Raw genomic sequence first — 288358 nt, forward strand, 5'->3', positions numbered from 1 at the left:
GCACAACTCTTCTTTATCACAAGGAACAACAAACAAATCAACTTGCGACAAAGGAATCTCAGCAGTTGGTTCCACTAATGGTTGCTCTACTATAGCATGAAAGGTGGACATATGTAGCTCAGCTTGAGAATACTCACATTCATTTACCTCAGCACCATTTAATTTACCTTGCAAACTTTCTTCAGACATCGCAGGTGCTTCATCCTCCTTCTCAAGTACACCATTCTCCTCCTTTCGTTGAATGAACTGAACTCCCTGCAAAACGTTAGTAACAGGAGAGACAAAAGATTGCTCCTCCAATGTTTGCACATTATCATTGCATAAGGATATAGGAGATTCAGAAATAGGAGATAAATCACATTGTTCATGCTTCCTCGCATTTGATATGATCTGAGTCTCAATGCTACGAGCATGCATGAATAGGTGCCCAATATGATTATATGTCACATTATCAAGCAAAACCTGAATTTCAGAATTAAGCCCATCGAAAAATCTACGCATTGTATTTTCATTGCACTCTTTGAGACCACTATAGATGATACAGACCTTAAATAAATGAATGTACTCTCTAACAGTTCTATCACCTTGTTTCAGATGTTCTAATTTCTCCCGAAGAGTACATTTGTAATAAGATGTGACAAAGCGTTTTCTCATCATGGTTTTGAATTCATCCCAAGTTTCAGGTTTATTACTAACATAACTCCACCAAAATAATGTAGAAGAGGTAAACTTATTACTAGCAGCTTTAATCATTTGAGCATCAGAAAAATCATATTTGTCAAATTCATTGTCTACTGCTAGTTCCCAATCAATTTATGCAACAGAATCATATTTACCATCATAGAATGGTAACTTAGATTCAACTCGCGCAAAATTATAGTCATGTACCTCGTATGCATCACGTGGAGAAGTTGTCATATCTTGTAGACAGTGAAGAAGCCGATGTTCTCGTATTCCCTTGCACGATCCTGCCATGGTTAGTAGCAAACAAGAAACACACACAATAATATGCACGCTCCTATCAACTACTAGGTAGTGGCAGCTCAAATATCACACACACTCTAGCTTTTAACCAAGCTCTTACAAGTTCTTACCAAAGCAAGCGGAATGGTGACATACACCGACTCAACCAAGCACCTCAATGGAGGTTGGATGTATCGATGCCTCGGCAAACACTTGCTGTACGGCTGCAATCAAGTCTGTGGAGCTCTGGGTAGGCTTAAATATGTAGCAAAGGAAAGCAATGGTTCAAATCAGAGAATGCAAAGTTGAATAATGGTTCAAAGTCAAGTACCGTGCTAGTCCTAGGCTAGAACGTACTAGAGACGCGAGCCTAGACACAAACGATACCACAAGATAGCTCCAGAAACAACTCAAGCACACTCTGATATGTGAAAGCAAACTGATAGATACAGTTGATTTTCTCTTTTCTTTCTTTTTCTTTTCTCTTTCCTTTTCTTTCGTTCTTTTTTTTCTCTTTTTATGTGCGGCTTTTCTTTTCTTTTTTTATGCACCTTTCTACCTTTTTTCTTTTTTTTGATTTTTTTCAACAAAAACAACCTCAAGTACCTTAATGTAAGATTACAGGGACTCGAATGTAAATATAAAAATTACAAGGACTCAACTGCAAAAGTGCAAACCCTGAATTAAAATTATACAAAAACGGAATAATGAGTTTATACCGGTTCCGTTTTTCCAAACGGATCTCGAAACTGGCACCAAACGAAAATTCACCAAGGTGTTTGACACGACTCACACTTTGTGATGTACCTGATTTGGAGGAGGGAGTCGGACTCGAGGAAGGAATGCCGCATGGGGGTGGGACTCGGTGAAAATTCTGAAAGAAGGAAACCGATTCCTTTTTACCTTTTCTGCGTGGCCCCAAATAGAAACCAAACCAATCTACTATTTCTTTCCAGATCTAACTTGCATACTTCCAAAAAATGATTTGGTAACTTTTCTTCCTCCTCTCGTGCACGAACACAAGCACGGCCGAACAGAAACACAACCAACTCAGCAACCTTATATGCAACTCAACAACTCCAAAACCGACCGACAAAAACTTCTAGAAACTAGAAAAACGAAACCCCGACAACAAGACGATTCCATTTTCCTAGGTCCCGATGACAACAAAGACACGGCGGGGGCGACGACTGTGGTACAAAACGTGACCAGAACTTGAAACTCTAAACGGACTAAACTCTATGACCAGTAACATGACTAGACGATGCAACGCAAACTCAACAAAGCAAAAACTGAAATGAACAATGCAATGGCACAATATGGCTAGGTAAATGATACATTTTTTTTGTGGTTATTTTCTGGTTATGGGTAGATAAAACTCACCGAGCAACGAAAGCTCTGATACCACCTAATGAACCCTGAGCTCCACTCGGCACTCAAGGCTGTTGTTGGCCCGATCTTTCGGTGAGTTGTAGATAGTTACGATTTGGGAGAAACGTTGACGACCCGACTACAACCGTACGAGACGTTGTTGTGTTGCGCCTTAGCGATCGATACACCTCTCCGTGGGTTGTTGATCTTGCCGGTGCAGATCAACCTTATTCCTACAAGCAAATCAAAGAAACAAGCAAGAACAAGAGAAAAGCAATCTGGATTGCAGATAGGAATTGAATACAAATGATAGGTTGGTGTTCCATAACGAGTAAACCGGCGATCTAACTGATCACGGGATTACACGGCAAAGTAGCAAAGCTAAACTTTAATCTAAACAAAACCCAAACAACCCTGAAGGGGTATCTAGCTACTTATAGGGGTGGGAGGATGACCAAGAGGATCCTAGGGTCGTGCTCCACCAGATTGGGGTGCACCCCACATGGGCCCCACTTGGGCCGGGGTCCCAAAAGAAGTTACAAGCCCAAAGGCCCATGATAGGTGATGGAACACCTTGTTTCTTCATCTGTGGATGACTTGGATGGAATTTGGTGATGAGGTCGGATCCAGTGGAAAGAGGACTCCGAGAGTTTTCCATCAAGTACTCATGGGCCGAAAACGGAGGTTGTATGCAGATTCGGCAGCCATTTGAAGTCAGCAGTGTAGCAGGTGGCCGAATCTGATTCCAGCACATGGAGGACTTGATCTTGATATCATCTTGTTCTTCTATGATGTGAGCAATGGTTGTATCTGTAGTGGCCATGGTCACATCACTTACCCTTACCCCTGATTCCCACGAGACACTGCTTCTCCTTGTCTTGGGTGGTTCAAAGATAGAACAGCAATTTAGAGTACCAATAACCCAATCTTTATTTAACTCTCAATCCGGAAGTTTTCAAATGATTTTGAAAAAGAAAACCAAGTTCCTCAATTGATTCACTCAGTCTCTCCAAGTGTATCAATATGAATTCCTCACCAAATGTTGCCTTTTTGATACCTACTCTAAAGTTTGATATGTGGAGCTCGGCAGGGATCAAACGTGGCATACTTGCATTCACATTTATTACTGAGTCAAAAACTTAGACTAGAGCAGATAACTAAACATACTCAAGATCAAGATCGTGCAAAATATGTGTGTGGTATATGATGGAAATAGTATATGAAGAAAAATAAAGAAAATGCTTCTCCTTTGTGCTTACTTTCTTCTCCCAAAAACCCTTCTTTTATTGCTTAGGAGAGGGCATGGCTACATTATTTTTTTTATATCATGTTCATGCTTGATAGAGCATAACTTTATTTCTCATAACCATGCTTTTCCCTCCCTTCTTTTTTTTCTTTTTTTCTTTAGGAGAAGAAAGCACATGAAAGCATGGAGAACTTATTCTGGTGGTAATATGGAAATGGAATGGAATTTTGCTTAGCTCCTAGTGTAGGAGTTTAGCATGTGCATAAATGTGGGTGTATGATCTTGATCATAGAGCATGAGAAGTATCTACACAAGTCACAAGAGTTTGACAAAGTTCAATGGAATGACAAGTAACCAAAATGTATATGGTTTAACCATGATAGCATATTTTTGGCTCCGGTAGGAATTTCGTATCAAATGAGGAACTTTCAATTTATCAGTTTGAAAAACAAAACATCCGGAATTCAAATCAAACTAGTATCAGGATCATAGCAACTCATATTACTATCTCGTATCTCGCAACAACTTAGACTTAGATCAGCAGGTGCAGCCCATTTACCTCAGATTCCCGGATAATTGTTGGCTACTTATATTTAACCTTTGAAAGAGCACTTACCAAGAACCCATATATCAGAGATATAAAACAGAGCAACTATTCATCATTTCAACAAAGAGAACTAGCATCTTACTTAGCATGACTTAAACCTATCCTATCTTTTTGGTATTTTTTCTATTTTGCAAACTTTTATGTTGTTTTCAAGTTTTGTAAGATGCAGTTAGAAAGAAAATATGCAATTGGAAAAGGGAAATATGCAATGTGATACAAGTTACCTCAGTGGGGGGAGTATCTCTCCCCCCAAGCTTGGCTTTCGCTTAAGGTCCTTGATGCGGATTGAACCCTTGAAAACGAAAGTACGCTTGAAGGTCATCATGCTATTGCTGCATCATGTTGTTGATGTTGGCGAATTGAGCATCAGTAGATTGTTGCCATTCTTGCGTTTGAGCCATGTGTTCTGTGAGGTTGTACTGGATCTCCCCTGTCTACATATCAAGGGTGTCCATTCTCCTAGTGATTTCACCCAAGTCCCAACGAGAGGAACTCGAGCACCATTCACTTGGAGATGGAGTCACACCACTTGACTTGGGAGGTTGGTTGTCCCCTCAATGGATATCATGAGGCGCATGCCACCGGTCCTTACTGGCGCTTGCCCAGGTTGAGACTCTGATGCTATGGCATGGAGCTTGGATCCATCCGGGTGTATCCCCAGTTGATGCCCAACCTGCCTCATATATCTGCTTGGGTGTCGAGGATGATGAACTTTCTTGTTCGTTCCTTGTCATATTGTGCGTCTCCCTGTATGTTCCACCTGCACGAGATTCCTCTATAGTCTGTAGGGGAATGGTTAGTTCATGGCAGTTGTACAAATGATACCTCGCTTGATGGTGTGCATGCCTCGTTGACGGGTCTGGAGTCGTTCCTCGCTCCAACCCATGTTGGAGACCATCTTCTCTATTAGTTCAACGGCTCCTTGGACCGTTTTAGAGAAGAAGGCTCCTTCAGCTGCCGCGTCCAGGTGATCGCGGGACATCGGGGTGAGTCCGTTGTAAAAATTCTGCAGGATTAGCTAGTCGTCCATCCCATGATGAGGATAGGCGGCCACATACTCTTGCAGACGTTCCCACGCTTCAGGAATAGACTCGTCCCTTGTCTGCTGGAAACTAGAAATTCATTCTCAAAGGGCATTGGTTGTTCCCATCGGGAAGAACTTCGAGAGGAATGCCGTGGAGCACTTGTCCTAGGTGTTGACAGCAGCATGGTTGGCATAAAACCACTGCTTCGCGCTACCAAGAAGGGAGAACGGAAACAGTCTTAGCCTGACGACATCTGAACTGATGCCCTCGATGGTGTACGTGCTACAGATCTCCATGAACTGTTGCAGATGAGCATTGGCATCCTCATTAGGCTTGCCACAGAATGGGCTAGCCTGTGCCATCGTGAAGAGGATGGACTTCAAATCGAAATCTAGTAAATGATACCCCAAATAATGATATCCCGTAATCTAGACACCACATCTAAACTACCAGATACTACTCTAATATCATTCTCACTCGTCGCGAGATTGCGGCAGCCGGCCCCGACGACACAACCCTACGCTGCCTCCCCTCCCTCCTCGCCATCCACAGCCTTGAGTAGGGGCGCGACCACTGTGCCCAAACCGGAAGATGGCGGATGGAGAGAGCATGTGGTGGTCGGATTCGATGGTACCTGCCGTTGCTTGCCTTTCTTTCTTCGTCCTATTCAATTTTCTTCCTCTTCGATTTGGATTTTCTTGCTCTTCTTTCTTCCTTCCCGATCTGGATTTGGATGTGAGTCTGCAGTGCGGCGGTCAACGTGGGCTTGTAGTGTGGCTGCCTCAGCATCGGCGAGGTGTACGTGGAGGAAGGACTCCTCGTCGGCATCCGAGGCGAGATAGGGGCGAGAAGGGAAAATATGAGGAGGGGAACGGGACCACAACGCCGGGTTGGGGCACTTGGGTCACACAACGCATAGCCACAAGCTGTGGCTCAGCGAAGAGGAATTGAGGAACCCAGAGGCGCGTGTTCCTCTCCTTGGGGTCACGCCTCCCTCTATGGACGTGGCTCAGGGACGGGAGACCGACAGCGTGAGCAAAGGCACGAGCCATGGCTACCCATTGTACATGGCTGTCGAGGAGTGATCCTCTCTAGCGGGAGATCGTGAGATCCCCCTTTTGTGAGTTCGGCCGGGGGAAAGGGCTCGCCTCTAGGGATCGCGTGTCCGCCCTGAGTGTTGCTAATCGCGTGTGGGCGAGAAGATTATATAGGTTCGGGCCGCTACGGAGCATAATACCCTACTCCTGTGTGTGGGATTAAGGTTGAGAGTTACATGGGTTCCTAAACTCCGGAGAGCATTCCCGCTTCTCTTCTCCTACAGCTTAGGTCTGCTGAGAGTCGTCCCCTTTCTCGGTTGGCAAGGTCCTCCTTTTATAGCTCAAGGGGATACCACATGCACCGCCTCTATCTACTCTTCTACAGGGTGGGGACCCACCCTACCTTGACCGGATCACGATCCGTGCCTTCGCCCGGAAGCTAAGCCGCAGCTCGTCCTTGAGCGGGACCTAGCGCCGCCCCCCGCCTGACACGGGGGACAGCCCTGTCATTCCCTCATAAATGGGTGGAGACTTGTGGAGGTCGTCCTCTCATGGAGGGAGATCCGAATGACACTCCGATGGGATGGGTCATACCTACCTCCACTCCGCCGGATACAGAGACGACGTGGGGGCACGACCGCCCGTCCAATCGGTGGTGACCGGCAACAGGCCGGTCACAGACCGGTCATCCCTGACTGATGTGCGTCAGTCGGGCGGCACCGCACGTCTGCCCCTACCGCATTAAATGCGGCAAGGGGCAGTTGGGGCGCCGCACGCATTGATAGCAGTTCAGCCTGGGTTCCCTCCCAGCTCGCTCCCCCGCCACGTGGCAGCTGGGTGAGGGCCTCGGGGCAAGGCGGCACGAGGGCCCGAGGGGCATGACGTGGCACCCCGAGGCCCCCCAGCCGCTTCCGCGATTCGTGAGGTGCGGGGGTAGGGCCAGGCTGTAGGGCCATACGGCTGGATGGGAAGGTAAATTCCCCTCACTTCGCATACCCCGTGCCCATATCTCCGACAATGGCCTAATAGTTCCCCCTGTCCCATGCAAGCTAATAAACAGCATTTGTAGCGGGTGCTATAGCAGTAGCGGTCCCCTACAATTACCGCTACAACATAGAAAATGTTGACGGTCGTTAAGTACTAATTTTAACCGCAAACTAGCAAAATGAATAAAGGGGAAATTAGCATTTCTTACACGTATATGAATAATAAATAATGCAGTTGTATTAGGATTGGAGAACTAATGTGGATGCAGAGAATATACATCAAAGTGAAAGAGAAACGAAGCCGGCATTCAAGGAAACACACTTCCGGCGAACCATGTGTGAGCACATGGATTGAGGTGCCCACAAGTCAACTTAAACCGAATCAAAGTGGGTCCAAACACCTGGGAACATTCATAGGGGCCCACATGGCAGTCCCCCAAGAAAGTCGGTGGGCAAAGGCGGTGGCATGGGTTCGGCCAAACAATGCCTGGCACGCCCCCCTTCCACGTAGCGCCATCTCCTGCACTCTGGATGGCGGTTTTGCGAGGATAACGGCCTGCAACCGCCATACAACCCCCATTGAGCCTATTAAAGGAGCAGACTCTCTTCACTTAGAACACACACCTCAAGGAGGAATTCTCTCTTCCACTAACTTTTTGAACTTGTGGGTGCGATGTTTTTCACCGTAATAAAATAGTTCAAAAAGCACGAAAACATGAATTTTGGACATATTGGACTGTATTGGGTGCGTTCGTGGCAAAAAATCACTTCGTGATTCGCGCGATGAACTTTTTTCAATTAATGCCAATATTGGCACACGTGGGTGCGATGTTTTCCACGGGAATGAAAAAGTTCAAAAAGCACTAAAACATGATTTTTGGACATATTGGAGTGCATTGGGTGCGTTCATGGCAAAAAATCACACTGTGATTCGCGCGGCGATCTTCTGTCAATTAATGCCAATATTGGAATATATTGGCACACGTGGGTGCGATGTTTTCCATCAGAATGAAACTGTTCAAAAAGCACCAAAACATCATTTTTGGAAATATTGTAGTGTATTAGGTGCGTTCATGGCAAAAACTCACTCTGTGATTTGCGCAGGGAACTTTCGTCAATTAATGCCAATATTGGCACACGTGGGTGCGATGTTTTTCACCGTAATGAAAAAGTTCAAAAAGCACCAAAATATGATTTTTGGATATATTGGAGTGTATTGGGTGCATTCGTGGCAAAAACTCACTACGTGATTCGCGTGGCAAACTTTTGTCAATTAATGCCAATATTGGCATATATTGGCACACGTGGGTGATATGTTTTTCACCGGAATGAAAAAGTTCAAAATAACTCCATGATTCGCGCCGTGAACTTTTGTCAATTAATGCCAATGTTGGCTCACGTGGTTGTGATGTTTTTGACTGGAATGAAAAAGATCAAAATGCACCATAAACATCATTATTGGATATATTGGAGTGTATTGGGTGCGTTCGTGGCGAAAAATCACTCCGTGATTCGAGCAGCGATCTTTTTTCAATTAATGCCAATATTGGCACACGGGGGCGCAATGTTTTTCACGGGAATGAGAAAGTTTAAAAAGCACCAAAACATGATATTTGGACATATTGGTGTGTATTGCGTGCGTTCGTGGCAAAAAGTTACTTCGTTATTCGCGCGGCGAACAATTGTCAATTAATGCCAGTATTGGCAAATATTGGCTCACGTGGGTGCGATGTTTTTGACCGGAAAGAAAAAGTTGAAAAAGCATCAAAACATGATTTTTGAACATATTGGAGTGCATTGCGTGCGTTCGTGGCAAAAAATCACTTCGTGATTTGCGCGGCGAAATTTTGTCAATTAATGCCAATATTGACATATATTGGCACATGTGGGTGATATGTTTTTCACCGGAATGAAAAAGTTCAAAAACTACCAAAACATGATTTTTGGACATATTGGAGTGTATTGGGTGCGTTGGTGGCAAAAAATCACTTACTGATTTGCGCTGTGATCTTTTGTCAATTAATGCCAATATTGGTATATATTGGCCTAGGTGGTTGCGATGCTTTTGACCGGAATGAAAAAGTTCAAAAACCACCAAAATATGATTTTTGGACATATTGGAGTGCATTGGGTGCGTTCGTGGCAAAAAATCAGTTCGTGATTCGCGCGGTGAACTTTTGTCAAGTGATGCCAATATTGGTACACGTGGATGTGATGTTTTCGACCGGAATGAAATAGTTTAAATGGCACCCAAGCATGATTTTTGGACAGATTGGAGTGTATCGGGTGCGTTCGTGGCAAAAAATCACTACGTGATTCGCGTGACGAATTTTTGTCAATTAATGCCAATACTGGCAAATATTGGCACACTTGGGTTCGATGTTTTTGACCGGATTGAAAAAGTTCAAAAAGCATAAAAATATGATTTTTGGACATATCGGAGTGTAATGGGTGCATTCGTGTCAAACAATCACTTCGTGATTCGCGCGGCGAACTTTTGTCAATTAATGCCAATATTGGCATATATTGGCACACGTCGGTGCGATGTTTTTTATCGGAATGAAAATGTTCAAAAAGCACCAAAACATGATTTTTGGACATATTGGAGTGTACTGGGTGCGTTCGTGGTGAAAAATCACTCTGTGATTCGCGCAGTGAACTCTTGTCAATTAATGCCAATGTTGGCTCACGTGGGTGCAATATTTTTGACCGGAATGAAAAAGATTAAAAAGCACCAAAAACATGATTATGGGATAGATTGGAGTGTATTGGGTGCGTTCGTGGCGAAAAATAACTTTTTTCAATTAATGCCAATATTGGCACATGTGGGTGCAATGTTTTTCACTTGAATGAAAAAGTTGAAAAAACATCAAAACATGATTTTGGACATATTCGAGTGTATTGGGTGCGTTCGTGACAAGAAAATCACTTAGTGATTCGCGCTGCGATCTTTTGTCAATTAATGCCACTAATGGCAAATATTGGCCCACGTGGTTGCGATGCTTTTATCCGGAATGAAAAAGTTCAAAAAGCACCAAAACAAGATTTTGGACATATTGGAGTGTATTGGGTGCGTTCGTGGCAAAAACTCACTTTGTGATTCGCGCGGCGAACTTTTGTCAATTAATGCCAATATTGCCATATATTGCCGCACGTGGGTGCGAAGTTTTTGACCAGAATGCAAAAGTTCAAAAAAAACCAAAACATGATTTCTGGACATATTGGAGTTTATTGGGTGCACTGGTGGCAAAAAATCACTACGTGATTCGCGCAGCGAACTTTTGTCAATTAATGCCTGTAATGGCATATATTGGCACACGTGGGTGCGATGTATTTGACCGGAATGAAAAAGTTCAAAAAGAAGCAAAACATGATTTTTGGAAATATTGGTGTGTATTGCGTGCGTTCGTGGCAAAAAGTGACTTCGTGATTCGCGCAGTGAACTATTGTCAATTAATGCCAATATTGGCATATATTGTCACACGTGGGCGCGATGTTTTTGACCAGAAAGAAAAAGTTCAAAAAGCACCAAAACATGATTTTTGAACATGTTGGAGTGCATTGGGTCCGTTCGTGGCCAAAAAAACACTTGGTGATTCGCGCTGCGATCTTTTGTCAATTAATGCCAATATTGACATATATTGGCCCACGTAGTTGCGATGCTTTTGACCGGAATTAAAATGTTGAAAAAGCACCAAAACAAGATTTTTGGACATATTGGAGTGTATTGGGTGCGTCCGTGGCAAGAAAAACACTTCGTGATTCGCGCGGCGAACTGTTGTTAATTAATGCCAATATTGGCATATATTGGCACACGTGGGTGATATGTTTTTCACGGGAATGAAAAGGTTCAAAAAGCACCAAAACATAATTTTTGGACATATTGGAGTGTATTGGGTGCGTTCGTGGCAAAAAAAATCACTTAGTGATTCGCGCTGCGATCTTTTGTCAATTAATGCAATATTGGCAAAAAAAACATGATTTTTGAACATATTCGAGTGCGTTGGGTGCGTTCATTGCAAAAAATCACTGCGTGATCCGTGTGGCGAACTTTTGTCAATCAATGCCAATATTGGTGTATATTGGCACACAAGGGTGCGATGTTTTTGACTAGAATGAAAAAGTTCAAAAAGCACCAAAACATGATGTTTGGACATATTGGAGTGTATTGGGTGCGTTCGGTGGCAAAAAATCACTTCTTGATTCGCGCGGCGAACTTTTGTCAATTAATGCGTGGGTGCGAAGTTTTTCCCCGGAATGCAAAAGTGCAAAAACAACCAAAACATGATTTTTGGACATATTAGAGTGTATTGGGTGTGTTCGTGGCAAAAAATCACTTCATGATTCGCGCGGCGAACTTTTGTCAACTAATGCCAATATTGGCACACGTGGGTGCGAAGTTTTTCACCGGAATGCAAAAGTTCAAAAACCACCAAAACTTGATTTTTGGACATATTGGAGTGTATTGGGTGCGTTCGTGGCAAAACCTAACTTCGTGATTCGCGCGGCGAACTTTTGTCAACTAATGCCAATATTGGCACACGTGGGTGCGAAGTTTTTCACCGGAATGCAAAAGTTCAAAAACCACAAAAACATGATTTTGAGACATATTGGAGTGTATTGGGTGCGTTCGTGGCAAAAAATCACTTCGTGATTCGCGCGGCGAACTTTTGTCAATTAATGCCAATATTAGGACACGTGGGAGCGAAGTTTTTCACCGGAATGCAAAAGTTCAAAAACCACTAAAACATGATTTTAAGACATATTGGAGTGTATTGGGTGCGTTCGTGGCAAAAACTCACTTCGTGAATCGTGCGGCGAACTTTTTTCAATTAGTGCCAATATTGGCAGACGTGGGTGTGAAGTTTTTCACCGGAATGCAAAAGTTCAAAAATCACAAAAACATGATTTTCAAACATATTGGAGTGTATTGAGTGCATTGGTGGCAAAAACTCACTTCGTGATTCGCGCGGCGATCTTTTGTCAATTAATGCCAATATTGGCATATATTGGCACACGTGGGTGCGAAGTTTTTCACCGGAATGCAAAAGTTCAAAAACCACAAAAACATGATTTTTGGACATATTGGAGTGTATATGGTCCGTTCGTGACAAAAAATCACTTCGTGATTCGTGCAGCGAAATTTTGTCAATTTATGCCAATATTGGCATATATTGGCACACGTGGGTGTGAAGTTTTTCACCGGAATGCAAAAGTTCAAAAACCACCAAAACATGATTTTTGGACATATTGGAGTGAATTGGGTGCGTTCGTGGCAAAAAATCACTTCGTTATTCACGCGGCGAACTTTTGTCAATTAATGCCAATATTGCAACACGTGGGTGCGAAGTTTTTCACCGTAATGCAAAAGTTCAAAAACCACCAAAACATGATTTTTGGACGTATTGGAGTGTATTGGGTGCGTTCGTGGCAAAAAATCACTTCGTGATTCGCGCGGCGAACTTTTGTCAGTTAATGCCAATATTGGCATATATTGGCACACGTTGGTGCGAAGTTTTTCACCGGAATGCAAAAGTTCAAAAACCACCAAAACATGATTTTTGGACATATTGGAGTGTGTTGGGTGCGTTCGTGGCAAAAAATCACTTCGTGATTCGCGCGGCGAACTTTTGTCAATTAATGCCAATGTTGGCATATATTGGCACACGTTGGTGCGAAGTTTTTCACCGGAATGCAAATGTTCAAAAACCACCAAAACATGATTTTTGGACGTATTGGAGTGTATTGGGTGCGTTCGTGGCAAAAAATCACTTCGTGATTCGCGCGGCGAACTTTTTTCAGTTAATGCCAATATTGGCATATATTGGCACACGTTGGTGCGAAGTTTTTCACCGGAATGCAAAAGTTCAAAAACCACCAAAACATGATTTTTGGACATATTGGAGTGTGTTGGGTGCGTTCATGGCAAAAAATCACTTCGTGATTCGCGCGGCGAACTTTTGTCAATTAATGCCAATATTGGTATATATTGGCCTACGTGGTTGCGATGCTTTTGACCGGAATGAAAAAGTTCAAAAAGCACCAAAACAAGAATTTTTGGATATATTGGAGGGTATTGGGTGCGTCCGTGGCAAAAAATCACTCCGTGTTTCGTGCAGCGAACTTTTGTTAATTAATGCCAATATTGGTGTATATTGGCACATGTGGGTGCGATGTTTTTCACCGAAAAGAAAAAGTTCAAAAACCACCAAAATATGATTTTTGGACATATTGGAGTGCATTGGGTGCGTTCGTGGCAAAAAATCAGTTCGTGATTCGCGCGGTGAACTTTTGTCAAGTGATGCCAATATTGGTACACGTGGATGTGATGTTTTCGACCGGAATGAAATAGTTTAATTGGCACCCAAGCATGATTTTTGGACAGATTGGAGTGTATCGGGTGCGTTCGTGGCAAAAAATCACTACGTGATTCGCGTGACGAATTTTTGTCAATTAATGCCAATACTGGCAAATATTGGCACACTTGGGTTCGATGTTTTTGACTGGATTGAAAAAGTTCAAAAAGCATAAAAATATGATTTTTGGACATATCGGAGTGTAATGGGTGCATTCGTGTCAAACAATCACTTCGTGATTCGCGCGGCGAACTTTTGTCAATTAATGCCAATATTGGCATATATTGGCACACGTCGGTGCGATGTTTTTTATCGGAATGAAAATGTTCAAAAAGCACCAAAACATGATTTTTGGACATATTGGAGTGTATTGGGTGCGTTCGTGGTGAAAAATCACTCTGTGATTCGCGCAGTGAACTCTTGTCAATTAATGCCAATGTTGGCTCACGTGGGTGCAATATTTTTGACCGGAATGAAAAAGATTAAAAAGCACCAAAAACATGATTATGGGATAGATTGGAGTGTATTGGGTGCGTTCGTGGCGAAAAATAACTTTTTTCAATTAATGCCAATATTGGCACATGTGGGTGCAATGTTTTTCACTTGAATGAAAAAGTTGAAAAAACATCAAAACATGATTTTGGACATATTCGAGTGTATTGGGTGCGTTCGTGACAAGAAAATCACTTAGTGATTCGCGCTGCGATCTTTTGTCAATTAATGCCACTAATGGCAAATATTGGCCCACGTGGTTGCGATGCTTTTATCCGGAATGAAAAAGTTCAAAAAGCACCAAAACAAGATTTTGGACATATTGGAGTGTATTGGGTGCGTTCGTGGCAAAAACTCACTTTGTGATTCGCGCGGCGAACTTTCGTCAATTAATGCCAATATTGCCATATATTGCCGCACGTGGGTGCGAAGTTTTTGACCAGAATGCAAAAGTTCAAAAACCACCAAAACATGATTTCTGGACATATTGGAGTTTATTGGGTGCACTGGTGGCAAAAAATCACTACGTGATTCGCGCAGCGAACTTTTGTCAATTAATGCCTGTAATGGCATATATTGGCACACGTGGGTGCGATGTATTTGACCGGAATGAAAAAGTTCAAAAAGAAGCAAAACATGATTTTTGGAAATATTGGTGTGTATTGCGTGCGTTCGTGGCAAAAAGTGACTTCGTGATTCGCGCAGTGAACTATTGTCAATTAATGCCAATATTGGCATATATTGTCACACGTGGGCGCGATGTTTTTGACCAGAAAGAAAAAGTTCAAAAAGCACCAAAACATGATTTTTGAACATGTTGGAGTGCATTGGGTCCGTTCGTGGCCAAAAAAACACTTGGTGATTCGCGCTGCGATCTTTTGTCAATTAATGCCAATATTGACATATATTGGCCCACGTAGTTGCGATGCTTTTGACCAGAATTAAAATGTTGAAAAAGCACCAAAACAAGATTTTTGGACATATTGGAGTGTATTGGGTGCGTCCGTGGCAAGAAAAACACTTCGTGATTCGCGCGGCGAACTGTTGTTAATTAATGCCAATATTGGCATATATTGGCACACGTGGGTGATATGTTTTTCACGGGAATGAAAAGGTTCAAAAAGCACCAAAACATAATTTTTGGACATATTGGAGTGTATTGGGTGCGTTCGTGGCAAAAAAAATCACTTAGTGATTCGCGCTGCGATCTTTTGTCAATTAATGCAATATTGGCAAAAAAAACATGATTTTTGAACATATTCGAGTGCATTGGGTGCGTTCATTGCAAAAAATCACTGCGTGATCCGTGTGGCGAACTTTTGTCAATCAATGCCAATATTGGTGTATATTGGCACACAAGGGTGCGATGTTTTTGACTAGAATGAAAAAGTTCAAAAAGCACCAAAACATGATGTTTGGACATATTGGAGTGTATTGGGTGCGTTCGGTGGCAAAAAATCACTTCTTGATTCGCGCGGCGAACTTTTGTCAATTAATGCGTGGGTGCGAAGTTTTTCCCCAGAATGCAAAAGTGCAAAAACAACCAAAACATGATTTTTGGACATATTAGAGTGTATTGGGTGTGTTCGTGGCAAAAAATCACTTCATGATTCGCGCGGCGAACTTTTGTCAACTAATGCCAATATTGGCACACGTGGGTGCGAAGTTTTTCACCGGAATGCAAAAGTTCAAAAACCACCAAAACTTGATTTTTGGACATATTGGAGTGTATTGGGTGCGTTCGTGGCAAAACCTAACTTCGTGATTCGCGCGGCGAACTTTTGTCAACTAATGCCAATATTGGCACACGTGGGTGCGAAGTTTTTCACCGGAATGCAAAAGTTCAAAAACCACAAAAACATGATTTTGAGACATATTGGAGTGTATTGGGTGCGTTCGTGGCAAAAAATCACTTCGTGATTCGCGCGGCGAACTTTTGTCAATTAATGCCAATATTGGCAAAAAAACATGATTTTTGAACATATTCGAGTGCATTGGGTGCGTTCATTGCAAAAAATCACTACGTGATCCGTGTGGCGAACTTTTGTCAATCAATGCCAATATTGGTGTATATTGGCACACGTTGGTGCGAAGTTTTTCACCGGAATGCAAATGTTCAAAAACCACCAAAACATGATTTTTTGACATGTTGGAGTGTATTGGGTGCGTTCGTGGCAAAAACTCAACTCGTGATTTGCGCGGCGACTTTTGTCAATTAATGCCAATATTGGGACACGTGGGTGCGAAGTTTTTCACCGGAATGCAAAAGTTCAAAAACCAGAAAAACATGATTTTTTGATATATTGGCGTGTATTGGGTGCGTTCGTGGTAAGAACACACTTCGTGATTCGCGCGGCGACTTTTGTCAATTAATGCCAATATTGGCATATATTGGCACACGTGGGTGTGAAGTTTTTCACCGGAATGCAAAAGTTGAAAAACCACAAAAACATGATTTTTTGATATATTGGAGTGTATTGGGTGCGTTCGTGGCAAGAACACACTTCGTGATTCGCGCGGCGACTTTTGTCAATTAATGCCAATATTGGGACACGTGGGTGCGAAGTTTTTCACCGGAATGCAAAAGTTCAAAAACCACAAAAACATGATTTTTGGACATATTGGAGTGTATTGGGTGCGTTCGTGGCAACAACTCACTTCGTGATTCGTGCGGCGAACTTTTGTTAATTAATGCCAATATTGGCATATATTGGCACACGTGGGTGTGAAGTTTTTCACCGGAATGCAAAAGTTCAAAAACCACAAAAACATGATTTTTGGACATATTGGAGTGTATTGGGTGCGTTCGTGGCAAAAACTCACTTCGTGATTCGCGGGGCGACTTTTGTCAATTAATGCCAATATTGGGACACGTGGGTACGAAGTTTTTGAACGGAATGCAAAAGTTCAAAAACCACAAAAACAAGATTTTTTGATATATTGGCGTGTATTGGGTGCGTTCGTGGCAAGAACTCACTTCGTGATTCGCGCGGCGACTTTTGTCAATTAATGCCAATATTGGGACACGTGGGTGCGAAGTTTTTCACCGGAATGCAAAAGTTCAAAAACCAGAAAAACATGATTTTTTGATATATTGGAGTGTATTGGGTGCGTTCGTGGCAAAAACTCAACTCGTGATTTGCGCGGCGACTTTTGTCAATTAATGCCAATATTGGGACACGTCGGTGCGAAGTTTTTCACCGGAATGCAAAAGTTCAAAAACCACAAAAACATGATTTTTTGATATATTGGCGTGTATTGGGTGCGTTCGTGGCAAGAACTCACTTCGTGATTCGCGCGGCGACTTTTGTCAATTAATGCCAATATTGGGACACGTGGGTGCGAAGTTTTTCACCGGAATGCAAAAGTTCAAAAACCACAAAAACATGATTTTTGGACATATTGGAGTGTATTGGGTGCGTTCGTGGCAACAACTCACTTCGTGATTCGCGCGGCGACTTTTGTCAATTAATGCCAATATTGGGACACGTGGGTGCGAAGTTTTTCACCGGAATGCAAAAGTTCAAAAACCACAAAAACATGATTTTTGGACATATTGGAGTGTATTGGGTGCGTTCGTGGCAAAAACTAACTTCGTGATTCGCGCGGCGACTTTTTTCAATTAATGCCAATATTGGGACACGTGGGTACGAAGTTTTTGAACGGAATGCAAAAGTTCAAAAACCACAAAAACATGATTTTTGGATATATTGGAGTGTATTGGGTGCGTTCGTGGCAAAAACTTACTTCGTGATTCGCGCGGCGAACTTTTGTCAAACGTTGGCATATATTGGCACACGTGGGTGAGAAGTTTTCACCGGAATACAAAAGTTCAAAAACCACCAAAACATGATTTTTGGACATATTGGAGTGTATTGGGTGCGTTCATGGCAAGAACTCACTTCGTGATTCGCGCGGCAACTTTTGTCAATTAATGCCAATATTGGCATATATTGGCACACGTCGGTGTGAAGTTTTTCACCGGAATGCAAAAGTTCAGAAACCACAAAAACATGATTTTTTGACATATTGGAGTGTATCGGGTGCGTTCGTGGCAAAAACTCAACTCGTGATTTGCGCGGCGACTTTTGTCAATTTATGACAATATTGGGACACGTGGGTGCGAAGTTTTTCACCGGAATGCAAAAGTTCAAAAACCAGAAAAACATGATTTTTTGATATATTGGAGTGTGTTGGGTGCGTTCGTGGCAAGAACTCACTTCGTGATTCGCGCGGCGACTTTTGTCAATTAATGCCAATATTGGGACACGTGGGTGCGAAGTTTTTCACCGGAATGCAAAAGTTCAAAAACCACAAAAACATGATTTTTTGACATATTGGAGTGTATTGGGTGCGTTCGTGGCAAAAACTAAACTCGTGATTTGCGCGGCGACTTTTGTCAATTAATGCCAATATTGGGACACGTGGGTGAGATGTTTTTCACCGGAATGCATAAGTTCAAAAACCACAAAAACATGATTTTTGGACATATTGGAGTGTATTGGGTGCGTTCGTGGCAAAAACTCACTTCGTGATTCGCGCGGCGACTTTTGTCAATTAATGCCAATATTGGGACACGTGGGTACGAAGTTTTTGAACGGAATGCAAAAGTTCAAAAACCACAAAAACATGATTTTTGGATATATTGGAGTGTATTGGGTGCGTTCGTGGCAAAAACTTACTTCGTGATTCGCGCGGCGACTTTTGTCAATTAATGCCTATATTGGCATATATTGGCACATGTGGGTGTGAAATTTTTCACCGGAATGCAAAAGATCAAAAACCACAAAAACATGATTTTTTGACATATTGGAGTGTATTGGGTGCGTTCGTGGCAAAAACTCAACTCCTGATTTGCGCGCGACTTTTGTCAATTAATGCCAATATTGGGACACGTGGGTGCGAAGTTTTTCACCGGAATGCAAAAGTTCAAAAACCAGAAAAACATGATTTTTTGATATATTGGCGTGTATTGGGTGCGTTCGTGGCAAAAAATCACATCGTGATTTGTGTGGCGAACTTTTGTCAATTAATGCCAATATTGGGACACGTGGGTGCGAAGTTTTTCACCGGAATGCAAAAGTTCAAAAACCACAAAAACATGATTTTTTGACATATTGGAGTGTATTGGGTGCGTTCGTGGCAAAAACTAAACTCGTGATTTGCGCGGCGACTTTTGTCAATTAATGCCAATATTGGGACACGTGGGTGAGAAGTTTTTCACCGGAATGCATAAGTTCAAAAACCACAAAAACATGATTTTTGGACATATTGGAGTGTATTGGGTGCGTTCGTGGCAAAAACTCACTTCATGATTCGCGCGGCGACTTTTGTCAATTAATGCCAATATTGGGACACGTGGGTACGAAGTTTTTGAACGGAATGCAAAAGTTCAAAAACCACAAAAACATGATTTTTGGATATATTGGAGTGTATTGGCTGCGTTCGTGGCAAAAACTTACTTCGTGATTCGCGCGGCGAACTTTTGTCAAATGTTGGCATATATTGGCACACGTGGGTGAGAAGTTTTCACCGGAATGCAATAGTTCAAAAACCACCAAAACATGATTTTTGGACATATTGGAGTGTATTGGGTGCGTTCGTGGCAAGAACTCACTTCGTGATTCGCGCGGCAACTTTTCTCAATTAATGCCAATATTGGCATATATTGGCACACGTCGGTGTGAAGTTTTTCACCGGAATGCAAAAGTTCAGAAACCACAAAAACATGATTTTTTGACATATTGGAGTGTATCGGGTGCGTTCGTGGCAAAAACTCAACTCGTGATTTGCGCGGCAACTTTTGTCAATTAATGACAATATTGGGACACGTGGGTGCGAAGTTTTTCACCGGAATGCAAATGTTCAAAAACCAGAAAAACATGATTTTTTGATATATTGGAGTGTATTGGGTGCGTTCGTGGCAAGAACTCACTTCGTGATTCGCGCGGCGACTTTTGTCAATGAATGCCAATGTTGGCATATACTGGCACACGTGGGTGAGAAGTTTTTCACCGGAATGCAAATGTTCAAAAACCACCAAAACATGATTTTTGGACATATTGGAGTGTATTGGGTGCGTTCGTGGCAAAAACTCACTTCGTGACTCGCGTGGCGACTTTTGTCAATTAATGCCAATATTGGCATATATTGGCACACGTGGGTGTGAAGTTTTTCACCGGAATGCAAAAGTTCAAAAACCACAAAAACATGATTTTTTGACATATTGGAGTGTATTGGGTGCGTTCGTGGCAAAAACTAAACTCGTGATTTGCGCGGCGACTTTTGTCAATTAATGCCAATTTTGGGACACGTGGGTGAGAAGTTTTTCACCGGAATGCATAAGTTCAAAAACCACAAAAACATGATTTTTGGACATATTGGAGTGTATTGGGTGCGTTCGTGGCAAAAACTCACTTCGTGATTCGCGCGGCGACTTTTGTCAATTAATGCCAATATTGGGACACGTGGGTGCGAAGTTTTTTACCGGAATGCAAAAGTTCAAAAACCACAAAAACATGATTTTTTGACATATTGGAGTGTATTGGGTGCGTTCGTGGCAAAAACTAAACTCGTGATTTGCGCGGCGACTTTTGTCAATTAATGCCAATTTTGGGACACGTGGGTGAGAAGTTTTTCACCGGAATGCATAAGTTCAAAAACCACAAAAACATGATTTTTGGACATATTGGAGTGTATTGGGTGCGTTCGTGGCAAAAACTCACTTCGTGATTCGCGCGGCGACTTTTGTCAATTAATGCCAATATTGGGACACGTGGGTGAGAAGTTTTCACCGGAATGCAAAAGTTCAAAAACTACCAAAACATGATTTTTGGACATATAGGAGTGTATTGGGTGCGTTCGTGGCAAAAACTCACTTCGTGATTCGCGCGGCGACTTTTGTCAATTAATGCCAATATTGGCATATATTGGCACACGTCGGTGTGAAGTTTTTCACCGGAATGCAAAAGTTCAGAAACCACAAAAACATGATTTTTTGACATATTGGAGTGTATCGGGTGCGTTCGTGGCAAAAACTAAACTGGTGATTTGCGCGGCGACTTTTGTCAATTAATGCCTATATTGGGACACGTGGGGGCGAAGTTTTTCACCGGAATGCAAAGGTTCACAAACCACAAAAACATGATTTTTGGATATATTGGAGTGTATTGGGTGCGTTCGTGGCAAAAACTCACTTCGTGATTCACGCGGCGAACTTTTGTCAAATGTTGGCATATATTGGCACACGTGGGTGAGAAGTTTTCACCGGAATGCAAAAGTTCAAAAACCACCAAAACATGATTTTTGGACATATTGGAGTGTATTGGGTGCGTTCGTGGCAAGAACTCACTTTGTGATTCGCGCGGCGACTTTTGTCAATGAATGCCAATATTGGCATATACTGGCACTCGTGGGTGAGAAGTTTTTCACCGGAATGCAAAAGTTCAAAAACCACCAAAACATGACTATTGGACATATTGGAGTGTATTGGGTGCGTTCGTGGCAAAAACTCACTTCGTGATTCGCGCGGCGACTTTTGTCAATTAATGCCAATATTGGCATATATTGGCACACGTGGGTGTGAAGTTTTTCACCGGAATGCAAAAGTTCAAAAACCACAAAAACATGATTTTTTGACATATTGGAGTGTATTGGGTGCGTTCGTGGCAAAAACTCAACTCGTGATTGGCGCGGCAACTTTTGTCAATTAGTTCCAATATTGGGACACGTGGGTGCGAAGTTTTTCACCGGAATGCAAAAGTTCAAAAACCACAAAAACATGATTTTTGGACATATTGGAAAGTATTGGGTGCGTTCGTGGCAAGAACTCAGTTCATGATTCGCGCGCGAACTTTTGTCAATTAATGCCAATATTGGCACAAGTGGGTGTGAAGTTTTTCAACGGAATACAAAAGTTCAGAAACCACCAAAATATGATTTTTGAACATATTAGAGTGTATTGGGTGCGTTCGTGGCACAAAATCACATCGTGATTCGTGTGGCGAACTTTTGTCAATTAATGCCAATATTGGGACACGTGGGTGCGAAGTTTTTCACCGGAATGCAAAAGTTCACAAACCACAAAAACATGAGTTTTGGATATATTGGAGTGTATTGGGTGCGTTCGTGGCAAAAACTCACTTCGTGATTCACGCGGCGAACTTTTGTCAAATGTTGGCATATATTGGCACACATGGGTGAGAAGTTTTCACCGGAATGCAAAAGTTCAAAAACCACCAAAACATGACTTTTGGACATATTGGAGTGTATTGGGTGCGTTCGTGGCAAGAACTCACTTCGTGATTCGCGCGGCGACTTTTGTCAATTAATGCCAATATTGGCATATATTGGCACACGTCGGTGTGTAGTTTTTCACCGGAATGCAAAAGTTCAGAAACCACAAAAACATGATTTTTTGACATATTGGAGTGTATCGGGTGCGTTCGTGGCAAAAACTCAACTCGTGATTTGCGCGGCGACTTTTGTCAATTAATGCCAATATTGGGACACGTGGGTGCGAAGTTTTTCACCGGAATGCAAAAGTTCAAAAACCAGAAAAACATGATTTTTTGATATATTGGAGTGTATTGGGTGCGTTCGTGGCAAGAACTCACTTCGTGATTCGCGCGGCGACTTTTGTCAATTAATGCCAATATTGGGACACGTGGGTGCGAAGTTTTTCACCGGAATGCAAAAGTTCAAAAACCACCAAAACATGATTTTTGGACATATTGGAGTGTATTGGGTGCGTTCGTGGCAAAAACTCACTTCGTGATTCGCGCGGCGACTTTTGTCAATTAATGCCAATATTGGCATATATTGGCACACTTGGCTGTGAAGTTTTTCACCGGAATGCAAAAGTTCAAAAACCACAAAAACATGATTTTTTGACATATTGGAGTGTATTGGGTGCGTTCGTGGCAAAAACTCAACTCGTGATTTGCGCGGCGACTTTTGTCAATTAGTTCCAATATTGGGACACGTGGGTGCGAAGTTTTTCACCGGAATGCAAAAGTTCAAAAACCACAAAAACATGATTTCTGGACATATTGGAAAGTATTGGGTGCGTTCGTGGCAAGAACTCAGTTCATGATTCGCGCGGCGAACTTTTGTCAATTAATGCCAATATTGGCATATATTGGCACACGTGGGTGTGAAGATTTTCACCGGAATGCAAAAGTTCAAAAACCACAAAAACATGACTTTTTGGCATATTGGAGTGTATTGGGTGCGTTCGTGGCAAAAACTCAACTCGTGATTTGCGCGGCGACTTTTGTCAATTAGTTCCAATATTGGGACACGTGGGTGCGAAGTTTTTCACCGGAATGCAAAAGTTCAAAAACCAGAAAAACATGATTTTTTGATATATTGGAGAGTATTGGGTGCGTTCGTGGCAAGAACTCACTTCGTGATTCGCGCGGCGAACTTTTGTCAATTAATGCCAATATTGGCATATATTGGCACACGTGGGTGTGAAGTTTTTCACCGGAATGCAAAAGTTCAAAAACCACAAAAACATGATTTTTTGACATATTGGAGTGTATTGGGTGCGTTCGTGGCAAAAACTCAACTCGTGATTTGCGCGGCAACTTTTGTCAATTAGTTCCAATATTGGGACACGTGGGTGCGAAGTTTTTCACCGGAATGCAAAAGTTCAAAAACCAGCAAAACATGATTTTTGGACATATTGGAGTGTATTGGGTGCGTTCGTGGCAAAAACTCACTTCGTGATTCGCGCGGCGACTTTTGTCAATTAATACCAATATTGGCATATATTGGCACACTTGGGTGTGAAGTTTTTCACCGGAATGCAAAAGTTCAAAAACCACAAAAACATGATTTTTTGACATATTGGAGTGTATTGGGTGCGTTCGTGGCAAAAACTCAACTCGTGATTTGCGCGGCGACTTTTGTCAATTAGTTCCAATATTGGGACACGTGGGTGCGAAGTTTTTCACCGGAATGCAAAAGTTCAAAAACCACAAAAACATGATTTTTGGACATATTGGAAAGTTTTGGGTGCGTTCGTGGCAAGAAGTCAGTTCATGATTCGCGCGGCGAACTTTTGTCAATTAATGCCAATATTGGCATATATTGGCACACGTGGGTGTGAAGTTTTTCACCGGAATGCAAAAGTTCAAAAACCACAAAAACATGATTTTTTGACATATTGGAGTGTATTGGGTGCGTTCGTGGCAAAAACTCAACTCGTGATTTGCGCGGCAACTTTTGTCAATTAGTTCCAATATTGGGACACGTGGGTGCGAAGTTTTTCACCGGAATGCAAAAGTTCAAAAACCAGAAAAACATGATTTTTTGATATATTGGAGTGTATTGGGTGCGTTCGTGGCAAGAACTCACTTCGTGATTCGCGCGGCGAACTTTTGTCAATTAATGCCAATATTGGCATATATTGGCACACGTGGGTGTGAAGTTTTTCACCGGAATGCAAAAGTTCAAAAACCACAAAAACATGATTTTTTGACATATTGGAGTGTATTGGGTGCGTTCGTGGCAAAAACTCAACTCGTGATTTGCGCGGCAACTTTTGTCAATTAGTTCCAATATTGGGACACGTGGGTGCGAAGTTTTTCACCGGAATGCAAAAGTTCAAAAACCAGCAAAACATGATTTTTGGACATATTGGAGTGTATTGGGTGCGTTCGTGGCAAAAACTCACTTCGTGATTCGCGCGGCGACTTTTGTCAATTAATGCCAATATTGGCATATATTGGCACACTTGGCTGTGAAGTTTTTCACCGGAATGCAAAAGTTCAAAAACCACAAAAACATGATTTTTTGACATATTGGAGTGTATTGGATGCGTTCGTGGCAAAAACTCAACTCGTGATTTGCGCGGCGACTTTTGTCAATTAGTTCCAATATTGGGACACGTGGGTGCGAAGTTTTTCACCGGAATGCAAAAGTTCAAAAACCACAAAAACATGATTTTTGGACATATTGGAATGTTTTGGGTGCGTTCGTGGCAAGAAGTCAGTTCATGATTCGCGCGGCGAACTTTTGTCAATTAATGCCAATATTGGCATATATTGGCACACGTGGGTGTGAAGTTTTTCACCGGAATGCAAAAGTTCAAAAACCACAAAAACATGATTTTTTGACATATTGGAGTGTATTGGGTGCGTTCGTGGCAAAAACTCAACTCGTGATTTGCGCGGCAACTTTTGTCAATTAGTTGCAATATTGGGACACGTGGGTGCGAAGTTTTTCACCGGAATGCAAAAGTTCAAAAACCAGAAAAACATGATTTTTTGATATATTGGAGTGTATTGGGTGCGTTCGTGGCAAGAACTCACTTCGTGATTCGCGCGGCGAACTTTTGTCAATTAATGCCAATATTGGCATATATTGGCACACGTGGGTGTGAAGTTTTTCACCGGAATGCAAAAGTTCAAAAACCACAAAAACATGATTTTTTGACATATTGGAGTGTATTGGGTGCGTTCGTGGCAAAAACTCAACTCGTGATTTGCGCGGCAACTTTTGTCAATTAGTTCCAATATTGGGACACGTGGGTGCGAAGTTTTTCACCGGAATGCAAAAGTTCAAAAACCAGCAAAACATGATTTTTGGACATATTGGAGTGTATTGGGTGCGTTCGTGGCAAAAACTCACTTCGTGATTCGCGCGGCGACTTTTGTCAATTAATGCCAATATTGGCATATATTGGCACACTTGGGTGTGAAGTTTTTCACCGGAATGCAAAAGTTCAAAAACCACAAAAACATGATTTTTTGACATATTGGAGTGTATTGGGTGCGTTCGTGGCAAAAACTCAACTCGTGATTTGCGCGGCGACTTTTGTCAATTAGTTCCAATATTGGGACACGTGGGTGCGAAGTTTTTCACCGGAATGCAAAAGTTCAAAAACCACAAAAACATGATTTTTGGACATATTGGAAAGTTTTGGGTGCGTTCGTGGCAAGAAGTCAGTTCATGATTCGCGCGGCGAACTTTTGTCAATTAATGCCAATATTGGCATATATTGGCACACGTGGGTGTGAAGTTTTTCACCGGAATGCAAAAGTTCAAAAACCACAAAAACATGATTTTTTGACATATTGGAGTGTATTGGGTGCGTTCGTGGCAAAAACTCAACTCGTGATTTGCGCGGCAACTTTTGTCAATTAGTTGCAATATTGGGACACGTGGGTGCGAAGTTTTTCACCGGAATGCAAAAGTTCAAAAACCAGAAAAACATGATTTTTTGATATATTGGAGTGTATTGGGTGCGTTCGTGGCAAGAACTCACTTCGTGATTCGCGCGGCGAACTTTTGTCAATTAATGCCAATATTGGCATATATTGGCACACGTGGGTGTGAAGTTTTTCACCGGAATGCAAAAGTTCAAAAACCACAAAAACATGATTTTTTGACATATTGGAGTGTATTGGGTGCGTTCGTGGCAAAAACTCAACTCGTGATTTGCGCGGCAACTTTTGTCAATTAGTTCCAATATTGGGACACGTGGGTGCGAAGTTTTTCACCGGAATGCAAAAGTTCAAAAACCAGCAAAACATGATTTTTGGACATATTGGAGTGTATTGGGTGCGTTCGTGGCAAAAACTCACTTCGTGATTCGCGCGGCGACTTTTGTCAATTAATGCCAATATTGGCATATATTGGCACACTTGGGTGTGAAGTTTTTCACCGGAATGCAAAAGTTCAAAAACCACAAAAACATGATTTTTTGACATATTGGAGTGTATTGGGTGCGTTCGTGGCAAAAACTCAACTCGTGATTTGCGCGGCGACTTTTGTCAATTAGTTCCAATATTGGGACACGTGGGTGCGAAGTTTTTCACCGGAATGCAAAAGTTCAAAAACCACAAAAACATGATTTTTGGACATATTGGAAAGTTTTGGGTGCGTTCGTGGCAAGAAGTCAGTTCATGATTCGCGCGGCGAACTTTTGTCAATTAATGCCAATATTGGCATATATTGGCACACGTGGGTGTGAAGTTTTTCACCGGAATGCAAAAGTTCAAAAACCACAAAAACATGATTTTTTGACATATTGGAGTGTATTGGGTGCGTTCGTGGCAAAAACTCAACTCGTGATTTGCGCGGCAACTTTTGTCAATTAGTTCCAATATTGGGACACGTGGGTGCGAAGTTTTTCACCGGAATGCAAAAGTTCAAAAACCAGAAAAACATGATTTTTTGATATATTGGAGTGTATTGGGTGCGTTCGTGGCAAGAACTCACTTCGTGATTCGCGCGGCGAACTTTTGTCAATTAATGCCAATATTGGCATATATTGGCACACGTGGGTGTGAAGTTTTTCACCGGAATGCAAAAGTTCAAAAACCACAAAAACATGATTTTTTGACATATTGGAGTGTATTGGGTGCGTTCGTGGCAAAAACTCAACTCGTGATTTGCGCGGCAACTTTTGTCAATTAGTTCCAATATTGGGACACGTGGGTGCGAAGTTTTTCACCGGAATGCAAAAGTTCAAAAACCAGCAAAACATGATTTTTGGACATATTGGAGTGTATTGGGTGCGTTCGTGGCAAAAACTCACTTCGTGATTCGCGCGGCGACTTTTGTCAATTAATGCCAATATTGGCATATATTGGCACACTTGGGTGTGAAGTTTTTCACCGGAATGCAAAAGTTCAAAAACCACAAAAACATGATTTTTTGACATATTGGAGTGTATTGGGTGCGTTCGTGGCAAAAACTCAACTCGTGATTTGCGCGGCGACTTTTGTCAATTAGTTCCAATATTGGGACACGTGGGTGCGAAGTTTTTCACCGGAATGCAAAAGTTCAAAAACCACAAAAACATGATTTTTGGACATATTGGAAAGTTTTGGGTGCGTTCGTGGCAAGAAGTCAGTTCATGATTCGCGCGGCGAACTTTTGTCAATTAATGCCAATATTGGCATATATTGGCACACGTGGGTGTGAAGTTTTTCACCGGAATGCAAAAGTTCAAAAACCACAAAAACATGATTTTTTGACATATTGGAGTGTATTGGGTGCGTTCGTGGCAAAAACTCAACTCGTGATTTGCGCGGCAACTTTTGTCAATTAGTTCCAATATTGGGACACGTGGGTGCGAAGTTTTTCACCGGAATGCAAAAGTTCAAAAACCAGAAAAACATGATTTTTTGATATATTGGAGTGTATTGGGTGCGTTCGTGGCAAGAACTCACTTCGTGATTCGCGCGGCGAACTTTTGTCAATTAATGCCAATATTGGCATATATTGGCACACGTGGGTGTGAAGTTTTTCACCGGAATGCAAAAGTTCAAAAACCACAAAAACATGATTTTTTGACATATTGGAGTGTATTGGGTGCGTTCGTGGCAAAAACTCAACTCGTGATTTGCGCGGCAACTTTTGTCAATTAGTTCCAATATTGGGACACGTGGGTGCGAAGTTTTTCACCGGAATGCAAAAGTTCAAAAACCAGCAAAACATGATTTTTGGACATATTGGAGTGTATTGGGTGCGTTCGTGGCAAAAACTCACTTCGTGATTCGCGCGGCGACTTTTGTCAATTAATGCCAATATTGGCATATATTGGCACACTTGGGTGTGAAGTTTTTCACCGGAATGCAAAAGTTCAAAAACCACAAAAACATGATTTTTTGACATATTGGAGTGTATTGGGTGCGTTCGTGGCAAAAACTCAACTCGTGATTTGCGCGGCGACTTTTGTCAATTAGTTCCAATATTGGGACACGTGGGTGCGAAGTTTTTCACCGGAATGCAAAAGTTCAAAAACCACAAAAACATGATTTTTGGACATATTGGAAAGTTTTGGGTGCGTTCGTGGCAAGAAGTCAGTTCATGATTCGCGCGGCAAACTTTTGTCAATTAATGCCAATATTGGCATATATTGGCACACGTGGGTGTGAAGTTTTTCACCGGAATGCAAAAGTTCAAAAACCACAAAAACATGATTTTTTGACATATTGGAGTGTATTGGGTGCGTTCGTGGCAAAAACTCAACTCGTGATTTGGCGCGGCAACTTTTGTCAATTAGTTGCAATATTGGGACACGTGGGTGCGAAGTTTTTCACCGGAATGCAAAAGTTCAAAAACCAGAAAAACATGATTTTTTGATATATTGGAGTGTATTGGGTGCGTTCGTGGCAAGAACTCACTTCGTGATTCGCGCGGCGAACTTTTGTCAATTAATGCCAATATTGGCATATATTGGCACACGTGGGTGTGAAGTTTTTCACCGGAATGCAAAAGTTCAAAAACCACAAAAACATGATTTTTTGACATATTGGAGTGTATTGGGTGCGTTCGTGGCAAAAACTCAACTCGTGATTTGCGCGGCAACTTTTGTCAATTAGTTCCAATATTGGGACACGTGGGTGCGAAGTTTTTCACCGGAATGCAAAAGTTCAAAAACCAGCAAAACATGATTTTTGGACATATTGGAGTGTATTGGGTGCGTTCGTGGCAAAAACTCACTTCGTGATTCGCGCGGCGACTTTTGTCAATTAATGCCAATATTGGCATATATTGGCACACTTGGGTGTGAAGTTTTTCACCGGAATGCAAAAGTTCAAAAACCACAAAAACATGATTTTTGGACATATTGGAGTGTATTGGGTGCGTTCGTGGCAAAAACTCAACTCGTGATTTGCGCGGCGACTTTTGTCAATTAGTTCCAATATTGGGACACGTGGGTGCGAAGTTTTTCACCGGAATGCAAAAGTTCAAAAACCACAAAAACATGATTTCTGGACATATTGGAAAGTATTGGGTGCGTTCGTGGCAAGAACTCAGTTCATGATTCGCGCGGCGAACTTTTGTCAATTAATGCCAATATTGGCATATATTGGCACACGTGGGTGTGAAGTTTTTCACCGGAATGCAAAAGTTCAAAAACCACAAAAACATGACTTTTTGGCATATTGGAGTGTATTGGGTGCGTTCGTGGCAAAAACTCAACTCGTGATTTGCGCGGCGACTTTTGTCAATTAGTTCCAATATTGGGACACGTGGGTGCGAAGTTTTTCACCGGAATGCAAAAGTTCAAAAACCAGAAAAACATGATTTTTTGATATATTGGAGTGTATTGGGTGCGTTCGTGGCAAGAACTCACTTCGTGATTCGCGCGGCGACTTTTGTCAATGAATGCCAATATTGGCATATACTGGCACTCGTGGGTGAGAAGTTTTTCACCGGAATGCAAAAGTTCAAAAACCACCAAAACATGACTATTGGACATATTGGAGTGTATTGGGTGCGTTCGTGGCAAAAACTCACTTCGTGATTCGCGCGGCGACTTTTGTCAATTAATGCCAATATTGGCATATATTGGCACACGTGGGTGTGAAGTTTTTCACCGGAATGCAAAAGTTCAAAAACCACAAAAACATGATTTTTTGACATATTGGAGTGTATTGGGTGCGTTCGTGGCAAAAACTCAACTCGTGATTGGCGCGGCAACTTTTGTCAATTAGTTCCAATATTGGGACACGTGGGTGCGAAGTTTTTCACCGGAATGCAAAAGTTAAAAAACCACAAAAACATGATTTTTGGACATATTGGAAAGTATTGGGTGCGTTCGTGGCAAGAACTCAGTTCATGATTCGCGCGCGAACTTTTGTCAATTAATGCCAATATTGGCACAAGTGGGTGTGAAGTTTTTCAACGGAATACAAAAGTTCAGAAACCACCAAAATATGATTTTTGGACATATTAGAGTGTATTGGGTGCGTTCGTGGCACAAAATCACATCGTGATTCGTGTGGCGAACTTTTGTCAATTAATGCCAATATTGGGACACGTGGGTGCGAAGTTTTTCACCGGAATGCAAAAGTTCACAAACCACAAAAACATGAGTTTTGGATATATTGGAGTGTATTGGGTGCGTTCGTGGCAAAAACTCACTTCGTGATTCACGCGGCGAACTTTTGTCAAATGTTGGCATATATTGGCACACATGGGTGAGAAGTTTTCACCGGAATGCAAAAGTTCAAAAACCACCAAAACATGACTTTTGGACATATTGGAGTGTATTGGGTGCGTTCGTGGCAAGAACTCACTTCGTGATTCGCGCGGCGACTTTTGTCAATTAATGCCAATATTGGCATATATTGGCACACGTCGGTGTGTAGTTTTTCACCGGAATGCAAAAGTTCAGAAACCACAAAAACATGATTTTTTGACATATTGGAGTGTATCGGGTGCGTTCGTGGCAAAAACTCAACTCGTGATTTGCGCGGCGACTTTTGTCAATTAATGCCAATATTGGGACACGTGGGTGCGAAGTTTTTCACCGGAATGCAAAAGTTCAAAAACCAGAAAAACATGATTTTTTGATATATTGGAGTGTATTGGGTGAGTTCGTGGCAAGAACTCACTTCGTGATTCGCGCGGCGACTTTTGTCAATTAATGCCAATATTGGGACACGTGGGTGCGAAGTTTTTCACCGGAATGCAAAAGTTCAAAAACCACCAAAACATGATTTTTGGACATATTGGAGTGTATTGGGTGCGTTCGTGGCAAAAACTCACTTCGTGATTCGCGCGGCGACTTTTGTCAATTAATGCCAATATTGGCATATATTGGCACACTTGGCTGTGAAGTTTTTCACCGGAATGCAAAAGTTCAAAAACCACAAAAACATGATTTTTTGACATATTGGAGTGTATTGGGTGCGTTCGTGGCAAAAACTCAACTCGTGATTTGCGCGGCGACTTTTGTCAATTAGTTCCAATATTGGGACACGTGGGTGCGAAGTTTTTCACCGGAATGCAAAAGTTCAAAAACCACAAAAACATGATTTCTGGACATATTGGAAAGTATTGGGTGCGTTCGTGGCAAGAACTCAGTTCATGATTCGCGCGGCGAACTTTTGTCAATTAATGCCAATATTGGCATATATTGGCACACGTGGGTGTGAAGTTTTTCACCGGAATGCAAAAGTTCAAAAACCACAAAAACATGACTTTTTGGCATATTGGAGTGTATTGGGTGCGTTCGTGGCAAAAACTCAACTCGTGATTTGCGCGGCGACTTTTGTCAATTAGTTCCAATATTGGGACACGTGGGTGCGAAGTTTTTCACCGGAATGCAAAAGTTCAAAAACCAGAAAAACATGATTTTTTGATATATTGGAGTGTATTGGGTGCGTTCGTGGCAAGAACTCACTTCGTGATTCGCGCGGCGACTTTTGTCAATGAATGCCAATATTGGCATATACTGGCACTCGTGGGTGAGAAGTTTTTCACCGGAATGCAAAAGTTCAAAAACCACCAAAACATGACTATTGGACATATTGGAGTGTATTGGGTGCGTTCGTGGCAAAAACTCACTTCGTGATTCGCGCGGCGACTTTTGTCAATTAATGCCAATATTGGCATATATTGGCACACGTGGGTGTGAAGTTTTTCACCGGAATGCAAAAGTTCAAAAACCACAAAAACATGATTTTTTGACATATTGGAGTGTATTGGGTGCGTTCGTGGCAAAAACTCAACTCGTGATTGGCGCGGCAACTTTTGTCAATTAGTTCCAATATTGGGACACGTGGGTGCGAAGTTTTTCACCGGAATGCAAAAGTTAAAAAACCACAAAAACATGATTTTTGGACATATTGGAAAGTATTGGGTGCGTTCGTGGCAAGAACTCAGTTCATGATTCGCGCGCGAACTTTTGTCAATTAATGCCAATATTGGCACAAGTGGGTGTGAAGTTTTTCAACGGAATACAAAAGTTCAGAAACCACCAAAATATGATTTTTGGACATATTAGAGTGTATTGGGTGCGTTCGTGGCACAAAATCACATCGTGATTCGTGTGGCGAACTTTTGTCAATTAATGCCAATATTGGGACACGTGGGTGCGAAGTTTTTCACCGGAATGCAAAAGTTCACAAACCACAAAAACATGAGTTTTGGATATATTGGAGTGTATTGGGTGCGTTCGTGGCAAAAACTCACTTCGTGATTCACGCGGCGAACTTTTGTCAAATGTTGGCATATATTGGCACACATGGGTGAGAAGTTTTCACCGGAATGCAAAAGTTCAAAAACCACCAAAACATGACTTTTGGACATATTGGAGTGTATTGGGTGCGTTCGTGGCAAGAACTCACTTCGTGATTCGCGCGGCGACTTTTGTCAATTAATGCCAATATTGGCATATATTGGCACACGTCGGTGTGTAGTTTTTCACCGGAATGCAAAAGTTCAGAAACCACAAAAACATGATTTTTTGACATATTGGAGTGTATCGGGTGCGTTCGTGGCAAAAACTCAACTCGTGATTTGCGCGGCGACTTTTGTCAATTAATGCCAATATTGGGACACGTGGGTGCGAAGTTTTTCACCGGAATGCAAAAGTTCAAAAACCAGAAAAACATGATTTTTTGATATATTGGAGTGTATTGGGTGAGTTCGTGGCAAGAACTCACTTCGTGATTCGCGCGGCGACTTTTGTCAATTAATGCCAATATTGGGACACGTGGGTGCGAAGTTTTTCACCGGAATGCAAAAGTTCAAAAACCACCAAAACATGATTTTTGGACATATTGGAGTGTATTGGGTGCGTTCGTGGCAAAAACTCACTTCGTGATTCGCGCGGCGACTTTTGTCAATTAATGCCAATATTGGCATATATTGGCACACTTGGCTGTGAAGTTTTTCACCGGAATGCAAAAGTTCAAAAACCACAAAAACATGATTTTTTGACATATTGGAGTGTATTGGGTGCGTTCGTGGCAAAAACTCAACTCGTGATTTGCGCGGCGACTTTTGTCAATTAGTTCCAATATTGGGACACGTGGGTGCGAAGTTTTTCACCGGAATGCAAAAGTTCAAAAACCACAAAAACATGATTTCTGGACATATTGGAAAGTATTGGGTGCGTTCGTGGCAAGAACTCAGTTCATGATTCGCGCGGCGAACTTTTGTCAATTAATGCCAATATTGGCATATATTGGCACACGTGGGTGTGAAGTTTTTCACCGGAATGCAAAAGTTCAAAAACCACAAAAACATGACTTTTTGGCATATTGGAGTGTATTGGGTGCGTTCGTGGCAAAAACTCAACTCGTGATTTGCGCGGCGACTTTTGTCAATTAGTTCCAATATTGGGACACGTGGGTGCGAAGTTTTTCACCGGAATGCAAAAGTTCAAAAACCAGAAAAACATGATTTTTTGATATATTGGAGTGTATTGGGTGCGTTCGTGGCAAGAACTCACTTCGTGATTCGCGCGGCGACTTTTGTCAATGAATGCCAATATTGGCATATACTGGCACTCGTGGGTGAGAAGTTTTTCACCGGAATGCAAAAGTTCAAAAACCACCAAAACATGACTATTGGACATATTGGAGTGTATTGGGTGCGTTCGTGGCAAAAACTCACTTCGTGATTCGCGCGGCGACTTTTGTCAATTAATGCCAATATTGGCATATATTGGCACACGTGGGTGTGAAGTTTTTCACCGGAATGCAAAAGTTCAAAAACCACAAAAACATGATTTTTTGACATATTGGAGTGTATTGGGTGCGTTCGTGGCAAAAACTCAACTCGTGATTGGCGCGGCAACTTTTGTCAATTAGTTCCAATATTGGGACACGTGGGTGCGAAGTTTTTCACCGGAATGCAAAAGTTAAAAAACCACAAAAACATGATTTTTGGACATATTGGAAAGTATTGGGTGCGTTCGTGGCAAGAACTCAGTTCATGATTCGCGCGCGAACTTTTGTCAATTAATGCCAATATTGGCACAAGTGGGTGTGAAGTTTTTCAACGGAATACAAAAGTTCAGAAACCACCAAAATATGATTTTTGGACATATTAGAGTGTATTGGGTGCGTTCGTGGCACAAAATCACATCGTGATTCGTGTGGCGAACTTTTGTCAATTAATGCCAATATTGGGACACGTGGGTGCGAAGTTTTTCACCGGAATGCAAAAGTTCACAAACCACAAAAACATGAGTTTTGGATATATTGGAGTGTATTGGGTGCGTTCGTGGCAAAAACTCACTTCGTGATTCACGCGGCGAACTTTTGTCAAATGTTGGCATATATTGGCACACATGGGTGAGAAGTTTTCACCGGAATGCAAAAGTTCAAAAACCACCAAAACATGACTTTTGGACATATTGGAGTGTATTGGGTGCGTTCGTGGCAAGAACTCACTTCGTGATTCGCGCGGCGACTTTTGTCAATTAATGCCAATATTGGCATATATTGGCACACGTCGGTGTGTAGTTTTTCACCGGAATGCAAAAGTTCAGAAACCACAAAAACATGATTTTTTGACATATTGGAGTGTATCGGGTGCGTTCGTGGCAAAAACTCAACTCGTGATATGCGCGGCGACTTTTGTCAATTAATGCCAATATTGGGACACGTGGGTGCGAAGTTTTTCACCGGAATGCAAAAGTTCAAAAACCAGAAAAACATGATTTTTTGATATATTGGAGTGTATTGGGTGCGTTCGTGGCAAGAACTCACTTCGTGATTCGCGCGGCGACTTTTGTCAATTAATGCCAATATTGGGACACGTGGGTGCGAAGTTTTTCACTGGAATGCAAAAGTTAAAAAACCACAAAACCATGATTTTTGGACATATTGGAGTGTATTGGGTGCGTTCGTGGCAAGAACTCACTTCGTGATTCGCGCGGCGACTTTTGTCAATTAGTTCCAATATTGGGACACGTGGGTGCGAAGTTTTTCACCGGAATGCAAAAGTTAAAAAACCACAAAACCATGATTTTTGGACATATTGGAGTGTATTGGGTGCGTTCGTGGCAAGAACTCACTTCGTGATTCGCGCGGCGACTTTTGTCAATTAGTTCCAATATTGGGACACGTGGGTGCGAAGTTTTTCACCGGAATGCAAAAGTTAAAAAACCACAAAACCATGATTTTTGGACATATTGGAGTGTATTGGGTGCGTTCGTGGCAAGAACTCACTTCATGATTCGCGCGGCGACTTTTGTCAATTAGTTCCAATATTGGGACACGTGGGTGCGAAGTTTTTCACCGGAATGCAAAAGTTCAAAAACCAGAAAAACATGATTTTTTGATATATTGGAGTGTATTGGGTGCGTTCGTGGCAAGAACTCACTTCGTGATTCGCGCGGCGACTTTTGTCAATTAATGCCAATATTGGGACACGTGGGTGCGAAGTTTTTCACCGGAATGCAAAAGTTCAAAAACCACCAAAACATGATTTTTGGACATATTGGAGTGTATGGGTGCGTTCGTGGCAAAAACTCACTTCGTGATTCGCGCGGCGACTTTTGTCAATTAATGCCAATATTGGGACACGTGGGTGCGAAGTTTTTTACCGGAATGCAAAAGTTCAAAAACCACAAAAACATGATTTTTGGACATATTGGACTGTATTGGGTGCGTTCGTGGCAACAACTCACTTCGCGATTCGCGCGGCGACTTTTGTCAATTAATGCCAATATTGGGACACGTGGGTGCGAAGTTTTTGAACGGAATGAAAAGTTCAAAAACCACAAAAATATGATTTTTGGATATATTAGAGTGTATTGGGTGCGTTCGTGGCAAAAACTCACTTCGTGATTCGCGCGGCGAACTTTTGTCAAATGTTGGCATATATTGGCACACGTGGGTGAGAAGTTTTCACCGGAATGCAAAAGTTCAAAGACCACCAAAACATGTTTTTTGGACATATTGGAGTGTATTGGGTGCGTTCGTGGCAAAAACTCACTTCGTGTTTCGCGCGGCGACTTTTGTCAATTAATGCCAATATTGGCATATATTGGCACAGGTGGGTGTGAAGTTTTTCACCGGAATGCAAAAGTTCAAAACCACAAAAACATGATTTTTGGACATATTGGAGTGTATTGGGTGCGTTCGTGGGAAGAACACACTTCATCATTCGCGCGGCGAACTTTTGTCGATTAATGCCAAAATTGGGACACGTGGGTGTGAAGTTTTTCAACGGAAAACAAAAGTTCAAAAACCACCAAAATATGATTTTTGGACATATTGGAGTGTCTTGGGTGCGTTCGTGGCAAAAACTCACTTCGTAATTCGCGCGGCGACTTTTGTCAATTAATGCCAATATTGGAATATATTGGCATACGTGGGTGTGAAGTTTTTCAGCAGAATGCAAAAGTTCAAAAACCACAAAACCATGATTTTTGGATATATTGGAGTGTATTTGGTGCGTTCGTGGCAAAAACTCACTTCGTGATTCGCGCGGCGACTTTTGTGAATTAATGCCAATATTGGCATATATTGGCACACATGGGTGTGAAGTTTTTCACCGCAATGCAAATGTTCAAAAACCAGGAAAACATGATTTTTTGATATATTGGAGTGTATTGGGTGCGTTCGTGGCAAGAACTCACTTCGTGATTCGCGCGGCGACTTTTGGCAATTAATGCCAATATTGGCATATGTTGGCACACGTGGGTGTGAAGTTTTTCACCGGAATGCAAAAGTTCAAAAACCACGAAAACATGATTTTTGGACATATTGGAGTGTATTGGGTGCGTTCGTGGCAAGAACTTACTTCGTGATTCGCGCGGCGACTTTTGTCAGTTAATGCCAATATTGGGACACGTGGGTGCGAAGTTTTTGAACGGAATGCAAAAGTTCAAAAACCACAAAAACATGATTTTTGGAAATATTGGTGTGTATTGGGTGCGTTCGTGGCAAGAACTCAGTTCGTGATTCGCGCGGCGAACTTTTGTCAATTAACACCAATATTGGCACACGTGGGTATGAAGTTTTTCAACGGAATACAAAAGTTCAAAAACCAGAAAAACATTATTTTTTGATATATTGGAGTGTATTGGGTGCGTTCTTGGCAAGAACTCACTTCGTGATTCGCGCGGCGAACTTTTGTCAAATAATGCCAATATTGGCACACGTGGGTATGAAGTTTTTCAACGGAATACAAAAGTTCAAAAACCACCAAAATATGATTTTTGGACCTATTGGAGTGTATTGGGTGCGTTCGTGGCAAAAACTCAGTTCGTGATTCGCGCGGCGAACTTTTGTCAATTAATGCCAATATTGGCATATATTGGCACACGTGGGTGTGAAGTTTTTCAACGGAATGCAAAAGTTCAAAAACCACAAAAACATGATTTTTGGACATATTGGTGTGTATTGGGTTCGTTCGTGGCAAAAACTCACTTCGAGATTCGTGCGGCGAACTTTTGTCAATTAATGCCAATATTGGCATATATTGGCACACGTGGGTGTGAAGTTTTTCACCGGAATGCAAAAGTTCAAAAACCACAAAAACTTGATTTTTGGACATATTGGTGTGTATTGGTTGCGTTCGTGGCAAAAACTCACTTCGTGATTCGCGTGGCGACTTTTGTCAATTAATGCCAATATTGGGACACGTGGGTGCGAAGTTTTTGAACGGAATGCAAAAGTTCAAAAACCACAAAAACATGATTTTTGGAAATATTGGTGTGTATTGGGTGCGTTCGTGGCAAAAACTCACTTCGAGATTCGTGCGGCGAACTTTTGTCAATTAATGCCAATATTGGCATATATTGGCACACGTGGGTGTGAAGTTTTTCACCGGAATGCAAAAGTTCAAAAACCACAAAAACTTGATTTTTGGACATATTGGTGTGTATTGGGTGCGTTCGTGGCAAAAACTCACTTCGAGATTCGTGCGGCGAACTTTTGTCAATTAATGCCAATATTGGCATATATTGGCACACGTGGGTGCGAAGTTTTTGAACGGAATGCAAAAGTTCAAAAACCACAAAAACATGATTTTTGGAAATATTGGTGTGTATTGGGTGCGTTCGTGGCAAAAACTCATTTCGAGATTCGTGCGGCGAACTTTTGTCAATTAATGCCAATATTGGCATATATTGGCACACGTGGGTGTGAAGTTTATCACCGGAATGCAAAAGTTCAAAAACCACAAAAACTTGATTTTTGGACATATTGGTGTGTATTGGTTGCGTTCGTGGCAAAAACTCACTTCGTGATTCGCACGGCGACTTTTGTCAATTAATGCCAATATTGGGACACGTGGGTGCGAAGTTTTTGAACGGAATGCAAAAGTTCAAAAACCACAAAAACATGATTTTTGGACATATTGGTGTGTATTGGGTGCGTTCGTGGCAAAAACTCACTTCGTGATTCGCGCGGCGACTTTTGTCAATTAATGCCAATATTGGGATACGTGGGTGCGAAGTTTTTGAACGGAATGCAAAAGTTCAAAAACCACAAAAACATTATTTTTGGACATATTGGAGTGTGTTGAGTGCGTTCGTGGCAAGAACTCACTTCGTGATTCGCGCGGCGAACTTTTGTCAATTAATGCCAACATTGGCACATATGGGTGCGAAGTTTTTCACCGGAATGCAAAAGTTCAAAAACCACAATAATATGATTTTTGGACATATTGGAGTGTATTGGGTGCGTTCGTGGCAAAAACTCACTTCGACATTCGTGCGGCGAACTTTTGTCAATTAATGCCAATATTGGCATATATTGGCACACGTGGGTGTGAAGTTTTTCACCGGAATGCAAAAGTTCAAAAACCACAAAAACATGATTCTTGGACATATTGGAGTGTATTGGGTGCGTTCGTGGCAAGAAATCACTTCGTGATTCGTGCGGCGAACTTTTGTCAATTAATGCCAATAAAGGCACAAGTGGGTGCAAAGTTTTTCACCGGAATGCAAAAGTTCAAAAACCACAAAAACTTGATTTTCGGACATATTGGAGTGTATTGGGTGCGTTCGCAGCAAGAACTCACTTCGTGATTCGCGCGGCGACTTTTGTCAATTAATGCCAATATTGGGACACGTGGGTGCGAAGTTTTTGAACGGAATGCAAAAGTCAAAACCACAAAAACATGATTTTTGGACATATTGGCGTGTATTGGGTTCGTTCGTGGCAAAAATTCACTTCGTGATTCGCGCGGCGAACTTTTGTCAATTAATGCCATTATTGGCATATATTGGCACACGTGGGTGCGAAGATTTTCACCGGAATGCACAAGTTCAAAAACCACAAAAACATTATTTTTGGACATATTGGAGTGTATTGAGTGCGTTCGTGGCAAGAACTCAGTTCGTGATTCGCGCGGCGAAGTTTTGTCAATTAATGCCAATATTGGCATATATTGGCACACGTGGGTGTGAAGTTTTTCAACGGAATGCAAAAGTTCAAAAACCACAAAAACATGATTTTTGGACATATTGGTGTGTATTGGGTGCGTTCGTGGCAAAAACTCACTTCGAGATTCGTGCGGCGAACTTTTGTCAATTAATGCCAATATTGGCATATATTGGCACACGTGGGTGTGAAGTTTTTCACCGGAATGCAAAAGTTCAAAAACCACAAAAACTTGATTTTTGGACATATTGGTGTGTATTGGTTGCGTTCGTGGCAAAAACTCACTTCGTGATTCGCGCGGCGACTTTTGTCAATTAATGCCAATATTGGGACACGTGGGTGCGAAGTTTTTGAACGGAATGCAAAAGTTCAAAAACCACAAAAACATGATTTTTGGACATATTGGTGTGTATTGGGTGCGTTCGTGGCAAAAACTCACTTCGTGATTCGCGCGGCGACTTTTGTCAATTAATGCCAATATTGGGACACGTGGGTGCGAAGTTTTTGAACGGAATGCAAAAGTTCAAAAACCACAAAAACATTATTTTTGGACATATTGGAGTGTGTTGAGTGCGTTCGTCGCAAGAACTCACTTCGTGATTCGCGCGGCGAACTTTTGTCAATTAATGCCAACATTGGCACATATGGGTGCGAAGTTTTTCACCGGAATGCAAAAGTTCAAAAACCACATTAATATGATTTTTGGACATATTGGAGTGTATTGGGTGCGTTCGTGGCAAAAACTCACTTCGACATTCGTGCGGCGAACTTTTGTCAATTAATGCCAATATTGGCATATATTGGCACACGTGGGTGTGAAGTTTTTCACCGGAATGCAAAAGTTCAAAAACCACAAAAACATGATTTTTGGACATATTGGTGTGTATTGGGTGCGTTCGTGGCAAAAACTAACTTCGTGATTCGCACGGCGACTTTTGTCAATTAATGCCAATATTGGGACACGTGGGTGCGAAGTTTTTGAACGGAATGCAAAAGTCAAAACCACAAAAACATGATTTTCGGACATATTGGAGTGTATTGGGTGCGTTCGTGGCAAAAATTCACTTCGTGATTCGTGCGGCGAACTTTTGTCAACTAATGCCAATATTGGCATATATTGGCACACGTGGGTGTGAAGTGTTTCACCGGAATGCTAAAGTTCAAAAACCACCAAAAACTTGATTTTCGGATATATTGGAGTGTATTGGGTACGTTCGTGGCAAGAACTCACTTCGTGATATGCGAGGCGAACTTTTGTCAATTAATGCCTATATTGGGACACGTGGTTGCGAAGTTTTTCACCGGAATGCAAAAGTTCAAAAACCACAAAAACATGATTTTTGGACATATTGGAGTGTATTGGGTGCGTTCGTGCCAAGAACTCACTTCGTTATTCGCGCGGCGACTTTTGTCAATTAATGCCAATATTGGGACACGTGGGTGCGAAGTTTTTGAATGGGATGCAAAAGTTCAAAAACCACAAAAACATTATTTTTGGACATATTGGAGTGTGTTGAGTGCGTTCGTGGCAAGAACTCACTTCGTGATTCACGCGGCGAACTTTTGTCAATTAGTGCCAATAATGGCATATGTTGGCACACGTGGGTGTGAAGTTTTTCACCGGAATGCAAAAGATCAAAAACCACAAAAACATGATTTTTGGACATATTGGAGAGTATTGGGTGCGTTCGTGGCAAGAACTCAGTTCGTGATTCGCGCGGCGAACTTTTGTCAATTAATGCCAATATTGGCACACGTGGGTATGAAGTTTTTCAACGGAATACAAAAGTTCAAAAACCAGAAAAACATTATTTTTTGATATATTGGAGTGTATTGGGTGCGTTCTTGGCAAGAACTCACTTCGTGATTCGCGCGGCGAACTTTTGTCAATTAATGCCAATATTGGCACATGTGGGTATGAAGTTTTTCAACGGAATACAAAAGTTCAAAAACCACCAAAATATGATTTTTGGACATATTGGAGTGTATTGGGTGCGTTCGTGGCAAAAACTCACTGCGTGATTCGCGCGGCGACTTTTGTCAATTAATGCCAATATTGGCATATATTGGCACACGTGGGTGTGAAGTTTTTCACCGGAATACAAAAGTTCAAAAACCACAAAAACATGATTTTTGGATATATTGGAGTGTATTGGGTGCGTTCGTGGCAAGAACTCACTTCGTGATTCGTGCGGCGAACTTTTGTCAATTAATGCCAATATAGGCACATGTGGGCGCAATGTTTTTCACCGGAATGCAAAAGTTCAAAAACCACAAAAACTTGATTTTCGGATATATTGGAGTGTATTGGGTGCGTTCGTGGCAAGAACTCACTTCGTGATATGCGAGGCGATCTTTTGTCAATTAATGCCTATATTGGGACACGTGGTTGCGAAGTTTTTCACCGGAATGCAAAAGTTCAAAAACCACAAAAACATGACTTTTTGGCATATTGGAGTGTATTGGGTGCGTTCGTGGCAAAAACTCAACTCGTGATTTGCGCGGCGACTTTTGTCAATTAGTTCCAATATTGGGACACGTGGGTGCGAAGTTTTTCACCGGAATGCAAAAGTTCAAAAACCAGAAAAACATGATTTTTTGATATATTGGAGTGTATTGGGTGCGTTCGTGGCAAGAACTCACTTCGTGATTCGCGCGGCGACTTTTGTCAATGAATGCCAATATTGGCATATACTGGCACTCGTGGGTGAGAAGTTTTTCACCGGAATGCAAAAGTTCAAAAACCACCAAAACATGACTATTGGACATATTGGAGTGTATTGGGTGCGTTCGTGGCAAAAACTCACTTCGTGATTCGCGCGGCGACTTTTGTCAATTAATGCCAATATTGGCATATATTGGCACACGTGGGTGTGAAGTTTTTCACCGGAATGCAAAAGTTCAAAAACCACAAAAACATGATTTTTTGACATATTGGAGTGTATTGGGTGCGTTCGTGGCAAAAACTCAACTCGTGATTGGCGCGGCAACTTTTGTCAATTAGTTCCAATATTGGGACACGTGGGTGCGAAGTTTTTCACCGGAATGCAAAAGTTAAAAAACCACAAAAACATGATTTTTGGACATATTGGAAAGTATTGGGTGCGTTCGTGGCAAGAACTCAGTTCATGATTCGCGCGCGAACTTTTGTCAATTAATGCCAATATTGGCACAAGTGGGTGTGAAGTTTTTCAACGGAATACAAAAGTTCAGAAACCACCAAAATATGATTTTTGGACATATTAGAGTGTATTGGGTGCGTTCGTGGCACAAAATCACATCGTGATTCGTGTGGCGAACTTTTGTCAATTAATGCCAATATTGGGACACGTGGGTGCGAAGTTTTTCACCGGAATGCAAAAGTTCACAAACCACAAAAACATGAGTTTTGGATATATTGGAGTGTATTGGGTGCGTTCGTGGCAAAAACTCACTTCGTGATTCACGCGGCGAACTTTTGTCAAATGTTGGCATATATTGGCACACATGGGTGAGAAGTTTTCACCGGAATGCAAAAGTTCAAAAACCACCAAAACATGACTTTTGGACATATTGGAGTGTATTGGGTGCGTTCGTGGCAAGAACTCACTTCGTGATTCGCGCGGCGACTTTTGTCAATTAATGCCAATATTGGCATATATTGGCACACGTCGGTGTGTAGTTTTTCACCGGAATGCAAAAGTTCAGAAACCACAAAAACATGATTTTTTGACATATTGGAGTGTATCGGGTGCGTTCGTGGCAAAAACTCAACTCGTGATATGCGCGGCGACTTTTGTCAATTAATGCCAATATTGGGACACGTGGGTGCGAAGTTTTTCACCGGAATGCAAAAGTTCAAAAACCAGAAAAACATGATTTTTTGATATATTGGAGTGTATTGGGTGCGTTCGTGGCAAGAACTCACTTCGTGATTCGCGCGGCGACTTTTGTCAATTAATGCCAATATTGGGACACGTGGGTGCGAAGTTTTTCACTGGAATGCAAAAGTTAAAAAACCACAAAACCATGATTTTTGGACATATTGGAGTGTATTGGGTGCGTTCGTGGCAAGAACTCACTTCGTGATTCGCGCGGCGACTTTTGTCAATTAGTTCCAATATTGGGACACGTGGGTGCGAAGTTTTTCACCGGAATGCAAAAGTTAAAAAACCACAAAACCATGATTTTTGGACATATTGGAGTGTATTGGGTGCGTTCGTGGCAAGAACTCACTTCGTGATTCGCGCGGCGACTTTTGTCAATTAGTTCCAATATTGGGACACGTGGGTGCGAAGTTTTTCACCGGAATGCAAAAGTTAAAAAACCACAAAACCATGATTTTTGGACATATTGGAGTGTATTGGGTGCGTTCGTGGCAAGAACTCACTTCATGATTCGCGCGGCGACTTTTGTCAATTAGTTCCAATATTGGGACACGTGGGTGCGAAGTTTTTCACCGGAATGCAAAAGTTCAAAAACCAGAAAAACATGATTTTTTGATATATTGGAGTGTATTGGGTGCGTTCGTGGCAAGAACTCACTTCGTGATTCGCGCGGCGACTTTTGTCAATTAATGCCAATATTGGGACACGTGGGTGCGAAGTTTTTCACCGGAATGCAAAAGTTCAAAAACCACCAAAACATGATTTTTGGACATATTGGAGTGTATGGGTGCGTTCGTGGCAAAAACTCACTTCGTGATTCGCGCGGCGACTTTTGTCAATTAATGCCAATATTGGGACACGTGGGTGCGAAGTTTTTTACCGGAATGCAAAAGTTCAAAAACCACAAAAACATGATTTTTGGACATATTGGACTGTATTGGGTGCGTTCGTGGCAACAACTCACTTCGCGATTCGCGCGGCGACTTTTGTCAATTAATGCCAATATTGGGACACGTGGGTGCGAAGTTTTTGAACGGAATGAAAAGTTCAAAAACCACAAAAATATGATTTTTGGATATATTAGAGTGTATTGGGTGCGTTCGTGGCAAAAACTCACTTCGTGATTCGCGCGGCGAACTTTTGTCAAATGTTGGCATATATTGGCACACGTGGGTGAGAAGTTTTCACCGGAATGCAAAAGTTCAAAGACCACCAAAACATGTTTTTTGGACATATTGGAGTGTATTGGGTGCGTTCGTGGCAAAAACTCACTTCGTGTTTCGCGCGGCGACTTTTGTCAATTAATGCCAATATTGGCATATATTGGCACAGGTGGGTGTGAAGTTTTTCACCGGAATGCAAAAGTTCAAAACCACAAAAACATGATTTTTGGACATATTGGAGTGTATTGGGTGCGTTCGTGGGAAGAACACACTTCATCATTCGCGCGGCGAACTTTTGTCGATTAATGCCAAAATTGGGACACGTGGGTGTGAAGTTTTTCAACGGAAAACAAAAGTTCAAAAACCACCAAAATATGATTTTTGGACATATTGGAGTGTCTTGGGTGCGTTCGTGGCAAAAACTCACTTCGTAATTCGCGCGGCGACTTTTGTCAATTAATGCCAATATTGGAATATATTGGCATACGTGGGTGTGAAGTTTTTCAGCAGAATGCAAAAGTTCAAAAACCACAAAACCATGATTTTTGGATATATTGGAGTGTATTTGGTGCGTTCGTGGCAAAAACTCACTTCGTGATTCGCGCGGCGACTTTTGTGAATTAATGCCAATATTGGCATATATTGGCACACATGGGTGTGAAGTTTTTCACCGCAATGCAAATGTTCAAAAACCAGGAAAACATGATTTTTTGATATATTGGAGTGTATTGGGTGCGTTCGTGGCAAGAACTCACTTCGTGATTCGCGCGGCGACTTTTGGCAATTAATGCCAATATTGGCATATGTTGGCACACGTGGGTGTGAAGTTTTTCACCGGAATGCAAAAGTTCAAAAACCACGAAAACATGATTTTTGGACATATTGGAGTGTATTGGGTGCGTTCGTGGCAAGAACTTACTTCGTGATTCGCGCGGCGACTTTTGTCAGTTAATGCCAATATTGGGACACGTGGGTGCGAAGTTTTTGAACGGAATGCAAAAGTTCAAAAACCACAAAAACATGATTTTTGGAAATATTGGTGTGTATTGGGTGCGTTCGTGGCAAGAACTCAGTTCGTGATTCGCGCGGCGAACTTTTGTCAATTAACACCAATATTGGCACACGTGGGTATGAAGTTTTTCAACGGAATACAAAAGTTCAAAAACCAGAAAAACATTATTTTTTGATATATTGGAGTGTATTGGGTGCGTTCTTGGCAAGAACTCACTTCGTGATTCGCGCGGCGAACTTTTGTCAAATAATGCCAATATTGGCACACGTGGGTATGAAGTTTTTCAACGGAATACAAAAGTTCAAAAACCACCAAAATATGATTTTTGGACCTATTGGAGTGTATTGGGTGCGTTCGTGGCAAAAACTCAGTTCGTGATTCGCGCGGCGAACTTTTGTCAATTAATGCCAATATTGGCATATATTGGCACACGTGGGTGTGAAGTTTTTCAACGGAATGCAAAAGTTCAAAAACCACAAAAACATGATTTTTGGACATATTGGTGTGTATTGGGTTCGTTCGTGGCAAAAACTCACTTCGAGATTCGTGCGGCGAACTTTTGTCAATTAATGCCAATATTGGCATATATTGGCACACGTGGGTGTGAAGTTTTTCACCGGAATGCAAAAGTTCAAAAACCACAAAAACTTGATTTTTGGACATATTGGTGTGTATTGGTTGCGTTCGTGGCAAAAACTCACTTCGTGATTCGCGTGGCGACTTTTGTCAATTAATGCCAATATTGGGACACGTGGGTGCGAAGTTTTTGAACGGAATGCAAAAGTTCAAAAACCACAAAAACATGATTTTTGGAAATATTGGTGTGTATTGGGTGCGTTCGTGGCAAAAACTCACTTCGAGATTCGTGCGGCGAACTTTTGTCAATTAATGCCAATATTGGCATATATTGGCACACGTGGGTGTGAAGTTTTTCACCGGAATGCAAAAGTTCAAAAACCACAAAAACTTGATTTTTGGACATATTGGTGTGTATTGGGTGCGTTCGTGGCAAAAACTCACTTCGAGATTCGTGCGGCGAACTTTTGTCAATTAATGCCAATATTGGCATATATTGGCACACGTGGGTGCGAAGTTTTTGAACGGAATGCAAAAGTTCAAAAACCACAAAAACATGATTTTTGGAAATATTGGTGTGTATTGGGTGCGTTCGTGGCAAAAACTCATTTCGAGATTCGTGCGGCGAACTTTTGTCAATTAATGCCAATATTGGCATATATTGGCACACGTGGGTGTGAAGTTTATCACCGGAATGCAAAAGTTCAAAAACCACAAAAACTTGATTTTTGGACATATTGGTGTGTATTGGTTGCGTTCGTGGCAAAAACTCACTTCGTGATTCGCACGGCGACTTTTGTCAATTAATGCCAATATTGGGACACGTGGGTGCGAAGTTTTTGAACGGAATGCAAAAGTTCAAAAACCACAAAAACATGATTTTTGGACATATTGGTGTGTATTGGGTGCGTTCGTGGCAAAAACTCACTTCGTGATTCGCGCGGCGACTTTTGTCAATTAATGCCAATATTGGGATACGTGGGTGCGAAGTTTTTGAACGGAATGCAAAAGTTCAAAAACCACAAAAACATTATTTTTGGACATATTGGAGTGTGTTGAGTGCGTTCGTGGCAAGAACTCACTTCGTGATTCGCGCGGCGAACTTTTGTCAATTAATGCCAACATTGGCACATATGGGTGCGAAGTTTTTCACCGGAATGCAAAAGTTCAAAAACCACAATAATATGATTTTTGGACATATTGGAGTGTATTGGGTGCGTTCGTGGCAAAAACTCACTTCGACATTCGTGCGGCGAACTTTTGTCAATTAATGCCAATATTGGCATATATTGGCACACGTGGGTGTGAAGTTTTTCACCGGAATGCAAAAGTTCAAAAACCACAAAAACATGATTCTTGGACATATTGGAGTGTATTGGGTGCGTTCGTGGCAAGAAATCACTTCGTGATTCGTGCGGCGAACTTTTGTCAATTAATGCCAATAAAGGCACAAGTGGGTGCAAAGTTTTTCACCGGAATGCAAAAGTTCAAAAACCACAAAAACTTGATTTTCGGACATATTGGAGTGTATTGGGTGCGTTCGCAGCAAGAACTCACTTCGTGATTCGCGCGGCGACTTTTGTCAATTAATGCCAATATTGGGACACGTGGGTGCGAAGTTTTTGAACGGAATGCAAAAGTCAAAACCACAAAAACATGATTTTTGGACATATTGGCGTGTATTGGGTTCGTTCGTGGCAAAAATTCACTTCGTGATTCGCGCGGCGAACTTTTGTCAATTAATGCCATTATTGGCATATATTGGCACACGTGGGTGCGAAGATTTTCACCGGAATGCACAAGTTCAAAAACCACAAAAACATTATTTTTGGACATATTGGAGTGTATTGAGTGCGTTCGTGGCAAGAACTCAGTTCGTGATTCGCGCGGCGAAGTTTTGTCAATTAATGCCAATATTGGCATATATTGGCACACGTGGGTGTGAAGTTTTTCAACGGAATGCAAAAGTTCAAAAACCACAAAAACATGATTTTTGGACATATTGGTGTGTATTGGGTGCGTTCGTGGCAAAAACTCACTTCGAGATTCGTGCGGCGAACTTTTGTCAATTAATGCCAATATTGGCATATATTGGCACACGTGGGTGTGAAGTTTTTCACCGGAATGCAAAAGTTCAAAAACCACAAAAACTTGATTTTTGGACATATTGGTGTGTATTGGTTGCGTTCGTGGCAAAAACTCACTTCGTGATTCGCGCGGCGACTTTTGTCAATTAATGCCAATATTGGGACACGTGGGTGCGAAGTTTTTGAACGGAATGCAAAAGTTCAAAAACCACAAAAACATGATTTTTGGACATATTGGTGTGTATTGGGTGCGTTCGTGGCAAAAACTCACTTCGTGATTCGCGCGGCGACTTTTGTCAATTAATGCCAATATTGGGACACGTGGGTGCGAAGTTTTTGAACGGAATGCAAAAGTTCAAAAACCACAAAAACATTATTTTTGGACATATTGGAGTGTGTTGAGTGCGTTCGTCGCAAGAACTCACTTCGTGATTCGCGCGGCGAACTTTTGTCAATTAATGCCAACATTGGCACATATGGGTGCGAAGTTTTTCACCGGAATGCAAAAGTTCAAAAACCACATTAATATGATTTTTGGACATATTGGAGTGTATTGGGTGCGTTCGTGGCAAAAACTCACTTCGACATTCGTGCGGCGAACTTTTGTCAATTAATGCCAATATTGGCATATATTGGCACACGTGGGTGTGAAGTTTTTCACCGGAATGCAAAAGTTCAAAAACCACAAAAACATGATTTTTGGACATATTGGTGTGTATTGGGTGCGTTCGTGGCAAAAACTAACTTCGTGATTCGCACGGCGACTTTTGTCAATTAATGCCAATATTGGGACACGTGGGTGCGAAGTTTTTGAACGGAATGCAAAAGTCAAAACCACAAAAACATGATTTTCGGACATATTGGAGTGTATTGGGTGCGTTCGTGGCAAAAATTCACTTCGTGATTCGTGCGGCGAACTTTTGTCAACTAATGCCAATATTGGCATATATTGGCACACGTGGGTGTGAAGTGTTTCACCGGAATGCTAAAGTTCAAAAACCACCAAAAACTTGATTTTCGGATATATTGGAGTGTATTGGGTACGTTCGTGGCAAGAACTCACTTCGTGATATGCGAGGCGAACTTTTGTCAATTAATGCCTATATTGGGACACGTGGTTGCGAAGTTTTTCACCGGAATGCAAAAGTTCAAAAACCACAAAAACATGATTTTTGGACATATTGGAGTGTATTGGGTGCGTTCGTGCCAAGAACTCACTTCGTTATTCGCGCGGCGACTTTTGTCAATTAATGCCAATATTGGGACACGTGGGTGCGAAGTTTTTGAATGGGATGCAAAAGTTCAAAAACCACAAAAACATTATTTTTGGACATATTGGAGTGTGTTGAGTGCGTTCGTGGCAAGAACTCACTTCGTGATTCACGCGGCGAACTTTTGTCAATTAGTGCCAATAATGGCATATGTTGGCACACGTGGGTGTGAAGTTTTTCACCGGAATGCAAAAGATCAAAAACCACAAAAACATGATTTTTGGACATATTGGAGAGTATTGGGTGCGTTCGTGGCAAGAACTCAGTTCGTGATTCGCGCGGCGAACTTTTGTCAATTAATGCCAATATTGGCACACGTGGGTATGAAGTTTTTCAACGGAATACAAAAGTTCAAAAACCAGAAAAACATTATTTTTTGATATATTGGAGTGTATTGGGTGCGTTCTTGGCAAGAACTCACTTCGTGATTCGCGCGGCGAACTTTTGTCAATTAATGCCAATATTGGCACATGTGGGTATGAAGTTTTTCAACGGAATACAAAAGTTCAAAAACCACCAAAATATGATTTTTGGACATATTGGAGTGTATTGGGTGCGTTCGTGGCAAAAACTCACTGCGTGATTCGCGCGGCGACTTTTGTCAATTAATGCCAATATTGGCATATATTGGCACACGTGGGTGTGAAGTTTTTCACCGGAATACAAAAGTTCAAAAACCACAAAAACATGATTTTTGGATATATTGGAGTGTATTGGGTGCGTTCGTGGCAAGAACTCACTTCGTGATTCGTGCGGCGAACTTTTGTCAATTAATGCCAATATAGGCACATGTGGGCGCAATGTTTTTCACCGGAATGCAAAAGTTCAAAAACCACAAAAACTTGATTTTCGGATATATTGGAGTGTATTGGGTGCGTTCGTGGCAAGAACTCACTTCGTGATATGCGAGGCGATCTTTTGTCAATTAATGCCTATATTGGGACACGTGGTTGCGAAGTTTTTCACCGGAATGCAAAAGTTCAAAAACAACAAAAACATGATTTTTGGACATATTAGAGTGTATTGGTTGCGTTCGTGGCAAGAACTCACTTCTTAATTCGCTCTGCGAACTTTTGTCAATTAATGCCAATATTTGGACACGTCGGTGCGAAGTTTTTCAGCGAAATGCAAAAGTTCAAAAACCACAAAAACATGATTTTCGGACATATTGGTGTGTATTGGGTGCGTTCGTGGCAAAAACTCACTTCGTGATTCGCGCGGCGACTTTTGTCAATTAATGCCAATATTGGGACACGTGGGTGCGAAGTTTTTGAACGGAATGCAAAAGTTCACAAACCAGAAAAACATGATTTTTGGACATATTGGCGTGTATTGGGTTCGTTCGTGGCAAAAATTCACTTCGTGATTCGCGCGGCGAACTTTTGTCAATTAATGCCATTATTGGTATATATTGGCACACGTGGGTGCGAAGATTTTCACCGGAATGCACAAGTTCAAAAACCACAAAAACATTATTTTTGGACATATTGGAGTGTATTGAGTGCGTTCGTGGCAAGAACTCACTTCGTGATTCGCGCGGCGAACTTTTGTCAATTAATGCCAATATTGGCATATATTGGCACATGTGGGTGTGAAGTTTTTCACCGGAATGCAAAACTTCAAAAACGACAAAAACATGATTTTCGGACGTATTGGAGTGTATTGGGTGCGTTCGTGGCAAGAACTCACTTCGTGATTCGTGCGGCGAACTTTTGTCAATTAATGCCAATATAGGCACTTGTGGGTACAAAGTTTTTCACCGGAATGCAAAAGTTCAAAAACCACAAAAACTTGATTTTCGGATATATTGGACTGTATTGGGTGCGTTCGTGGCAAGAACTCACTTCGTGATATGCGTGGCGTACTTTTGTCAATTACTGCCTATATTGGGACACGTGGTTGAGAAGTTTTTCACCGGAATGCAAAAGTTCAAAAACAACAAAAACTTGATTTTTGGACATATTGGAGTGTATTGATTGCGTTCGTGGCAAGAACTCACTTCTTAATTCGCGCGGCGAACTTTTGTCAATTAATGCCAATATTTGGACACGTCGGTGTGAAGTTTTTCAGCGAAATGCAAAAGTTCAAAAACCACAAAAACATGATTGTCGGACGTATTGGAGTGTATTGGGTGCGTTCGTGGCAAGAACTCACTTCGTAATTCGTGCGGCGAACTTTTGTCAATTAATGCCAATATAGGCACTTGTGGGTGCAAAGTTTTTCACCGGAATGCAAAAGTTCAAAAACCACAAAAACTTGATTGTCGGATATATTGGACTGTATTGGGTGCGTTCGCGGCAAGAACTCACTTCGTGATATGCGTGGCGTACTTTTGTCAATTAATGCCTATATTGGGACACGTGGTTGCGAAGTTTTTCACCGGAATGCAAAAGTTCAAAAACAACAAAAACATGATTTTTGGACATATTGGAGTGTATTGATTGCGTTCGTGGCAAGAACTCACTTCTTAATTCGAGCGGCGAACTTTTGTCAATTAATGCCAATATTTGGACACGTCGGTGCGAAGTTTTTCAGCGAAATGCAAAAGTTCAAAAACCACAAAAACATGATTGTCGGACATATTGGAGTGTATTGGGTGCGTTCGTGGCAAAAAATCACTTCGTGATTCGTGCGGCGAACTTTTGTCGATTAATGCCTATATAGGCACATGTGGGTGCAAAGTTTTTCACCGGAATGCAAAAGTTCAAAAACCACAAAAACTTGATTTTCGGACATATTGGAGTGTATTGGGTGCGTTCAATGCAAGAATTCACTTCGTGATTCGCGCGGCGACTTTTGTCAATTAATGCCTATATTGGGACACGTGGGTGCGAAGTTTTTCACCGGAATGCAAAAGTTCAAAAACCAGAAAAACATGATTTTTGGACATATTGGAGTGTATTGGGTGCGTTCGTGCCAAGAACTCACTTCGTGATATGCGAGGCGAACTTTTGTCAATTAATGCCTATATTGGGACACGTGGTTGCGAAGTTTTTCACCGGAATGCAAAAGTTCAAAAACAACAAAAACATGATTTTTGGACATAATGGAGTGTATTGATTGCGTTCGTGGCAAGAACTCACTTCTTAATTCGCGCGGCGAACTTTTGTCAATTAATGCCAATATTTGGACACGTCGGTGCGAAGTTTTTCAGCGAAATGCAAAAGTTCAAAAACCACAAAAACATGATTTTCGGACATATTGGAGTGTATTGGGTGCGTTCGTGGCAAAAAATCACTTCGTGATTCGTGCGGCGAACTTTTGTCAATTAATGCCTATATAGGCACATGTGGGTGCCAAGTTTTTCACCGGAATGCAAAAGTTCAAAACCACAAAAACTTGATTTTCGGACATATTGGAGTGTATTGGGTGCGTTCAAGGCAAGAACTCACTTCGTGATTCGCGCGGCGACTTTTGTCAATTAATGCCAATATTGGGACACGTGGGTGCGAAGTTTTTCACCGGAATGCAAAAGTTCAAAAACCACCAAAACATGATTTTTGGACATATTGGAGTGTATTGGGTGCGTTCGTGCCAAGAACTCACTTCGTTATTCGCGCGGCGACTTTTCTCAATTAATGCCAATATTGGGACACGTGGGTGCGAAGTTTTTCACCGGAATGCAAAAGTTCAAAAACCACAAAAACATGATTTTTGGACATATTGGTGTGTATTGGGTGCGTTCGTGGCAAAAACTCACTTCGTGATTCGCGCGGCGACTTTTGTCAATTAATGCCAATATTGGGACACGTGGGTGCGAAGTTTTTGAACGGAATGCAAAAGTTCAAAAACCACAAAAACATGATTTTTGGACATATTGGCGTGTATTGGGTTCGTTCGTGGCAAAAATTCACTTCGTGATTCGCGCGGCGAACTTTTGTCAATTAATGCCATTGTTGGCATATATTGGCACACGTGGGTGCGAAGATTTTCACCGGAATGCACAAGTTCAAAAACCAGAAAAACATTATTTTTGGACATATTGGAGTGTATTGAGTGCGTTCGTGGCAAGAACTCACTTCGTGATTCGCGCGACGAACTTTTGTCAATCAATGCCAATATTGGCATATATTGGCACACGTGGGTGTGAAGTTTTTCACCGGAATGCAAAAGTTCAAAAACCACAAAAACATGATTTTCGGACGTATTGGAGTGTATTGGGTGCGTGCGTGGCAAGAACTCACTTCGTGATATGCGAGGCGTACTTTTGTCAATTAATGCCTATATTGGGACACGTGGGTGAGAAGTTTTCACCGGAATGCAAAAGTTCAAAAACCACCAAAACATGACTTTTGGACATATTGGAGTGTATTGGGTGCGTTCGTGGCAAGAACTCACTTCGTGATTCGCGCGGCGACTTTTGTCAATTAATGCCAATATTGGCATATATTGGCACACGTGGGTGTGAAGTTTTTCACCGGAATGCAAAAGTTCAAAAACAACAAAAACATGATTTTTGGACATTATGGAGTGTATTGATTGCGTTCGTGGCAAGAACTCACTTCTTAATTCGCGCGGCGAACTTTTGTCAATTAATGCCAATATTTGGACACGTCGGTGCGAAGTTTTTCAGCGAAATGCAAAAGTTCAAAAACCACAAAAACATGATTTTCGGACATATTGGAGTGTATTGGGTGCGTTCGTGGCAAAAAATCACTTCGTGATTCGTGCGGCGAACTTTGGTCAATTAATGCCAATATACGCACATGTGGGTGCAAAGTTTTTCACCGCAATGCAAAAGTTCAAAAACCACAAAAACTTGATTTTCGGACATATTGGAGTGTATTGGGTGCGTTCAAGGCAAGAACTTACTTTGTGATTCGCGCGGCGACTTTTGTCAATTAATGCCAATATTGGGACACGTGGGTGCGAAGTTTTTCACCGGAATGCAAAAGTTCAAAAACCACAAAAACATGAGATTTGGACATATTGGAGTGTATTGGGTGCGTTCGTGCCAAGAACTCACTTCGTTATTCGCGCGGCGACTTTTCTCAATTAATGCCAATATTGGGACACGTGGGTGCGAAGTTTTTCACCGGAATGCAAAAGTTCAAAAACCACAAAAACATGATTTTTGGACATATTGGCGTGTATTGGGTTCGTTCGTGGCAAAAATTCACTTCGTGATTCGCGCGGCGAACTTTTGTCAATTAATGCCATTATTGGCATATATTGGCACACGTGGGTGCGAAGATTTTCACCGGAATGCACAAGATCAAAAACCACAAAAACATTATTTTTGGACATATTGGAGTGTATTGAGTGCGTTCGTGGCAAGAACTCACTTCGTGATTCGCGCGACGAACTTTTGTCAATCAATGCCAATATTGGCATATATTGGCACACGTGGGTGTGAAGTTTTTCACCGGAATGCAAAAGTTCAAAAACCACAAAAACATGATTTTCGGACGTATTGGAGTGTATTGGGTGCGTGCGTGGCAAGAACTCACTTCGTGATATGCGAGGCGTACTTTTGTCAATTAATGCCTATATTGGGACACGTGGTTGCGAAGTTTTTCACCGGAATGCAAAAGTTCAAAAACCACAAAAACATGATTTTTGGACATATTGGAGTGTATTGGGTGCGTTCGTGCCAAGAACTCACTTCGTTATTCGCGCGGCGACTTTTGTCAATTAATGCCAATATTGGGACACGTGGGTGCGAAGTTTTTGAATGGGATGCAAAAGTTCAAAAACCACAAAAACATTATTTTTGGACATATTGGAGTGTGTTGAGTGCGTTCGTGGCAAGAACTCACTTCGTGATTCACGCGGCGAACTTTTGTCAATTAGTGCCAATAATGGCATATGTTGGCACACGTGGGTGTGAAGTTTTTCACCGGAATGCAAAAGATCAAAAACCACAAAAACATGATTTTTGGACATATTGGAGAGTATTGGGTGCGTTCGTGGCAAGAACTCAGTTCGTGATTCGCGCGGCGAACTTTTGTCAATTAATGCCAATATTGGCACACGTGGGTATGAAGTTTTTCAACGGAATACAAAAGTTCAAAAACCAGAAAAACATTATTTTTTGATATATTGGAGTGTATTGGGTGCGTTCTTGGCAAGAACTCACTTCGTGATTCGCGCGGCGAACTTTTGTCAATTAATGCCAATATTGGCACATGTGGGTATGAAGTTTTTCAACGGAATACAAAAGTTCAAAAACCACCAAAATATGATTTTTGGACATATTGGAGTGTATTGGGTGCGTTCGTGGCAAAAACTCACTGCGTGATTCGCGCGGCGACTTTTGTCAATTAATGCCAATATTGGCATATATTGGCACACGTGGGTGTGAAGTTTTTCACCGGAATACAAAAGTTCAAAAACCACAAAAACATGATTTTTGGATATATTGGAGTGTATTGGGTGCGTTCGTGGCAAGAACTCACTTCGTGATTCGTGCGGCGAACTTTTGTCAATTAATGCCAATATAGGCACATGTGGGCGCAATGTTTTTCACCGGAATGCAAAAGTTCAAAAACCACAAAAACTTGATTTTCGGATATATTGGAGTGTATTGGGTGCGTTCGTGGCAAGAACTCACTTCGTGATATGCGAGGCGATCTTTTGTCAATTAATGCCTATATTGGGACACGTGGTTGCGAAGTTTTTCACCGGAATGCAAAAGTTCAAAAACAACAAAAACATGATTTTTGGACATATTAGAGTGTATTGGTTGCGTTCGTGGCAAGAACTCACTTCTTAATTCGCTCTGCGAACTTTTGTCAATTAATGCCAATATTTGGACACGTCGGTGCGAAGTTTTTCAGCGAAATGCAAAAGTTCAAAAACCACAAAAACATGATTTTCGGACATATTGGTGTGTATTGGGTGCGTTCGTGGCAAAAACTCACTTCGTGATTCGCGCGGCGACTTTTGTCAATTAATGCCAATATTGGGACACGTGGGTGCGAAGTTTTTGAACGGAATGCAAAAGTTCACAAACCAGAAAAACATGATTTTTGGACATATTGGCGTGTATTGGGTTCGTTCGTGGCAAAAATTCACTTCGTGATTCGCGCGGCGAACTTTTGTCAATTAATGCCATTATTGGTATATATTGGCACACGTGGGTGCGAAGATTTTCACCGGAATGCACAAGTTCAAAAACCACAAAAACATTATTTTTGGACATATTGGAGTGTATTGAGTGCGTTCGTGGCAAGAACTCACTTCGTGATTCGCGCGGCGAACTTTTGTCAATTAATGCCAATATTGGCATATATTGGCACATGTGGGTGTGAAGTTTTTCACCGGAATGCAAAACTTCAAAAACGACAAAAACATGATTTTCGGACGTATTGGAGTGTATTGGGTGCGTTCGTGGCAAGAACTCACTTCGTGATTCGTGCGGCGAACTTTTGTCAATTAATGCCAATATAGGCACTTGTGGGTACAAAGTTTTTCACCGGAATGCAAAAGTTCAAAAACCACAAAAACTTGATTTTCGGATATATTGGACTGTATTGGGTGCGTTCGTGGCAAGAACTCACTTCGTGATATGCGTGGCGTACTTTTGTCAATTACTGCCTATATTGGGACACGTGGTTGAGAAGTTTTTCACCGGAATGCAAAAGTTCAAAAACAACAAAAACTTGATTTTTGGACATATTGGAGTGTATTGATTGCGTTCGTGGCAAGAACTCACTTCTTAATTCGCGCGGCGAACTTTTGTCAATTAATGCCAATATTTGGACACGTCGGTGTGAAGTTTTTCAGCGAAATGCAAAAGTTCAAAAACCACAAAAACATGATTGTCGGACGTATTGGAGTGTATTGGGTGCGTTCGTGGCAAGAACTCACTTCGTAATTCGTGCGGCGAACTTTTGTCAATTAATGCCAATATAGGCACTTGTGGGTGCAAAGTTTTTCACCGGAATGCAAAAGTTCAAAAACCACAAAAACTTGATTGTCGGATATATTGGACTGTATTGGGTGCGTTCGCGGCAAGAACTCACATCGTGATATGCGTGGCGTACTTTTGTCAATTAATGCCTATATTGGGACACGTGGTTGCGAAGTTTTTCACCGGAATGCAAAAGTTCAAAAACAACAAAAACATGATTTTTGGACATATTGGAGTGTATTGATTGCGTTCGTGGCAAGAACTCACTTCTTAATTCGAGCGGCGAACTTTTGTCAATTAATGCCAATATTTGGACACGTCGGTGCGAAGTTTTTCAGCGAAATGCAAAAGTTCAAAAACCACAAAAACATGATTGTCGGACATATTGGAGTGTATTGGGTGCGTTCGTGGCAAAAAATCACTTCGTGATTCGTGCGGCGAACTTTTGTCGATTAATGCCTATATAGGCACATGTGGGTGCAAAGTTTTTCACCGGAATGCAAAAGTTCAAAAACCACAAAAACTTGATTTTCGGACATATTGGAGTGTATTGGGTGCGTTCAATGCAAGAATTCACTTCGTGATTCGCGCGGCGACTTTTGTCAATTAATGCCTATATTGGGACACGTGGGTGCGAAGTTTTTCACCGGAATGCAAAAGTTCAAAAACCAGAAAAACATGATTTTTGGACATATTGGAGTGTATTGGGTGCGTTCGTGCCAAGAACTCACTTCGTGATATGCGAGGCGAACTTTTGTCAATTAATGCCTATATTGGGACACGTGGTTGCGAAGTTTTTCACCGGAATGCAAAAGTTCAAAAACAACAAAAACATGATTTTTGGACATAATGGAGTGTATTGATTGCGTTCGTGGCAAGAACTCACTTCTTAATTCGCGCGGCGAACTTTTGTCAATTAATGCCAATATTTGGACACGTCGGTGCGAAGTTTTTCAGCGAAATGCAAAAGTTCAAAAACCACAAAAACATGATTTTCGGACATATTGGAGTGTATTGGGTGCGTTCGTGGCAAAAAATCACTTCGTGATTCGTGCGGCGAACTTTTGTCAATTAATGCCTATATAGGCACATGTGGGTGCCAAGTTTTTCACCGGAATGCAAAAGTTCAAAACCACAAAAACTTGATTTTCGGACATATTGGAGTGTATTGGGTGCGTTCAAGGCAAGAACTCACTTCGTGATTCGCGCGGCGACTTTTGTCAATTAATGCCAATATTGGGACACGTGGGTGCGAAGTTTTTCACCGGAATGCAAAAGTTCAAAAACCACCAAAACATGATTTTTGGACATATTGGAGTGTATTGGGTGCGTTCGTGCCAAGAACTCACTTCGTTATTCGCGCGGCGACTTTTCTCAATTAATGCCAATATTGGGACACGTGGGTGCGAAGTTTTTCACCGGAATGCAAAAGTTCAAAAACCACAAAAACATGATTTTTGGACATATTGGTGTGTATTGGGTGCGTTCGTGGCAAAAACTCACTTCGTGATTCGCGCGGCGACTTTTGTCAATTAATGCCAATATTGGGACACGTGGGTGCGAAGTTTTTGAACGGAATGCAAAAGTTCAAAAACCACAAAAACATGATTTTTGGACATATTGGCGTGTATTGGGTTCGTTCGTGGCAAAAATTCACTTCGTGATTCGCGCGGCGAACTTTTGTCAATTAATGCCATTGTTGGCATATATTGGCACACGTGGGTGCGAAGATTTTCACCGGAATGCACAAGTTCAAAAACCAGAAAAACATTATTTTTGGACATATTGGAGTGTATTGAGTGCGTTCGTGGCAAGAACTCACTTCGTGATTCGCGCGACGAACTTTTGTCAATCAATGCCAATATTGGCATATATTGGCACACGTGGGTGTGAAGTTTTTCACCGGAATGCAAAAGTTCAAAAACCACAAAAACATGATTTTCGGACGTATTGGAGTGTATTGGGTGCGTGCGTGGCAAGAACTCACTTCGTGATATGCGAGGCGTACTTTTGTCAATTAATGCCTATATTGGGACACGTGGGTGAGAAGTTTTCACCGGAATGCAAAAGTTCAAAAACCACCAAAACATGACTTTTGGACATATTGGAGTGTATTGGGTGCGTTCGTGGCAAGAACTCACTTCGTGATTCGCGCGGCGACTTTTGTCAATTAATGCCAATATTGGCATATATTGGCACACGTGGGTGTGAAGTTTTTCACCGGAATGCAAAAGTTCAAAAACAACAAAAACATGATTTTTGGACATTATGGAGTGTATTGATTGCGTTCGTGGCAAGAACTCACTTCTTAATTCGCGCGGCGAACTTTTGTCAATTAATGCCAATATTTGGACACGTCGGTGCGAAGTTTTTCAGCGAAATGCAAAAGTTCAAAAACCACAAAAACATGATTTTCGGACATATTGGAGTGTATTGGGTGCGTTCGTGGCAAAAAATCACTTCGTGATTCGTGCGGCGAACTTTTGTCAATTAATGCCAATATACGCACATGTGGGTGCAAAGTTTTTCACCGCAATGCAAAAGTTCAAAAACCACAAAAACTTGATTTTCGGACATATTGGAGTGTATTGGGTGCGTTCAAGGCAAGAACTTACTTTGTGATTCGCGCGGCGACTTTTGTCAATTAATGCCAATATTGGGACACGTGGGTGCGAAGTTTTTCACCGGAATGCAAAAGTTCAAAAACCACAAAAACATGAGATTTGGACATATTGGAGTGTATTGGGTGCGTTCGTGCCAAGAACTCACTTCGTTATTCGCGCGGCGACTTTTCTCAATTAATGCCAATATTGGGACACGTGGGTGCGAAGTTTTTCACCGGAATGCAAAAGTTCAAAAACCACAAAAACATGATTTTTGGACATATTGGCGTGTATTGGGTTCGTTCGTGGCAAAAATTCACTTCGTGATTCGCGCGGCGAACTTTTGTCAATTAATGCCATTATTGGCATATATTGGCACACGTGGGTGCGAAGATTTTCACCGGAATGCACAAGTTCAAAAACCACAAAAACTTTATTTTTGGACATATTGGAGTGTATTGAGTGCGTTCGTGGCAAGAACTCACTTCGTGATTCGCGCGGCGAACTTTTGTCAATTAATGCCAATATTGGCATATATTGGCACACGTGGGTGTGAAGTTTTTCAACGGAATGCAAAAGTTCAACAACCACAAAAACATGATTTTCGGACGTATTGGAGTGTATTGGGTGCGTTCGTGGCAAGAACTCACTTCGTGATATGCGAGGCGTACTTTTGTCAATTAATGCCTATATTGGGACACGTGGTTGCGAAGTTTTTCACCGGAATGCAAAAGTTCAAAAACAACAAAAACATGATTTTTGGACATATTGGAGTGTATTGATTGCGTTCGTGGCAAGAACTCACTTCTTAATTCGCGCGGCGAACTTTTGTCAATTAATGCCAATATTTGGACACGTCGCTGCGAAGTTTTTCAGCGAAATGCAAAAGTTCAAAAACCACAAAAACATGATTTTAGGACATATTGGAGTGTATTGGGTGCGTTCGTGGCAAAAAATCACTTCGTGATTCGTGCGGCGAACTTTTGTCAATTAATGCCAATATACGCACATGTGGGTGCAAAGTTTTTCACCGGAATGCAAAAGTTCAAAAACCACAAAAACTTGATTTTCGGACATATTGGAGTGTATTGGGTGCGTTCGTGCCAAGAACTCACTTCGTTATTCGCGCGGCGACTTTTCTCAATTAATGCCAATATTGGGACACGTGGGTGCGAAGTTTTTCACCGGAATGCAAAAGTTCAAAAACCACAAAAACATGATTTTTGGACATATTGGTGTGTATTGGGTGCGTTCGTGGCAAAAACTCACTTCGTGATTCGCGCGGCGACTTTTGTCAATTAATGCCAATATTGGGACACGTGGGTGCGAAGTTTTTGAACGGAATGCAAAAGTTCAAAAACCACAAAAACATGATTTTTGGACATATTGGCGTGTATTGGGTTCGTTCGTGGCAAAAATTCACTTCGTGATTCGCGCGGCGAACTTTTGTCAATTAATGCCATTATTGGCATATATTGGCACACGTGGGTGCGAAGATTTTCACCGGAATGCACAAGATCAAAAACCACAAAAACATTATTTTTGGACATATTGGAGTGTATTGAGTGCGTTCGTGGCAAGAACTCACTTCGTGATTCGCGCGACGAACTTTTGTCAATCAATGCCAATATTGGCATATATTGGCACACGTGGGTGTGAAGTTTTTCACCGGAATGCAAAAGTTCAAAAACCACAAAAACATGATTTTCGGACGTATTGGAGTGTATTGGGTGCGTGCGTGGCAAGAACTCACTTCGTGATATGCGAGGCGTACTTTTGTCAATTAATGCCTATATTGGGACACGTGGGTGAGAAGTTTTCACCGGAATGCAAAAGTTCAAAAACCACCAAAACATGACTTTTGGACATATTGGAGTGTATTGGGTGCGTTCGTGGCAAGAACTCACTTCGTGATTCGCGCGGCGACTTTTGTCAATTAATGCCAATATTGGCATATATTGGCACACGTGGGTGTGAAGTTTTTCACCGGAATGCAAAAGTTCAAAAACAACAAAAACAAGATTTTTGGACATTATGGAGTGTATTGATTGCGTTCGTGGCAAGAACTCACTTCTTAATTCGCGCGGCGAACTTTTGTCAATTAATGCCAATATTTGGACACGTCGGTGCGAAGTTTTTCAGCGAAATGCAAAAGTTCAAAAACCACAAAAACATGATTTTCGGACATATTGGAGTGTATTGGGTGCGTTCGTGGCAAAAAATCACTTCGTGATTCGTGCGGCGAACTTTTGTCAATTAATGCCAATATACGCACATGTGGGTGCAAAGTTTTTCACCGCAATGCAAAAGTTCAAAAACCACAAAAACTTGATTTTCGGACATATTGGAGTGTATTGGGTGCGTTCAAGGCAAGAACTTACTTTGTGATTCGCGCGGCGACTTTTGTCAATTAATGCCAATATTGGGACACGTGGGTGCGAAGTTTTTCACCGGAATGCAAAAGTTCAAAAACCACAAAAACATGAGATTTGGACATATTGGAGTGTATTGGGTGCGTTCGTGCCAAGAACTCACTTCGTTATTCGCGCGGCGACTTTTCTCAATTAATGCCAATATTGGGACACGTGGGTGCGAAGTTTTTCACCGGAATGCAAAAGTTCAAAAACCACAAAAACATGATTTTTGGACATATTGGCGTGTATTGGGTTCGTTCGTGGCAAAAATTCACTTCGTGATTCGCGCGGCGAACTTTTGTCAATTAATGCCATTATTGGCATATATTGGCACACGTGGGTGCGAAGATTTTCACCGGAATGCACAAGATCAAAAACCACAAAAACATTATTTTTGGACATATTGGAGTGTATTGAGTGCGTTCGTGGCAAGAACTCACTTCGTGATTCGCGCGACGAACTTTTGTCAATCAATGCCAATATTGGCATATATTGGCACACGTGGGTGTGAAGTTTTTCACCGGAATGCAAAAGTTCAAAAACCACAAAAACATGATTTTCGGACGTATTGGAGTGTATTGGGTGCGTGCGTGGCAAGAACTCACTTCGTGATATGCGAGGCGTACTTTTGTCAATTAATGCCTATATTGGGACACGTGGGTGAGAAGTTTTCACCGGAATGCAAAAGTTCAAAAACCACCAAAACATGACTTTTGGACATATTGGAGTGTATTGGGTGCGTTCGTGGCAAGAACTCACTTCGTGATTCGCGCGGCGACTTTTGTCAATTAATGCCAATATTGGCATATATTGGCACACGTGGGTGTGAAGTTTTTCACCGGAATGCAAAAGTTCAAAAACAACAAAAACAAGATTTTTGGACATTATGGAGTGTATTGATTGCGTTCGTGGCAAGAACTCACTTCTTAATTCGCGCGGCGAACTTTTGTCAATTAATGCCAATATTTGGACACGTCGGTGCGAAGTTTTTCAGCGAAATGCAAAAGTTCAAAAACCACAAAAACATGATTTTCGGACATATTGGAGTGTATTGGGTGCGTTCGTGGCAAAAAATCACTTCGTGATTCGTGCGGCGAACTTTTGTCAATTAATGCCAATATACGCACATGTGGGTGCAAAGTTTTTCACCGCAATGCAAAAGTTCAAAAACCACAAAAACTTGATTTTCGGACATATTGGAGTGTATTGGGTGCGTTCAAGGCAAGAACTTACTTTGTGATTCGCGCGGCGACTTTTGTCAATTAATGCCAATATTGGGACACGTGGGTGCGAAGTTTTTCACCGGAATGCAAAAGTTCAAAAACCACAAAAACATGAGATTTGGACATATTGGAGTGTATTGGGTGCGTTCGTGCCAAGAACTCACTTCGTTATTCGCGCGGCGACTTTTCTCAATTAATGCCAATATTGGGACACGTGGGTGCGAAGTTTTTCACCGGAATGCAAAAGTTCAAAAACCACAAAAACATGATTTTTGGACATATTGGCGTGTATTGGGTTCGTTCGTGGCAAAAATTCACTTCGTGATTCGCGCGGCGAACTTTTGTCAATTAATGCCATTATTGGCATATATTGGCACACGTGGGTGCGAAGATTTTCACCGGAATGCACAAGTTCAAAAACCACAAAAACTTTATTTTTGGACATATTGGAGAGTATTGAGTGCGTTCGTGGCAAGAACTCACTTCGTGATTCGCGCGGCGAACTTTTGTCAATTAATGCCAATATTGGCATATATTGGCACACGTGGGTGTGAAGTTTTTCAACGGAATGCAAAAGTTCAACAACCACAAAAACATGATTTTCGGACGTATTGGAGTGTATTGGGTGCGTTCGTGGCAAGAACTCACTTCGTGATATGCGAGGCGTACTTTTGTCAATTAATGCCTATATTGGGACACGTGGTTGCGAAGTTTTTCACCGGAATGCAAAAGTTCAAAAACAACAAAAACATGATTTTTGGACATATTGGAGTGTATTGATTGCGTTCGTGGCAAGAACTCACTTCTTAATTCGCGCGGCGAACTTTTGTCAATTAATGCCAATATTTGGACACGTCGGTGCGAAGTTTTTCAGCGAAATGCAAAAGTTCAAAAACCACAAAAACATGATTTTAGGACATATTGGAGTGTATTGGGTGCGTTCGTGGCAAAAAATCACTTCGTGATTCGTGCGGCGAACTTTTGTCAATTAATGCCAATATAGGCACATGTGGGTGCAAAGTTTTTCACCGGAATGCAAAAGTTCAAAAACCACAAAAACTTGATTTTCGGACATATTGGAGTGTATTGGGTGCGTTCAAGGCAAGAACTCACTTCGTGATTCGCGCGGCGACTTTTGTCAATTAATGCCAATATTGGGACACGTGGGTGCGAAGTTTTTCACCGGCATGCAAAAGTTCAAAAACCACAAAAACATGATTTTTGGAAATATTGGTGTGTATTGGGTGCGTTCGTGGCAAAAACTCACTTCGTGATTCGCGCGGCGACTTTTGTCAATTAATGCCAATATTGGGACACGTGGGTGCGAAGTTTTTGAACGGAATGCAAAAGTTCAAAAACCACAAAAACATTATTTTTGGACATATTGGAGAGTATTGGGTGCGTTCGTGGCAAGAACTCAGTTCGTGATTCGCGCCGCGAACTTTTGTCAATTAATGCCAATATTGGCACACGTGGGTATGAAGTTTTTCAACGGAATACAAAAGTTCAAAAACCAGAAAAACATTATTTTTTGATATATTGGAGTGTATTGGGTGCGTTCAAGGCAAGAACTTACTTTGTGATTCGCGCGGCGACTTTTGTCAATTAATGCCAATATTGGGACACGTGGGTGCGAAGTTTTTCACCGGAATGCAAAAGTTCAAAAACCACCAAAACATGATTTTTGGACATATTGGAGTGTATTGGGTGCGTTCGTGGCAAAAAATCACTTCGTGATTCGTGCGGCGAACTTTTGTCAATTAATGCCAATATACGCACATGTGGGTGCAAAGTTTTTCACCGCAATGCAAAAGTTCAAAAACCACAAAAACTTGATTTTCGGACATATTGGAGTGTATTGGGTGCGTTCAAGGCAAGAACTTACTTTGTGATTCGCGCGGCGACTTTTGTCAATTAATGCCAATATTGGGACACGTGGGTGCGAAGTTTTTCACCGGAATGCAAAAGTTCAAAAACCACAAAAACATGAGATTTGGACATATTGGAGTGTATTGGGTGCGTTCGTGCCAAGAACTCACTTCGTTATTCGCGCGGCGACTTTTCTCAATTAATGCCAATATTGGGACACGTGGGTGCGAAGTTTTTCACCGGAATGCAAAAGTTCAAAAACCACAAAAACATGATTTTTGGACATATTGGCGTGTATTGGGTTCGTTCGTGGCAAAAATTCACTTCGTGATTCGCGCGGCGAACTTTTGTCAATTAATGCCATTATTGGCATATATTGGCACACGTGGGTGCGAAGATTTTCACCGGAATGCACAAGTTCAAAAACCACAAAAACTTTATTTTTGGACATATTGGAGTGTATTGAGTGCGTTCGTGGCAAGAACTCACTTCGTGATTCGCGCGGCGAACTTTTGTCAATTAATGCCAATATTGGCATATATTGGCACACGTGGGTGTGAAGTTTTTCAACGGAATGCAAAAGTTCAACAACCACAAAAACATGATTTTCGGACGTATTGGAGTGTATTGGGTGCGTTCGTGGCAAGAACTCACTTCGTGATATGCGAGGCGTACTTTTGTCAATTAATGCCTATATTGGGACACGTGGTTGCGAAGTTTTTCACCGGAATGCAAAAGTTCAAAAACAACAAAAACATGATTTTTGGACATATTGGAGTGTATTGATTGCGTTCGTGGCAAGAACTCACTTCTTAATTCGCGCGGCGAACTTTTGTCAATTAATGCCAATATTTGGACACGTCGCTGCGAAGTTTTTCAGCGAAATGCAAAAGTTCAAAAACCACAAAAACATGATTTTAGGACATATTGGAGTGTATTGGGTGCGTTCGTGGCAAAAAATCACTTCGTGATTCGTGCGGCGAACTTTTGTCAATTAATGCCAATATACGCACATGTGGGTGCAAAGTTTTTCACCGGAATGCAAAAGTTCAAAAACCACAAAAACTTGATTTTCGGACATATTGGAGTGTATTGGGTGCGTTCAAGGCAAGAACTCACTTCGTGATTCGCGCGGCGACTTTTGTCAATTAATGCCAATATTGGGACACGTGGGTGCGAAGTTTTTCACCGGAATGCAAAAGTTCAAAAACCACAAAAACATGATTTTTGGAAATATTGGTGTGTATTGGGTGCGTTCGTGGCAAAAACTCACTTCGTGATTCGCGCGGCGACTTTTGTCAATTAATGCCAATATTGGGACACGTGGGTGCGAAGTTTTTCACCGGAATGCAAAAGTTCAAAAACCACAAAAACATGATTTTTGGACATATTGGCGTGTATTGGGTTCGTTCGTGGCAAAAATTCACTTCGTGATTCGCGCGGCGAACTTTTGTCAATTAATGCCATTATTGGCATATATTGGCACACGTGGGTGCGAAGATTTTCACCGGAATGCACAAGTTCAAAAACCACAAAAACTTTATTTTTGGACATATTGGAGTGTATTGAGTGCGTTCGTGGCAAGAACTCACTTCGTGATTCGCGCGGCGAACTTTTGTCAATTAATGCCAATATTGGCATATATTGGCACACGTGGGTGTGAAGTTTTTCAACGGAATGCAAAAGTTCAACAACCACAAAAACATGATTTTCGGACGTATTGGAGTGTATTGGGTGCGTTCGTGGCAAGAACTCACTTCGTGATATGCGAGGCGTACTTTTGTCAATTAATGCCTATATTGGGACACGTGGTTGCGAAGTTTTTCACCGGAATGCAAAAGTTCAAAAACAACAAAAACATGATTTTTGGACATATTGGAGTGTATTGATTGCGTTCGTGGCAAGAACTCACTTCTTAATTCGCGCGGCGAACTTTTGTCAATTAATGCCAATATTTGGACACGTCGCTGCGAAGTTTTTCAGCGAAATGCAAAAGTTCAAAAACCACAAAAACATGATTTTAGGACATATTGGAGTGTATTGGGTGCGTTCGTGGCAAAAAATCACTTCGTGATTCGTGCGGCGAACTTTTGTCAATTAATGCCAATATACGCACATGTGGGTGCAAAGTTTTTCACCGGAATGCAAAAGTTCAAAAACCACAAAAACTTGATTTTCGGACATATTGGAGTGTATTGGGTGCGTTCAAGGCAAGAACTCACTTCGTGATTCGCGCGGCGACTTTTGTCAATTAATGCCAATATTGGGACACGTGGGTGCGAAGTTTTTCACCGGAATGCAAAAGTTCAAAAACCACCAAAACATGATTTTTGGACATATTGGAGTGTATTGGGTGCGTTCGTGCCAAGAACTCACTTCGTTATTCGCGCGGCGACTTTTCTCAATTAATGCCAATATTGGGACACGTGGGTGCGAAGTTTTTCACCGGAATGCAAAAGTTCAAAAACCACAAAAACATGATTTTTGGACATATTGGTGTGTATTGGGTGCGTTCGTGGCAAAAACTCACTTCGTGATTCGCGCGGCGACTTTTGTCAATTAATGCCAATATTGGGACACGTGGGTGCGAAGTTTTTGAACGGAATGCAAAAGTTCAAAAACCACAAAAACATGATTTTTGGACATATTGGCGTGTATTGGGTTCGTTCGTGGCAAAAATTCACTTCGTGATTCGCGCGGCGAACTTTTGTCAATTAATGCCATTATTGGCATATATTGGCACACGTGGGTGCGAAGATTTTCACCGGAATGCACAAGATCAAAAACCACAAAAACATTATTTTTGGACATATTGGAGTGTATTGAGTGCGTTCGTGGCAAGAACTCACTTCGTGATTCGCGCGACGAACTTTTGTCAATCAATGCCAATATTGGCATATATTGGCACACGTGGGTGTGAAGTTTTTCACCGGAATGCAAAAGTTCAAAAACCACAAAAACATGATTTTCGGACGTATTGGAGTGTATTGGGTGCGTGCGTGGCAAGAACTCACTTCGTGATATGCGAGGCGTACTTTTGTCAATTAATGCCTATATTGGGACACGTGGGTGAGAAGTTTTCACCGGAATGCAAAAGTTCAAAAACCACCAAAACATGACTTTTGGACATATTGGAGTGTATTGGGTGCGTTCGTGGCAAGAACTCACTTCGTGATTCGCGCGGCGACTTTTGTCAATTAATGCCAATATTGGCATATATTGGCACACGTGGGTGTGAAGTTTTTCACCGGAATGCAAAAGTTCAAAAACAACAAAAACATGATTTTTGGACATTATGGAGTGTATTGATTGCGTTCGTGGCAAGAACTCACTTCTTAATTCGCGCGGCGAACTTTTGTCAATTAATGCCAATATTTGGACACGTCGGTGCGAAGTTTTTCAGCGAAATGCAAAAGTTCAAAAACCACAAAAACATGATTTTCGGACATATTGGAGTGTATTGGGTGCGTTCGTGGCAAAAAATCACTTCGTGATTCGTGCGGCGAACTTTTGTCAATTAATGCCAATATACGCACATGTGGGTGCAAAGTTTTTCACCGCAATGCAAAAGTTCAAAAACCACAAAAACTTGATTTTCGGACATATTGGAGTGTATTGGGTGCGTTCAAGGCAAGAACTTACTTTGTGATTCGCGCGGCGACTTTTGTCAATTAATGCCAATATTGGGACACGTGGGTGCGAAGTTTTTCACCGGAATGCAAAAGTTCAAAAACCACAAAAACATGAGATTTGGACATATTGGAGTGTATTGGGTGCGTTCGTGCCAAGAACTCACTTCGTTATTCGCGCGGCGACTTTTCTCAATTAATGCCAATATTGGGACACGTGGGTGCGAAGTTTTTCACCGGAATGCAAAAGTTCAAAAACCACAAAAACATGATTTTTGGACATATTGGCGTGTATTGGGTTCGTTCGTGGCAAAAATTCACTTCGTGATTCGCGCGGCGAACTTTTGTCAATTAATGCCATTATTGGCATATATTGGCACACGTGGGTGCGAAGATTTTCACCGGAATGCACAAGTTCAAAAACCACAAAAACTTTATTTTTGGACATATTGGAGTGTATTGAGTGCGTTCGTGGCAAGAACTCACTTCGTGATTCGCGCGGCGAACTTTTGTCAATTAATGCCAATATTGGCATATATTGGCACACGTGGGTGTGAAGTTTTTCAACGGAATGCAAAAGTTCAACAACCACAAAAACATGATTTTCGGACGTATTGGAGTGTATTGGGTGCGTTCGTGGCAAGAACTCACTTCGTGATATGCGAGGCGTACTTTTGTCAATTAATGCCTATATTGGGACACGTGGTTGCGAAGTTTTTCACCGGAATGCAAAAGTTCAAAAACCACAAAAACATGATTTTAGGACATATTGGAGTGTATTGGGTGCGTTCGTGGCAAAAAATCACTTCGTGATTCGTGCGGCGAACTTTTGTCAATTAATGCCAATATAGGCACATGTGGGTGCAAAGTTTTTCACCGGAATGCAAAAGTTCAAAAACCACAAAAACTTGATTTTCGGACATATTGGAGTGTATTGGGTGCGTTGAAGGCAAGAACTCACTTCGTGATTCGCGCGGCGACTTTTGTCAATTAATGCCAATATTGGGACACGTGGGTGCGAAGTTTTTCACCGGAATGCAAAAGTTCAAAAACCACAAAAACATGATTTTTGGAAATATTGGTGTGTATTGGGTGCGTTCGTGGCAAAAACTCACTTCGTGATTCGCGCGGCGACTTTTGTCAATTAATGCCAATATTGGGACACGTGGGTGCGAAGTTTTTGAACGGAATGCAAAAGTTCAAAAACCACAAAAACATTATTTTTGGACATATTGGAGAGTATTGGGTGCGTTCGTGGCAAGAACTCAGTTCGTGATTCGCGCCGCGAACTTTTGTCAATTAATGCCAATATTGGCACACGTGGGTATGAAGTTTTTCAACGGAATACAAAAGTTCAAAAACCACCAAAATATGATTTTTGGACATATTAGAGTGTATTTTGTGCGTTCGTGGCAAAAAATCACATCGTGATTCGTGTGGCGAACCTTTCTCAATTAATGCCAATATTGGCACATGTGGGTGCGATGTTTTTCACCGGAGTGCAAAAGTTTAAAAACCACAAAACCATGATTTTTGGACATATTGGAGTGTATTGGGTGCGTTCGTGGCAAGAACTCAATTCGCGATTCGCGCGGCGAACTTTTGTCAATTAATGCCAACATTGGCACATCTGGGTGCGAATTTTTCACCGGAATGCAAAAGTTCAAAAACCACAATAACATGATTTTTGGACATATTAGAGTGTATTGGGTGCGTTCGTGGCAAAAAGTCACTTCGAGATTCGTGCGGCTAACTTTTGTCAATTAATGCCAATACTGGCATATATTGGCACACGTGGGTGTGAAGTTTTTCACCGGAATGCAAAAGTTCAAAAACCACAAAAACATGATTTTTGGACATATTGGTGTGTATTGGGTGCGTTCGTGGCAAAAACTCACTTCGTGATTCGCACGGCGACTTTTGTCAATTAATGCCAATATTGGGACACGTGGGTGCGAAGTTTTTGAACGGAATGCAAAAGTTCAAAAACCACAAAAACATGATTTTTGGACATATTGGAGTGTATTGGGTTCGTTCGTGGCAAAAACTCACTTCGTGATTCGCGCGGCGAACTTTTGTCAATTAATGCCATTATTGGCATATATTGGCACACGTGGGTGCGATGTTTTTCACCGGAATGCAAAAGTTCAAAAACCACAAAAACATGATTTTTGGACATATTGGAGAGTATTGGGTGCGTTCGTGGCAAGAACTCAGTTCGTGATTCGCGCGGCGAACTTTTGTCAATTAATGCCAATATTGGCATATATTGGGACACGTGGGTGCGAAGTTTTTCACCGGAATGCAAAAGTTCAAAAACCACAAAAACATGATTTTTGGAAATATTGGTGTGTATTGGGTGCGTTCGTGGCAAAAACTCACTTCGTGATTCGCGCGGCGACTTTTGTCAATTAATGCCAATATTGGGACACGTGGGTGCGAAGTTTTTGAACGGAATGCAAAAGTTCAAAAACCACAAAAACATTATTTTTGGACATATTGGAGAGTATTGGGTGCGTTCGTGGCAAGAACTCAGTTCGTGATTCGCGCCGCGAACTTTTGTCAATTAATGCCAATATTGGCACACGTGGGTATGAAGTTTTTCAACGGAATACAAAAGTTCAAAAACCAGAAAAACATTATTTTTTGATATATTGGAGTGTATTGGGTGCGTTCTTGGCAAGAACTCACTTCGTGATTCGCGCGGCGAACTTTTGTCAATTAATGCCAATATTGGCACACGTGGGTATGAAGTTTTTCAACGGAATACAAAAGTTCAAAAACCACCAAAATATGATTTTTGGACATATTAGAGTGTATTTTGTGCGTTCGTGGCAAAAAATCACATCGTGATTCGTGTGGCGAACCTTTCTCAATTAATGCCAATATTGGCACATGTGGGTGCGATGTTTTTCACCGGAGTGCAAAAGTTTAAAAACCACAAAACCATGATTTTTGGACATATTGGAGTGTATTGGGTGCGTTCGTGGCAAGAACTCAATTCGCGATTCGCGCGGCGAACTTTTGTCAATTAATGCCAACATTGGCACATCTGGGTGCGAATTTTTCACCGGAATGCAAAAGTTCAAAAACCACAATAACATGATTTTTGGACATATTATAGTGTATTGGGTGCGTTCGTGGCAAAAAGTCACTTCGAGATTCGTGCGGCGAACTTTTGTCAATTAATGCCAATACTGGCATATATTGGCACACGTGGGTGTGAAGTTTTTCACCGGAATGCAAAAGTTCAAAAACCACAAAAACATGATTTTTGGACATATTGGTGTGTATTGGGTGCGTTCGTGGCAAAAACTCACTTCGTGATTCGCACGGCGACTTTTGTCAATTAATGCCAATATTGGGACACGTGGGTGCGAAGTTTTTGAACGGAATGCAAAAGTTCAAAAACCACAAAAACATGATTTTTGGACATATTGGAGTGTATTGGGTTCGTTCGTGGCAAAAACTCACTTCGTGATTCGCGCGGCGAACTTTTGTCAATAAATGCCATTATTGGCATATATTGGCACACGTGGGTGCGATGTTTTTCACCGGAATGCAAAAGTTCAAAAACCACAAAAACATGATTTTTGGACATATTGGAGAGTATTGGGTGCGTTCGTGGCAAGAACTCAGTTCGTGATTCGCGCGGCGAACTTTTGTCAATTAATGCCAATATTGGCATATATTGGGACACGTGGGTGCGAAGTTTTTCACCGGAATGCAAAAGTTCAAAAACCACAAAAACATGATTTTTGGAAATATTGGTGTGTATTGGGTGCGTTCGTGGCAAAAACTCACTTCGTGATTCGCGCGGCGACTTTTGTCAATTAATGCCAATATTGGGACACGTGGGTGCGAAGTTTTTGAACGGAATGCAAAAGTTCAAAAACCACAAAAACATTATTTTTGGACATATTGGAGAGTATTGGGTGCGTTCGTGGCAAGAACTCAGTTCGTGATTCGCGCCGCGAACTTTTGTCAATTAATGCCAATATTGGCACACGTGGGTATGAAGTTTTTCAACGGAATACAAAAGTTCAAAAACCAGAAAAACATTATTTTTAGATATATTGGAGTGTATTGGGTGCGTTCTTGGCAAGAACTCACTTCGTGATTCGCGCGGCGAACTTTTGTCAATTAATGCCAATATTGGCACACGTGGGTATGAAGTTTTTCAACGGAATACAAAAGTTCAAAAACCACCAAAATATGATTTTTGGACATATTAGAGTGTATTTTGTGCGTTCGTGGCAAAAAATCACATCGTGATTCGTGTGGCGAACCTTTCTCAATTAATGCCAATATTGGCACATGTGGGTGCGATGTTTTTCACCGGAGTGCAAAAGTTTAAAAACCACAAAACCATGATTTTTGGACATATTGGAGTGTATTGGGTGCGTTCGTGGCAAGAACTCAATTCGCGATTCGCGCGGCGAACTTTTGTCAATTAATGCCAACATTGGCACATCTGGGTGCGAATTTTTCACCGGAATGCAAAAGTTCAAAAACCACAATAACATGATTTTTGGACATATTATAGTGTATTGGGTGCGTTCGTGGCAAAAAGTCACTTCGAGATTCGTGCGGCGAACTTTTGTCAATTAATGCCAATACTGGCATATATTGGCACACGTGGGTGTGAAGTTTTTCACCGGAATGCAAAAGTTCAAAAACCACAAAAACATGATTTTTGGACATATTGGTGTGTATTGGGTGCGTTCGTGGCAAAAACTCACTTCGTGATTCGCACGGCGACTTTTGTCAATTAATGCCAATATTGGGACACGTGGGTGCGAAGTTTTTGAACGGAATGCAAAAGTTCAAAAACCACAAAAACATGATTTTTGGACATATTGGAGTGTATTGGGTTCGTTCGTGGCAAAAACTCACTTCGTGATTCGCGCGGCGAACTTTTGTCAATAAATGCCATTATTGGCATATATTGGCACACGTGGGTGCGATGTTTTTCACCGGAATGCAAAAGTTCAAAAACCACAAAAACATGATTTTTGGACATATTGGAGAGTATTGGGTGCGTTCGTGGCAAGAACTCAGTTCGTGATTCGCGCGGCGAACTTTTGTCAATTAATGCCAATATTGGCATATATTGGGACACGTGGGTGCGAAGTTTTTCACCGGAATGCAAAAGTTCAAAAACCACAAAAACATGATTTTTGGAAATATTGGTGTGTATTGGGTGCGTTCGTGGCAAAAACTCACTTCGTGATTCGCGCGGCGACTTTTGTCAATTAATGCCAATATTGGGACACGTGGGTGCGAAGTTTTTGAACGGAATGCAAAAGTTCAAAAACCACAAAAACATTATTTTTGGACATATTGGAGAGTATTGGGTGCGTTCGTGGCAAGAACTCAGTTCGTGATTCGCGCCGCGAACTTTTGTCAATTAATGCCAATATTGGCACACGTGGGTATGAAGTTTTTCAACGGAATACAAAAGTTCAAAAACCAGAAAAACATTATTTTTAGATATATTGGAGTGTATTGGGTGCGTTCTTGGCAAGAACTCACTTCGTGATTCGCGCGGCGAACTTTTGTCAATTAATGCCAATATTGGCACACGTGGGTATGAAGTTTTTCAACGGAATACAAAAGTTCAAAAACCACCAAAATATGATTTTTGGACATATTAGAGTGTATTTTGTGCGTTCGTGGCAAAAAATCACATCGTGATTCGTGTGGCGAACCTTTCTCAATTAATGCCAATATTGGCACATGTGGGTGCGATGTTTTTCACCGGAGTGCAAAAGTTTAAAAACCACAAAACCATGATTTTTGGACATATTGGAGTGTATTGGGTGCGTTCGTGGCAAGAACTCAATTCGCGATTCGCGCGGCGAACTTTTGTCAATTAATGCCAACATTGGCACATCTGGGTGCGAATTTTTCACCGGAATGCAAAAGTTCAAAAACCACAATAACATGATTTTTGGACATATTATAGTGTATTGGGTGCGTTCGTGGCAAAAAGTCACTTCGAGATTCGTGCGGCGAACTTTTGTCAATTAATGCCAATACTGGCATATATTGGCACACGTGGGTGTGAAGTTTTTCACCGGAATGCAAAAGTTCAAAAACCACAAAAACATGATTTTTGGACATATTGGTGTGTATTGGGTGCGTTCGTGGCAAAAACTCACTTCGTGATTCGCACGGCGACTTTTGTCAATTAATGCCAATATTGGGACACGTGGGTGCGAAGTTTTTGAACGGAATGCAAAAGTTCAAAAACCACAAAAACATGATTTTTGGACATATTGGAGTGTATTGGGTTCGTTCGTGGCAAAAACTCACTTCGTGATTCGCGCGGCGAACTTTTGTCAATAAATGCCATTATTGGCATATATTGGCACACGTGGGTGCGATGTTTTTCACCGGAATGCAAAAGTTCAAAAACCACAAAAACATGATTTTTGGACATATTGGAGAGTATTGGGTGCGTTCGTGGCAAGAACTCAGTTCGTGATTCGCGCGGCGAACTTTTGTCAATTAATGCCAATATTGGCATATATTGGGACACGTGGGTGCGAAGTTTTTCACCGGAATGCAAAAGTTCAAAAACCACAAAAACATGATTTTTGGAAATATTGGTGTGTATTGGGTGCGTTCGTGGCAAAAACTCACTTCGTGATTCGCGCGGCGACTTTTGTCAATTAATGCCAATATTGGGACACGTGGGTGCGAAGTTTTTGAACGGAATGCAAAAGTTCAAAAACCACAAAAACATTATTTTTGGACATATTGGAGAGTATTGGGTGCGTTCGTGGCAAGAACTCAGTTCGTGATTCGCGCCGCGAACTTTTGTCAATTAATGCCAATATTGGCACACGTGGGTATGAAGTTTTTCAACGGAATACAAAAGTTCAAAAACCAGAAAAACATTATTTTTTGATATATTGGAGTGTATTGGGTGCGTTCTTGGCAAGAACTCACTTCGTGATTCGCGCGGCGAACTTTTGTCAATTAATGCCAATATTGGCACACGTGGGTATGAAGTTTTTCAACGGAATACAAAAGTTCAAAAACCACCAAAATATGATTTTTGGACATATTAGAGTGTATTTTGTGCGTTCGTGGCAAAAAATCACATCGTGATTCGTGTGGCGAACCTTTCTCAATTAATGCCAATATTGGCACATGTGGGTGCGATGTTTTTCACCGGAGTGCAAAAGTTTAAAAACCACAAAACCATGATTTTTGGACATATTGGAGTGTATTGGGTGCGTTCGTGGCAAGAACTCAATTCGCGATTCGCGCGGCGAACTTTTGTCAATTAATGCCAACATTGGCACATCTGGGTGCGAATTTTTCACCGGAATGCAAAAGTTCAAAAACCACAATAACATGATTTTTGGACATATTAGAGTGTATTGGGTGCGTTCGTGGCAAAAAGTCACTTCGAGATTCGTGCGGCGAACTTTTGTCAATTAATGCCAATACTGGCATATATTGGCACACGTGGGTGTGAAGTTTTTCACCGGAATGCAAAAGTTCAAAAACCACAAAAACATGATTTTTGGACATATTGGTGTGTATTGGGTGCGTTCGTGGCAAAAACTCACTTCGTGATTCGCACGGCGACTTTTGTCAATTAAGGCCAATATTGGGACACGTGGGTGCGAAGTTTTTGAACGGAATGCAAAAGTTCAAAAACCACAAAAACATGATTTTTGGACATATTGGAGTGTATTGGGTTCGTTCGTGGCAAAAACTCACTTCGTGATTCGCGCGGCGAACTTTTGTCAATTAATGCCATTATTGGCATATATTGGCACACGTGGGTGCGATGTTTTTCACCGGAATGCAAAAGTTCAAAAACCACAAAAACATGATTTTTGGACATATTGGAGAGTATTGGGTGCATTCGTGGCAAGAACTCAGTTCGTGATTCGCGCGGCGAACTTTTGTCAATTAATGCCAATATTGGCATATATTGGCACACGTGGGTGTGAAGTTTTTCACCGGAATGCAAAAGTTCAAAAACCACAAAAACATGATTTTCGGACATATTGGAGTGTATTGGGTGCGTTCGTGGCAAGAAATCACTTCGTGATTCGTGCGGCGAACTTTTGTCAATTAATGCCAATATAGGCAGATGTCGGTGCAAAGTTTTTCACCGGAATGCAAAAGTTCAAAAACCACAAAAACTTGATTTTCGGACATATTGGAGTGTATTGGGTGCGTTCGCGGCAAGAACTCACTTCGTGATTCGCGCGGCGACTTTTGTCAATTAATGCCAATATTGGGACACGTGGGTGCGAAGTTTTTCACCGGAATGCAAAAGTTCAAAAACAACAAAAACATGATTTTTGGACATATTGGAGTGTATTGATTGCGTTCGTGGCAAGAACTCACTTCTTAATTCGCGCGGCGAACTTTTGTCAAGTAATGCCAATATTTGGACACGTCGGTGCGAAGTTTTTCACCGGAATGCAAAAGTTCAAAAACCACAAAAACATGATTTTCGGACATATTGGAGTGTATTGGGTGCATTCGTGGCAAGAAATCAGTTCGTGATTCGTGCGGCGAACTTTTGTCAATTAATGCCAATATAGGCACATGTGGGTACAAAGTTTTTCACCGGAATGCAAAAGTTCAAAAACCACAAAAACATGATTTTTGGACATATTGGAGTGTATTGGGTGCGTTCGTGGCAAGAACTCAGTTCGTGATTCGCGCCGCGAACTTTTGTCAATTAATGCCAATATTGGCATATATTGGCACACGTGGGTGTGAAGTTTTTCACCGGAATGCAAAAGTTCAAAAACCACAAAAACATGATTTTTGGACATATTGGGGTGTATTGGGTGCGTTCGTGGCAAAAACTCACTTCGTGATTCGCGCGGCGACTTTTGTCAATTAATGCCAATATTGGGACACGTGGGTGCGAAGTTTTTGAACGGAATGCAAAAGTTCAAAAACCACAAAAACATGATTTTTGGACATATTGGCGTGTATTGGGTTCGTTCGTGGCAAAAATTCACTCCGTGATTCGTGCGGCGAAATTTTGTCAATTAATGCCAATATTGGCATATATTGGCACACGTGGGTGTGAAGATTTTCACCGGAATGCAAAAGTTCAAAAACCACAAAAACATGATTTTTGGATATATTGGAGTGTATTGGGTGCGTTCGTGGCAAGAACTCACTTCGTGATTCGCGCGGCGAACTTTTGTCAATTAATGCCAACATTGGCACATGTGGGTGCGAAGTTTTTCACCGGAATGCAAAAGTTCAAAAACCACAAAAACATGATTTTCGGACATATTGGAGTGTATTGGGTGCGTTCGTGGCAAGAAATCACTTCGTGATTCGTGCGGCGAACTTTTGTCAATTAATGCCAATATAGGCACATGTGGGTGCAAAGTTTTTCACCGGAATGCAAAAGTTCAAAAACCACAAAAACATGATTTTTGGACATATTGGAGTGTATTGGGTGCGTTCGTGCCAAGAACTCACTTCGTTATTCGCGCGGCGACTTTTCTCAATTAATGCCAATATTGGGACACGTGGGTGCGAAGTTTTTCACCGGAATGCAAAAGTTCAAAAACCACAAAAACATGATTTTTGGACATATTGGCGTGTATTGGGTTCGTTCGTGGCAAAAATTCACTCCGTGATTCGTGCGGCGAAATTTTGTCAATTAATGCCAATATTGGCATATATTGGCACACGTGGGTGTGAAGATTTTCACCGGAATGCAAAAGTTCAAAAACCACAAAAACATGATTTTTGGACATATTGGTGTTTATTGGGTGCGTTCGTGGCAAAAACTCACTTCGTGATTCGCGCGGCGACTTTTGTCAATTAATGCCAATATTGGGACACGTGGGTGCGAAGTTTTTGAACGGAATGCAAAAGTTCAAAAACCACAAAAACATGATTTTTGGACATATTGGCGTGTATTGGGTTCGTTCGTGGCAAAAATTCACTCCGTGATTCGTGCGGTGAAATTTTGTCAATTAATGCCAATATTGGCATATATTGGCACACGTGGGTGTGAAGATTTTCACCGGAATGCAAAAGTTCAAAAACCACAAAAACATGATTTTTGGACATATTGGAGTGTATTGGGTGCGTTCCTGGCAAGAACTCACTTCGTGATTCGTGCGGCGAACTTTTGTCAATTAATGCCAATATAGGCACATGTGGGTGCAAAGTTTTTCACCGGAATGCAAAAGTTCAAAAACCACAAAAACATGATTTTTGGACATATTGGAGTGTATTGGGTGCGTTCGTGCCAAGAACTCACTTCGTTATTCGCGCGGCGACTTTTCTCATATAATGCCAATATTGGGACACGTGGGTGCGAAGTTTTTCACCGGAATGCAAAAGTTCAAAAACCACAAAAACATGATTTTTGGACATATTAGAGTGTATTGGGTGCGTTCGTGCCAAGAACTCACTTCGTTATTCGCGCGGCGACTTTTCTCAATTAATGCCAATATTGGGACACGTGGGTGCGATGTTTTTGAACGGAATGCAAAAGTTCAAAAACCACAAAAACATGATTTTGGACATATTGGCGTGTATTGGGTGCGTTCGTGGCAAAAACTCACTTCGTGATTCGCGCGGCGAACTTTTGTCAATTAATGCCATTATTGGCATATATTGGCACACGTGGGTGCGAAGATTTTCACCGGAATGCACAAGTTCGAAAACCTCAAAAACATTATTTTTGGACATATTGGAGTGTATTGAGTGCGTTCGTGGCAAGAACTCACTTCGTGATTCGCGCGGCGAAATTCGGTCAATTAATGCCAATATTGGCATATATTGGCACACGTGGGTGTGAAGTTTTTCACCGGAATGCAAAAGTTCAAAAACCACAAAAACATGATTTTTGGACATATTGGAGTGTATTGGGTGCGTTCGTGGCAAGAACTCACTTCGTGATTCGCGCGGCGAACTTTTGTCAATTAATGCCAACATTGGCACATGTGGGTGCGAAGTTTTTCACCGGAATGCAAAAGTTCAAAAACCACAAAAACATGATTTTCGGACATATTGGAGTGTATTGGGTGCGTTCGTGGCAAGAAATCACTTCGTGATTCGTGCGGCGAACTTTTGTCAATTAATGCCAATATAGGCACATGTGGGTGCAAAGTTTTTCACCGGAATGCAAAAGTTCAAAAACCACAAAAACATGATTTTTGGACATATTGGAGTGTATTGGGTGCGTTCGTGCCAAGAACTCACTTCGTTATTCGCGCGGCGACTTTTCTCAATTAATGCCAATATTGGGACACGTGGGTGCGAAGTTTTTCACCGGAATGCAAAAGTTCAAAAACCACAAAAACATGATTTTTGGACATATTGGAGTGTATTGGGTGCGTTCGTGGCAAGAAATCACTTCGTGATTCGTGCGGCGAACTTTTGTCAATTAATGCCAATATAGGCACATGTGGGTGCAAAGTTTTTCACCGGAATGCAAAAGTTCAAAAACCACAAAAACATGATTTTCGGACATATTGGAGTGTATTGGTTGCGTTCGTGGCAAGAAATCACTTCGTGATTCGTGCGGCGAACTTTTGTCAATTAATGCCAATATAGGCACATGTGGGTGCAAAGTTTTTCACCGGAATGCAAAAGTTCAAAAACCACAAAAACATGATTTTTGGACATATTGGAGTGTATTGGGTGCGTTCGTGCCAAGAACTCACTTCGTTATTCGCGCGGCGACTTTTCTCAATTAATGCCAATATTGGGACACGTGGGTGCGAAGTTTTTCACCGGAATGCAAAAGTTCAAAAACCACAAAAACATGATTTTTGGACATATTGGCGTGTATTGGGTTCGTTCGTGGCAAAAATTCACTCCGTGATTCGTGCGGCGAAATTTTGTCAATTAATGCCAATATTGGCATATATTGGCACACGTGGGTGTGAAGATTTTCACCGGAATGCAAAAGTTCAAAAACCACAAAAACATGATTTTTGGACATATTGGTGTTTATTGGGTGCGTTCGTGGCAAAAACTCACTTCGTGATTCGCGCGGCGACTTTTGTCAATTAATGCCAATATTGGGACACGTGGGTGCGAAGTTTTTGAACGGAATGCAAAAGTTCAAAAACCACAAAAACATGATTTTTGGACATATTGGCGTGTATTGGGTTCGTTCGTGGCAAAAATTCACTCCGTGATTCGTGCGGCGAAATTTTGTCAATTAATGCCAATATTGGCATATATTGGCACACGTGGGTGTGAAGATTTTCACCGGAATGCAAAAGTTCAAAAACCACAAAAACATGATTTTTGGACATATTGGAGTGTATTGGGTGCGTTCCTGGCAAGAACTCACTTCGTGATTCGTGCGGCGAACTTTTGTCAATTAATGCCAATATAGGCACATGTGGGTGCAAAGTTTTTCACCGGAATGCAAAAGTTCAAAAACCACAAAAACATGATTTTTGGACATATTGGAGTGTATTGGGTGCGTTCGTGCCAAGAACTCACTTCGTTATTCGCGCGGCGACTTTTCTCATATAATGCCAATATTGGGACACGTGGGTGCGAAGTTTTTCACCGGAATGCAAAAGTTCAAAAACCACAAAAACATGATTTTTGGACATATTAGAGTGTATTGGGTGCGTTCGTGCCAAGAACTCACTTCGTTATTCGCGCGGCGACTTTTCTCAATTAATGCCAATATTGGGACACGTGGGTGCGAAGTTTTTGAACGGAATGCAAAAGTTCAAAAACCACAAAAACATGATTTTGGACATATTGGCGTGTATTGGGTGCGTTCGTGGCAAAAACTCACTTCGTGATTCGCGCGGCGAACTTTTGTCAATTAATGCCATTATTGGCATATATTGGCACACGTGGGTGCGAAGATTTTCACCGGAATGCACAAGTTCAAAAACCTCAAAAACATTATTTTTGGACATATTGGAGTGTATTGAGTGCGTTCGTGGCAAGAACTCACTTCGTGATTCGCGCGGCGAAATTCTGTCAATTAATGCCAATATTGGCATATATTGGCACACGTGGGTGTGAAGTTTTTCACCGGAATGCAAAAGTTCAAAAACCACAAAAACATGATTTTTGGACATATTGGAGTGTATTGGGTGCGTTCGTGGCAAGAACTCACTTCGTGATTCGCGCGGCGAACTTTTGTCAATTAATGCCAACATTGGCACATGTGGGTGCGAAGTTTTTCACCGGAATGCAAAAGTTCAAAAACCACAAAAACATGATTTTCGGACATATTGGAGTGTATTGGGTGCGTTCGTGGCAAGAAATCACTTCGTGATTCGTGCGGCGAACTTTTGTCAATTAATGCCAATATAGGCACATGTGGGTGCAAAGTTTTTCACCGGAATGCAAAAGTTCAAAAACCACAAAAACTTGATTTTCGGACATATTGGAGTGTATTGGGTGCGTTCGCGGCAAGAACTCACTTCGTGATTCGCGCGGCGACTTTTGTCAATTAATGCCAATATTGGGACACGTGGGTGCGAAGTTTTTGAACGGAATGCAAAAGTTCAAAAACCACAAAAACATGATTTTTGGACATATTGGCGTGTATTGGGTTCGTTCGTGGCAAAAATTCACTCCGTGATTCGTGCGGCGAAATTTTGTCAATTAATGCCAATATTGGCATATATTGGCACACGTGGGTGTGAAGATTTTCACCGGAATGCAAAAGTTCAAAAACCACAAAAACATGATTTTTGGACATATTGGAGTGTATTGGGTGCGTTCGTGGCAAGAACTCACTTCGTGATTCGCGCGGCGAACTTTTGTCAATTAATGCCAACATTGGCACATGTGGGTGCGAAGTTTTTCATCGGAATGCAAAAGTTCAAAAACCACAAAAACATGATTTTCGGACATATTAGAGTGTATTGGGTGCGTTCGTGGCAAGAAATCACTTCGTGATTCGTGCGGCGAACTTTTGTCAATTAATGCCAATATAGGCACATGTGGGTGCAAAGTTTTTCACCGGAATGCAAAAGTTCAAAAACCACAAAAACATGATTTTCGGACATATTGGAGTGTATTGGGTGCGTTCGTGCCAAGAACTCACTTCGTTATTCGCGCGGCGACTTTTCTTAATTAATGCCAATATTGGGACACGTGGGTGCGAAGTTTTTCACCGGAATGCACAATTTCAAAAACCACAAAAACATTATTTTTGGACATATTGGAGTGTATTGAGTGCGTTCGTGGCAAGAACTCACTTCGTGATTCGCGCGGCGAACTTTTGTTAATTAATGCCAATATTGGCATATATTGGCACACGTGGGTGTGAAGTTTTTCACCGGAATGCAAAAGTTCAAAAACCACAAAAACATGATTTTTGGACATATTGGGGTGTATTGGGTGCGTTCGTGGCAAAAACTCACTTCGTGATTCGCGCGGCGACTTTTGTCAATTAATGCCAATATTGGGACACGTGGGTGCGAAGTTTTTGAACGGAATGCAAAAGTTCAAAAACCACAAAAACATGATTTTTGGACATATTGGCGTGTATTGGGTTCGTTCGTGGCAAAAATTCACTCCGTGATTCGTGCGGCGAAATTTTGTCAATTAATGCCAATATTGGCATATATTGGCACACGTGGGTGTGAAGATTTTCACCGGAATGCAAAAGTTCAAAAACCACAAAAACATGATTTTTGGATATATTGGAGTGTATTGGGTGCGTTCGTGGCAAGAACTCACTTCGTGATTCGCGCGGCGAACTTTTGTCAATTAATGCCAACATTGGCACATGTGGGTGCGAAGTTTTTCACCGGAATGCAAAAGTTCAAAAACCAGCAAAAACATGATTTTCGGACATATTGGAGTGTATTGGGTGCGTTCGTGGCAAGAAATCACTTCGTGATTCGTGCGGCGAACTTTTGTCAATTAATGCCAATATAGGCACATGTGGGTGCAAAGTTTTTCTACCGGAATGCAAAAGTTCAAAAACCACAAAAACATGATTTTTGGACATATTGGAGTGTATTGGGTGCGTTCGTGCCAAGAACTCACTTCGTTATTCGCGCGGCGACTTTTCTCAATTAATGCCAATATTGGGACACGTGGGTGCGAAGTTTTTCACCGGAATGCAAAAGTTCAAAAACCACAAAAACATGATTTTTGGACATATTGGCGTGTATTGGGTTCGTTCGTGGCAAAAATTCACTCCGTGATTCGTGCGGCGAAATTTTGTCAATTAATGCCAATATTGGCATATATTGGCACACGTGGGTGTGAAGATTTTCACCGGAATGCAAAAGTTCAAAAACCACAAAAACATGATTTTTGGACATATTGGTGTTTATTGGGTGCGTTCGTGGTAAAAACTCACTTCGTGATTCGCGCGGCGACTTTTGTCAATTAATGCCAATATTGGGACACGAGGGTGCGAAGTTTTTGAACGGAATGCAAAAGTTCAAAAACCACAAAAACATGATTTTTGGACATATTGGCGTGTATTGGGTTCGTTCGTGGCAAAAATTCACTCCGTGATTCGTGCGGCGAAATTTTGTCAATTAATGCCAATATTGGCATATATTGGCACACGTGGGTGTGAAGATTTTCACCGGAATGCAAAAGTTCAAAAACCACAAAAACATGATTTTTGGACATATTGGAGTGTATTGGGTGCGTTCCTGGCAAGAACTCACTTCGTGATTCGTGCGGCGAACTTTTGTCAATTAATGCCAATATAGGCACATGTGGGTGCAAAGTTTTTCACCGGAATGCAAAAGTTCAAAAACCACAAAAACATGATTTTTGGACATATTGGAGTGTATTGGGTGCGTTCGTGCCAAGAACTCACTTCGTTATTCGCGCGGCGACTTTTCTCATATAATGCCAATATTGGGACACGTGGGTGCGAAGTTTTTCACCGGAATGCAAAAGTTCAAAAACCACAAAAACATGATTTTTGGACATATTAGAGTGTATTGGGTGCGTTCGTGCCAAGAACTCACTTCGTTATTCGCGCGGCGACTTTTCTCAATTAATGCCAATATTGGGACACGTGGGTGCGAATGTTTTTGAACGGAATGCAAAAGTTCAAAAACCACAAAAACATGATTTTGGACATATTGGCGTGTATTGGGTGCGTTCGTGGCAAAAACTCACTTCGTTATTCGCGCGGCGAACTTTTGTCAATTAATGCCATTATTGGCATATATTGGCACACGTGGGTGCGAAGATTTTCACCGGAATGCACAAGTTCAAAAACCTCAAAAACATTATTTTTGGACATATTGGAGTGTATTGAGTGCGTTCGTGGCAATAACTCACTTCGTGATTCGCGCGGCGAAATTCTGTCAATTAATGCCAATATTGGCATATATTGGCACACGTGGGTGTGAAGTTTTTCACCGGAATGCAAAAGTTCAAAAACCACAAAAACATGATTTTTGGACATATTGGAGTGTATTGGGTGCGTTCGTGGCAAGAACTCACTTCGTGATTCGCGCGGCGAACTTTTGTCAATTAATGCCAACATTGGCACATGTGGGTGCGAAGTTTTTCACCGGAATGCAAAAGTTCAAAAACCACAAAAACATGATTTTCGGACATATTGGAGTGTATTGGGTGCGTTCGTGGCAAGAAATCACTTCGTGATTCGTGCGGCGAACTTTTGTCAATTAATGCCAATATAGGCACATGTGGGGTGCAAGATTTTTCACCGGAATGCAAAAGTTCAAAAACCACAAAAACATGATTTTTGGACATATTGGAGTGTATTGGGTGCGTTCGTGGCCAAGAACTCACTTCGTTATTCGCGCGGCGACTTTTCTCAATTAATGCCAATATTGGGACACGTGGGTGCGAAGTTTTTCACCGGAATGCAAAAGTTCAAAAACCACAAAAACATGATTTTCGGACATATTGGAGTGTATTGGGTGCGTTCGTGGCAAGAAATCACTTCGTGATTCGTGCGGCGAACTTTTGTCAATTAATGCCAATATAGGGACATGTGGGTGCAAAGTTTTTCACCGGAATGCAAAAGTTCAAAAACCACAAAAACATGATTTTTGGACATATTGGAGTGTATTGGGTGCGTTCGTGCCAAGAACTCACTTCGTTATTCGCGCGGCGACTTTTCTCAATTAATGCCAATATTGGGACACGTGGGTGCGAAGTTTTTCACCGGAATGCAAAAGTTCAAAAACCACAAAAACATGATTTTTGGACATATTAGAGTGTATTGGGTGCGTTCGTGCCAAGAACTCACTTCGTTATTCGCGCGGCGACTTTTCTCAATTAATGCCAATATTGGGACACGTGGGTGCGAAGTTTTTGAACGGAATGCAAAAGTTCAAAAACCACAAAAACATGATTTTGGACATATTGGCGTGTATTGGGTGCGTTCGTGGCAAAAACTCACTTCGTGATTCGCGCGGCGAACTTTTGTCAATTAATGCCATTATTGGCATATATTGGCACACGTGGGTGCGAAGATTTTCACCGGAATGCACAAGTTCAAAAACCTCAAAAACATTATTTTTGGACATATTGGAGTGTATTGAGTGCGTTCGTGGCAAGAACTCACTTCGTGATTCGCGCGGCGAAATTCTGTCAATTAATGCCAATATTGGCATATATTGGCACACGTGGGTGTGAAGTTTTTCACCGGAATGCAAAAGTTCAAAAACCACAAAAACATGATTTTTGGACATATTGGAGTGTATTGGGTGCGTTCGTGGCAAGAACTCACTTCGTGATTCGCGCGGCGAACTTTTGTCAATTAATGCCAACATTGGCACATGTGGGTGCGAAGTTTTTCACCGGAATGCAAAAGTTCAAAAACCACAAAAACATGATTTCCGGACATATTGGAGTGTATTGGGTGCGTTCGTGGCAAGAAATCACTTCGTGATTCGTGCGGCGAACTTTTGTCAATTAATGCCAATATAGGCACATGTGGGTGCAAAGTTTTTCACCGGAATGCAAAAGTTCAAAAACCACAAAAACTTGATTTTCGGACATATTGGAGTGTATTGGGTGCGTTCGCGGCAAGAACTCACTTCGTGATTCGCGCGGCGACTTTTGTCAATTAATGCCAATATTGGGACACGAGGGTGCGAAGTTTTTGAACGGAATGCAAAAGTTCAAAAACCACAAAAACATGATTTTTGGACATATTGGCGTGTATTGGGTTCGTTCGTGGCAAAAATTCACTCCGTGATTCGTGCGGCGAAATTTTGTCAATTAATGCCAATATTGGCATATATTGGCACACGTGGGTGTGAAGATTTTCACCGGAATGCAAAAGTTCAAAAACCACAAAAACATGATTTTTGGACATATTGGAGTGTATTGGGTGCGTTCGTGGCAAGAACTCACTTCGTGATTCGCGCGGCGAACTTTTGTCAATTAATGCCAACATTGGCACATGTGGGTGCGAAGTTTTTCACCGGAATGCAAAAGTTCAAAAACCACAAAAACATGATTTTCGGACATATTGGAGTGTATTGGGTGCGTTCGTGGCAAGAAATCACTTCGTGATTCGTGCGGCGAACTTTTGTCAATTAATGCCAATATAGGGACATGTGGGTGCAAAGTTTTTCACCGGAATGCAAAAGTTCAAAAACCACAAAAACATGATTTTTGGACATATTGGAGTGTATTGGGTGCGTTCGTGCCAAGAACTCACTTCGTTATTCGCGCGGCGACTTTTCTCATATAATGCCAATATTGGGACACGTGGGTGCGAAGTTTTTCACCGGAATGCAAAAGTTCAAAAACCACAAAAACATGATTTTTGGACATATTAGAGTGTATTGGGTGCGTTCGTGCCAAGAACTCACTTCGTTATTCGCGCGGCGACTTTTCTCAATTAATGCCAATATTGGGACACGTGGGTGCGAAGTTTTTGAACGGAATGCAAAAGTTCAAAAACCACAAAAACATGATTTTGGACATATTGGCGTGTATTGGGTGCGTTCGTGGCAAAAACTCACTTCGTGATTCGCGCGGCGAACTTTTGTCAATTAATGCCATTATTGGCATATATTGGCACACGTGGGTGCGAAGATTTTCACCGGAATGCACAAGTTCAAAAACCTCAAAAACATTATTTTTGGACATATTGGAGTGTATTGAGTGCGTTCGTGGCAAGAACTCACTTCGTGATTCGCGCGGCGAAATTCTGTCAATTAATGCCAATATTGGCATATATTGGCACACGTGGGTGTGAAGTTTTTCACCGGAATGCAAAAGTTCAAAAACCACAAAAACATGATTTTTGGATATATTGGAGTGTATTGGGTGCGTTCGTGGCAAGAACTCACTTCGTGATTCGCGCGGCGAACTTTTGTCAATTAATGCCAACATTGGCACATGTGGGTGCGAAGTTTTTCACCGGAATGCAAAAGTTCAAAAACCACAAAAACATGATTTTCGGACATATTGGAGTGTATTGGGTGCGTTCGTGGCAAGAAATCACTTCGTGATTCGTGCGGCGAACTTTTGTCAATTAATGCCAATATAGGCACATGTGGGTGCAAAGTTTTTCACCGGAATGCAAAAGTTCAAAAACCACAAAAACATGATTTTTGGACATATTGGAGTGTATTGGGTGCGTTCGTGGCAAAAACTCACTTCGTGATTCGCGCGGCGACTTTTGTCAATTAATGCCAATATTGGCACACGTGGGTGCGAAGATTTTCACCGGAATGCACAAGTTCAAAAACCTCAAAAACATTATTTTTGGACATATTGGAGTGTATTGAGTGCGTTCGTGGCAAGAACTCACTTCGTGATTCGCGCGGCGAAATTCTGTCAATTAATGCCAATATTGGCATATATTGGCACACGTGGGTGTGAAGTTTTTCACCGGAATGCAAAACTTCAAAAACCACAAAAACATGATTTTTGGACATATTGGAGTGTATTGGGTGCGTTCGCGGCAAGAACTCACTTCGTGATTCGCGCGGCGACTTTTGTCAATTAATGCCAATATTGGGACACGTGGGTGCGAAGTTTTTGAACGGAATGCAAAAGTTCAAAAACCACAAAAACATGATTTTTGGACATATTGGCGTGTATTGGGTTCGTTCGTGGCAAAAATTCACTCCGTGATTCGTGCGGCGAAATTTTGTCAATTAATGCCAATATTGGCATATATTGGCACACGTGGGTGTGAAGATTTTCACCGGAATGCAAAAGTTCAAAAACCACAAAAACATGATTTTTGGACATATTGGAGTGTATTGGGTGCGTTCGTGGCAAGAACTCACTTCGTGATTCGCGCGGCGAACTTTTGTCAATTAATGCCAACATTGGCACATGTGGGTGCGAAGTTTTTCACCGGAATGCAAAAGTTCAAAAACCACAAAAACATGATTTTCGGACATATTGGAGTGTATTGGGTGCGTTCGTGGCAAGAAATCACTTCGTGATTCGTGCGGCGAACTTTTGTCAATTAATGCCAATATAGGGACATGTGGGTGCAAAGTTTTTCACCGGAATGCAAAAGTTCAAAAACCACAAAAACATGATTTTTGGACATATTGGAGTGTATTGGGTGCGTTCGTGCCAAGAACTCACTTCGTTATTCGCGCGGCGACTTTTCTCAATTAATGCCAATATTGGGACACGTGGGTGCGAAGTTTTTCACCGGAATGCAAAAGTTCAAAAACCACAAAAACATGATTTTTGGACATATTAGAGTGTATTGGGTGCGTTCGTGCCAAGAACTCACTTCGTTATTCGCGCGGCGACTTTTCTCAATTAATGCCAATATTGGGACACGTGGGTGCGAAGTTTTTGAACGGAATGCAAAAGTTCAAAAACCACAAAAACATGATTTTGGACATATTGGCGTGTATTGGGTGCGTTCGTGGCAAAAACTCACTTCGTGATTCGCGCGGCGAACTTTTGTCAATTAATGCCATTATTGGCATATATTGGCACACGTGGGTGCGAAGATTTTCACCGGAATGCACAAGTTCAAAAACCTCAAAAACATTATTTTTGGACATATTGGAGTGTATTGAGTGCGTTCGTGGCAAGAACTCACTTCGTGATTCGCGCGGCGAAATTCTGTCAATTAATGCCAATATTGGCATATATTGGCACACGTGGGTGTGAAGTTTTTCACCGGAATGCAAAAGTTCAAAAACCACAAAAACATGATTTTTGGACATATTGGAGTGTATTGGGTGCGTTCGTGGCAAGAACTCACTTCGTGATTCGCGCGGCGAACTTTTGTCAATTAATGCCAACATTGGCACATGTGGGTGCGAAGTTTTTCACCGGAATGCAAAAGTTCAAAAACCACAAAAACATGATTTTCGGACATATTGGAGTGTATTGGGTGCGTTCGTGGCAAGAAATCACTTCGTGATTCGTGCAGCGAACTTTTGTCAATTAATGCCAATATAGGCACATGTGGGTGCAAAGTTTTTCACCGGAATGCAAAAGTTCAAAAACCACAAAAACTTGATTTTCGGACATATTGGAGTGTATTGGGTGCGTTCGCGGCAAGAACTCACTTCGTGATTCGCGCGGCGACTTTTGTCAATTAATGCCAATATTGGGACACGAGGGTGCGAAGTTTTTGAACGGAATGCAAAAGTTCAAAAACCACAAAAACATGATTTTTGGACATATTGGCGTGTATTGGGTTCGTTCGTGGCAAAAATTCACTCCGTGATTCGTGCGGCGAAATTTTGTCAATTAATGCCAATATTGGCATATATTGGCACACGTGGGTGTGAAGATTTTCACCGGAATGCAAAAGTTCAAAAACCACAAAAACATGATTTTTGGACATATTGGAGTGTATTGGGTGCGTTCGTGGCAAGAACTCACTTCGTGATTCGCGCGGCGAACTTTTGTCAATTAATGCCAACATTGGCACATGTGGGTGCGAAGTTTTTCACCGGAATGCAAAAGTTCAAAAACCACAAAAACATGATTTTCGGACATATTGGAGTGTATTGGGTGCGTTCGTGGCAAGAAATCACTTCGTGATTCGTGCGGCGAACTTTTGTCAATTAATGCCAATATAGGCACATGTGGGTGCAAAGTTTTTCACCGGAATGCAAAAGTTCAAAAACCACAAAAACTTGATTTTCGGACATATTGGAGTGTATTGGGTGCGTTCGCGGCAAGAACTCACTTCGTGATTCGCGCGGCGACTTTTGTCAATTAATGCCAATATTGGGACACGTGGGTGCGAAGTTTTTGAACGGAATGCAAAAGTTCAAAAACCACAAAAACATGATTTTTGGACATATTGGCGTGTATTGGGTTCGTTCGTGGCAAAAATTCACTCCGTGATTCGTGCGGCGAAATTTTGTCAATTAATGCCAATATTGGCATATATTGGCACACGTGGGTGTGAAGATTTTCACCGGAATGCAAAAGTTCAAAAACCACAAAAACATGATTTTTGGACATATTGGAGTGTATTGGGTGCGTTCGTGGCAAGAACTCACTTCGTGATTCGCGCGGCGAACTTTTGTCAATTAATGCCAACATTGGCACATGTGGGTGCGAAGTTTTTCACCGGAATGCAAAAGTTCAAAAACCACAAAAACATGATTTTCGGACATATTGGAGTGTATTGGGTGCGTTCGTGGCAAGAAATCACTTCGTGATTCGTGCGGCGAACTTTTGTCAATTAATGCCAATATAGGGACATGTGGGTGCAAAGTTTTTCACCGGAATGCAAAAGTTCAAAAACCACAAAAACATGATTTTTGGACATATTGGAGTGTATTGGGTGCGTTCGTGCCAAGAACTCACTTCGTTATTCGCGCGGCGACTTTTCTCAATTAATGCCAATATTGGGACACGTGGGTGCGAAGTTTTTCACCGGAATGCAAAAGTTCAAAAACCACAAAAACATGATTTTTGGACATATTGGAGAGTATTGGGTTCGTTCGTGGCAAAAATTCACTCCGTGATTCGTGCGGCGAAATTTTGTCAATTAATGCCAATATTGGCATATATTGGCACACGTGGGTGTGAAGATTTTCACCGGAATGCAAAAGTTCAAAAACCACAAAAACATGATTTTTGGACATATTGGAGTGTATTGGGTGCGTTCGTGGCAAGAACTCACTTCGTGATTCGCGCGGCGAACTTTTGTCAATTAATGCCAACATTGGCACATGTGGGTGCGAAGTTTTTCACCGGAATGCAAAAGTTCAAAAACCACAAAAACATGATTTTCGGACATATTGGAGTGTATTGGGTGCGTTCGTGGCAAGAAATCACTTCGTGATTCGTGCGGCGAACTTTTGTCAATTAATGCCAATATAGGGACATGTGGGTGCAAAGTTTTTCACCGGAATGCAAAAGTTCAAAAACCACAAAAACATGATTTTTGGACATATTGGAGTGTATTGGGTGCGTTCGTGCCAAGAACTCACTTCGTTATTCGCGCGGCGACTTTTCTCAATTAATGCCAATATTGGGACACGTGGGTGCGAAGTTTTTCACCGGAATGCAAAAGTTCAAAAACCACAAAAACATGATTTTTGGACATATTGGAGAGTATTGGGTGCGTTCGTGGCAAGAACTCAGTTCGTGATTCGCGCGGCGAACTTTTGTCAATTAATGCCAATATTGGCATATATTGGCACACGTGGGTGTGAAGTTTTTCACCGGAATGCAAAAGTTCAAAAACCACAAAAACATGATTTTTGGACATATTAGAGTGTATTGGGTGCGTTCGTGCCAAGAACTCACTTCGTTATTCGCGCGGCGACTTTTCTCAATTAATGCCAATATTGGGACACGTGGGTGCGAAGTTTTTGAACGGAATGCAAAAGTTCAAAAACCACAAAAACATGATTTTGGACATATTGGCGTGTATTGGGTGCGTTCGTGGCAAAAACTCACTTCGTGATTCGCGCGGCGAACTTTTGTCAATTAATGCCATTATTGGCATATATTGGCACACGTGGGTGCAAAGATTTTCACCGGAATGCACAAGTTCAAAAACCTCAAAAACATTATTTTTGGACATATTGGAGTGTATTGAGTGCGTTCGTGGCAAGAACTCACTTCGTGATTCGCGCGGCGAAATTCTGTCAATTAATGCCAATATTGGCATATATTGGCACACGTGGGTGTGAAGTTTTTCACCGGAATGCAAAAGTTCAAAAACCACAAAAACATGATTTTTGGACATATTGGAGTGTATTGGGTGCGTTCGTGGCAAGAACTCACTTCGTGATTCGCGCGGCGAACTTTTGTCAATTAATGCCAACATTGGCACATGTGGGTGCGAAGTTTTTCACCGGAATGCAAAAGTTCAAAAACCACAAAAACATGATTTTCGGACATATTGGAGTGTATTGGGTGCGTTCGTGGCAAGAAATCACTTCGTGATTCGTGCGGCGAACTTTTGTCAATTAATGCCAATATAGGGACATGTGGGTGCAAAGTTTTTCACCGGAATGCAAAAGTTCAAAAACCACAAAAACATGATTTTTGGACATATTGGAGTGTATTGGGTGCGTTCGTGCCAAGAACTCACTTCGTTATTCGCGCGGCGACTTTTCTCAATTAATGCCAATATTGGGACACGTGGGTGCGAAGTTTTTCACCGGAATGCAAAAGTTCAAAAACCACAAAAACATGATTTTTGGACATATTGGAGAGTATTGGGTTCGTTCGTGGCAAAAATTCACTCCGTGATTCGTGCGGCGAAATTTTGTCAATTAATGCCAATATTGGCATATATTGGCACACGTGGGTGTGAAGATTTTCACCGGAATGCAAAAGTTCAAAAACCACAAAAACATGATTTTTGGACATATTGGAGTGTATTGGGTGCGTTCGTGGCAAGAACTCACTTCGTGATTCGCGCGGCGAACTTTTGTCAATTAATGCCAACATTGGCACATGTGGGTGCGAAGTTTTTCACCGGAATGCAAAAGTTCAAAAACCACAAAAACATGATTTTCGGACATATTGGAGTGTATTGGGTGCGTTCGTGGCAAGAAATCACTTCGTGATTCGTGCGGCGAACTTTTGTCAATTAATGCCAATATAGGGACATGTGGGTGTAAAGTTTTTCACCGGAATGCAAAAGTTCAAAAACCACAAAAACATGATTTTTGGACATATTGGAGTGTATTGGGTGCGTTCGTGCCAAGAACTCACTTCGTTATTCGCGCGGCGACTTTTCTCAATTAATGCCAATATTGGGACACGTGGGTGCGAAGTTTTTCACCGGAATGCAAAAGTTCAAAAACCACAAAAACATGATTTTTGGACATATTGGAGAGTATTGGGTGCGTTCGTGGCAAGAACTCAGTTCGTGATTCGCGCGGCGAACTTTTGTCAATTAATGCCAATATTGGCATATATTGGCACACGTGGGTGTGAAGTTTTTCACCGGAATGCAAAAGTTCAAAAACCACAAAAACATGATTTTTGGACATATTAGAGTGTATTGGGTGCGTTCGTGCCAAGAACTCACTTCGTTATTCGCGCGGCGACTTTTCTCAATTAATGCCAATATTGGGACACGTGGGTGCGAAGTTTTTGAACGGAATGCAAAAGTTCAAAAACCACAAAAACATGATTTTGGACATATTGGCGTGTATTGGGTGCGTTCGTGGCAAAAACTCACTTCGTGATTCGCGCGGCGAACTTTTGTCAATTAATGCCATTATTGGCATATATTGGCACACGTGGGTGCGAAGATTTTCACCGGAATGCACAAGTTCAAAAACCTCAAAAACATTATTTTTGGACATATTGGAGTGTATTGAGTGCGTTCGTGGCAAGAACTCACTTCGTGATTCGCGCGGCGAAATTCTGTCAATTAATGCCAATATTGGCATATATTGGCACACGTGGGTGTGAAGTTTTTCACCGGAATGCAAAAGTTCAAAAACCACAAAAACATGATTTTTGGACATATTGGAGTGTATTGGGTGCGTTCGTGGCAAGAACTCACTTCGTGATTCGCGCGGCGAACTTTTGTCAATTAATGCCAACATTGGCACATGTGGGTGCGAAGTTTTTCACCGGAATGCAAAAGTTCAAAAACCACAAAAACATGATTTTCGGACATATTGGAGTGTATTGGGTGCGTTCGTGGCAAGAAATCACTTCGTGATTCGTGCGGCGAACTTTTGTCAATTAATGCCAATATAGGCACATGTGGGTGCAAAGTTTTTCACCGGAATGCAAAAGTTCAAAAACCACAAAAACTTGATTTTCGGACATATTGGAGTGTATTGGGTGCGTTCGCGGCAAGAACTCACTTCGTGATTCGCGCGGCGACTTTTGTCAATTAATGCCAATATTGGGACACGTGGGTGCGAAGTTTTTGAACGGAATGCAAAAGTTCAAAAACCACAAAAACATGATTTTTGGACATATTGGCGTGTATTGGGTTCGTTCGTGGCAAAAATTCACTCCGTGATTCGTGCGGCGAAATTTTGTCAATTAATGCCAATATTGGCATATATTGGCACACGTGGGTGTGAAGATTTTCACCGGAATGCAAAAGTTCAAAAACCACAAAAACATGATTTTTGGACATATTGGAGTGTATTGGGTGCGTTCGTGGCAAGAACTCACTTCGTGATTCGCGCGGCGAACATTTGTCAATTAATGCCAACATTGGCACATGTGGGTGCGAAGTTTTTCACCGGAATGGAAAAGTTCAAAAACCACAAAAACATGATTTTCGGACATATTGGAGTGTATTGGGTGCGTTCGTGGCAAGAAATCACTTCGTGATTCGTGCGGCGAACTTTTGTCAATTAATGCCAATATAGGGACATGTGGGTGCAAAGTTTTTCACCGGAATGCAAAAGTTCAAAAACCACAAAAACATGATTTTTGGACATATTGGAGTGTATTGGGTGCGTTCGTGCCAAGAACTCACTTCGTTATTCGCGCGGCGACTTTTCTCAATTAATGCCAATATTGGGACACGTGGGTGCGAAGTTTTTCACCGGAATGCAAAAGTTCAAAAACCACAAAAACATGATTTTTGGACATATTGGAGAGTATTGGGTGCGTTCGTGGCAAGAACTCAGTTCGTGATTCGCGCGGCGAACTTTTGTCAATTAATGCCAATATTGGCATATATTGGCACACGTGGGTGTGAAGTTTTTCACCGGAATGCAAAAGTTCAAAAACCACAAAAACATGATTTTTGGACATATTGGTGTTTATTGGGTGCGTTCGTGGCAAAAACTCACTTCGTGATTCGCGCGGCGACTTTTGTCAATTAATGCCAATATTGGGACACGTGGGTGCGAAGTTTTTGAACGGAATGCAAAAGTTCAAAAACCACAAAAACATGATTTTTTGACATATTGGAGTGTATTGGGTGCGTTCGTGGCAAGAACTCAGTTCGTGATTCGCGCGGCGAACTTTTGTCAATTAATGCCAACATTGGCACACGTGGGTGTGAAGATTTTCACCGGAATGCAAAAGTTCAAAAATAACAAAAACATGATTTTTGGACATATTGGAGTGTATTGGGTGCGTTCGTGCCAAGAACTCACTTCGTGATTCGCGCGGCGAACTTTTGTCAATTAATGCCAACATTGGCACTTCTGGGTGCGAAGTTTTTCACCGGAATGCAAAAGTTCAAAAACCACAAAAACATGATTTTCGGACATATTGGAGTGTATTGGGTGCGTTCGTGGCAAGAAATCACTTCGTGATTCGTGCTGCGAACTTTTGTCAATTAATGCCAATATAGGCACATGTGGGTGCAAAGTTTTTCACCGGAATGCAAAAGTTCAAAAACCACAAAAACTTGATTTTCGGATATATTGGAGTGTATTGGGTGTGTTCGTGGCAAGAACTCACTTCGTGATATGCGAGGCCAACTTTTGTCAATTAATGCCTATATTGGGACACGTGGTTGCGAAGTTTTTCATCGGAATGCAAAAGTTCAAAAACATGATTTTTGGACATATTGGAGTGTATTGGTTGCGTTTGTGGCAAGAACTCACTTCTCAATTCGCGCGGCGAACTTTTGTCAATTAATGCCAATATTTGGACACGTCGGTGCGAAGTTTTTCAGCGGAATGCAAAAGTTCAAAAACCGCAAAAACATGATTTTCGGACATATTGGAGTGTATTGGTTGCGTTCGTGGCAAAAAATCACTTCGTGATTCGTGCGGCGAACTTTTGTCAATTAATGCCAATTTAGGCACATGTGGGTGCAAAGTTTTTCACCGGAATGCAAAAGTTCAAAAACCACAAAAACATGATTTTTGGACATATTGGAGTGTATTCGGTGCGTTCGCGGCAAGAACTCACTTCGTGATTCGCGCGGCGACTTTTGTCAATTAATGCCAATATTGGGACACGTGGGTGCGAAGTTTTTCACCGGAATGCAAAAGTTCAAAAACCACAAAAACATGATTTTTGGACATATTGGTGTGTATTGTGTGCATTCGTGCCAAGAACTCACTTCGTGATTCGCGCGGCGACTTTTGTCAATTAATGCCAATATTGGGACACGTGGGTGCGAAGTTTTCGAACGGAATGCAAAAGTTCAAAAACCACAAAAACATGATTTTTGGACATATTGGCGTGTATTGGGTTCGTTCGTGGCAAAAAGTCACTTCATGATTCGCGCGGCGAACTTTTGTCAATTGATGCCATTATTGCCATATATTGGCACACGTGGGTGCGAAGATTTTCACCGGAATGCACAATTTCAAAAACCACAAAAACATTATTTTTGGACATATTGGAGTGTATTGAGTGCGTTCGTGGCAAGAACTCACTTCGTGATTCGCGCGGCGAACTTTTGTCAATTAATGCCAATATTGGCATATATTGGCACACGTGGGTGTGAAGTTTTTCACCGGAATGCAAAAGTTCAAAAACCACAAAAACATGATTTTCGGACATATTGGAGTGTATTGGGTGCGTTCGTGGCAAGAACTCACTTCGTGATTCGCGCGGCGAACTTTTGTCAATTAATGCCAACATTGGCACATGTGGGTGCGAAGTTTTTCACCGGAATGCAAAAGTTCAAAAACCACAAAAACATGATTTTCGGACATATTGGAGTGTATTGGGTGCGTTCGTGGCAAGAAATCACTTCGTGATTCGTGCGGCGAACTTTTGTCAATTAATGCCAATATAGGGACATGTGGGTGCAAAGTTTTTCACCGGAATGCAAAAGTTCAAAAACCACAAAAACATGATTTTTGGACATATTGGAGTGTATTGGGTGCGTTCGTGCCAAGAACTCACTTCGTTATTCGCGCGGCGACTTTTCTCAATTAATGCCAATATTGGGACACGTGGGTGCGAAGTTTTTCACCGGAATGCAAAAGTTCAAAAACCACAAAAACATGATTTTTGGACATATTGGAGAGTATTGGGTTCGTTCGTGGCAAAAATTCACTCCGTGATTCGTGCGGCGAAATTTTGTCAATTAATGCCAATATTGGCATATATTGGCACACGTGGGTGTGAAGATTTTCACCGGAATGCAAAAGTTCAAAAACCACAAAAACATGATTTTTGGACATATTGGAGTGTATTGGGTGCGTTCGTGGCAAGAACTCACTTCGTGATTCGCGCGGCGAACTTTTGTCAATTAATGCCAACATTGGCACATGTGGGTGCGAAGTTTTTCACCGGAATGCAAAAGTTCAAAAACCACAAAAACATGATTTTCGGACATATTGGAGTGTATTGGGTGCGTTCGTGGCAAGAAATCACTTCGTGATTCGTGCGGCGAACTTTTGTCAATTAATGCCAATATAGGGACATGTGGGTGCAAAGTTTTTCACCGGAATGCAAAAGTTCAAAAACCACAAAAACATGATTTTTGGACATATTGGAGTGTATTGGGTGCGTTCGTGCCAAGAACTCACTTCGTTATTCGCGCGGCGACTTTTCTCAATTAATGCCAATATTGGGACACGTGGGTGCGAAGTTTTTCACCGGAATGCAAAAGTTCAAAAACCACAAAAACATGATTTTTGGACATATTGGAGAGTATTGGGTGCGTTCGTGGCAAGAACTCAGTTCGTGATTCGCGCGGCGAACTTTTGTCAATTAATGCCAATATTGGCATATATTGGCACACGTGGGTGTGAAGTTTTTCACCGGAATGCAAAAGTTCAAAAACCACAAAAACATGATTTTTGGACATATTAGAGTGTATTGGGTGCGTTCGTGCCAAGAACTCACTTCGTTATTCGCGCGGCGACTTTTCTCAATTAATGCCAATATTGGGACACGTGGGTGCGAAGTTTTTGAACGGAATGCAAAAGTTCAAAAACCACAAAAACATGATTTTGGACATATTGGCGTGTATTGGGTGCGTTCGTGGCAAAAACTCACTTCGTGATTCGCGCGGCGAACTTTTGTCAATTAATGCCATTATTGGCATATATTGGCACACGTGGGTGCGAAGATTTTCACCGGAATGCACAAGTTCAAAAACCTCAAAAACATTATTTTTGGACATATTGGAGTGTATTGAGTGCGTTCGTGGCAAGAACTCACTTCGTGATTCGCGCGGCGAAATTCTGTCAATTAATGCCAATATTGGCATATATTGGCACACGTGGGTGTGAAGTTTTTCACCGGAATGCAAAAGTTCAAAAACCACAAAAACATGATTTTTGGACATATTGGAGTGTATTGGGTGCGTTCGTGGCAAGAACTCACTTCGTGATTCGCGCGGCGAACTTTTGTCAATTAATGCCAACATTGGCACATGTGGGTGCGAAGTTTTTCACCGGAATGCAAAAGTTCAAAAACCACAAAAACATGATTTTCGGACATATTGGAGTGTATTGGGTGCGTTCGTGGCAAGAAATCACTTCGTGATTCGTGCGGCGAACTTTTGTCAATTAATGCCAATATAGGCACATGTGGGTGCAAAGTTTTTCACCGGAATGCAAAAGTTCAAAAACCACAAAAACTTGATTTTCGGACATATTGGAGTGTATTGGGTGCGTTCGCGGCAAGAACTCACTTCGTGATTCGCGCGGCGACTTTTGTCAATTAATGCCAATATTGGGACACGTGGGTGCGAAGTTTTTGAACGGAATGCAAAAGTTCAAAAACCACAAAAACATGATTTTTGGACATATTGGCGTGTATTGGGTTCGTTCGTGGCAAAAATTCACTCCGTGATTCGTGCGGCGAAATTTTGTCAATTAATGCCAATATTGGCATATATTGGCACACGTGGGTGTGAAGATTTTCACCGGAATGCAAAAGTTCAAAAACCACAAAAACATGATTTTTGGACATATTGGAGTGTATTGGGTGCGTTCGTGGCAAGAACTCACTTCGTGATTCGCGCGGCGAACATTTGTCAATTAATGCCAACATTGGCACATGTGGGTGCGAAGTTTTTCACCGGAATGGAAAAGTTCAAAAACCACAAAAACATGATTTTCGGACATATTGGAGTGTATTGGGTGCGTTCGTGGCAAGAAATCACTTCGTGATTCGTGCGGCGAACTTTTGTCAATTAATGCCAATATAGGGACATGTGGGTGCAAAGTTTTTCACCGGAATGCAAAAGTTCAAAAACCACAAAAACATGATTTTTGGACATATTGGAGTGTATTGGGTGCGTTCGTGCCAAGAACTCACTTCGTTATTCGCGCGGCGACTTTTCTCAATTAATGCCAATATTGGGACACGTGGGTGCGAAGTTTTTCACCGGAATGCAAAAGTTCAAAAACCACAAAAACATGATTTTTGGACATATTGGAGAGTATTGGGTGCGTTCGTGGCAAGAACTCAGTTCGTGATTCGCGCGGCGAACTTTTGTCAATTAATGCCAATATTGGCATATATTGGCACACGTGGGTGTGAAGTTTTTCACCGGAATGCAAAAGTTCAAAAACCACAAAAACATGATTTTTGGACATATTGGTGTTTATTGGGTGCGTTCGTGGCAAAAACTCACTTCGTGATTCGCGCGGCGACTTTTGTCAATTAATGCCAATATTGGGACACGTGGGTGCGAAGTTTTTGAACGGAATGCAAAAGTTCAAAAACCACAAAAACATGATTTTTTGACATATTGGAGTGTATTGGGTGCGTTCGTGGCAAGAACTCAGTTCGTGATTCGCGCGGCGAACTTTTGTCAATTAATGCCAACATTGGCACACGTGGGTGTGAAGATTTTCACCGGAATGCAAAAGTTCAAAAATAACAAAAACATGATTTTTGGACATATTGGAGTGTATTGGGTGCGTTCGTGCCAAGAACTCACTTCGTGATTCGCGCGGCGAACTTTTGTCAATTAATGCCAACATTGGCACTTCTGGGTGCGAAGTTTTTCACCGGAATGCAAAAGTTCAAAAACCACAAAAACATGATTTTCGGACATATTGGAGTGTATTGGGTGCGTTCGTGGCAAGAAATCACTTCGTGATTCGTGCTGCGAACTTTTGTCAATTAATGCCAATATAGGCACATGTGGGTGCAAAGTTTTTCACCGGAATGCAAAAGTTCAAAAACCACAAAAACTTGATTTTCGGATATATTGGAGTGTATTGGGTGTGTTCGTGGCAAGAACTCACTTCGTGATATGCGAGGCCAACTTTTGTCAATTAATGCCTATATTGGGACACGTGGTTGCGAAGTTTTTCATCGGAATGCAAAAGTTCAAAAACATGATTTTTGGACATATTGGAGTGTATTGGTTGCGTTTGTGGCAAGAACTCACTTCTCAATTCGCGCGGCGAACTTTTGTCAATTAATGCCAATATTTGGACACGTCGGTGCGAAGTTTTTCAGCGGAATGCAAAAGTTCAAAAACCGCAAAAACATGATTTTCGGACATATTGGAGTGTATTGGTTGCGTTCGTGGCAAAAAATCACTTCGTGATTCGTGCGGCGAACTTTTGTCAATTAATGCCAATTTAGGCACATGTGGGTGCAAAGTTTTTCACCGGAATGCAAAAGTTCAAAAACCACAAAAACATGATTTTTGGACATATTGGAGTGTATTCGGTGCGTTCGCGGCAAGAACTCACTTCGTGATTCGCGCGGCGACTTTTGTCAATTAATGCCAATATTGGGACACGTGGGTGCGAAGTTTTTCACCGGAATGCAAAAGTTCAAAAACCACAAAAACATGATTTTTGGACATATTGGTGTGTATTGTGTGCATTCGTGCCAAGAACTCACTTCGTGATTCGCGCGGCGACTTTTGTCAATTAATGCCAATATTGGGACACGTGGGTGCGAAGTTTTCGAACGGAATGCAAAAGTTCAAAAACCACAAAAACATGATTTTTGGACATATTGGCGTGTATTGGGTTCGTTCGTGGCAAAAAGTCACTTCATGATTCGCGCGGCGAACTTTTGTCAATTGATGCCATTATTGCCATATATTGGCACACGTGGGTGCGAAGATTTTCACCGGAATGCACAATTTCAAAAACCACAAAAACATTATTTTTGGACATATTGGAGTGTATTGAGTGCGTTCGTGGCAAGAACTCACTTCGTGATTCGCGCGGCGAACTTTTGTCAATTAATGCCAATATTGGCATATATTGGCACACGTGGGTGTGAAGTTTTTCACCGGAATGCAAAAGTTCAAAAACCACAAAAACATGATTTTCGGACATATTGGAGTGTATTGGGTGCGTTCGTGGCAAGAACTCACTTCGTGATTCGTGCAGCGAACTTTTGTCAATTAATGCCAATATAGGCACATGTGGGTGCAAACTTTTTCACCGGAATGCAAAAGTTCAAAAACCACAAAAACTTGATTTTCGGATATATTGGAGTGTATTGGGTGCGTTCGTGGCAAGAACTCACTTCGTGATATGCGAGGCGAACTTTTGTCAATTAATGCCTATATTGGGACACGTGGTTGCGAAGTTTTTCAGCGGAATGCAAAAGTTCAAAAACAACAAAAACATGATTTTTGGACATATTGGAGTGTATTGCGTGCGTTCGTGGCAAGAACTCACTTCGCGATTCGCGCGGCGAACTTTTGTCAATTAATGCCAATATTGGCACATGTGGGTGCGAAGTTTTTCACCAGAATGCAAAAGTTCAAAAACCAGAAAAAGATGATATTTTGATATGTTGGAGTGTATTGGGTGCGTTCGTGGCAAGAACTCAGTTCGTGATTCGCGCGGCGAACTTTTGTCAATTATTGCCAATATGTGCACACGTGGGTATGAAGTTTTTCAACGGAATACAAAAGTTCAAAAACCACCAAAATATGATTTTTGGACATAATTGAGCGTATTGGGTGCTTTCGTGGCAAAAAATCACATCGTGATTCGTGTGGCGAACTTTTGTCAATTAATGCCAATATTGGCACATGTGGGTGCGAAGTTTTTCACCGGAATGCAAAAGTTTAAAAACCACCAAAACATGATGTTTGGACATATTGGAGTGTATTGGGTGCGTTCGGGGCAAAAACTCACTTCGTGATTCGCGCGGCGAACTTTTGTCAATTAGTGCCAATATCGGCATATATTGGCACACGAGGGTATGAAGTTTTTCAACGGAATACAAAAGTTCAGAAACCACCAAAATAAGATTGTTGGACATATTGGAGTGTATTGCGTGCGTTCGTGGCAAGAACTCACTTCGCGATTCGCGCGGCGAACTTTTGTGAATTAATGCCAATATTGGCACACGTGGGTATGAAGTTTTTCAACGGAATACAAAAGTTCAAAAACCACCAAAATATGATTTTTGGACATATTGGAGCGTATTTGGTGCGTTCGTGGCAAAAAATCACATCGTGATTCGTATGGCGAACTTTTGTCAATTAATGCCAATATTGGCACATGTGGGTGCGAAGTTTTTCACCGGAATGCAAACGTTTAAAAACCACCAAAACATGATATTTGGACATATTGGAGTGTATTGGGTGCGTTCGGGGCAAATACTCACTTCGTGATTCGCGCGGCGATCTTTTGTCAATTAATGCCAATATCGGCATATATTGGCACACGTGGGTATGAAGTTTTTCAACGGAATACAAAAGTTCAAAAATCACCAAAATATGATTTTTGGACATATTGGAGCGTATTGGGTGCGTTCGTGGCAAAAAATCACATCGTGATTCGTGTGGCGAACTTTTGTCAATTAATGCCAATATTGGCACATGTGGGTGCGAAGTTTTTCACCGGAATGCAAAAGTTTAAAAACCACCAAAAAATGATATTTGGACATATTGGAGTGTATTGGGTGCGTTCGGGGCAAAAACTCACTTCGTGATTCGCGCGGCGAACTTTTGTCAATTAGTGCCAATATCGGCATGTATTGGCACACGTGGGTATGAAGTTTTTCAATGGAATACGAAAGTTCAGAAACCACCAAAATAAGATTTTTGGACATATTGGAGTGTATTGCGTGCGTTCGTGGCAAGAACTCACTTCGCGATTCGCGCGGCGAACTTTTGTTAATTAATGCCAATATTGGCACATGTGGGTGCGAAGTTTTTCACCAGAATGCAAAAGTTCAAAAACCAGAAAAACATGATATTTTGATATGTTGGAGTGTATTGGGTGCGTTCGTGGCAAGAACTCACTTCGTGATTCGCGCGGCGAACTTTTGTCAATTAATGCCAATATTGGCATATATTGGCACACATGGGTGCGAAGTTTTTCACCGGAATGCAAAAGTTCAAAAACCACACAAACATGATTTTTGGACATATTGGAGAGTATTGGGTGCGTTCGTGGCAAGAACTTAGTTCGTGATTCGCGCGGCGAACTTTTGTCAATTATTGCCAATATTGGCACACGTGGGTATGAAGTTTTTCAACGGAATACAAAAGTTCAAATACCACCAAAATATGATTTTTGGACATATTGGAGCGTATTGGGTGCGTTCGTGGCAAAAAATCACATCGTGATTCGTGTGGCGAACTTTTGTCAATTAATGCCAATATTGGCACATGTGGGTGCGAAGTTTTTCACCGGAATGCAAAAGTTTAAAAACCACCAAAAAATGATATTTGGACATATTGGAGTGTATTGGGTGCGTTCGGGGCAAAAACTCACTTCGTGATTCGCGCGGCGAACTTTTGTCAATTAATGCCAATATTGGCACATGTGGGTGCGAAGTTTTTCACCAGAATGCAAAAGTTCAAAAACCAGAAAAAGATGATATTTTGATATGTTGGAGTGTATTGGGTGCGTTCGTGGCAAGAACTCAGTTCGTGATTCGCGCGGCGAACTTTTGTCAATTATTGCCAATATGTGCACACGTGGGTATGAAGTTTTTCAACGGAATACAAAAGTTCAAAAACCACCAAAATATGATTTTTGGACATAATTGAGCGTATTGGGTGCTTTCGTGGCAAAAAATCACATCGTGATTCGTGTGGCGAACTTTTGTCAATTAATGCCAATATTGGCACATGTGGGTGCGAAGTTTTTCACCGGAATGCAAAAGTTTAAAAACCACCAAAACATGATGTTTGGACATATTGGAGTGTATTGGGTGCGTTCGGGGCAAAAACTCACTTCGTGATTCGCGCGGCGAACTTTTGTCAATTAGTGCCAATATCGGCATATATTGGCACACGAGGGTATGAAGTTTTTCAACGGAATACAAAAGTTCAGAAACCACCAAAATAAGATTGTTGGACATATTGGAGTGTATTGCGTGCGTTCGTGGCAAGAACTCACTTCGCGATTCGCGCGGCGAACTTTTGTGAATTAATGCCAATATTGGCACACGTGGGTATGAAGTTTTTCAACGGAATACAAAAGTTCAAAAACCACCAAAATATGATTTTTGGACATATTGGAGCGTATTTGGTGCGTTCGTGGCAAAAAATCACATCGTGATTCGTATGGCGAACTTTTGTCAATTAATGCCAATATTGGCACATGTGGGTGCGAAGTTTTTCACCGGAATGCAAACGTTTAAAAACCACCAAAACATGATATTTGGACATATTGGAGTGTATTGGGTGCGTTCGGGGCAAATACTCACTTCGTGATTCGCGCGGCGATCTTTTGTCAATTAATGCCAATATCGGCATATATTGGCACACGTGGGTATGAAGTTTTTCAACGGAATACAAAAGTTCAAAAATCACCAAAATATGATTTTTGGACATATTGGAGCGTATTGGGTGCGTTCGTGGCAAAAAATCACATCGTGATTCGTGTGGCGAACTTTTGTCAATTAATGCCAATATTGGCACATGTGGGTGCGAAGTTTTTCACCGGAATGCAAAAGTTTAAAAACCACCAAAAAATGATATTTGGACATATTGGAGTGTATTGGGTGCGTTCGGGGCAAAAACTCACTTCGTGATTCGCGCGGCGAACTTTTGTCAATTAGTGCCAATATCGGCATGTATTGGCACACGTGGGTATGAAGTTTTTCAATGGAATACGAAAGTTCAGAAACCACCAAAATAAGATTTTTGGACATATTGGAGTGTATTGCGTGCGTTCGTGGCAAGAACTCACTTCGCGATTCGCGCGGCGAACTTTTGTTAATTAATGCCAATATTGGCACATGTGGGTGCGAAGTTTTTCACCAGAATGCAAAAGTTCAAAAACCAGAAAAACATGATATTTTGATATGTTGGAGTGTATTGGGTGCGTTCGTGGCAAGAACTCACTTCGTGATTCGCGCGGCGAACTTTTGTCAATTAATGCCAATATTGGCATATATTGGCACACATGGGTGCGAAGTTTTTCACCGGAATGCAAAAGTTCAAAAACCACACAAACATGATTTTTGGACATATTGGAGAGTATTGGGTGCGTTCGTGGCAAGAACTTAGTTCGTGATTCGCGCGGCGAACTTTTGTCAATTATTGCCAATATTGGCACACGTGGGTATGAAGTTTTTCAACGGAATACAAAAGTTCAAATACCACCAAAATATGATTTTTGGACATATTGGAGCGTATTGGGTGCGTTCGTGGCAAAAAATCACATCGTGATTCGTGTGGCGAACTTTTGTCAATTAATGCCAATATTGGCACATGTGGGTGCGAAGTTTTTCACCGGAATGCAAAAGTTTAAAAACCACCAAAAAATGATATTTGGACATATTGGAGTGTATTGGGTGCGTTCGGGGCAAAAACTCACTTCGTGATTCGCGCGGCGAACTTTTGTCAATTAGTGCCAATATCGGCATATATTGGCACACGTGGGTATGAAGTTTTTCAACGGAATACGAAAGTTCAGAAAACACCAAAATAAGATTTTTGGACATATTGGAGTGTATTGCGTGCGTTCGTGGCAAGAACTCACTTCGCGATTCGCGCGGCGAACTTTTGTCAATTAATGCCAATATTGGCACATGTGGGTGCGAAGTTTTTCACCGGAATGCAAAAGTTTAGTCCCCAATTTAGCCCACAAAGTTCTCCAAAAATGGCTAAGAAATTTTGTGTCACGATCAGAAACAATTGTGTTTGGCACACCATGCAAGCGAACAATTTCTCGAAAGAACAAATCAGCGATATGAGAAGCATCATCAGTTTTATGACATGGTATGAAATGTGCCATGTTAGAAAATCTATCCACAACCAGAAAAATGCTATCACGCCCCCTCTTGGTCCTAGGCAATCCTAACACAAAATCCATTGAAATATCTTCCCAAGGAATAGTAGGAACATGAAGAGGCATATACAAACCATGTGGATTTAAGCGTGACTTAGCCTTTTGACATGTAGCGCAGCGAGCAACGAACCTGCCAACATCTCTTCGCATCTGTGGCCAAAAGAAATGACTAGCAAGGATGTCATGTGTCTTCTTGGCACCAAAATGGCCCATCAAACCGCCTCCATGCGCTTCCTGCAACAACAACAAGCGAACGGAGCTAGCTGGAATGCATAGCTTGTTAGCTCTGAAAACAAACCCATCATTGATGACGAATTTGTTCCATGTTCTTCCATCCTTACAATGCAGCAACACATCATTAAAATCAGCATCATGCGCATATTGGTCTTTGATTGTTTCCAGGCCAAAAATCTTGTAGTCAAGTTGTGTCAACAAAGTGTATCTCCGAGACAAAGCATCAACAATGATGTTCTCCTTCCCTTTCTTGTGTTTGACACAATATAAGGAAAAGATTCAATAAATTCAACCCACTTAGCATGTCTACGGTTCAGTTTCCCTTGACTACGAATATGCTTCAAAGACTCATGATCAGAATGTATGACAAATTCCTTGGGCCACAAATAATGCTGCCATGTTTCTAAAGTTCGCACAAGAGCATACAATTCCTTATCATAAGTAGAATAATTCAGAACAGGCCCACTCAACTTTTCACTAAAATATGCAACAGGTTTTCCTTCTTGTAGCAAAACACCACCCAATCCAATTCCACTAGCATCACATTCAAGTTCAAAAGTCTTATTAAAATCGGGAAGTTGGAGAAGAGGTGCATGGGTCAACTTATCTTTCAACATGTGGAAGGCGTTCTCTTGTGATGTGCCCCAAGTGAAAGGCACTCCCTTCTTTGTAAGCGCATTCAATGGTGCAGCAATGGTGCTGAAATCCTGCACGAAGCGGCGATAGAACCCCGCGAGTCCTAGAAAGCTCCGCACTTGTGAGACCGTTTTAGGAGTCGGCCAACTCTGAATTGCCTCAACCTTGGCTTGATCAACCTCAATCCCCTGCGGAGTTACAACATAGCCAAGAAACTCGATCTGTGCAAAAGGTGCACTTCTCAAGGTTACCAAATAAACGTGCATCACGAAGAGCATTAAAAACAGCACGTAAATGATTAAAATGTTCACCCATAGACTTGCTGTAAATCAAGATATCATCAAAGTAGACCACCACAAATTTTCCAATGAAAGGACGCAAAACCTCATTCATCAACCTCATGAAAGTGCTGGGTGCATTAGTTAAACCAAAAGGCATCACTAACCACTCATACAACCCAAACTTCGTTTTAAATGCTGTTTTCCATTCATCACCCAACTTCATATGAATCTGGTGGTAACCACTACGCAAATCAACTTTGGAGAACACAATAGAGCCACTCAATTCATCAAGCATATCATCTAACCTAGGAATAGGATGACGATATCGAATGGTAATGTTATTAATAGCTCTACAATCAACACACATACGCCATGAACCATCTTTCTTTGGTACCAAAATTACCGGAACCGCACATGGACTAAGAGACTCGCGTACATACCCTTTATCAAGCAACTCATGAACTTGACGCTGAATCTCCTTGGTTTCCTCAGGGTTGGTTCGGTATGGCGCACGGTTCGGTAGGGAAGCACCTGGGATCAAGTCGATTTGATGCTCAATGCCGCGCACCGGTGGCAGCCCCGGTGGCACTTCCTTGGGAAACACATCAGAGTACTCCTGCAAAATGTTAGCAACAGCAGGGGGCAAAGAATGCTGCATATCGTGAAGTGAAATCAAAGCATCTTTGCATACCAAAGCATAGGCAACTGAAGGTGATGCAATCAACTCATTAATATCAGATTTAGTAGCAAGTAAGCATTTGGGTTTCAAATTGATTGTCTCAGGTTTCTTGCCATCAGATTGGGCTTTTTTATCACTCTCACATTTGGATTTGGCAGCCTTAGCAACATCATCACGCAAAATATCTTCAGGAGACATGGGATGCAACACAATTTTCTTATCATGGTACAGAAAAGAGTACTGGTTTGACCTACCATGATGCATAGAATCCCTATCAAATTGCCATGGTCTACCTAGCAGAATATTACATGCTTGCATGGGCACAACATCACATTCAACATCATGGTAATTTCCAATTGCAAAATTAATGTGCACTAGTTTTGTTACCTTCACCTTACCACTGTTGTTCAGCCATTGGATGTAGTATGGATGTGGGTGCGGTTTGGTGCTAAGTGCGAGCTTCTCCACCATCTCGCTGCTAGCCAAGTTGTTGCAGCTACCTCCATCAATGATCATGCGGCAACAACGCTCTTTGACGACACACTTTGTTTGGAACAACGTGTGTCGCTGATTTTGCTCCGCCTTCTCCATTTATGTGCTAAGGACACGCTGCACAATGAGGCTCTCATAGTGATCCGCAAATGCAGCTCCAATGTGCTCTTCCGGTGGCTCATTATCTGCATGGTCAGCCGCAAGCAAAGCAAGTGTATCATCATCGAAATCACTAGCAGAGGAGTACTCACCATCGTTTTTGACTACCAAAACTCGCTTGCTAGGGCAGTCACGCTGCACATGCCCAAAGCCCTTGCAACGGTGGCACTGAACATCTCTCATTCGGCCTGAGGATGCCATTGAAGAAGCACTCGGTGCTGGCTGAGCAGCCTTTGTCGCTGACTTGTCACTAGATGGAGGAGGTGCTGCTCGACTGGTTGTGGGTGTGGAAGATGGAGAAGCAGTACAGCCGGCCGGAGGAGTGGTGCGTGTCTGCCATGATGAAGTTTTACCTGCAGAAAAATTAACCTTGGCACTAGCACGTCGTCCCTGCACTTCCCTTTCAGCCTTACAAGCAAGATGAAACAATCGGGTCATATTAGTGTAATCTTTATAGTCTACGATGTCATAGATCTCGCGGTTTAACCCACCCAAAAATCTAGCCATGGCAGCGTCCTCAGTTTCCTCTAAATTACAACGAAGCAAGCCCATTTGTAACTCCTGATAATATTCCTCTACATTTTTTGCACCCTGTCTCAATTGTTGCAACCTATTCAGCAAGTCACGTGCATAGTAAGAAGGAACAAATCTAGCCCGCATGACCCGTTTCAAAGCATCCCAAGTTTGTGGCATGTTATTAGGATTTTTCTTGCCATGTTCTATCCACCAAACCGAAGCAAAATCGGTGAACTCACTCGTAGCAGCTCTAACTCTAGTGTTCTCAGGAAACTCATGGCATGCAAATTTTTGGTCAACAGCAATCTCCCAAGAGAGGTACGCATCAGGATCATATTTTCCATCAAAAGGAGGAATCTTAAATTTAATTTTAGAAAAAGCATCATCATTGTTGCGTACCTCGCGTCGGCGGCGACCACCCATACCTCGTCGATTGTTGTGTAGCCGTCGACGATCTCGAGCATCTCGATCATCTTGTTCAGTGTCAGCAATATATTCATCCTCCAAATTATCCTCGACGTACTCTCCGTCAACGTCATCGTCATTACCCCCACCATTGCCTCCAGCATTGAGAGCATCAAAATGCCTCACAAGACCAGCAAGGCTAGTGTCAATGCGGGCGACCGCTGTCTCCAGCCCTGTAAGCTTAGTGTTGGTGGAGATCTGCGTGGACTCCAATTGTCCAATCTTCTCATTTGTCACCTGCAAATCTGTATCAAGTCCTTCTGTGTGCTGCTTCACTTGCCTTGTAAAGTATTGGATGATGCCTTTGGTGCGTGGGGAATGAGATGCACCCTCCTCATCTTTATCCTCTGGACCTGCCATGGGTTAGAAATGAAGGACAACAAAACAATGGAGGATGTAATGTAAGCCCTACACAACTATTGGGATGTAGCTTTTGCAAGACGCTCACTCTCACTTCACTCGCAGCTTGTCTCACAAGCTCTTACCAGTTCTTACCTTGCCCACAGGAGGGGGACAGCAACCCACAAGTTAGCAACCGTGGAACGAGGTGTATCGGTGCTGTAGCAACAAGACCTGTCAAGCTGTAGTCGGGTTTGTGGTGGAGCTGGTGGTGGGCTGAAAGCAATGCTCAAGAGAAAACTAGAAACCACGTTAGCCAAAGCAAATTGAATAATCGCTCAAGGGTATAGTGTACAGTGCTGGTCCTAGGCTGGTCGAAGTAGAGACGCGAGCCTAACCACAAAGGACGCCACAAAACACAAACCCAAACAGCAACGAAAACAAGAAACGGTGGTGGAAGGTGGTGACAAAGGGGAATGGTGGGGTGTGCTCGCTGGATCCTCTTTTTTTTTTTTTTTTTTTTTTGCTTGCTCTCTCTAGTGCTGAGGAGAGAGACACAACTTTTTTTTTTTTTGATATTTTTTTTCACAACCAGGAGCACACTGGAACCAACCACAGAAAATCTTATCTCAAACGGACAAAGTATGAAGCTTGTAGAATTTTTTCAAAGTGCTATGTGAATAGGTCCCGAAGCTTCTCGCCACAAAAACAGAATTTTGCAAGAGGAATTTGGCGATTTTAAATTTGCCGAACCCGGCAAAGCGGGGGAGAAACGGATGTAACTTTTTTTGTAGATGTCCGTGGATATATTATAAGCCTAATTTCGAGTCCGTATGAAAAAGATATGATTGTTTTAAGGAAGGTCACTCGAATCAGGGTTCTATTTCCTTTCTAGTGGCGGCAGGATACAAGGCAACTCACAAAAGCTATCGGCAACAGATCAAACACAAATAGAAAGTGATTTGGTGGGTGACTGTGACGGTGGTGACGGTGGTGATGACGGCAAAATTGATGAAGGTGGCGATGTGCGGTGGTGGCAAGAACTCGAAACTCTAATCGCCTAACACTAAGACCAGCAAATTAACACAACCGATGCAATCGAAAACTCAACAAGCCTTAACTAAGCAGTACTAGTAAAAAGGCACAATGGTCTATAGGATCACGGGAAAACTAATCTACTATTTTTTTTTGTTGGTCTTTTCTGGACTATAGGAAAAAAAAATTAATGACGAAGGGAAGGGTAAATTCTCTCACCGATGAACCACGCTCTGATACCACCTGATGCGAACCCGCTAGGGTTTGTGGCCCGATCTTTCGATGAGAGGTAAGGGATAACTCGATTGGATGAAGACGACGTTCACGGCCCGACTACAACCGTCCAAAGACGCTGTGCCTTAGCAACCGATACACCGTCTCCAATGGTCGCCGCGAGCTTGTGGTGCGCGTCAACCCGGCCACGAGGGCACTCGTCCTGCAAGCAATCGAAGAACAAGCAAGAACAAGTAGGACAAGCACTGAAATTGCTAGATAAAGATGAAAGTTTCGCTATCAAACACAATATGGTGGGGTTCCGATTACAGGCAGACGGGCGGTTTAGCCAACACGCGCGCTGCGAGCCGGTAGCAAGTAGCTATCTCTATCATCAAAACCCGCCTGTTCTTGGCGGCGACTAGAGGTATAAGAAGAGGGGAAGAACGACCATAGGGTCGTGCTCCAACCCTAGGACGCGCCCCTAATGGGCCCAACTTGGATACACAGCCCATTGGGCCAAAAGAGGTGACGCAGCACCATGGACAGAAAACAGTCGGGAGTAAAATGACAATTGCGGCCGCTCCAGAACAGATATGGACATGTGGCTGGATCCATTTGAAAGTAGACTTGATAAGCTTTCCATGAAGTACTTGCACGCCCAAATCGGAGTTCGCATGAAGTCGTGGCGGCCGTCAGAAGTTGGCGCTGCCCTGCAGTCCGAATCCACCCCGCGCGAATCCTCTTCCCTTTGGATCCTCTCCATCGTTCCTGAGTAAAACACGAGTGCACGCATCTCCGGGGTATAAAGACGAGGAAAATGAACTCAAGAAAGAACTCACCTGACAATTTAGTTGACGTGCACGAGCGCGGGTAATAGGACCATCATGCTGTACATGGGGGGACGTGGATGTATCGACGGTGTTGATGTCCTCATCAATATTGGAGTGTATTGGGTGCGTTCGGAGCAAAAACTCACTTCGTGATTCGCGCGGCGAACTTTTGTCAATTAATGCCAATATTGGCATATATTGGCACACGTGGATGCGAAATTTTTCAGCGGAATGCAAAAGTTCAAAAGCACAAAAACATGATTTTCGGACATATTGGAGTGTATTGGGTGCGTTCGTGGCAAAAACTCACTTCGTGATTCGCGCAACGAACTTTTGTCAATTAAAGCCAATATTGGCACACATTGGTGTGAAATTTTTCACCGGAATGCAAAAGTTCAAAAACCACCAAAACATGATTTTTGGACATATTGGAGTGTATTGGGTGCGTTCGTGGCAAAAAAACACATCGTGATTCGCGCGGCTAACTTTTGTCAATTAATGCCAATAATGCCAATATTGGCACATGTGGGTGCGAAGTTTTTCACCAGAATGCAAAAGTTCAAAAACCAGAAAAACATGATTTTTTGATATATTGGAGTGTATTGGGTGCGTTCGTGGCAAGAACTCACTTCGTGATTCGCGCGGCGAACTTTTGTCAATTAATGCCAATATTGGCATATATTGGCACACGTGGGTGCGAAGTTTTTCACCGGAATGCAAAAGTTCAAAAACCACACAAACATGATTTTTGGACATATTGGAGAGTATTGGGTGCGTTCGTGGCAAGAACTCAGTTCGTGATTCGCGCGGCGAACTTTTATCAATTAATGCCAATATTGGCACACGTGGGTATGAAGTTTTTCAACGGAATACAAAAGTTCAAAAACCACCAAAATATGATTTTTGGACTTATTGGACCGTATTGGGTGCGTTCGTGGCAAAAAATCACATCGTGATTCGTGTGGCGAACTTTTGTCAATTAATGCCAATATTGGCACATGTGGGTGCGAAGTTTTTCACCGGAATGCAAAAGTTTAAAAACCACCAAAACATGATATTTGGACATATTGGAGTGTATTGGGTGCGTTCGGGGCAAAAACACACTTCGTGATTCGCGCGGCCAACTTTTGTCAATTAATGCCAATATCGGCATATATTGGCACACGTGGGTATGAAGTTTTTCAACGGAATACAAAAGTTCAGAAACCACCAAAATATGATTTTTGGACATATTGGAGAGTATTGGGTGCGTTCGTGGCAAGAACTCACTTCGCGATTCGCGCGGCGAACTTTTGTCAATTAATGCCAATATTGGCAGATGTGGGTGCGAAGTTTTTCACAAGAATGCAAAAGTTCAAAAACCAGAAAAACATGATATTTTGATATGTTGGAGTGTATTGGGTGCGTTCGTGGCAAGAACTCACTTCGTGATTCGCGCGGCGAACTTTTGTTAATTAATTCCAATATTGGCATATATTGGCACACGTGGGTGCGAAGTTTTTCACCGGAATGCAAAAGTTCAAAAACCACAAAAACATGATTTTTTGGACATATTGGAATGTATTGGGTGCGTTCGGGGCAAAAACTCACCTCGTGATTCGCGCGGCGAACTTTTGTAAATTAATGCCAATATTTGCATATATTCGCACACGTGGGTGCGAACTTTTTCACCGGAATGCAAAAGTTCAAAAACCACCAAAACATGATTTTTGGACATATTGGAGTGTATTGGGTGCGTTCGTGGCAAGAACTCACTTCGTGATTCGCGCGGTGAACCTTTGTCTATTAATGCCGATATTGGCACATGTGGGTGCGAAGTTTTTCACCGGAATGCAAAAGTTTAAAAACCACCAAAACATGATATTTGGACATATTGGAGTGTATTGGGTGCGTTCGGGGCAAAAACTCACTTCGTGACTCGCGCGGCGAACTTTTGTCAATTAATGCCAGTATTGGCATATATCCGCACACGTGGGTGCGAAATTTTTCTTCGGGTTGCAAAAGTCCAAAAACCACAAAAACATTATTTTTTGACATATTGGAGTGTATTGGGTGTGTTCGTGGCATGAACTCATTTCATGATTTGCGCGGCGAACTTTTGTCAATTAATGCCAATATTGGCATATATTGGCACATGTGGGTGCGAAATTTTTCACCAGAATGCAAAAGTCAAAAACCACAAAAACATGATGTTCGGACATATTGGAGTGTATTGGGTGCGTTCGTGGCAAAAACTCACTTCGTGATTCGCGCGGCGAACTTTTGTCAATTAATGCCAATATTGGCACACGTGGGTGTGAAATTTTTCACCGGAATGCAAAAGTTCAAAAACCACCAAAACATGATTTTTGGACATATTGGAGTGTATTGGGTGCGTTCGTGGCAAAAAAACACATCGTGATTCGCGCGGCTAACTTTTGTCAATTAATGCCAATATTGCCAATATTGGCACACGTGGGTGTGAAGTTTTTCACCGGAATGCAAAAGATCAAAAACCACCAAAACATGATATTTGGACATATTGGAGTGTATCGGCTGCGTTCGGGGCAAAAAATCACTTTGTTATTCGCGCGGCGAACTTTTGTCAATTAATGCCAATATTGGCATATATTGGCACACGTGGATGTGAAATTTTTCACCGGAATGCAAAAGTTCAAAAACAAAAAAAACATGATTTTTGGACATATTTGAGTGTATTGGGTGCGTTCGTGGCAAGAACTCACTTCGTGATTCGCGCGGCGAACTTTTGTCAATTTATGCCAATATTGGCTTATATTGGCACACGTGGGTGCGAAATTTTTCAGCGGAATGCAAAAGTTCAAAAGCACAAAAACATGATTTTCGGACATATTGGAGTGTATTGGGTGCGTTCGTGGCAAAAACTCAGTTCGTGATTCGCGCGGCGAACTTTTGTCAATTAATGCCAATATTGGCACACATTGGTGTGAAATTTTTCACCGGAATGCAAAAGTTCAAAAACCACCAAAACATGATTTTTGGACATATTGGAGTGTATTGGGTGCGTTCGTGGCAAAAAAACACATCATTATTCGCGCGGCTAACTTTTGTCAATTAATGCCAATAATGCCAATATTGGCACACGTGGGTGTGAAGTTTTTCACCGGAATGCAAAAGATCAAAAACCACCAAAACATGATATTTGGACATATTGGAGTGTATTGGGTGCGTTCGGGGCAAAAACTAACATTGTTATTCGCGCGGCGAACTTTTGTCAATTAATGCCAATATTGGCATATATTGGCACACGTGGACGTGAAATTTTTCAGCGGAATGCAAAAGTTCAAAAGCAAAAAAAACATGATTTTTGGACATATTTGAGTGTATTGGGTGCGTTCGTGACAAGAACTCATTTCGTGATTCGCGCGGCGAACTTTTGTCAATTAATGCCAATATTGGCATATATTGGCACACGTGGATGCGAAATTTTTCAGCGGAATGCAAAAGTTCAAAAGCACAAAAACATGATTTTCGGACATATTGGAGTGTATTGGGTGCGTTCGTGGCAAGAACTCACTTCGTGATTCGCGCGGCGAACTTTTGTCAATTAATGCCAATATTGGCATATATTGGCACACGTGGGTGCGAAGTTTTTCACCGGAATGCAAAAGTTCAAAAACCACACAAACATGATTTTTGGACATATTGGAGAGTATTGGGTGCGTTCGTGGCAAGAACTCAGTTCGTGATTCGCGCGGCGAACTTTTATCAATTAATGCCAATATTGGCACACGTGGGTATGAAGTTTTTCAACGGAATACAAAAGTTCAAAAACCACCAAAATATGATTTTTGGACTTATTGGACCGTATTGGGTGCGTTCGTGGCAAAAAATCACATCGTGATTCGTGTGGCGAACTTTTGTCAATTAATGCCAATATTGGCACATGTGGGTGCGAAGTTTTTCACCGGAATGCAAAAGTTTAAAAACCACCAAAACATGATATTTGGACATATTGGAGTGTATTGGGTGCGTTCGGGGCAAAAACACACTTCGTGATTCGCGCGGCCAACTTTTGTCAATTAATGCCAATATCGGCATATATTGGCACACGTGGGTATGAAGTTTTTCAACGGAATACAAAAGTTCAGAAACCACCAAAATATGATTTTTGGACATATTGGAGAGTATTGGGTGCGTTCGTGGCAAGAACTCACTTCGCGATTCGCGCGGCGAACTTTTGTCAATTAATGCCAATATTGGCAGATGTGGGTGCGAAGTTTTTCACAAGAATGCAAAAGTTCAAAAACCAGAAAAACATGATATTTTGATATGTTGGAGTGTATTGGGTGCGTTCGTGGCAAGAACTCACTTCGTGATTCGCGCGGCGAACTTTTGTTAATTAATTCCAATATTGGCATATATTGGCACACGTGGGTGCGAAGTTTTTCACCGGAATGCAAAAGTTCAAAAACCACAAAAACATGATTTTTTGGACATATTGGAATGTATTGGGTGCGTTCGGGGCAAAAACTCACCTCGTGATTCGCGCGGCGAACTTTTGTAAATTAATGCCAATATTTGCATATATTCGCACACGTGGGTGCGAACTTTTTCACCGGAATGCAAAAGTTCAAAAACCACCAAAACATGATTTTTGGACATATTGGAGTGTATTGGGTGCGTTCGTGGCAAGAACTCACTTCGTGATTCGCGCGGTGAACCTTTGTCAATTAATGCCGATATTGGCACATGTGGGTGCGAAGTTTTTCACCGGAATGCAAAAGTTTAAAAACCACCAAAACATGATATTTGGACATATTGGAGTGTATTGGGTGCGTTCGGGGCAAAAACTCACTTCGTGACTCGCGCGGCGAACTTTTGTCAATTAATGCCAGTATTGGCATATATCCGCACACGTGGGTGCGAAATTTTTCTTCGGGTTGCAAAAGTCCAAAAACCACAAAAACATTATTTTTTGACATATTGGAGTGTACTGGGTGTGTTCGTGGCATGAACTCATTTCATGATTTGCGCGGCGAACTTTTGTCAATTAATGCCAATATTGGCATATATTGGCACATGTGGGTGCGAAATTTTTCACCAGAATGCAAAAGTCAAAAACCACAAAAACATGATGTTCGGACATATTGGAGTGTATTGGGTGCGTTCGTGGCAAAAACTCACTTCGTGATTCGCGCGGCGAACTTTTGTCAATTAATGCCAATATTGGCACACGTGGGTGTGAAATTTTTCACCGGAATGCAAAAGTTCAAAAACCACCAAAACATGATTTTTGGACATATTGGAGTGTATTGGGTGCGTTCGTGGCAAAAAAACACATCGTGATTCGCGCGGCTAACTTTTGTCAATTAATGCCAATATTGCCAATATTGGCACACGTGGGTGTGAAGTTTTTCACCGGAATGCAAAAGATCAAAAACCACCAAAACATGATATTTGGACATATTGGAGTGTATCGGCTGCGTTCGGGGCAAAAAATCACTTTGTTATTCGCGCGGCGAACTTTTGTCAATTAATGCCAATATTGGCATATATTGGCACACGTGGATGTGAAATTTTTCACCGGAATGCAAAAGTTCAAAAACAAAAAAAACATGATTTTTGGACATATTTGAGTGTATTGGGTGCGTTCGTGGCAAGAACTCACTTCGTGATTCGCGCGGCGAACTTTTGTCAATTTATGCCAATATTGGCTTATATTGGCACACGTGGGTGCGAAATTTTTCAGCGGAATGCAAAAGTTCAAAAGCACAAAAACATGATTTTCGGACATATTGGAGTGTATTGGGTGCGTTCGTGGCAAAAACTCAGTTCGTGATTCGCGCGGCGAACTTTTGTCAATTAATGCCAATATTGGCACACATTGGTGTGAAATTTTTCACCGGAATGCAAAAGTTCAAAAACCACCAAAACATGATTTTTGGACATATTGGAGTGTATTGGGTGCGTTCGTGGCAAAAAAACACATCATTATTCGCGCGGCTAACTTTTGTCAATTAATGCCAATAATGCCAATATTGGCACACGTGGGTGTGAAGTTTTTCACCGGAATGCAAAAGATCAAAAACCACCAAAACATGATATTTGGACATATTGGAGTGTATTGGGTGCGTTCGGGGCAAAAACTAACATTGTTATTCGCGCGGCGAACTTTTGTCAATTAATGCCAATATTGGCATATATTGGCACACGTGGACGCGAAATTTTTCAGCGGAATGCAAAAGTTCAAAAGCAAAAAAAACATGATTTTTGGACATATTTGAGTGTATTGGGTGCGTTCGTGACAAGAACTCATTTCGTGATTCGCGCGGCGAACTTTTGTCAATTAATGCCAATATTGGCATATATTGGCACACGTGGATGCGAAATTTTTCAGCGGAATGCAAAAGTTCAAAAGCACAAAAACATGATTTTCGGACATATTGGAGTGTATTGGGTGCGTTCGTGGCAAGAACTCAGTTCGTGATTCGCGCGGCGAACTTTTATCAATTAATGCCAATATTGGCACACGTGGGTATGAAGTTTTTCAACGGAATACAAAAGTTCAAAAACCACCAAAATATGATTTTTGGACTTATTGGACCGTATTGGGTGCGTTCGTGGCAAAAAATCACATCGTGATTCGTGTGGCGAACTTTTGTCAATTAATGCCAATATTGGCACATGTGGGTGCGAAGTTTTTCACCGGAATGCAAAAGTTTAAAAACCACCAAAACATGATATTTGGACATATTGGAGTGTATTGGGTGCGTTCGGGGCAAAAACACACTTCGTGATTCGCGCGGCCAACTTTTGTCAATTAATGCCAATATCGGCATATATTGGCACACGTGGGTATGAAGTTTTTCAACGGAATACAAAAGTTCAGAAACCACCAAAATATGATTTTTGGACATATTGGAGAGTATTGGGTGCGTTCGTGGCAAGAACTCACTTCGCGATTCGCGCGGCGAACTTTTGTCAATTAATGCCAATATTGGCAGATGTGGGTGTGAAGTTTTTCACAAGAATGCAAAAGTTCAAAAACCAGAAAAACATGATATTTTGATATGTTGGAGTGTATTGGGTGCGTTCGTGGCAAGAACTCACTTCGTGATTCGCGCGGCGAACTTTTGTTAATTAATTCCAATATTGGCATATATTGGCACACGTGGGTGCGAAGTTTTTCACCGGAATGCAAAAGTTCAAAAACCACAAAAACATGATTTTTTGGACATATTGGAATGTATTGGGTGCGTTCGGGGCAAAAACTCACCTCGTGATTCGCGCGGCGAACTTTTGTAAATTAATGCCAATATTTGCATATATTCGCACACGTGGGTGCGAACTTTTTCACCGGAATGCAAAAGTTCAAAAACCACCAAAACATGATTTTTGGACATATTGGAGTGTATTGGGTGCGTTCGTGGCAAGAACTCACTTTGTGATTCGCGCGGTGAACCTTTGTCAATTAATGCCGATATTGGCACATGTGGGTGCGAAGTTTTTCACCGGAATGCAAAAGTTTAAAAACCACCAAAACATGATATTTGGACATATTGGAGTGTATTGGGTGCGTTCGGGGCAAAAACTCACTTCGTGACTCGCGCGGCGAACTTTTGTCAATTAATGCCAGTATTGGCATATATCCGCACACGTGGGTGCGAAATTTTTCTTCGGGTTGCAAAAGTCCAAAAACCACAAAAACATTATTTTTTGACATATTGGAGTGTATTGGGTGTGTTCGTGGCATGAACTCATTTCATGATTTGCGCGGCGAACTTTTGTCAATTAATGCCAATATTGGTATATATTGGCACATGTGGGTGCGAAATTTTTCACCAGAATGCAAAAGTCAAAAACCACAAAAACATGATGTTCGGACATATTGGAGTGTATTGGGTGCGTTCGTGGCAAAAACTCACTTCGTGATTCGCGCGGCGAACTTTTGTCAATTAATGCCAATATTGGCACACGTGGGTGTGAAATTTTTCACCGGAATGCAAAAGTTCAAAAACCACCAAAACATGATTTTTGGACATATTGGAGTGTATTGGGTGCGTTCGTGGCAAAAAAACACATCGTGATTCGCGCGGCTAACTTTTGTCAATTAATGCCAATATTGCCAATATTGGCACACGTGGGTGTGAAGTTTTTCACCGGAATGCAAAAGATCAAAAACCACCAAAACATGATATTTGGACATATTGGAGTGTATCGGCTGCGTTCGGGGCAAAAAATCACTTTGTTATTCGCGCGGCGAACTTTTGTCAATTAATGCCAATATTGGCATATATTGGCACACGTGGATGTGAAATTTTTCACCGGAATGCAAAAGTTCAAAAACAAAAAAAACATGATTTTTGGACATATTTGAGTGTATTGGGTGCGTTCGTGGCAAGAACTCACTTCGTGATTCGCGCGGCGAACTTTTGTCAATTTATGCCAATATTGGCTTATATTGGCACACGTGGGTGCGAAATTTTTCAGCGGAATGCAAAAGTTCAAAAGCACAAAAACATGATTTTCGGACATATTGGAGTGTATTGGGTGCGTTCGTGGCAAAAACTCAGTTCGTGATTCGCGCGGCGAACTTTTGTCAATTAATGCCAATATTGGCACACATTGGTGTGAAATTTTTCACCGGAATGCAAAAGTTCAAAAACCACCAAAACATGATTTTTGGACATATTGGAGTGTATTGGGTGCGTTCGTGGCAAAAAAACACATCATTATTCGCGCGGCTAACTTTTGTCAATTAATGCCAATAATGCCAATATTGGCACACGTGGGTGTGAAGTTTTTCACCGGAATGCAAAAGATCAAAAACCACCAAAACATGATATTTGGACATATTGGAGTGTATTGGGTGCGTTCGGGGCAAAAACTAACATTGTTATTCGCGCGGCGAACTTTTGTCAATTAATGCCAATATTGGCATATATTGGCACACGTGGACGCGAAATTTTTCAGCGGAATGCAAAAGTTCAAAAGCAAAAAAAACATGATTTTTGGACATATTTGAGTGTATTGGGTGCGTTCGTGACAAGAACTCATTTCGTGATTCGCGCGGCGAACTTTTGTCAATTAATGCCAATATTGGCATATATTGGCACACGTGGATGCGAAATTTTTCAGCGGAATGCAAAAGTTCAAAAGCACAAAAACATGATTTTCGGACATATTGGAGTGTATTGGGTGCGTTCGTGACAAGAACTCACTTCGTGATTCGCGCGACGAATTTTTATCAATTAATGCCAATATTGGCATATATTGGCACACGTGGATGCGAAATTTTTCAGCGGAATGCAAAAGTTCAAAAGCACAAAAACATGATTTTCGGACATATTGGAGTGTATTGGGTGCGTTCGTGGCAAAAACTCACTTCGTGATTCGCGCAACGAACTTTTGTCAATTAATGCCAATATTGGCACACGTTGGTATGAAGTTTTTCAACGGAATACAAAAGTTCAAAAACCACCAAAATATGATTTTTGGACATATTGGAGCGTATTGGGTGCGTTCGTGGCAAAAAATCACATCGTGATTCGTGTGGCGAACTTTTGTCAATTAATGCCAATGTTGGCACATGTGGGTGCGAAGTTTTTCACCGGAATGCAAAAGTTTAAAAACCACCAAAACATGATATTTGGACATATTGGAGTGTATTGGGTGCGTTCGGGGCAAAAACACACTTCGTGATTCGCGCGGCGAACTTTTGTCAATTAATGCCAATATCGGCATATATTGGCACACGTGGGTATGAAGTTTTTCAACGGAATACAAAAGTTCAGAAACCACCAAAATATGATTTTTGGACATATTGGAGTGTATTGGGTGCGTTCGTGGCAAAAAAACACATCGTGATTCGCGCGGCTAACTTTTGTCAATTAATGCCAATAATGCCAATATTGGCACACGTGGGTGTGAAGTTTTTCACCGGAATGCAAAAGATGAAAAACCACCAAAACATGATATTTGGACATATTGGAGTGTATTGGCTGCGTTCGGGGCAAAAACTCACTTTGTTATTCGCGCAGCGAACTTTTGTCAATTAATGCCAATATTGGCATATATTGCCACACGTGGATGCGAAATTTTTCACCGGAATGCAAAAGTTCAAAAACAAAAAAAACATGATTTTTGGACATATTTGAGTGTATTGGGTGCATTCGTGGCAAGAACTCACTTCGTGATTCGCGCGGTGAACTTTTGTCAATTAATGCCAATATTGGCATATATTGGCACACGTGGATGCGAAATTTTTCAGCGGAATGCAAAAGTTCAAAAGCACAAAAACATGATTTTCGGACATATTGGAGTGTATTGGGTGCGTTCGGGGCAAAAACTCACTTCGTGATTCGCGCGGCGAACTTTTGTCAAATATTGACATATATTGGCACACGTGGGTGCGAAATTTTTCTTCGGGTTGCAAAAGTCCAAAAACCACAAAAACATTATTTTTTGACATATTGGAGTGTATTGGGTGTGTTCGTGGCAAGAACTCATTTCCTGATTTGTGCGACGAACTTTTGTCAATTAATGCCACTATTGGCATATATTGGCACATGTGGGTGCGAAATTTTTCACCAGAATGCAAAAGTCAAAAACCACAAAAACATGATGTTCGGACATATTGGAGTGTATTGGGTGCGTTCGTGGCAAAAACTCAGTTCGTGATTCGCGCGGCGAACTTTTGTCAATTAATGCCAATATTGGCACACGTGGGTGTGAAATTTTTCACCGGAATGCAAAAGTTCAAAAACCACCAAAACATGATTTTTGGACATATTGGAGTGTATTGGGTGCGTTCGTGGCAAGAACTCACTTCGTGATTCGCGCTGTGAACCTTTGTCAATTAATGCCAATATTGCCACATGTGGGTGCGAAGTTTTTCACCGGAATGCAAAAGTTTAAAAACCTCCAAAACATGATATTTGGACATATTGGAGTGTATTGGGTGCGTTCGGGGCAAAAACTCACTTCGTGATTCGCGCGGCGAACTTTTGTCAATTAATGCCAGTATTGGCATATATCGGCACACGTCGGTGCGAAATTTTTCTTCGGGTTGCAAAAGTCCAAAAACCACAAAATCATTATTTTTTGACATATTGGAGTGTATTGGCTGTGTTCGTGGCAAGAACTCATTTCATGATTTGCGCGGCGAACTTTTGTCAATTAATGCCAATATTGGCATATATTGGCACATGTGGGTGCGAAATTTTTCACCAGAATGCAAAAGTCAAAAACCACAAAAACATGATGTTCGGACATATTGGAGTGTATTGGGTGCGTTCGTGGCAAAAACTCACTTCGTGATTCGCGCGGCGAACTTTTGTCAATTAATGCCAATATTGGCACACGTGGGTGTGAAATTTTTCACCGGAATGCAAAAGTTCAAAAACCACCAAAACATGATTTTTCGACATATTGGAGTGTATTGGGTGCGTTCGTGGCAAAAAAACACATCGTGATTCGCGCGGCTAACTTTTGTCAATTAATGCCAATATTGCCAATATTGGCACACGTGGGTGTGAAGTTTTTCACCGGAATGCAAAAGATCAAAAACCACCAAAACATGATATTTGGACATATTGGAGTGTATCGGCTGCGTTCGGGGCAAAAAATCACTTTGTTATTTGCGCGGCGAACTTTTGTCAATTAATGCCAATATTGGCATATATTGGCACACGTGGATGCGAAATTTTTCACCGGAATGCAAAAGTTCAAAAACAAAAAAAACATGATGTTTGGACATATTTGAGTGTATTGGGTGCGTTCGTGGCAAGAACTCACTTCGTGATTCGCGCGGCGAACTTTTGTCAATTAATGCCAATATTGGCATATATTGGCACACGTGGATGCGAAATTTTTCAGCGGAATGCAAAAGTTCAAAAGCACAAAAACATGATTTTCGGACATATTGGAGTGTATTGGGTGCGTTCGTGGCAAAAACTCACTTCGTGATTCGCGCAACGAACTTTTGTCAATTAAAGCCAATATTGGCACACATTGGTGTGAAATTTTTCACCGGAATGCAAAAGTTCAAAAACCACCAAAACATGATTTTTGGACATATTGGAGTGTATTGGGTGCGTTCGTGGCAAAAAAACACATCGTGATTCGCGCGGCTAACTTTTGTCAATTAATGCCAATAATGCCAATATTGGCACACGTGGGTGTGAAGTTTTTCACCGGAATGCAAAAGATCAAAAACCACCAAAACATGATATTTGGACATATTGGAGTGTATTGGCTGCGTTCGGGGCAAAAACTCACTTTGTTATTCGCGCGGCGAACTTTTGTCAATTAATGCCAATATTGGCATATATTGGCACACGTGGATGCGAAATTTTTCAGCGGAATGCAAAAGTACAAAAGCACAAAAACATGATTTTCGGACATATTGGAGTGTTTTGGGTGCGTTCGTGGCAAGAACTCAGTTCGTGATTCGCGCAGCGAACTTTTGTCAATTAATGCCAATATTGGCATATATTGGCACACGTGGGTGTGAAGTTTTTCACCGGAATGCAAAAGATCAAAAACCACCAAAACATGATATTTGGACATATTGGAGTGTATTGGCTGCGTTCGGGGCAAAAAATCACTTTGTTATTCGCGCGGCGAACTTTTGTCAATTAATGCCAATATTGGCATATATTGGCACACGTGGATGCGAAATTTTTCACCGGAATGCAAAAGTTCAAAAACAAAAAAAACATGATTTTTGGACATATTTGAGTGTATTGGGTGCGTTCGTGGCAAGAACTCACTTCGTGATTCGCGCGGCGAACTTTTGTCAATTAATGCCAATATTGGCATATATTGGCACACGTGGGTGCGAAATTTTTCAGCGGACTGCAAAAGTTCAAAAGCACAAAAACATGATTTTCGGACATATTGGAGTGTATTGGGTGCGTTCGTGGCAAAAACTCACTTCGTGATTCGCGCGGCGAACTTTTGTCAATTAATGCCAATATTGGCACACATTGGTGTGAAATTTTTCACCGTATTGCAAAAGTTCAAAAACCACCAAAACATGATTTTTGGACATATTGGAGTGTATTGGGTGCGTTCGTGGCAAAAAAACACATCGTGATTCGCGCGGCTAACTTTTGTCAATTAATGCCAATAATGCCAATATTGGCACACGTGGGTGTGAAGTTTTTCACCGGAATGCAAAAGATCAAAAACCACCAAAACATGATATTTGGACATATTGGAGTGTATTGGGTGCGTTCGGGGCAAAAACTAACATTGTTATTCGCGCGGCGAACTTTTGTCAATTAATGCCAATATTGGCATATATTGGCACACGTGGACGCGAAATTTTTCAGCGGAATGCAAAAGTTCAAAAGCAAAAAAAACATGATTTTTGGACATATTTGAGTGTATTGGGTGCGTTCGTGACAAGAACTCAATTCGTGATTCGCGCGGTGAACTTTTGTCAATTAATGCCAATATTGGCATATATTGGCACACGTGGATGCGAAATTTTTCAGCGGAATGCAAAAGTTCAAAAGCACAAAAACATGATTTTCGGACATATTGGAGTGTATTGGGTGCGTTCGTGACAAGAACTCACTTCGTGATTCGCGCGGCGATCTTTTATCAATTAATGCCAATATTGGCATATATTGGCACACGTGGATTCGAAATTTTTCAGCGGAATGCAAAAGTTCAAAAGCACAAAAACATGATTTTCGGACATATTGGAGTGTATTGGGTGCGTTCGTGGCAAAAACTCACTTCGTGATTCGCGCAACGAACTTTTGTCAATTAATGCCAATATTGGCACACGTTGGTATGAAGTTTTTCAACGGAATACAAAAGTTCAAAAACCACCAAAATATGATTTTTGGACATATTGGAGCGTATTGGGTGCGTTCGTGGCAAAAAATCACATCGTGATTCGTGTGGCGAACTTTTGTCAATTAATGCCAATATTGGCACATGTGGGTGCGAAGTTTTTCACCGGAATGCAAAAGTTTAAAAACCACCAAAACATGATATTTGGACATATTGGAGTGTATTGGGTGCGTTCGGGGCAAAAACACACTTCGTGATTCGCGCGGCGAACTTTTGTCAATTAATGCCAATATCGGCATATATTGGCACACGTGGGTATGAAGTTTTTCAACGGAATACAAAAGTTCAGAAACCACCAAAATATGATTTTTGGACATATTGGAGTGTATTGGGTGCGTTCGTGGCAAAAAAACACATCGTGATTCGCGCGGCTAACTTTTGTCAATTAATGCCAATAATGCCAATATTGGCACACGTGGGTGTGAAGTTTTTCACCGGAATGCAAAAGATCAAAAACCACCAAAACATGATATTTGGACATATTGGAGTGTATTGGCTGCGTTCGGGGCAAAAACTCACTTTGTTATTCGCGCAGCGAACTTTTGTCAATTAATGCCAATATTGGCATATATTGCCACACGTGGATGCGAAATTTTTCACCGGAATGCAAAAGTTCAAAAACAAAAAAAACATGATTTTTGGACATATTTGAGTGTATTGGGTGCATTCGTGGCAAGAACTCACTTCGTGATTCGCGCGGTGAACTTTTGTCAATTAATGCCAATATTGGCATATATTGGCACACGTGGATTCGAAATTTTTCAGCGGAATGCAAAAGTTCAAAAGCACAAAAACATGATTTTCGGACATATTGGAGTGTATTGGGTGCGTTCGTGGCAAAAACTCACTTCGTGATTCGCGCAACGAAATTTTGTCAATTAATGCCAATATTGGCACACGTTGGTATGAAGTTTTTCAACGGAATACAAAAGTTCAAAAACCACCAAAATATGATTTTTGGACATATTGGAGCGTATTGGGTGCGTTCGTGGCAAAAAATCACATCGTGATTCGTGTGGCGAACTTTTGTCAATTAATGCCAATATTGGCACATGTGGGTGCGAAGTTTTTCACCGGAATGCAAAAGTTTAAAAACCACCAAAACATGATATTTGGACATATTGGAGTGTATTGGGTGCGTTCGGGGCAAAAACACACTTCGTGATTCGCGCGGCGAACTTTTGTCAATTAATGCCAATATCGGCATATATTGGCACACGTGGGTATGAAGTTTTTCAACGGAATACAAAAGTTCAGAAACCACCAAAGTATGATTTTTGGACATATTGGAGTGTATTGGGTGCGTTCGTGGCAAAAAAACACATCGTGATTCGCGCGGCTAACTTTTGTCAATTAATGCCAATAATGCCAATATTGGCACACGTGGGTGTGAAGTTTTTCACCGGAATGCAAAAGATCAAAAACCACCAAAACATGATATTTGGACATATTGGAGTGTATTGGCTGCGTTCGGGGCAAAAACTCACTTTGTTATTCGCGCAGCGAACTTTTGTCAATTAATGCCAATATTGGCATATATTGCCACACGTGGATGCGAAATTTTTCACCGGAATGCAAAAGTTCAAAAACAAAAAAAACATGATTTTTGGACATATTTGAGTGTATTGGGTGCATTCGTGGCAAGAACTCAATTCGTGATTCGCGCGGTGAACTTTTGTCAATTAATGCCAATATTGGCATATATTGGCACACGTGGATGCGAAATTTTTCAGCGGAATGCAAAAGTTCAAAAGCACAAAAACATGATTTTCGGACATATTGGAGTGTATTGGGTGCGTTCGGGGCAAAAACTCACTTCGTGATTCGCGCGGCGAACTTTTGTCAATTAATGCCAGTATTGGCATATATCGGCACACGTGGGTGCGAAATTTTTCTTCGGGTTGCAAAAGTCCAAAAACCACAAAAACATTATTTTTTGACATATTGGAGTGTATTGGGTGTGTTCGTGGCAAGAACTCATTTCATGATTTGTGCGACGAACTTTTGTCAATTAATGCCACTATTGGCATATATTGGCACATGTGGGTGCGAAATTTTTCACCAGAATGCAAAAGTCAAAAACCACAAAAACATGATGTTCGGACATATTGGAGTGTATTGGGTGCGTTCGTGGCAAAAACTCAGTTCGTGATTCGCGCGGCGAACTTTTGTCAATTAATGCCAATATTGGCACACGTGGGTGTGAAATTTTTCACCGGAATGCAAAAGTTCAAAAACCACCAAAACATGATTTTTGGACATATTGGAGTGTATTGGGTGCGTTCGTGGCAAGAACTCACTTCGTGATTCGCGCGGTGAACCTTTGTCAATTAATGCCAATATTGCCACATGTGGGTGCGAAGTTTTTCACCGGAATGCAAAAGTTTAAAAACCTCCAAAACATGATATTTGGACATATTGGAGTGTATTGGGTGCGTTCGGGGCAAAAACTCACTTCGTGATTCGCGCGGCGAACTTTTGTCAATTAATGCCAGTATTGGCATATATCGGCACACGTGGGTGCGAAATTTTTCTTCGGGTTGCAAAAGTCCAAAAACCACAAAATCATTATTTTTTGACATATTGGAGTGTATTGGCTGTGTTCGTGGCAAGAACTCATTTCATGATTTGCGCGGCTAACTTTTGTCAATTAATGCCAATAATGCCAATATTGGCACACGTGGGTGTGAAGTTTTTCACCGGAATGCAAAAGATCAAAAACCACCAAAACATGATATTTGGACATATTGGAGTGTATTGGCTGCGTTCGGGGCAAAAACTCACTTTGTTATTCGCGCAGCGAACTTTTGTCAATTAATGCCAATATTGGCATATATTGCCACACGTGGATGCGAAATTTTTCACCGGAATGCAAAAGTTCAAAAACAAAAAAAACATGATTTTTGGACATATTTGAGTGTATTGGGTGCATTCGTGGCAAGAACTCACTTCGTGATTCGCGCGGTGAACTTTTGTCAATTAATGCCAATATTGGCATATATTGGCACACGTGGATTCGAAATTTTTCAGCGGAATGCAAAAGTTCAAAAGCACAAAAACATGATTTTCGGACATATTGGAGTGTATTGGGTGCGTTCGTGGCAAAAACTCACTTCGTGATTCGCGCAACGAAATTTTGTCAATTAATGCCAATATTGCCACACGTTGGTATGAAGTTTTTCAACGGAATACAAAAGTTCAAAAACCACCAAAATATGATTTTTGGACATATTGGAGCGTATTGGGTGCGTTCGTGGCAAAAAATCACATCGTGATTCGTGTGGCGAACTTTTGTCAATTAATGCCAATATTGGCACATGTGGGTGCGAAGTTTTTCACCGGAATGCAAAAGTTTAAAAACCACCAAAACATGATATTTGGACATATTGGAGTGTATTGGGTGCGTTCGGGGCAAAAACACACTTCGTGATTCGCGCGGCGAACTTTTGTCAATTAATGCCAATATCGGCATATATTGGCACACGTGGGTATGAAGTTTTTCAACGGAATACAAAAGTTCAGAAACCACCAAAATATGATTTTTGGACATATTGGAGTGTATTGGGTGCGTTCGTGGCAAGAACTCACTTCGTGATTCGCGCGGTGAACCTTTGTCAATTAATGCCAATATTGCCACATGTGGGTGCGAAGTTTTTCACCGGAATGCAAAAGTTTAAAAACCACCAAAACATGATATTTGGACATATTGGAGTGTATTGGGTGCGTTCGGGGCAAAAACACACTTCGTGATTCGCGCGGCGAACTTTTGTCAATTAATGCCAATATCGGCATATATTGGCACACGTGGGTATGAAGTTTTTCAACAGAATACAAAAGTTCAGAAACCACCAAAATATGATTTTTGGACATATTGGAGTGTATTGGGTGCGTTCGTGGCAAAAAAACACATCGTGATTCGCGCGGCTAACTTTTGTCAATTAATGCCAATAATGCCAATATTGGCACACGTGGGTGTGAAGTTTTTCACCGGAATGCAAAAGATCAAAAACCACCAAAACATGATATTTGGACATATTGGAGTGTATTGGCTGCGTTCGGGGCAAAAACTCACTTTGTTATTCGCGCAGCGAACTTTTGTCAATTAATGCCAATATTGGCATATATTGCCACACGTGGATGCGAAATTTTTCACCGGAATGCAAAAGTTCAAAAACAAAAAAAACATGATTTTTGGACATATTTGAGTGTATTGGGTGCGTTCGTGGCAAGAACTCACTTCGTGATTCGCGCGGTGAACTTTTGTCAATTAATGCCAATATTGGCATATATTGGCACACGTGGATGCGAAATTTTTCAGCGGAATGCAAAAGTTCAAAAGCACAAAAACATGATTTTCGGACATATTGGAGTGTATTGGGTGCGTTCGGGGCAAAAACTCACTTCGTGATTCGCGCGGCGAACTTTTGTCAATTAATGCCAGTATTGGCATATATCGGCACACGTGGGTGCGAAATTTTTCTTCGGGTTGCAAAAGTCCAAAAACCACAAAAACATTATTTTTTGACATATTGGAGTGTATTGGGTGTGTTCGTGGCAAGAACTCATTTCATGATTTGTGCGACGAACTTTTGTCAATTAATGCCACTATTGGCATATATTGGCACATGTGGGTGCGAAATTTTTCACCAGAATGCAAAAGTCAAAAACCACAAAAACATGATGTTCGGACATATTGGAGTGTATTGGGTGCGTTCGTGGCAAAAACTCAGTTCGTGATTCGCGCGGCGAACTTTTGTCAATTAATGCCAATATTGGCACACGTGGGTGTGAAATTTTTCACCGGAATGCAAAAGTTCAAAAACCACCAAAACATGATTTTTGGACATATTGGAGTGTATTGGGTGCGTTCGTGGCAAGAACTCACTTCGTGATTCGCGCGGTGAACCTTTGTCAATTAATGCCAATATTGCCACATGTGGGTGCGAAGTTTTTCACCGGAATGCAAAAGTTTAAAAACCTCCAAAACATGATATTTGGACATATTGGAGTGTATTGGGTGCGTTCGGGGCAAAAACTCACTTCGTGATTCGCGCGGCGAACTTTTGTCAATTAATGCCAGTATTGGCATATATCGGCACACGTGGGTGCGAAATTTTTCTTCGGGTTGCAAAAGTCCAAAAACCACAAAATCATTATTTTTTGACATATTGGAGTGTATTGGCTGTGTTCGTGGCAAGAACTCATTTCATGATTTGCGCGGCGAACTTTTGTCAATTAATGCCAATATTGGCATATATTGGCACATGTGGGTGCGAAATTTTTCACCAGAATGCAAAAGTCAAAAACCACAAAAACATGATGTTCGGACATATTGGAGTGTATTGGGTGCGTTCGTGGCAAAAACTCACTTCGTGATTCGCGCGGCGAACTTTTGTCAATTAATGCCAATATTGGCACACGTGGGTGTGAAATTTTTCACCGGAATGCAAAAGTTCAAAAACCACCAAAACATGATTTTTGGACATATTGGAGTGTATTGGGTGCGTTCGTGGCAAAAAAACACATCGTGATTCGCGCGGCTAACTTTTGTCAATTAATGCCAATATTGCCAATATTGGCACACGTGGGTGTGAAGTTTTTCACCGGAATGCAAAAGATCAAAAACCACCAAAACATGATATTTGGACATATTGGAGTGTATCGGCTGCGTTCGGGGCAAAAAATCACTTTGTTATTCGCGCGGCGAACTTTTGTCAATTAATGCCAATATTGGCATATATTGGCACACGTGGATGCGAAATTTTTCACCGGAATGCAAAAGTTCAAAAACAAAAAAAACATGATGTTTGGACATATTTGAGTGTATTGGGTGCGTTCGTGGCAAGAACTCACTTCGTGATTCGCGCGGCGAACTTTTGTCAATTAATGCCAATATTGGCATATATTGGCACACGTGGATGCGAAATTTTTCAGCGGAATGCAAAAGTTCAAAAGCACAAAAACATGATTTTCGGACATATTGGAGTGTATTGGGTGCGTTCGTGGCAAAAACTCACTTCGTGATTCGCGCAACGAACTTTTGTCAATTAAAGCCAATATTGGCACACATTGGTGTGAAATTTTTCACCGGAATGCAAAAGTTCAAAAACCACCAAAACATGATTTTTGGACATATTGGAGCGTATTGGGTGCGTTCGTGGCAAAAAATCACATCGTGATTCGTGTGGCGAACTTTTGTCAATTAATGCCAATATTGGCACATGTGGGTGCGAAGTTTTTCACCGGAATGCAAAAGTTTAAAAACCACCAAAACATGATATTTGGACATATTGGAGTGTATTGGGTGCGTTCGGGGCAAAAACACACTTCGTGATTCGCGCGGCGAACTTTTGTCAATTAATGCCAATATCGGCATATATTGGCACACGTGGGTATGAAGTTTTTCAACGGAATACAAAAGTTCAGAAACCACCAAAATATGATTTTTGGACATATTGGAGTGTATTGGGTGCGTTCGTGGCAAGAACTCACTTCGTGATTCGCGCGGTGAACCTTTGTCAATTAATGCCAATATTGCCACATGTGGGTGCGAAGTTTTTCACCGGAATGCAAAAGTTTAAAAACCACCAAAACATGATATTTGGACATATTGGAGTGTATTGGGTGCGTTCGGGGCAAAAACACACTTCGTGATTCGCGCGGCGAACTTTTGTCAATTAATGCCAATATCGGCATATATTGGCACACGTGGGTATGAAGTTTTTCAACAGAATACAAAAGTTCAGAAACCACCAAAATATGATTTTTGGACATATTGGAGTGTATTGGGTGCGTTCGTGGCAAAAAAACACATCGTGATTCGCGCGGCTAACTTTTGTCAATTAATGCCAATAATGCCAATATTGGCACACGTGGGTGTGAAGTTTTTCACCGGAATGCAAAAGATCAAAAACCACCAAAACATGATATTTGGACATATTGGAGTGTATTGGCTGCGTTCGGGGCAAAAACTCACTTTGTTATTCGCGCAGCGAACTTTTGTCAATTAATGCCAATATTGGCATATATTGCCACACGTGGATGCGAAATTTTTCACCGGAATGCAAAAGTTCAAAAACAAAAAAAACATGATTTTTGGACATATTTGAGTGTATTGGGTGCATTCGTGGCAAGAACTCACTTCGTGATTCGCGCGGTGAACTTTTGTCAATTAATGCCAATATTGGCATATATTGGCACACGTGGATGCGAAATTTTTCAGCGGAATGCAAAAGTTCAAAAGCACAAAAACATGATTTTCGGACATATTGGAGTGTATTGGGTGCGTTCGGGGCAAAAACTCACTTCGTGATTCGCGCGGCGAACTTTTGTCAATTAATGCCAGTATTGGCATATATCGGCACACGTGGGTGCGAAATTTTTCTTCGGGTTGCAAAAGTCCAAAAACCACAAAAACATTATTTTTTGACATATTGGAGTGTATTGGGTGTGTTCGTGGCAAGAACTCATTTCATGATTTGTGCGACGAACTTTTGTCAATTAATGCCACTATTGGCATATATTGGCACATGTGGGTGCGAAATTTTTCACCAGAATGCAAAAGTCAAAAACCACAAAAACATGATGTTCGGACATATTGGAGTGTATTGGGTGCGTTCGTGGCAAAAACTCAGTTCGTGATTCGCGCGGCGAACTTTTGTCAATTAATGCCAATATTGGCACACGTGGGTGTGAAATTTTTCACCGGAATGCAAAAGTTCAAAAACCACCAAAACATGATTTTTGGACATATTGGAGTGTATTGGGTGCGTTCGTGGCAAGAACTCACTTCGTGATTCGCGCGGTGAACCTTTGTCAATTAATGCCAATATTGCCACATGTGGGTGCGAAGTTTTTCACCGGAATGCAAAAGTTTAAAAACCTCCAAAACATGATATTTGGACATATTGGAGTGTATTGGGTGCGTTCGGGGCAAAAACTCACTTCGTGATTCGCGCGGCGAACTTTTGTCAATTAATGCCAGTATTGGCATATATCGGCACACGTGGGTGCGAAATTTTTCTTCGGGTTGCAAAAGTCCAAAAACCACAAAATCATTATTTTTTGACATATTGGAGTGTATTGGCTGTGTTCGTGGCAAGAACTCATTTCATGATTTGCGCGGCGAACTTTTGTCAATTAATGCCAATATTGGCATATATTGGCACATGTGGGTGCGAAATTTTTCACCAGAATGCAAAAGTCAAAAACCACAAAAACATGATGTTCGGACATATTGGAGTGTATTGGGTGCGTTCGTGGCAAAAACTCACTTCGTGATTCGCGCGGCGAACTTTTGTCAATTAATGCCAATATTGGCACACGTGGGTGTGAAATTTTTCACCGGAATGCAAAAGTTCAAAAACCACCAAAACATGATTTTTGGACATATTGGAGTGTATTGGGTGCGTTCGTGGCAAAAAAACACATCGTGATTCGCGCGGCTAACTTTTGTCAATTAATGCCAATATTGCCAATATTGGCACACGTGGGTGTGAAGTTTTTCACCGGAATGCAAAAGATCAAAAACCACCAAAACATGATATTTGGACATATTGGAGTGTATCGGCTGCGTTCGGGGCAAAAAATCACTTTGTTATTCGCGCGGCGAACTTTTGTCAATTAATGCCAATATTGGCATATATTGGCACACGTGGATGCGAAATTTTTCACCGGAATGCAAAAGTTCAAAAACAAAAAAAACATGATGTTTGGACATATTTGAGTGTATTGGGTGCGTTCGTGGCAAGAACTCACTTCGTGATTCGCGCGGCGAACTTTTGTCAATTAATGCCAATATTGGCATATATTGGCACACGTGGATGCGAAATTTTTCAGCGGAATGCAAAAGTTCAAAAGCACAAAAACATGATTTTCGGACATATTGGAGTGTATTGGGTGCGTTCGTGGCAAAAACTCACTTCGTGATTCGCGCAACGAACTTTTGTCAATTAAAGCCAATATTGGCACACATTGGTGTGAAATTTTTCACCGGAATGCAAAAGTTCAAAAACCACCAAAACATGATTTTTGGACATATTGGAGCGTATTGGGTGCGTTCGTGGCAAAAAATCACATCGTGATTCGTGTGGCGAACTTTTGTCAATTAATGCCAATATTGGCATATATTGCCACACGTGGATGCGAAATTTTTCACCGGAATGCAAAAGTTCAAAAACAAAAAAAACATGATTTTTGGACATATTTGAGTGTATTGGGTGCATTCGTGGCAAGAACTCACTTCGTGATTCGCGCGGTGAACTTTTGTCAATTAATGCCAATATTGGCATATATTGGCACACGTGGATGCGAAATTTTTCAGCGGAATGCAAAAGTTCAAAAGCACAAAAACATGATTTTCGGACATATTGGAGTGTATTGGGTGCGTTCGGGGCAAAAACTCACTTCGTGATTCGCGCGGCGAACTTTTGTCAATTAATGCCAGTATTGGCATATATCGGCACACGTGGGTGCGAAATTTTTCTTCGGGTTGCAAAAGTCCAAAAACCACAAAAACATTATTTTTTGACATATTGGAGTGTATTGGGTGTGTTCGTGGCAAGAACTCATTTCATGATTTGTGCGACGAACTTTTGTCAATTAATGCCACTATTGGCATATATTGGCACATGTGGGTGCGAAATTTTTCACCAGAATGCAAAAGTCAAAAACCACAAAAACATGATGTTCGGACATATTGGAGTGTATTGGGTGCGTTCGTGGCAAAAACTCAGTTCGTGATTCGCGCGGCGAACTTTTGTCAATTAATGCCAATATTGGCACACGTGGGTGTGAAATTTTTCACCGGAATGCAAAAGTTCAAAAACCACCAAAACATGATTTTTGGACATATTGGAGTGTATTGGGTGCGTTCGTGGCAAGAACTCACTTCGTGATTCGCGCGGTGAACCTTTGTCAATTAATGCCAATATTGCCACATGTGGGTGCGAAGTTTTTCACCGGAATGCAAAAGTTTAAAAACCTCCAAAACATGATATTTGGACATATTGGAGTGTATTGGGTGCGTTCGGGGCAAAAACTCACTTCGTGATTCGCGCGGCGAACTTTTGTCAATTAATGCCAGTATTGGCATATATCGGCACACGTGGGTGCGAAATTTTTCTTCGGGTTGCAAAAGTCCAAAAACCACAAAATCATTATTTTTTGACATATTGGAGTGTATTGGCTGTGTTCGTGGCAAGAACTCATTTCATGATTTGCGCGGCGAACTTTTGTCAATTAATGCCAATATTGGCATATATTGGCACATGTGGGTGCGAAATTTTTCACCAGAATGCAAAAGTCAAAAACCACAAAAACATGATGTTCGGACATATTGGAGTGTATTGGGTGCGTTCGTGGCAAAAACTCACTTCGTGATTCGCGCGGCGAACTTTTGTCAATTAATGCCAATATTGGCACACGTGGGTGTGAAATTTTTCACCGGAATGCAAAAGTTCAAAAACCACCAAAACATGATTTTTGGACATATTGGAGTGTATTGGGTGCGTTCGTGGCAAAAAAACACATCGTGATTCGCGCGGCTAACTTTTGTCAATTAATGCCAATATTGCCAATATTGGCACACGTGGGTGTGAAGTTTTTCACCGGAATGCAAAAGATCAAAAACCACCAAAACATGATATTTGGACATATTGGAGTGTATCGGCTGCGTTCGGGGCAAAAAATCACTTTGTTATTCGCGCGGCGAACTTTTGTCAATTAATGCCAATATTGGCATATATTGGCACACGTGGATGCGAAATTTTTCACCGGAATGCAAAAGTTCAAAAACAAAAAAAACATGATGTTTGGACATATTTGAGTGTATTGGGTGCGTTCGTGGCAAGAACTCACTTCGTGATTCGCGCGGCGAACTTTTGTCAATTAATGCCAATATTGGCATATATTGGCACACGTGGATGCGAAATTTTTCAGCGGAATGCAAAAGTTCAAAAGCACAAAAACATGATTTTCGGACATATTGGAGTGTATTGGGTGCGTTCGTGGCAAAAACTCACTTCGTGATTCGCGCAACGAACTTTTGTCAATTAAAGCCAATATTGGCACACATTGGTGTGAAATTTTTCACCGGAATGCAAAAGTTCAAAAACCACCAAAACATGATTTTTGGACATATTGGAGTGTATTGGGTGCGTTCGTGGCAAAAAAACACATCGTGATTCGCGCGGCTAACTTTTGTCAATTAATGCCAATAATGCCAATATTGGCACACGTGGGTGTGAAGTTTTTCACCGGAATGCAAAAGATCAAAAACCACCAAAACATGATATTTGGACATATTGGAGTGTATTGGGTGCGTTCGGGGCAAAAACTCACTTTGTTATTCGCGCGGCGAACTTTTGTCAATTAATGCCAATATTGGCATATATTGGCACACGTGGATGCGAAATTTTTCAGCGGAATGCAAAAGTACAAAAGCACAAAAACATGATTTTCGGACATATTGGAGTGTTTTGGGTGCGTTCGTGGCAAGAACTCAGTTCGTGATTCGCGCAGCGAACTTTTGTCAATTAATGCCAATATTGGCATATATTGGCACACGTGGGTGTGAAGTTTTTCACCGGAATGCAAAAGATCAAAAACCACCAAAACATGATATTTGGACATATTGGAGTGTATTGGCTGCGTTCGGGGCAAAAAATCACTTTGTTATTCGCGCGGCGAACTTTTGTCAATTAATGCCAATATTGGCATATATTGGCACACGTGGATGCGAAATTTTTCACCGGAATGCAAAAGTTCAAAAACAAAAAAAACATGATTTTTGGACATATTTGAGTGTATTGGGTGCGTTCGTGGCAAGAACTCACTTCGTGATTCGCGCGGCGAACTTTTGTCAATTAATGCCAGTATTGGCATATATCGGCACACGTGGGTGCGAAATTTTTCAGCGGAATGCAAAAGTTCAAAAGCACAAAAACATGATTTTCGGACATATTGGAGTGTATTGGGTGCGTTCGTGGCGAAAACTCAGTTCGTGATTCGCGCGGCGAACTTTTGTCAATTAATGCCAATATTGGCACACATTGGTGTGAAATTTTTCACCGGAATGCAAAAGTTCAAAAACCACCAAAACATGATTTTTGGACATATTGGAGTGTATTGGGTGCGTTCGTGGCAAAAAAACACATCGTTATTCGCGCAGCTAACTTTTGTCAATTAATGCCAATAATGCCAATATTGGCACACGTGGGTGTGAAGTTTTTCACCGGAATGCAAAAGATCAAAAACCACCAAAACATGATATTTGGACATATTGGAGTGTATTGGGTGCGTTCGGGGCAAAAACTAACATTGTTATTCGCGTGGCGAACTTTTGTCAATTAATGCCAATATTGGCATATATTGGCACACGTGGACGCGAAATTTTTCAGCGGAATGCAAAAGTTCAAAAGCAAAAAAAACATGATTTTTGGACATATTTGAGTGTATTGGGTGCGTTCGTGACAAGAACTCACTTCGTGATTCGCGCGGCGAACTTTTGTCAATTAATGCCAATATTGGCATATATTGGCACACGTGGATGCGAAATTTTTCAGCGGAATGCAAAAGTTCAAAAGCACAAAAACATGATTTTCGGACATATTGGAGTGTATTGGGTGCGTTCGTGACAAGAACTCACTTCGTGATTCGCGCGGCGAATTTTTATCAATTAATGCCAATATTGGCATATATTGGCACACGTGGATGCGAAATTTTTCAGCGGAATGCAAAAGTTCAAAAGCACAAAAACATAATTTTCGGACATATTGGAGTGTTTTGGGTGCGTTCGTGGGAAGAACTCACTTCGTGATTCGCGCAGCGAACTTTTGTCAATTAATGCCAATATTGGCATATATTGGCACACGTGGGTGTGAAGTTTTTCACCGGAATGCAAAAGATCAAAAACCACCAAAACATGATATTTGGACATATTGGAGTGTATTGGCTGCGTTCGGGGCAAAAAATCACTTTGTTATTCGCGCGGCGAACTTTTGTCAATTAATGCCAATATTGGCACATGTGGGTGCGAAGTTTTTCACCGGAATGCAAAAGTTTAAAAACCACCAAAACATGATATTTGGACATATTGGAGTGTATTGGGTGCGTTCGGGGTAAAAACACACTTCGTGATTCGCGCGGCGAACTTTTGTCAATTAATGCCAATATCGGCATATATTGGCACACGTGGGTATGAAGTTTTTCAACGGAATACAAAAGTTCAGAAACCACCAAAATATGATTTTTGGACATATTGGAGTGTATTGGGTGCGTTCGTGGCAACAAAACACATCGTGATTCGCGCGGCTAACTTTTGTCAATTAATGCCAATAATGCCAATATTGGCACACGTGGGTGTGAAGTTTTTCACCGGAATGCAAAAGATCAAAAACCACCAAAACATGATATTTGGACATATTGGAGTGTATTGGCTGCGTTCGGGGCAAAAACTCACTTTGTTATTCGCGCGGCGAACTTTTGTCAATTAGTGCCAATATTGGCATATATTGCCACACGTGGATGCGAAATTTTTCACCGGAATGCAAAAGTTCAAAAACAAAAAAAAACATGATTTTTGGACATATTTCAGTGTATTGGGTGCCTTCGTGGCAAGAACTCACTTCGTGATTCGCGCGGTGAACTTTTGTCAATTAATGCCAATATTGGCATATATTGGCACACGTGGATGCGAAATTTTTCAGCGGAATGCAAAAGTTCAAAAGCACAAAAACATGATTTTCGGACATATTGGAGTGTATTGGGTGCGTTCGGGGCAAAAACTCACTTCGTGATTCGCGCGGCGAACTTTTGTCAATTAATGCCAGTATTGGCATATATCGGCACACGTGGGTGCGAAATTTTTCTTCGGGTTGCAAAAGTCCAAAAACCACAAAAACATTATTTTTTGACATATTGGAGTGTATTGAGTGTGTTCGTGGCAAGAACTCATTTCATGATTTGTGCGACGAACTTTTGTCAATTAATGCCACTATTGGCATATATTGGCACATGTGGGTGCGAAATTTTTCACCAGAATGCAAAAGTCAAAAACCACAAAAACATGATGTTCGGACATATTGGAGTGTATTGGGTGCGTTCGTGGCAAAAACTCAGTTCGTGATTCGCGCGGCGAACTTTTGTCAATTAATGCCAATATTGGCACACGTGGGTGTGAAATTTTTCACCGGAATGCAAAAGTTCAAAAACCACCAAAACATGATTTTTGGACATATTGGAGTGTATTGGGTGCGTTCGTGGCAAGAACTCACTTCGTGATTCGCGCGGTGAACCTTTGTCAATTAATGCCAATATTGCCACATGTGGGTGCGAAGTTTTTCACCGGAATGCAAAAGTTTAAAAACCTCCAAAACATGATATTTGGACATATTGGAGTGTATTGGGTGCGTTCGGGGCAAAAACTCACTTCGTGATTCGCGCGGCGAACTTTTGTCAATTAATGCCAGTATTGGCATATATCGGCACACGTGGGTGCGAAATTTTTCTTCGGGTTGCAAAAGTCCAAAAACCACAAAATCATTATTTTTTGACATATTGGAGTGTATTGGCTGTGTTCGTGGCAAGAACTCATTTCATGATTTGCGCGGCGAACTTTTGTCAATTAATGCCAATATTGGCATATATTGGCACATGTGGGTGCGAAATTTTTCACCAGAATGCAAAAGTCAAAAACTACAAAAACATGATGTTCGGACATATTGGAGTGTATTGGGTGCGTTCGTGGCAAAAACTCACTTCGTGATTCGCGCGGCGAACTTTTGTCAATTAATGCCAATATTGGCACACGTGGGTGTGAAATTTTTCACCGGAATGCAAAAGTTCAAAAACCACCAAAACATGATTTTTGGACATATTGGAGTGTATTGGGTGCGTTCGTGGCAAAAAAACACATCGTGATTCGCGCGGCTAACTTTTGTCAATTAATGCCAATATTGCCAATATTGGCACACGTGGGTGTGAAGTTTTTCACCGGAATGCAAAAGATCAAAAACCACCAAAACATGATATTTGGACATATTGGAGTGTATCGGCTGCGTTCGGGGCAAAAAATCACTTTGTTATTCGCGCGGCGAACTTTTGTCAATTAATGCCAATATTGGCATATATTGGCACACGTGGATGCGAAATTTTTCACCGGAATGCAAAAGTTCAAAAACAAAAAAAACATGATGTTTGGACATATTTGAGTGTATTGGGTGCGTTCGTGGCAAGAACTCACTTCGTGATTCGCGCGGCGAACTTTTGTCAATTAATGCCAATATTGGCATATATTGGCACACGTGGATGCGAAATTTTTCAGCGGAATGCAAAAGTTCAAAAGCACAAAAACATGATTTTCGGACATATTGGAGTGTATTGGGTGCGTTCGTGGCAAAAACTCACTTCGTGATTCGCGCAACGAACTTTTGTCAATTAAAGCCAATATTGGCACACATTGGTGTGAAATTTTTCACCGGAATGCAAAAGTTCAAAAACCACCAAAACATGATTTTTGGACATATTGGAGTGTATTGGGTGCGTTCGTGGCAAAAAAACACATCGTGATTCGCGCGGCTAACTTTTGTCAATTAATGCCAATAATGCCAATATTGGCACACGTGGGTGTGAAGTTTTTCACCGGAATGCAAAAGATCAAAAACCACCAAAACATGATATTTGGACATATTGGAGTGTATTGGGTGCGTTCGGGGCAAAAACTCACTTTGTTATTCGCGCGGCGAACTTTTGTCAATTAATGCCAATATTGGCATATATTGGCACACGTGGATGCGAAATTTTTCAGCGGAATGCAAAAGTACAAAAGCACAAAAACATGATTTTCGGACATATTGGAGTGTTTTGGGTGCGTTCGTGGCAAGAACTCAGTTCGTGATTCGCGCAGCGAACTTTTGTCAATTAATGCCAATATTGGCATATATTGGCACACGTGGGTGTGAAGTTTTTCACCGGAATGCAAAAGATCAAAAACCACCAAAACATGATATTTGGACATATTGGAGTGTATTGGCTGCGTTCGGGGCAAAAAATCACTTTGTTATTCGCGCGGCGAACTTTTGTCAATTAATGCCAATATTGGCATATATTGGCACACGTGGATGCGAAATTTTTCACCGGAATGCAAAAGTTCAAAAACAAAAAAAACATGATTTTTGGACATATTTGAGTGTATTGGGTGCGTTCGTGGCAAGAACTCACTTCGTGATTCGCGCGGCGAACTTTTGTCAATTAATGCCAGTATTGGCATATATCGGCACACGTGGGTGCGAAATTTTTCAGCGGAATGCAAAAGTTCAAAAGCACAAAAACATGATTTTCGGACATATTGGAGTGTATTGGGTGCGTTCGTGGCGAAAACTCAGTTCGTGATTCGCGCGGCGAACTTTTGTCAATTAATGCCAATATTGGCACACATTGGTGTGAAATTTTTCACCGGAATGCAAAAGTTCAAAAACCACCAAAACATGATTTTTGGACATATTGGAGTGTATTGGGTGCGTTCGTGGCAAAAAAACACATCGTTATTCGCGCGGCTAACTTTTGTCAATTAATGCCAATAATGCCAATATTGGCACACGTGGGTGTGAAGTTTTTCACCGGAATGCAAAAGATCAAAAACCACCAAAACATGATATTTGGACATATTGGAGTGTATTGGGTGCGTTCGGGGCAAAAACTAACATTGTTATTCGCGTGGCGAACTTTTGTCAATTAATGCCAATATTGGCATATATTGGCACACGTGGACGCGAAATTTTTCAGCGGAATGCAAAAGTTCAAAAGCAAAAAAAACATGATTTTTGGACATATTTGAGTGTATTGGGTGCGTTCGTGACAAGAACTCACTTCGTGATTCGCGCGGCGAACTTTTGTCAATTAATGCCAATATTGGCATATATTGGCACACGTGGATGCGAAATTTTTCAGCGGAATGCAAAAGTTCAAAAGCACAAAAACATGATTTTCGGACATATTGGAGTGTATTGGGTGCGTTCGTGACAAGAACTCACTTCGTGATTCGCGCGGCGAATTTTTATCAATTAATGCCAATATTGGCATATATTGGCACACGTGGATGCGAAATTTTTCAGCGGAATGCAAAAGTTCAAAAGCACAAAAACATAATTTTCGGACATATTGGAGTGTTTTGGGTGCGTTCGTGGCAAGAACTCACTTCGTGATTCGCGCAGCGAACTTTTGTCAATTAATGCCAATATTGGCATATATTGGCACACGTGGGTGTGAAGTTTTTCACCGGAATGCAAAAGATCAAAAACCACCAAAACATGATATTTGGACATATTGGAGTGTATTGGCTGCGTTCGGGGCAAAAAATCACTTTGTTATTCGCGCGGCGAACTTTTGTCAATTAATGCCAATATTGGCACATGTGGGTGCGAAGTTTTTCACCGGAATGCAAAAGTTTAAAAACCACCAAAACATGATATTTGGACATATTGGAGTGTATTGGGTGCGTTCGGGGTAAAAACACACTTCGTGATTCGCGCGGCGAACTTTTGTCAATTAATGCCAATATCGGCATATATTGGCACACGTGGGTATGAAGTTTTTCAACGGAATACAAAAGTTCAGAAACCACCAAAATATGATTTTTGGACATATTGGAGTGTATTGGGTGCGTTCGTGGCAACAAAACACATCGTGATTCGCGCGGCTAACTTTTGTCAATTAATGCCAATAATGCCAATATTGGCACACGTGGGTGTGAAGTTTTTCACCGGAATGCAAAAGATCAAAAACCACCAAAACATGATATTTGGACATATTGGAGTGTATTGGCTGCGTTCGGGGCAAAAACTCACTTTGTTATTCGCGCGGCGAACTTTTGTCAATTAGTGCCAATATTGGCATATATTGCCACACGTGGATGCGAAATTTTTCACCGGAATGCAAAAGTTCAAAAACAAAAAAAAACATGATTTTTGGACATATTTCAGTGTATTGGGTGCCTTCGTGGCAAGAACTCACTTCGTGATTCGCGCGGTGAACTTTTGTCAATTAATGCCAATATTGGCATATATTGGCACACGTGGATGCGAAATTTTTCAGCGGAATGCAAAAGTTCAAAAGCACAAAAACATGATTTTCGGACATATTGGAGTGTATTGGGTGCGTTCGGGGCAAAAACTCACTTCGTGATTCGCGCGGCGAACTTTTGTCAATTAATGCCAGTATTGGCATATATCGGCACACGTGGGTGCGAAATTTTTCTTCGGGTTGCAAAAGTCCAAAAACCACAAAAACATTATTTTTTGACATATTGGAGTGTATTGAGTGTGTTCGTGGCAAGAACTCATTTCATGATTTGTGCGACGAACTTTTGTCAATTAATGCCACTATTGGCATATATTGGCACATGTGGGTGCGAAATTTTTCACCAGAATGCAAAAGTCAAAAACCACAAAAACATGATGTTCGGACATATTGGAGTGTATTGGGTGCGTTCGTGGCAAAAACTCAGTTCGTGATTCGCGCGGCGAACTTTTGTCAATTAATGCCAATATTGGCACACGTGGGTGTGAAATTTTTCACCGGAATGCAAAAGTTCAAAAACCACCAAAACATGATTTTTGGACATATTGGAGTGTATTGGGTGCGTTCGTGGGAAAAACTCACTTCGTGATTCGCGCAACAAACTTTTGTCAATTAAAGCCAATATTGGCACACATTGGTGTGAAATTTTTCACCGGAATGCAAAAGTTCAAAAACCACCAAAACATGATTTTTGGACATATTGGAGTGTATTGGGTGCGTTCGTGGCAAAAAAACACATCGTGATTCGCGCGGCTAACTTTTGTCAATTAATGCCAATAATGCCAATATTGGCACACGTGGGTGTGAAGTTTTTCACCGGAATGCAAAAGATCAAAAACCACCAAAACATGATATTTGGACATATTGGAGTGTATTGGCTGCGTTCGGGGCAAAAACTTTGTTATTCGCGCGGCGAACTTTTGTCAATTAATGCCAATATTGTCATATATTGGCACACGTGGATGCGAAATTTTTCAGCGGAATGCAAAAGTACAAAAGCACAAAAACATGATTTTCGGACATATTGGAGTGTTTTGGGTGCGTTCGGGGCAAAAACTCACTTCGTGATTCGCGCGGCGAACTTTTGTCAATTAATGCCAGTATTGGCATATATCGGCACACGTGGGTGCGAAATTTTTCTTCGGGTTGCAAAAGTCCAAAAACCACAAAAACATTATTTTTTGACATATTGGAGTGTATTGGGTGTGTTCGTGGCAAGAACTCATTTCATGATTTGCGCGGCGAACTTTTGTCAATTAATGCCAATATTGGCATATATTGGCACAGGTGGGTGCGAAATTTTTCACCAGAATGCAAAAGTCAAAAACCACAAAAACATGATGTTCGGACATATTGGAGTGTATTGGGTGCGTTCGTGGCAAAAACTCACTTCGTGATTCGCGCGGCGAACTTTTGTCAATTAATGCCAATATTGGCACACGTGGGTGTGAAATTTTTCACCGGAATGCAAAAGTTCAAAAACCACCAAAACATGATTTTTGGACATATTGGAGTGTATTGGGTGCGTTCGTGGCAAAAAAACACATCGTGATTCGCGCGGCTAACTTTTGTCAATTAATGCCAATATTGCCAATATTGGCACACGTGGGTGTGAAGTATTTCACCGGAATGCAAAAGATCAAAAACCACCAAAACATGATATTTGGACATATTGGAGTATATTGGGTGCGTTCGGGGCAAATAATCACTTTGTTATTCGCGCGGCGAACTTTTGTCAATTAATGCCAATATTGGCATATATTGGCACACGTGGATGCGAAATTTTTCACCGGAATGCAAAAGTTCAAAAACAAAAAAAACATGATTTTTGGACATATTTGAGTGTATTGGGTGCGTTCGTGGCAAGAACTCACTTCGTGATTCGCGCGGCGAACTTTTGTCAATTAATGCCAATATTGGCATATATTGGCACACGTGGATGCGAAATTTTTCAGCGGAATGCAAAAGTTCAAAAGCACAAAAAAATGATTTTCGGACATATTGGAGTGTATTGGGTGCGTTCGTGGCAAAAACTCACTTCGTGATTCGCGCAACGAACTTTTGTCAATTAAAGCCAATATTGGCACACATTGGTGTGAAATTTTTCACCGGAATGCAAAAGTTCAAAAACCACCAAAACATGATTTTTGGACATATTGGAGTGTATTGGGTGCGTTCGTGGCAAAAAAACACATCGTGATTCGCGCGGCTAACTTTTGTCAATTAATGCCAATAATGCCAATATTGGCACACGTGGGTGTGAAGTTTTTCACCGGAATGCAAAAGATCAAAAACCACCAAAACATGATATTTGGACATATTGGAGTGTATTGGGTGCGTTCGGGGCAAAAACTCACTTTGTTATTCGCGCGGCGAACTTTTGTCAATTAATGCCAATATTGGCATATATTGCCACACGTGGATGCGAAATTTTTCACCGGAATGCAAAAGTTCAAAAACAAAAAAAACATGATTTTTGGACATATTTGAGTGTATTGGGTGCGTTCGTGGCAAGAACTCACTTCGTGATTCGCGCGGCGAACTTTTATTAATTAATGCCAATATTGGCATATATTGGCACACGTGGATGCGAAATTTTTCAGCGGAATGCAAAAGTTCAAAAGCACAAAAACATGATTTTCGGACATATTGGAGTGTATTGGGTGCGTTCGTGGCAAAAACTCACTTCGTGATTCGCACAACGAACTTTTGTCAATTAAAGCCAATATTGGCACACATGGGTGTGAAATTTTTCACCGGAATGCAAAAGTTCAAAAACCACCAAAACATGATTTTTGTACATATTGGTGTGTATTGGGTGCGTTCGTGGCAAAAAAACACATCGTGATTCGCGCGACGAACTTTTGTCAATTAATGCCAGTAATGCCAATATTGGCACACGTGGGTGTAAAGTTTTTCACCGGAATGCAAAAGTTCAAAAACCACCAGAACATGATATTTGGACATATTGGAGTGTATTGGGTGCGTTCGAGGCAAAAACTAACTTCGTGATTCACGCGGCGAACTTTTGTCAATTAATGCCAATATTGGCATATATTGGCACACGTGGGTGCGAAGTTTTTCACCGGAATGCAAAAGTTCAAAAACCACAAAAACATGATTTTTGGACATATTTGAGTGTATTGGGTGCGTTCGGGGCAAGAACTCACTTCGTGATTCGCGCGGCGAACTTTTGTCAATTAATACTAATATTGGCACATGTGGGTGCAAAGTTTTTCACCGGAATGCAAAAGTTCAAAAACCACCAAAACATGATATTTGGACATATTGGAGTGTATTGGGTGCGTTCGGGGCAAAAACTCATTTCGTGATTTGGGAGACACGTTGACGATCCGACTACAACCGTACGAGACGTTGTGTTGCGCCTTAGCGATCGATACACCTCTCCGTGGGTTGTTGATCTTGCCAGTGCAGATCAACCTTATTCCTGCAAGCAAATCGAAGAAACAAGCAAGAACAAGATAAAATCAATCTGAATTGCAAATAGGAATTTAATACAAATGATAAGTTGTGGTTCCGAAGAACAAGCAGACGGAAGGTCTAGCCGACACGCGCGCTGCAAGCAAGTAGCAATGGCTAAACTTTAATCTATCAAAACCCAAGGAACCCTGAAGGGGTACCTAGCTATATAAATAGGGGTGGGAGGAAGACCTAGGGGTGCCTAGGGTCGTGATCCACCTGGCTGGGGCGCACCCCACATGGGCCCCACATAGGCCGGGATCCCAAATGAAGTTACAAGCCCATAGGCCCATTATAGGTGACGCAGCAACTTGTGCGTGTGATTCCGGCCACACGAGATGGAATTCGGAGATGAAGCTGGATCCGTTGGAAAGAGGGCTCCGAAAGCTTTCCATCAAGTACTCACGGGCCGAAAACGGAGGTCGTATGCAGATTCGGCGGCCGTTTGAAGTCAGCAGTGTAGCAGGTGGCCGAATCGGATTCCGGCACTTGGAGGACTCGAACTTGATATCTTGTTGTTCATCCATGATGTGAGCAACGGATGTATCGTAGTAGCCATGGTCACATCATCCTCCCCATCTTCACGGAAAACCGTCCTCGGTTTTTCCATATGGTGTTCTTCACATAGTCCATTCAAAATAACCTGTTTCATCCAATCAAAACTAGAGAAACTCGAAGTAGTGTGATTAGCAATAACATGTTTCTCTAAATCCGAACAAATGAAAACTCTATGCACCAAATATATTCCTCTATCATTATATTTGCCAAAGATATGAAAAATAGCATTAGTTGGACATGGCAAATCAGACTTAGCAAATAATTTCTCCTTCAAATTATCGAGCTCACAAAAATCATCAAACTGAACATAGCCCAAAGTATTTAAAGAAGATAGCAATTTACGTTCCTCAACTTCATTAGCAATGTGAACAGCATGCTTAAAATCAGCACATAAAGAAGCACTAGAAATAGCATGTTCATTCACTAGTTGTGGCATGGATATAAGTGAAGCATTATCACACAACTCTTCTTTATCACAAGGAACAGTGAGTAAATCAACTTGTGACAAAGGAATTCCAGCATTTGATTCCACTAACGGTTGCTCTACTTTAGTATGAAAAGTGGACAAATTTACTTCGTTAACAATGCACTCACCATGATTAATTTCAGTACCATTTACTTTACCTTTGATGTCCTCTTCAGATGATGGAGGTGCCTTGACTTTGAGTGTGAACAATGGGATTGGCGGCTCTTTCATGTCTCTCTCCTCTATTTTACTTTTAGCATTGCAAGCAAGTTGTAACAAATGAGAAAGAGATGTATATCTTTGACAATCAAGCATGTCCTGAATTTCTTTGTTTAGCCCACGTAAAAACCTCAATTCTTTAGCTTCTTCGCATTCATCTAAACCACAACGTAATAAACAAGCATGCATATCATGATAGTATGAAGTAACAGTTCTGGAATCTTGTTTTAAACATTGTTAAACAAAATGTCAGCATAATACATGGGAACATAAACATCTCTGAAATATCGTTTCAGGTCTTTCCAAGATTGTGGTATTTTGTTATGCCTACAAAGATGTTTCCAATCATTAGAAGCATGTTTAATTAAAACGCTAGAGGCACACATAACCTTTTGTTTCTTAGACAAGACATGCTTTATAAATTCTCTATCAACCGCTAGCTCCCAATTAATGTAAGCATGAGGATCATAATTTCCCTCCAAATAAGGTAGTGCAGATTTGATATTACATAGAACATTGTCTCTTAAATTATAATGGTCGTGTTGATCACTCCTCATGTCTCGACGAAGATGTCGATGTTGAGCACAGTTCTCTCCAATTATCTTGCGTATCGCTGCCATTGTTAGTAGAAAACAAGAAACATACACAAAAATATGCACGTTCCTATTAACTACTAGGAAGTGGCAGAACAAAAATCACACACACTCAAGCTTTTAACCAAGCTCTTACAAGATCTTACCAATGCAAGCGGAATGGTGACATACACCGACTGAAGTTTTGCAACGGAATGCAAAAGTTCAAAATCCAGCAAAACATGATTTTCGGACAAATTGGAGTGTATTGGGTACGTTCGTGGCAAAAATCACTTCGTGATTTGCGAGGCGAACTTTTGTCAATTAATGCCAATCCTGGCACACGTGGGTGTGAAGTTTTTCACCGGAATGCAAAAGTTCAAAAACCAGCAAAACATGATATTTGGACATATTGGAGTGTATTGGGTACGTTCGTGGCAAAAATCACTTCGTGATTTGCGAGGCGAACTTTTGTCAATTAATGCAAATACTGGCACACGTGGGTGTGAAGTTTTTCAAGGGAATGCAAAAGTTCAAAAACCACCAAAACATGATTTTTGGATATATTGGAGTGTATTGGGTGCGTTCGTGGTAAAAAATCACTTCGTGATTCGCGCGGCGAACTTTTCTCAATTAATGACAATATTTGCATATATTGGCACACGTTGGTGCGAAGTTTTTCACCGGAATGTAAAAGTTCAAAAACCACAAAAACATGATTTTAAGACATATTGGAGTGTATTGGGTGCGTTCGTGGCAAAAAATCACTTCGTAATTCGCGCGGCGAACTTTTGTCAATTAATGCCAATATTGGGACACGTGGTAGCAAAGTTTTTCACCGGAATGCAAAAGTTCAAAAACCACCAAAACATGATTTTTGGACATATTGGAGTGTATTGGGTGCGTTTGTGGCAAAAAATCACATCGTGATTCGCGTGGCGAACTTTTGTCAATTAATGCCAATATTGGCACACGTGGGTGCGAAGTTTTTCACCGGAATGCAAAAGTTCAAAAACCACAAAAACATGATTTCAGGACATATTGGAGTGTATTGGGTGCGTTCGTGGCAAAAAATCACTTCGTGATTCGCGCGGCGAACTTTTGTCAATTAATGCCAATATTGGCATTAATTGACAAAAGTTGCCGCGCGAATCACGAAGTGAGTTTTTGCCACGAACGCACCCAATACACTCCAGTATGTCCAAAAATCAAGTTTTCGTATTTTGAACTTTTGTATTCCGTTGAAAAACTTCACACCCACGTGTGCCAATATTGGCATTAATTGACAAAATTTCGCCGCGCGAATCACGAAGTGAGTTTTTGCCACGAACGCACCCAATACACTACAATATGTCCAAAAATCATGTTTTGGTGGTTTTTGAACTCTTGCATTCCGGTTAAAAACTTCACACCCACGTGTGCCAATATATGTCAATATTTGACAAAAGTTCGCCGCGCGAATCACGAAGTGAGTTTTTGCCACGAACGCACCCAATACACTACAATATGTCCAAAAATCATGTTTTTGTTGTTTCTGAACTTTTGCATTCCGATCAAAAACTTCGCACCCACGTGTCCCAATATTGGCATTAATTGACAAAAGTCACCGCGCGAATCACGAAGTGAGTTTTTGCCACGAACGCACCCAATGCACTCCAATATGTCCAAAAATCATGTTTTGGTGGTTTTTGAACTTCTGCAATCTGGTGAAAAACTTCGCACCCACGTGTGCCAATATATTCCAATATTTGCATTAATTGACAAAAGTTCGCCGCACGAATCACGAAGTGATTTTTTGCCACGAACGCACCCAATACACTCCAATATGTCGAAAAATCATGTTTTTGTGGTTTTTGAACTTTTGCATTCCGGTGAAAAGCTTCGCACCCACGTGTCCCAATATTGGCATTAATTGACAAAAGTCGCTGCGTGAATCACGAAGTGAGTTTTTTGCACGAACGCACCCAATACACTCCAATATGTCCAAAAATCATGTTTTGGTGGTTTTTGAACTTCTGCAATCTGGTAAAAAACTTCGCACCCACGTGTGCCAATATATTCCAATATTGACATTAATTGACAAAAGTTCGCCGCACGAATCACGAAGTGATTTTTTGCCACGAACGAACCCAATACACTCCAATATGTCCAAAAATCATGTTTTTGTGGTTTTTGAACTTTTGCATTCCGGTGAAAAGCTTCGCACCCACGTGTCCCAATATTAGCATTAATTGACAAAAGTTCGCCGCACGAATCTCGAAGTGAGTTTTTGCCACGAACGCTCCCAATACACTCCAGTACGTCCAAAAATCATGTTTTGGTGGTTTTTGAACTTCTGTAATCTGGTGAAAAACTTCGCACCCACGTGTGCCAATATTGGCACTAATTGATAAAAGTCGCCGCGCGAATCACGAAGTGAGTTTTTGCCACGAACGCACCCATACACTCTAGTATGTTCAAAAATCATGTTTTCGTATTTTGAACTTTTGTATTCCGTTGAAAAACTTCACACCCACGTGTGCCAATATTGGCATTAATTGATAAAAGTTCTCCGCGCGAATCACGAAGTGAGTTTCTGTCACGAACGCACCCAATACACTACAATATGTCCAAAAATCATGTTTTGGTGGTTTTTGAACTCTTGCATTCCGGTTAAAAACTTCACACCCACGTGTGCCAATATATGCCAATATTTGACAAAAGTTCGCCGCGCGAATCACGAAGTGCGTTTTTGCCACGAACGCACCTAATACACTCCAATATGTCCAAAAATCATGTTTTTGTGGTTTTTGAACTTTTGCATTCCGTTGAAAAACTTCACACCCTCATGTGCCAATATTGGCATTACTTGACAAAAGTTCGCTGCGCGAATCACGAAGTGAGTTTTTGCCACGAACGCACCCAATACACTCCAATATGTCCGAAAATCATGTTTTGGTGGTTTTTGAACTTTTGTATTCCGGTGAAAAACTTCACACTCACGTGTCCTAATATGTTCCAATATTGGCATTAATAGACAAAAGTTCGCCGCACGAATCACGAAGTTAGTTTTTGCCACGAACGCACCCAATACACTTCAATATGTCCAAAAATCATGTTTTTGTGGTGTTTGAACTTTTGCATTCCGGTGAAAAGCTTCGCACCCACCTGTCCCAATATTGGCATTAATTGACAAAAGTCGCCGCGCGAATCACGAAGTGAGTTTTTGCCACGAACGCTCCCAATACACTCCAGTACGTCCAAAAATCATGTTTTGGTGGTTTTTGAACTTCTGTAATCTGGTGAAAAACTTCGCACCCACGTGTGCCAATATTGGCACTAATTGATAAAAGTCGCCGCGCGAATCACGAAGTGAGTTTTTGCCACGAACGCACCCATACACTCCAGTATGTTCAAAAATCATGTTTTCGTATTTTGAACTTTTGTATTCCGTTGAAAAACTTCACACCCATGTGTGCCAATATTGGCATGAATTGATAAAAGTTCTCCGCGCGAATCACGAAGTGAGTTTCTGCCACGAACGCACCCAATACACTACAATATGTCCAAAAATCATGTTTTGGTGGTTTTTGAACTCTTGCATTCCGGTTAAAAACTTCACACCCACGTGTGCCAATATATGCCAATATTTGACAAAAGTTCGCCGCGCGAATCACGAAGTGCGTTTTTGCCACGAACGCACCTAATACACTCCAATATGTCCAAAAATCATGTTTTTGTGGTTTTTGAACTTTTGCATTCCGTTGAAAAACTTCACACCCACATGTGCCAATATTGGCATTACTTGACAAAAGTTCGCTGCGCGAATCACGAAGTGAGTTTTTGCCACGAACGCACCCAATACACTCCAATATGTCCGAAAATCATGTTTTGGTGGTTTTTGAACTTTTGTATTCCGGTGAAAAACTTCACACTCACGTGTGCTAATATGTTCCAATATTGGCATTAATAGACAAAAGTTCGCCGCACGAATCACGAAGTTAGTTTTTGCCACGAACGCACCCAATACACTTCAATATGTCCAAAAATCATGTTTTTGTGGTGTTTGAACTTTTGCATTCCGGTGAAAAGCTTCGCACCCACCTGTCCCAATATTGGCATTAATTGACAAAAGTCGCCGCGCGAATCACGAAGTGAGTTTTTGCCACGAACGCTCCCAATACACTCCAGTACGTCTAAAAATCATGTTTTGGTGGTTTTTGAACTTCTGTAATCTGGTGAAAAACTTCGCACCCACGTGTGCCAATATTGGCACTAATTGATAAAAGTCGCCGCGCGAATCACGAAGTGAGTTTTTGCCACGAACGCACCCATAGACTCCAGTATGTTCAAAAATCATGTTTTCGTATTTTGAACTTTTGTATTCCGTTGAAAAACTTCACACCCACGTGTGCCAATATTGGCATGAATTGATAAAAGTTCTCCGCGCGAATCACGAAGTGAGTTTCTGCCACGAACGCACCCAATACACTACAATATGTCCAAAAATCATGTTTTGGTGGTTTTTGAACTCTTGCATTCCGGTTAAAAACTTCACACCCACGTGTGCCAATATATGCCAATATTTGACAAAAGTTCGCCGCGCGAATCACGAAGTGCGTTTTTGCCACGAACGCACCTAATACACTCCAATATGTCCAAAAATCATGTTTTTGTGGTTTTTGAACTTTTGCATTCCGTTGAAAAACTTCACACCCACATGTGCCAATATTGGCATTACTTGACAAAAGTTCGCTGCGCGAATCACGAAGTGAGTTTTTGCCACGAACGCACCCAATACACTCCAATATGTCCGAAAATCATGTTTTGGTGGTTTTTGAACTTTTGTATTCCGGTGAAAAACTTCACACTCACGTGTGCTAATATGTTCCAATATTGGCATTAATAGACAAAAGTTCGCCGCACGAATCACGAAGTTAGTTTTTGCCACGAACGCACCCAATACACTTCAATATGTCCAAAAATCATGTTTTTGTGGTGTTTGAACTTTTGCATTCCGGTGAAAAGCTTCGCACCCACCTGTCCCAATATTGGCATTAATTGACAAAAGTTCGCCGCGCGAATCACGAAGTGAGTTTTTGCCACGAAAACACCCAATACACTCCCATATGTCCAAAAATCATGTTTTGGTGGTTTTTGAACTTTTGCATTCCGGTTAAAAGCTTTACACCCACGTGTGCCAATATATGCCAATATTTGACAAAAGTTCGCCGCGCGAATCACGAAGTGAGTTTTTGACACGAACGCACCCAATACACTCCAATATGTCTAAAAATCATGTTTTGGCGGTTTTTGAACTTGTGCATTCTGGTTAAAAACTTCACACCCACGTGTGGCAATATATGCCAATATTTGACAAAAGTTCGGCGCGCGAATCACGTAGTGAGTTTTTGCCACGAACGCACCCAATACACTCCAATATGTCCAAAAATCATGTTTTGGTGGTTTTTGAACTCTTGCATTCCGTTGAAAAACTTCACACCCACGTGTGCCAATATTGGCATTACTTGACAAAAGTTCGCCGCGCGAATCACGAAGTGCGTTTTTGCCACGAACGCACCTAATACACTCCAATATGTCAAAAAATCATGTTTTTGTGGTTTTTTGATGCACCCTGAGTTCCTCTCGACACTCAAGGCTGTTCTTGGCCCGATCTTTCGGTGAGTTGATGATAACTACGATTTGGGAGAAACGTTGACGACCCGACTACAACCGTACAAGACGTTGCGTTGCGCCTTAGCGATCGATACACCTCTCCATGGGTTGTTGATCTTGCCGGTGCAAATCAACCTTATTCCTGCAAGCAAATCGAAGAAACAAGCAAGAACAAGATAAAAGCAATCTGAATTGCAAATAGGAGTTAAATACGAATGATAAGTTGGGGTTCCGAAGAACAAGCAGACGGACGGTCTAGCCGACACGCGCGCTGCAAGCAAGTAGCAATGGCTAAACTTCAATCTATCAAAACCCAACAAACCCTGAAGGGGTACCTAACTATTTAAGGAGGTGGGATGACTTCTAGGTCGTCCTCCACCTGGTTGGGGTGCACCCCACATGGGCCCCACTTGGGCCGGGGTCCCAAACGAAGTTACAAGCCCATTGGCCCATGACAGGTGACGCAGCACCTTGTTTTTGTATTTGCGGCCAAACGAGATGGAGTCTGCTGATGAGGCTAGATCTGTTGGAAAGAGGACTCCGAGAACTTTCCATCAAGTACTCATGGGCCGAAAACGGAGGTCGTATGCAGATTCGGTAGCCGTTTGAAGTCAGCAGTGTAGCGGGTGGCCGAATCGGATTCCAGCACTTGGAGGACTTGATCTTGATATCATCTTGTTCATCCATGATGTGAGCTATGGTTGTATCTGTAGTAGCCATGGTCACATCAGTTTTGAACTCTTGCATTCTGTTGAAAAACTTCACACCCACGTATGCCAATATTGGCATTACTTGACAAAAGTTCGCCGCGGGAATCACGAAGTGAGTTTTTGCCACGAACGCACCCAATACACTCCAATATGTCCAAAAATCAAGTTTTGGTGGTTTTTGAACTTTTGCATTCCGATGAAAAACTTCACAGCCACGTGTGCCAATATATGCCAATATTTGACAAAAGTTCGCCGCGCGAATCACGAAGTGAGTTTTTGCCACGAACGCACCCAATACACTAAAATATGTCGAAAAATCATGTTTTGGTGGTTTTTGAACTTTTGCATTCCGGTGAAAAACTTCGAACCCACGTGTGCCAATATATGCCAATTTTGGGCTTAATTGACCAAAGTTCGCCGCGCGAATCACGAAGTGAGTTTTTGCCACCAATGCAACAAAATACAATCCAATATGTCCAAAAATCATGTTTTGGTGGTTTTTGAACTTTTGCATTCCGGTGAAAAACTTCGGTCCCGCGTGTTGCAATATTGGCATTAGTTGACAAAAGTTCGCCGCGCGAATCACGAAGTGAGTTTTTGCCACGAACGCACCCAATACACTCCAATAGGTCCAAAAATCATGTTTTGGTGGTTTTTGAACTTTTGCATTCCGTTGAAAAACTTCACACCCACGTGTGCCAATATTGGCATTACTTGACAAAAGTTCGCCGCGGGAATCACGAAGTGAGTTTTTGCCACGAACGCACCTAATACGCTCCAATATGTCCAAAAATCATGTTTTTGTGGTTTTTGAACTTTTGTATTCCGACGAAAAACTTCACACCCACGTGTGCCAATATATGCCAATATTTGACAAAAGTTCGCCGCGCGAATCACGAAGTGAGTTTTTGCCACGAACGCACCCAATACACTCCAATATGTCGAAAAATCATGTTTTGGTGGTTTTTGAACTTTTGCATTCCGGTGAAAAACTTCGAACCCACGTGTGCCAATATATGCCAATATTGGGCTTAATTGACCAAAGTTCGCCGCGCGAATCACGAAGTGAGTTTTTTGCCACCAATGCACCAAAATACAATCCAATGTGTCCAAAAATCATGTTTTGGTGGTTTTTGAACTTTTGCATTCCGGTGAAAAACTTCGCACCCTCATGTGCCAATACATGCCAATATTGGGATTAATTGACCAAAGTTCGCCGCGCGAATCACGAAGTGAGTTTTTGCCACCAATGCACCAAAATACAATCCAATATGTCCAAAAATCATGTTTTGGTGGTTTTTGAACTTTTGCATTCCGGTGAAAAAGTTCGGTCCCGCGTGTTGCAATGTTGGCATTAGTTGACAAAAGTTCGCCGCGCGAATCACGAAGTGAGTTTTTGCCACGAACGCACCCAATACACTCCAATAGGTCCAAAAATCATGTTTTGGTGGTTTTTGAACTTTTGCATTCCGGTGAAAAACTTCGCACCCTCGTGTGCCAATACATGCCAATATTGGGATTAATTGACCAAAGTTCGCCGCGCAAATCACGAAGTGAGTTTTTGCCACCAACGCACCAAAATACAATCCAATATGTCCAAAAATCATGTTTTGGTGGTTTTTGAACTCTTGCATTCCGTTGAAAAACTTCACACCCACGTGTGCCAATATTGGCATTACTTAAGAAAAGTTCGCCGCGCGAATCACGAAGTGAGTTTTTGCCACGAACGCACCCAATACACTCCAATATGTCCGAAAATCATGTTTTGGTGGTTTTTGAACTTTTGCATTCCGGTGAAAAACTTCACACTCACGTGTGCTAATATGTTCCAATATTGGCATTAATAGACAAAAGTTCGCCGCACGAATCACGAAGTTAGTTTTTGCCACGAACGCACCCAATACACTCCAATATGTCCAAAAATCTTGTTTTTGTGGTTTTCAAACTTTTGCATTCAGTTGAAAAACTTCGCACCCACGTGTCCCAATAATGGCATTAATTGACAAAAGTCGCCGCCCGAATCACGAAGTGAGTTTTTGCCACGAACGCACCCAATACACTCCAATATGTCCAAAAATTATGTTTTCGTGGTTTTTGAACTTTTGCATTCCGGTTAAAAGCTTTACACCCACGTGTGCCAATATATGCCAATATTTGACAAAAGATCGCCGCGCGAATCACGAAGTGAGTTTTTGCCACGAACGCACCCAATACACTCCAATATGTCCAAAAATCATGTTTTGATGGTTTTTGAACTTCTGCAATCCGGTGAAAAACTTCGCACCCACGGGTGCCAATATTGGCATTAATTGACAAAAGTTCGCCGCACGAATCACGAAGTGATTTTTTGCCACGAACGCACCCAATACACTTCAATATGTCCAAAAATCATGTTTTGGTGGTTTTTGAACTCTTGCATTCCGTTGAAAAACTTCACACCCACGTGTGCCAATATTGGCATTACTTGACAAAAGTTCGCCGTGCGAATCACGAAGTGCGTTTTTGCCACGAACGCACCTAATACACTCCAATATGTCCAAAGTTCATGTTTTTGTGGTTTTTGAACTTTTGCATTCCGTTGAAAAACTTCACACCCACGTGTGCCAATATTGGCATTACTTGACAAAAGTTCGCCGCGGGAATCACGAAGTGAGTTTTTGCCACGAACGCACCCAATACACTCCAATATGTCCAAAAATCATGTTTTGGTGGTTTTTGAACTTTTGCATTCCGATGAAAAACTTCACACTCACGTGTGCCAATATATGCCAATATTTGACAAAAGTTCGCCGCGCGAATCACGAAGTGAGTTTTTGCCACGAACGCACCCAATACACTCCAATATGTCGAAAAATCATGTTTTGGTGGTTTTTGAACTTTTGCATTCCGGTGAAAAACTTCGAACCCACGTGTGCCAATATATGCCAATATTGGGCTTAATTGACCAAAGTTCGCCGCGCGAATCACGACGTGAGTTTTTGCCACCAATGCAACAAAATACAATCCAATACGTCCAAAAATCATGTTTTGGTGGTTTTTGAACTTTTGCATTCCGGTGAAAAACTTCGGTCCCGCGTGTTGCAATATTGGCATTAGTTGACAAAAGTTCGTCGCGCGAATCACGAAGTGAGTTTTTGCCACGAACGCACCCAATACACTCCAATAGGTCCAAAAATCATGTTTTGGTGGTTTTTGAACTTTTGCATTCCGTTGAAAAACTTCACACCCACGTGTGCCAATATTGGCATTACTTGACAAAAGTTCGCCGCGGGAATCACGAAGTGAGTTTTTGCCACGAACGCACCGATACACTCCAATATGTCCAAAAATCATGTTTTGGTGGTTTTTGAACTTTTGCATTCCGATGAAAAACTTCACACCCACGTGTGCCAATATATGCCAATATTTGACAAAAGTTCGCCGCGCGAATCACGAAGTGAGTTTTTGCCACCAACGCACCCAATACACTCCAATATGTCCAAAAATCATGTTTTGGTGGTTTTTGAACTTTTGCATTGATGAGGACATCAACACCGTCGATACATCCACGTCCCCCCATGTACAGCATGATGGTCCTATTACCCGCGCTCGTGCACGTCAACTAAATTATCAGGTGAGTTCTTTCTTGAGTTCATATTCCTCGTCTTTATACCCCGGAGACGCGTGCACTCGTGTTTTACTCAGGAACGATGGAGAGGATCCAAAGGGAAGAGGATTCGCGCGGGGTGGATTCGGACTGCAGGGCAGCGCCAACTTCTGACGGCCGCCACGACTTCATGTGAACTCCGATTTGGGCGTGCAAGTACTTCATGGAAAGCTTATCAAGTCTACTTTCAAATGGATCCAGCCACATGTCCATATCTCTTCTGGAGCGGCCGCAATTGTCATTTTACTCCCGACTGTTTTCTGTCCATGGTGCTGCGTCACCTCTTTTGGCCCAATGGGCTGTGTATCCAAGTTGGGCCCATTAGGGGCGCGTCCTAGGGTTGGAGCACGACCCTATGGTCGTTCTTCCCCTCTTCTTATACCTCTAGTCGCCGCCAAGAACAGGCGGGTTTTGATGATAGAGATAGCTACTTGCTACCGGCTCGCAGCGCGCGTGTTGGCTAAACCGCCCGTCTGCCTGTAATCGGAACCCCACCATATTGTGTTTGATAGCGAAACTTTCATCTTTATCTAGCAATTTCAGTGCTTGTCCTACTTGTTCTTGGTTGTTCTTCGATTGCTTGCAGGACGAGTGCCCTCGTGGCCGGGTTGACACGCACCACAAGTTCGCGGCGACCATAGGAGACGGTGTATCGGTTGCTAAGGCGCAGCGTCTTTGGACGGTTGTAGTCGGGCCGTGAACGTCGTCTTCATCCAATCGAGTTATCCCTTACCTCTCATCGAAAGATCGGGCCACAAACCCTAGCGGGTTCGCATCATGCATTCCGGTGAAATACTTCGCTCCCACGTGTTGCAATATCGCCACTAGTTGACAAATGTTCGCCGCGCGAATCACGAAGTGAGTTTTTGCAACGAACGCAGCCCATACACTCCAATAGGTCCAAAAATCATGTTTTGGTGGTTTTTGAACTTTTGCATTCCGGTGAAAAACTTCGCACCCACGTGTGCTAATATATGCCAATATTGGGATTAATTGACCAAAGTTCGCCGCGCGAATCACGAAGTGAGTTTTTGCCACCAATGCACCAAAATACAATCCAATTTGTCCAGAAATCATGTTTTGGTGGTTTTTGAACTTTTGCATTCCGGTGAAAAACTTCACTCCCGCGTGTTGCAATATTGGCATTAGATGACAAAAGTTCGCCGCGCGAATCACGAAGTGATTTTTTGCCGCGAACGCACCCAATACTCTCCAATATGTTTAAAAATCATGTTTTGGTGGTTTTTGAACTTCTACAATCCGGTGAAAAACTTCGCACCCACGTGTGCTAATATTGGCATTAATTGACAAAAGTCGCCGCGCGAATCACGAAGTGAGTTTTTGCCACCAATGCACCAAAATACAATCCAATTTGTCCAGAAATCATGTTTTGGTGGTTTTTGAACTTTTGCATTCCGGTGAAAAACTTCACTCCCGCGTGTTGCAATATTGGCATTAGTTGACAAAAGTTCGCCGCACGTATCACGAAGTGATTTTTTGCCACGAACGCACCCAATACACTCCAATATGTCCAAATATCATGTTTTTGTGGTTTTCAAACTTTTGCATTCAGTTGAAAAACTTCGCACCCACGTGTCCCAATATTGGCATTAATTGACAAAAGTCGCCGCGCGAATCACGAAGTGAGTTTTTGCCACGAACGCACCCAATACACTCCAGTTTGTCCAAAAATCATGTTTTTATGCTTTTTGAACTTTTGTATTCCGTTGAAAAACTTCACACCCACATGTGCCAATATTGGCCTTAATTGACAAAAGTTCGCCGCGCGAATCACGAAGTGAGTTTTTGCCACGAACGGACCCAATACACTCCACCATGTCTGAAAATCTTGTTTTGGTGGTTTTTGACCTTTTGCATTCCGGATAAAAACTTCACACCCACGTGTGCCAATATACGACAATAGTGGCATTAATTGACAAAAGTTCGCCACACGAAACACAAAGTAAGTTTTTGCCACGAACGCACCCAATACACTCCAATATGTCTTAAAATCGTGTTTTTGTGGTTTTCGAACTTTTGCATTCCGGTGAAAATCTTCGCACCCTTGTGTGCCAATATATGCCAATATTGGCATTAATTGACAAAAGTTCGCCACGCGATTCACGATGTGATTTTTTGCCACAAACGCACCCAATACACTCCATTATGTCCAAAAATCATGTTTTGGTGGTTTTTGAACTTTTGCATTCCGGAGAAAAACTTCGCTCCCACGTGTTGCAATATTGGCATTAGTTTACAAAAGTTCGCCGCGCGAATCACGAAGTGAGTTTTTGCCACGAACGCACCCAATACAATCCGATATGTCGAAAAAACATGTTTTGGTGGTTTTTGAATTTCTGCAATCCGGTGAAAAACTTCGCACCCACGTGTGCCAATATATGCCAATATTGGCATTAATTGACAAAAGTTCGCCGCACGTGTCACGAAGTGATTTTTTGCCATGAAGGCAGCCAATACACTCCAATATGTCCAAAAATCATGTTTTTGTGGTTTTTGAACTTTTGCATTCCGGTAAAAAACTTCACACCCACGTGTGCCAATATATGCCAATATTGGCATTAATTGACAAAAGTTCGCCGCACGTGTCACGAAGTGATTTTTTGCCACGAACGCACCCAATACAATCCAATATGTCTAAAAATCATGTTTTTGTGGTTTTTGAACTTTTGCATTCCGGTGAAAAACTTCGCACCCACGTGTCCCAATATTGGCATTAATTGACAAAAGTCGCCGCGCAAATCACGAAGTGAGTTTTTGCCACGAACGGACCCAATACACTCCACTATGTCTAAAAATCTTGTTTTGGTGGTTTTTGAACTTTTGCATTCCGGTTAAAAACTTCACACCCACGTGTGCCAATATATGCCAATAGTGGCATTAATTGACAAAAGTTCGCCACACAAAACACGAAGTAAGTTTTTGCCACGAACGCACCCAATACACTCCAATATGTCCAAAAATCATGTTTTTGTGGTTTTTGAGCTTTTGCATTCCGGTGAAAAACTTTGCACCCACTATGCCAATATTGGCATTAATTGACAAAAGTCGCCGCGCGAATCACGAAGTGAGTTTTTGCCATGAACGCACCCAATACACTCCAGTATGTCCAAAAATCATGTTTTTATGCTTTTTGAACTTTTGTATTCCGTTGAAAAACTTCACACCCACATGTGCCAATATTGGCCTTAATTGACAAAAGTTCGCCGCGCGAATCACGAAGTGAGTTTTTGCCACGAACGGACCCAATACACTCCACCATGTCTGAAAATCTTGTTTTGGTGGTTTTTGACCTTTTGCATTCCGGATAAAAACTTCACACCCACGTGTGCCAATATACGACAATAGTGGCATTAATTGACAAAAGTTCGCCACACGAAACACAAAGTAAGTTTTTGCCACGAACGCACCCAATACACTCCAATATGTCTTAAAATCGTGTTTTTGTGGTTTTCGAACTTTTGCATTCCGGTGAAAATCTTCGCACCCTTGTGTGCCAATATATGCCAATATTGGCATTAATTGACAAAAGTTCGCCACGCGATTCACGATGTGATTTTTTGCCACAAACGCACCCAATACACTCCATTATGTCCAAAAATCATGTTTTGGTGGTTTTTGAACTTTTGCATTCCGGAGAAAAACTTCGCTCCCACGTGTTGCAATATTGGCATTAGTTTACAAAAGTTCGCCGCGCGAATCACGAAGTGAGTTTTTGCCACGAACGCACCCAATACAATCCGATATGTCGAAAAAACATGTTTTGGTGGTTTTTGAATTTCTGCAATCCGGTGAAAAACTTCGCACCCACGTGTGCCAATATATGCCAATATTGGCATTAATTGACAAAAGTTCGCCGCACGTGTCACGAAGTGATTTTTTGCCATGAAGGCAGCCAATACACTCCAATATGTCCAAAAATCATGTTTTTGTGGTTTTTGAACTTTTGCATTCCGGTAAAAAACTTCACACCCACGTGTGCCAATATATGCCAATATTGGCATTAATTGACAAAAGTTCGCCGCACGTGTCACGAAGTGATTTTTTGCCACGAACGCACCCAATACAATCCAATATGTCTAAAAATCATGTTTTTGTGGTTTTTGAACTTTTGCATTCCGGTGAAAAACTTCGCACCCACGTGTCCCAATATTGGCATTAATTGACAAAAGTCGCCGCGCAAATCACGAAGTGAGTTTTTGCCACGAACGGACCCAATACACTCCACTATGTCTAAAAATCTTGTTTTGGTGGTTTTTGAACTTTTGCATTCCGGTTAAAAACTTCACACCCACGTGTGCCAATATATGCCAATAGTGGCATTAATTGACAAAAGTTCGCCACACAAAACACGAAGTAAGTTTTTGCCACGAACGCACCCAATACACTCCAATATGTCCAAAAATCATGTTTTTGTGGTTTTTGAGCTTTTGCATTCCGGTGAAAAACTTTGCACCCAGTATGCCAATATTGGCATTAATTGACAAAAGTTCGCCGCGCGAATCACGAAGTGAGTTTTTGCCACGAACGCACCCAATACACTCCAATATGTCCAAAAATCATGTTTTCGTGGTTTTTGAACTTTTGCATTTCGTTGAAAAACTTCACACCCACGTGTGCCAATATTGGCATTAATTGACAAAAGTTCGGCGCGCGAATCACGAAGTGAGTTTTTGCCACGAACACACCCAATACACTCCAATATATCCGAAAATCTTGTTTTGGTGGTTTTTGAACTTTTGCATCCCGGTTAAAAACTTCACACCCACGTGTGCCAATATATGCTAATATTGGTATTAATTGACAAAAGCTCGCCGCACGTGTCACGAAGTGATTTTTTGCCACGAAGGCAGCCAATACACTCCAATATGTCCAAAAATCATGTTTTTGTGGTTTTTGAACTTTTGCATTCCGGTAAAAAACTTCACACCCACGTGTGCCAATATATGCCAATATTGGCATTAATTGACAAAAGTTCGCCGCACGAAACACGAAGTGATTTTTTGCCACGACGCACCCAATACACTCCAATATGTCTTAAAATCATGTTTTTGTGGTTTTCGAACTTTTGCATTCCGGTGAAAATCTTCGCACCCTTGTGTGCCAATATATGCCAATATTGGCATTAATTGACAAAAGTTCGCCACGCGATTCACGATGTGATTTTTTGCCACAAACGCACCCAATACACTCCATTATGTCCAAAAATCATGTTTTGGTGGTTTTTGAACTTTTGCATCCCGGTGAAAAACTTCACACCCACGTGTGCCAATATATGCTAATATTGGCATTAATTGACAAAAGTTCGCCGCACGAATCAGGAAGTGATTTTTTGCCACGAACGTACCCAATACACTCCAGTATGCTCAAAAATCATGTTTTCGTATTTTGAACTTTTGTATTCCGTTGAAAAACTTCACACCCACGTCTGCCAATATTGGCATTAATTGATAAAAGTTCGCCGCGCGAATCACGAGGTGAGTTTTTGCCACGAACACAACCAATACACTCCAATATATCCGAAAATCATGTTTTGGTGGTTTTTGAACTTTTGCATGCCGGTGAAAAACTTCACACCCACGTGTGCCAATATATGCCAATACAAAAGTTCGTCGCGCGAATCACGAAGTGAGTTCTTGGCACGAACGCACCCAATACACTCCAATATGTCCAAAAATCATGTTTTGGCGGTTTTTGAACTTCTGCATTCCGGTGAAAAACTTCACACCCACGTGTGCTAATATATGCCAAAATTTGAGAAAAGTTCGCCGCGCGTATCACGAAGTGAGTTTTTGCCACGAACGCACCCAATACACTCCAATATGTCAAAAAATCATGTTTTTGTGGTTTTAGAACTTTTGCATTCCGGTGAAAAACTTCGCACCCACGTGTGCCAATATATGCCAATATTGGCATTAATTGACAAAAGTTCGTCGCGCGAATCACGAAGTGAGTTCTTGCCATGAACGCACCGAATACACTCCAATATGTCCAATAATCATGTTTTGGTGGTTTTTGAACTTCTGCAATCCGGTGAAAAACTTCGCACCCGCGTGTGCCAGTATATGCCAATATTTGACAAAAGTTCGCCGCGCGTATCACGAAGTGAGTTTTTGCCACGAACGCACCCAATACACTCCACTATGTCCAAAAATCATGTTTTGGTGGTTTTTGAATTTCTGCAATCCGGTGAAAAACTTCGCACCCACGTGTGCCAATATATGCCAATATTGGCATTAATTGACAAAAGTTCGCCGCACGAATCACGAAGTGATTTTTTGCCACGAACGCACCCAATACACTCCAATATGTCCAAAAATCATGTTTTTGTGGTTTTTGAACTTTTGTATTCCGGTGAAAAACTTCGCACCCACATGTCCCAATATTGGCATTAATTGACAAAAGTCGACGCGCGAATCACGAACTGAGTTTTTGCCACGAACGCACCCAATACATTCCAGTATGTCCAAAAATCATGTTTTTGTGGTTTTTGAACTTTTGTATTCTGTTGATAAACTTCACACCCACATGTGCCAATATTGGCATTAATTTTCAAAAGTTCGCCGCGTGAATCACGAAGTGAGTTTTTGCCACGAACGGACCCAATACACTCCACTATGTCTGAAAATCTTGTTTTGGTGGTTTTTGAACTTTTGCATTCCGGTTAAAAACTTCACACCCACGTGTGCCAATATATGCCAATAGTGGCATTAATTGACAAAAGTTCGCCACACGAAACACGAAGTAAGTTTTTGCCACGAACGCACCCAATACACTCCAATATGTCCAAAAATCATGTTTTTGTGGTTTTTGAGCTTTTGCATTCCGGTGAAAAACTTTGCACCCACATGTGCCAATATTGGCATTAATTGACAAAAGTGCGCCGCGCGAATCACGAAGTGAGTTTTTGCCACGAACGCACCCAATACACTCCAATATGTCGAAAAATCATGTTTTCGTGGTTTTTGAACTTTTGCATTTCGTTGAAAAACTTCACACCCACGTGTGCCAATATTGGCATTAATTGACAAAAGTTCGCCGCGCGAATCACGAAGTGAGTTTTTGCCACGAACGCACCCAAGACACTCCAATATGTCCAAAAATCATGTTTTCGTTGTTTTTGAACTTGTGCATTTCGTTGAAAAACTTCACACCGACGTGTGCCAATATTGGCACTAATTGACAAAAGTTTGCCGCGCGAATCACGAAGTGAGTTTTTGCCACGAACACACCCAATACACTCCAATATATCCGAAAATCATGTTTTGGTGGTTTTTGAACTTCTGCAATCCAGTGAAAAACTTCACACCCACGTGTGCCAATGTTTGCCAATATTGGCATTAATTGACAAAAGTTCGCCGCACGAAACACGTAGTGATTTTTTTGCCACGAACGCACCCAATACACTCCAATATGTCCAAAAATCATGTTTTTGTGGTTTTTGAACTTTTGCATTGCGGTGAAAAACTTCGCACCCACGTGTCCCAATATTGGCATTAATTGACAAAAGTCGCTGCGCGAATCACGAAGTGAGTTTTTGCCACGAACGCACCCAATACACTCCAGTATGTCCAAAAATCATGTTTTTGTGGTTTTTGAACTTTTGTATTCCGTTGAAAAACTTCACACCCACATGTGCCAATATTGGCATTAATTGACAAAAGTTCGCCGCACGAATCACGAAGTGAGTTTTTGCCACGAACGCACCCAATACACTCCAGTATGTCCAAAAATCATGTTTTGGTGGTTTTTGAACTTTTGCATGCCGGTGAAAAACTTCACACCCACGTGTGCCAATATATGCCAATATTGGCATTAATTGACAAAAGTTCGCCGCACGAATCACGAAGTGTGTTTTTGCCACGAACGCACCAAATACACTCCATTATGTCCAAAAATCATGTTTTTGTGGTTTTTGAACTTTTGCATTCCGGTGAAAAACTTCACACCCACGCGTGCCAATATATGCCAATATTGTCATTAATTCACAAAAGTTCGCCGCACGAAACACGAAGTGAGTTTTTGCCACGAACGCACCCAATACACTCCATTATGTCCAAAAATCATGTTTTTGTGGTTTTTGAGCATTTGCATTCCGGTGAAAAACTTCGCACCCACGTGTCCCAACATTGGCATTAATTGAGAAATGTCGCCGCGCGAATCACGAAGTGAGTTTTTGCCATGAACGCACCCAATACACTCCAGTATGTCCAAAAATCATGTTTTTGTGATTTTTGAACTTTTGTATTCCGTTGAAAAACTTCACACCCACATGTGCCAATATTGGCATTAACTTTTGTCAATTAATGCCAATATTGGCATATATTGGCACACGTGGGTGTAAAGTTTTTCACCGGATTGCAGAAATTCAAAAACCACAAAAACATGATTTTTGGACATATTGGAGTGTATTGGGTGCGTTCGTGGCAAAAACTCACTTCGTGATTCGCGCGGCGACATTTCTCAGTTAATGCCAATGTTGGCACACGTGGGTGCGCAGTTTTTCACCGGAATGCAAAAGCTCAAAAACCACAAAACATGATTTTTGGACATATTGGAGTGTATTGCGTGCGTTCGTGGCAAGAACTCACTACGTGATTCGTGCGGCGAACTTTTGTCAAATATTGGCATATATTGCCAAACGTGGGTGTGAAGTTTTTCACCGGAATGCAAAAGTTCAAAAACCACAAAAACATGATTTTTGGACATATTGGAGTGTATTGGGTGCGTTCGTGGCAAGAACTCACTTCTTAATTCGCGCGGCGAACTTTTGTCAATTAATGCCAATATTGGCACATGTGGGTGCGAAGTTTTTCACCGGAATGCAAAAGTTCAAAAACCACAAAAACATGATTTTTGGACATATTGGAGTGTATTGGGTGCGTTCGTGCCAAGAACTCACTTCGTGATTCGCGGGGCGAACTTTTGTCAATTAATGCCAATATTGGGACACGTGGGTGCGAAGTTTTTCACCGGAATGCAAAAGTTCAAAAACCACAAAAACATGATTTTCGGACATATTGGAGTGTATTGGTTGCGTTCGTGGCAAAAACTCACATCGTGATTCGCGCGGCGACTTTTGTCAATTAATGCCAATATAGGCATATATTGGCACACGTGGGTGTGAAGTTTTTCCCCGGAATGCAAAAGTTCAAAAACCACAAAAACATGATTTTCGGACATATTGGAGTGTATTGGTTGCGTTCGTGGCAAAAACTCACATCGTGATTCGTGCGGCGACTTTTGTCAATTAATGCCAATATAGGCACATGTGGGTGCGAAGTTTTTCACCAGAATGCAAAAGTTCAAAAACCACAAAAACATGATTTTTTGACATATTGGAGTGTATTGGGTGCGTTCGTGGCAAGAACTCACTTCGTGATTCGCGGGGCGAACTTTTGTCAATTAATGCCAATATTGGGACACGTGGGTGCGAAGTCTTTCACCGGAATGAAAAAGTTCAAAAACCACAAAAACATGATTTTCGGACATATTGGAGTGTATTGGTTGCGTTCGTGGCAAAAATCACATCGTGATTCGTGCGGCTAACTTTTGTCAATTAATGCCAATATTGGCACATGTGGGTGCGAAGTTTTTCACCGGAATGCAAAAGTTCAAAAACCACAAAAACATGATTTTCGGACATATTGGAGTGTATTGGTTGCGTTCGTGGCAAAAACTCACATCGTGATTCGTGCGGCGACTTTTGTCAATTAATGCCAATATAGGCACATGTGGGTGCGAAGTTTTTCACCAGAATGCAAAAGTTCAAAAACCACAAAAACATGATTTTTTGACATATTGGAGTGTATTGGGTGCGTTCGTGGCAAGAACTCACTTCGTGATTCGCGTGGCGAACTTTTGTCAATTAATGCCAATATTGGGACACGTGGGTGCGAAGTCTTTCACCGGAATGAAAAAGTTCAAAAACCACAAAAACATGATTTTCGGACATATTGGAGTGTATTGGTTGCGTTCGTGGCAAAAATAACATCGTGATTCGTGCGGCTAACTTTTGTCAATTAATGCCAATATTGGCACATGTGGGTGCGAAGTTTTTCACCGGAATGCAAAAGTTCAAAAACCACAAAAACATGATTTTCGGACATATTGGAGTGTATTGGTTGCGTTCGTGGCAAAAACTCACATCGTGATTCGTGCGGCGACTTTTGTCAATTAATGCCAATATAGGCACATGTGGGTGCGAAGTTTTTCACCAGAATGCAAAAGTTCAAAAACCACAAAAACATGATTTTTTGACATATTGGAGTGTATTGGGTGCGTTCGTGGCAAGAACTCACTTCGTGATTCGCGTGGCGAACTTTTGTCAATTAATGCCAATATTGGGACACGTGGGTGCGAAGTCTTTCACCGGAATGAAAAAGTTCAAAAACCACAAAAACATGATTTTCGGACATATTGGAGTGTATTGGTTGCGTTCGTGGCAAAAATCACATCGTGATTCGTGCGGCTAACTTTTGTCAATTAATGCCAATATTGGCACATGTGGGTGCGAAGTTTTTCACCGGAATGCAAAAGTTCAAAAACCACAAAAACATGATTTTTGGACATATTGGAGTGTATTGGGTGCGTTCGTGGCAAGAACTCACTTCGTGATTCGCGTGGCGAACTTTTGTCAATTAATGCCAACATTGGGACACGTGGGTGCGAAGTCTTTCACCGGAATGAAAAAGTTCAAAAACCACAAAAACATGATTTTCGGACATATTGGAGTGTATTGGTTGCGTTCGTGGCAAAAATCACATCGTGATTCGTGCGGCTAACTTTTGTCAATTAATGCCAATATTGGCACATGTGGGTGCGAAGTTTTTCACCGGAATGCAAAAGTTCAAAAACCACAAAAACATGATTTTTGGACATATTGGAGTGTATTGGGTGGGTTCGTGGCAAAAACTCACATCGTGATTCGCGCGGCGACTTTTGTCAATTAATGCCAATATAGGCATATATTGGCACACGTGGGTGTGAAGTTTTTCCCCGGAATGCAAAAGTTCAAAACCACAAAAACATGATTTTTGGACATATTGGAGTGCATTGGGTGCGTTCGTGGCAAGAACTCACTTCTTAATTCGCGCGGCGAACTTTTGTCAATTAATGCCAATATTGGGACACGTGGGTGCGAAGTTTTTCACCGGAATGCAAAAGTTCAAAAACCACAAAAACATGATTTTCGGACATATTGGAGTGTATTGGTTGCGTTCGTGGCAAAAACTCACATCGTGATTCGCGCGGCGACTTTTGTCAATTAATGCCAATATAGGCATATATTGGCACACGTGGGTGTGAAGTTTTTCCCCGGAATGCAAAAGTTCAAAACCACAAAAACATGATTTTTGGACATATTGGAGTGTATTGGGTGCGTTCGTGGCAAGAACTCGCTTCGTGATTCGCGTGGCGAACTTTTGTCAATTAATGCCAATAGTGGGACACGTGGGTGCGAAGTTTTTCACCGGAATGCAAAAGTTCAAAAACCACAAAAACATGATTTTTGGACATATTGGAGTGTATTGGGTGCGTTCGTGGCAAGAACTCACTTCGTGATTCGCTAGGCGAACTATTGTCAATTAATGCCAATATTGGGACACGTGGGTGCGAAGTTTTTCACCGGAATGCAAAAGTTCAAAAACCACAAAAACATGATTTTTGGACATATTGGAGTGTATTGGGTGCGTTCGTGGCAAGAAATCACTTCTTAATTCGCGCGGCGAACTTTTGTCAATTAATGCCAATATTCGGACACGTGGGTGGGAAGCTTTTCACCGGAAAGCAAAAGTTCAAAAACCACAAAAACATGATTTTCGGACATATTGGAGTGTATTGGTTGCGTTCGTGGCAAAAATCACATCGTGATTGGTGCGGCTAACTTTTGTCAATTAATGCCAATATTGGCACATGTGGGTGCGAAGTTTTTCACCGGAATGCAAAAGTTCAAAAACCACAAAAACATGATTTTTGGACATATTGGAGTGTATTGGGTGGGTTCGTGGCAAAAACTCACATCGTGATTCGCGCGGCGACTTTTGTCAATTAATGCCAATATAGGCATATATTGGGACACGTGGGTGCGAAGTTTTTCACCGGAATGCAAAAGTTCAAAAACCACAAAAACATGATTTTTGGACATATTGGAGTGTATTGGGTGCGTTCGTGGCAAGAAATCACTTCTTAATTCGCGCGGCGAACTTTTGTCAATTAATGCCAATATTCGGACACGTGGGTGGGAAGCTTTTCACCGGAAAGCAAAAGTTCAAAAACCACAAAAACATGATTTTCGGACATATTGGAGTGTATTGGTTGCGTTCGTGGCAAAAAATCACATCGTGATTCGTGCGGCTAACTTTTGTCAATTAATGCCAATGTTGGCACATGTGGGTGCGAAGTTTTTCACCGGAATGAAAAAGTTCAAAAACCACAAAAACATGATTTTTGGACATATTGGAGTGTATTGGGTGCGTTCGTGGCAAAAACTCACATCGTGATTCGCGCGGCGACTTTTGTCAATTAATGCCAATATAGGCATATACTGGCACACGTGGGTGTGAAGTTTTTCCCCGGAATGCAAAAGTTCAAAACCACAAAAACATGATTTTTGGACATTTTGGAGTGTATTGGGTGCGTTCGTGGCAAGAACTCGCTTCGTGATTCGCGTGGCGAACTTTTGTCAATTAATGCCAATATTGGGACACGTGGGTGCGAAGTTTTTCACCGGGATGCAAAAGTTCAAAAACCACAAAAACATGATTTTTGGACATATTGGAGTGTATTGGGTGCGTTCGTGGCAAGAACTCACTTCTTAATTCCGGCGGCGAACTTTTGTAAATTAATGCCAATATTGGGACACGTGGGTGCGAAGTTTTTCACCGGAATGAAAAAGTTCAAAAACCACAAAAACATGATTTTCGGACATATTGGAGTGTATTGGTTGCGTTCGTGGCAAAAAATCACATCGTGATTCGTGCGGCTAACTTTTGTCAATTAATGCCAATATTGCCACATGTGGGTGCGAAGTTTTTCCCCGGAATGCAAAAGTTCAAAACCACAAAAACATGATTTTTGGACATATTGGAGTGTATTGGGTGCGTTCGTGGCAAGAACTCGCTTCGTGATTCGCGTGGCGAACTTTTGTCAATTAATGCCAATAGTGGGACACGTGGGTGCGAAGTTTTTCACCGGAATGCAAAAGTTTAAAAACCACAAAAACATGATTTTTGGACATATTGGAGTAAATTGGGTGCGTTCGTGGCAAGAACTCACATCGTGATTCGCGCGGCGACTTTTGTCAATTAATGCCAATATTGGCATATATTGGCACACGTGGGTGTGAAGTTTTTCCCCGGAATGCAAAAGTTAAAAACCACAAAAACATGATTTTTGGACATATTGGAGTGTATTGGGTGCGTTCGTGGCAAGAACTCACTTCGTGATTCGCGTGGCGAAGTTTTGTCAATTAATGCCAATATTGGGACACGTGGGTGCGAAGTTTTTCACCGGAATGCAAAAGTTCAAAAACCACAAAAACATGATTTTTGGACATATTGGAGTGTATTGGGTGTGTTCGTGGCAAGAACTCACTTCTTAATTCCGGCGGCAAACTTTTGTCAATTAATGCCAATATTGGGACACGTGGGTGCGAAGCTTTTCACCGGAATGCAAAAGTTCAAAAACCACAAAAACATGATTTTTGGACATATTGGAGTGTATTGGGTGTGTTCGTGGCAAGAACTCACTTCTTAATTCCGGCGGCAAACTTTTGTCAATTAATGCCAATATTGGGACCCGTGGGTGCGAAGCTTTTCACCGGAATGAAAAAGTTCAAAAACCACAAAAACATGATTTTTGGACATATTGGAGTGTATTGGGTGCGTTCGTGGCAAGAACTCACTTCTTAATTCCGGCGGCGAACTTTTGTAAATTAATGCCAATATTGGGACACGTGGGTGCGAAGTCTTTCACCGGAATGAAAAAGTTCAAAAACCACAAAAACATGATTTTCGGACATATTGGAGTGTATTGGTTGCGTTCGTGGCAAAAATCACATCGTGATTCGTGCGGCTAACTTTTGTCAATTAATGCCAATATTGGCACATGTGGGTGCGAAGTTTTTCACCGGAATGCAAAAGTTCAAAAACCACAAAAACATGATTTTCGGACATATTGGAGTGTATTGGTTGCGTTCGTGGCAAAAACTCACATCGTGATTCGTGCGGCGACTTTTGTCAATTAATGCCAATATAGGCACATGTGGGTGCGAAGTTTTTCACCAGAATGCAAAAGTTCAAAAACCACAAAAACATGATTTTTTGACATATTGGAGTGTATTGGGTGCGTTCGTGGCAAGAACTCACTTCGTGATTCGCGTGGCGAACTTTTGTCAATTAATGCCAATATTGGGACACGTGGGTGCGAAGTCTTTCACCGGAATGAAAAAGTTCAAAAACCACAAAAACATGATTTTCGGACATATTGGAGTGTATTGGTTGCGTTCGTGGCAAAAATAACATCGTGATTCGTGCGGCTAACTTTTGTCAATTAATGCCAATATTGGCACATGTGGGTGCGAAGTTTTTCACCGGAATGCAAAAGTTCAAAAACCACAAAAACATGATTTTCGGACATATTGGAGTGTATTGGTTGCGTTCGTGGCAAAAACTCACATCGTGATTCGTGCGGCGACTTTTGTCAATTAATGCCAATATAGGCACATGTGGGTGCGAAGTTTTTCACCAGAATGCAAAAGTTCAAAAACCACAAAAACATGATTTTTTGACATATTGGAGTGTATTGGGTGCGTTCGTGGCAAGAACTCACTTCGTGATTCGCGTGGCGAACTTTTGTCAATTAATGCCAATATTGGGACACGTGGGTGCGAAGTCTTTCACCGGAATGAAAAAGTTCAAAAACCACAAAAACATGATTTTCGGACATATTGGAGTGTATTGGTTGCGTTCGTGGCAAAAATCACATCGTGATTCGTGCGGCTAACTTTTGTCAATTAATGCCAATATTGGCACATGTGGGTGCGAAGTTTTTCACCGGAATGCAAAAGTTCAAAAACCACAAAAACATGATTTTTGGACATATTGGAGTGTATTGGGTGCGTTCGTGGCAAGAACTCACTTCGTGATTCGCGTGGCGAACTTTTGTCAATTAATGCCAACATTGGGACACGTGGGTGCGAAGTCTTTCACCGGAATGAAAAAGTTCAAAAACCACAAAAACATGATTTTCGGACATATTGGAGTGTATTGGTTGCGTTCGTGGCAAAAATCACATCGTGATTCGTGCGGCTAACTTTTGTCAATTAATGCCAATATTGGCACATGTGGGTGCGAAGTTTTTCACCGGAATGCAAAAGTTCAAAAACCACAAAAACATGATTTTTGGACATATTGGAGTGTATTGGGTGGGTTCGTGGCAAAAACTCACATCGTGATTCGCGCGGCGACTTTTGTCAATTAATGCCAATATAGGCATATATTGGCACACGTGGGTGTGAAGTTTTTCCCCGGAATGCAAAAGTTCAAAACCACAAAAACATGATTTTTGGACATATTGGAGTGCATTGGGTGCGTTCGTGGCAAGAACTCACTTCTTAATTCGCGCGGCGAACTTTTGTCAATTAATGCCAATATTGGGACACGTGGGTGCGAAGTTTTTCACCGGAATGCAAAAGTTCAAAAACCACAAAAACATGATTTTCGGACATATTGGAGTGTATTGGTTGCGTTCGTGGCAAAAACTCACATCGTGATTCGCGCGGCGACTTTTGTCAATTAATGCCAATATAGGCATATATTGGCACACGTGGGTGTGAAGTTTTTCCCCGGAATGCAAAAGTTCAAAACCACAAAAACATGATTTTTGGACATATTGGAGTGTATTGGGTGCGTTCGTGGCAAGAACTCGCTTCGTGATTCGCGTGGCGAACTTTTGTCAATTAATGCCAATAGTGGGACACGTGGGTGCGAAGTTTTTCACCGGAATGCAAAAGTTCAAAAACCACAAAAACATGATTTTTGGACATATTGGAGTGTATTGGGTGCGTTCGTGGCAAGAACTCACTTCGTGATTCGCTAGGCGAACTATTGTCAATTAATGCCAATATTGGGACACGTGGGTGCGAAGTTTTTCACCGGAATGCAAAAGTTCAAAAACCACAAAAACATGATTTTTGGACATATTGGAGTGTATTGGGTGCGTTCGTGGCAAGAAATCACTTCTTAATTCGCGCGGCGAACTTTTGTCAATTAATGCCAATATTCGGACACGTGGGTGGGAAGCTTTTCACCGGAAAGCAAAAGTTCAAAAACCACAAAAACATGATTTTCGGACATATTGGAGTGTATTGGTTGCGTTCGTGGCAAAAATCACATCGTGATTGGTGCGGCTAACTTTTGTCAATTAATGCCAATATTGGCACATGTGGGTGCGAAGTTTTTCACCGGAATGCAAAAGTTCAAAAACCACAAAAACATGATTTTTGGACATATTGGAGTGTATTGGGTGGGTTCGTGGCAAAAACTCACATCGTGATTCGCGCGGCGACTTTTGTCAATTAATGCCAATATAGGCATATATTGGGACACGTGGGTGCGAAGTTTTTCACCGGAATGCAAAAGTTCAAAAACCACAAAAACATGATTTTTGGACATATTGGAGTGTATTGGGTGCGTTCGTGGCAAGAAATCACTTCTTAATTCGCGCGGCGAACTTTTGTCAATTAATGCCAATATTCGGACACGTGGGTGGGAAGCTTTTCACCGGAAAGCAAAAGTTCAAAAACCACAAAAACATGATTTTCGGACATATTGGAGTGTATTGGTTGCGTTCGTGGCAAAAAATCACATCGTGATTCGTGCGGCTAACTTTTGTCAATTAATGCCAATGTTGGCACATGTGGGTGCGAAGTTTTTCACCGGAATGAAAAAGTTCAAAAACCACAAAAACATGATTTTTGGACATATTGGAGTGTATTGGGTGCGTTCGTGGCAAAAACTCACATCGTGATTCGCGCGGCGACTTTTGTCAATTAATGCCAATATAGGCATATACTGGCACACGTGGGTGTGAAGTTTTTCCCCGGAATGCAAAAGTTCAAAACCACAAAAACATGATTTTTGGACATTTTGGAGTGTATTGGGTGCGTTCGTGGCAAGAACTCGCTTCGTGATTCGCGTGGCGAACTTTTGTCAATTAATGCCAATATTGGGACACGTGGGTGCGAAGTTTTTCACCGGGATGCAAAAGTTCAAAAACCACAAAAACATGATTTTTGGACATATTGGAGTGTATTGGGTGCGTTCGTGGCAAGAACTCACTTCTTAATTCCGGCGGCGAACTTTTGTAAATTAATGCCAATATTGGGACACGTGGGTGCGAAGTTTTTCACCGGAATGAAAAAGTTCAAAAACCACAAAAACATGATTTTCGGACATATTGGAGTGTATTGGTTGCGTTCGTGGCAAAAAATCACATCGTGATTCGTGCGGCTAACTTTTGTCAATTAATGCCAATATTGCCACATGTGGGTGCGAAGTTTTTCCCCGGAATGCAAAAGTTCAAAACCACAAAAACATGATTTTTGGACATATTGGAGTGTATTGGGTGCGTTCGTGGCAAGAACTCGCTTCGTGATTCGCGTGGCGAACTTTTGTCAATTAATGCCAATAGTGGGACACGTGGGTGCGAAGTTTTTCACCGGAATGCAAAAGTTTAAAAACCACAAAAACATGATTTTTGGACATATTGGAGTAAATTGGGTGCGTTCGTGGCAAGAACTCACATCGTGATTCGCGCGGCGACTTTTGTCAATTAATGCCAATATTGGCATATATTGGCACACGTGGGTGTGAAGTTTTTCCCCGGAATGCAAAAGTTAAAAACCACAAAAACATGATTTTTGGACATATTGGAGTGTATTGGGTGCGTTCGTGGCAAGAACTCACTTCGTGATTCGCGTGGCGAAGTTTTGTCAATTAATGCCAATATTGGGACACGTGGGTGCGAAGTTTTTCACCGGAATGCAAAAGTTCAAAAACCACAAAAACATGATTTTTGGACATATTGGAGTGTATTGGGTGTGTTCGTGGCAAGAACTCACTTCTTAATTCCGGCGGCAAACTTTTGTCAATTAATGCCAATATTGGGACACGTGGGTGCGAAGCTTTTCACCGGAATGCAAAAGTTCAAAAACCACAAAAACATGATTTTTGGACATATTGGAGTGTATTGGGTGTGTTCGTGGCAAGAACTCACTTCTTAATTCCGGCGGCAAACTTTTGTCAATTAATGCCAATATTGGGACCCGTGGGTGCGAAGCTTTTCACCGGAATGAAAAAGTTCAAAAACCACAAAAACATGATTTTTGGACATATTGGAGTGTATTGGGTGCGTTCGTGGCAAAAACTCACATCGTGATTCGCGCGGCGACTTTTGTCAATTAATGCCAATATAGGCATATATTGGCACACGTGGGTGTGAAGTTTTTCCCCGGAATGCAAAAGTTCAAAACCACAAAAACATGATTTTTGGACATTTTGGAGTGTATTGGGTGCGTTCGTGGCAAGAACTCGCTTCGTGATTCGCGTGGCGAACTTTTGTCAATTAATGCCAATATTGGGACACGTGGGTGCGAAGTTTTTCACCGGAATGAAAAAGTTCAAAAACCACAAAAACATGATTTTCGGACATATTGGAGTGTATTGGTTGCGTTCGTGGCAAAAAATCACATCGTGATTCGTGCGGCTAACTTTTGTCAATTAATGCCAATATTGGCACATGTGGGTGCGAAGTTTTTCCCCGGAATGCAAAAGTTCAAAACCACAAAAACATGATTTTTGGACATATTGGAGTGTATTGGGTGCGTTCGTGGCAAGAACTCGCTTCGTGATTCGCGTGGCGAACTTTTGTCAATTAATGCCAATAGTTCGCCGCACGAATCACGAAGTGATTTTTTGACACGAACGCACCCAATACACTCCAATATATCCAAAAATCATGTATTGTGGTTTTTGAACTTTTGCATTCCGGTGAAAAGCTTCGCACCCACGTGTCCCAATATTGGCATTAATTGACAAAAGTCGCCGCGCGAATCACGAAGTGAGTTTTTGCCACGAACGCACCCAATACACTCCAATATGTCCAAAAATCATGTTTTTGTGGTTTTTGAACTTTTGCATTCCGGTGAAAAACTTCGCACCCACGTGTCCCAATATTGGCATTAATTGACAAAAGTTGCCGCGCGAATCACGAAGTGAGTTTTTGCCACGAACGCACCCAATACACTCCAGTATGTCCAAAAATCATGTTTTCGTATTTTGAACTTTTGTATTCCGTTGAAAAACTTCACACCCACGTGTGCCAATATTGGCATTAATTGACAAAAGTTCGCCGCGCGAATCACGAAGTGAGTTTTTGCCACGAACGCACCCAATACACTACAATATGTCCAAAAATCATGTTTTGGTGGTTTTTGAACTCTTGCATTCCGGTTAAAAACATCACACCCACGGGTGCCAATATATGCCAGTATTTGACAAAAGTTCGCCGCGCGAATCACGAAGTGAGTTTTTGCCACAAACGGACCCAATACACTCCAATATGTCCAAAAATCATGTTTTTGTGGTTTTTGAACTTTTGCATTCCGGTTAAAAACTCCGCACCCACGTGTCCCAATATTGGCATTAATTGACAAAAGTCGCCGCGCGAATCACGAAGTGAGTTTTTGCCACGAACGCACCCAATACACTCCAATATGTCAAAAAATCATGTTTTGGTGGTTTTTGAACTTCTGCAATCTGGTGAAAAACTTCGCACCCACGTGTGCCAATATATGCCAATATTGGCATTAATTGACAAAAGTTCGCCGCACGAATTACGAAGTGATTTTTTGCCACGAACGCACCCAATACACTCCAATATGTCCAAAAATCATGTTTTTGTGGTTTTTGAACTTTTGCATTCCGGTGAAAAGCTTCGCACCCACGTGTCCCAATATTGTCATTAATTGACAAAAGTCGCCGCGCGAATCACGAAGTGAGTTTTTGCCACGAACGCACCCAATACACTCCAATATGTCAAAAAATCATGTTTTGGTGGTTTTTGAACTTCTGCAATCTGGTGAAAAACTTCGCACCCACGTGTGCCAATATATGCCAATATTGGCATTAATTGACAAAAGTTCGCCGCACGAATTACGAAGTGATTTTTTGCCACGAACGCACCCAATACACTCCAATATGTCCAAAAATCATGTTTTTGTGGTTTTGAACTTTTGCATTCCGGTGAAAAGCTTCGCACCCACGTGTCCCAATATTGGCATTAATTGACAAAAGTCGCCGCGCGAATCACGAAGTGAGTTTTTGCCACGAACGCACCCAATACACTCCAATATGTCCAAAAATCATGTTTTGGTGGTTTTTGAACTTCTGCAATCTGGTGAAAAACTTCGCACCCACGTGTGCCAATATATGCCAATATTGGCATTAATTGACAAAAGTTCGCCGCACGAATTACGAAGTGATTTTTTGCCACGAACGCACCCAATACACTCCAATATGTCCAAAAATCATGTTTTTGTGGTTTTTGAACTTTTGCATTCCGGTGAAAAGCTTCGCACCCACGTGTCCCAATATTGTCATTAATTGACAAAAGTCGCCGCGCGAATCACGAAGTGAGTTTTTGCCACGAACGCACCCAATACACTCCAATATGTCCAAAAATCATCTTTTGGTGGTTTTTGAACTTCTGCAATCTGGTGAAAAACTTCGCACCCACGTGTGCCAATATATTCCAATATTGGCATTAATTGACAAAAGTTCGCCGCACGAATCACGAAGTGATTTTTTGACACGAACGCACCCAATACACTCCAATATATCCAAAAATCATGTATTGTGGTTTTTGAACTTTTGCATTCCGGTGAAAAGCTTCGCACCCACGTGTCCCAATATTGGCATTAATTGACAAAAGTCGCCGCGCGAATCACGAAGTGAGTTTTTGCCACGAACGCACCCAATACACTCCAATATGTCCAAAAATCATGTTTTGGTGGTTTTTGAACTTCTGCAATCTGGTGAAAAACTTCGCACCCACGTGTGCCAATATATGCCAATATTGGCATTAATTGACAAAAGTTCGCCGCACGAATTACGAAGTGATTTTTTGCCACGAACGCACCCAATACACTCCAATATGTCCAAAAATCATGTTTTTGTGGTTTTTGAACTTTTGCATTCCGGTGAAAAGCTTCGCACCCACGTGTCCCAATATTGTCATTAATTGACAAAAGTCGCCGCGCGAATCACGAAGTGAGTTTTTGCCACGAACGCACCCAATACACTCCAATATGTCAAAAAATCATGTTTTGGTGGTTTTTGAACTTCTGCAATCTGGTGAAAAACTTCGCACCCACGTGTGCCAATATATGCCAATATTGGCATTAATTGACAAAAGTTCGCCGCACGAATCACGAAGTGATTTTTTGACACGAACGCACCCAATACACTCCAATATATCCAAAAATCATGTATTGTGGTTTTTGAACTTTTGCATTCCGGTGAAAAGCTTCGCACCCACGTGTCCCAATATTGGCATTAATTGACAAAAGTCGCCGCGCGAATCACGAATTGAGTTTTTGCCACGAACGCACCCAATACACTCCAATATGTCCAAAAATCATGTTTTGGTGGTTTTTGAACTTCTGCAATCTGGTGAAAAACTTCGCACCCACGTGTGCCAATATATGCCAATATTGGCATTAATTGACAAAAGTTCGCCGCACGAATTACGAAGTGATTTTTTGCCACGAACGCACCCAATACACTCCAATATGTCCAAAAATCATGTTTTTGTGGTTTTTGAACTTTTGCATTCCGGTGAAAAGCTTCGCACCCACGTGTCCCAATATTGTCATTAATTGACAAAAGTCGCCGCGCGAATCACGAAGTGAGTTTTTGCCACGAACGCACCCAATACACTCCAATATGTCAAAAAATCATGTTTTGGTGGTTTTTGAACTTCTGCAATCTGGTGAAAAACTTCGCACCCACGTGTGCCAATATATGCCAATATTGGCATTAATTGACAAAAGTTCGCCGCACGAATTACGAAGTGATTTTTTGCCACGAACGCACCCAATACACTCCAATATGTCCAAAAATCATGTTTTTGTGGTTTTGAACTTTTGCATTCCGGTGAAAAGCTTCGCACCCACGTGTCCCAATATTGGCATTAATTGACAAAAGTCGCCGCGCGAATCACGAAGTGAGTTTTTGCCACGAACGCACCCAATACACTCCAATATGTCCAAAAATCATGTTTTGGTGGTTTTTGAACTTCTGCAATCTGGTGAAAAACTTCGCACCCACGTGTGCCAATATATGCCAATATTGGCATTAATTGACAAAAGTTCGCCGCACGAATTACGAAGTGATTTTTTGCCACGAACGCACCCAATACACTCCAATATGTCCAAAAATCATGTTTTGGTGGTTTTTGAACTTCTGCAATTTGGTGAAAAACTTCGCACCCACGTGTGCCAATATATGCCAATATTGGCATTAATTGACAAAAGTTCGCCGCACGAATTACGAAGTGATTTTTTGCCACGAACGCACCCAATACACTCCAATATGTCCAAAAATCATGTTTTTGTGGTTTTTGAACTTTTGCATTCCGGTGAAAAGCTTCGCACCCACGTGTCCCAATATTGTCATTAATTGACAAAAGTCGCCGCGCGAATCACGAAGTGAGTTTTTGCCACGAACGCACCCAATACACTCCAATATGTCCAAAAATCATCTTTTGGTGGTTTTTGAACTTCTGCAATCTGGTGAAAAACTTCGCACCCACGTGTGCCAATATATTCCAATATTGGCATTAATTGACAAAAGTTCGCCGCACGAATCACGAAGTGATTTTTTGACACGAACGCACCCAATACACTCCAATATATCCAAAAATCATGTATTGTGGTTTTTGAACTTTTGCATTCCGGTGAAAAGCTTCGCACCCACGTGTCCCAATATTGGCATTAATTGACAAAAGTCGCCGCGCGAATCACGAAGTGAGTTTTTGCCACGAACGCACCCAATACACTCCAATATGTCCAAAAATCATGTTTTGGTGGTTTTTGAACTTCTGCAATCTGGTGAAAAACTTCGCACCCACGTGTGCCAATATATGCCAATATTGGCATTAATTGACAAAAGTTCGCCGCACGAATTACGAAGTGATTTTTTGCCACGAACGCACCCAATACACTCCAATATGTCCAAAAATCATGTTTTTGTGGTTTTGAACTTTTGCATTCCGGTGAAAAGCTTCGCACCCACGTGTCCCAATATTGGCATTAATTGACAAAAGTCGCCGCGCGAATCACGAAGTGAGTTTTTGCCACGAACGCACCCAATACACTCCAATATGTCAAAAAATCATGTTTTGGTGGTTTTTGAACTTCTGCAATCTGGTGAAAAACTTCGCACCCACGTGTGCCAATATATTCCAATATTGGCATTAATTGACAAAAGTTCGCCGCACGAATCACGAAGTGATTTTTTGCCACGAACGCACCCAATACACTCCAATATGTCCAAAAATCATGTTTTTGTGGTTTTGAACTTTTGCATTCCGGTGAAAAGCTTCGCACCCACGTGTCCCAATATTGGCATTAATTGACAAAAGTCGCCGCGCGAATCACGAAGTGAGTTCTTGCCACGAACGCACCCAATACACTCCAATATGTCCAAAAATCATGTTTTTGTGGTTTTTGAACTTTTGCATTCCGGTGAAAAACTTCACACCCACGTGTGCCAATATATGCCAATATTGGCATTAATTGACAGAATTTCGCCGCGCGAATCACGAAGTGAGTTCTTGCCACGAACGCACCCAATACACTCCAATATGTCCAAAAATCATGTTTTGGTGGTTTTTGAACTTCTGCAATCTGGTGAAAAACTTCGCACCCACGTGTGCCAATATATGCCAATATTGGCATTAATTGACAAAAGTTCGCCGCACGATTTACGAAGTGATTTTTTGCCACGAACGCACCCAATACACTCCAATATGTCCAAAAATCATGTTTTTGTGGTTTTTGAACTTTTGCATTCCGGTGAAAAGCTTCGCACCCACGTGTCCCAATATTGGCATTAATTGACAAAAGTCGCCGCGCGAATCACGAAGTGAGTTTTTGCCACGAACGCACCCAATACACTCCAATATGTCCAAAAATCATCTTTTGGTGGTTTTTGAACTTCTGCAATCTGGTGAAAAACTTCGCACCCACGTGTGCCAATATATTCCAATATTGGCATTAATTGACAAAAGTTCGCCGCACGAATCACGAAGTGATTTTTTGCCACGAACGCACCCAATACACTCCAATATGTCCAAAAATCATGTTTTTGTGGTTTTGAACTTTTGCATTCCGGTGAAAAGCTTCGCACCCACGTGTCCCAATATTGGCATTAATTGACAAAAGTCGCCGCGCGAATCACGAAGTGAGTTTTTGCCACGAACGCACCCAATACACTCCAATATGTCCAAAAATCATCTTTTGGTGGTTTTTGAACTTCTGCAATCTGGTGAAAAACTTCGCACCCACGTGTGCCAATATATGCCAATATTGGCATTAATTGACAAAAGTTCGCCGCACGAATGACGAAGTGATTTTTTGCCACGAACGCACCCAATACACTCCAATATTAATGCCAATATTGGCACACGTGGGTGCGATGTTTTCGATCAGAATGAAAAAAGTTCAAAAAGCAACAAAACATGATTTTTGGACATATTGGAGTGTATTGGGTGCGTTCGTAGCAAAAATTCACTTCGTTACTCGCGCGGCGAACTTTTGTCAATTAATGCCAATATTGGCACACGTGGGTGCGATGTTTTCGATCAGAATGAAAAAAGTTCAAAAAGCAACAAAACATGATTTTTGGACATATTGGAGTGTATTGGGTACGTTCGTAGCAAAAATGACTTCGTGATTCGCGCGGCGAACTTTTGTCAATTAATGCTAATATTGTCACACGTGGGTGTGATGTTTTCGATCAGAATGAAAAAAGTTCAAAAAGCAACAAAACATGATTTTTGGACATATTGGAGTGTATTGGGTACGTTCGTGGCAAAAACTCACTTCGTTACTCGCGCGGCGAACTTTTGTCAATTAATGCCAATATTGGCACACGTGGGTGCGATGTTTTCGATCAGAATGAAAAAAGTTCAAAATGCAACAAAACCTGATTTTTGGACATATTGGAGTGTATTGGGTGCGTTCGTAGCAAAAATTCACTTCGTTACTCGCGCGGCGAACTTTTGTCAATTAATGCCAATATTGGCACACGTGGGTGCGATGTTTTCGATCAGAATGAAAAAAGTTCAAAAAGCAACAAAACATGATTTTTGGACATATTGGAGTGTATTGGGTGTGTTCGTAGCAAAAACTCACTTCGTTACTCGCGCGGCGAACTTTTGTCAAATAATGCCAATATTGGCACACGTGGGTGCGATGTTTTTCACCAGAATGCAAAAGTTCAAAAAGCACCAAAACATGATTTTTGGACATATTGGAGTGTATTGGGTACGTTCGTAGCAAAAATGACTTCGTGATTCGCGCGGCGAACTTTTGTCAATTAATGCTAATATTGTCACACGTGGGTGTGATGTTTTCGATCAGAATGAAAAAAGTTCAAAAAGCAACAAAACATGATTTTTGGACATATTGGAGTGTATTGGGTGCGTTCGTAGCAAAAACTCACTTCGTTACTCGCGCAGCGAACTTTTGTCAATTAATGCCAATATTGGCACTGGTGGGTGCGAAGTTTTTCACCAGAATGGAAAAGTTCAAAAAGATCGAAAACATGATTTTTTGACATATTGGAGTGTATTGGGTGCGTTCGTAGCAAAAAGTCACTTCGTTACTCGCGCGGCGAACTTTTGTCAAATAATGCCAATATTGGCACACGTGGGTGCGATGTTTTTCACCAGAATGCAAAAGTTCAAAAAGCACCAAAACATGATTTTTGGACATATTGGAGTGTATTGGGTACGTTCGTAGCAAAAATGACTTCGTGATTCGCGCGGCGAACTTTTGTCAATTAATGCTAATATTGTCACACGTGGGTGTGATGTTTTCGATCAGAATGAAAAAAGTTCAAAAAGCAACAAAACATGATTTTTGGACATATTGGAGTGTATTGGGTGCGTTCGTAGCAAAAACTCACTTCGTTACTCGCGCAGCGAACTTTTGTCAATTAATGCCAATATTGGCACTGGTGGGTGCGAAGTTTTTCACCAGAATGGAAAAGTTCAAAAAGATCGAAAACATGATTTTTTGACATATTGGAGTGTATTGGGTGCGTTCGTAGCAAAAACTCACTTCGTTACTAGCGCGGCGAACTTTTGTCAATTAATGCCAATATTGGCACACGCGGGTGCGATGTTTTCGATCAGAATGAAAAAAGTTCAAAAAGCAGCAAAACATGATTTTTGGACATATTGGAGTGTATTGGGTGCGTTCGTAGCAAAAACTCACTTCGTTACTCGCGCGGCGAACTTTTGTCAATTAATGCCAATATTGGCACACGTGGGTGCGATGTTTTCGATCAGAATGAAAAAAGTTCAAATAGCAGCAAAACATGATTTTTGGACATATTGGAGTGTATTGGGTGCGTTCGTAGCAAAAACTCACTTCGTTACTCGCGCGGCGAACTTTTGTCAATTAATGCCAATATTGGCACACGTGGGTGCGATGTTTTCGATCAGAATGAAAAAAGTTCAAAAAGCACCAAAACATGATTTTTGGACATATTGGAGTGTATTGGGTGCGTTTGTAGCAAAAACTCACTTCGTTACTCGCGCGGCGAACTTTTGTCAATTAATGCCAATATTGGCACACGTGGGTGCGATGTTTTCGATCAGAATGAAAAAAGTTCAAATAGCAGCAAAACATGATTTTTGGACATATTGGAGTGTATTGGGTGCGTTCGTGGCAAAAACTCACATCGTGATTCGCGCGGCGAACTTTTGTCAATTAATGCCAATATTGGCACACGTGGGTGCGATGTTTTCGATCAGAATGAAAAAAGTTCAGAAAGCAACAAAACATGATTTTTGGACATATTGGAGTGTATTGGGTACGTTCGTGGCAAAAACTCACTTCGTTACTCGCGCGGCAAACTTTTGTCAATTAATGCCAATATTGGCAGACGTGGGTGCGATGTTTTCGATCAGAATGAAAAAAGTTCAAAAAGCAACAAAACATGATTTTTGGACATATTGGAGTGTATTGGGTGCGTTCGTAGCAAAAACTCACTTCGTTACTCGCGCGGCGAACTTTTGTCAAATAATGCCAATATTGGCACACGTGGGTGCGATGTTTTTCACCAGAATGCAAAAGTTCAAAAAGCAACAAAACATGATTTTTGGACATATTGGAGTGTATTGGGTACGTTCGTAGCAAAAATGATTTCGTGATTCGCGCGGCGAACTTTTGTCAATTAATGCTAATATTGTCACACGTGGGTGCGTTGTTTTCGATCAGAATGAAAAAAGTTCAAAAAGCAACAAAACATGATTTTTGGACATATTGGAGTGTATTGGGTACGTTCGTGGCAAAAACTCACTTCGTTACTCGCACGGCAAACTTTTGTCAATTAATGCCAATATTGGCACACGTGGGTGCGATGTTTTCGATCAGAATGAAAAAAGTTCAAAAAGCAACAAAACATGATTTTTGGACATATTGGAGTGTATTGGGTGCGTTCGTAGCAAAAACTCACTTCGTTACTCGCGCGGCGAACTTTTGTCAATTAATGCCAATATTGGCACACGTGGGTGCGATGTTTTCGATCAGAATGAAAAAAGTTCAAATAGCAGCAAAACATGATTTTTGGACATATTGGAGTGTATTGGGTGCGTTCGTAGCAAAAACTCACTTCGTTACTCGCGCGGCGAACTTTTGTCAATTAATGCCAATATTGGCACACGTGGGTGCGATGTTTTCGATCAGAATGAAAAAAGTTCAAAAAGCACCAAAACATGATTTTTGGACATATTGGAGTGTATTGGGTGCGTTTGTAGCAAAAACTCACTTCGTTACTCGCGCGGCGAACTTTTGTCAATTAATGCCAATATTGGCACACGTGGGTGCGATGTTTTCGATCAGAATGAAAAAAGTTCAAATAGCAGCAAAACATGATTTTTGGACATATTGGAGTGTATTGGGTGCGTTCGTGGCAAAAACTCACATCGTGATTCGCGCGGCGAACTTTTGTCAATTAATGCCAATATTGGCATATATTGGCACACGTGGGTGTGAAGTTTTTCACCGGAATGCAAAAGTTCAAAAACCACAAAAACATGATTTTCGGACGTATTGGAGTGTATTGGGTGCGTGCGTGGCAAGAACTCACTTCGTGATATGCGAGGCGTACTTTTGTCAATTAATGCCTATATTGGCAGACGTGGGTGCGATGTTTTCACCGGAATGCAAAAGTTCAAAAACCACCAAAACATGACTTTTGGACATATTGGAGTGTATTGGGTGCGTTCGTGGCAAGAACTCGCTTCGTGATTCGCGTGGCGGACTTTTGTCAATTAATGCCAATATAGGCATATATTGGCACACGTGGGTGTGAAGTTTTTCCCCGGAATGCAAAAGTTCAAAACCAAAAAAACATGATTTTTGGACATATTGGAGTGTATTGGGTGCGTTCGTGGCAACAACTCACATCGTGATTCGCGCGGCGACTTTTGTCAATTAATGCTAATATTGGCATATATTGGCACACGTGGGTGTGATGTTTTTCCCCGGAATGCAAAAGTTCAAAAACCACAAAAACATGATTTTCGGACATATTGGAGTGTATTGGTTGCGTTCATGGCAAAAAATCACATCGTGATTCGTGCGGCGAAATTTTGTCAATTAATGCCAATATTGGCACATGTGGGTGCGAAGTTTTTCACCGGAATGCAAATGTTCAAAAACCACAAAAACATGATTTTTGGACATATTGGAGTGTATTGTGTGCGTTCCTGGCAAGAACTCACTTCGTGATTCGCGCGGCGACATTTGTCAATTAATGCCAATATTGGCACACGTGGGTGCGAAGTTTTTCACCGGAATGCAAAAGTTCAAAAACCTCAAAAACAAGATTTTCGGACATATTGGAGTGTATTGGGTGCGTTCGTGGCAAAAAATCACATCGTGATTCGTGCGGCGAACTTTTGTCAATTAATGCCAATATTGGCACAGGTGGATGCGAAGTTTTTCACCGGAATGCAAAAGTTCAAAAACCACAAAACATGATTTTTGGACATATTGGAGTGTATTGGGTGCGTTCGTGGCAAAAACTCACATCGTGATTCGCACGGCGACTTTTGTCAATTAATGCCAATATATGCATATATTGGCACACGTGGGTGTGAAGTTTTTCCCCGGAATGCAAAAGTTCAAAACCAAAAAAACATGATTTTTGGACATATTGGAGTGTATTGGGTGCGTTCGTGGCAACAACTCACATCGTGATTCGCGCGGCGACTTTTGTCAATTAATGCTAATATTGGCATATATTGGCACACGTGGGTGTGAAGTTTTTCCCCGGAATGCAAAAGTTCAAAAACCACAAAAACATGATTTTCGGACATTTTGGAGTGTATTGGTTGCGTTCGTGGCAAAAAATCACATCGTGATTCGTGCGGCGAACTTTTGTCAATTAATGCCAATATTGGCACATGTGGGTGCCAAGTTTTTCACCGGAATGCAAAAGTTCAAAAACCACAAAAACATGATTTTTGGACATATTGGAGTGTATTGGTTGCGTTCGTGGCAAGAACTCACTTCGTGATTCGCGTGGCGAACTTCTGTCAATTAATGCCAATATTGGGACACGTGGGTGCGAAGTTTTTCACCGGAATGCAAAAGTTCAAAAACCACAAAAACATGATTTTTGGACATATTGGAGTGTATTGGGTGCGTTCGTGGCAAGAACTCACATCGTGATTCGTGCGGCCAACTTTTGTCAATTAATGCCAATATTAGGACCCGTGGGTGCGAAGTTTTTCACCGGAATGCAAAAGTTCAAAAACCACAAAAACATGATTTTTGGACATATTGGAGTGTATTGGGTGCGTTCGGGGCAAGAACTCACTTCTTAATTCGCGCGGCGAACTTTTGTCAATTAATGCCAATATTGGGACACATGGGTGCGAAGTTTTTCACCAGAATGCAAAAGTTCAAAAACCACAAAAACATGATTTTCGGACATATTGGAGTGTATTGGTTGCGTTCGTGGCAAAAAATCACATTGATGTGACCATGGCTACCATGGATGTAACCATTGCTCACATCATGGATGAACAAGAAGATATTGAGATCAAGTACTCCAAGTGCTGGAATCCGATTCGGCCACCTACTACACTGCTGACTTCAAACGGCCACCGAATCTGCATACGACCTCCGTTTTCGGCCCGTGAGTACTTGATGGAAAGCTCTCGGAGCCCTCTTTCTAACGGATCTAGCCTCTTCTCTGAATTCCATCTCGTGTGGCCGGAATCACTGGACCAAGGTGCGCGTCACCTATAATGGGCCTATGGGCTTGTAACTTCATTTGGGACCCCGGCCCAGGTGGGGCCCATGTGGGGTGCGCCCCAAGCTGGTGGAGCACGACCCTAGGCACCCCTAGGTCGTCCACCCACCCCTATATATAGCTAGTTACCCCTTCAGGGTTTCTCGGGGTTTTGATAGATTAAAGTTTAGCCATTGCTACTTGCTTGCAGCGCGCGTGTCGGCTAGACCATCCGTCTGCTTGTTCTTCGGAACCCCAACTTATCATTCGTATTTAACTCCTATTTGCAATTCAGATTGCTTTTATCTTGTTCTTGCTTGTTTCTTCGATTTGCTTGCAGGAATAAGGTTGATTTGCACCGGCAAGATCAACGACCCACGGAGAGGTGTATCGATCGCTAAGGCGCAACGCAACGTCTTGTACGGTTGTAGTCGGGTCGTCAACGTTTCTTCCAAATCGTAGTTATCATCAACTCACCGAAAGATCGGGCCAAGAACAGCCTTGAGTGTCGAGAGGAACTCAGGGTTCATCAGGTGGTATCAGAGCTTTCGTTGCTCGGTGAGTTTTTATCTTCCTATAACCAGAAAATAGCCATACAAAAAAAAATTCGCATCATTTACCGAGCCATATTTGTGCCATTGCATTGTTCATTTCAGTTTTTGCTTTGTTGAGTTTGCGTTGCATCGTCTAGTCGTGTTGCTGGTCTTAGCGTTTAGTCCGTTTAGAGTTTCGAGTTCTGGTCACGTTTAGTACCACTGTCGCCGCCGCTGTCGTGTCTTTGTTATCGTCGGGACCTACAAAAACGGAATCGTCTTTCCACCAAGGTTCCATTTTTCTAGTTTTCAGAAGCTTTTGTCGGTCGGTCTTGGAGTTGCTGAGTTGCATCAAGGGTTTGTCATCTGTATTTGGCCGTGCTTGTTTCTGTTGCGCGAGGAAGAGGAGAGAAAGAAAAGATAACAGATCGGTTTTTGGAGGAAGTTTTGCAGATTAGATCAATCAGGTTGGTTAGTTTCCATCTAAGGCCAAACTTTCCACTTGGGCCGAGTCTATTTCCTCCCCCACGCGTGAAGACCGGTTGGCGCCATCTCCTTTTGTCGCCCACTTTCTAAGTCCGACTCCCTCCCTCTCACGTCGGTTTCGCCTGTTCCGAGTTGTGTCAAACACCTTGGTGAATTTTTGTTTGGTGTCAGTTTCGAGATCCGTTTGGAAAAACGGAACCAGTATAAATTCAGCATTCCATTTTTGTATAATTTTAATTTTTGAGTTTGGACTTTTACATTTGAGTCCCTATAAATTTTTTGTTTACGTTTGAGTCCCTGTAACCTTACATTAAGGTCCTTGAGTCAGTTTTTGTTAAAAAAAAATAAAGAAAAAAAAGTGAGAAAAAAAAGGCAGAAAGGTGCATAAAAAAAAGAAAAGAAAAGAAAAGCCGCACCAAAAAAAAACAACTGAAAAGAAAAGGAAAGAAAAAAAAAGAAAAGAAGAAAGAAGAAAGAAAGAAAAGAGAAAATACTGTTATGTTTGAGCTGAACTTCATATATCAGAGTTGTGCATGAGTTGTTCCTAGTGCTATCTTGTGGTATCGTTTGTGTCTAGGCTCGCGTCTCTAGTACGTTCTAGCCTAGGACCAGCACGGTACTTGACTTTGAACAATTATTCAACTTTGCATTCTCTGATTTGAGCATTTGCTATTCCTTTGCTACATATTTAAGCCTATCCAGAGCTCCACAGATTTGATTGCAGCCGTACAGCAAGTGTTTGCCAAGGCATCGATACATCCAACCTCCATTGGGGTGCTTGTTTGAGTCGGTGTATGTCACCATTCCGCTTGCATTGGTAAGAACTTGTAAGAGCTCGATGTAAAGCTTGAGTGTGTGTGATTTGTGAGCTTCCACTACCTAGTAGTTGATAGGAACGTATATATTCTTGTATATGTTTCTTGTTTGCTACTAACTATGGCAGGGTTACACAAAGAGTTTGGAGCTGTTCGTGCTCCATGTGGACATTTTCACTTGCGACAACACATGGCAAGTGACCAGCATGACGCAAATAAGGTACATGATCATAATCTTGCAAGAGTGGAGTCTGTTTTGCCATCTTTTGATGGGAAGTATGATTCCGCTGCATACATTAATTGGGAGCTAGCAGTAGAAAAACAATTTGATGAGTATGATTTCTCTAATGCTCAAATGATTAAGGCTGCTAGTAATAAGTGTACCGGTTCTGCATCTTTTTGGTGGCATACTGTGGGAAATGAGCTTGAAACTTGGGATGAATGCAAAATACTAATGAGAAAAAGATTTGTGTTTTCATACTATAGACGTGCTCTCCTTGAGAAATTTGAACATCTAAAACAAGGTGACAAAACTGTTAGGGAGTACTTTCATGATTTTAAAATTTGTATCACTTATAGTGGTTTACAAGAATCTTATGAGAACACAATGACTAGATTTTTCAGAGGGCTTAATTCCAATATTCAGGCTGGGCTTGTTAATGTGACATATAATCATATAGGCCAATTGTTTATGCTTGCTTGCAATGTTGAGCGCAAAATTTTGGAGAACCCGACGCAGCAACAAGCTATGCGTGTGCCTCCTATCGCTGATGTTTTGCAGGAAGTTCAGAACAGTCCGCAAAATGAGAAGAACGATATGTTTGAGATGTCACTTCCATCACTCGCGAATGAGGAGAAGGCTGATGCACCTACATTATCTGAAGAGGGCATAAAAGGTAAATTAAATGGTGCAGAAATTACTCAAGGTGAGTATGCTTCTGATGAATTACATTTTTCCACTTTCCATGCTGACCTAGAGCAAACTTTAGTGGAACCTACTTCTGAATTGCCTTTGTCACAAGTTGATTTGCATTCTGTTCCTTGTGATAAAGAAGAGTTGTGCGATAGTACTTCACTTATATCCATTCCACAACTAGTGAATGAACATGCTACTTTTAATCTTGATTCTCCATGTACTGAATTTAAGTATGTTATTCACACGTCCAGCGAGAATGATGAACTTCAATTGCAATCTTCTTTAAATACATTGGGCTATATTATGTTTGATGGTTCTTGTGAGCTCAATTGTTTGAAGGACAAAATATTTGCTCATTCTGATTTGCCATGTCCTCGTAATGTTATATTTCACATCTTTGGCAATTATAATGATCTTGGAATATATTTTGTGCATAGAGTTTACGTTTGCTCAGATTTAGAACTTCCTGTACATGTGGATAAAACATGCAAGCTAGAGAAAAATGTTATTGCTAACCAAATTGTCTCGAGTTTGCCTTGTTTTGATTGGAAGAAACAGGTTGTTGTAAATGGACTATGCAAAGAGCACCATATGGAAAAACCGAGGACGGTTTTCCGTGAAGAAGGGGAGGATGATGTGACCATGGCTACCACGGATGTAACCATTGCTCACAACATGGATGAACAAGAAGATATTGAGATCAAGTACTCCAAGTGCTGGAATCCGATTCGGCCACCTACTACACTGCTGACTTCAAACGGCCACCGAATCTGCATACGACCTCCGTTTTCGGCCCGTGAGTACTTGATGGAAAGCTCTCGGAGCCCTCTTTCTAACGGATCTAGCCTCTTCTTGAATTCCATCTCGCGTGGCCGGAATCACAGGAACAAGGTGCTGCGTCACCTATAATGGGCCTATGGGCTTGTAACTTCATTTGGGACCCCGGCCCAGGTGGGGCCCATGTGGGGTGCGCCCCAAGCTGGTGGAGCACGACCCTAGGCACCCCTAGGTCGTCCTCCCACCCCTATATATAGCTAGTTACCCCTTCAGGGTTTCTCGGGGGTTTTGATTAATTGTAAGTTTAGCCATTGCTACTTCGCTTGCAGCGCGCGTGTCGGCTAGACCGTCCGTCTGCTTGTTCGGAACCCCACTTTATAGTGTATCAATTTATCTTTGTGTGTCTTGTCTATCTAGCAATTCAGTTGCTTTATATCTTGTTCTTGCTTGTTCTCGATTGCTTGCAGGAATAGGGTTGGTCTGCACCGGCAAGATCAGCAACCCACGGAGAGGTGTATCGATCGCTAAGGCGCAACACAACGTCTAGTACGGTTGTAGTCGGATCGTCAACGTTTCTCCCAAATCGTAGTTATCACAACTCACCGAAAGATCGGGCCAACAACAGCCTTGAGTGTCGAGAGGAACTCAGGGTTCATCATGTGGTTTTTGAACTTTTGCATTCCGGTGAAAAACTTCACACCCACGTGTGCCAATATTGGCATTAATTGACAAAAGTTCGCCGCGCGAATTAAGAAGTGAGTTCTTGCCACGAACGCACCCAATACACTCCAATATGTCCAAAAATCATGTTTTTGTGGTTTTTGAACTTTTGCATTCCCGTGAAAAACTTCGCACCCACGTGTCCCAATATTGGCATTAATTGACAAAAGTCGCCGCGCGAATCACGAAGTGAGTTCTTGCCACGAACGCACCCAATACACTCCAATATATCAAAAAATCATGTTTTTGTGGTTTTTAAACTTTTGCATTCCGGTGAAAAACTTCGCACCCACGTGTCCCAATATTGGCATTAATTGACAAAAGTCGCCGCGCGAATCACGAATTGAGTTCTTGCCACGAACGCACCCAATACACTCCAATATGTCCGAAAATCAAGTTTTTGTGGTTTTTAAACTTTTGCATTTCGGTGAAAAACTTCGCACCCACATGTGCCTATATTGGCATTAATTGACAAAAGTCGCCGCGCGAATCACGAAGTGAGTTCTTGCCACGATCACACCCAATACACTCCAATATGTCCGAAAATCAAGTTTTTGTCGTTTTTGAACTTTTGCATTCCGGTGAAAAACTTCGCACCCACATGTGCCTATATTGGCATTAATTGACAAAAGTTCGCCGCACGAATCACGATGTGATTTTTTGCCACGAACGCACCCAATACACTCCAATATGTCCGAAAATCATGTTTTTGTAGTTTTTGAACTTTTGCATTCCGGTGAAAAACATCGCACCCACGTGTCCCAATATTGGCATTAATTGACAAAAGTCGCCGCGCGAATCACGAAGTGACTTCTTGCCACGAACGCACCCAATACACTCCAATATGTCCGAAAATCAAGTTTTTGTGGTTTTTAAACTTTTGCATTCCGGTGAAAAACTTCGCACCCACATGTGCCTTTATTGGCATTAATTGACAAAAGTTCGCCGCACGAATCACGATGTGATTTTTTGCCACGAACGCACCCAATACACTCCAATATGTCCGAAAATCATGTTTTTGTGGTTTTTGAACTTTTGCATTCCGGTGAAAAACTTCACACCCACGTGTGCCAATATATGCCAATATTGGCATTAATTGACAAAAGTCGCCGCGCGAATCACGAAGTGAGTTCTTGCCACGAACGCACGCAATACACTGCAATATATCAAAAAATGTTGTTTTTCTGGTTTTTGAACTTTTGCATTCCGGTGAAAAACTTCGCACCCACGTGTCCCAATATTGGCATTAATTGACAAAAGTCGCCGCGCCAATCACGAAGTGAGTTCTTGCCACGAACGCACCCAATACACTCCAATATGTCCGAAAATCATGTTTTTGTGGTTTTTGAACTTTTGCATTCCGGTGAAAAACTTCGCACCCACGTGTCCCAACATTGGCATTAATTGACAAAAGTCGCGCGCGAATCACGAAGTGAGTTCTTGCCACGAACGCACCCAATACACTCCAATATGTCCGAAAATCATGTTTTTGTGGTTTTTAAACTTTTGCATTCCGGTGAAAAACTTCGCACCCACATGTGCCTTTATTGGCATTAATTGACAAAACTTCGCCGCACGAATCACGATGTGATTTTTTGCCACGAACGAACCCAATACACTCCAATATGTCCGAAAATCATGGTTTTGTGGTTTTTGAACTTTTGCATTCCGGTGAAAAACTTCGCACCCACTTGTGCCTATATTGGCATTAATTGACAAAAGTTCGCCGCACGAATCAGGTAGTGATTTTTTGCCACGAACGCACCCAATACACTCCAATATGTCCGAAAATCATGTTTTTGTGGTTTTTGAACTTTTGCATTCCGCTGAAAAACTTCGCACCCACATGTCCAAATATTGGCATTAATTGACAAAAGTTCGCCGCGCGAATTAAGAAGTGAGTTCTTGCCACGAACGCAACAAATACACTCCAATATGTCCAAAAATCATGTTTTTGTTGTTTTTGAACTTTTGCATTCCGGTGAAAAACATCGCAACCACGTGTCCCAATATTGGCATTAAATGACAAAAGTTCGCCTCGCGAATCACGAAGTGAGTTCTTGCCACGAACGCACCCAATACACTCCAATATGTCCAAAAGTCATGTTTTTGTGGTTTTTGAACTTTTGCATTCCGGTGAAAAACTTCGCACCCACATGTGCCAATATTGGCATTAATTGACAAAAGTTCGCCGCGCGAATCACGAAGTAAGTTCTTGCCACGAACGCACGCAATACACTCCAATATATCAAAAAATCTTGTTTTTCTGGTTTTTGAACTTTTGCATTCCGGTGAAAAACTTCGCACCCACGTTTCCCAATATTGGCATTAATTGACAAAAGTCGCCGCGCAAATCACGAAGTGAGTTCTTGCCACGAACGCACCCAATACACTTCAATATGTCAAAAAATCATGTTTTTGTGGTTTTTGAACTTTTGCATTCCGGTGAAAAACTTCACACCCACGTGTACCAATATTGGCATTAATTGACAAAAGTTCGCCGCGCGAATTAAGAAGTGAGTTCTTGCCACGAACGCACCCAATACACTCCAATATGTCCAAAAATCATGTTTTTGTGGTTTTTGAACTTTTGCATTCCGGTGAAAAACTTCGCACCCACATGTGCCAATATTGGCATTAATTGACAAAAGTTCGCCGCGCGAATCACGAAGTAAGTTCTTGCCACGAACGCACGCAATACACTCCAATATATCAAAAAATCTTGTTTTTCTGGTTTTTGAACTTTTGCATTCCGGTGAAAAACTTCGCACCCACGTGTCCCAATATTGGCATTAATTGACAAAAGTCGCCGCGCGAATCACGAAGTAAGTTCTTGCCACGAACGCACCCAATACACTTCAATATGTCAAAAAATCATGTTTTTGTGGTTTTTGAACTTTTGCATTCCGGTGAAAAACTTCACACCCACGTGTGCCAATATTGGCATTAATTGACAAAAGTTCGCCGCGCGAATTAAGAAGTGAGTTCTTGCCACGAACGCACCCAATACACTCCAATATGTCCAAAAATCATGTTTTTGTGGTTTTTGAACTTTTGCATTCCCGTGAAAAACTTCGCACCCACGTGTCCCAATATTGGCATTAATTGACAAAAGTCGCCGCGCGAATCACGAAGTGAGTTCTTGCCACGAACGCACCCAATACACTCCAATATGTCCGAAAATCATGTTTTTGTGGTTTTTAAACTTTTGCATTCCGGTGAAAAACTTCGCACCCACATGTGCCTTTATTGGCATTAATTGACAAAACTTCGCCGCACGAATCACGATGTGATTTTTTGCCACGAACGAACCCAATACACTCCAATATGTCCGAAAATCATGGTTTTGTGGTTTTTGAACTTTTGCATTCCGGTGAAAAACTTCGCACCCACTTGTGCCTATATTGGCATTAATTGACAAAAGTTCGCCGCACGAATCAGGTAGTGATTTTTTGCCACGAACGCACCCAATACACTCCAATATGTCCGAAAATCATGTTTTTGTGGTTTTTGAACTTTTGCATTCCGCTGAAAAACTTCGCACCCACATGTCCAAATATTGGCATTAATTGACAAAAGTTCGCCGCGCGAATTAAGAAGTGAGTTCTTGCCACGAACGCAACAAATACACTCCAATATGTCCAAAAATCATGTTTTTGTTGTTTTTGAACTTTTGCATTCCGGTGAAAAACATCGCAACCACGTGTCCCAATATTGGCATTAAATGACAAAAGTTCGCCTCGCGAATCACGAAGTGAGTTCTTGCCACGAACGCACCCAATACACTCCAATATGTCCAAAAGTCATGTTTTTGTGGTTTTTGAACTTTTGCATTCCGGTGAAAAACTTCGCACCCACATGTGCCAATATTGGCATTAATTGACAAAAGTTCGCCGCGCGAATCACGAAGTAAGTTCTTGCCACGAACGCACGCAATACACTCCAATATATCAAAAAATCTTGTTTTTCTGGTTTTTGAACTTTTGCATTCCGGTGAAAAACTTCGCACCCACGTTTCCCAATATTGGCATTAATTGACAAAAGTCGCCGCGCAAATCACGAAGTGAGTTCTTGCCACGAACGCACCCAATACACTTCAATATGTCAAAAAATCATGTTTTTGTGGTTTTTGAACTTTTGCATTCCGGTGAAAAACTTCACACCCACGTGTACCAATATTGGCATTAATTGACAAAAGTTCGCCGCGCGAATTAAGAAGTGAGTTCTTGCCACGAACGCACCCAATACACTCCAATATGTCCAAAAATCATGTTTTTGTGGTTTTTGAACTTTTGCATTCCGGTGAAAAACTTCACACCCACGTGTGCCAATATATGCCAATATTGGCATTAATTGACAAAAGTCGCCGCGCGAATCACGAAGTGAGTTCTTGCCACGAACGCACGCAATACACTCCAATATATCAAAAAATCTTGTTTTTCTGGTTTTTGAACTTTTGCATTCCGGTGAAAAACTTCGCACCCACGTGTCCCAATATTGGCATTAATTGACAAAAGTCGCCGCGCAAATCACGAAGTAAGTTCTTGCCACGAACGCACCCAATACACTTCAATATGTCAAAAAATCATGTTTTTGTGGTTTTTGAACTTTTGCATTCCGGTGAAAAACTTCACACCCACGTGTGCCAATATTGGCATTAATTGACAAAAGTTCGCCGCGCGAATTAAGAAGTGAGTTCTTGCCACGAACGCACCCAATACACTCCAATATGTCCAAAAATCATGTTTTTGTGGTTTTTGAACTTTTGCATTCCCGTGAAAAACTTCGCACCCACGTGTCCCAATATTGGCATTAATTGACAAAAGTCGCCGCGCGAATCACGAAGTGAGTTCTTGCCACGAACGCACCCAATACACTCCAATATATCAAAAAATCATGTTTTTGTGGTTTTTAAACTTTTGCATTCCGGTGAAAAACTTCGCACCCACGTGTCCCAATATTGGCATTAATTGACAAAAGTCGCCGCGCGAATCACGAATTGAGTTCTTGCCACGAACGCACCCAATACACTCCAATATGTCCGAAAATCAAGTTTTTGTGGTTTTTAAACTTTTGCATTTCGGTGAAAAACTTCGCACCCACATGTGCCTATATTGGCATTAATTGACAAAAGTCGCCGCGCGAATCACGAAGTGAGTTCTTGCCACGATCACACCCAATACACTCCAATATGTCCGAAAATCAAGTTTTTGTCGTTTTTGAACTTTTGCATTCCGGTGAAAAACTTCGCACCCACATGTGCCTATATTGGCATTAATTGACAAATGTTCGCCGCACGAATCACGATGTGATTTTTTGCCACGAACGCAGCCAATACACTCCAATATGTCCGAAAATCATGTTTTTGTAGTTTTTGAACTTTTTCATTCCGGTGAAAAACTTCGCACCCACGTGTCCCAATATTGGCATTAATTGACAAAAGTCGCCGCGCGAATCACGAAGTGACTTCTTGCCACGAACGCACCCAATACACTCCAATATGTCCGAAAATCAAGTTTTTGTGGTTTTTAAACGTTTGCATTCCGGTGAAAAACTTCGCACCCACATGTGCCTTTATTGGCATTAATTGACAAAAGTTCGCCGCACGAATCACGATGTGATTTTTTGCCACGAACGCACCCAATACACTCCAATATGTCCGAAAATCATGTTTTTGTGGTTTTTGAACTTTTGCATTCCGGTGAAAAACATCGCACCCACGTGTCCGAATATTGGCATTAATTGACAAAAGTTCGCCGCGCGAATTAAGAAGTGAGTTCTTGCCACGAACGCACCCAATACACTCCAATATGTCCAAAAATCATGTTTTTGTGGTTTTTGAACTTTTGCATTCCGGTGAAAAACTTCGCACCCACGTGTCCCAATATTGGCATTAATTGACAAAAGTCGCCGCGCGAATCACGAAGTGAGCTCTTGCCACGAACGCACCCCATACACTCCAATATGTCCGAAAATCAAGTTTTTGTGGTTTTTGAACTTTTGCAATCCGGTGAAAAACTTCGCACCCACATGTGCCTATATTGGCATTAATTGACAAAAGTTCGCCGCGCGAATCACGAAGTGAGTTCTTGCCACGAAAGCACCCAATACACTCCAATATGTAGGAAAATCATGTTTTTGTGGTTTTTGAACTTTTGCATTCCGGTGAAAAACTTCGCACCCACGTGTCCCAATATTGGCATTAATTGACAAAAGTCGCCGCGCGAATCACGAACTGAGTTCTTGCCACGATCGCACCCAATACACTCCAATATGTCCGAAAATCAAGTTTTTGTGGTTTTTGAACTTATGCATTCCGGTGAAAAACTTCGCACCCACATGTGCCTATATTGGCATTAATTGACAAAAGTTCGCCGCACGAATCACGATGTGATTTTTTGCCACGAACGCACCCAATACACTCCAATTTGTCCGAAAATCATGTTTTTGTGGTTTTTGAACTTTTGCATTCCGCTGAAAAACTTCGCACCCACATGTGCCTATATTGGCATTAATTGACAAAAGTTCGCCGCGTGAATCACGAAGTGAGTTCTTGCCACGAACGCACCCAATACACTCCAATATGTCCGAAAATCAAGTTTTTGTGGATTTTCAACTTTTGCATTTCGGTGAAAATCTTCGCACCCACATGTGCCTTTATTGGCATTAATTGACAAAAGTTCGCCGCACGAATCACGATGTGATTTTTTGCCACGAACGCACCCAATACACTCCAATATGTCCGAAAATCATGTTTTTCTGGTTTTTGAACTTTTGCATTCCGGTGAAAAACTTCGCACCCACCTGTCCCAATATTGACATTAATTGACAAAAGTTCGCTGCGCGAATTAAGAAGTGAGTTCTTGCCACGAACGCACCCAATACACTCCAATATGTCCCAAAATCATGTTTTTGTTGTTTTTGAACTTTTGCATTCCGGTGAAAAACTTCGCACCCACATGTGCCAATATTGGCATTAATTGACAAAAGTTCGCCGCGTGAATCACGAAGTGAGCTCTTGCCACGAACGCACCCCATACACTCCAATATGTCCGAAAATCAAGTTTTTGTGGTTTTTGAACTTTTGCATTCCGGTGAAAAACTTCGCACCCACATGTGCCTATATTGGCATTAATTGACAAAAGTTCGCCGCACGAATCACGAAGTGATTTTTTGCCACGAACGCACCCAATACACTCCAATATGTCCGAAAATCATGTTTTTGTGGTTTTTGAACTTTTGCATTCCGGTGAAAAACTTCGCACCCACGTGTCCAAATATTGGCATTAATTGACAAAAGTCGCCGCGCGAATCACGAAGTGAGTTCCTGCCACGAACGCACCCAATACACTCCAATATGTCCAAAAATCATGTTACTGTGGTTTTTGAACTTTTGCATTCTGGTGAAAAACTTCACACCCACGTGTCCCAATATTGGCATTAATTGACAAAAGTCGCCGCGCGAATCACGAAGCGAGTTCTTGCCACGAACGCACCCAATACACTCCAATATATCAAAAAATCTTGTTTTTCTGGTTTTTGAACTTTTGCATTCCGGTGAAAAACTTCGCACCCACGTGTCCCAATATTGGCATTAATTGACAAAAGTCGCCGCGCAAATCACGAAGTGAGTTCTTGCCACGAACGAACCCAATACACTTCAATATGTCAAAAAATCATGTTTTTGTGGTTTTTGAACTTTTGCATTCCGGTGAAAAACTTCACACCCACGTGTGCCAATATTGGCATTAATTGACAAAAGATCGCCGCGCGAATTAAGAATTGAGTTCTTGCCACGAACGCACCCAATACACTCCAATATGTCCAAAAATCATGTTTTTGTGGTTTTTGAACTTTTGCATTCCCGTGAAAAACTTCGCACCCACATGTGCCTATATTGGCATTAATTGACAAAAGTTCGCCGCACGAATCACGAAGTGAGTTCTTGCCACGAACGCACACCATACACTCCAATATGTCCGAAAATCAAGTTTTTCTGGTTTTTGAACTTTTGCATTCCGGTGAAAAACTTCACACCCACGTGTGCCAATATATGCCAATATTGGCATTAATTGACAAAAGTCGCCGCGCGAATCACGAAGTGAGTTCTTGCCACGAACGCACGCAATACACTGCAATATATCAAAAAATGTTGTTTTTCTGGTTTTTGAACTTTTGCATTCCGGTGAAAAACTTCGCACCCACGTGTCCCAATATTGGCATTAATTGACAAAAGTCGCGCGCGAATCACGAAGTGAGTTCTTGCCACGAACGCACCCAATACACTCCAATATGTCCGAAAATCATGTTTTTGTGGTTTTTAAACTTTTGCATTCCGGTGAAAAACTTCGCACCCACATGTGCCTATATTGGCATTAATTGACAAAAGTTCGCCGCACGAATCACGAAGTGATTTTTTGCCACGAACGCACCCAATACACTCCAATATGTCCGAAAATCATGTTTTTGTGGTTTTTGAACTTTTGCATTCCGCTGAAAAACTTCGCACCCACGTGTCCAAATATTGGCATTAATTGACAAAAGTTCGCCGCGCGAATTAAGAAGTGAGTTCTTGCCACGAACGCAACAAATACACTCCAATATGTCCAAAAATCATGTTTTTGTTGTTTTTGAACTTTTGCATTCCGGTGAAAAACATCGCAACCACGTGTCCCAAATATTGGCATTAAATGACAAAAGTTCGCCTCGCGAATCACGAAGTGAGTTCTTGCCACGAACGCACCCAATACACTCCAATATGTCCGAAAATCATGTTTTTGTGGTTTTTGAACTTTTGCATTCCGGTGAAAAACTTCGCACCCACATGTGCCAATATTGGCATTAATTGACAAAAGTTCGCCGCGCGAATCACGAAGTATGTTCTTGCCACGAACGCACGCAATACACTCCAATATATCAAAAAATCTTGTTTTTCTGGTTTTTGAACTTTTGCATTCCGGTGAAAAACTTCGCACCCACGTGTCCCAATATTGGCATTAATTGACAAAAGTTCGCCGCGCGAATTAAGAAGTGAGTTCTTGCCACGAACGCACCCAATACACTCCAATATGTCCAAAAATCATGTTTTTGTGGTTTTTGAACTTTTGCATTCCCGTGAAAAACTTCGCACCCACGTGTCCCAATATTGGCATTAATTGACAAAAGTCGCCGCGCGAATCACGAAGTGAGTTCTTGCCACGAACGCACCCAATACACTCCAATATATCAAAAAATCATGTTTTTGTGGTTTTTAAACTTTTGTATTCCGGTGAAAAACTTCGCACCCACGTGTCCCAATATTAGCATTAATTGACAAAAGTCGCCGCGCGAATCACGAATTGAGTTCTTGCCACGAACGCACCCAATACACTCCAATATGTCCGAAAATCAAGTTTTTGTGGTTTTTAAACTTTTGCATTTCGGTGAAAAACTTCGCACCCACGTGTCCCAATATTGGCATTAATTGACAAAAGTCGCCGCGCGAATCACGAAGCGAGTTCTTGCCACGAACGCACCCAATACACTCCAATATATCAAAAAATCTTGTTTTTCTGGTTTTTGAACTTTTGCATTCCGGTGAAAAACTTCGCACCCACGTGTCCCAATATTGGCATTAATTGACAAAAGTCGCCGCGCAAATCACGAAGTGAGTTCTTGCCACGAACGCACCCAATACACTTCAATATGTCAAAAAATCATGTTTTTGTGGTTTTTGAACTTTTCCATTCCGGTGAAAAACTTCACACCCACGTGTGCCAATATTGGCATTAATTGACAAAAGATCGCCGCGCGAATTAAGAATTGAGTTCTTGCCACGAACGCACCCAATACACTCCAATATGTCCAAAAATCATGTTTTTGTGGTTTTTGAACTTTTGCATTCCCGTGAAAAACATCGCACCCACATGTGCTAATATTGGCATTAATTGACAAAAGTCGCCGCGCGAATCACGAAGTGAGTTCTTGCCACGAACGCACACCATACACTCCAATATGTCCGAAAATCAAGTTTTTCTGGTTTTTGAACTTTTGCATTCCGGTGAAAAACTTCACACCCACGTGTGCCAATATATGCCAATATTGGCATTAATTGACAAAAGTCGCCGCGCGAATCACGAAGTGAGTTCTTGCCACGAACGCACGCAATACACTGCAATATATCAAAAAATGTTGTTTTTCTGGTTTTTGAACTTTTGCATTCCGGTGAAAAACTTCGCACCCACGTGTCCCAATATTGGCATTAATTGACAAAAGTCGCGCGCGAATCACGAAGTGAGTTCTTGCCACGAACGCACCCAATACACTCCAATATGTCCGAAAATCATGTTTTTGTGGTTTTTAAACTTTTGCATTCCGGTGAAAAACTTCGCACCCACATGTGCCTATATTGGCATTAATTGACAAAAGTTCGCCGCACGAATCACGAAGTGATTTTTTGCCACGAACGCACCCAATACACTCCAATATGTCCGAAAATCATGTTTTTGTGGTTTTTGAACTTTTGCATTCCGCTGAAAAACTTCGCACCCACGTGTCCAAATATTGGCATTAATTGACAAAAGTTCGCCGCGCGAATTAAGAAGTGAGTTCTTGCCACGAACGCAACAAATACACTCCAATATGTCCAAAAATCATGTTTTTGTTGTTTTTGAACTTTTGCATTCCGGTGAAAAACATCGCAACCACGTGTCCCAATATTGGCATTAAATGACAAAAGTTCGCCTCGCGAATCACGAAGTGAGTTCTTGCCACGAACGCACCCAATACACTCCAATATGTCCGAAAATCATGTTTTTGTGGTTTTTGAACTTTTGCATTCCGGTGAAAAACTTCGCACCCACATGTGCCAATATTGGCATTAATTGACAAAAGTTCGCCGCGCGAATCACGAAGTATGTTCTTGCCACGAACGCACGCAATACACTCCAATATATCAAAAAATCTTGTTTTTCTGGTTTTTGAACTTTTGCATTCCGGTGAAAAACTTCGCACCCACGTGTCCCAATATTGGCATTAATTGACAAAAGTTCGCCGCGCGAATTAAGAAGTGAGTTCTTGCCACGAACGCACCCAATACACTCCAATATGTCCAAAAATCATGTTTTTGTGGTTTTTGAACTTTTGCATTCCCGTGAAAAACTTCGCACCCACGTGTCCCAATATTGGCATTAATTGACAAAAGTCGCCGCGCGAATCACGAAGTGAGTTCTTGCCACGAACGCACCCAATACACTCCAATATATCAAAAAATCATGTTTTTGTGGTTTTTAAACTTTTGTATTCCGGTGAAAAACTTCGCACCCACGTGTCCCAATATTAGCATTAATTGACAAAAGTCGCCGCGCGAATCACGAATTGAGTTCTTGCCACGAACGCACCCAATACACTCCAATATGTCCGAAAATCAAGTTTTTGTGGTTTTTAAACTTTTGCATTTCGGTGAAAAACTTCGCACCCACGTGTCCCAATATTGGCATTAATTGACAAAAGTCGCCGCGCGAATCACGAAGCGAGTTCTTGCCACGAACGCACCCAATACACTCCAATATATCAAAAAATCTTGTTTTTCTGGTTTTTGAACTTTTGCATTCCGGTGAAAAACTTCGCACCCACGTGTCCCAATATTGGCATTAATTGACAAAAGTCGCCGCGCAAATCACGAAGTGAGTTCTTGCCACGAACGCACCCAATACACTTCAATATGTCAAAAAATCATGTTTTTGTGGTTTTTGAACTTTTCCATTCCGGTGAAAAACTTCACACCCACGTGTGCCAATATTGGCATTAATTGACAAAAGATCGCCGCGCGAATTAAGAATTGAGTTCTTGCCACGAACGCACCCAATACACTCCAATATGTCCAAAAATCATGTTTTTGTGGTTTTTGAACTTTTGCATTCCCGTGAAAAACTTCGCACCCACATGTGCTAATATTGGCATTAATTGACAAAAGTCGCCGCGCGAATCACGAAGTGAGTTCTTGCCACGAACGCACACCATACACTCCAATATGTCCGAAAATCAAGTTTTTGTGGTTTTTGAACTTTTGCATTCCGGTGAAAAACTTCACACCCACGTGTGCCAATATATGCCAATATTGGCATTAATTGACAAAAGTCGCCGCGCGAATCACGAAGTGAGTTCTTGCCACGAACGCACGCAATACACTGCAATATATCAAAAAATGTTGTTTTTCTGGTTTTTGAACTTTTGCATTCCGGTGAAAAACTTCGCACCCACGTGTCCCAATATTGGCATTAATTGACAAAAGTCGCGCGCGAATCACGAAGTGAGTTCTTGCCACGAACGCACCCAATACACTCCAATATGTCCGAAAATCATGTTTTTGTGGTTTTTAAACTTTTGCATTCCGGTGAAAAACTTCGCACCCACATGTGCCTATATTGGCATTAATTGACAAAAGTTCGCCGCACGAATCACGAAGTGATTTTTTGCCACGAACGCACCCAATACACTCCAATATGTCCGAAAATCATGTTTTTGTGGTTTTTGAACTTTTGCATTCCGCTGAAAAACTTCGCACCCACGTGTCCAAATATTGGCATTAATTGACAAAAGTTCGCCGCGCGAATTAAGAAGTGAGTTCTTGCCACGAACGCAACAAATACACTCCAATATGTCCAAAAATCATGTTTTTGTTGTTTTTGAACTTTTGCATTCCGGTGAAAAACATCGCAACCACGTGTCCCAATATTGGCATTAAATGACAAAAGTTCGCCTCGCGAATCACGAAGTGAGTTCTTGCCACGAACGCACCCAATACACTCCAATATGTCCGAAAATCATGTTTTTGTGGTTTTTGAACTTTTGCATTCCGGTGAAAAACTTCGCACCCACATGTGCCAATATTGGCATTAATTGACAAAAGTTCGCCGCGCGAATCACGAAGTATGTTCTTGCCACGAACGCACGCAATACACTCCAATATATCAAAAAATCTTGTTTTTCTGGTTTTTGAACTTTTGCATTCCGGTGAAAAACTTCGCACCCACGTGTCCCAATATTGGCATTAATTGACAAAAGTCACCGCGCAAATCACGAAGTGAGTTCTTGCCACGAACGCACCCAATACACTTCAATATGTCAAAAAATCATGTTTTTGTGGTTTTTGAACTTTTGCATTCCGGTGAAAAACTTCACACCCACGTGTGCCAATATTGGCATTAATTGACAAAAGTTCGCCGCGCGAATTAAGAAGTGAGTTCTTGCCACGAACGCACCCAATACACTCCAATATGTCCAAAAATCATGTTTTTGTGGTTTTTGAACTTTTGCATTCCGGTGAAAAACTTCGCACCCACATGTGCCAATATTGGCATTAATTGACAAAAGTTCGCCGCGCGAATCACGAAGTAAGTTCTTGCCACGAACGCACGCAATACACTCCAATATATCAAAAAATCTTGTTTTTCTGGTTTTTGAACTTTTGCATTCCGGTGAAAAACTTCGCACCCACGTGTCCCAATATTGGCATTAATTGACAAAAGTCACCGCGCAAATCACGAAGTGAGTTCTTGCCACGAACGCACCCAATACACTCCAATATGTCAAAAAATCATGTTTTTGTGGTTTTTGAACTTTTGCATTCCGGTGAAAAACTTCACACCCACGTGTGCCAATATTGGCATTAATTGACAAAAGTTCGCCGCGCGAATTAAGAAGTGAGTTCTTGCCACGAACGCACCCAATACACTCCAATATGTCCAAAAATCATGTTTTTGTGGTTTTTGAACTTTTGCATTCCGGTGAAAAACTTCGCACCCACATGTGCCAATATTGGCATTAATTGACAAAAGTTCGCCGCGCGAATCACGAAGTAAGTTCTTGCCACGAACGCACGCAATACACTCCAATATATCAAAAAATCTTGTTTTTCTGGTTTTTGAACTTTTGCATTCCGGTGAAAAACTTCGCACCCACGTGTCCCAATATTGGCATTAATTGACAAAAGTCGCCGCGCAAATCACGAAGTAAGTTCTTGCCACGAACGCACCCAATACACTTCAATATGTCAAAAAATCATGTTTTTGTGGTTTTTGAACTTTTGCATTCCGGTGAAAAACTTCACACCCACGTGTGCCAATATTGGCATTAATTGACAAAAGTTCGCCGCGCGAATTAAGAAGTGAGTTCTTGCCACGAACGCACCCAATACACACCAATATGTCCAAAAATCATGTTTTTGTGGTTTTTGAACTTTTGCATTCCCGTGAAAAACTTCGCACCCACGTGTCCCAATATTGGCATTAATTGACAAAAGTCGCCGCGCGAATCACGAATTGAGTTCTTGCCACGAACGCACCCAATACACTCCAATATGTCCGAAAATCAAGTTTTTGTGGTTTTTAAACTTTTGCATTTCGGTGAAAAACTTCGCACCCACATGTGCCTATATTGGCATTATTGACAAAAGTCGCCGCGCGAATCACGAAGTGAGTTCTTGCCACGATCACACCCAATACACTCCAATATGTCCGAAAATCAAGTTTTTGTCGTTTTTGAACTTTTGCATTCCGGTGAAAAACTTCGCACCCACATGTGCCTATATTGGCATTAATTGACAAAAGTTCGCCGCACGAATCACGATGTGATTTTTTGCCACGAACGCAGCCGATACACTCCAATATGTCCGAAAATCATGTTTTTGTAGTTTTTGAACTTTTGCATTCCGGTGAAAAACTTCGCACCCACGTGTCCCAATATTGGCATTAATTGACAAAAGTCGCCGCGCGAATCACGAAGTGAATTCTTGCCACGAACGCACCCAATACACTCCAATATGTCCGAAAATCAATTTTTTGTGGTTTTTAAACTTTTGCATTCCGGTGAAAAACTTCGCACCCACATGTGCCTTTATTGGCATTAATTGACAAAAGTTCGCCGCACGAATCACGATGTGATTTTTTGCCACGAACGCACCCAATACACTCCAATATGTCCGAAAATCATGTTTTTGTGGTTTTTGAACTTTTGCATTCCGGTGAAAAACTTCGCACCCACGTGTCCGAATATTGGCATTAATTGACAAAAGTTCGCCGCGCGAATTAAGAAGTGAGGTCTTGCCACGAACGCACCCAATACACTCCAATATGTCCAAAAATCATGTTTTTGTGGTTTTTGAACTTTTGCATTCCGGTGAAAAACTTCGCACCCACGTGTCCCAATATTGGCATTAATTGACAAAAGTCGCCGCGCGAATCACGAAGTGAGCTCTTGCCACGAACGCACCCCATACACTCCAATATGTCCGAAAATCAAGTTTTTGTGGTTTTTGAACTTTTGCAATCCGGTGAAAAACTTCGCACCCACATGTGCCTATATTGGCATTAATTGACAAAAGTTCGCCGCGCGAATCACGAAGTGAGTTCTTGCCACGAAAGCACCCAATACACTCCAATATGTAGGAAAATCATGTTTTTGTGGTTTTTGAACTTTTGCATTCCGGTGAAAAACTTCGCACCCACGTGTCCCAATATTGGCATTAATTGACAAAAGTCGCCGCGCGAGACACGAACTGAGTTCTTGCCACGATCGCACCCAATACACTCCAATATGTCCGAAAATCAAGTTTTTGTGGTTTTTGAACTTATGCATTCCGGTGAAAAACTTCGCACCCACATGTGCCTATATTGGCATTAATTGACAAAAGTTCGCCGCACGAATCACGATGTGATTTTTTGCCACGAACGCACCCAATACACTCCAACATGTCCGAAAATCATGTTTTTGTGGTTTTTGAACTTTTGCATTCCGCTGAAAAACTTCGCACCCACATGTGCCTATATTGGCATTAATTGACAAAAGTTCGCCGCGTGAATCACGAAGTGAGTTCTTGCCACGAACGCACCCAATACACTCCAATATGTCCGAAAATCAAGTTTTTGTGGTTTTTAAACTTTTGCATTTCGGTGAAAATCTTCGCACCCACATGTGCCTTTATTGGCATTAATTGACAAAAGTTCGCCGCACGAATCACGATGTGATTTTTTGCCACGAACGCACCCAATACACTCCAATATGTCCGAAAATCATGTTTTTGTGGTTTTTGAACTTTTGCATTCCGGTGAAAAATTTCGCACCCACGTGTCCCAATATTGGCATTAATTGACAAAAGTCGCCGCGCAAATCATGAAGTGAGTTCTTGCCATGAACGCACCCAATACACTTCAATATGTCAAAAAATCATGTTTTTGTGGTTTTTGAACTTTTGCATTCCGGTGAAAAACATCGCACCCACGTGTCCCAATATTGGCATTAATTGACAAAAGTCGCCGCGCGAATCACGAAGTGACTTCTTGCCACGAACGCACCCAATACACTCCAATATGTCCGAAAATCAAGTTTTTGTGGTTTTTAAACTTTTGCATTCCGGTGAAAAACTTCGCACCCACATGTGCCTTTATTGGCATTAATTGACAAAAGTTCGCCGCACGAATCACGATGTGATTTTTTGCCACGAACGCACCCAATACACTCCAATATATCCGAAAATCATGTTTTTGTGGTTTTTGAACTTTTGCATTCCGGTGAAAAACTTCACACCCACGTGTGCCAATATATGCCAATATTGGCATTAATTGACAAAAGTCGCCGCGCAAATCATGAAGTGAGTTCTTGCCATGAACGCACCCAATACACTTCAATATGTCAAAAAATCATGTTTTTGTGGTTTTTGAACTTTTGCATTCCGGTGAAAAACTTCACACCCACGTGTGCCAATATTGGCATTAATTGACAAAAGATCGCCGCGCGAATCACGAAGTGAGTTCTTGCCACGAACGCACACCATACACTCCAATATGTCCGAAAATCAAGTTTTTCTGGTTTTTGAACTTTTGCATTCCGGTGAAAAACTTCACACCCACGTGTGCCAATATATGCCAATATTGGCATTAATTGACAAAAGTCGCCGCGCGAATCACGAAGTGAGTTCTTGCCACGAACGCACATAATACACTCCAATATATCAAAAAATGTTGTTTTTCTGGTTTTTGAACTTTTGCATTCCGGTGAAAAACTTCGCACCCACGTGTCCCAATATTGGCATTAATTGACAAAAGTCGCCGCGCAAATCACGAAGTGAGTTCTTGCCACGAACGCACCCAATACACTCCAATATGTCCGAAAATCATGTTTTTGTGGTTTTTGAACTTTTGCATTCCGGTGAAAAACTTCGCACCCACATGTGCCTATATTGGCATTAATTGACAAAAGTTCGCCGCGTGAATCACGAAGTGAGTTCTTGCCACGAACGCACCCAATACACTCCAATATGTCCGAAAATCAAGTTTTTGTGGTTTTTAAACTTTTGCATTTCGGTGAAAATCTTCGCACCCACATGTGCCTTTATTGGCATTAATTGACAAAAGTTCGCCGCACGAATCACGATGTGATTTTTTGCCACGAACGCACCCAATACACTCCAATATGTCCGAAAATCATGTTTTTCTGGTTTTTGAACTTTTGCATTCCGGTGAAAAACTTCGCACCCACCTGTCCCAATATTGACATTAATTGACAAAAGTTCGCTGCGCGAATTAAGAAGTGAGTTCTTGCCACGAACGCACCCAATACACTCCAATATGTCCCAAAATCATGTTTTTGTTGTTTTTGAACTTTTGCATTCCGGTGAAAAACTTCGCACCCACGTGTCCCAATATTGGCATTAATTGACAAAAGTCGCCGCGCGAATCACGAAGTGAGTTCTTGCCACGATCGCACCCAATACACTCCAATATGTCCGAAAATCAAGTTTTTGTGGTTTTTGAACTTTTGCATTCCGGTGAAAAACTTCGCACCCACATGTGCCTATATTGGCATTAATTGACAAAAGTTCGCCGCACGAATCACGAAGTGATTTTTTGCCACGAACGCACCCAATACACTCCAATATGTCCAAAAATCATGTTTTTGTGGTTTTTGAACTTTTGCATTCCGCTGAAAAACTTCGCACCCACGTGTCCAAATATTGGCATTAATTGACAAAAGTCGCCGCGCGAATCACGAAGTAAGTTCTTGCCACGAACGCACCCAATACACTCCAATATGTCCAAAAATCATGTTACTGTGGTTTTTGAACTTTTGCATTCTGGTGAAAAACTTCACACCCACGTGTCCCAATATTGGCATTAATTGACAAAAGTCGCCGCGCGAATCACGAAGCAAGTTCTTGCCACGAACGCACCCAATACACTCCAATATATCAAAAAATCATGTTTTTGTGGTTTTTGAACTTTTGCATTCCGGTGAAAAACTTCGCACCCACGTGTCCCAATATTGCCATTAATAGACAAAAGTCGCCGCGCCAATCACAAAGTGAGTTCTTGCCACGAACGCACCCAATACACTCTAATATGTCAAAAAATCATGTTTTTGTGGTTTTTGAACTTTTGCATTTCGGTGAAAAACTTCACACCCACGTGTGCCAATATATGCCAATATTGGCATTAATTGACAAAAGTCGCCACGCGAATCACGAAGTGAGTTCTTGCCACGAACGCACGCAATACACTCCAATATATCAAAAAATCTTGTTTTTCTGGTTTTTGGACTTTTGCATTCGGGTGAAAAACTTCGCACCCACGTGTCCCAATATTGGCATTAATTGACAAAAGTCGCCGCGCAAATCATGAAGTGAGTTCTTGCCATGAACGCACACAATACACTTCAATATGTCAAAAAATCATGTTTTTGTGGTTTTTGAACTTTTGCATTCCGGTGAAAAACTTCACACCCACGTGTGCCAATATTGGCATTAATTGACAAAAGATCGCCGCGCGAATCACGAAGTGAGTTCTTGCCACGAACGCACACCATACACTCCAATATGTCCGAAAATCAAGTTTTTCTGGTTTTTGAACTTTTGCATTCCGGTGAAAAACTTCACACCCACGTGTGCCAATATATGCCAATATTGGCATTAATTGACAAAAGTCGCCGCGCGAATCACGACGTGAGTTCTTGCCACGAACGCACGTAATACACTCCAATATATCAAAAAATGTTGTTTTTCTGGTTTTTGAACTTTTGCATTCCGGTGAAAAACTTCGCACCCACGTGTCCCAATATTGGCATTAATTGACAAAAGTCGCCGCGCAAATCACGAAGTGAGTTCTTGCCACGAACGCACCCAATACACTCCAATATGTCCGAAAATCATGTTTTTGTGGTTTTTGAACTTTTGCATTCCGGTGAAAAACTTCGCACCCACATGTGCCTATATTGGCATTAATTGACAAAAGTTCGCCGCACGAATCACGAAGTGATTTTTTGCCACGAACGCACCCAATACACTCCAATATGTCCAAAAATCATGTTACTGTGGTTTTTGAACTTTTGCATTCTGGTGAAAAACTTCACACCCACGTGTCCCAATATTGGCATTAATTGACAAAAGTCGCCGCGCGAATCACGAAGCGAGTTCTTGCCACGAACGCACCCAATACACTCCAATATATCAAAAAATCATGTTTTTCTGGTTTTTGAACTTTTGCATTCCGGTGAAAAACTTCGCACCCACGTGTCCCAATATTGCCATTAATAGACAAAAGTCGCCGCGCCAATCACAAAGTGAGTTCTTGCCACGAACGCACCCAATACACTCTAATATGTCAAAAAATCATGTTTTTGTGGTTTTTGAACTTTTGCATTTCGGTGAAAAACTTCACACCCACGTGTGCCAATATATGCCAATATTGGCATTAATTGACAAAAGTCGCCACGCGAATCACGAAGTGAGTTCTTGCCACGAACGCACGCAATACACTCCAATATATCAAAAAATCTTGTTTTTCTGGTTTTTGGACTTTTGCATTCGGGTGAAAAACTTCGCACCCACGTGTCCCAATATTGGCATTAATTGACAAAAGTCGCCGCGCAAATCATAAAGTGAGTTCTTGCCATGAACGCACACAATACACTTCAATATGTCAAAAAATCATGTTTTTGTGGTTTTTGAACTTTTGCATTCCGGTGAAAAACTTCACACCCACATGTGCCAATATTGGCATTAATTGACAAAAGATCGCCGCGCGAATCACGAAGTGAGTTCTTGCCACGAACGCACACCATACACTCCAATATGTCCGAAAATCAAGTTTTTCTGGTTTTTGAACTTTTGCATTCCGGTGAAAAACTTCACACCCACGTGTGCCAATATATGCCAATATTGGCATTAATTGACAAAAGTCGCCGCGCGAATCACGAAGTGAGTTCTTGCCACGAACGCACGTAATACACTCCAATATATCAAAAAATGTTGTTTTTCTGGTTTTTGAACTTTTGCATTCCGGTGAAAAACTTCGCACCCACGTGTCCCAATATTGGCATTAATTGACAAAAGTCGCCGCGCAAATCACGAAGTGAGTTCTTGCCACGAACGCACCCAATACACTCCAATATGTCCGAAAATCATGTTTTTGTGGTTTTTGAACTTTTGCATTCCGGTGAAAAACTTCGCACCCACATGTGCCTATATTGGCATTAATTGACAAAAGTTCGCCGCGCGAATCACGAAGTGAGTTCTTGCCACGAAAGCACCCAATACACTCCAATATGTCCGAAAATCATGTTTTTGTGGTTTTTGAACTTTTGCATTCCGGTGAAAAACTTCGCACCCACGTGTCCCAATATTGGCATTAATTGACAAAAGTCGCGCGCGAATCACGAAGTGAGTTCTTGCCACGAACGCACCCAATACACTCCAATATGTCCGAAAATCATGTTTTTGTCGTTTTTAAACTTTTGCATATTCCGGTGAAAAACTTCGCACCCAAATGTGCCTTTATTGGCATTAATTGACAAAAGTTCGCCGCACGAATCACGATGTGATTTTTTGCCACGAACGAACCCAATACACTCCAATATGTCCGAAAATCATGTTTTTGTGGTTTTTGAACTTTTGCATTCCGGTGAAAAACTTCGCACCCACATGTGCCTATATTGGCATTAATTGACAAAAGTTCGCCGCACGAATCACGAAGTGATTTTTTGCCACGAACGCACCCAATACACTCCAATATGTCCGAAAATCATGTTTTTGTGGTTTTTGAACTTTTGCATTCCGCTGAAAAACTTCGCACCCACGTGTCCAAATATTGGCATTAATTGACAAAAGTTCGCCGCGCGAATTAAGAAGTGAGTTCTTGCCACAAACGCAACCAATACACTCCAATATGTCCAAAAATCATGTTTTTGTTGTTTTTGAACTTTTGCATTCCGGTGAAAAACATCGCAACCACTTGTCCCAATATTGGCATTAAATGACAAAAGTTCGCCTCGCGAATCACGAAGTGAGTTCTTGCCACGAACGCACCCAATACACTCCAATATGTCCAAAAATCATGTTTTTGTGGTTTTTGAACTTTTGCATTCCGGTGAAAAACTTCGCACCCACATGTGCCAATATTGGCATTAATTGACAACAGTTCGCCGCACGAATCGCGATGTGATTTTTTGCCACGAACGCCACCAATACACTCCAATATGTCCGAAAATCATGTTTTTGTGGTTTTTGAACTTTTGCATTCCGGTGAAAAACTTCGCACCCACATGTGCCTATATTGGCATTAATTGACAAAAGTTCGCCGCCCGAATCACGAAGTGATTTTTTGCCACGAACGCAACCAATACACTCCAATATGTCCAAAAATCATGTTTTTGTTGTTTTTGAACTTTTGCATTCCGGTGAAAAACATCGCAACCACGTGTCCCAATATTGGCATTAAATGACAAAAGTTCGCCTCGCGAATCACGAAGTGAGTTCTTGCCACGAACGCACCCAATACACTCCAATATGTCCAAAAATCATGTTTTTGTGGTTTTTGAACTTTTGCATTCCGGTGAAAAACTTCGCACCCACATGTGCCTATATTGGCATTAATTGACAAAAGTTCGCCGCCCGAATCGCAAAGTGATTTTTTGCCACGAACGCAACCAATACACTCCAATATGTCCAAAAATCATGTTTTTGTGGTTTTTGAACTTTTGCATTCCGGTGAAAAACATCGCAACCACGTGTCCCAATATTGGCATTAAATGACAAAAGTTCGCCTCGCGAATCGCGAAGTGAGTTCTTGCCACGAACGCACCCAATACACTCCAATATGTCCAAAAATCATGTTTTTGTGGTTTTTGAACTTTTGCATTCCGGTGAAAAACTTCGCACCCTCGTGTCCCTATATTGGCACTAATTGACAAAGGTTGCCGCGCGAATCACGAAGTGAGTTCTTGCCACGAACGCACCCAATACACTCCAATATGTCCGAAAATCAAGTTTTTGTGGTTTTTAAACTTTTGCATTCCGCTGAAAAACTTCACACCCACATGTGCCTATATTGGCATTAATTGACGAAAGTTCGCCGCACGAATCACGATGTGATTTTTTGCCACGAACGCAACGAATACACTCCAATATGTCCGAAAATCATGTTTTTGTGGTTTTTGAACTTTTGCATTCTGGTGAAAAACTTTGCACCCACGTGTCCCAATATTGGCATTAATTGACAAAAGTTCACCGCGCGAATTAAGAAGTGAGTTCTTGCCACGAACGCACCCAATACACTCCAATATGTCCAAAAATCATGTTTTTGTGGTTTCTGAACTTTTGCATTCCGGTGAAAAACTTCGCACCCACGTGTCCCAATATTTGCATTAATTGACAAAAGTCGCCGCGCGAATCACGAAGTGAGTTCTTGCCACGATCGCGCCCAATACACTCCAATATGTCCAAAAATCATGTTTTTGTGGTTTTTGAACTTTTGCATTCCGGTGAAAAACTTCGCACCCACGTGTCCAAATATTGGCATTAATTGACAAAAGTCGCCGCGCGAATCACGAAGTGAGTTCTTGCCACGATCGCACCCAATACACTCCAATATGTCCGAAAATCAAGTTTTTGTGGTTTTTGAACTTTTGCATTCCGGTGAAAAACTTCGCACCCTCATGTGCCTATATTGGCATTAATTGACAAAAGTTCGCCGCACGAATCACGAAGTGATTTTTTGCCACGAACGCACCCAATATACTCCAATATGTCCGAAAATCATGTTTTTGTGGTTTTGAACTTTTGCATTCCGCTGGAAAACTTCGCACCCACGTGTCCAAATATTGGCATTAATTGACAAAAGTTCGCCGCGCGAATTAAGAAGTGAGTTCTTGCCACGAACGCAATCAATACACTCCAATATGTCCAAAAATCATGTTTTTGTTGTTTTTGGACTTTTGCATTCCGGAGAAAAACATCGCAACAACGTGTCCCAATATTGGCATTAAATGACAAAAGTTCGCCTCGCGAATCACGAAGTGAGTTCTTGCCACGAACGCACCCAATACACTCCAATATGTCAAAAAATCATGTTTTTGTGGTTTTTGAACTTTTGCATTCCGGTGAAAAACTTCGCACCCACATGTGCCTATATTGGCATTAATTGACAAAAGTTCGCCGCCCGAATCACGAAGTGATTTTTTGCCACGAACGCAACCAATACACTCCAATATGTCCAAAAATCATGTTTTTGTTGTTTTTGAACTTTTGCATTCCGGTGAAAAACATCGCAACCACGTGTCCCAATATTGGCATTAAATGACAAAAGTTCGCCTCGCGAATCACGAAGTGAGTTCTTGCCACGAACGCACCCAATACACTCCAATATGTCCCAAAATCATGTTTTTGTGGTTTTTGAACTTTTGCATTCCGGTGAAAAACTTCGCACCCACATGTGCCTATATTGGCATTAATTGACAAAAGTTCGCCGCCCGAATCGCAAAGTGATTTTTTGCCACGAACGCAACCAATACACTCCAATATGTCCAAAAATCATGTTTTTGTGGTTTTTGAACTTTTGCATTCCGGTGAAAAACATCGCAACCACGTGTCCCAATATTGGCATTAAATGACAAAAGTTCGCCGCGCGAATCACGAAGTGAGTTCTTGCCACGAAAGCACCCAATACACTCCAATATGTCCGAAAATCATGTTTTTGTGGTTTTTGAACTTTTGCATTCCGGTGAAAAACTTCGCACCCACGTGTCCCAATATTGGCATTAATTGACAAAAGTCGCGCGCGAATCACGAAGTGAGTTCTTGCCACGAACGCACCCAATACACTCCAATATGTCCGAAAATCATGTTTTTGTCGTTTTTAAACTTTTGCATTCCGGTGAAAAACTTCGCACCCAAATGTGCCTTTATTGGCATTAATTGACAAAAGTTCGCCGCACGAATCACGATGTGATTTTTTGCCACGAACGAACCCAATACACTCCAATATGTCCGAAAATCATGTTTTTGTGGTTTTTGAACTTTTGCATTCCGGTGAAAAACTTCGCACCCACATGTGCCTATATTGGCATTAATTGACAAAAGTTCGCCGCACGAATCACGAAGTGATTTTTTGCCACGAACGCACCCAATACACTCCAATATGTCCGAAAATCATGTTTTTGTGGTTTTTGAACTTTTGCATTCCGCTGAAAAACTTCGCACCCACGTGTCCAAATATTGGCATTAATTGACAAAAGTTCGCCGCGCGAATTAAGAAGTGAGTTCTTGCCACAAACGCAACCAATACACTCCAATATGTCCAAAAATCATGTTTTTGTTGTTTTTGAACTTTTGCATTCCGGTGAAAAACATCGCAACCACTTGTCCCAATATTGGCATTAAATGACAAAAGTTCGCCTCGCGAATCACGAAGTGAGTTCTTGCCACGAACGCACCCAATACACTCCAATATGTCCAAAAATCATGTTTTTGTGGTTTTTGAACTTTTGCATTCCGGTGAAAAACTTCGCACCCACATGTGCCAATATTGGCATTAATTGACAACAGTTCGCCGCACGAATCGCGATGTGATTTTTTGCCACGAACGCCACCAATACACTCCAATATGTTCGAAAATCATGTTTTTGTGGTTTTTGAACTTTTGCATTCCGGTGAAAAACTTCGCACCCACATGTGCCTATATTGGCATTAATTGACAAAAGTTCGCCGCCCGAATCACGAAGTGATTTTTTGCCACGAACGCAACCAATACACTCCAATATGTCCAAAAATCATGTTTTTGTTGTTTTTGAACTTTTGCATTCCGGTGAAAAACATCGCAACCACTTGTCCCAATATTGGCATTAAATGACAAAAGTTCGCCTCGCGAATCACGAAGTGAGTTCTTGCCACGAACGCACCCAATACACTCCAATATGTCCAAAAATCATGTTTTTGTGGTTTTTGAACTTTTGCATTCCGGTGAAAAACTTCGCACCCACATGTGCCAATATTGGCATTAATTGACAACAGTTCGCCGCACGAATCGCGATGTGATTTTTTGCCACGAACGCCACCAATACACTCCAATATGTCCGAAAATCATGTTTTTGTGGTTTTTGAACTTTTGCATTCCGGTGAAAAACTTCGCACCCACGTGTCCCAATATTGGCATTAATTGACAAAAGTCGCCGCGCGAATCACGAAGTGAGTTCTTGCCACGAACGCACCCAATACACTCCAATATGTCCGAAAATCAAGTTTTTGTGGTTTTTAAACTTTTGCATTCCGCTGAAAAACTTCACACCCACATGTGCCTATATTGGCATTAATTGACGAAAGTTCGCCGCACGAATCACGATGTGATTTTTTGCCACGAACGCAACGAATACACTCCAATATGTCCGAAAATCATGTTTTTGTGGTTTTTGAACTTTTGCATTCTGGTGAAAAACTTTGCACCCACGTGTCCCAATATTGGCATTAATTGACAAAAGTTCACCGCGCGAATTAAGAAGTGAGTTCTTGCCACGAACGCACCCAATACACTCCAATATGTCCAAAAATCATGTTTTTGTGGTTTCTGAACTTTTGCATTCCGGTGAAAAACTTCGCACCCACGTGTCCCAATATTTGCATTAATTGACAAAAGTCGCCGCGCGAATCACGAAGTGAGTTCTTGCCACGATCGCGCCCAATACACTCCAATATGTCCAAAAATCATGTTTTTGTGGTTTTTGAACTTTTGCATTCCGGTGAAAAACTTCGCACCCACGTGTCCAAATATTGGCATTAATTGACAAAAGTCGCCGCGCGAATCACGAAGTGAGTTCTTGCCACGATCGCACCCAATACACTCCAATATGTCCGAAAATCAAGTTTTTGTGGTTTTTGAACTTTTGCATTCCGGTGAAAAACTTCGCACCCTCATGTGCCTATATTGGCATTAATTGACAAAAGTTCGCCGCACGAATCACGAAGTGATTTTTTGCCACGAACGCACCCAATATACTCCAATATGTCCGAAAATCATGTTTTTGTGGTTTTGAACTTTTGCATTCCGCTGGAAAACTTCGCACCCACGTGTCCAAATATTGGCATTAATTGACAAAAGTTCGCCGCGCGAATTAAGAAGTGAGTTCTTGCCACGAACGCAATCAATACACTCCAATATGTCCAAAAATCATGTTTTTGTTGTTTTTGGACTTTTGCATTCCGGAGAAAAACATCGCAACAACGTGTCCCAATATTGGCATTAAATGACAAAAGTTCGCCTCGCGAATCACGAAGTGAGTTCTTGCCACGAACGCACCCAATACACTCCAATATGTCAAAAAATCATGTTTTTGTGGTTTTTGAACTTTTGCATTCCGGTGAAAAACTTCGCACCCACATGTGCCTATATTGGCATTAATTGACAAAAGTTCGCCGCCCGAATCACGAAGTGATTTTTTGCCACGAACGCAACCAATACACTCCAATATGTCCAAAAATCATGTTTTTGTTGTTTTTGAACTTTTGCATTCCGGTGAAAAACATCGCAACCACGTGTCCCAATATTGGCATTAAATGACAAAAGTTCGCCTCGCGAATCACGAAGTGAGTTCTTGCCACGAACGCACCCAATACACTCCAATATGTCCAAAAATCATGTTTTTGTGGTTTTTGAACTTTTGCATTCCGGTGAAAAACTTCGCACCCACATGTGCCTATATTGGCATTAATTGACAAAAGTTCGCCGCCCGAATCACAAAGTGATTTTTTGCCACGAACGCAACCAATACACTCCAATATGTCCAAAAATCATGTTTTTGTTGTTTTTGAACTTTTGCATTCCGGTGAAAAACATCGCAACCACGTGTCCCAATATTGGCATTAAATGACAAAAGTTCGCCTCGCGAATCGCGAAGTGAGTTCTTGCCACGAACGCACCCAATACACTCCAATATGTCCAAAAATCATGTTTTTGTGGTTTTTGAACTTTTGCATTCCGGTGAAAAACTTCGCACCCACATGTGCCAATATTGGCATTAATTGACAAAAGTTCGCCGCACGAATCGCGATGTGATTTTTTGCCACGAACGCCACCAATACACTCCAATATGTCCGAAAATCATGTTTTTGTGGTTTTTGAACTCTTGCATTCCGGTGAAAAACTTCGCACCCACGTGTCCCAATATTGGCATTAATTGACAAAAGTCGCCGCGCGAATCACGAAGTGAGTTCTTGCCACGAAAGCACCCAATACACTCCAATATGTCCAAAAATCATGTTTTTGTGGTTTTTGAACTTTTGCATTCCGGTGAAAAACTTCGCACCCTCGTGTCCCTATATTGGCACTAATTGACAAAGGTTGCCGCGCGAATCACGAAGTGAGTTCTTGCCACGAACGCACCCAATACACTCCAATATGTCCGAAAATCAAGTTTTTGTGGTTTTTAAACTTTTGCATTCCGCTGAAAAACTTCACACCCACATGTGCCTATATTGGCATTAATTGACGAAAGTTCGCCGCACGAATCACGATGTGATTTTTTGCCACGAACGCAACGAATACACTCCAATATGTCCGAAAATCATGTTTTTGTGGTTTTTGAACTTTTGCATTCTGGTGAAAAACTTCGCACCCACGTGTCCCAATATTGGCATTAATTGACAAAAGTTCACCGCGCGAATTAAGAAGTGAGTTCTTGCCACGAACGCACCCAATACACTCCAATATGTCCAAAAATCATGTTTTTGTGGTTTTTGAACTTTTGCATTCCGGTGAAAAACTTCGCACCCACGTGTCCCAATATTTGCATTAATTGACAAAAGTCGCCGCGCGAATCACGAAGTGAGTTCTTGCCACGATCGCGCCCAATACACTCCAATATGTCCGAAAATCAAGTTTTTGTGGTTTTTGAACTTTTGCATTCCGGTGAAAAACTTCGCACCCTCATGTGCCTATATTGGCATTAATTGACAAAAGTTCGCCGCACGAATCACGAAGTGATTTTTTGCCACGAACGCACCCAATATACTCCAATATGTCCGAAAATCATGTTTTTGTGGTTTTGAACTTTTGCATTCCGCTGGAAAACTTCGCACCCACGTGTCCAAATATTGGCATTAATTGACAAAAGTTCGCCGCGCGAATTAAGAAGTGAGTTCTTGCCACGAACGCAATCAATACACTCCAATATGTCCAAAAATCATGTTTTTGTTGTTTTTGGACTTTTGCATTCCGGTGAAAAACATCGCAACAACGTGTCCCAATATTGGCATTAAATGACAAAAGTTCGCCTCGCGAATCACGAAGTGAGTTCTTGCCACGAACGCACCCAATACACTCCAATATGTCCAAAAATCATGTTTTTGTGGTTTTTGAACTTTTGCATTACGGTGAAAAACTTCGCACCCACGTGTCCCAATATTGGCATTAATTGACAAAAAGTTCGCCGCGCGAATTAAGAAGTGAGTTCTTGCCACGAATGCATCCAATACACTCCAATATGTCCAAAAATCATGTTTTTGTGGTTTTTGAACTTTTCCATTCCGGTGAAAAACTTCGCACCCACCTGTCCCAATATTGGCATTAATTGACAAAAGTTCGCCTCGCGAATCACGAAGTGAGTTCTTGCCACGAACGCACCCAATACACTCCAATATGTCCAAAAATCATGTTTTTGTGGTTTTTGAACTTTTGCATTCCGGTGAAAAACTTCGCACCCACATGTGCCTATATTGGCATTAATTGACAAAAGTTCGCCGTCCGAATCACGAAGTGATTTTTTGCCACGAACGCAACCAATACACTCCAATATGTCCAAAAATCATGTTTTTGTTGTTTTTGAACTTTTGCATTCCGGTGAAAAACATCGCAACCACGTGTCCCAATATTGGCATTAAATGACAAAAGTTCGCCTCGCGAATCACGAAGTGAGTTCTTGCCACGAACGCACCCAATACACTCCAATATGTCCAAAAATCATGTTTTTGTGGTTTTTGAACTTTTGCATTCCGGTGAAAAACTTCGCACCCACATGTGCCTATATTGGCATTAATTGACAAAAGTTCGCCGCCCGAATCACGAAGTGATTTTTTGCCACGAACGCAACCAATACACTCCAATATGTCCAAAAATCATGTTTTTGTTGTTTTTGAACTTTTGCATTCCGGTGAAAAACATCGCAACCACGTGTCCCAATATTGGCATTAATTGACAAAAGTCGCCGCGCGAATCACGAAGTGAGTTCTTGCCACGAAAGCACCCAATACACTCCAATATGTCCAAAAATCATGTTTTTGTGGTTTTTGAACTTTTGCATTCCGGTGAAAAACTTCGCACCCTCGTGTCCCTATATTGGCACTAATTGACAAAGGTTGCCGCGCGAATCACGAAGTGAGTTCTTGCCACGAACGCACCCAATACACTCCAATATGTCCGAAAATCAAGTTTTTGTGGTTTTTAAACTTTTGCATTCCGCTGAAAAACTTCACACCCACATGTGCCTATATTGGCATTAATTGACGAAAGTTCGCCGCACGAATCACGATGTGATTTTTTGCCACGAACGCAACGAATACACTCCAATATGTCCGAAAATCATGTTTTTGTGGTTTTTGAACTTTTGCATTCTGGTGAAAAACTTCGCACCCACGTGTCCCAATATTGGCATTAATTGACAAAAGTTCACCGCGCGAATTAAGAAGTGAGTTCTTGCCACGAACGCACCCAATACACTCCAATATGTCCAAAAATCATGTTTTTGTTGTTTTTGGACTTTTGCATTCCGGTGAAAAACATCGCAACAACGTGTCCCAATATTGGCATTAAATGACAAAAGTTCGCCTCGCGAATCACGAAGTGAGTTCTTGCCACGAACGCACCCAATACACTCCAATATGTCCAAAAATCATGTTTTTGTGGTTTTTGAACTTTTGCATTCCGGTGAAAAACTTCGCACCCACATGTGCCTATATTGGCATTAATTGACAAAAGTTCGCCGCCCGAATCACGAAGTGATTTTTTGCCACGAACGCAACCAATACACTCCAATATGTCCAAAAATCATGTTTTTGTTGTTTTTGAACTTTTGCATTCCGGTGAAAAACATCGCAACCACGTGTCCCAATATTGGCATTAATTGACAAAAGTCGCCGCGCGAATCACGAAGTGAGTTCTTGCCACGAAAGCACCCAATACACTCCAATATGTCCAAAAATCATGTTTTTGTGGTTTTTGAACTTTTGCATTCCGGTGAAAAACTTCGCACCCTCGTGTCCCTATATTGGCACTAATTGACAAAGGTTGCCGCGCGAATCACGAAGTGAGTTCTTGCCACGAACGCACCCAATACACTCCAATATGTCCGAAAATCAAGTTTTTGTGGTTTTTAAACTTTTGCATTCCGCTGAAAAACTTCACACCCACATGTGCCTATATTGGCATTAATTGACGAAAGTTCGCCGCACGAATCACGATGTGATTTTTTGCCACGAACGCAACGAATACACTCCAATATGTCCGAAAATCATGTTTTTGTGGTTTTTGAACTTTTGCATTCTGGTGAAAAACTTCGCACCCACGTGTCCCAATATTGGCATTAATTGACAAAAGTTCACCGCGCGAATTAAGAAGTGAGTTCTTGCCACGAACGCACCCAATACACTCCAATATGTCCAAAAATCATGTTTTTGTTGTTTTTGGACTTTTGCATTCCGGTGAAAAACATCGCAACAACGTGTCCCAATATTGGCATTAAATGACAAAAGTTCGCCTCGCGAATCACGAAGTGAGTTCTTGCCACGAACGCACCCAATACACTCCAATATGTCCAAAAATCATGTTTTTGTGGTTTTTGAACTTTTGCATTCCGGTGAAAAACTTCGCACCCACATGTGCCTATATTGGCATTAATTGACAAAAGTTCGCCGCCCGAATCACGAAGTGATTTTTTGCCACGAACGCAACCAATACACTCCAATATGTCCAAAAATCATGTTTTTGTTGTTTTTGAACTTTTGCATTCCGGTGAAAAACATCGCAACCACGTGTCCCAATATTGGCATTAAATGACAAAAGTTCGCCTCGCGAATCACGAAGTGAGTTCTTGCCACGAACGCACCCAATACACTCCAATATGTCCAAAAATCATGTTTTTGTGGTTTTTGAACTTTTGCATTCCGGTGAAAAACTTCGCACCCACATGTGCCTATATTGGCATTAATTGACAAAAGTTCGCCGTCCGAATCACGAAGTGATTTTTTGCCACGAACGCAACCAATACACTCCAATATGTCCAAAAATCATGTTTTTGTTGTTTTTGAACTTTTGCATTCCGGTGAAAAACATCGCAACCACGTGTCCCAATATTGGCATTAAATGACAAAAGTTCGCCTCGCGAATCACGAAGTGAGTTCTTGCCACGAACGCACCCAATACACTCCAATATGTCCAAAAATCATGTTTTTGTGGTTTTTGAACTTTTGCATTCCGGTGAAAAACTTCGCACCCACATGTGCCAATATTGGCATTAATTAACAAAAGTTCGCCTCGCGAATCACGAAGTGAGTTCTTGCCACGAACGCACCCAATACACTCCAATATGTCCGAATCACGAAAGTTCGCCGCCCGAATCACGAAGTGATTTTTTGCCACGAACGCAACGAATACACTCCAATATGTCCAAAAATCATGTTTTTGTTGTTTTTGAACTTTTGCATTCCGGTGTAAAACATCGCAACCACGTGTCCCAATATTGGCATTAAATGAGAAAAGTTCGCCTCGCGAATCACGAAGTGAGTTCTTGCCACGAACGCACCCAATACACTCCAATATGTCCAAAAATCATGTTTTTGTGGTTTTTGAACTTTTGCATTCTGGTGAAAAACTTCGCACCCACATGTGCCAATATTGGCATTAATTGACAAAAGTTCGCCGCACGAATCGCGAAGTGAGTTCTTGCCACGAACGCACCCAATACACTCCAATATGTCCAAAAATCATGTTTTTGTGGTTTTTGAACTTTTGCATTCTGGTGAAAAACTTCGCACCCACATGTGCCAATATTGGCATTAATTGACAAAAGTTCGCCGCACGAATCGCGATGTGATTTTTTGCCACGAACGCCACCAATACACTCCAATATGTCCGAAAATCATGTTTTTGTGGTTTTTGAACTCTTGCATTCCGGTGAAAAACTTCGCACCCACGTGTCCCAATATTGGCATTAATTGACAAAAGTCGCCGCGCGAATCACGAAGTGAGTTCTTGCCACGAAAGCACCCAATACACTCCAATATGTCCAAAAATCATGTTTTTGTGGTTTTTGAACTTTTGCATTCCGGTGAAAAACTTCGCACCCTCGTGTCCCTATATTGGCACTAATTGACAAAGGTTGCCGCGCGAATCACGAAGTGAGTTCTTGCCACGAACGCACCCAATACACTCCAATATGTCCGAAAATCAAGTTTTTGTGGTTTTTAAACTTTTGCATTCCGCTGAAAAACTTCACACCCACATGTGCCTATATTGGCATTAATTGACGAAAGTTCGCCGCACGAATCACGATGTGATTTTTTGCCACGAACGCAACGAATACACTCCAATATGTCCGAAAATCATGTTTTTGTGGTTTTTGAACTTTTGCATTCTGGTGAAAAACTTCGCACCCACGTGTCCCAATATTGGCATTAATTGACAAAAGTTCACCGCGCGAATTAAGAAGTGAGTTCTTGCCACGAACGCACCCAATACACTCCAATATGTCCAAAAATCATGTTTTTGTTGTTTTTGGACTTTTGCATTCCGGTGAAAAACATCGCAACAACGTGTCCCAATATTGGCATTAAATGACAAAAGTTCGCCTCGCGAATCACGAAGTGAGTTCTTGCCACGAACGCACCCAATACACTCCAATATGTCCAAAAATCATGTTTTTGTGGTTTTTGAACTTTTGCATTCCGGTGAAAAACTTCGCACCCACATGTGCCTATATTGGCATTAATTGACAAAAGTTCGCCGCCCGAATCACGAAGTGATTTTTTGCCACGAACGCAACCAATACACTCCAATATGTCCAAAAATCATGTTTTTGTTGTTTTTGAACTTTTGCATTCCGGTGAAAAACATCGCAACCACGTGTCCCAATATTGGCATTAAATGACAAAAGTTCGCCTCGCGAATCACGAAGTGAGTTCTTGCCACGAACGCACCCAATACACTCCAATATGTCCAAAAATCATGTTTTTGTGGTTTTTGAACTTTTGCATTCCGGTGAAAAACTTCGCACCCACATGTGCCTATATTGGCATTAATTGACAAAAGTTCGCCGTCCGAATCACGAAGTGATTTTTTGCCACGAACGCAACCAATACACTCCAATATGTCCAAAAATCATGTTTTTGTTGTTTTTGAACTTTTGCATTCCGGTGAAAAACATCGCAACCACGTGTCCCAATATTGGCATTAAATGACAAAAGTTCGCCTCGCGAATCACTAAGTGAGTTCTTGCCACGAACGCACCCAATACACTCCAATATGTCCAAAAATCATGTTTTTGTGGTTTTTGAACTTTTGCATTCCGGTGAAAAACTTCGCACCCACATGTGCCAATATTGGCATTAATTGACAAAAGTTCGCCTCGCGAATCACGAAGTGAGTTCTTGCCACGAACGCACCCAATACACTCCAATATGTCCGAATCACGAAAGTTCGCCGCCCGAATCACGAAGTGATTTTTTGCCACGAACGCAACGAATACACTCCAATATGTCCAAAAATCATGTTTTTGTTGTTTTTGAACTTTTGCATTCCGGTGTAAAACATCGCAACCACGTGTCCCAATATTGGCATTAAATGAGAAAAGTTCGCCTCGCGAATCACGAAGTGAGTTCTTGCCACGAACGCACCCAATACACTCCAATATGTCCAAAAATCATGTTTTTGTGGTTTTTGAACTTTTGCATTCTGGTGAAAAACTTCGCACCCACATGTGCCAATATTGGCATTAATTGACAAAAGTTCGCCGCACGAATCGCGAAGTGAGTTCTTGCCACGAACGCACCCAATACACTCCAATATGTCCAAAAATCATGTTTTTGTGGTTTTTGAACTTTTGCATTCTGGTGAAAAACTTCGCACCCACATGTGCCAATATTGGCATTAATTGACAAAAGTTCGCCGCACGAATCGCGATGTGATTTTTTGCCACGAACGCCACCAATACACTCCAATATGTCCGAAAATCATGTTTTTGTGGTTTTTGAACTCTTGCATTCCGGTGAAAAACTTCGCACCCACGTGTCCCAATATTGGCATTAATTGACAAAAGTCGCCGCGCGAATCACGAAGTGAGTTCTTGCCACGAAAGCACCCAATACACTCCAATATGTCCAAAAATCATGTTTTTGTGGTTTTTGAACTTTTGCATTCCGGTGAAAAACTTCGCACCCTCGTGTCCCTATATTGGCACTAATTGACAAAGGTTGCCGCGCGAATCACGAAGTGAGTTCTTGCCACGAACGCACCCAATACACTCCAATATGTCCGAAAATCAAGTTTTTGTGGTTTTTAAACTTTTGCATTCCGCTGAAAAACTTCACACCCACATGTGCCTATATTGGCATTAATTGACGAAAGTTCGCCGCACGAATCACGATGTGTTTTTTTGCCACGAACGCAACGAATACACTCCAATATGTCCGAAAATCATGTTTTTGTGGTTTTTGAACTTTTGCATTCTGGTGAAAAACTTCGCACCCACGTGTACCAATATTGGCATTAATTGACAAAAGTTCACCGCGCGAATTAAGAAGTGAGTTCTTGCCACGAACGCACCCAATACACTCCAATATGTCCAAAAATCATGTTTTTGTGGTTTTTGAACTTTTGCATTCCGGTGAAAAACTTCGCACCCACGTGTCCCAATATTTGCATTAATTGACAAAAGTCGCCGCGCGAATCACGAAGTGAGTTCTTGCCACGATCGCGCCCAATACACTCCAATATGTCCGAAAATCAAGTTTTTGTGGTTTTTGAACTTTTGCATTCCGGTGAAAAACTTCGCACCCTCATGTGCCTATATTGGCATTAATTGACAAAAGTTCGCCGCACGAATCACGAAGTGATTTTTTGCCACGAACGCACCCAATATACTCCAATATGTCCGAAAATCATGTTTTTTTGGTTTTTGAACTTTTGCATTCCGCTGGAAAACTTCGCACCCACGTGTCCAAATATTGGCATTAATTGACAAAAGTTCGCCGCGCGAATTAAGAAGTGAGTTCTTGCCACGAACGCAATCAATACACTCCAATATGTCCAAAAATCATGTTTTTGTTGTTTTTGAACTTTTGCATTCCGGTGAAAAACATCGCAACAACGTGTCCCAATATTGGCATTAAATGACAAAAGTTCGCCTCGCGAATCACGAAGTGAGTTCTTGCCACGAACGCACCCAATAGACTCCAATATGTCCAAAAATCATGTTTTTGTGGTTTTTGAACTTTTGCATTCCGGTGAAAAACTTCGCACCCACATGTGCCTATATTGGCATTAATTGACAAAAGTTCGCCGCCCGAATCACGAAGTGATTTTTTGCCACGAACGCAACCAATACACACCAATATGTCCAAAAATCATGTTTTTGTTGTTTTTGAACTTTTGCATTCCGGTGAAAAACATCGCAACCACGTGTCCCAATATTGGCATTAAATGAGAAAAGTTCGCCTCGCGAATCACGAAGTGAGTTCTTGCCACGAACGCACCCAATACACTCCAATATGTCCAAAAATCATGTTTTTGTGGTTTTTGAACTTTTGCATTCTGGTGAAAAACTTCGCACCCACATGTGCCAATATTGGCATTAATTGACAAAAGTTCGCCGCACGAATCGCGATGTGATTTTTTGCCACGAACGCCACCAATACACTCCAATATGTCCGAAAATCATGTTTTTGTGGTTTTTGAACTCTTGCATTCCGGTGAAAAACTTCGCACCCACGTGTCCCAATATTGGCATTAATTGACAAAAGTCGCCGCGCGAATCACGAAGTGAGTTCTTGCCACGAAAGCACCCAATACACTCCAATATGTCCAAAAATCATGTTTTTGTGGTTTTTGAACTTTTGCATTCCGGTGAAAAACTTCGCACCCTCGTGTCCCTATATTGGCACTAATTGACAAAGGTTGCCGCGCGAATCACGAAGTGAGTTCTTGCCACGAACGCACCCAATACACTCCAATATGTCCGAAAATCAAGTTTTTGTGGTTTTTAAACTTTTGCATTCCGCTGAAAAACTTCACACCCACATGTGCCTATATTGGCATTAATTGACGAAAGTTCGCCGCACGAATCACGATGTGATTTTTTGCCACGAACGCAACGAATACACTCCAATATGTCCGAAAATCATGTTTTTGTGGTTTTTGAACTTTTGCATTCTGGTGAAAAACTTCGCACCCACGTGTCCCAATATTGGCATTAATTGACAAAAGTTCACCGCGCGAATTAAGAAGTGAGTTCTTGCCACGAACGCACCCAATACACTCCAATATGTCCAAAAATCATGTTTTTGTGGTTTTTGAACTTTTGCATTCCGGTGAAAAACTTCGCACCCACGTGTCCCAATATTTGCATTAATTGACAAAAGTCGCCGCGCGAATCACGAAGTGAGTTCTTGCCACGATCGCGCCCAATACACTCCAATATGTCCGAAAATCAAGTTTTTGTGGTTTTTGAACTTTTGCATTCCGGTGAAAAACTTCGCACCCTCATGTGCCTATATTGGCATTAATTGACAAAAGTTCGCCGCACGAATCACGAAGTGATTTTTTGCCACGAACGCACCCAATATACTCCAATATGTCCGAAAATCATGTTTTTGTGGTTTTTGAACTTTTGCATTCCGCTGGAAAACTTCGCACCCACGTGTCCAAATATTGGCATTAATTGACAAAAGTTCGCCGCGCGAATTAAGAAGTGAGTTCTTGCCACGAACGCAATCAATACACTCCAATATGTCCAAAAATCATGTTTTTGTTGTTTTTGAACTTTTGCATTCCGGTGAAAAACATCGCAACAACGTGTCCCAATATTGGCATTAAATGACAAAAGTTCGCCTCGCGAATCACGAAGTGAGTTCTTGCCACGAACGCACCCAATACACTCCAATATGTCCAAAAATCATGTTTTTGTGGTTTTTGAACTTTTGCATTACGGTGAAAAACTTCGCACCCACGTGTCCCAATATTGGCATTAATTGACAAAAATTTCGCCGCGCGAATTAAGAAGTGAGTTCTTGCCACGAATGCATCCAATACACTCCAATATGTCCAAAAATCATGTTTTTGTGGTTTTTGAACTTTTCCATTCCGGTGAAAAACTTCGCACCCACCTGTCCCAATATTGGCATTAATTGACAAAAGTTCGCCGCGCGAATTAAGAAGTGAGTTCTTGCCACGAATGCATCCAATACACTCCAATATGTCCAAAAATCATGTTTTTGTGGTTTTTGAACTTTTGCATTCCGGTGAAAAACTTCGCACCCACCTGTCCCAATATTGGCATTAATTGACAAAAGTTGGCCGCACGAATCACGATGTGATTTTTTGCCACGAACGAACCCAATACACTCCAATATGTCCGAAAATCATGTTTTTGTGGTTTTTGAACTTTTGCATTCCGGTGAAAAACTTCGCACCCACATGTGCCTATATTGGCATTAATTGACAAAAGTTCGCCGCCCGAATCACGAAGTGATTTTTTGCCACGAACGCACCCAATACACTCCAATATGTCCGACAATCATGTTTTTGTGGTTTTTGAACTTTTGCATTCCGCTGAAAAACTTTGCACCCACGTGTCCAAATATTGGCATTAATTGACAAAAGTTCGCCGCGCGAATTAAGAAGTGAGTTCTTGCCACGAACGCAACCAATACACTCCAATATGTCCAAAAATCATGTTTTTGTTGTTTTTGAACTTTTGCATTCCGGTGAAAAACATCGCAACCACGTGTCCCAATATTGGCATTAAATGACAAAAGTTCGCCTCGCGAATCACGAAGTGAGTTCTTGCCACGATCGCGCCCAATACACTCCAATATGTCCGAAAATCAAGTTTTTGTGGTTTTTGAACTTTTGCATTCCGGTGAAAAGCTTCGCACCCACATGTGCCAATATTGGCATTAATTGACAAAAGTTCGACGCACGAATCGCGATGTGATTTTTTGCCACGAACGCCACCAATACACTCCAATATGTCCGAAAATCATGTTTTTGTGGTTTTTGAACTTTTGCATTCCGGTGAAAAACTTCGCACCCACGTGTCCCAATATTGGCATTAATTGACAAAAGTCGCCGCGCGAATCACGAAGTGAGTTCTTGCCACGAAAGCACCCAATACACTCCAATATGTCCAAAAATCATGTTTTTGTGGTTTTTGAACTTTTGCATTCCGGTGAAAAACTTCGCAACCACGTGTCCCTATATTGGCACTAATAGACAAAGGTCGCCTCGCGAATCACGAAGTGAGTTCTTGCCACGAACGCACCCAATACACTCCAATATGTCCGAAAATCAAGTTTTTGTGGTTTTTAAACTTTTGCATTCCGGTGAAAAACTTCACACCCACATGTGCCTATATTGGCATTAATTGACGAAAGTTCGCCGCACGAATCACGATGTGATTTTTTGCCACGAACGCAACGAATACACTCCAATATGTCCGAAAATCATGTTTTTGTGGTTTTTGAACTATTGCATTCTGGTGAAAAACTTCGCACCCACGTGTCCCAATATTGGCATTAATTGACAAAAGTTCACCGCGCGAATTAAGAAGTTAGTTCTTGCCACGAACGCACCCAATACACTCCAGTATGTCCAAAAATCATGTTTTTGTGGTTTCTGAACTTTTGCATTCCGGTGAAAAACTTCGCACCCACGTGTCCCAATATTTGCATTAATTGACAAAAGTCGCCGCGCGAATCACGAAGTGAGTTCTTGCCACGATCGCGCCCAATACACTCCAATATGTCCGAAAATCAAGTTTTTGTGGTTTTTGAACTTTTGCATTCCGGTGAAAAACTTCGCACCCACGTGTCCCAATATTGGCATTAATTGACAAAAGTTCACCGCGCGAATTAAGAAGTGAGTTCTTGCCACGATTGCATCCAATACACTCCAATATGTCCAAAAATCATGTTTTTGTGGTTTTTGAACTTTTGCATTCCGGTGAAAAACTTCGCACCCACCTGTCCCAATATTGGCATTAATTGACAAAAGTTGGCCGCACGAGTCACGATGTGATTTTTTGCCACGAACGAACCCAATACACTCCCATATGTCCGAAAATCATGTTTTTGTGGTTTTTGAACTTTTGCATTCTGGTGAAAAACTTCGCACCCACATGTGCCAATATTGGCATTAATTGACAAAAGTTCGCCGCGCGAATCACGAAGTAAGTTCTTGCCACGAACGCACGCAATACACTCCAATATATCAAAAAATCTTGTTTTTCTGGTTTTTGAACTTTTGCATTCCGGTGAAAAACTTCGCACCCACGTGTCCCAATATTTGCATTAATTGACAAAAGTCGCCGCGCAAATCACGAAGTGAGTTCTTGCCACGAACGCACCCAATACACTTCAATATGTCAAAAAATCATGTTTTTGTGGTTTTTGAACTTTTGCATTCCGGTGAAAAACTTCACACCCACGTGTGCCAATATTGGCATTAATTGACAAAAGTTCGCCGCGCGAATTAAGAAGTGAGTTCTTGCCACGAACGCACCCAATACACTCCAATATGTCCAAAAATCATGTTTTTGTGGTTTTTGAACTTTTGCATTCCGGTGAAAAACTTCGCACCCACGTGTCCCAATATTGGCATTAATTGACAAAAGTCGCCGCGCGAATCACGAAGTGAGCTCTTGCCACGAACGCACCCCATACACTCCAATATGTCCGAAAATCAAGTTTTTGTGGTTTTTGAACTTTTGCAATCCGGTGAAAAACTTCGCACCCACATGTGCCTATATTGGCATTAATTGACAAAAGTTCGCCGCGCGAATCACGAAGTGAGTTCTTGCCACGAACGCACCCAATACACTCCAATATGTCCAAAAATCATGTTTTTGTGGTTTTTGAACTTTTGCATTCCGGTGAAAAACTTCGCACCCACGTGTCCCAATATTGGCATTAATTGACAAAAGTTCGCCGCACGAATCGCGATGTGATTTTTTGCCACGAACGCCACCAATACACTCCAATATGTCCGAAAATCATGTTTTTGTGGTTTTTGAACTTTTGCATTCCGGTGAAAAACTTCGCACCCACATGTGCCAATATTGGCATTAATTGACAAAAGTCGCCGCGCGAATCACGAAGTGAGTTCTTGCCACGAAAGCACCCAATACACTCCAATATGTCGAAAAATCATGTTTTTGTGGTTTTTGAACTTTTGCATTCCGATGAAAAACTTCGCACCCACGTGTCCCAATATTGGCATTAATTGACAAAAGTTCACCGCGCGAATTAAGAAGTGAGTTCTTGCCACGAACGCAATCAATACACTCCAATATGTCCAAAAATCATGTTTTTGTTGTTTTTGGACTTTTGCATTCCGGTGAAAAACATCGCAACCACGTGTCCCAATATTGGCATTAAATGACAAAAGTTCGCCTCGCGAATCACGAAGTGAGTTCTTGCCACGAACGCACCCAATACACTCCAATATGTCCAAAAATCATGTTTTTGTGGTTTTTGAACTTTTGCATTCCGGTGAAAAACTTCGCACCCACATGTGCCAATATTGGCATTAATTGACAAAAGTTCGCCGCACGAATCGCGATGTGATTTTTTGCCACGAACGCCACCAATACACTCCAATATGTCCGAAAATCATGTTTTTGTGGTTTTTGAACTTTTGCATTCCGGTGAAAAACTTCGCACCCACATGTGCCAATATTGGCATTAATTGACAAAAGTCGCCGCGCGAATCACGAAGTGAGTTCTTGCCACGAAAGCACCCAATACACTCCAATATGTCGAAAAATCATGTTTTTGTGGTTTTTGAACTTTTGCATTCCGATGAAAAACTTCGCACCCACGTGTCCCAATATTGGCATTAATTGACAAAAGTTCGCCGCGCGAATTAAGAAGTGAGTTCTTGCCACGAACGCAACCAATACACTCCAATATGTCCAAAAATCATGTTTTTGTTGTTTTTGAACTTTTGCATTCCGGTGAAAAACATCGCAACCACGTGTCCCAATATTGGCATTAAATGACAAAAGTTCGCCTCGCGAATCACGAAGTGAGTTCTTGCCACGAACGCACCCAATACACTCCAATATGTCCAAAAATCATGTTTTTGTGGTTTTTGAACTTTTGCATTCCGGTGAAAAACTTCGCACCCACATGTGCCAATATTGGCATTAATTGACAAAAGTCGCCACGCGAATCACGAAGTGAGTTCTTGCCACGAAAGCACCCAATACACTCCAATATGTCGAAAAATCATGTTTTTGTGGTTTTTGAACTTTTGCATTCCGATGAAAAACTTCGCACCCACGTGTCCCAATATTGGCATTAATTGACAAAAGTTCGCCGCGCGAATTAAGAAGTGAGTTCTTGCCACGAACGCAACCAATACACTCCAATATGTCCAAAAATCATGTTTTTGTTGTTTTTGAACTTTTGCATTCCGGTGAAAAACATCGCAACCACGTGTCCCAATATTGGCATTAAATGACAAAAGTTCGCCTCGCGAATCACGAAGTGAGTTCTTGCCACGAACGCACCCAATACACTCCAATATGTCCAAAAATCATGTTTTTGTGGTTTTTGAACTTTTGCATTCCGGTGAAAAACTTCGCACCCACATGTGCCAATATTGGCATTAATTGACAAAAGTTCGCCGCACGAATCGCGATGTGATTTTTTGCCACGGACGCCACCAATACACTCCAATATGTCCGAAAATCATGTTTTTGTGGTTTTTGAACTTTTGCATTCCGGTGAAAAACTTCGCACCCACATGTGCCAATATTGGCATTAATTGACAAAAGTCGCCGCGCGAATCACGAAGTGAGTTCTTGCCACGAAAGCACCCAATACACTCCAATATGTCGAAAAATCATGTTTTTGTGGTTTTTGAACTTTTGCATTCCGATGAAAAACTTCGCACCCACGTGTCCCAATATTGGCATTAATTGACAAAAGTTCGCCGCGCGAATTAAGAAGTGAGTTCTTGCCACGAACGCAATCAATACACTCCAATATGTCCAAAAATCATGTTTTTGTTGTTTTTGGACTTTTGCATTCCGGTGAAAAACATCGCAACAACGTGTCCCAATATTGGCATTAAATGACAAAAGTTCGCCTCGCGAATCACGAAGTGAGTTCTTGCCACGAACGCACCCAATACACTCCAATATGTCCAAAAATCATGTTTTTGTGGTTTTTGAACTTTTGCATTCCGGTGAAAAACTTCGCACCCACGTGTCCCAATATTGGCATTAATTGACAAAAGTTCGCCGCACGAATCGCGATGTGATTTTTTGCCACGAACGCCACCAATACACTCCAATATGTCCGAAAATCATGTTTTTGTGGTTTTTGAACTTTTGCATTCCGGTGAAAAACTTCGCACCCACATGTGCCAATATTGGCATTAATTGACAAAAGTCGCCGCGCGAATCACGAAGTGAGTTCTGGCCACGAAAGCACCCAATACACTCCAATATGTCGAAAAATCATGTTTTTGTGGTTTTTGAACTTTTGCATTCTGATGAAAAACTTCGCACCCTCGTGTCCCTATATTGGCACTAATTGACAAAAGTTCGCCGCGCGAATTAAGAAGTGAGTTCTTGCCACGAACGCAATCAATACACTCCAATATGTCCAAAAATCATGTTTTTGTTGTTTTTGGACTTTTGCATTCCGGTGAAAAACTTCACACCCACATGTGCCTATATTGGCATTAATTGACGAAAGTTCGCCGCACGAATCACGATGTGATTTTTTGCCACGAACGCAACGAATACACTCCAATATGTCCGAAAATCATGTTTTTGTGGTTTTTGAATTTTTGCATTCTGGTGAAAAACTTCGCACCCACGTGTCCCAATATTGGCATTAATTGACAAAAGTTCACCGCGCGAATTAAGAAGTGAGTTCTTGCCACGAACGCACCCAATACACTCCAATATGTCCAAAAATCATGTTTTTGTGGTTTTTGAACTTTTGCATTCCGGTGAAAAACTTCGCACCCACGTGTCCCAATATTTGCACTAATTGACAAAGGTTGCCGCGCGAATCACGAAGTGAGTTCTTGCCACGAACGCACCCAATACACTCCAATATGTCCGAAAATCAAGTTTTTGTGGTTTTTAAACTTTTGCATTCCGCTGAAAAACTTCACACCCACATGTGCCTATATTGGCATTAATTGACGAAAGTTCGCCGCACGAATCACGATGTGATTTTTTGCCACGAACGCAACGAATACACTCCAATATGTCCGAAAATCATGTTTTTGTGGTTTTTGAATTTTTGCATTCTGGTGAAAAACTTCGCACCCACGTGTCCCAATATTGGCATTAATTGACAAAAGTTCACCGCGCGAATTAAGAAGTGAGTTCTTGCCACGAACGCACCCAATACACTCCAATATGTCCAAAAATCATGTTTTTGTGGTTTTTGAACTTTTGCATTCCGGTGAAAAACTTCGCACCCACGTGTCCCAATATTTGCATTAATTGACAAAAGTCGCCGCGCGAATCACGAAGTGAGTTCTTGCCACGATCGCGCCCAATACACTCCAATATGTCCGAAAATCAAGTTTTTGTGGTTTTTGAACTTTTGCATTCCGGTGAAAAACTTCGCACCCTCATGTGCCTATATTGGCATTAATTGACAAAAGTTCGCCGCACGAATCACGAAGTGATTTTTTGCCACGAACGCACCCAATATACTCCAATATGTCCGAAAATCATGTTTTTGTGGTTTTTGAACTTTTGCATTCCGCTGGAAAACTTCGCACCCACGTGTCCAAATATTGGCATTAATTGACAAAAGTTCGCCGCGCGAATTAAGAAGTGAGTTCTTGCCACGAACGCAATCAATACACTCCAATATGTCCAAAAATCATGTTTTTGTTGTTTTTGAACTTTTGCATTCCGGTGAAAAACATCGCAACAACGTGTCCCAATATTGGCATTAAATGACAAAAGTTCGCCTCGCGAATCACGAAGTGAGTTCTTGCCACGAACGCACCCAATACACTCCAATATGTCCAAAAATCATGTTTTTGTGGTTTTTGAACTTTTGCATTCCGGTGAAAAACTTCGCACCCACGTGTCCCAATATTGGCATTAATTGACAAAAAGTTCGCCGCGCGAATTAAGAAGTGAGTTCTTGCCACGAACGCATCCAATACACTCCAATATGTCCAAAAATCATGTTTTTGTGGTTTTTGAACTTTTGCATTCCGGTGAAAAACTTCGCACCCACCTGTCCCAATATTGGCATTAATTGACAAAAGTTCGCCGCGCGAATTAAGAAGTGAGTTCTTGCCACGAATGCATCCAATACACTCCAATATGTCCAAAAATCATGTTTTTGTGGTTTTTGAACTTTTGCATTCCGGTGAAAAACTTCGCACCCACCTGTCCCAATATTGGCATTAATTGACAAAAGTTGGCCGCACGAATCACGATGTGATTTTTTGCCACGAACGAACCCAATACACTCCAATATGTCCGAAAATCATGTTTTTGTGGTTTTTGAACTTTTGCATTCCGGTGAAAAACTTCGCACCCACATGTGCCTATATTGGCATTAATTGACAAAAGTTCGCCGCCCGAATCACGAAGTGATTTTTTGCCACGAACGCACCCAATACACTCCAATATGTCCGAAAATCATGTTTTTGTGGTTTTTGAACTTTTGCATTCCGCTGAAAAACTTTGCACCCACGTGTCCAAATATTGGCATTAATTGACAAAAGTTCGCCGCGCGAATTAAGAAGTGAGTTCTTGCCACGAACGCAACCAATACACTCCAATATGTCCAAAAATCATGTTTTTGTTGTTTTTGAACTTTTGCATTCCGGTGAAAAACATCGCAACCACGTGTCCCAATATTGGCATTAAATGACAAAAGTTCGCCTCGCGAATCACGAAGTGAGTTCTTGCCACGAACGCACCCAATACACTCCAATATGTCCAAAAATCATGTTTTTGTGGTTTTTGAACTTTTTCATTCCGGTGAAAAACTTCGCACCCACATGTGCCAATATTGGCATTAATTGACAACAGTTCGCCGCACGAATCGCGATGTGATTTTTTGCCACGAACGCCACCAATACACTCCAATATGTCCGAAAATCATGTTTTTGTGGTTTTTGAACTTTTGCATTCCGGTGAAAAACTTCGCACCCACGTGTCCTAATATTGGCATTAATTGACAAAAGTCGCCGCGCGAATCACGAAGTGAGTTCTTGCCACGATCGCGCCCAATACACTCCAATATGTCCGAAAATCAAGTTTTTGTGGTTTTTGAACTTTTGCATTCCGGTGAAAAACTTCGCACCCTCATGTGCCTATATTGGCATTAATTGACAAAAGTTCGCCGCACGAATCACGAAGTGTTTTTTTGCCACGAACGCAACGAATACACTCCAATATGTCCGAAAATCATGTTTTTGTGGTTTTTGAACTTTTGCATTCTGGTGAAAAACTTCGCACCCACGTGTCCCAATATTGGCATTAATTGACAAAATTTCGCCGCGCGAATTAAGAAGTGAGTTCTTGCGACGAACGCACCCAATACACTCCAATATGTCCAAAAATCATGTTTTTGTGGTTTTTGAACTTTTGCATTCCGGTGAAAAACTTCGCACCCACGTGTCCCAATATTGGCATTAATTGACAAATGATGAACCCTGAGTTCCTCTCGACACTCAAGGCTGTTGTTGGCCCGATCTTTCGGTGAGTTGTGATAACTACGATTTGGGAGAAACGTTGACGATCCGACTACAACCGTACGAGACGTTGTGTTGCGCCTTAGCGATCGATACACCTCTCCGTGGGTTGTTGATCTTGCCGATGCAGATCAACCTTATTCCTGCAAGCAAATCGAAGAAACAAGCAAGAACAAGATAAAAACAATCTGAATTGCAAATAGGAATGAATACATACGATAAGATGGGGTTTCGAATACAAGCAGACGGACGGTCTAGCCGACACGCGCGCTGCAAGCGAAGTAGCAATGGCTAAACTTTCAACTAAACAAAACCCAAGAAACTGTAAAGGGGTACCTAACTATTTAAGGAGGTGGGAGGACGACCTAAGGGGACCCTAGGGTCGTGCTCCACCTGGTTGGGGCGCACCCCACATGGGCCCCACTTGGGCCGGGGTCCCAGACGAAGTTACAAGCCCATAGGCCCATTATAGGTGACGCAGCACCTTGTTGCTTCAATTGCGGCTCAATAAGATGGAATTTTGCAATGAGGCTGGATCCATTGGAAAGAGGACTCCAAGAGCTTTCCATCAAGTACTCACGGGCCAAAAACGGAGGTCGTATGCAGATTCGGCGGCCATTTGAAGTCAACAGTGTAGTAGGTGGCCGAATCGAATTCCAGCACTTGTAGGACTTGATCTTGATATCTTCTTGTTCATCCATGATGTGAGCAATGGTTGCATTCGTGGTAGCCATGGTCACATCATCCTCCCCTTCTTCACGGAAAACCGTCCTCGGTTTTTCCATATGGTGCTCTTTGCGTAGTCCATTTACAACAACCTGTTTCTTCCAGTCAAAACAAGGCAAACTCGAGACAATTTGGTTAGCAATAACATTTCGCTCTAGCTTGCATGTTTTATCCACATGTATAGGAGGTTCTAAATCTGAACATATGTAAACTCTATGCACCAAATATATTCCTCTATCATCAGATTCGCCAAATATATGAAAAATAGCACTAGTTGGACAAGGCAAATCAGACTTAGCAAATAATTTCTTCTTCAAATTATCGAGCTCACAAAAATCATCAAACTGAACATAGCCCAAAGTATTTAAAGAAGATAGCAATTCACGTTCCTGTACTTCATTAGCAATGTGAACAACATGGGCACACAAAGAAACACTAGAAATAGCATGTTCATTCACCAATTGTGGCATGGATATAAGTGAAGCATTATCACAAAACTCTTCTTTATCACAAGGAACAGCAAGTAAATCAACTTGTGACAAAGGCATCTCAGCAATTGGTTCCACTAATGGTTGCTCTTCTCTAGCATGAAAAGTTGACATGTTCAATTCATTAACGGCACACTCACCTTGATTAATTGCAGCACCATTAAGATTACCTGTGGTTCTCTGTTCGGATGATGTAGCTGCATCAGTCTTCTCTTCTTCCTTCGTGAGTGATGGAGATGGCACCTCGAACCTATTGCTCTTCTCCTCGTGAATGTTCTGAGCTCCCTGCAAAATGTCAGTAATAGGAGGCACAAGCATAGCTTGTTTCTCCCTTGGGTTCTTTAAAATATTGCTCTCAACACTGCAAGCAAGCATGAACAAGTGGCCTATATGATTATATGTCACATTAATAAGCCCAGCCTGAACATCGGAATTAAGCCCTCTAAAAAATCTAGTCATTGTGTTCTCATTGCTTTCTTTTAAACCACTATAAGTGATACAAATTTTAAAGTTGTGAAAGTACTCCCGCACGGTTTTGTCACCTTGTTTTAAATGTTCTAATTTCTCAAGGAGAGTACGTTTATAATATGAAAACACAAAATTTTTCCTCATCATTGTTTTGCATCATCCCAAGTTTCAAGCTTATTGCCAACAGTATACCACCAAAAAGTTGCAGAACCAGTACACTTATTACTAGCAGCCTTAATCATTTCAGCATTAGAGAAATCATACTCGTCAAATTGTTTGTCTACTGCTAGCTCCCAATCAACATAAGCGGCGGAATCATACTTACCATCAAAAACTGGCAAAATAGATTCTACCCTTGCAAGATCATTATCATGTACCTCATCAGCATCATGTTGATCACTCCTCATGTCGCGACGAAGATGTCGATATGGAGCACAGTCATCCCCAATTGTCTTGCGTATCCCTGCCATTGTTTAGAAAACAAGAAACATGCACAAAAATATGTACGCTCCTATCAACTACTAGGTAGTGGTAGCTCGAATATCACACATACTCAAGCTTCTAACCAAGCTCTTACAAGTTCTTACTAAAGCAAGCAGAATGGTGACATACACCGACTCAATCAAGCATCCCAATGGAGGTTGGATGTATCGATGCCTTGGCAAACACCTGTTGTACGGCTGCAATCAAATCTGTGGAGCTTTGGGTAGGCTTAAATATGTAGCAAAGGAATAACAAATGCTCAAATCAGAGAATGCAAAGTTGAATAATTGTTCAAAGTCAAGCACCGTGCTGGTTCTAGGCTAGAACGTACTAGAGACGCGAGCCTAGACACAAACGATACCACAAGATAGCACTAGGAACAACTCATGCACAACTATGATATATGAAGTTCAGCTCAAACATAACAATATTTTCTCTTTTCTTTCTTTCTTCTTTCTTTTTTTTTTCTTTCCTTTCCTTTTCTTTTCTTTTTTTTTTGGGTGCGGCTTTTCTTTTCTTTTTTTATGCACCTTTCTGCCTTTTTTTTCTTTCTTTTTTTTTGATTTTATTTTACAAAAACAGATTCAAGGACCTCAATGTAAGATTACAGGGACTCAAACGTAAATACAAAATTTACAGGGACTCAAATGTAAAAGTTCAAACCCAAAATTAGAACTATACTAAAATGAAATCCTCTCGTCCTGTAGGTTCCGTTTTTGCAAACGGTTCAATCCGATACTCAAAAAATTTTCACCAAGCAGTATGCAAGATCACGGTATAGATTGAAATCGTGACCGAGAGGAGACACTCGGACTCGGCCTGGTCGCGGACCCAGGGTGGTGGTGGGTGAGGAAAGGAAGGATGCGGCACTACCTAGGAGTCCGGATATGGTGAGAGAAAAAGGGAAACTGATTTCAATCAATCTGATCTACTATTTCTTTCCAGATTAAACTCTCATACTTCCAAAAACAGATTTGGAAATTCTTCTTCCTCCTCTCTACACCGGCAACAAGCACAGGCCGATCTATTCACGGGCAAACTAGAAACTCAAGCAAATCCTAAATGCAACTCCAAAATTGACCGATAAAAAATTCTGAAAACTACAAAAACAGAACCGTGGCAGCGAGCCGATTCCGTTTTTGTAGGTCCCGACAACAACAGAGACACGGTGGCAGCGATGATTGTGGTACAAAACGTGACCAGAACTCGAAACTCTAAACGAACTAGACGCTAAGACCAGCAACACGACGTGACGATGCAACACAAAATTCAACAAAGCAAAAACTGAAAAGAACAATGCAATGGCACAATATGGCTAGGTAAATGATACGAATTTTTTTGTATGGCTATTTTCTGGTTATAGGAAGATAAAAACTCACCGAGCAATGAAAGCTCTGATACCACCTGATGAACCCTGAGTTCCTCTCGACACTCAAGGCTGTTGTTGGCCCGATCTTTCGGTGAGTTGTGATAACTACGATTTGGGAGAAACGTTGACGATCCGACTACAACCGTACGAGACGTTGTGTTGCGCCTTAGCGATCGATACACCTCTCCGTGGGTTGTTGATCTTGCCGATGCAGATCAACCTTATTCCTGCAAGCAAATCGAAGAAACAAGCAAGAACAAGATAAAAACAATCTGAATTGCAAATAGGAATGAATACATACGATAAGATGGGGTTTCGAATACAAGCAGACGGACGGTCTAGCCGACACGCGCGCTGCAAGCGAAGTAGCAATGGCTAAACTTTCAACTAAACAAAACCCAAGAAACTGTAAAGGGGTACCTAACTATTTAAGGAGGTGGGAGGACGACCTAAGGGGACCCTAGGGTCGTGCTCCACCTGGTTGGGGCGCACCCCACATGGGCCCCACTTGGGCCGGGGTCCCAGACGAAGTTACAAGCCCATAGGCCCATTATAGGTGACGCAGCACCTTGTTGCTTCAATTGCGGCTCAATAAGATGGAATTTTGCAATGAGGCTGGATCCATTGGAAAGAGGACTCCAAGAGCTTTCCATCAAGTACTCACGGGCCAAAAACGGAGGTCGTATGCAGATTCGGCGGCCATTTGAAGTCAACAGTGTAGTAGGTGGCCGAATCGAATTCCAGCACTTGTAGGACTTGATCTTGATATCTTCTTGTTCATCCATGATGTGAGCAATGGTTGCATTCGTGGTAGCCATGGTCACATCAACAAAAGTCGCTGCGCGAATCACGAAGTGAGTTCTTGCCACGATCGCACCCAATACACTCCAATATGTCCGAAAATCAAGTTTTTGTGGTTTTTGAACTTTTGCATTCCGGTAAAAAACTTCGCACCCTCATGTGCCTATATTGGCATTAATTGACAAAAGTTCGCCGCACGAATCACGAAGTGATTTTTTGCCACGAACGCACCCAATACACTCCAATATGTCCGAAAATCATGTTTTTGTGGTTTTTGAACTTTTGCATTCCGCTGAAAAACTTTGCACCCACGTGTCCAAATATTGGCATTAATTGACAAAAGTTCGCCGCGCGAATTAAGAAGTGAGTTCTTGCCACGAACGCAACCAATACACTCCAATATGTCCAAAAATCATGTTTTTGTTGTTTTTGAACTTTTGCATTCCGGTGAAAAACTTCGCACCCACCTGTCCCAATATTGGCATTAATTGACAAAAGTTGGCCGCACGAATCACGATGTGATTTTTTGCCACGAACGAACCCAATACACTCCAATATGTCCGAAAATCAAGTTTTTGTGGTTTTTGAACTTTTGCATTCCGGTGAAAAACTTCGCACCCTCATGTGCCTATATTGGCATTAATTGACAAAAGTTCGCCGCACGAATCACGAAGTGATTTTTTGCCACGAACGCACCCAATATACTCCAATATGTCCGAAAATCATGTTTTTGTGGTTTTGAACTTTTGCATTCCGCTGGAAAACTTCGCACCCACGTGTCCAAATATTGGCATTAATTGACAAAAGTTTGCCGCGCGAATTAAGAAGTGAGTTCTTGCCACGAACGCAATCAATACACTCCAATATGTCCAAAAATCATGTTTTTGTTGTTTTTGAACTTTTGCATTCCGGTGAAAAACATCGCAACCACGTGTCCCAATATTGGCATTAAATGACAAAAGTTCGCCTCGCGAATCACGAAGTGAGTTCTTGCCACGAACGCACCCAATACACTCCAATATGTCCAAAAATCATGTTTTTGTGGTTTTTGAACTTTTGCATTCCGGTGAAAAACTTCGCACCCACATGTGCCAATATTGGCATTAATTGACAAAAGTCGCCGCGCGAATCACGAAGTGAGTTCTTGCCACGAAAGCACCCAATAGACTCCAATATGTCGAAAAATCATGTTTTTGTGGTTTTTGAACTTTTGCATTCCGATGAAAAACTTCGCACCCACGTGTCCCAATATTGGCATTAATTGACAAAAGTTCGCCGCGCGAATTAAGAAGTGAGTTCTTGCCACGAACGCAACCAATACACTCCAATATGTCCAAAAATCATGTTTTTGTTGTTTTTGAACTTTTGCATTCCGGTGAAAAACATCGCAACCACGTGTCCCAATATTGGCATTAAATGACAAAAGTTCGCCTCGCGAATCACGAAGTGAGTTCTTGCCACGAACGCACCCAATACACTCCAATATGTCCAAAAATCATGTTTTTGTGGTTTTTGAACTTTTGCATTCCGGTGAAAAACTTCGCACCCACATGTGCCAATATTGGCATTAATTGACAAAAGTTCGCCGCACGAATCGCGATGTGATTTTTTGCCACGAACGCCACCAATACACTCCAATATGTCCGAAAATCATGTTTTTGTGGTTTTTGAACTTTTGCATTCCGGTGAAAAACTTCGCACCCACGTGTCCCAATATTGGCATTAATTGACAAAAGTCGCCGCGCGAATCACGAAGTGAGTTCTTGCCACGAAAGCACCCAATACACTCCAATATGTCCAAAAATCATGTTTTTGTGGTTTTTGAACTTTTGCATTCCGGTGAAAAACTTCGCACCCTCGTGTCCCTATATTGGCACTAATTGACAAAGGTTGCCGCGCGAATCACGAAGTGAGTTCTTGCCACGAACGCACCCAATACACTCCAATATGTCCGAAAATCAAGTTTTTGTGGTTTTTAAACTTTTGCATTCCGGTGAAAAACTTCGCACCCACGTGTCCCAATATTGGCATTAATTGACAAAAGTTCACCGCGCGAATTAAGAAGTGAGTTCTTGCCACGAACGCACCCAATACACTCCAATATGTCCAAAAATCATGTTTTTGTGGTTTTTGAACTTTTGCATTCCGGTGAAAAACTTCGCACCCACGTGTCCCAATATTTGCATTAATTGACAAAAGTCGCCGCGCGAATCACGAAGTGAGTTCTTGCCACGATCGCGCCCAATACACTCCAATATGTCCGAAAATCAAGTTTTTGTGGTTTTTGAACTTTTGCATTCCGGTGAAAAACTTCGCACCCTCATGTGCCTATATTGGCATTAATTGACAAAAGTTCGCCGCACGAATCACGAAGTGATTTTTTGCCACGAACGCACCCAATATACTCCAATATGTCCGAAAATCATGTTTTTGTGGTTTTTGAACTTTTGCATTCCGCTGGAAAACTTCGCACCCACGTGTCCAAATATTGGCATTAATTGACAAAAGTTCGCCGCGCGAATTAAGAAGTGAGTTCTTGCCACGAACGCAATCAATACACTCCAATATGTCCAAAAATCATGTTTTTGTTGTTTTTGAACTTTTGCATTCCGGTGAAAAACATCGCAACAACGTGTCCCAATATTGGCATTAAATGACAAAAGTTCGCCTCGCGAATCACGAAGTGAGTTCTTGCCACGAACGCACCCAATACACTCCAATATGTCCAAAAATCATGTTTTTGTGGTTTTTGAACTTTTGCATTCCGGTGAAAAACTTCGCACCCACATGTGCCAATATTGGCATTAATTGACAAAAGTTCGCCGCACGAATCGCGATGTGATTTTTTGCCACGAACGCCACCAATACACTCCAATATGTCCGAAAATCATGTTTTTGTGGTTTTTGAACTTTTGCATTCCAGTGAAAAACTTTGCACCCACGTGTCCAAATATTGGCATTAATTGACAAAAGTTCGCCGCGCGAATTAAGAAGTGAGTTCTTGCCACGAACGCAACCAATACACTCCAATATGTCCAAAAATCATGTTTTTGTTGTTTTTGAACTTTTGCATTCCGGTGAAAAACATCGCAACCACGTGTCCCAATATTGGCATTAAATGACAAAAGTTCGCCTCGCGAATCACGAAGTGAGTTCTTGCCACGAACGCACCCAATACACTCCAATATGTCCAAAAATCATGTTTTTGTGGTTTTTGAACTTTTGCATTCCGGTGAAAAACTTCGCACCCACATGTGCCAATATTGGCATATATTGACGAAAGTTCGCCGCACGAATCACGATGTGATTTTTTGCCACGAACGCAACGAATACACTCCAATATGTCCGAAAATCATGCTTTTGTGGTTTTTGAACTTTTGCATTCTGGTGAAAAACTTCGCACCCACGTGTCCCAATATTGGCATTAATTGACAAAATTTCGCCGCGCGAATTAAGAAGTGAGTTCTTGCGACGAACGCACCCAATACACTCCAATATGTCCAAAAATCATGTTTTTGTGGTTTTTGAACTTTTGCATTCCGGTGAAAAACTTCGCACCCACGTGTCCCAATATTGGCATTAATTGACAAAAGTCGCCGCGCGAATCACAAAGTGAGTTCTTGCCACGATCGTGCCCAATACACTCCAATATGTCCGAAAATCAAGTTTTTGTGGTTTTTGAACTTTTGCATTCCGGTGAAAAACTTCGCACCCTCATGTGCCTATATTGGCATTAATTGACAAAAGTTCGCCGCGCGAATTAAGAAGTGAGTTCTTGCGACGAACGCACCCAATACACTCCAATATGTCCAAAAATCATGTTTTTGTGGTTTTTGAACTTTTGCATTCCGGTGAAAAACTTCGCACCCACATGTGCCAATATTGGCATTAATTGACAAAAGTCGCCGCGGGAATCACGAAGTGAGTTCTTGCCACGATCGCACCCAATACACTCCAATATGTCCGAAAATCAAGTTTTTGTGGTTTTTAAACTTTTGCATTCCGATGAAAAACTTCGCACCCACGTGTCCCAATATTGGCATTAATTGACAAAAGTTCGCCGCGCGAATTAAGAAGTGAGTTCTTGCCACGAATGCAACCAATACACTCCAATATGTCCAAAAATCATGTTTTTGTGGTTTTTGAACTTTTGCATTCCGGTGAAAAACTTCGCACCCACGTGTCCCAATATTGGCATTAATTGACAAAAGTCGCCGCGCGAATCACGAAGTGAGTTCTTGCCACGATCGCACCCAATACACTCCAATATGTCCGAAAATCAAGTTTTTGTGGTTCTTAAACTTTTGCATTCCGGTGAAAAACTTCGCACCCACATGTGCCTATATTGGCATTAATTGACAAAAGTTCGCCGCACGAATCACGATGTGATTTTTTGCCACGATCGCACCCAATACACTCCAATATGTCCGAAAATAATGTTTTTGTGGTTTTTGAACTTTTGCATTCCGGTGAAAAACTTCGGACCCACATGTGCCAATATTGGCATTAATTGACAAAAGTTCGCCGTACGAATCACAATGTGATTTTTTGCCACGAACGCAACAAATACACTCCAATATGTCCGAAAATCATGTTTTTCCGGTTTTTTGAACTTTTGCATTCCGGTGAAAAACTTCGCACCCACGTGTCCCAATATTGGCATTAATTGACAAAAGTTCGCCGCGCGAATTAAGAAGTGAGTTCTTGCCACGAATGCATCCAATACACTCCAATATGTCCAAAAATCATGTTTTTGTGGTTTTTGAACTTTTGCATTCCGGTGAAAAACTTCGCACCCACGTGTCCCAATATTGGCATTAATTGACAAAAGTCGCCGCGCTAATCACGAAGTGAGTTCTTGCCACGATCGCACCCAATAATACACTCCAATATGTACGAAAATCATGTTTTTGTGGTTTTTGAACTTTTGCATTCCGTTGAAAAACTTCGCACCCACCTGTCCCAATATTGGCATTAATTGACAAAAGTCGCCGCGCGAATCGCGAAGTGAGTTCTTGCCACGAACGTAACCAATACACTCCAATATGTCCGAAATCATGTTTTTCTGGTTTTTGAACTTTTGCATTTCGGCGAAAAACTTCGCACCCACATGTGCCAATATTTGCATTAATTGACAAAAGTTCGCCGCCCGAATCACGATGTCATTTTTTGCCACGAACGCACCCAATACACTCCAATATGCCCAAAAATCATGTTTTTGTGGTTTTGAACTTTTGCATTCCGGGGAAAAACTTCACACCCACGTGTGCCAATATATGCCAATATTGGCATTAATTGACAAAAGTCGCCGCGCGAATCACGATGTGAGTTTTTGCCATGAACGCACCCAATACACTCCAATATGTCCAAAAATCATGTTTTGGTGGTTTTTGAACTTTTTCATTCCGGTGAAAAACTTCTCACCCACGTGTGCCAATATATGCCAACATTTAACAAAAGTTCGCCGCGCGAATCACGAAGTGAGTTTTTACCACAAACGCACCCAATACACTCCAATATGTCCGAAAATTAATGTTTTTGTTTTTGAACTTTTACATTCCGTTGAAAAACTTCCACCCATGTGTGCCAATATATGCCAATATTGGCATTAATTGACAAAAGTTCGCGACGCGAACCACGAAGATAGTTTTTGCCACAAACGCACACAATATACTCCAATATGTCCAAAAATCATGTTTTTGTGGTTTTTGAACATTTGCATTGCGGTGAAAAACATCACACCCACGTGAGCTAATATATGCCAATATTGGAATTAATTGACAAATGTTCGTCGCGCGAATCACGAAGTGAGTTTTTGCCACGAACGCACCCAATACACTTCAATATGTCCAAAAATCATGTTTTTGTGGTTTTTGAACTTTTGCATTCTGGTGAGAAACTTCGCACCCACATGTGCCAATATTGGCATTGATTGACAAAAGTTCGCCGCGCGAATGACGAAGTGATTTTTTGCCATGAACGCACCCAATACACTCCAATATGTCCAAAAATCATGTTGTTGTGGTCTTTGAACTTTTGCATTCCGGTGAAAAACTTCGCACCCACATGTGCCAATATTGGCATTAATTGACAAAAGTTCGCCGCACGAATCACGATGTGATTTTTTGCCACGAACACAACCAATACACTCCGATATGTCCGAAAATCATGTTTTTGTGGTTTTTGAACTTTTGCATTCCAGTGAAAAAGTTCGCACCCACGTGTCCCAATATTGGCATTAATTGACAAAACTCGCCGCGCAGATAATGAGCCACCGGAAGAGCACATTGGAGCTGCATTTGCGGATCACTATGAGAGCCTCATTGTGCAGCGTGTCCTTAGCGCACAAATGGAGAAGGCGGAGCAAAATCAGTGACACACGTTGTTCCAAACAAAGTGTGTCGTCAAAGAGCGTTATTGCCGCATGATCATTGATGGAGGTAGCTGCAACAACTTGGCTAGCAGCGAGATGGTGGAGAAGCTCGCACTTAGCACCAAACCGCACCCACATCCATACTACATCCAATGGCTGAACAACAGTGGTAAGGCGAAGGTAACAAAACTAGTGCACATTAATTTTGCAATTGGAAATTACCATGATGTTGTTGAATGTGATGTTGTGCCCATGCAAGCATGTAATATTCCGCTAGGTAGACCATGGCAATTTGATAGGGATTCTATGCATCATGGTAGGTCAAACCAGTACTCTTTTCTGTACCATGATAAGAAAATTGTGTTGCATCCCATGTCTCCTGAAGATATTTTGCGTGATGATGTTGCTAAGGCTGCCAAATCCAAATGTGAGAGTGATAAAAAAGCCCAATCTGATGGCAAGAAACCTGAGACAATCAATTTGAAACCCAAATGCTTACTTGCTACTAAATCTGATATTAATGAGTTGATTGCATCACCTTCAGTTGCCTATGCTTTGATTTCACTTCACGATATGCAGCATTCTTTGCCCCCTGCTGTTGCTAACATTTTGCAGGAGTACTCTGATGTGTTTCCCAAGGAAGTGCCACCGGGGCTGCCACCGGTGCGCGGCATTGAGCATCAAATCGACTTGATCCCAGGTGCTTCCCTACCGAACCGTGCGCCATACCGAACCAACCCTGAGGAAACCAAGGAGATTCAGCGTCAAGTTCATGAGTTGCTTGATAAAGGGTATGTACGCGAGTCTCTTAGTCCATGTGCGGTTCCGGTAATTTTGGTACCAAAGAAAGATGGTTCATGGCGTATGTGTGTTGATTGTAGAGCTATTAATAACATTACCATTCGATATCGTCATCCTATTCCTAGGTTAGATGATATGCTTGATGAATTGAGTGGCTCTATTGTGTTCTCCAAAGTTGATTTGCGTAGTGGTTACCACCAGATTCGTATGAAGTTGGGTGATGAATGGAAAACAGCATTTAAAACGAAGTTTGGGTTGTATGAGTGGTTAGTGATGCCTTTTGGTTTAACTAATGCACCCAGCACTTTCATGAGGTTGATGAATGAGGTTTTGCGTCCTTTCATTGGAAAATTTATGGTGGTCTACTTTGATGATATCTTGATTTACAGCAAGTCTATGGGTGAACATTTTAATCATTTACGTGCTGTTTTTAATGCTCTTCGTGATGCACGTTTATTTGGTAACCTTGAGAAGTGCACCTTTTGCACAGATCAAGTTTCTTTTCTTGGCTATGTTGTAACTCCGTAGGGGATTGAGGTTGATCAAGCCAAGGTTGAGGCAATTCAGCGTTGGCCGACTCCTAAAACGGTCTCACAAGTGCGGAGCTTTCTAGGACTCGCGGGGTTCTATCGCCGCTTCGTGCAGGATTTCAGCACCATTGCTGCACCATTGAATGCGCTTACAAAGAAGGGAGTGCCTTTCACTTGGGGCACATCACAAGAGAACGCCTTCCACATGTTGAAAGATAAGTTGACCCATGCACCTCTTCTCCAACTTCCCGATTTTAATAAGACTTTTGAACTTGAATGTGATGCTAGTGGGATTGGATTGGGTGGTGTTTTGCCACAAGAAGGAAAACCTGTTGCATATTTTAGTGAAAAGTTGAGTGGGTCTGTTCTGAATTATTCTACTTATGATAAGGAATTGTATGCTCTTGTGCGAACTTTAGAAACATGGCAGCATTATTTGTGGCCCAAGGAATTTGTCATACATTCTGATCATGAGTCTTTGAAGCATATTCGTAGTCAAGGGAAACTGAACCGTAGACATGCTAAGTGGGTTGAATTTATTGAATCTTTTCCTTATATTATCAAACACAAGAAAGGGAAGGAGAACATCATTGCTGATGCTTTGTCTCGGAGATACACTTTGTTGACACAACTTGACTACAAGATTTTTGGCCTGGAAACAATCAAAGACCAATATGCGCATGATGCTGATTTTAATGATGTGTTGCTGCATTGTAAGGATGGAAGAACATGGAACAAATTCGTCATCAATGATGGGTTTGTTTTCAGAGCTAACAAGCTATGCATTCCAGCTAGCTCCGTTCGCTTGTTGTTGTTGCAGGAAGCGCATGGAGGCGGTTTGATGGGCCATTTTGGTGCCAAGAAGACACATGACATCCTTGCTAGTCATTTCTTTTGGCCACAGATGCGAAGAGATGTTGTCAGGTTCGTTGCTCGCTGCGCTACATGTCAAAAGGCTAAGTCACGCTTACATCCACATGGTTTGTATATGCCTCTTCCTGTTCCGACTATTCCTTGGGAAGATATTTCAATGGATTTTGTGTTAGGATTGCCTAGGACCAAGAGGGGGCGTGATAGCATTTTTGTGGTTGTGGATAGATTTTCTAAAATGGCACATTTCATACCATGTCATAAAACTGATGATGCTTCTCATATCGCTGATTTGTTCTTTCGAGAAATTGTTCGCTTGCATGGTGTGCCAAACACAATTGTTTCTGATCGTGACACAAAATTTCTTAGCCATTTTTGGAGAACTTTGTGGGCTAAATTGGGGACTAAACTTTTGTTCTCTACTACTCGTCATCCCCAAACGGATGGACAAACTGAAGTGGTGAATAGAACCTTGTCTACTATGCTTAGGGCTGTTTTGAAGAAAATTATCAAGATGTGGGAAGAATGCTTGCCTCATATTGAATTTGCTTATAATCGTTCCTTGCATTCTACTACAAAAATGTGCCCATTTCAGATTGTGTATGGTTTGTTGCCTCGTGCTCCAATTGATTTGATGCCTTTACCATCTTCTGAAAAACTGAATTTTGATGCTAAGCAACGTGCTGAGTTGATGTTAAAACTGCATGAGACAACTAAAGAAAACATAGAGCGCATGAATGCTAAGTATAAGTTTGCTGGTGACAAAGGTAGAAGGGAATTGAATTTTGAACCTGGAGATTTGGTTTGGTTGCATTTGCGAAAAGAACGATTTCATGATTTGAGAAAGTCTAAATTGATGCCTAGAGCTGATGGACCATTTAAAGTGTTAGCAAAGATTAATGAGAATGCATATAAGCTTGATTTGCCTGCAGATTTCGGGGTTAGTCCCACATTTAACGTTGCAGATTTGAAGCCGTATTTGGGAGAAGAAGATGAGCTTGAGTCGAGGACGACTCAAATGCAAGAAGGGGAGGATGATGAGGACATCAACACCGTCGATACATCCACGTCCCCCCATGTACAGCATGATGGTCCTATTACCCACGCTCGTGCACGTCAACTAAATTATCAGGTGAGTTCTTTCTTGAGTTCATATTCCTCGTCTTTATACCCCGGAGACGCGTGCACTCGTGTTTTACTCAGGAACGATGGAGAGGATCCAAAGGGAAGAGGATTCGCGCGGGGTGGATTCGGACTGCAGGGCAGCGCCAACTTCTGACGGCCACCACGACTTCATGCGAACTCCGATTTGGGCGTGCAAGTACTTCATCGAAAGCTTATCAAGTCTACTTTCAAATGGATCCAGCCACATGTCCATATCTGTTCTGGAGCGGCCGCAATTGTCATTTTACTCCCGACTGTTTTCTGTCCATGGTGCTGCGTCACCTCTTTTGGCCCAATGGGCTGTGTATCCAAGTTGGGCCCATTAGGGGCGCGTCCTAGGGTTGGAGCACGACCCTATGGTCGTTCTTCCCCTCTTCTTATACCTCTAGTCGCCGCCAAGAACAGGCGGGTTTTGATGATAGAGATAGCTACTTGCTACCGGCTCGCAGCGCGCGTGTTGGCTAAACCGCCCGTCTGCCTGTAATCGGAACCCCACCATATTGTGTTTGATAGCGAAACTTTCATCTTTATCTAGCAATTTCAGTGCTTGTCCTACTTGTTCTTGCTTGTTCTTCGATTGCTTGCAGGACGAGTGCCCTCATGGCCGGGTTGACGCGCACCACAAGCTCGCGGCGACCATTGGAGACGGTGTATCGGTTGCTAAGGCACAGCGTCTTTGGACGGTTGTAGTCGGGCCGTGAACGTCGTCTTCATCCAATCGAGTTATCCCTTACCTCTCATCGAAAGATCGGGCCACAAACCCTAGCGGGTTCGCATCAATCACGAATTGAGTTCTTGCCACGAATGCACCCAATACACTCCAATATGTTCAAAAATCATGTTTTTGTGGTTTTTGAACTTTTGCATTCCGGTGAAAAACTTCGCACCCACGTGTCCCAATATTGGCATTAATTGACAAAAGTCGCCGCGCGAATCACGAAGTGAGTTTTTGCCACGAACACACCCAATACTATGTCCGAAAATCATGTTTTGGTGGTTTTGAACTTTTGCATTCCGGTGAAAAACTTCACACCCACGTGTGCCAATATATGCCAATATTGGCATGAATTGACAAAAGTTCGCCGCGCGAATCACGAATCACGACGTGATTTTTTGCCACGAACGCACCCAATATACTCCAATATGTCCAAAAATCATGTTTTTGTGGTTTTTGAACTTTTGCATTCCGGTGAAAAACTTCGCATCCATGTGTGCCAATATATGCCAATATTTGACAAAAGTTCGCCGCGTGAATCACGAAGTGAGTTTTTGCCCCGAACGCACCCAATATACTCCAATATGTCCAAAAATCATGTTTTTGTGGTTTTTGAACTTTTGCATTGCGGTGAAAAACATCACACCCACGTGTGCCAATATATGCCAATATTGGCATTAATTGACAAAAGTCGCCGCGCGAATCACGAAGTGAGTTTTTGCCACGAACGCACCCAATACACTCCAATATGTCCGAAAATCATGTTTTTGTGGTTTTTGAACTTTTGCATTCCGGTGAAAAACTTCGTACCCACATGTGCTAATATTGGCATTAATTGACAAAAGTCGCCGCGCGAATCACGATGTGATTTTTTGCCACGAATGCACCCAATACAATCCAATATGTCCGAAAATCATGTTTTTGTTGTTTTTGAACTTTTGCATTCCGGTGAAAAACTTCGCACCCACGTGTCCCAATCTTGGCATTAATTGACAAAAGAACGCCACGCGAATCACGAAGTAAGTTCTTGCCACGAACGCACCCAATACACTCCAATATGTCCAAAAATCATGTTTTTGTGGTTTTCGAACTTTTGCATTCCGGTGAAAAACTTCGAACCCACATGTGCCAATATTTGCATTAATTGACAAAAGTTCGCCTCACGAATCACGATGTGATTTTTTGCCACGAACGCACCCAATACACTCCAATATGTCCAAAAATCATGTTTTTGTGGTTCTGAACTTTTGCATTCCAGCGAAAAACTTCACACCCACGTGTGCCAATATATGCCAATATTGGCATTAATTGACAAAAGTCGCCGCGCGAATCACGATGTGAGTTTTTGCCATGAACGCACCCAATACACTCCAATATGTCCAAAAATCATGTTTTTGTGGTTTTTAAACTTTTGCATTCCGGTGAAAAACTTCTCACCCACGTGTGCCGATATATGCCAACATTTAACAAAAGTTCGCCGCGCGAATCACGAAGTGAGTTTTTGCCACAAACGCACCCAATACACTCCAATATGTCCAAAAATAATGTTTTTTTTGTTTTTGAACTTTTACTTTCCGGTGAAAAACTTCCACCCACGTGTGCCAATATTGGCATTAATTGACAAAAGTTCGCCGCGCAAATCACGAAGAGATTTTTTACCACGAACGCACCCAATACACTCCAATATGTCCGAAAATCATGTTTTTGTGGTTTTTGAACTTTTGCATTCCGGTGAAAAACTTAGCACCCACGTGTCCCAATATTGCCATTAATTGACAAAAGTACGCCACGCGAATCACGAAGTGAGTTCTTGCCACGAACGCACCCAATACACTCCAATATGTCGAAAAATCATGTTTTTGTGGTTTTGAACTTTTGCATTTCGGTGAAAAACTTCGCACCCACATGTGCCAATATTTGCATTCAGTGACAAAAGTTCGTCGCACGAATCACGATGTGATTTTTTGCCACGAACGCACCCAATACACTCCAATATGTCCAAAATCATGTTTTTGTGGTTTTGAACTTTTGCATTCCGGGGAAAAACTTCACACCCACGTGTGCGAATATATGCCAATATTGGCATTAACTGACAAAAGTCGCCGCGCGAATCACGATGTGAGTTTTTGCCACGAACGCACCCAATACTATCCAATATGTCGAAAAATCATGTTTTTGTGGTTTTGAACTTTTGCATTTCGGTGAAAAACTTCGCACCCACATGTGCCAATATTTGCATTCAGTGACAAAAGTTCGTCGCACGAATCACGATGTGATTTTTTGCCACGAACGCACCCAATACACTCCAATATGTCCAAAATCATGTTTTTGTGGTTTTGAACTTTTGCATTCCGGGGAAAAACTTCACACCCACGTGTGCGAATATATGCCAATATTGGCATTAACTGACAAAAGTCGCCGCGCGAATCACGATGTGAGTTTTTGCCACGAACGCACCCAATACTATCCAATATGTCCAAAAATCATGTTTTTGTGGTTTTTGAACTTTTGCATTCCGGTGAAAAACTTAGCACCCACGTGTCCCAATATTGCCATTAATTGACAAAAGTACGCCACGCGAATCACGAAGTGAGTTCTTGCCACGAACGCACCCAATACACTCCAATATGTCGAAAAATCATGTTTTTGTGGTTTTGAACTTTTGCATTTCGGTGAAAAACTTCGCACCCACATGTGCCAATATTTGCATTCAGTGACAAAAGTTCGTCGCACGAATCACGATGTGATTTTTTGCCACGAACGCACCCAATACACTCCAATATGTCCAAAATCATGTTTTTGTGGTTTTGAACTTTTGCATTCCGGGGAAAAACTTCACACCCACGTGTGCGAATATATGCCAATATTGGCATTAACTGACAAAAGTCGCCGCGCGAATCACGATGTGAGTTTTTGCCACGAACGCACCCAATACTATCCAATATGTCCAAAAATCATGTTTTTGTGGTTTTTGAACTTTTGCATTCCAGTGAAAAACTTCGCACCCACACGTGCCAATGTTGGCATTAATTGACAAAAGTTCGCCGCACGAATCACGAAGTGATTTTTTGCCACGAACGCACCCAATACACTCCAATATGTCCGAAAATCATGTTTTTGTGGTTTTTGAACTTTTGCATTCCGGTGAAAAACTTCGCTCCCACGTGTCCCAATATTGGCACTAATTGACAAAAGTTCGCCACGCGAATCACGAAGTGAGTTCTTGCCACGAACGCACCCAATACACTCCAATATGTCCAAAAATCATGTTTTTGTAGTTTTTGAACTTTTGCATTCCGGGGAAAAACTTCGCACCCACGTGTCCCAATATTGGCATTAATTGACAAAAGTACGCCACGCGAATCACGAAGTGAGTTCTTGCCACGAACGCACCCAATACACTCCAATATGTCCAAAAATCATGTTTTTGTAGTTTTTGAACTTTTGCATTCCGGTGAAAAACTTCGCACCCACATGTGCCAATATTTGCATTAATTGACAAAAGTCGTCGCGCGAATCACGATGTAAGTTTTTGCCATGAACGCACCCAATACACTCCAATATGTCCAAAAATCATGTTTTTGTGGTTTAAACGTTTGCATTCCGGTGAAAAACTTCTCACCCACGTGTGCCAATATATGCCAACATTTCACAAAAGTTCACGCGCAAATCACGAAGTGAGTTTTTGCCACAAACGCACCCAATACACTCCAATATGTCCAAAAATAATGTTTTTGTTGTTTTTGAACTTTTACATTCCGGTGAAAAACTTCCACCCATGTGTGCCAATATATGCCAATATTGGGATTAATTGACAAAAGTTCGCCACGCGAATCACGAAGAGAGTTTTTGCCACAAACGCACCCAATATACTCCAATATGTGCAAAAATCATGTTTTTGTGGTTTTTGAACTTTTGCATTGCGGTGAAAAACATCACACCCACGTGTGCCAATATATGCCAATATTGGCATTAATTGACAAAAGTTCGCCGCGCGTATCACGAAGTGATTTTTTCCCAAGAACGCACCCAATACACTTCAATATGTCTGAAAATCATGTTTTTGTGGTTTTTGAACTTTTGCATTCTGGTGAAAAACTTCGCACCCACGTGTCCCAATATTGCCATTAATTGACAAAAGTACGCCACGCGAATCACGAAGTGATTTTTTGCCACGAACGCACCCAATACACTCCAATATGTCGAAAAATCATGTTTTTGTGGTTTTGAACTTTTGCATTTCGATGAAAAACTTCGCACCCACTGATGTGACCATGGCTACCACGGATGCAACCATTGCTCACATCATGGATGAACAAGAAGATATCAAGATCAAGTCCTCCAAGTGCTGGAATCCGATTCGGCCACCTACTACACTGCTGACTTCAAACGGCCGCCGAATCTGCATACGACCTCCGTTTTCGGCCCGTGGGCCTATGGGCTTGTAACTTCGTCTGGGACCCCGGCCCAAGTGGGGCCCATGTGGGGTGCGCCCCAACCAGGTGGAGCACGACCCTAGGGTTCCCTTAGGTCGTCCTCCCACCTCCTTAAATAGTTAGGTACCCCTTTAGAGTTTCTTGGGTTTTGATTAATTGTAAGTTTAGCCATTGCTACTTCGCTTGCAGCGCGCGTGTCGGCTAGACCGTCCGTCTGCTTGTTCGGAACCCCACTTTATAGTGTATCAATTTATCTTTGTGTGTCTTGTCTATCTAGCAATTCAGTTGCTTTATATCTTGTTCTTGCTTGTTCTCGATTGCTTGCAGGAATAGGGTTGGTCTGCACCGGCAAGATCAGCAACCCACGGAGAGGTGTATCGATCGCTAAGGCGCAACACAACGTCTAGTACGGTTGTAGTCGGATCGTCAACGTTTCTCCCAAATCGTAGTTATCACAACTCACCGAAAGATCGGGCCAACAACAGCCTTGAGTGTCGAGAGGAACTCAGGGTTCATCAGGTGGTATCAGAGCTTTCGTTGCTCGGTGAGTTTTCATTTACCTATAACCAGAAAATAGCCCGAAAAAAAAATTCGTATCATTTACCTAGCCATATTGTGCCATTGCATTGTTCTTTTCAGTTTTTGCTTTGTTGAATTTTGTGTAGCATCGTCACGTCGTGTTGCTGGTCTTAGCGTCTAGTTCGTTTAGAGTTTCGAGTTCTGGTCACGTTTTGTACCACAGTCGTCGCTGCCACCGTGTCTCTGTTGTTGTCGGGACCTACGAAAACGGAATCGGCTCGCTGCCACGATTCTATTTTTGTAGTTTTCAGAAGTTTCTGTCGGTTAGTTTTGGAGTTCTTGAGTTGCATCTAGAGTTTGCCGATCCTTGTGTGTGTTTGTTTTGGCCGTGCCTGTGTCGTGCACGAGAGGAGGAAGGTGAATTACCATATCTGATTTTGGAAGTAGTCAAGTTTGTTTTGGAAAGATATAGTAGATTGGATTGGTTAAAAATCAGTTTCCTTTTTATCCCATACACCAAATTCGGCTGCCATCCACTCCACCTCCTGGTCGAGTCCCACTCGCCCCTTTGGCCGAGTCCGACTCCTTCCCTCTCTTTCACGGTTCCAAGTTGTGTCAAACACCTTGGCGAATTTTTGTTTGGTGTCGGTTTCGAGATCTGTTTGGAAAAACGGAACCGGCATAAATTCAGCATTCCATTTTTGTATAATTCTTAATTTTGGTTTGGACTTTTACAGTTGAGTCCCTGTAATTTTCATATTTACATTTGAGTCCCTTTGACCTTACATTGAGGTCCTTGAGTCGGTTTTTGGTAAAAAAAATCAAAAAAAAAGAAAAAAAAGGCAGAAAGGTGCTAAAAAAGAGAGAAAACAAAAGCCGCACCAAAAAAAAAAGAGAAAGAAAAAAAAATAAAAGAAAGAAAAAGAAGAAAAAGAAATGAAAGAAAGAAAAGAGAAAATCAGTTGTGTCATTGAGATTTCTTTTATATATCAGAGCATGCTTGAGTTGTTTCTAGTGCTATCTTGTGGTATTGTTTGTGTCTAGGCTCGCGTCTCTAGTACGTTCTAGCCTAGGACCAGCACGGTACTTGACTTTGAACCATTATTCAATTTTGCATTCTCTGATTTGAGCATTTGCTATCCCTTTGCTACATATTTAAGCCTACCCAGAGCTCCACAGATCTGATAGCAGCCGTACAGCAAGTGTTTGCCAAGGCATCAATACATCCAACCTCCATTGGGGTGCTTGGTTAAGTCGGTGTACATCACCATTCCGCTTGCTTTGGTAAGAACTTGTAAGAGCTTGGTTAAAAGCTTGAGTGTGTGTGATATTTGAGCTGCCACTACCTATTAGTTGATAGGAGCGTGCATATTTTTGTGTGTTTCTTGTTTGCTACTAACCATGGCAGGATTGCGTAAGGGAATAAGAGAACATCGACTTCTACACCTTCGACGAGATATGACGACTTCTCCACGTGATGCATATGAGGTACATGACTATAATTTTGAACAAGTTGCATCTAAGTTACCATTCTATGATGGGAAGTATGATTCTGTTGCATACATTGATTGGGAGCTAGCAGTAGACAATGAATTTGATATATATGATTTTTCTGATGCTCAAATGATTAAGGCTGCTAGTAATAAGTTTACCTCTTCTGCATTATTTTGGTGGACTTATGTTAGTAATAAACCTGAAACTTGGGATGAATTGAAAACCATGATGAGAAAACGCTTTGTGACATCTTATTACAAATGTACTCTTCGGGAGAAATTAGAACATCTGAAACAAGGTGATAGAACTGTTAGGGAGTACATTCATGAATTTAAGGTCTGTATCATCTACAATGGTCTCAAAGAGTGCAATGAAAATACAATGCGTAGATTTTTCAATGGGCTTAATTCTGAAATTCAGGTTTTGCTTGATAATGTGACATATAATCATATTGGGCACCTATTCATGCTTGCTCGTAGCATTGAGAGTCAGATCATATCAAAGGCGAGGATGCATGACCAATGTGATTTATCTCCTATTTCTGAATTCCCAATATACTTATGTAATGATGATGTGCAAACATTGGAGGAGCAATCTTTTGTCTCCCCTCTTACTAACGTTTTGCAGGAAGATCAGCACATCCAAGAAAAGGAGAATGGTATACTTGAGGAGAAAGAGGATGAAGCACCTGCGATGTCTGAAGAAAGTTCACAAGGTAAATTAAATGGTGCTGAGAGAAATGAAGGTGAGTATTCTCAAGGTGAGCTACACTTGTCCACTTTTCATGCTATAGTAGAGCAACCATTAGTGGAATCAATTGCTGAGTTGCCTTTGTCACAAGTTGATTTACTTGCTGTTCCTTGTGATAAAGAAGAGTTGTGCGATAATGCTTCACTTATATCCATGCCACAACTGGTGAATGAACATGCTATTTCTAGTGTTTCTTTGTGTGCCAATTTTAAGCATGTTGTTCACATTGCTAATGAAGTACAGGAACGTGAATTGCTATCTTCTTTAAAAACTTTGGGCTATGTTCAGTTTGATGATTTTTGTGAGCTCGATAATTTGAAGAAGAAATTATTTGCTAAGTCTGATTTGCCTTGTCCAACTAGTGCTATTTTTCATATATTTGGCGAATCTGATGATAGAGGAATATATTTGGTGCATAGAGTTTACATATGTTCAGATTTAGAACCTCCTATACATGTGGATAAAACATGCAAGCTAGAGCGAAATGTTATTGCTAACCAAATTGTCTCGAGTTTGCCTTGTTTTGATTGGAAGAAACAGGTTGTTGTAAATGGACTACGCAAAGAGCACCATATGGAAAAACCGAGGACGGTTTTCCGTGAAGAAGGGGAGGATGATGTGACCATGGCTACCACGGATGCAACCATTGCTCACATCATGGATGAACAAGAAGATATCAAGATCAAGTCCTCCAAGTGCTGGAATCCGATTCGGCCACCTACTACACTGCTGACTTCAAACGGCCGCCGAATCTGCATACGACCTCCGTTTTCGGCCCGTGGGCCTATGGGCTTGTAACTTCGTCTGGGACCCCGGCCCAAGTGGGGCCCATGTGGGGTGCGCCCCAACCAGGTGGAGCACGACCCTAGGGTTCCCTTAGGTCGTCCTCCCACCTCCTTAAATAGTTAGGTACCCCTTTAGAGTTTCTTGGGTTTTGATTAATTGTAAGTTTAGCCATTGCTACTTCGCTTGCAGCGCGCGTGTCGGCTAGACCGTCCGTCTGCTTGTTCGGAACCCCACTTTATAGTGTATCAATTTATCTTTGTGTGTCTTGTCTATCTAGCAATTCAGTTGCTTTATATCTTGTTCTTGCTTGTTCTCGATTGCTTGCAGGAATAGGGTTGGTCTGCACCGGCAAGATCAGCAACCCACGGAGAGGTGTATCGATCGCTAAGGCGCAACACAACGTCTAGTACGGTTGTAGTCGGATCGTCAACGTTTCTCCCAAATCGTAGTTATCACAACTCACCGAAAGATCGGGCCAACAACAGCCTTGAGTGTCGAGAGGAACTCAGGATTCATCACCCACATGTGCCAATATTTGCATTAAGTGACAAAAGTTCGCCGCACGAATCACGATGTGATTTTTTGCCACGAACGCACCCAATACACTCCAATATGTCCAAAATCATGTTTTTGTGGTTTTGAACTTTTGCATTCCGGGGAAAAACTTCACACCCACGTGTGCCAATATATGCCAATATTGGCATTAACTGTCAAAAGTCGCCGCGCGAATCACGATGTGAGTTTTTGCCACGAACGCACCCAATACTCTCCAATATGTCCAAAAATCATGTTTTTGTGGTTTTTGAACTTTTGCACTACGGTGAAAAACTTCGCACCCACACGTGCCAATGTTGGCATTAATTGACAAAAGTTCGCCGCCCGAATCACAATGTGATTTTTTGCCACGAACGCACCCAATACACTCCAATATGTCCAAAAATCATGTTTTTGTGGTTTTTGAACTTTTGCATTCCGGTGAAAAACTTCGCAACCACATGTGCCAATATTGGCATTAATTGACAAAAGTTCGCCGCACGAATCACGATGTGATTTTTTGCCACGAATGCATCCTATACACTCCAATATGTCCGAAAATCATGTTTTTATTGTTTTTGAACTTTTGCATTCCGGTGAAAAACTTCGCACCCACGTGTCCCAATATTGGCATTAATTGACAAAAGTATGCCGCGCGAATCACGAAGTGAGTTCTTGCCACGAACGCACCCAATACACTCCAATATATCCAAAAATCATGTTTTTGTGGTTTTTGAACTTTTGCATCACGGTGAAAAACTTCGCACCCAGGTGTCCCAATATTGGCATTAATTGACAAAAGTCGCCGCGCGAATCACGAAGTGTGTTCTTGCCACGAATGCACCCAATACACTCCAATATGTCCAAAATCATGTTTTTGTGGTTTTGAACTTTTGCATTCCGGGGAAAAACTTCACACCCACGTGTGCCAATATATGCCAATATTGGCATTAACTGACAAAAGTCGCCGCGCGAATCACGATGTGAGCTTTTGCCACGAACGCACCCAATACTCTCCAATATGTCCAAAAATCATGTTTTTGTGGTTTTTAAACTTTTGCATTCCGGTGAAAAACTTCTCACCCACGTGTGCCAATATATGCCAACATTTAACAAAAGTTCGCCGCGCGAATCACGAAGTGAGTTTTTGCCACAAACGCACCCAATACACTCCAATATGTCCAAAAATAATGTTTTTGTTGTTTTTGAACTTTTACATTCCGGTGAAAAACTTCCACCAACGTGTGCCAATATATGCCAATATTGGCATTAATTGACAAAAGTTCACCACGCGAATCACGAAGAGAGTTTTTGCCACAAACGCACCCAATATACTCCAATATGTCCAAAAATCATGTTTTTATGGTTTTTGAACTTTTGCATTACGGTGAAAAACATCACACCCACGTGTGCCAATATATGCCAATATTGGCTTTAATTGACAAAAGTTCGCCACGCGAATCACGAAGTGAGTTTTTGTCACGAACGAACCCAATACACTTCAATATGTCCAAAAATCATGTTTTTGTGGTTTTTGAACTTTTGCATTCCGGGGAAAAACTTCACACCCACGTGTGCCAATATATGCCAATATTGGCATTAATTGACAAAAGTCGCCACGCGAATCACGATGTGAGTTTTTGCCAATTAATGCCAATATTGGCACACGTGGGTGGGATGTGAACTTTTGTCAATTAATGCCAATATTGGCACACGTGGGTGGGATGTTTTTGACCGGAAAGAAAAAGTTCAAAAACCACCAAAACATGATTTTTAGACATATTGGTGTGTATTGGGTGCGTTCGTGGCAAAAAATCACATCGTGATTCGCGCGGTGAACTTATGTGAATTAATGCCAATATTGGCACATTTGGGTGCGATGTTTTTGACCGGAATGAAAAAGATCAAAAAGCACCAAAACATGAGTTTTGGACATATTGGAGTGTATTGGGTGCGTTTGTGGCAAAAAAAATCACTTCGTGACTCGCGCGGCGAACTTCTGTCAATTAGTGCCAATATTGGCACACCTGGGTGCGAAGATTTTCACCATAATGCAAAAGTTCAAACAGCACCAAAACATGACTTTTTGACAAATCGGAGTGTATTGGGTGCGTTCGTAGCAAAAACACACTTCGTGATTCGCGCGGTGCACTTTTGTCAATTAATGCCATTATTGGCACACGTGGGTGGGATGTTTTTGACCGGAAAGAAAAAGTTCAAAAACCACCAAAACATGATTTTTAGACATATTGGAGTGTATTGGGTGCGTTCGTGGCAAAAAATTACATCGTGATTCGCGCGGCGAACTTATGTCAATTAATGCCAATATTGGCACATTTGGGTGCGATGTTTTTGACCCGAATGAAGAAGATCAAAAAGCACCAAAACATGAGTTTTGGACATATTGGAGTGTATTGGGTGCGTTTGTGGCAAAAAAAATCACTTTGTTATTCGCGCGGCGAACTTTTGTCAATTAATGCCAGTATTGGCACACGTGTGAGCGAAGTTTTTCACCATAATGCAAAAGTTCAAAAAGAACCAAAACTCTTATGTCAATTAATGCCAATATTGGCACATTTGGGTGCGATGTTTTTGACCCGTATGAAGAAGATCAAAAAGCACCAAAACATGAGTTTTGGACATATTGGAGTGTAATGGGTGCGTTTGTGGCAAAAAAAATCACTTCGTTATTCGCGCGGCGAACTTTTGTCAATTAATGCCAATATTGGCACACGTGTGAGCGAAGGTTTTCACCATAATGCAAAAGTTCAAAAAGAACCAAAACAAGAGTTTTGGACATATCGGAGTGTATTGGGTGCGTTCGTAGCGAACACTCACTTCGTGATTCGTGCGGCGTACTTTTGTCAATTAATGCCAATATTGGCATATATTGGCACACGTCGGTGCGATGTTTTTGATCGAAATGAAAAAGTTCGAAAGGCACGGAAACATGATTTTTGGACATATCGGAGTGTATTGGGTGCGTTCGTAGCAAAAACTCACTTCGTGATTCACGCGGCGAACTTTTGTCAATTAATGCCAATATTGGCACACGTAGGTGCGATGTTTTTCACCATAATGCAAAAGTTCAAAAACCACCAAAACATGATTTTTGGACATATCGGAGTGTATTGGGTCCGTTCGTAGCAAAAACTCACCTCGTGACTCGCGCGGCGAACTTCTGTCAATTAGTGCCAATATTAGCACATTTGGGTGCGATGTTTTTGACCGGAATGAAAAAGATCAAAAAGCACCAAAACATGACTTTTGGACATATTGGAGTGTATTGGGTGCGTTCGTAGCAAAAACGCACTTCGTGATTCGCGCGGTGAACTTTTGTCAATTAATGCCAATATTGGCACACGTGGGTGGGATGTTTTTGACCGGAAAGAAAAAGTACAAAAACCACCAAAACATGATTTTTAGACATATTGTAGTGTATTGGGTGCGTTTGTGGCAAAAAAAATCTCTTCGTTATTCGTGCGGCGAACTTTTGTCAATTAATGCCAATATTGGCACACGTGTGAGCGAAGTTTTTCACCATAATGCAAAAGTTCAAAAAGAACCAAAACATGAGTTTTGGACATATCGGAGTGTATTGGGTGCGTTCGTAGCAAAAACTCACTTCGTGATTCGCGTGGCGAACTTTTGTCAATTAATGCCAACATTGGCATATATTGGCACACGTCGGTGCGATATTTTTGACCGGATTTAAAAAGTTCAAAAAGCACCAAAACAAGACTTTTGGACATATTGGAGTGTATTGCGTGCGTTCGTAGCAAAAACACACTTCGTAATTCGCGCGGTGAACTTTTGTCAATTAATGCCAATATTGGCACACGTGGGTGGGATGTTTTTGACTGGAAAGAAAAAGTTCAAAAACCACCAAAACATGATTTTTAGACATATTGGAGTGTATTGGGAGCGTTCGTGGCAAAAAATCACATCGTGATTCGCGCGGCGAACTTATGTCAATTTCTAATCATATTACTTCCCGTTTGTCTTGTTTTGATTGGATGAAACAGGTTGTTTTAAATCGACCACGCGCTGAGCACCATATGGAAAAACCGAGGACGGTTTTCCGTGAAGAAGGGGAGGATGATGTGACCATGGCTACTACGGATACATCCGTTGCTCACATCATGGATGAACAACAAGATATCAAGTTCTAGTCCTCCAAGTGCTGGAATCCGATTCGGCCACCTACTACACTGCTGACTTCAAACGGCCGCCGAATCTCCATACGACCTCCGTTTTCGGCCCGTGAGTGCTTGATGGAAAGCTCTTGGAGCCCTCTTTCCAACGGATCCAGTCTCTTCTCTAAATTCCATCTCATGTGGCCGGAATCACAGGAACAAGGTGCTGCGTCACCTATAATGGGCCTATGGGCTTGTAACTTCATTTGGGGCCCCGGCCCAAGTGGGGCCCATGTGGGGTGCGCCCCAAGCTGGTGGAGCACGACCCTAGGCACCCCTAGGTCGTCCTCCCACCCCTATATATAGCTAGTTACCCCTTCAGGGTTTCTCGGGTTTTGATAGATTAAAGTTTAGCCATTGCTACTTGCTTGCAGCGCGCGTGTCGGCTAGACCGTCCGTCTGCTTGTTCTTCGGAACCCCAACTTATCATTTGTATTAAATTCCTATTTGCAATATCAGGTTGTTTTTATCTTGTTCTTGCTTGTTTCTTCGATTTGCTTGCAGGAATAGGGTTGATCTGCACCGGCAAGATCAACAACCCACGGAGAGGTGTATCGATCGCTAAGGCGCAACACAATGTCTCATACGGTTTTAATCGGATCGTCAACGTTTCTCCCAAATCGTAGTTATCACAACTCACCGAAAGATCGGGCCAACAACAGCCTTGAGTGTCGAGAGGAACTCAGGGTTCATCAGGTGGTATCAGAGCTTTCGTTTCTCGGTGAGTTTTCTTCTACATATAACCAGAAAATAGCCAGACAAAAAAAATTGTATCATTTACCTAGCCATTTGTGCCATTGCATTGTTCTTTTCAGTTTTTGCTTTGTTGAATCTGTGTTGCATCGTCGAGTCGAGTTGCTGGTGTTAGCGTCTAGTTTCGTTTAGAGTTTCGAGTTCTGGTCACGTTTTGTACTACAGTCGTCGTCGCCTCCGTGTCTCTGTTGTCATCGGGACCTACGAAAACGGAATCGGCTCACTGTCACGGTTCTATTTTTGTAGTTTTCAGAAGTTTCTGTCGGATAGTTTCGGAGTTGTTGAGTTGAATCTAGAGTTTGCTGCTCCTGCCGTGTGTTAGTTTTTGCCGTGTATGTGTGCGCTAGCAAGAAGGAAGGGGAGTGAATTTCGTGGATTGGATTCAGTTTCCATAAGTGAGGAAGGAGGAAGGGGAAAGTTTTTTTTTTTTTGATTGGATTCGGTTTCCACTTGTGGGGGCCCAGACCGAACCTTTCCAATCTACAAACTCCCTCCCACCGTACCTCCACCTCACCACCTCCCCACCAGTTGTGCCGAGTTGCTAGACACCTTGGTGAAAATTTTCGGAGTGTCGGATTGGATATCTGTTTGGAAAAACGGAACCGGCATAAATTCAGCATTCCATTTTTGTATAATTTTTAATTTTGGTGTGGACTTTTACATTTGAGTCCCTGTAAATTTTATATTTACATTTGAGTCCCTGTGACCTTACATTGAGGTCCTTGAGTCGGTTTTTGTTAAAAAAAAGGCAGAAAGGTGCTTAAAAAAAGAAGAAAAAAAAAGCCGCACCAAAAAAAAAAGAAAAGAAAAGGAATAGAAAAGCAGGCAAGACAAAAAAAAAAGAGAAAGAAAGAAAGAAGAAAAGGAGAAAATCATTTTGTTATCATTGAGCTGAACTTCATATATCAGAATTGTGCATGAGTTGTTCCTAGTGCTATCTTGTGGTATCGTTTGTGTCTAGGCTCGCGTCTCTAGTACGTTCTAGCCTAGGACCAGCACGGTACTTGACTTTGAACAATTATTCAACTTTGCATTATCTGATTTGAGCATTTGCTATCCCTTCGCTACATATTTAAGCCTACCCAGAGCTCCACAGATCTAATTGCAGCCGTACAGCAAGTGTTTGCCAAGGCATCGATACATCCAAACTCCATTGGGGTGCTTGGTTGAGTCGGTGTATGTCACCATTCCGCTTGCATTGGTAAGATCTTGTAAGAGCTTGGTTAAAAGCTTGAGTGTGTGCGATTTTTGAGCTGCCACTACCTAGTAGTTAATAGGAACACGCATATTTTTTAGTATGTTTCTTGTTTTCTACTAACAATGGCAGGGATACGCAAGATAATTGGGGATGGCTGTGCTCAACATCGACATCTTCGTCGAGACATGAGGAGGGATCAACATGACCATTATGAGGTAAGTGATGATGTTCTAGGTAAGATCAAATCTGCACTGCCTTATTTCGAGGGAAACTATGATCCTTGTGCTTACATTAATTGGGAGCTAGCGGTTGATAGTGAATTTCAAAAGCATGTCTTGTCTGAGAAACAAAAGGTTATGTGTGCCTCTAGTGTTTTAATTAAACATGCTTCTAATGATTGGAAACATCTTTGTAGGCATAACAAAATACCACAATCTTGGAAAGACATGAAACGATATTTCAGAGATGTTTATGTTCCCATGTATTATGCTGACATTTTGTTCAACAAACTGCAATGTTTAAAACAAGATATCAGAACTGTTACTTCATACTATCATGATATGCAAGCTTGTTTATTACGTTGTGGTTTAGATGAATGCGAAGAAGCTAAAGAATTGAGGTTTTTACGTGGGCTTAACAAAGAAATTCAGGACATGCTTGATTGTCAAAGATATACATCTCTTTCTCATTTGTTACAACTTGCTTGCAATGCTGAAAGTAAAATAGAGGAGGACATGAAGAAGCAAAATGCTATGTTTTTGTCTTCTATAACTAACCATTTGCAGGAAGTGCATAATCATGAAAAGGAGGAGAGAGACATGAAAGAGCCGCCAGTCCCATTGATCACACTCAAAGTCGAGGCACCTCCATCATCTAAAGAGGGCATCAAAGGTAAACTTAATGGTGTTGAAATTAATAAAGGTGAGTGTGTTGTTAATGAATTTAATTTGTCCACTTTTCATGCTATAGCAGAGCAACCATTAGTGGAACCAACTGCTGAGATTCCTTTGTCACAAGTTGATTTGTTTGCTGTTCCTTGTGATAAAGAAGAGTTATGTGATAATGCTTCACTTATATCCATGCTACAACTAGTGAATGAACATGCTATTCCAACTGTTAATTCATACTACGCTGATTTTAAGCATGTTGTTCACGTTGCTAATGAAGTAGAGGAGCGTGAATTGAGATCTTTAAATACTTTGGGCTATGTTCAGTTTGATGATTTTTGTGAGCTCGATAATTTGAAGGAGAAATTATTTGCTAAGTCTGATTTTCCATATCCAACCAATGTTATATTTCACATCTTTGGCGAATATAATGATCTTGGAATATATTTTGTGTATAGAGTTTACATCTGCTCGGATTTAGAACCTCCTGTACATGTGGATAAAACTTGCAAGCTAGAGAGGCATGTAATTTCTAATCATATTACTTCCAGTTTGTCTTGTTTTGATTGGATGAAACAGGTTGTTTTAAATCGACCACGCGCCGAGCACCATATGGAAAAACCGAGGACGGTTTTCCGTGAAGAAGGGGAGGATGATGTGACCATGGCTACTACGGATACATCCGTTGCTCACATCATGGATGAACAACAAGATATCAAGTTCAAGTCCTCCAAGTGCTGGAATCCGATTCGGCCACCTACTACACTACTGACTTCAAGCCGCCGAATCTGCATACGACCTCCGTTTTTGGCCCGTGAGTACTTGATGGAAAGCTCTTGGAGTCATCTTTCCAATGGATCCAGCCTCATTGCGAAATTCCATCTTATTGAGCCGCAAATGAAGCAACAAGGTGCTGCATCACCTATAATGGGCCTATGGGCTTGTAACTTCGTCTGGGACCCCGGCCCAAGTGGGGCACATGTGGGGTGCGCCCCAACCAGGAGGAGCACGACCCTAGGGTCCCCTTAGGTCGTCCTCCCACCTCCTTAAATAGTTAGGTACCCCTTTACAGTTTCTTGGGTTTTGTTTAGATGAAAGTTTAGCCATTGCTACTTCGCTTGCAGCGCGCGTGTCGGCTAGACCGTCCGTCTGCTTGTATTCGAAACCCGAACTTATCATGTGTATTCATTCCTATTTGCAATTCAGATTGCTTTTATCTTGTTCTTGCTTGTTTCTTCGATTTGCTTGCAGGAATAAGGTTGATCTGCACCGGCAAGATCAACAACCCACGGAGAGGTGTATCGATCGCTAAGGCGCAACACAACGTCTCATATGGTTGTAGTCGGATCGTCAACGTTTCTCCCAAATCGTAGTTATCACAATTCACCGAAAGGTCGGGCTAACAACAGCCTTGAGTGTCGAGAGGAACTCAGGGTTCATCAGGTCGTATCAGAGCTTTCGTTGCTCGGGGAGTTTTTATCTTCTTATAACCAGAAAATAGCCATACAAAAAAATTCGTATCATTTACCTAGCCATATTGTGCCATTGCATTGTTCTTTTCAGTTTTTGCTTTGTTGAATTTTGTGTTGCATCGTCACGTCGTGTTGCTGGTCTTAGCGTCTAGTTCGTTTAGAGTTTCGAGTTCTGGTCACGTTTTGTACCACAGTCGTCGCTGCCACTGTGTCTCTGTTGTTGTCGGGACCTACGAAAAAGGAATCGGCTCGCTGCCACGGTTCTGTTTTTGTAGTTTTCAGAATTTTTTATCGGTCAGCTTTGGAGTTGCATTTAGTATTTGCTTGAGTTTCTGGTTTGCCCGTGAATAGATCGGCCTGTGCTTGTTGCCGGTGTAGAGAGGAGGAAGAAGAATTTCGAAATCTGTTTTTGGAAGTATGAGAGTTTAATCTGGAAAGAAATAGTAGATCAGATTGATTGAAATCAGTTTCCCTTTTTCTCTCACCATATCCGGACTCCTAGGTAGTGCCGCATCCTTCCTTTCCTCACCCACCACCACCCTGGGTCCCCGACCAGGCCGAGTCCTAGTGTCTCCTCTCGGTCACGTTTCAATCTATACCGTGATCTTGCATACTGCTTGGTGAAAATTTTTCGAGTATCGGATTTAAAATCTGTTTGCAAAAACGGAACCTACAGGACGAGAGGATTCCATTTTAGTATAGTTCTAATTTTGGGTTTGAACTTTTACATTTGAGTCCCTGTAAATTTTGTATTTACGTTTGAGTCCCTGTAATCTAACATTGAGGTCCTTGAATCTGTTTTTGTAAAATAAAATCAAAAAAAGAAAGAAAAAAAAAGGCAGAAAGGTGCATAAAAAAAGAAAAGAAAAGCCGCACCCAAAAAAAAAGAAAAGAAAAGGAAAGGAAAGAAAAAAAAAGAAAGAAGAAAGAAAGAAAAGAGAAAATATTGTTATGTTTGAGCTGAACTTCATATATCAGAGTTGTGCATGAGTTGTTCCTAGTGCTATCTTGTGGTATCGTTTGTGTCTAGGCTCGCGTCTCTAGTACGTTCTAGCCTAGAACCAGCACGGTGCTTGACTTTGAACAATTATTCAACTTTGCATTCTCCTATTTGAGCATTTGCTATTCCTTTGCTACATATTTAAGCCTACCCAGAGCTCCACAGATTTGATTGCAGCCGTATAACAGGTGTTTGCCAAGGCATCGATACATCCAACCTCCATTGGGATGCTTGATTGAGTCGGTGTATGTCACCATTCCGCTTGCTTTAGTAAGAACTTGTAAGAGCTTAGTTAAAAGCTTGAGTATGTGTGATATTCGAGCTACCACTACCTAGTAGTTGATAGGAGCGTACATATTTTTGTGGATGTTTCTTGTTTTCTACTAACAATGGCAGGGATACGCAAGACAATTTGGGATGACTGTGCTCCATATCGACATCTTCGTCGCGACATGAGGAGTGATCAACATGATGCTGATGAGGTACATGATAATGATCTTGCAAGGGTAGAAGCTATTTTGCCAGTTTTTGATGGTAAGTATGATTCCGCCACTTATGTTGATTGGGAGCTAGCAGTAGACAAACAATTTGACGAGTATGATTTCTCTAATGCTGAAATGATTAAGGCTGCTAGTAATAAGTGTACTAGTTCTGCAACTTTTTGGTGGTATACTGTGTGCAATAAGCTTGAACTTGGGATGAATGCAAAACAATGATGAGGAAAAATTTTGTGTTTTCATATTATAAACGTACTCTCCTTAAGAAATTAGAACATTTAAAACAAGGTGACAAAACCGTGCGGGAGTACTTTCACAACTTTAAAATTTGTATCACTTATAGTGGTATAAAAGAAAGCAATGAGAACACAATGACTAGATTTTTTAGAGGGCTTAATTCCGATGTTCAGGCTGGGCTTATTAATGTGACATATAATCATATAGGCCACTTGTTCATGCTTGCTTGCAGTGTTGAGAGCAATATTTTAAAGAACCCAAGGGAGAAACAAGCTATGCTTGTGCCTCCTATTACTGACATTTTGCAGGGAGCTCAGAACATTCACGAGGAGAAGAGCAATAGGATCGAGGTGCCATCTCCATCACTCACGAAGGAAGAAGAGAAGACTGATGCAACTACATCATCCGAACAGAGAACCACAGGTAATCTTAATGGTGCTGCAATTAATCAAGGTGAGTGTGCCATTAATGAATTGAACATGTCAACTTTTCATGCTAGAGAAGAGCAACCATTAGTGGAACCAATTGCTGAGATGCCTTTGTCACAAGTTGATTTACTTGCTGTTCCTTGTGATAAAGAAGAGTTTTGTGATAATGCTTCACTTATATCCATGCCACAACTGGTGAATGAACATGCTATTTCTAGTGTTTCTTTGTGTGCCAATTTTAAGCATGTTGTTCACATTGCTAATGAAGTATAGGAACGTGAATTGCTATCTTCTTTAAATACTTTGTGCTATGTTCAGTTTGATGATTTTTGTGAGCTCGATAATTTGAAGAAGAAATTATTTGCTAAGTCTGATTTGCCTTGTCCAACTAGTGCTATTTTTCATATATTTGGCGAATCTGATGATAGAGGAATATATTTGGTGCATAGAGTTTACATATGTTCTGATTTAGAACCTCCTATACATGTGGATAAAACATGCAAGCTAGAGCGAAATGTTATTGCTAATCAAATTGTCTCGAGTTTGCCTTGTTTTGACTGGAAGAAACAGGTTGTTGTAAATGGACTACGCAAAGAGCACCATATGGAAAAACCGAGGACGGTTTTCCGTGAAGAAGGGGAGGATGATGTGACCATGGCTACCACGGATGCAACCATTGCTCACATCATGGATGAACAAGAAGATATCAAGATCAAGTCCTCCAAGTGCTGGAATCTGATTCGGCCCGTGAGTACTTGATGGAAAACTCTTGGAGTCCTCTTTCCAATGGATCCAGCCTCATTGGGAAATTCCATCTTATTGAGCCGCAATTGAAGCAACAAGGTGCTGCGTCACCTATAATGGGCCTATGGGCTTGTAACTTCGTCTGGGACCCCGGCCCAAGTGGGGCCCATGTGGGGTGCGCCCCAACCGGGTGGAGCACGACCCTAGGGTCCCCTTAGGTCGTCCTCCCACCTCCTTAAATAGTTAGGTACCCCTTTACAGTTTCTTGGGTTTTGTTTAGATGAAAGTTTAGCCATTGCTACTTTGCTTGCAGCGCGCGTGTCGGCTAGACCGTCCGTCTGCTTGTATTTGAAACCCCAACTTATCGTGTGTATTCATTCCTATTTGCAATTCAGAATGCTTTTATCTTGTTCTTGCTTGTTTCTTCGATTTGCTTGCAGGAATAAGGTTGATCTGCACTGGCAAGATGAAAAACCCACGGAGAGGTGTATCGATCGCTAAGGCGCAACACAACGTCTCGTATGGTTGTAGTGGGATCGTCAACGTTTCTCCCAAATCGTAGTTATCACAACTCACCGAAAGATCGGGCCAACAACAGCCTTGAGTGTCGTGAGGAACTCAGGGTTACCACCTGATGAACCCTGATTCCTCTCGACACTCTTGGCTGTTGTTGGCCCGATCTTTCGGTGAGTTCTGATAACTACGATTTGGGAGAAACGTTGACGATATGGGCGAACTTTTGCCAATTAATGCCAATTAATGCCAATATGGGCACACGTGGGTGCGAAGTTCTTCACCATAATGCAAAAGTTCAAAAAGCACCAAAACATGAGTTTTGGACATATCGGAGTGTATTGGGTGCGTTCGTAGCAAAAACTCACTTCGTGATTCGCGCGGCGAACTTTAGTCAGTTAATGCCAATATTGGCATATATTGGCACACGACGGTGCGATGTTTTTGACCGGATTGAAAAAGTAACAAAACATGGTTCGCGCGGCGAACTTTTGTCAATAAATGCCAATAGTGGCACATGTGGGTGCGATGTTTTTGACCGGAATGAAGAAGATCAAAAAGCACCAAAACATGATTTTTGGACATATGGATTGTATTGGGTGCGTTCGTGGCAAAAAAATCACTTCGTGATTCGCGCGGCGAACTTTTGTCAATTAACGCCAATACTGGCACAGGTGGGTGCGATGTTTTTGACTGGAATGAAAAAGTTCAAAAAGCACCAAACAAGATTTTTGGACATACTGGAGTGTATTGGGTGCGTTTGTGGTAAAAAAATCACTTCGTGATTCGCGCGACGAATTTTTGTCAATTAATGCCAATATTGGCACACGTGGGTGCGAAGTTTTTCACCGGGATGCACAAGTTCAAAAAGTAACAAAACTTGATTTTTGGACATATTGGAGTGTATTGAGTGCGTTCGTGGCAAAAAATCACATCGTGATTCGCGCGGCGAACTTTTGCCAATTAATGCCAATATGGGCACACGTGGGTGCGAAGTTTTTCACCGGGATGCACAAGTTCAAAAAGTAACAAAACTTGATTTTTGGACATATTGGAGTGTATTGAGTGCGTTCGTGGCAAAAAATCACATCGTGATTCGCGCGGCGAACTTTTGCCAATTAATGCCAATATGGGCACACGTGGGTGCGAAGTTTTTCACCATAATGCAAAAGTTCAAAACGCACCAAAATATGAGTTTTGGACATATCACATTGTATTGGGTGTGTTCGTAGCAAAAACTCACTTCGTGATTCGCGCGGCGAACTTTTGTCAATTAATGCCAATATTGCAAACGTGGGTGTGATGTTTTTGACCGGAATGAAAAAGTTAAAAAACCACCAAAACATGATTTTTAGACATATTGCAGAGTATTGGGTGCGTTCGTGGCAAAAAATCACTTCGTGATTCGCGCGGCGAACTTGTGTCAATTAATGCCAATATTGGCACACGTGGGTGCGATGTTTTTAACCGGAATGAAAAAGTTCAAAAGCCACCAAAACATAAGTTTTAGACATATTGGAGTGTATTGGATGCGTTCGTGGCACAAAATCACTTCGTTTTTCGCGCGGCGAACTTGTGTTAATTAATGCGAATATTGGCACATGTGGGTGCGATGTTTTCGACCGGAATGAAAAAGTTAAAAAAGCACCAAAACATGATTTTTGGACATACTGGTGTGTGTTGGGTACGTTCGTGGCAAAAAATCACTTCGTGATTCGCGCGTCGAACTTTTATCAATTAATGCCAATATTGGCACACGTGGGTGCAAAGTTTTTCACCATAATGCAAAAGTTCGAAAAGCACCAAAACATGAGATTTGGATATATCGGAGTGTATTGGGTGCGTTCGTAGCAAAACTCACTTCGTGATTCGCGCGGCGAACTTTTGTCAATTAATGCCAATATTGGCATATATTGCCACACGACGGTGCGATGTTTTTTGACCGGATTGAAAACGTAACAAAACATGATTCGCGCGGCGAACTTTTGTCAATTAATGCCAATAGTGGCACACGTGGGTGCGATGTTTTTGACCGGAATGAAAAAGTTTAAAAAGCACCAAAACATGACATTTGGACATATAGGATTATATTGGGTGCGTTCGTGGCAAAAAATCTCATCGTGATTCGCGCAGCGAAATTTTGCCAATTAATGCCAATATGGGCGCACGTGGGTGCGAAGTTCTTCACCATAATGCAAAAGTTCAAAAAGCACCAAAACATGAGTTTTGGACAAATCGGAGTGTATTGGGTGCGCTCGTAGCAAAAAACTCACTTCGTGATTCGCGCGGCGAACTTTTGTCAATTAATGCCAATATTGGCATATATTGGCACACGTCGGTGCGATGTTTTTGACCGGATTGAAAAAGTAACAAAACAAGATTCGCGCAGCGAACTTTTGTCAATTAATGCTAATATTGGCACATGTGGGTGCGATGTTTTTGACCCGAATGAAAAAGTTAAAAAAGCACCAAAACATGATTTTGGGACATACTGGAGTATATTGGGTGCGTTCGTGGCAAAAACTCACTTCGTGATACGCGCGGCGAACTTTTGTCAATTAATGCCAATACTGGCACACGTGGGTGTGAAGTTTTTCACCGGAATGCAAAAGTTCAAAAACCAGCAAAACATGATTTTCGGACATATTGGAGTGTATTGGGTGCGTTCGTGGCAAAAACTCACTTCGTGATTCGCGCGGCGAACCTTTGTCTATTAAAGCCAGTATTGGCACAGGTGGGTGCGAAGTTTTTCACCAGAATGCAAAAGTTCAAAAACCACCAAAACAAGATTTTTGGACATATTGGAGTGTATTGGGTACGTTCATGGCAAAAACTCACTACGTCATGTGGGTGCGAAGTTTTTCACCGGAATGCAAAAAGGTCAAAAACCACAAAAACATGATTTTTGGACATATTGGAGTGTATTGGTTGCGTTCGTGGCAAAAACTCCCTTCGTGATTCGCGCGGCGATCTTTTGTCTATTAATGCCAATATTGCTACATGTGGGTGCGAAGTTTTTCACCGGAATGCAAAAGTTCAAAAACTAGCAAAACATGATTTTCGGACATATTGGAGTGTATTGGGTACGTTCGTGGCAAAAACTCACTACGTGATTCGTGCAGCGAACTTTTGACAATTAATGCCAATACTGGCACACGTGGGTGTGAAGTTTTTCACCGGAACGCAAAAGTTCAAAAACCACGAAAACAAGATTTTCGGACATATTGGAGTGTGTTGGGTGCGTTCGTGGCAAAAACTTACTTCGTGATTCGCGCGGCGAACTTTTGTCAATTAATGCCAATATTGGCACACGTGGGTGTGAAGTTTTTCACCGGAATGCAAAAGGTCAAAAACCACAAAAACATGATTTTTGGACATATTGGAGGGTACTGGGTCCGTTCGTGGCAAAAAATCACTTCGTGATTCGCGCGGCGAACTTTTGTCAATTAATGGTGTGGAGTTTTTCACCGGAACGCAAAAGTTCAAAAACCACCAAAACAAGATTTTCGGACATATTGGAGTGTATTGGGTGCGTTCGTGGCAAAAACTCACTTCGTGATTCGCGCGGCGAACCTTTGTCTATTAAAGCCAGTATTGGCACAGGTGGGTGCGAAGTTTTTCACCAGAATGCAAAAGTTCAAAAACTACCAAAACATGATTTTTGGACATATTGGAGTGTATTGGGTACGTTCATGGCAAAAACTCACTACGTCATGTGGGTGCGAAGTTTTTCACCGGAATGCAAAAAGGTCAAAAACCACAAAAACATGATTTTTGGACATATTGGAGTGTATTGGTTGCGTTCGTGGCAAAAACTCCCTTCGTGATTCGCGCGGCGATCTTTTGTCTATTAATGCCAATATTGCTACATGTGGGTGCGAAGTTTTTCACCGGAATGCAAAAGTTCAAAAACTAGCAAAACATGATTTTCGGACATATTGGAGTGTATTGGGTACGTTCGTGGCAAAAACTCACTACGTGATTCGTGCAGCGAACTTTTGACAATTAATGCCAATACTGGCACACGTGGGTGTGAAGTTTTTCACCGGAACGCAAAAGTTCAAAAACCACGAAAACAAGATTTTCGGACATATTGGAGTGTGTTGGGTGCGTTCGTGGCAAAAACTTACTTCGTGATTCGCGCGGCGAACTTTTGTCAATTAATGCCAATATTGGCACACGTGGGTGTGAAGTTTTTCACCGGAATGCAAAAGGTCAAAAACCACAAAAACATGATTTTTGGACATATTGGAGGGTACTGGGTCCGTTCGTGGCAAAAAATCACTTCGTGATTCGCGCGGCGAACTTTTGTCAATTAATGGTGTGGAGTTTTTCACCGGAACGCAAAAGTTCAAAAACCACCAAAACAAGATTTTCGGACATATTGGAGTGTATTGGGTGCGTTCGTGGCAAAAACTCACTTCGTGATTCGCGCGGCGAACCTTTGTCTATTAAAGCCAGTATTGGCACAGGTGGGTGCGAAGTTTTTCACCAGAATGAAAAAGTTCAAAAACTACCAAAACATGATTTTTGGACATATTGGAGTGTATTGGGTACGTTCATGGCAAAAACTCACTACGTCATGTGGGTGCGAAGTTTTTCACCGGAATGCAAAAAGGTCAAAAACCAAAAAACATGATTTTTGGACATATTGGAGTGTATTGGTTGCGTTCGTGGCAAAAACTCCCTTCGTGATTCGCGCGGCGAACTTTTGTCTATTAATGCCAATATTGCCACATGTGGGTGCGAAGTTTTTCACCGGAATGCAAAAGTTCAAAAACCAGCAAAACATGATTTTCGGACATATTGGAGTGTATTGGGTACGTTCGTGGCAAAAACTCACTACGTGATTCGTGCAGCGAACTTTTGACAATTAATGCCAATACTGGCACACGTGGGTGTGAAGTTTTTCACCGGAACGCAAAAGTTCAAAAACCACGAAAACAAGATTTTCGGACATATTGGAGTGTGTTGGGTGCGTTCGTGGCAAAAACTTACTTCGTGATTCGCGCGGCGAACTGTTGTCAATTAATGCCAATATTGGCACACGTGGGTGTGAAGTTTTTCACCGGAATGCAAAAGGTCAAAAACCACAAAAACATGATTTTTGGACATATTGGAGTGTATTGGGTGCGTTCGTGGCAAAAACTCACTACGTGATTCGCGCGGCGAACTTTTGTCTATTAATGCCAATATTGGCACACGTGGGTGCGTCGTTTTTGACCGAAATGAAAAAGTTCAAAAGCCACCAAAACTTGATTTTTAGATATATTGGAGTGTATTGGGTGCATTTGTGGCAAAAAAAAACACTTCGTGATTCGTGCGACGAACTTTTGTCAATTAATGCCAATATTGGCACACGTGGGTGCGATGTTTTCGACCGGAATGAAAAAGTATAAAAAGCAACAAAACAAGATTTTTGGACATATTGGAGTGAATTTGGTGCGTTCGAGGCAAAAAATCACTTCGTGATTCGCGCGGCGAATTTTTGTCAATTAATGCCAAAATTGTCATATATTGGCACACGTCGGCGCGAATTTTTCACCGGAATGCAAAAGTTCAAAAAGCACCAAAACCTGATTTTTGGATATATTGGAGTGTATTGGGTGCGTTCGTGGCTAAAAACCACTTCGTGATTCGCGCGGTGAACCTTTGTCAATTAATGGCAATATTGGCACACGTGGGTGCGAAGTTTTTCACCGGAATGCAAAAGTTTAAAAAGCACCAAAACATGATTTTTGGACAAATTGAAGCGTATTGGGTGCGTTCGTAGCCAAAAAATCACGTCATGATTCGCGCGGCGAACTTTTGTTAATTAATGCCAGTATTGTCACACGTGGGTGCGATGTTTTCGACCGGATTGAAAAAGTTCAAAAAGCAACAAAACATGATTTTTGGACATATTGGTGTGTATTTTGTACGTTCGTTGCAAAATATCACTTCGAGATTCGCGCGGTGAACATTTGTCAATTAATGCCAATATTGGCACACATGGGTGCGAAGTTTTACACCAGAATGCAAAAGTTCAAAAAGCACAAAAACATGACTTTTGGACGTATATGTGTGAATTGGGTGTGTTCATGGCAAAAAATCACGTCGTGATTCGCGCGGCGAATTTTTGTGAATTAATGCCAAAATTGTCATATATTGGCACACGTGGGTGCGAATTTTTCACCGGAATGCAAAAGTTCAAAAAGCACCAAAACCTGATTTTTGGATATATTGGAGTGTATTGGGTGCGTTCGTGGCAAAAAACCACTTCGTGATTCGCGCGGTGAATATTTGTCAATTAATGCCAATATTGGCACTCGTGGATGCGAAGTGTTTTTACCAGAATGCAAAAGTTTAAAAACCAACAAAACATGATTTTTGGACATATTGGAGTGTATTGGGTACATTCGTTGCAAAAAATCACTTCACATTTCGGGCGGCGAACTATTGTCAATTTATGCCAATATTGGCACACGTGGGTCCGAAGTTTTACAACGGAATGAAAAAGTTCAAAAACCAACAAAACATGATTTTTGGACATATTGGAGTGTATTGGGTACATTCGTTGCAAAAAATCACTTCACATTTCGGGCGGCGAACTATTGTCAATTTATGCCAATATTGGCACACGTGGGTCCGAAGTTTTTCACCGGAATGCAAAAGTTCAAAAAGCAACAAAATAAGATTTTCGGACATATTGGAGTGTATTGGATACGTTCGTGGCAAAAACTCACTACGTGATTCGCGCGGCGAACTTTTGTCAATTAATGCCAATACTGGCACACGTGGGTGTGAAGTTTTTCAGCGGAATGCAAAAGTTCAAAAACCAGCAAAACATGATTTTTGGACTTGTTGGAGTATATTGGGTGCGTTCGTGGCAAAAACTCACTTCGTGATTCCCGCGGTGAGCTTTTGTCAAATATTGGCATATATTGGCACACGTGGATGTGAAGTTTTTCACTGGAATGCAAAAGTTCAAAAACCAGCAAAACATGATTTTTGGACATATTGGAGTGTATTGGGTCCGTTCGTGGCAAAAACTCACTTCGTGATTCGCGCGGCGAACTTTTGTCAATTAATGCCAATATTGGCACACATGGGTGCGATGTTTTTCACCGGGATGCACAAGTTCAAAAAGTAACAAAAGTTGATTTTTGGACATATTGGAGTGTATTGGGTGCGTTCGTGGCAAAAAGTCAGATCGTGATTAGCGCGGCGAACTTTTGCCAATTAATGCCAATATTGGCACACGTGGGTGCGAAGTTTTTCACCATAATGCAAAAGTTCGAAAAGCACCAAAAAATGAGATTTGGACATATCGGAGTGTATTGGGTGCGTTCGTAGCAAAAACTCACTTCGTGATTCGCGCGGCGAACTTTTGTCAATTAATGCTAATATTGGCATATATTGGCACACGACGGTGCGATGTTTTTGACCGGATTGAAAAAGTAACAAAACATGATTCGTGCGGCGAACTTTTGTCAATTAATGCCAATATTGGCACATGTGGGTGCGTTGTTTTTGACCGGAATGAAAAAGTTCAAACCACCAAAACATGATTTTAGACATAGTGGAGTGTATTGGGTGCGTTCGTGGCAAAAAATCACATCGTGATTCGCGCGGCGGACTTGTGTCAATTAATGCCAATTTTAGCACATGTGGGTGCGAAGTTTTTCACCATAATGCAAAAGTTCAAAAAGCACCAAAACATGATTTTTGGACATATTGGAGTGTATTGGGTGCGTTTGTGGCAAAAAAAAATCACTTCGTTATTCGCACGGCGAAGTTTTGTCAATTAATGCCAATATTGGCATATGTTGGCACACGACGGTGTGATGTTTTTGACCGGATTAAAAAAGTTCAAAAAGCACCAAAACATGATTTTTGGACATATTGAAGTGTATTTGGTGCGTTCGTAGCAAAAACTTACTTCGTGATTCGCGCGGCGAACTTTTGTCAATTAATGCCAATATAGGCACACGTGGGTGCGAAGTTTTTCACCGGAATGAAAAAGTTCAAAAACCACCAAAACATGATTTTTAGACATATTGGAGTTTATTTGGTGCGCTCGTGGCAAAAAAAATCACTTCGCGATTCGCGCGGCGAACTTTTGTCAATTAATGCCAATATTGGCACACGTGGGTGCGTCGTTTTTGACCGGAATGAAAAAGTTCAAAAGCCACCAAAACTTGATTTTTAGACATATTGGAGTGTATTGGGTGCGTTTGTGGCAAAAAAAAATCACTTCGTGATTCGTGCGACGAACTTTTGTCAGTTAATGCCAATATTGGCACACGTGGGTCGGAAGTTTTTCACCAGAATGCACAAGTTCAAAAATCACTTTTGTAAATTAATGTCAATATTGTCACACGTGGGTGCGATGTTTTCGACCGGAATGAAAAAGTATAAAAAGCAACAAAACAAGATTTTTGGACATATTGGAGTGAATTAGGTGCGTTCGAGGCAAAAAATCACTTCGTGATTCGCGCGGCGAATTTTTGTCAATTAATGCCAAAATTGTCATATATTGGCGCACGTGGGTGCGAAGTTTTTCACCGGAATGCAAAAGTTTAAAAAGCACCAAAACATGATTTTTGGACATATTGAAGCGTATTGGGTGCGTTCGTAGCCAAAAAATCACTTCGTGATTCGCGCGGCGAACTTTTGTTAATTAATGCCAATATTGTCACACGTTGGTGCGATGTTTTCGACCGGATTGAAAAGGTTCAAAAAGCAACAAAACAAGATTTTTGGACATATTGGTGTGTATTGTGTACGTTTGTTGCAAAATATCACTTCGTGATTTGCGCGGTGAACATTTGTCAATTAATGCCAATATTGGCACACGTGGGTGCGTTGTTTTTCACTAGAATGCAAAAGTTCAAAAAGCACAAAAACATGACTTTTGGACGTATATGAGTGAATTGGGTGCGTTCATGGCAAAAAATCACTTCGTGATTCGCGCGGCGAATTTTTGTGAATTAATGCCAAAATTGTCATATATTGGCACACGTGGGTGCGAATTTTTCACCGGAATGCAAAAGTTCAAAAAGCACCAAAACCTTTGGTTATATTGGAGTGTATTGGGTGCGTTCGTGGCAAAAAACCACTTCGTGATTCGCGCGGTGAATATTTGTCAATTAATGCCAATATTGGCACATGTGGGTGCGAAGTTTTTTTACCAGAATGCAAAAGTTCAAAAAGCACAAAAACATGATTTTTGGACATATTGGAGTGTATTGTGTACGTTCGTTGCAAAAAACCACTTCGTAATTCGCGCGACGAACTAATGTCAATTTATGCCAATTTTGGCGCACGTGGGTGCGAAGTTTTTCACCGGAATGCAAAAGTTTAAAAAGCACCAAAATATGATTTTTGGAGATATAGGAGCGTATTGGGTGCGTTCGTAGCAAACACTCACTTCGTGATTCGCGCGGCGAACTTTTGTTAATTAATGCCAATATTGTCACACGTGGGTGCGATGTTTTCGACCGGATTGAAAAAGTTCAAAAAGCAACAAAACATGATTTTTGGACATATTGGAGTGTATTGTGTACGTTCGTTGCAAAATATCACTTCGTAATTCGCGCGGCGAACTAATGTCAATTAATGCCAATATTGGCACAAGTGTGTGCGAAGTTTTTCACCGGAATGCAAAAGTTGAAAAAGCACCAAAACAAGATTTTTGGACATATTGGAGTGTATTGGGTGCGTTCGTAGCAAAAACTCACTTCGTGATTCGCGAGACGAACTTTTGTCAATTAATGCCAATATTGGCACACGTGCAGCGAAGTTTTTCACAAGAATGCAAAAGTTCAAAAAGCACAAAAACATGATTTTTGGAGATATTGGAGTGTATTGTGTACGTTCGTTGCAAAATATCACTTCGTAATTCGCGCGGCGACCTAATGTCAATTAATGCCAATGTTGGCACACGTGGGTGCGAAGATTTTCACCGGAATGCAAAAGTTCAAAAACCAACAAAACATGATTTTTGGACATATTGGAGTGTATTGGGTGCGTTCGTAGCAAAAACTCGCTTCGTGATTTGCGCGACTAAGTTTTGTCAATTAATGCCAATATTGGCACACGTGGGTGCGAAGTTTAAACCAGAATGCAAAAGTTCAAAAAGCACAAAAACATGATTTTTGGACATATTGGAGTGTATTGGGTGCGTTCGCAGCAAAAACTCACTTCGTGATGAGGACATCCCTTCCAACGATACAACCACGCCTATTGCACAGCAAGGACCAATGACTAGAGCTCGAGCTCGTGAACTTAATTATCAGGTAAAGTCATTCCTAGCTAATCATACAAGTTCTTCTCAGAATTGGGTGCTACTAAATGGTTGTTGTGATCCACTTGTTGTTAGGAATATGGGAGAGGAATCAGATCGCAAGCAGCACTAGCAGCGCTGATTTGATGAAGTCAATGCTCTTCACTCGTGGGTGTGAAGTTTTTCAGCGGAATGCAAAAGTTCAAAAACCAGCAAAACATGATTTTCGGACATATTGGAGTGTATTGGATACGTTCGTGGCAAAAACTCACTACGTGATTCGCGCTGCGAACTTTTGTCAATTAGTACCAATACTGGCACACGTGGGTGTGAAGTTTTTCACCGGAATGCAAAAGTTCAAAAACCACCAAAACATGATTTTTGGACCTATTGGAGTATATTGGGTGCGTTCGTGG

The 288358-nt window shown here is 41.7% G+C and overlaps 1 non-coding gene across 1 annotated transcript; it reads left to right on the top strand.

The window, feature by feature from the left end:
- The first annotated feature begins 5215 nt into the window (after positions 1-5215).
- Positions 5216-5322, top strand: LOC127772402 (small nucleolar RNA R71). Its single transcript, XR_008017391.1, has one exon. It is a non-coding gene; the product is annotated as a small nucleolar RNA R71 (small nucleolar RNA).
- Positions 5323-288358: the final 283036 nt, after the last annotated feature.

Source organism: Oryza glaberrima, chromosome 4, assembly GCF_000147395.1.
Source record: "Oryza glaberrima chromosome 4, OglaRS2, whole genome shotgun sequence".
Taxonomy (NCBI): domain Eukaryota; kingdom Viridiplantae; phylum Streptophyta; class Magnoliopsida; order Poales; family Poaceae; genus Oryza; species Oryza glaberrima.